A 288,358-nucleotide genomic window follows, 5' to 3' on the forward strand; every position below is an offset into this window, starting at 1 on the left:
GAAAATGTCACATCACCCTTCCGAAACTCAATCATTATGCATCAGGCCAGATTTTAAAAGGATATATATATGTCATGGTCGTCACCCATAAATTTGCTCTTCAATAACTATGCATTTTGAGACCCGTTATTCCTGTATTCATATTCTTTCTTCTGTATTATTTGTTTGGAATGGGAGGAATGAAAGCATCTTTCACTAAGAAATTGCACATAAAGTTGTAGTAATTTATGCATAGTTACCTAAATGGAGTGGTATTTTAATTTACATATTCCAGTGTGTATATCATGATGATGAATAATATATTTTGAATAAAATTCTCTTTAAATCTTATACAGTACAACACAAACTGCTATATTTCTCTTATTGATCACCTTTATGAAATGTTCTTATTCCACATGTACAATAGTGGGAGTCAAATTTGACTCGGATATTGTGCTAGCTGGGAGGCGACTCTGTTTCAAGTCAAAGTGACTTGCTTCCTTACTACCGAGTTACTTTGACTCATAGTTGAGCCATTTTGACTCGGTATAGAATTGACTCACCTTGCTGTAGTCCAAGTCAAATTTGACTGCAGAAGTAAGAGTGTATATAACACATTATGCTATACTCCTTTCTTGCCGAACCATACCCCCAAATTTTATTCACATCTTATTCGAGCTAAAGCCAGTAAACAAGAGATTTTTCATTTCATGTTTTCAGATACATTTTGATTTGGCATGTCAAAGGAGTCGGCAGAAAAATAATAATGAACAAGCAGTATGTCTATCCTATATAGAAATACAGGACTTCAATTAATTCATGGCCAACGAAGGCTGTCATGGTCCTGGGTGCTTTTTTTACTATAGCCTTGATGCCTGCCCCTCCCCTTTGTCTTGGAGATATTTTTCCTATTTGTGCTGTAATGTGGAAAATGTGCCCTATTATGGTACGTGGCAAAAACAATATTTCAGGCTTTAAGATACGTTCAAAGAGGTTGAATACTTGTTTTCAGACCCTTAGACTTAGAGTACAAGTCGTGTAATGCCGGCCTGTTTCTCTGCCTTGTTAAAAGATAGGAGTGATAAAACTGATAAATACTTCAGCCATACATAGAAATTGCCAATACAAATTATTCAACCAGTGACATAGGAAACCAATTCTGAAAGAAAAAAAATGACAGGGCAGTGCTAGGGTATATTAATTGGGGGATACCCAAAAATGACGTTATATTTTTTCTCACTTGAATTATTACACGGGTAGTATGGAATTGTATACAACCAATTCTTCATTTTTTACATTTCTTTTCCCTCTACCACAGGGGCAGGGGCCTTGAAATGGATGATTATTATATTGTCACCTAGGGTGCTGAGCATTGTTACAGCACCCCAGGTAACAATAGATAACCATCCATTGCCAGGTTCTTGCCAGTACCATGTGCCCATGTGGCGCCGCCCCCAAATATTGGTAGCTCTACTCATCTCCCTCAATAAAACAAAAAATACAGTAATTGACAAAATAACTAAATATTGAAACAGATGTCCATGTAAAAAAAAATTCTCAACACCCTCGAGTGATCACGACTGGATTCTATAGGATGAAAAGTGCGGATGCTGCAGCGAGGACGACCACGGATATGACCACGGTGACTTTCTGAGCTCCACCCTCCGTTGGTGCTGTGGTAGGCAGTACCGGTGGCTGGTAGTCATCGAGAAGAGGAGCAACGTTGAGCCAAACGTCAGCACCATCAATAGCTTCCAACATCTAATTTGATCCAAAATAATAAGAATATTGTTGTAGTTGTTTTCTTAGGATAGAAGAATGATCATGATATCAATTTTCACCAAAGTTATGTAAATGCTCCTCCCATTTCTCCTAAAATTTATTCATCTCTCCCTTTACCTAAATTTATTTTCACAATTTCTCCGAATTATTCATCTCAAACAGGTTTAACTAAATTGATGACGAGCCTAATTCTGAGGGGGTCCTCAGCGAGTGAGGATATAATTATATACCCTTAATTAAACAGGAAAGAGTATAACTTATTCCCCAAAAATGAAGCTTGTGCGTGACTGTGATTACCTCGCTCAACATGCTGAACATATTCATTTGCCTCCCTGGACATCATGTATTATAATATTTACGAGTGAGCGCTGCGAGCAAAGAAAATATATGTTTATTTCAATTTCCTTGTCGCACGAACCTGCAAAACGAGCTACGACACTGAGCGAGACAAAAAAAATGAAGTAATATCTTGTACGAGGAATGTAGGAATGAATGAATAAACACAGAAGGATATTTCATCAACATTTCGATCAGATATGAGCACATTTCGTTAATTCACTCAAAAACTTATAATTTTGAATATTTTCTTTTCCTCTTTTCTTACAATGCTTCCCTGGGCTCTTTCCCTTTTCTCAGCTGATGGGGGGGGGGTAGTACTGTGTCCATTGTCTCTCTCAGTTTACGCTTTACGCCATTGGTAAACCTTGAAACACAAGGTAAAATGAAAAATTCAAGAAATCACCTTTTGATGTTGGAATCCATTTTGAGGTAGCGCGAATCTGTATCCATCTGGGCATGCTTGTGTGTTTACGTCATAACTTCCGACGGATACACTCAATGTCCAGTCTTCTGTATCAAAGACATTCTGACATGCGTAATAGAGTTCTTGATTGCAGTCTGACGGTGTATACCAACGATTATCAGTGCCACTGTAAAGGACAAAATTATCAATATATAGCTAGTTTAAAGTGATTTTGAAAACTCATCAGAAATTGTTTTGTACATGTGGACAAATTCAAAATGAATAGAGTAGCCCTATGCCCCGAACAGGACTGGACATCACATTTGTTATTCTCATAGTAGGCCTAACCGATAGAATCGTTGATCAGGGGAACAAAAATCATCAACAATTTTGTCCGACGAGTTGTCAGATCTGACAGTTTTCCTTAAATTTGATTGGCTGAGAAGCGCTGTTACTATGGCAACTGACTAACTGCAAGTCGATGGATCTTATAAAAAGTCAAATTTCCCTTGTGTGAGCAGTGAGGGAGGGATAATAGATTGAGATTTTAAGAGTCTCAGGTGGGAGGCTGCACCATTTAAAAACACAATCAGGTGGTCATTTTTATTGAAAAGCCTCCAGGGCGCGGGACAGGGGAGGGTGTCTTCTCACCTGAGCATGATACACGACGTCGAATCGGTGATCGGCGTCGCTGGTTCTCCTTTAGCCCATGTATAGGCTGCCGTCTCCATCAGCTGAGGATGAACCTGATCACCGGCGGGAAACTGGATCCCACACTTGATAAACTCGCTAAAGTCATCGATGATCCCGACGCGTGTCGGACCATCAATGTATTCGTTATCGAGTCTATAAAAAATAATAATTGTAAAAATGATAGGGATTATAATATTAATAGGGTAGCCTCTTCAGCTCATAATGATCTGTTCGTTTTCCCATCGGACCCTGCTAAACAATTAAAATAGGCTGTTATTATTATGATACTTCCTTCTCTAATAAGTCAAGCGCCTATAATAAACAGATGGAATAAGCTTCCCCAGTCTGCCATTGATGCTCCACACTCCTCAAAATTTAAGAAAGAACTGTCAAACCTGGGGGTTTTAAATGAGTCCCATGGGATCTCCTTAATCCTGCCACACCATGATAATCTACTTTGTATATACCTCGCTATGAACAGGGGCGGAAATCTCTCCCAAAGGTAGCAATTAAAAGAACAAAAAAAGGCTATTACCTAAAATTTAAGGTAATTTCGACGGAAATATATTTGACAAGCAAAAAAAAGGTCATCTCGTCCCAAAAGCACGTTTTATTCCCATTTTGAGTTATATATTTCTTAGCATCACCAAAGACCCAAAATAGTAGGGGGACATTTGATATTGTGTCCCCCCTACTATTTTGAGTAGGGGGAAACGTCCCCCTGGGATTTCCGCCCATGCTATGATGGAAAGTTGTGGCCTTCAACATGTTCAAGGTAGCTCAAGCTAACCCAAGATCAATTTTTTTAAAGTCTTTTGGTATGGCTTGAACCATGGACCTACTTTTTTTTAACCCATAACCTGCGTAATAGGGAAAGGGAAAGTGGGAGAGGGGGGTGGATGATGTTGAATGGTGGTTTGGTTGTAGATATCTATGCTAAAAGGAAAATAACTTTTGGCCTAGCTCTCAGACAGTCGACAGGGAAAATCATAAAAAAGTTCTACAATGCTGCATCTGCCCTAATAATAAATTGATTAATTTTATCAGATAATTACTTTTTACCATAGAAATCAATGCACTAGGAAGCAAATGGTTAGTAAATTTTATAGGAAGGGGAAAGAGGGGAGAGTGAGTGTGTGCGTGCGTGCGTGCCAGCGGATGCTCTTCTATCTTGCACTATAAATGAAAATGCTTCTTAATGCATTATTGATACCAACGTGTGCACGTGAGAGAGAGAAGGGAGAGAGAGCAGGCGGGAAGATGATAATTAAAAATAGTGTTTTTATTGTCGATAAGTATACTTACAAATAATGAGTACTGTCACTGTAGAAACGAAGAGCATTCGTTGCGTTCTTACCTCCACATTGTGGATAATTAGAGAACTGTCATAAGGATAAAGTTTGAGAAAAAGATTTTGATATTTATGTAATCATTTTATCGATCAATAAAAACTTAATGAAAAAAAAAGTTTGAGAAAAATAGAAATATCTATTTTTTCAATAAAGCTTAATTACATATCATCATTAAAGAAAATTGGGATGAGAGAAGATTATATGGCGCTTGAAAAAAAATCACATTAATGCGCAGCAAACATTTCAGCATGCGCGTTGCCTTTAGTTCAAACGAGTTAGATACACATTCCTAAAGTGCTTAAAATCCCTCGTTTTCAGGTGCGGAAAAATACACTCGCATTATGTCAAAATTACATACGTATCGTATTCATAAATTCCAACACTGAACATTCCGCGTCTGATATACATTAAAAAAATAAAATAAAACTCGCGCTTCGCGCTCATAACATGGGCCTATATTTGTTTCAGATAGGCCTGTCCACAAATTCCAACGGTCCTGCATGGGCTCTTTTTCAGGTCAGTATATAAACAAATGCAAATCACGCTTCACGCTCGCATCATGTACCATGCTCATGAATTCAAACGGTGCTTAAAATGTCCTGTTTCAGGTCAGTATATCACAAAAAAATCAGCTAGTGTTGCTATCGGTAATGGTACTTGTATTGGTAGTTGGTACAAGTAGTGGTACTAGTATTGTTATTGGTACTGGTATTGGTACTGGTATTGGTACTGGTATTGATATTGGTGTTGGTATTGGTGTTGATAATGGTACTACATGTAGTACTTGGTACTGGTATTGGTATAGGTACTGGTATTGGAACTGGTAAGGATATATGTACTGCTTTTGGTATTGGTAATAGTATTGGTATATGTGGGGTTTTTGTATTGGTATTGGTGTTGTCATTGGTATTGGTGCTGGTATCGATATTGGTATTGGTATTGGTGTTGTCATTGGCATTGGTATTGATTGACAGTGGCACTTGCATTTGCATTTCCATTGGTATTATCATTTTCAGTATCAGAGAGAAGAGTAGAATTTATGGAGGGGTTCTGGAGTACAATAAAGAGTCATCATTGAACTGGTATCTACTCGCCTCATTTCGTTTTTTGTCCTTCCAGAAACCGGGATGGATAAACTTTCCTTGGTGGAGGTAATAATCACCAGTTCCCGCCGTTGCAATATGGGCAATCACTACACTCTTACCATCCTATCAATCAAAATAGTATAATAGATTATTTAAATTGTTATATTCAGGGAAGATGCCACATGGGCACCTATAAACCCCTAATAATTCAACCGATGCTCACCCGGCCTTCCTTTAACTTAAATTGACTTTACTAAGTCTAGTGTAACTGATACTTAATCTAACTTAAATATGACTAAAGTACGATTATCATCAACAACAAAAACACCGTCCTTTGCCATGAAGGCAAAAAGTATGATTTAAATCCAAAATGTAATTTATAACCAGATATGAAACTAACGCGTAGCGGGGCCACCCCCTTGGATCATTAAGTAGTGGAATATTGAGACAAACAGAAGAGAGGAAAGGGGGAGAAGGGGAATAGAGGAAGAAAAAAAAAGACTTGAAAGAGAAGCATAAGTCATGTAACTTCATATTATCCCAGTATATATCTTATAGTTATTTTACCTTTGTCAATTAATTTAGATCTTGTATCTACAACCTGTTTGTATAATACATACTCGGCTCCTGAGCATGATATGATTTAAAGATCGAAAATTTGAACTCCGAAATACCAACAATATGACCCTACTCAGAGTTTTATTTTTGTCATTTTAGTACCCCTGTAATTCATTAAGAAGAAATGGGGTCGTCTTGCCCGCCCCCCCCCCCCCATTAGAACACCCTGGTGCCGCCCCTGATAACAAATATAGTCTTTACTAATTAATCAAAAATAACTTGAGGAACGGTTGCATACTTCTCGCATGGTCCTTAGTGTCGGCCACTCGTTGTTGTAGTCGTTTTTAAGGTTGGCCGGTGTTAATACTCGATCACCAAGGAAACGTTCGAATGGCCCGTTCACTTCTGCATCATTACCCTGGTCAAACTTTTCCTGGATATGTTTTTTTTATAAAAAGGGTGTTGTAATATGAGAATCAATATAGATTAAGATTAAACACTGTGATTGAACTCTGAACATGGTCTGGGAGAAATTTCAAATTGCTTTGCAAATTTCATTTTAAAAATTAGACTCTCGAAAAGTAGATTTTATTGTTCTTTCCCACATGTGATTTAAATTCAGATTCATTCCAGAAAACTCTTTCTGATTAATAAGGTTATAATCCTGACATAATTCGAAACGGATCAATATATTGACATAATAAAACGAATCAATATATCGGTTAAAATGTGCTTTAAATATGTAATCAGATAATACGTACATTCATGTAGATTCTGACGAATTCGCCCTCGTGATTGTCTAGCCACGCCCCAATCTCGGCAACGGGTTCAGAAAATACCACGTGACGTCTGTTACATAACGTAGCAATGTCGGTCCCAAGATGAGCAATGCGCATCTACATTATGTACATGGACACATTGAAAAAAAAATATTATCTTTGTTGAAATCAATCAAATTGATAAGAAGTTTACAAGGAACTGAAGTAAAAAAAAAAAAAAAAACATGAATACAATCTTTACTGAAATCAATCAAATTTATACCAAGTTTACAAGGAACTGAAGTCAATGAAATGTGTAGTATAACGAAACAACGTCATATTGGCAGGGCATGAAATCATATAGTAGAGTGAAAGCGTGTAATTTTACAGACTTTAAAAAATAATTTAATTTTACAGACTTTTAAAAAACCCATAATGATCGACTTAAACGATATCAAGTAATGATAGAACTGGTGGCGAACTTAAAGAAGATTTAACAAAACAGTATTTTTGTTAACCCTATACACAGGTTGCTTGCAGATAGGTTAATTATAGGGGTACTCTTATGTGACAAATTCTGAATATTCCATTATGTCAAGTGTGTATATATTCAAGGTCCGCTTTTAGATTTTTTTTTAGGGGAGGGGTGTTCATGGGACATATGGTAATGGATAATCAAACCTTTTGAATGAAAAAAAATCGCCTCCACAAAAACGAGACTACCTAAAAATAAAATTCATTTGAATCGATAGGTACAATTAAAAACATAACAGTTAAGATTTGACCAGAATTAGAAGTAAACAAAGAAAGTAACTGCATTTTAACTTAATAGTGATGTCCATATACCTTGAGCGGTATTGTTTGATTATGCAAAATGAGTGAATGGTTTTTATTTTATCCCCACTCCTTCTCGAGAATAATTTTTTCCCCTCCGAAGATTTTTCAATAAATATTTTTTTTGGGGGGAGGGGTCAATTCTTCGTGTATCGTGTAAAATCATTATTTTAATATCTTGTTATACAAAGGAAAGAAACTCTCTCATCACCAAGAAATGAAGAATTTCATGCAATGGAATGCAAAGGAAACCGGAAACAAATGCATGGTCACTGTATGTGGCAACGAAGATTCGGTTGAGAGCGAACAAATTGCAAAACGGTACTGGAAAGAAACATAATTTTGCAATCAAAATTTTAAATACTCATCTGATATTAACGGAATCTTAATTATTGTTTATTTTTCCTATAAAACAACAACTGAAAATCAACAGGAACTCATGCAGTTGCTCATTTAGTGAGCAAAACAAAAATTAGAATAAGGGACACAACATAGCGTATGTGGAAAGTGTTCTTTAATAATTTCGAGGGGCGAAGCGAGCGAGCGAAAATTTTAGAACTTTTAAAATCATTGTTTTGATAAATTTTGACATGATAGATTTAACTAATTATTGTATTTCAATTTTTTCTTCATTTTTCCTTTTCTCCCCTACCTTATTCGTGGACCTATTGGGGACCCATGCAAGCCCCCACCAAGTCCCTATTAAATCGTCGATGACGGACATGATATTTAAGTTTAAAGTTACCTCATCTTCGCAAAACCAGTTATCGAGTTCAATCCCCCTGATTCCCATGTTGAGAAGGTCCGTCAAACTGAACTCCTGGTTAGCAATCCCGATGCACAGACTTGGGTCGTATGGGGGCGGCCACAAACATGTATCGTTTGCTATTGTTGACAAGGGGATAAAAAGTTATACAATAATACACTATTTAAAAGAAAACAATATCTTAATTATTCACAAAATCTTTATATAGAATTATTTGTTTTCAGGCAGTATTTTACCACACCAAATTATAATCTTCTAAAATGATCAATATCAACAATAATTCTTGCAAATTTAAACCAATTAACACACTTTGCAAAATTATACAAATATTTATTAGTTTATACATTTTCGGCAACATACATCGGAATTATCCTGATTGGGTCTGGTGCCCTCTTGTAATTAATTTGCTCAAAGGTTTTGTGAATGCCTTACATTTGTCGTATATACGGTACGTCGGCAGAAGCCTGGCTAAAACATCGAGCGTGAAAGTCCCTTTAAAGCGTTTACATTTGAGGCCGGTGAGAACCTATTTTTTATCCATTTGTATAACATATGGAGCTATTAACACAGATGAGATGGTATATATAAATAACGTAATTGTGATGCAATCATATAGGTTCAATACTTACCCCCGTATAAAAATCCATACGGTCTGGTATTATATGCATTGTGTGCCTTTGAAAGTGGAGAATAATAAAAACATTAAAAAAATTATTATTATACAAAATACGCATTTGACATGATTATTCAGTAACTATACATTTTGTAATAATAATTATTTTACAATGCAGGTATAATAATTAATATTCATAAGATTTGTTATTTCTGTATTTCAAAAATACGATGTTTGAAATAAAGAACACTGAATTTAAACATAAAATCTAGGTCATAAATGCCATCACATGTCACAAAGAGCCATAATTATGTTAGATATAGCATAGCCTGTGTGGTATAAGAAACAGACAGAGCCATAATAGGTCCATTATGATGAACATAAATTAATAGACGAATACTTACGTCTAATAACTGGGCATGGTTGAACGGTACATCGAGCTGAGAGTGGACCAATATGAAAAACATGTATAATAATAATAAGCATTAATTTATATAGCGCAGCTTTTATATGGATCTACTCAGCTGCGCTTGTTCAGAGTTCTTTTTACTTATTTTGGTCTACACAGCATATTTAGACAAAAATGTTAACAAACAAAAAATAATATCAAAAGGAAAGGTTAGCATTAAAAAAAAGAAAAAAAAATGTAGGGGACTTTGGACAGAATAAAATTGACAGGCAACAAAAAAAAGAAATAAAAACGTTATTGCTTCCAAATGATGGAGATTTGGGTCGAATCGCTTCATTTTAGCATATCAACCTGATTTCCAAGGGGTACTGCCTATGGAAAATAGCATACACCGCATGCACCCCAGCAAAAAATCTTGGGGGTGCTTCAGCGCCCTCGCTTCCCAGGGCCATGAACGGTACACGTGTTCATATTTACAGAGACATGCCTAGTCCAAACTCCTTAATTTTTTTTCTGCATACTGTTATAGTCTAAAATCGAATACTAATCATATTTAAACAAATATCATTATTTAAACAGAGAGGAGTGTGAATAAACATCGTACAATTACATTTTGTAATCTTATACTCCGATCAGATTGGAATAATAACGACGCTTGTAACGAATTAGTAGGAGTTATTTAAACGGTGGTGAGGTTACTAATGATTTTATTCATTTAAGAGGAGGTGGAAGAAGAAGAGGAGGAGGAAGAGGAGGAAAAGAGGAGGAAGAAGAGGAGGAAGAGGAGGGGGAAGAGGAGGAGGAAGAGGAGGAGGAAGTGGAGGAAGAGGAGGAAGAAGATGAAGAAAATGAAGAAGGAAAAAAGAGGAGAAGAAGGATCATACCTGTACATCCATCTGTGTCCTGAGTGTATTTTGCAGCCATGGGTCTACTTGTACTGTTCCTCTCTCACAATGACCAAAATCATCACACTGTAACCAAAATGGCGGGAAAAAACACATAAAAGGGGGTCATTCACAGATTTTCATAATTAGGAGTATGTTGGTGGTTGAGTTAAAGATGGCTATGATGACACAGGCTCAATGTGAACTTAAGAATCCATCAGATAACTTTCAAATACTGATATTGGAGTAAACATGGTGCCCCGACATGATGGTGTTGATCCCCCCCCCCCACCACCACATCTTTATACTACAAAAACACACAAAAAATGGTCCCATTCATGAAACCTCTGTCTAAAAATAAAACTATATATATATTGTCGATTTATTTTGATTCGTGCATTATTTCCAGTCACGTAAAATATTTCTGGTATCCTATTCTGAGCCATCAAATACAAAATGTTATCACGTCAGAAAGACTGAAGAGCTTTATTAAAGATATATTACGTGATTTGGTTTATGATATAGCCAATAAATGTATAACACGTCTTTCCGACGTCATAATATATATAATTTGTATTGGATGGTTCAGAATGGGATACCAGAAATATTTTGCGAGACTGGAAATAATGCACGAATCATAAATCCCTTTTTTTCAATAATGATTCATCACCGATAACCAACTAATAAGGTGCAAAATGATTAATGAAAAACAAGTTTGTTTGTTTGTTTGAACTCATGAACTTAAGGCGATGAATTTCCTTTTAAAGTCCCACCGATTAACATTTCTTCATTCTTGATATTCTGGGGAAAAATGTTGTCTTACCGTACATGTTACTTCTGAGCTTAATCCTTGGCAATCTGCACTTAAAGCTGTATGATAGCCCAAAATAACCTACAAAGTTAAAAAAAAAAAAATAACAATAAGATATTAAAGGTCAAGTCCACCTCAGAAAAATGTTCATTTGAATCAAAAGAGAAAAATTAGACAAGCACAATGCTGAAAATTTCATCAAAATCGGATGTAAAATAAGAAAGTTATGACATTTCAAAGTTTCGCTTATTTTTAACAAAATAGTTATATGAACGAGCCAGCTACATCCAAATGAGAGAGTCGATGATGTCACTCACTCACTATTTCTTTTGTTTTTTATTGTTTGAATCATACAATATTTCAATTTTTACGAATTTGATGATTAGGACCTCCTTGCCTGAAGCACAAAATGTTAAAATAATGAAATTCCACGTGTTCAGGGAGGAATGAAACTTCATTTCACATGACAATGACAAGAAAATAAAAAAATACAAAAGAAACAGTAAGTGAGTGATGTCATCAGTATCCTCATTTGCATACCGACCAGGATGTGCATATAACTGTTTTGTGAAATTAAGCGAAACTTTAAAATGTCATAACTTACTTATTTCACATCCGATTTTGATGAAATTTTCAGTGTTATGCTTGTTGAATTTTTGTCTTTTTATTCAAATCAAGGTTTTGTTGGGTTGGACTTGTCCTTTAAACATGTTCAGACAACGGTGGTGGGGAGGTGAGGTACGAAGTTTATGCCCCCTCCCTCCCGTTTCATCTTTATATATATATAATATATATATATATATATATTATATATATATATATATATATATATATTATATATATATATAAATATATATATATATATATATATATATATCTACGTGTTTTTCACGACTGTTTCAGAAACGGATTTTGAATTCTCTTTTTGTCACATCATGGGCACCGACGAAGAGTGTGACTTTACCTTTCATTTTTGAGAGCTATGCTCCTTTTAAAATCTATGATTTTATTTCAACGGCATTTACTATACCATTTATGATTATATATATATATATAGAGAGAGAGAGAGAAGAGGAAAAATGACTACGAAGTGGTCGTTGCGTCTTGCTTCTCCATTTAATCAAGCTTTCGATCAATGCATGATCTTCCTCAGGACTATAAATATATAAACAAAGTACAAATACAATACAATAATATAATAATACAATATGATGGCCTCTAAAATAATCTAAACATGGTTCACTGTTACTTATAATTACTAATTATTTTACACTATATAAACAAGAGAACATATTATATGATATAAAAAGACTTATTTTGACAATTGCCAGATAAAGATATATATTTATAGAAAGAGATATTAATTTTATGTAATTATATTACTACAATTGTCATACATATATATATATATATATATGTATATATATATATATATACAGAGATTTATTATAAATGTATACACATGTAGGAGTCAACATATCTGAGGAATTATAAACAAGAGAACATATTATATGATATAAAAGGACTTATTTTGACAAATGCCAGATATACAATTATATGGCAATTGTTAAAATAAGTCTCTTATCATATAACATGTTTTCTGTCTGCATTTCCTTAGATATGTTGACACCTATACATGTATACATTTATAACACCTACACTACAGACGCCCAAGCATGACACTACATCCATGATATCCTTGCCCTCGCTCTCAGGTACTAATCCGTATTTACTTTGTTTTCTAATAATATGTTCTGTAATTTGTATTTCTTAGATAAGTCACCGACCCCTACTGCATTATCTTTATATATTCCTTGTGCAGTAGACACACGCTTGATTGATACATTGTTTATAACAGGTCGGTGCACTATATCATGGAGGTAGTAAACATGAATGTACCACGCGTTATAAACGCACTTAGAAACTACCTTTTTAAGACACACCTTGTTACAACCGACTATCACTTGCTCTGTTATAATATGTTCTATTGTTAGATATGTTGACTCCTATACACATACAATCTTTTATTATAAATCTCTATAAATATTTCTCTCTGAATATATATACAATTATACGGCAATTGTTAAAATAAGTCTCTTATCATATAACATGTTTTCTGTCTGCATTTCCTTAGATATGTTGGCACCTATACATGTATACATTTATAACAAATCTATATATAATTACATAAATATCTCTTTCTATAAATATATATCTTTATCTGGCATTTGTCAAAATAAGTCCTTTTATATCATATAATATGTTCTCTTGTTTATAATTCCTCAGATATGTTGACTCCTACACGTGTATACATTTATAATAAATCTCTGTATATATATACATATATATATATATATATATATGTATGACAATTGTAGTAATATAATTACATAAAATTAATATCTCTTTCTATAAATATATATCTTTATCTGGCAATTGTCAAAATAAATCTTTTTATATCATATGATATGTTCTCTTGTTATATAGTGTAAAATAATTAATAATTATAAGTAACCGTGAAGCATGTTTAGATTATTTTAGAGGCCGTCATATTGTATCATTATATTATTGTATTGTATTTGTACTTTGTTTATATATTCATAGTCCGGAGGAAGATCATGCATTGATCGAAAGCTTGATTAAATGGAGAAGCAAGGAGCAACGTCCACTTCGTAGTCATTATATTGACCCTCACCACTATGAATGACCGCCAGTGTTACGAGGCTTTTGGAAAATTTCTTCCGCTATATATATTATATATATATATATATATATATATTTATTCACGGCTAACAAAACAACAAGAACAAGTGAATTGCGATTTGTCGTGGCTTTAATGAAAATAGAGATGAATGTGCATCTTTACCAATTCTGCTTTTTGTGTACAGTGTATGAATATCATCACATATACATATACCGATAATGTCTGTAACCAACCGATACCCTTGTTTAATAAGCTCCTCGGAGAGGGGTTAAACCCCCGGCTAGAAGGCCCCCCTCGTAAGTTCTTCAATGTTTAAAATTCATGGCTGTTTTCCCACTGGTTCCCTGCTAGCCGGACCGGAATCCCAGCACAGCTATTAATTATGAGCTATCGGTGGATTACAGATGACATAAATATAGCATATAGAGATATATGAATGCCCATGACTATAGACCAGCCTGCCCGCCTTTAAGATCAGGTCAGGCTAAGATTAAACTTTAAGCATGACACAATTATTTCAGTTTAACAGCGTTCTCAAACATTTGTATGTACAAATAGGTCCCCCTCACCTAGGTAACGAGTGGGGACCTGCAACTTACATAATAACATAACATAATTGATTAAAATCCACATGCCTGCCCTGGCATGGAAAGGAAAAAAGGAGGTACTTTAATAATGCGCCTCTTACTGAAATCATGCCCCCAGAACTTCAACTGCTTGTTTTTCAACAACACACAAGGCGTCAACACTCCTCCCAAAAACGAGTAAGGGCGAAAACCCGCCTGCCCACTGGCCAAAATAGGACAGGAGGATAAAATTCCCTTACGGCCCACTTATGCACGACGATCGTTGTTAGGATTGGTGTGCGACCAGGTCAAACACCCTCGAATTTGGATTCGTGTTACGCTCTTCTATCAGCCTAGGCTCTGCCTAGATTCTGAAATTAACCATGAAAAGTATACCATCACCCTCCAACTACTTCATACACCATTCATTATAGAGTATCATATAGATTCAACAAATACAACTTCCCTGGAAAATATAAATGCAAAAGTACTTGTACCCCCCCCCCCCCCTAATCACACTTTGCCAAGATCAACTACTGCTGGTATTCAAGCCAACTATAGGTATCCAATTTTCATCCCACTGAAAATATTGAGCCCCTTAAAGGAACTTTAATAAAGGAAATTGAATTCAGAAAGAAATTTGTTTCACCAAACGAAATTCACTAATATGGCCATACTCTGGCAAAGGGAAGCAAGGTACGAAAGTATCACTCGTTGTAAATGACCAATGCGTGTTCGTCATTAACATATACATCAATGCAATTAAACTAAATAATATTTTCTTCAATATCTTTCCCCAAAACGATCATTTCTTCACAATTTCTGCCTGAACGGGCAGCACACAACAGATATTTAAAAACCATAACTCAAATCTGACTGATGCGTGAGCTGCTTCCTATACCAAAGGTGGGCAGTATTAATAATAAATACACCATGACAAAATTACCATACAAATTCACATAAGTATACCAACATACTACGCCTAAAGACCTGAACATTCGGCTGAACTTGAAGAAGCCTAAAAATTGGGACAATACTTCCGTCTAATTCCTAAGGAGTCCGATGCAGACCCGAGAAATAACTAGTGCTGCAGCCGAACCGCCGAACCGAACGGAAGTTCGCCGAACTTGGCACTTCCGAACCGGACCGAACCGAACCGAACACAAAGGCCTGGTTCGGAAGTTCGGTAAAAAAAAAAAAATGTTAACATGCAATGCATTTAAGTGTGATGACTACATACTAGATTTAAGTATAAAATTAAACAAAAAAATATTGGTTAGTGATTGCACACAAAGAGAATTCCACTCAATATATTTTTAAAATCCACTATGATAGCTCCCATCACGTCTTTGATTGAACTGTTATCAACTTAAGAATATTTTATTAACATAAATATATTTTTCTTGATAAAATGAGGGGACATTTTGAAGCTTAACTCGGTATAAAAGTGTGGTGTAATTACGTATTGCCATAATCGATCGTGATCGTAATCGGACCTAATCATTTTGTATTTAATAAAGAAAAAGAAGCAGACTTAAATTCATTCCTCGTAAATGACAAGGTATGACAGTTTCGGTCTCGTGTTTGATTAAATTTTTATCATTTTCAATTTTTTTTATAAACATGAATATATTTTTTTCCTTATAAAATGTGGGGACATTTTAAGCTTAACTCAGTAAAAAGTGTAGTTGAATTACGTATTGCTGTAATCGGACGTACATTTAATTGTTTTGTATTTAAAAAAAAGAAAAAGACAAGACAAATTAATTCCTTGTGACTGACAAAGTAATGGTAAAGTATATATATTCCATCTTCTGAAATTTCCATATTAATATAAAAGATAAATAAATAAGAGATGAAGGAATGAGGGTGAAAAAACAGAAAATATAAAAATTCAAACCAAATCAACGCATGTTGTTCCCTGATCGATGTTCCGGAAATGGTTGGTAAGGAAAGTTGAAACAGGAAGTCCAAACAACCTGCTCTCGGTTGCTATTATACAGGTAAAATTCGTATTCCGAACTTGAAACGTTTTTCCATTGTCAATATTTTCTTAAAAGTGGTTTAATCTGGTCAATTACTGAAAATGAAATGATAAATTATCAGTTCCGTCTTAGTTCTGACGATCAACGCCGGGTGATTTCACAACACTAAAATACAGTGTAGTCCCATGTACTCATTTTCGTGTTGGAAATATGTTTGAAGTCATGTAGCGTCGATCTTTCTGGACAAAGAATGGACTGATATTTTATCTTTTTTAAAGTAATTCATTGACCAGATTTCACCACTTTTGAAAATAGGGACTTTCTAAAACACTCATATTCTTTGGAATGTGAATTTTACCGGCATAATAACAGTTGAGTGGAGGTTGTATGTCTACTGTTTCGACATTCCAAGCTGCGTTGGCAATGACATCGTAATTAGGCCTGGGACGATTGTCATTTTCACCATTCGATTATTTCCTGAAAAAAATAATCGAATGATTCGATTGTTCGTTGGGGAATCACGTCTTTTAAGTCACAATAGGTGACCTAATTTATGGTGACCCCCCCCCCCCCCCATGAAGAAATCTCCATCAAAGTCACATGTTTAGCATAAATGAAAGTAGGCCCTTTTCCCTTTTCCATGATTTTTATATCAAAAGAAACTACATGAAATGAGATTAAATCTTTCAGTATATTGTTCCAATGATAATCTTTCCTAAATCAATGCTGTTACTCTGGCATCATGCATACATCCCTCCAAGTGCCACACCCCTTCATATGAATGAATCAGCCCAGATCAGCCCAAAGACGTAAACAACTCATTCATGAAGTATTCTTTGAGATTGACCCCAGGTGGAGCATTTCACTTGAGAAATTTCATCCCTTGCCCACACCATGTCTCCGCCCCCACTTGTGGCACTGTCCACGATGCTACACATGTATTAAAAAAAATTTTTTGCAAAATATTTCATTTGAAATACCTTCAAAATTACAATTTTTATCATTTGAACCTACATGTATAACTGGGTCTATTTTTGGAGACTAGTCGAGAAAGTACTGGGGAAGACGGGCGCATGTTGGAATGTCGTTTCCATTGTGTGAGGGGGATATAAAAAGGTTGCATTGTTTTGAAACATGAAAGGAATTGTCCGGCTCCCACCCTATCTTTCTCTCTCCCTCTCTCTCTGTCCCTCTCTCACACACACACACACACAGATGGGGGAGGGGTCAATTCACTTCTGAAGTCATGACCTTTCCTGATAAGGGAACCACGTGCCTTCTTCTCTGTTTCCCAAAGTTTCATTGGCTATCCGAAGGTCCAATCAGCTCAAGTGAGCTGGTTGTGTGCTTACTTATTGTTTTGTGCACGCAGACAATGACTTATTTTGTGTATCGACGGCAAGGTCGGGTGGGATTAAAATTTTCGGAGCGCTTTCATGTTGGTGTGTAACTGTGAATGTGATACAATCATTGATAATTTTTGAAAAATTACCTCGGTAACATAATTTTTAAACCTGTATGAAGTATTCAAAAACCGTTGTCATCGTTGTTTTCTTGTTTTTGTTATTATTACTTGGGTATTCGAGTTATCCCAATGTCATAATCAGGATCTACCGAACATTCGGTAGTGTAAATTTTTCTAATTTTTTTTTTTTGATTGGTAATTGGCGGCATGCCAATCGAACCATTCGATCAATCGATGTTTACTCCCAGGCCTAATCGTAATCGATCATGATCATATCTACTTGAAATAATCATGAAAAAAATATTCTGATTTTTGTAATTCTGTTTTTGTCCTGATTCTCTCATTATCAATATTTTTTTCTTTTTTTTTAATTTTCATTTTAAAAAAGAAAGTAGAAATGACTTATTTTTTGTTTAAAGATTAAAACAAAAGAAAGAAAGTTCAACAATTTTCATAACTATTCTTTTTAGAAACAAAATTTATTATAAATATATGACAGATCATACTGGAGATCACTTGTTTGTGGGTCGGCGATCTTTATTTTTTTATATGTTAAATATAATTTGGCATTTATTGCCGAACCCCGAACCGAACCAAAGTTCGGAAAAAAATTGCCGAACCCTGCCGAACCGAACCGAACCCGAACATGCCGCCTGACTTGCAGCACTAGAAATAACTTTATCTGAAATGAAGCCTATGCAATCTTATCAAACATTTCTTCATATATAATGCTCATGGTAGAGGAAAATAAAACGTACATAGAAATTATGAATTCATAAACATTTCTTCTCAAATGACCTGAGAAAATTATAATTTCAATCCCCAGATTTTTTCTATAACCATCCATAACTTGGATTTTTATGACAACTCACATGAACGTTTGAGGCATAACCTGCTTCATAGTAATTTCGAATTGACTTCTTCCTTGCAAACAAAAACTAAATAAACAAAATAACATTAAGAATGCACAAGGACAATAAATACACAACCATATCCATAATATGCAAGAATCCCCCCACGATATATATGTCAACATCCCCCTTAATTATAACTAGAGGATGGTAATGGGGAGGAGGTGGGAATTTTGTAAGCACGCTTTACACATGCACCGTCATCTCTCTTCATTGAAAGCCAAAACGAAAATGAAGCATTCCCCGCACTTTTATCCGCGCATAGCTCAACCGCGGCAAATGTCTGGCATTGTGCCCAAATTCTTTGGCGCGGGCGCCAAAAAGCGCTGCCCCGCCCTTTACGGGTCGGGTCACGAGCCCTTTCTCGGGCAACCACGCCCCCTTTCAAAATCAAAACAAACTAAAATGTGTATTTTGCTAGCCCGCTAATAAATCATTTTAAATCGTCAAGCCGTCTTTAAAATCCATTATTCACGGCTAACAAAACAACAAGAACAAGTGAATTGCGATTTGTCGTGGCTTTAATGAAATAGAGATGAATGTGCATCTTTACCAATTCTGCTTTTTGTGTACAGTGTATGAATATCATCACATATACATATACCGATAATGTCTGTAACCAACCGATACCCTTGTTTAATAAGCTCCTCGGAGAGGGGTTAAACCCCCGGCTAGAAGGCCCCCCTCGTAAGTTCTTCAATGTTTAAAATTCATGGCTGTTTTCCCACTGGTTCCCTGCTAGCCGGACCGGAATCCCAGCACAGCTATTAATTATGAGCTATCGGTGGATTACAGATGACATAAATATAGCATATAGAGATATATGAATGCCCATGACTATAGACCAGCCTGCCCGCCTTTAAGATCAGGTCAGGCTAAGATTAAACTTTAAGCATGACACAATTATTTCAGTTTAACAGCGTTCTCAAACATTTGTATGTACAAATAGGTCCCCCTCACCTAGGTAACGAGTGGGGACCTGCAACTTACATAATAACATAACATAATTGATTAAAATCCACATGCCTGCCCTGGCATGACCAGAAATACCCAATTATTCTTGGAAAATACGTGTTTCAGGTGGCCTAATTGCCAAATTACCGCCAAACGAGAATATATAATTTATTTATATATGATCGACCGCCAACAAACACGTCAAAATTTTACTCGTATCTACCAAGATATTCAATAAATCTTAGCAACCATTACAGGATCATTCTACTAGTATTCACCAACGTTATCATCCTTAGTGCTTTTACCAGGGGGGGGGGGGGGTACCAGGGAACATTGCTCATTCCTCCATTACAATGTATATCTAGGTTATCCATAACTGACCCCAACATGATTTAATGCATGCATACATTGAACGTAAATGCATGAGCAGCTAAATAACAACAAATGATACATTATGAAAGCATAGACACACTGGTGAAACCGGCTCCAGACCAGCCAAAACCCTTATTCATACTATCGGATCGGACGGTCTGGAGTCGGTCACGCCGGAGCGACTAAGGTAAAATGTATAAATACATACTCAACGAAGATATGAAAGACCAACTTTTAACTCACTGATAAATCTGTCCAACCCTTCATCGGCCAGATGTAGGCCATCAGTTCTGTACAGCGAAATGTCATTATGGGATATTGATGGATGCGGTATGGCTTTACCATGAAATCTTGCAGCTAAAGCCTTGGCGTACCTATTGGCCGCCCTTCTCTTTAAGTCCAATTTACCTTGATCTCCTGTACAGCCAGCGGGGTACCAAACCCTCTCCAAAATGTCCGACCACACTATTTGAAATTTGTCCTTATTGGCGTCAAAAAGTCTATACGTCAAACTAGCCAGCTTCTTCTTGGACAGTGCCTCAATGTCATTCGTTCCTACATGCAATACTACTACTGAAGGCTTTGGTTCACTCCGACCCATCTTATCTAACCAATCGCTTACCCCTTCAATTCGTAGCCCCCTTTTCCCCAACCAGCGGACCGACGTTCCAAGTCCAAGGTCAGCCTCGCCGGTGTTCTTCGCCCTGCGATGTGCCCAAAACACTATCGAGTCCCCTATGATCCACACCACAGGTCCTGTAATAGAAAACAAGAAAGAGGGCTGGGCAGAATTTTGAAGTATGAAAATTTCCCCCTGAAAGGTCTGCTACCCTTCACCACCCCTTCATCACGGGGTTTTCCCCTCCAAGATACAATGTATGTAATCACATTTTTGACCCCTCCCCTTAATCCTGAAAGCATTGATATTAAACACGTCATTATACCGTTGTAACATTCTCTCTAAAAAGCAGAATGCTCGTAATTGTGTGATATCATTAAACCCGCACTTACTCATTCAATATTAAGCCCAGAGTTATTTTGATGATACATGTATATTGATATCAACATGTACAGGGGGGGGGGGGGGGTCGTTATGATCAATCTGATGTTCCAAACACCTTCCAATCAATATAGTACTATCCCTTTCTTCCTTTTGTATAATGTAATAATGTATAATGTATAAACACATTCCAACCAATATATAATAATGTATAATGTATAATGTCTGAGCACATTCCAATCAATTTATAATAATGTATAATGTATAATGTAAAATGTATAAGGTATAATGTATAATGTAAAATGTATAAGGTATAATGTATAATGTATAACGTATAAACACATTCCCATCAATATAGTACCATCTCTTTCTTCATTTTGTATAAAGAATGTAATAAAGTATAATGTATAATGTATAATATATGATGCATAATGTATAATGTATAATGTATACTGTAACAAGGGCTCCTTTGTAAACAAGCCTCTTGGCACTGAACATACCACCCTGCTTCTGAATAGGGCTGAATAAAATAAAACAATACCATGTAAGCAGATATATTGAGAATTATACACCCAAATATCCAACAACCCATCGGCCACGGCTTTGATTAAAGCACATGTCCTCGTGTAAAGTAAACGCGTTGTGACATTATTGGAAGATAACTTACACCTGATTTTGGTCAAAATGTCAAATAACCTAAAATCATCATTTCATATATATTTTCGTTCTTTTTTTTTTTTTTTTTTTTTTTTTTTTATTTTTTTACTTAACCATGTCGAGTCTTATATATCTCCGATGTGCACTCGAAACCCAACGCCCCATGCGTTGGATTTCCTCATCCGAGCAACCGGCCATGGCAGCGGTCGTAGCCGCCCCAATACGAAAGGAATGCGATGAAAACATTGCCGCCGGCATATCCCCGTATGTCAAACATCGTTTTATCATGTTTCCAAATTCACGCCTAGTTAGCGGGAGAGCACCATATGAACAAAAGAAGGCTCCACCATTCTTTGGGCGGATTTCTAAATAACGAATAACCGCCATCACAGGGCAGCTAACTGTCCCCAACTCTGGTATCGAAATGGTGCACCCATTTCCCCGCTGGTCAGTCTTTGACTTCCTTAGGAATAATTCCACCCTGCGATGCGGTGCATCGCCAGTGACCCTAACATCTGTGTGCTGCAGAATAGACTCACATCTATGCCTGGACTCTACTGTCAACTCACTAACTCTCAACAAACCATAAAATGCCACTGAAAAAGCAGCAGAGTACATCAAAACATCGTAATGACTACCACAAACATGCCTCAAGTAGGCGAGCATTCTATTTAACACAGACAATGTGATTGGATGCCTAGCATCTCTTCTCAAAGTACTTCGCCTACACCCTTCAATTAACCTTGTAATCACAAAACTCTTGGTCACATCCTTTAGCCCAGATGAACTCATATAAAATGCCAACCCAGATATGTATGTTTGAATAGTAGACCCTGCATATCCCATAAAGGATAAATAAGAAATGAACTGCGCCACCCATTCTACATTAGGGGGTAGCTGGGGGTCGTATCCGTACACTTTACAAAATTTCACGTATGCCCCCAAGGCAATAGAGTAAGTTGTGTGTGTTCGAGCTGCCCTAGAAGCCATCAGCAGTCGACTTCTCTCGATAGCCAGCTCTTCCAAAGACGGACTGGAACCTCCACGCCCTCCCGGGCGGCCCCCGGTGCTAACGCATGGAACCTCGGCATCTGAAATCGAGATAGTGCATCAGCTATACCATTATCACATCCATGTACATGCCTAGCCCTCAACACTATATTATTGCTTAAACATATAATCACCACCTTCCTCACCAAAACCATAATATCAGGGCATAGCGCCGACTGCTTGTTAAGTACTGCCACCACGGCCTGATTATCACAATTAAACAATATATTCTTGTCCTTTAGCTCCATGCCCCAAATCTCCAAGCCTACCCAAATAGGGAATAGCTCTAAAAAAGCTATAGACCTCCTACCGGCCTGGAAATCAGCAGGCCACCTGGATTGAGCCCACCTGCCTCCAAAGAAAATTCCAAAACCAATGCCAGCCGCCGCATCAGTGAAAAACTGAATTTCCTCGCTTCCAAACCAGCCTGGAGCCCGGAAGAAAACTTGACCATTAAAATGTGCCAAGAACTCCAACCAAACCCGCAAGTCAGCCTTAGCCCCTCTCGTCAACCTAACCATGTGAAAAGGACGCTTAACGCTCTTAGTTAAGTCAATGAGCCGTCTCATGAATGCTCGCCCTGGAGCAATTGCCTTACATACAAAGTTTAGACTACCTACAATCGACTGAATGTCTCTTAGGGAAATTTTTTGTTTCTGTACCGCCCAATTTAATTTCCCTACTATTTTCTCAATTTTGTCCTCCGGTACCCGAACCTGCTGAGAAACGCTATCTATTACCAGCCCAAGATATGACAACTGTGTGGTCGGGCCTTCCGTTTTTTCTCGCGCTATGGGCACCCCAAATCGTTCGCAAATTGCTTCAAAACAATGCATTGCCCGCCTGCAATCCTCCGAGGCAGGGCCGCCTGCAAAAAAGAAATCATCCAAATAATGGACAATATTTTGCGACTTCGCAACTTTTCTCGCGCAAAACTCTAAAAAAGTACTAAAACATTCAAAAGTGGAACAAGAAACTGCGCAGCCCATCGGCAAACAACGATCAAAATAGTAACGACCATCTATATACATCCCAAGCAACTCAAAATCTTTTGGTGAACAGGCAAGAGCCTGAAAGCTGACTTAATGTCAGTCTTTCCCATAAGGGCACCCCGCCCCAATTGCGTCACAATATCTACCGCCGAATCAAAGGACGAATATGTTACTGTACACTGCCCCTCCGGTATGCCATCATTAACTGAATTTCCCCTGGGTGCCGATAAATGTTGAATCATACGGAACTCCCCTGGGGCCTTTTTGGGCACCAACCCCACTGGTGAACACCTCATATTCTCGAAGGGAGGAACAACAAAAGGCCCAACTATCCTACCTAAGTCTATTTCATCCCTCAATTTCTTTTTCAACGTATCCATGTGTTCGAATGCTGATTTCAGGTTTTAACAACCAATGGGACCCTGTCCCCTTCAAAATGTAATGAAAAACCAAACTTAAAACCATTATACAAGCACTGAGCATGCTCCTGATTAGGATAAGTAGCTAACATGGGCACCAAACGTGCTAACTTAATAGGGGTCGGAGCAATAGACGACACCGCACTAGCCGTAGACCTATTTACTGCCAGCGGGACTGGAACCGGCCCGCCCTTGGCTACACTGCTTAGCCCCATGACCTGTCGCCTGGCAGCGGGAACACTTGTGCTCATAGATGCAAGCTTTGCCTCGCATGCACTTGCCTCTATTAAAGGCAAAGCACACGCCTCGGCTGGGTGTGCCATTGGCTCCGGGTCCCTTTCCTCCGAAGGGAAAAGATTTTCTCGCGCCGTACTCCCCCTCTGTAGAACTGATGGCGAGGGGCATGGGGTAAATTGTGGCGCTGCCGCGGACCATTAGAGGCCACCAGCATCAACCACAACTCGGCGTCGACGCTCGCCCAGGATCGCCCGGGGTAAACGCGCCTGCTTGCTCCTAAACTGAGTGTCATAGTCACGCCAGCCATAACCTGCAAACGCACGGGCTGCATGCCTTATCAAATCCATATATTTCATGAGCTCCCTGCTCCTTTCAATGTGCTTCTCAGCGTAAATTGAGGCAAATACTAGAAACACCGAAGTCCACTGCTCTACCGACATGATTTTCTTAGCCTTTGATTGAGGTTGAAGTTGCAAACCAAGACCAGATCCCGATTGACACAAACTCAAAGTGGTGTCACCTACACTCAAGGCCCCAAACTCATCACGTGCATTATTATGCTTAAGGAGCACTCCAAATCTATATATTCACTTGCCCAAATTTTTTCCTTCAGTGAGATAGCCACTTCCACACCTAGTGGGTCGCATGCGCTAATAAATGGTTCCGGTGCCCCCAACACGGCAGAAAGCCTAGGCGCCTGGGGCTCAGATCTCTCAACACCGACCTCCACTAGATCTAGGCCTAGATCTTCGGCTACCCTGCCGACCGCGCCGGCACTGAAACCGCTGGCTGAGCCTGCCCCGAGCTACCGGTATCCGACTCCTGAGCTACTATCTCATGCCAAGCAATAGATCTGCCCACGGGCGCCTGGCCTTCCCGCCCCACTAGATCTAGATCTAGCTCTGCCATTTTATCACCAACTTTAGACCTAGGCCTACCACTTTTTTCATCAACATCGACAACTTGAGACTGAGAGGGATTTAACTCACCGCTCCTTCCTGGCCCGTTGTTGCCGCCTCCCAGCCCCAGATCCACACTTGCGGGGGTTGACGTCGCCCGTGGACCTCTCGGCCGACCCGGCCTCCTCTTCGGTGTGTCATCTCCCTTCCTCGCACCTGCGGTCGTTATTTTCTTGGCCTTAACCTTTGGCATGATCAACTCGCGAAACTAGAGTTAGACTCGAAGCTCCGTCACTCAGCCCAAGTCCAATGAATCCTGGATGCAATCACCTCCAAAGTTCAATCAAGCGAACCGCCAAGAAAAAATTCAATCCTGAAGTTGCAAACTGAATCTTTTAGGTCCACAAATCGGCACAGCTAACTTAGTCTTAGTTCTACGGCAACAATTCCTGAGGCTGAAGTCTGAAGACAGTAAAAAACTGAAATCAGCGTCTGTATAATCCAATAAAAGTATGAATCCTTTGTGTAGATATCCGGTATAGGTAGCTAGACAAATGTCGAAATATCTGCCACCTAGGCCTAGTTGCCAGTGCCGAAAGAAAATTTTCAAAAAATTTTGTAAGCACGCTTTACACATGCACCGTCATCTCTCTTCATTGAAAGCCAAAACGAAAATGAAGCATTCCCCGCACTTTTATCCGCGCATAGCTCAACCGCGGCAAATGTCTGGCATTGTGCCCAAATTCTTTGGCGCGGGCGCCAAAAAGCGCTGCCCCGCCCTTTACGGGTCGGGTCACGAGCCCTTTCTCGGGCAACCACGCCCCCTTTCAAAATCAAAACAAACTAAAATGTGTATTTTGCTAGCCCGCTAATAAATCATTTTAAATCGTCAAGCCGTCTTTAAAATCCAATATATATATATATATATATATATATATATATATATATGATTTCCGGAATTTCCTCTTATGACATAGTTTGATAAAGAGGCCCATAAGGATCTATTCCACATGGGCCTCTTGTCAAAACTATGTCATATTAGGAAAAGTATGAAGATCTTATATGATATTTTTTTTCGTAGGACCCAGAGTCTCCCCCTAATATATCTTTGCATATCTTTGGAGTTTCAGGTATGGAACTATATAATAATTTTGATTAAATATATGGACATGGATGGGAATCTAAATGTGAATGAGATATAAAACGTAAAAAGGCACCAAACTTGATATGCATGGTTCCGTTCACATATTTTTCTTCTGATCCCTATCATTTTGTTAGGTGACATGGATTATTATCAACATTGCTCTCTGCACTCTGTACTTTGTACTATTGCCGGAGTGCAGATGCTAGTTAGACAGTTGGATAGTATTTTGATATAGTTCAATTCTTACTAAAAATTCTTGCTTTTTGTAACGCTTTTACAAATGTTCATCAATTGTCATTTGAAGAAAAAACAACCTGGCGGTTACGAAAGTGACTTGCATAAGATTAGCATAGAGAAAAGAAAATATATTGCCTTGTTTTAATTCAAAGAAAAATCAGTTTGTTTGTTTTTAAAATGATCATTTTTAACAACTCTTCATATAAAGCACAAAGATAAAAAATATATATTCCACAGAAAAAGGCACTTTATTAATCAAACATATAGAAAAAAACATGATGAAATGGTGGATATAAGAGGCTTAGAGAGTATTTAATTTCCTCGCAATAGAATAAACGATCACAGTGAAGATCATTTGAAACTGGATCTACGTATATATACTGTTCTAAGTAAATGTCACATTTACCTGGAAAATAATGAAAAATCCGAGAAAATACTTCTGAACTGGAACCTGCGCCATGTTAAGATCATTCGAATCGTCAAACTGATTGAATACTGTGTTTGTAAGGTATAACGTATTTCAATGATAGTCCGATCAAGCAAACAATCTTATCCAAAGTTCGAATCTGAATAAGGGTGTGGACATGCAATCAAGATTTATCTTGTTTCGACCAGGGGCGTAAATAAGAAGTCACTTACATATAGTTTTGTTGCTTATATTTCGTGTGGCAGTGTGATAAAGATAAGACAAGAATTCAAGGAGATAAAATGCCGATCATGACCAACTTTCTCACCATCATCGTCATCATCATCGTGGTCATCATCATCATCAGCGTCATCATCATCATCATCACCATCATCATCACCATCATCATCGTCACCATCACCATCATCATCGTCATCAAGACAATCATCATCGCCATCACCATCGTCATCATCACCATCGTCGTCATCATCAACTCTATCATTATTATTGTCTTTATGATCACCATATTTATATCTCATTATGAAATCTTGATATGGATCTTAATCAAATGATTGAAATATCGGTCATTTATTCCATCGTTAACAGGCAAATTTTCTAATGACTCGCACTAAATAAATGTATAGTTTTACTGTACTAACAGAATTGAGAGGATGATTTCTTTAATAAAACGGATCCGTGCACATTGCTATAATTTAAAAAATTAGGTGATATACAATTAAGTCTCAAACACGAGACAGTTTACATCAAACTAGAATACTGAAATATCCAAACGGATTTAGGAAACTGAGGCTGGTGACAAACACAAATAAAATGTCAAAGACAAATCTATTGGCATATAAGTCACGAGGGTTGTACTTCATTATTCGTGAATTCCTATCAACAAATAGTCATTTTTCATAAATAGATGAACAAAAAATGAAATCTTTAATACAAATTATTCAACTAGTGACAATGGAAACCAATTCTGAAAGATAATATTGGCAGGGTAGTGCGGGGGTGGCGCCAGGGTATATTGATTTGGGGTGCGACGACATAAAATTACATCATTATATTTTTCACTCAACTTATAGGGGTAATATGGAGCTGCATACAACCAAATCTTCTCTTCTTACACACCTATGTCCTTTTCCTTTTTATTCATATTTTCCCTCTTTTTTACTACTTGGAAAAGCATAAGAGCAATTGCCCCTAACCAGGGAACTGGCCGTGGATGATTATGATATGTGGAGCGTTGTGGCCAAGTGGATCAGTCTCCGCACTTTGAAACAGAGGGCCGTGGGTTCAAGTCCCAGCAATGGCGTAGTTCCCGTCAGCAAGAAATTTATCCACATTGTGCTGCACTCAACCCAGGTGAGGTAATGGGTACCTTGCAGGAATTTATTCCTTGAAATGCACTGAGCGCTTGAAGGTTGCTTGAGCTACAGCCGTGGTAATAATATCCACTTGTAGTTGAAAGTCCTTTGGAAGCGCATAGAGACGTTATTCATAATGTGTTAAGCGCTATACAAGAACTGACTATTAATATTATTATTATTATCATATAGGTACACCACCCCCAGTAAGTCAATAGATAATCCTCCATGACCAGGTCCTTGCCTCTTCTACGTGGCGCTGCCCCGAATATTGGTAGCTATACCCCCCCCCGGCCCTATATAAACCACAAAAAATGACAGCGATACATATTGAGATGACTATAAAATATCAATACGAACAGATGTCCCTAAAATAACGATTCTTAGCAGCCTCGAGTGATCGCGACAGGATTCTATAGGATGAAAAGTGCGGAGGCTGCAGCAAGGACGACCACTGATATGACCGCGGTGACTGCCTGAGTTCCACCCTCCGTTGGTGCTATAGTAGGCAGTACCGGTGGCTGGTAATCATCGAGAAGAGGAGCAACGTTGAGCCAAACGTCAGCATTATCAATTCCTTCCAACATCTATTTTGATAAAATTTCGATAAAAAAGAATAACAATATTACTGTTTTTCTTTTTTCTAAATTCTACTCCCATTTGTCCCTCCAAATTTATTTTATTTTTCCCTATAAGCAAATTTGTTTTTAATATTTCCGAATTATGCATCCCAAACAGAATTAACTAAATTGAGAACGAACAAAATTCTAAGGAGTCCATTTACTGAATGTCAGTGAGCGCAGCGAATAAGGATGAAATAATATACCCTAGAAAAAATGGAGGGAGAATAAATTACTTATTTTCCAAAATTGCAGATTGTGCATGATTCTGATTACACTCAACTCAACATGTTTTTATTAATTTGCCTTCCTTGACATCATGTATCACAATTATATACGAGTGAATGCAACGAGCGAGGAAAATATATGTTTACTTCACTTTACTTGTCGCATGAACCTGCATAAAATTAAGTAATCTCTTGTAGAGATGAATGAACACAAAAGTAAATTAACTTGTATTTCGATCAAAATATGAGCGCATTTTGTTCACTTGCTCAAAAATATACTAAATATTTTCTCTCCCCGCGCTCTTTTTCTCCCTTTTCTCCAGCTGTTTAGGGGAAAGTGGTGCCTTCCCCTACCCTCACATTTTATGCTCCTGGTAGTCCTTGAAAAAAATATTGAAATGAACAATTTAAGAAATCACCTTTTGATGTTGGAATCCATTTTGAGGTAGCGCGAATCTGTATCCATCTGGGCATGCTTGTGTGTTTACGTCATAACTCCCGACGGATACACTCAATGTCCAGTCTTCAGTATCAAAGACATTCTGACATGCAAAGTAGAGTTCCTGATTGCAGTCTGTCGGTGTGTACCAGCGATTATCAGTGCCACTGCAAAAAACGATATATACATCACCAATAAAATGCTGAAATTCAAGATTAAATGGAATGAAATATCATCTCAAGTTATATTGTTCATGTTTTGGCCAATTCAAAGAAGTTGAGTAGCTCTATGCTCCAAACGGAACTGGTCATTATATTTCACAAAATGTCCGATAGAATAGTTTTCTCAGGTCAGCATTTCATCAACAAATTTGTCCGATAAGTCAGATCTGACACCTTTCCTTGAATTTTATTGGCTGAGAAGCGCTGTTACTATGGCAACTGCCAGATAAAAGACCACGTCACTATCGATGGAATTTTTTAAAAGTCAATTATCCTCTCAGATTGTTTTGATTGAGTGCGCGAGTGGTAAAAGATTGAGATATTGTGAATGGGGTTGAAGACCGAGCCTCCGGTGGGAGGCTGCATCAAAAATCAGGTTGTAATTTTTAAGTGATTGTACATCTTTATTGAAAAATAAAGTCTCAGGGGCGCGGAACGGGGAGGGGCAGTCTTAATCTCACCTGAGCATGACACACGACGTCGAATCGGTGATCGGCGTCGCCGGTTCTCCTTTAGCCCATGTATAGACAGCCGTCTCCATCAGCTGAGGGTGAACCTGATCACCGGCGGGAAACTGGATCCCACACTTGATAAACTCGCTAAAGTCATCGATGATCCCTACGCGTGTCGGACCATCAATGTAGTCGTTCTCGAATCTATAAAAAATAGAATCATAATAATGGTAATGATAATGCTTATTTACATACGGTAGCCTCTTCAGAGCCTATGATCTGTTTGTTTTCCCAGCGGGCCCTGTATAACAATTTTTTTCTTCCGTCGAATACGTCGAGCGCCTAACTATGTAAACATTTGTAACGCACCGGTATCCATCATAAAAAAAATGTTCATGGCGCGATATAGAAAAGAAAGGAAGAAGAGGAGGAAACTTACTAAAGGGGGTGGGGGTAATTATTACTTAAAAGCTTGTGTGAATAACCAGGTTTTCAGAGAACTTTTGAAAGTCGTGAGATAAGAAATATTGCGGAATTCGTTTGGAAGTTTATTCCATAGGAATGGCCCGGCATGTTGAAGTGATCGATCCCCCATGAATTATGAGATTGTGGTACCGCAATTAGGGATGAACTGTAGCAGACCTAGGGTTGCGATAGGCTAGAGTAGTATTGTGGTGCAGTTCCGTGTAATAAATGGAAAACAAGTAGGAGTAATTCAAAACGTTATGCGCTGTACAACAGGTAACCAGTGAAGAAGTATGAGTATATATGATTCCTTTTAGGGGACATGGTGACTATACGGGCAGCATTATGTTGTAGTCTCCTCAGGCTATCTAACTAAGATTGTGAAACATTATCGGCGGCAGATTTTTTTTTTAAGTCTTTTAAGGAAAGGAAAATAGGGGAACGGGAAGAGAGTGGGGGTGATATTGAACAGTGGTTTGATTGTAGATAACTGCTTAAAAGTAACTAAACTTTAGGCCTTTAGCTCTTTGACAGTCGATATAGGGAAAATCATATGGATAAAAAAATCCGCCCCATTCTAAAATGCTGGATCCGCCCCTGATCAAAGTTTATCAATTTTATCAAAATACTACTTTTTAATCATTGCACTGAGAAATAAACTAATAATAAACTTTATAGGAAAATGAGAAAAAAGAAGAAAGGCTGTGTGTAATGGGGGGCAGTCAGGGAAAATGATTTGATTGACGATGACTATACTTACAAGAAATGAGTACTGTCACTGTAGAAACGAAGAGCATTAGTTGAGTTCTTACCTCCACATTGGGGATAATTTGAAAACTGTGATAAAGTTTGAGAAAATGCCGGAAAGAACATTTGATTTATCCAGATTTATCCATAACGCTTACATATCATTAAAGAAAATAAATACCCTTTTTCAAGTCAATGCACAACAAACAATTCAGCACGCGCTTCGCCCTTCAGGTAATTTGTTTAGTGAAATACGCAATATGTTCATAATTTTGAAAAGTGCATAAAATCCCTCTTTTATAGGTTTGAAAAAATGCGCTTGCCGTCGAGTGATAAACGTACCGTGTTCCCAAATTTGGTACTGGTATTGGTACTAGTATATTGATATTGATATTGGCATTGGTATTGGTACTGGTATTGGTACTGGTACTGGTACTGGTATTGGTACTGGTATTGGTACTCGTATTGGTAATGGTACTAGTATTGGTACTGGTATTGGTACTGGTACTGGTATTGGTACTGGTATTGGTATTGGTATTGGTACTGGTATTGGCATTGGTATTGGTATTGGTGCTGGTATTGGTACTGGTATTGGTATTGGCATTGGTATTGGTGTTGGTACTGGTATTGGTACTGGTATTGGTACTAGTATCGGTACTGGTATTGGTACTGGTATTGGTACCGGTACTGGTATTGGTACTGATATTGGTACCGGTACTGGTATTGGCATTGGTATTGGTATTGGTACTGGTTTTAGTACTGATATTGATACTGGTACTGGTATTGGTTTTTGTATTGGTACTGGTGTTTGTATTGGTATTGGCATTGGTGCTGGTATTGGTACTGGTAATGGCATTGGTGCTGGTATTGGTACTGGTATTGGTATTGGTATTGGTACTGGTATTGGTTTTTGTATTGGTACTGGTGTTTGTATTGGTGTTTGTACTGGTATTGGTACTGGTATTAGTTTTTGTATTGGTACTGGTGTTTGTATTGGTGTTTGTACTGGTATTGGTACTGGTATTGGTATTGGTATCGGAACTGGTATTGGTATTGGTACTGGTATTGGTATTGTACCGGTATTGGTACTGGTATTGATATTGGTTTTATTTTATTTTATTTATTTATTTATAAAAGGACAGTTGCTTTCCTTAAGAAATATAGTATTATGTGATAATCAATTTGGTTTTAGAGAAAAACATAATACAACTCATGCTATATTGACATTAATAAATAAAATATCTACTTCTTTTGATAATTCTGATCATACTGTAGGATTATTCCTTGACTTCTCAAAAGCGTTTGACACAATAGATCATGAAATACTGTTATGTAAGCTATCAAATTACGGTATCAGAGGGACAGCTTTACAATGGTTTAGGAGTTATCTTACTGATAGAATTCAGTTTGTTACAGTAAATGAATCAGAATCTCCAACAAGGCCAGTTTCTTGTGGAATTCCACAAGGTAGTATTCTTGGCCCCTTGTTATTTATACTTTATGTTAATGATATGAAAAATTCATCTCATGTTCTCTCATTTATTCTCTTTGCTGATGATTCCAATATTTTCTATACACACCATGATCCACATGTACTTGTGAGCACTATGAATAAAGAATTCAAAAAAGTAACAAACTGGATTAAAGCCAACAAATTGTCACTGAATCTGCAAAAAACTAATTATATGCTTTTTAGTCATTCATTGAAACATCTACCGCATCAAATACTTTCAGATAATACTGAAATCAAAGAAGTGCAAACAACAAAAATTTTTAGGTCTTACTATGATAACAAGCTTACGTGGAATGCTCATATCAACAATACTTGCAAAACTGTGTCAAGAAATATTGGAGTCATCAATAAGCTTAAATACGTTCTACCAGCACAGGCGCTATCCATGTTGTATTGTGCATTAATTCTACCATATCTTAATTATGGAATTCTGGCATGGGGTAATGCCACTCAAACGAGACTAAATAAAGTCTTGCTACTTCAGAAAAAAGTACTGAGAATAATATGCAATATGTCCTTTAGAGCTCATACGGATGAATTGTTTCGTCAGAAACGTATCCTTAAAATCAATGACCTGTACCGCTTGCAACTATTCCAATTTATGTATCAGCTAGATAGAAATAGTGTACCTAATGTCCTACAAAAGAAATTTATGACAAACAATACTTTACATTCATATAATACGAGACAATCAAATGACTATCACTTACCTAAAAGTAAAACAGTATTTTCTAGCAAAACTGTATTTTTCACAGGACCAAAACTCTGGAATTCTCTGGACAGAGAAATGAAAGAGGCAGCTAATCTTATACGATTTAAATTACTCATCAAAAAATTTCTCCTGAATTCTTATTGATTCAATCTAATATTTGTGAACTTCATACTTATCCACGGTAGTATTGAATATTTTTTTAAGTCGATATTTAATTTTGTATATAGTGTAAATACATTTGTGTTACAGTGTTTATATCTATATAATTTTATAGAATTTTGCTGATTATGTTACTCTATTTGTATCATATTACCCTTGTATAAAGTTTTGATAGGGGGTCTCCACTTTTCCACTTTTTTCATTTCATTGCTACGTTTCAATCCTGCATATGTTATGCATTTTTTTTCATTGTAAACATGATTACGAAATGTACTTTGATGATTGTGGAATATGAATATATCAATAAATAAACAAATATAAAAAATATAAATTGATACTGGTATTGGCATTGGTGCTGGTATTGTTACTGGTATTGGTATTGGCATTGGTATTGGTGTTGGTACTGGTATTGGTATTGGTACTGGTATTGGTACTAGTATCGGTACTGGTATTGGTATTGGTACTGGTATTGGTACTGGTATTGGTACCGGTACTGGTATTGGCATTGGTATTGGTATTGGTACTGGCTTTAGTACTGATATTGATACTGGTATTGGTTTTTGTATTGGTACTGGTGTTTGTATTGGTGTTTGTACTGGTATTGGTACTGGTATTGGTTCAAGTTCAAGTTTTATTTTCCATTTCCATTAACAACATTATAAGCAAATACAAATGAAACATACATAAATATAAACAAATACAAATGAAATATCATAACAATGATTACATATCAATTACGAGTTCCAAAACATTTATAAAATAGTTCTTACAGAATCTGATATGGAAATGAGGGGATCCACTAAAAAGCATTGCTTGTAGAGCGTGGATCCCCTAAGATAATATATTAAACATTTGAAAAAAAGTACTCATTTGCAAGTGTAAATATGATAAGTTAAAATGCAATATTTTATGGGAATAATGACAAGATGGTGAGTAATAGCGAGAAATAATAAAAAGATGATAGAGATACGGGATACTAAAAACTCAAAAGAAAACAAAGACACGACGAAGAATAGAGGGGAGAGAGAATATACAAAGTACTAAAAGGGGAGGGAGAGGGCAAAGATAAGAGGGCAGAGACAGACAGAGAGGGAGGCACACACACACACACAGATATATATGTAGAGAGAAAGGGTCTGAAAGAGAGAGGGGGGCAAGAACGAGAGTGCAAACGTGGATCAAAGAGAGTGTGACTTAATAGCGTGCTTAGACAATACTATAATATACAAACTAATTAATCACTTTGGTAAGACAGTAACAGAAATATTTTCAGTTTTCTCTTAAAGGAGTGGATGGAGGGGGTCTGTTGAACATCTTTACGGAGGGAATTCCAAAATTTGGGGGCGGTGAAAATAAAAGTATTTTGAGCAAAACGAGTTCTTAGGATAGGTAGATGAAAGTTATCGGCTTGTCTGGTAGGATACCTATGAAAAATGTTATTTTGAGAAAACACATGATGGAATGCAAAAGGAACCACACTGTTTTATACATGTACATAAACTGCCCAAGCTGAAATTGGTATAAGTCTTGAATCTTTTAAATTTTATAATCAAGGAAAAGCGGATCAGTGTGAGAACGGGGGTGTGAGAATGAAATAATACGAAGGGTTTTTTTTTGTAATAATAATATTTTGTTAAGTAAACTTTGGTGGGTATTGCCCCAAACAAGGAATCGATAGTTGATATATAGTAATATAAGAGGAGTATATAATTTAAGTATAGAAGTAACAGGGATAACCTATTTATGATGCCTATATTTCGGGATATTGTTTTACAAATATTATCAATATGGCATTTCCAGGAGAGTTTGTTATCTACCAAAAATTTAATTGAGGAGACACTTTCCAACTGAAAATCTTCAATAAAATGTCAAAAGGTAAAGAATCTATAGTATTACTGAATAAAATGTATTTAGTTTTTCGAAGGTTAATTGATAATTTGTTAGCTCTGATCCAATTCTAAATATTAGTTAATTCAGAGTTTATTATTTTAACAAGTGTAAGCGGATCATTGTGAGAGAAGAATAGATTTGTGTCATCAGCAAAAATAATGAAAGATAAAAAAAATAATGTTAGATGCTCTGCAAAAATCATATATAATAAACAAGAGGGGTCCTAGAATACACAAATAACACAAATTGAGGAATGGTCATTAAGAAATACAAAGTGATTTCTGTTAGAGAGGCAATTCCTGAACCACTCCAAGGCTTTCCCACGTATGCCATAATGCGAAAATTTATGAAGTAGGATGTCATGATTAATAGTGTCGAAGGCCTTGGAGAAGTCCAGGAAAATACCGACCATGTGTGAAGATTTATCGACAGCATGAGCAACTTTTTCAACAAAGGATAATAAGGCGTGAATTGTACTGTGCTTTTCTTTAAATCCCAACTGGAATTTTGAAAAAATGTTATTATCATTCAAAAATGTATTTTTTTTGGGTGTTGTTATTGGTATTGGTTCTGGTATTGGTATTGGTACTAGTATTGATATTGGTACTGCTGTTGATATTGATACTGGCAATATTGCAATTGGTATTGGTATTGGGATCAGTTTGTGTATTGGTATTAGTATTGGTATTGTAATGGTATTAGTATTGGTATTGCTGTTTTGGTATTGGTATTGGCGTCGTATATGAGTATGAGTGTGAGTACTTGTATCATTTGAAGTTGGTGCTATACTTGCCTCATTCTGTTTTTTATCCTGCCAATATCCGGGATGGATAAACTTTCCTTGGTGAAGGTAAAAATCACCGGTTCCCGCCGTAGCAATATGTGCAATCACTACATCCTTACCATCCTATCAATCAAAATGATATTTAAAAAATGTAAGATTTATTTTTGACACAAAGTGTAATATGCAGGGACAGCGGGGATCCCTGTGATTTTTCAACGCGTGAAAAATAATGAAACAAAACCAATAGGAAGAATTAAAGGTGAAGAGAAGAAAAAAGAAGACGATCCAAAAGAGAGTTAAAAGTCTTATAACTCTCTGTAACTCCTAATATTCAATTTTAAAAAATTGAGAAAATTACAAAAAATAGGTATTCTTGCTTCAGGGCTTTGGTGCAGCCCCTGGTGGGTGTTTCATAAAAATGTTCGTAATTTAAGAATGACTTTAAGAACAACTGGTGAGCCTTTCTCACGTGCAAATAATCACTAATGAAGATTTAATGGTGAATATCATTTACCACAAGAAAGGATCATCCGTCGTTCTTAAATCGTTCTTAACTTCACGATCAGCTTATGAAACGGCCCCTACATATATAACCTCTAATACACACTTCAAGTCTTCAATTGATGCTCCCAGCCTTGAGCCTTCCTTAAGCTTAGGTTGATTTACTTAGTCAGGTGTAACCGATATTTTAACTAGTTTAAGTATGAATCAAGCACCAGTATCATCGAAAAAAATGCATAGCCTTTGCCATGAAGGAAGAGAGTCTGATTCGGTTATAACCCCATAACAAAGGGTCGGTACCACAGGAGGGGATGAGGATAGGGCTGGCGCCCTCCTATAATTTTTTTTACGGTAATACAAAATTGATACAAAAACAAGAAGGGGAAAGGGGGATGGAGAAAAGTGGAAAAGGATAAAGAAACAGAAAACAGAATAGCATGGAAAGAGAGGTATAGATCGTGTATAACTTCATAATACCCACACTCTAAAAACAAATCAGTCAAAATGACTGGTTAATCGCGTCAGCTGGGAGCAACTGTTATTCTAGTCATATTTCACAATTTTCTAGTCATATTTTACTAGAAAAGAGTTATTTCTGACTAGAATATAAACCCCTCAAAAAAAGTTTTGCAACTCAATTTTGGGGGATGATATCTGTTTGTTTAATGAAGTATAAAAGATGAAACTGGTTTCATTGGAAAGCTGAATTACTCCTCTTTACAATGACATGCCATTTGCTGTGATTATTGTAATCATGGAATATGCGTCACCATGAACATTGAGAAAAGTCAGAAGTGAAATGTTGCAAAGTTCATTGATTTCTAACAAGAGTCTCCATTTCTATAGAATTTCCACCACGCAGGCCGGCCGGTGACAGTGAATGCACTCGGTCCATCCTCGAAACAATTGGAAATTCGCTATTGGAAACGACGCATTTTGCAACATTTCATTTCTAGCATTGCTGCGGATTATCATGTCTGTGTATTTCCTGATAACACTAGCATTACAAATGACACATGATTGTAAAGGAGAATAATCATGCTTTCTAAAGATATCCCTTTTACACATGATGATGGCACCTCAAGAAATTTATTGGCACTCAAACTTGCAGTTAAGAGTTGCAGAACTCAAACATGAGATGGCAATCGATTTTGCAACATTTCATTTTTTACATTGCTGCATATTTATCATGTCTGTGTATTTCATGATAACACTAGCATTACAAAAGACACATGATTGTAAAGATAAATAATCATACTTTCCAATGGTACAACTTTTACATATGATGATGGTTCACTAAGAAATTTATTAGCACTCAAACTTGAGTTGCAGAACTTATTTTGAGGGGTTTATGTCAGAAATGTGAATATCAGTGATTGCCATATCAGTTGCTCCCAGCTGACTACTGGTCTAGTCAATTTGACTGATTTGTTTTAAGAGTGCAGTGTCTTGTACTTCATTAATTAAAAATGCTATATTACCCTTTTTGCTTAATTGATTTCGATCTTGTATATACAACTTGTTTCTTGTACATACTTGGCTTCTGAACATGATATAAATGAAAGATATAAAATTTGAACTCCAACAACATGACCCTTCTCGGAGTTTTATTTCTGTCATTTTACTACTGTAATTATTTAAGAAGGAAATTTCAAATGGGGGCGCCTTGCTCCACCCCCCCCCCTTATCGAAGCACCATGGTGCCGCACCTTAAAATACAGTCTTTATTATTTGATTAAAGTAGCTTGAAGTAGGAGTGCATACTTCTCGCATGGTCCTTAGTGTGGGCCACTCGTTGTTGTAGTCGATTCTAAGGTTGGCCGGTGTTAATACTCGATCACCAAGGTAACGTTCGAAGGGCCCGTTCACTTCTCCATCATTACCCTGGTCATACTTTTCCTGGAAATATGGTTAAAAGAAGAGGGGTTGTAATATGAGAATCAATTTAGATTAAGAATATAACACTGTGATTTTTAATATGAACTTTGAACAGACCAATTATAATTGTAGCATCCATGGTCTGGGAGAAATTTCATATTGCTTTGCAATTTTTATTTCGAAAAAATAGTCTTTAAATAATAACTTTATTGTTTTTTGCCACATTTGATTTTGATTCAGATTTTGGGGTCAGTTAATGTTCTTCATTCCATATATTTCACAAAATCTTTCTGATAAGATTATAATCCTGATATAAGAAAATGAATCAATTTATTGGTTGCAAAAAAATGTGTTTTAACATGTAATCGAGATAATACGTACATTCATGTAGATTCTGACGAACTCGCCCTCGTGATCGTCTAGCCACGCCCCAATCTCGGCAACGGGTTCAGAAAATAGCACATGACCGCTGTTACATTCTTGATCAATGGTCGATCCAAGATGAGCTATGCGCATCTATAAATAGAAACATTGATAAAATTAAAAAAATGAACATTTGGGGAAAACATAGTTTTTACATCAAAATGGACTCTTGACCTATAAAATATTTAAGATTGGTCTTGGTATTTTGGCTTTAGAGTCGGGCAAAAGTCATATATATAAAAGGGGACGACCCCACCCCCAACCCTATGGCCGCCTACGACTATGCAAGTTTATATGATTTAATTTTTCAAGATTCTGCATCTGATTTTAATGACGTTATCTTTATTGTCTCCTCATTTTCCAATTATTACATCAACTTGAAATTAAGAGGGCCTTAAGTGGTGTAATGATCCGAAATTAGTTAAGGAAACAGAAATGGCGTATGTGGGAAAATTTCTTTCAAAATTTTGTCAACGTACTTTATGTTTCTTTATTTTTGGATTTAATACTATCTTGTATTGTGGTTGTGTAAATTTGTATAATATATTATTTAATGCCATAATTTTGTAATCTTATTGTATTTTGTGTATAACAGCAGTCAGAATATGATTTTATGCCCTTGTTAATTTATTTTTCTTGAGCATGACAACAAAATTTTAATATCTGAATATCTGAAGTAAGCAAAGAAACGGAAAAAATGCCATTTCAAAATGAAAATATAATTTTGTGTTAGATTTTGACATGATGATGTTAAACAATATTTAATTTTCACCATTTTCTTTCATTTTTTTCTTGGTCGTGGATATTTTTTTTGGGGGGTGGGGGCCAGTATCCCCCTATCTATACGCTAGTGATGGAATTGATATTTAAGTTTAAAGTTACCTCATCTTCGCAATACCAGTTATCGAGTTCAATCGCTCTGATTCCCATGTTGAGAAGGTCTGTCAAACTGAACTCCTGGTTAGCAATCCCAGTGCAACGGCTTGGGTCGTATGGGGGCGGCCACAAACACGTATCGTTTGCTATATCAGGGTGTAAAATATATTTTCTTATAATATAGTGCAATAACAATGATAATCAATAGTACAGTCCTTGGTAAGCAAATAAGACCCTAATATATCTGTACGTGAGGAATAATAGAAAAACGGGGTAAAATTGTTTACTGAAAACTATACATCAAATATGCATTAAAAACATCATAGAATATCTAATGTAATTATTACTTTTTTTTCAAGTTTATTTATTTATTTCATTTTTCAACTCAATACAAGATAAGAAATAATTATACAGAAATAAAAATAACTATGCAAATCAATACAAATGAATATACATTGCAAGCAATATGACTATACAAGAATAATTATGGTGAACACTAAATGACATGATAATCATATTAACCAATATGTTTACAATATATGCAATGGAAATAGAACAAAATGTATGCCATTCTCAATAATAAAAAATGCAAGATTACCTATCATACTCTATATACCTATTATTATTATTATTATTATTTTATTCGGCACTTAATCGAAAAGAAAACATGTACAATGCAAGATTGACAAATATTACAAAAATACAAATAGTATTTAGACCTTTTCTCACCCAACCAGGTAGCCTGGGTAGGGAATAGGTCAACTTAATGGCCATGGCCCACAGGCCTTCCCTCCCACACCCGATTGGGTGAAAAATATCATTACATATAATACAGTTACGAAATATAAAACAGGTAGGTTGCACAAGAAAAGGAATCAACTTACGTTTAAACATAACAATAGAAAACCAGGAGGAACAAATATTTGATTAAAATAAAATAATTGTGCCAAAATTAGAAATCAGTTGAAGTAAATAACTTTATAACGCATGAGATAAAGGACGTAACAAAATCAGGATATTCAAAACCTATCATACAGCTACTTATCATACTCCGAATTGTAATAGTTATACTTTTAATGGGTCAAGCTGTGTAATATTATTTCTCAAAGTTATTGGGAGAGAATTCCATTATTAGCTGGTGCAGCTTTCTGGAAAGCCCGACATCCAATTATTTAGTCTTGACGGTGATTTGAGAGAGAAGATTTCTTGAAGTTTGGGTTTGTAGAGCGCACATAATCGTCAAAAGACGGACATAACGCTAGCATGGCTAGAATTCAGCACACTTATTTTGAACACAAACAAGCTATAAATATAAATTAATCTACTAATAAAAAAATCCTATAAATCACACTACTTTGCAAAAGCATTTTGCATCATTTCGGAATTCCTGACTACATCCTGATGCATGGGACCTGGTGACCTCCTGCTTGCTCGATTAAGTACCATTTTATTCACATTTTATCACATATTCCTCTGTGTAATCTTGTTTCAATTTTATCTCATGAAGATCTAAATGGGCTTGGTATTCTCTTCTTTTTAGTCTTTTAGACAATTACCATAATTATGCAGTATCAGCTCTTATGTTTGTTTGTTTGTTCGTTCGTCCGTCGCCATAACATATGTATTTTCGTCACTATTCCTAAATAGCTACCAACATAGCAAATACCAATATTGACAGTCCAAAATACATCTACATGCATGTTCTATGCCAAAGGGGAGGTCTTAACTGTAAACCGGACCATTTCATCAACATTTTTGTCTGACAAGTTGTCAGATCTGACATCTTTCCTTGATTCTGATTGGCTGAGATGCACTGTTACTATAGTAACTGTCGGATAAAATGGGACTTGTCGGATAAAACGTCTGACAAGTCCTTTCATGAAACGCTCCCCAGGTATACCGACCATAATGATACTGACGTACATAGGGTTTGGCAAGTCGTTTTCTTAATCTTATTTCTTAATGTCAAGAATTGCCCTTCGCAAGAACACAACTGATACTTGAAATAAAAAAATGAATTGTTTATATTTTGTTTTATTAACATATAACGATTCTTGAAAGCTTTGAGGTGTAGCGGTTCTGGCCCTCGCCTTGCCATAATCAGAGGGTTGTGTGTTCGAATCCCACCGTCGCAGCCTAGCGCCTTTGGCAAGGCGTCAATCCAAACATTGCCGCTCCCCATCCAGGTGTTAAATGGGTGCCCAGACAGCCCGGTAGGATGCAAAACCAAATGGCCTGTATTCTGATGTGGGGTTAAGTATTTATAGCCAATTGTTACATAAATCACTAACGGTAGAGATATCATAATCGGCTCATTTGGCTCTTAAATCATTCATAACTGTCTAGGAAGTATAAAAGATCATTGTTTTCACAATCGACGAATCAGGAAAGAGCACAGTATACATAAGAAACATAAAACTTAATAAACATTTTGATACTTTTGGCTTTCCATAATTTTAGCACAGAGTTTGACCATGGTCTAAGTTAAACCTGACTTAAGAATACAGGCCATATTAGTGACTAGCAATTTAGTTTTCAACTCTTTTCTGAATGCTACCCATGCATGCAGGGAGTGGAGAAATTCATACATTGCGTGCGGGCATGTCGCCTGGTGATTTTTACCATCCACTTCACTGACGCCTTTTTCAACGTTGAGAATCTATTGAAAATATCTGTCAAATCACAATGGATAGAATGATTAAAGGTCATTGTCGAAAGTTGATGGACCGAAACAGTACATTAAGAATCGGACTGGACAAAAAATTGCACATTTTTTTATTCGCCGATTTTCGACCAAGACTGTTCTGTTATGAAGGGCTTTTAACGAAAAATAATCTGCGTTGTAAATAGCGTCTGCAAAGTGATTACTTAAATTCCATAATAATAAAAGCGCTCAGCAATACAAAGTGTTAAGCGCTTTTTTTATTATTATTTCTTAATTTACAAAAATGAATGCTTGATATAATGAAATAGAATTGAAGGTGAAAAAGACTGGCCAGACGTACACGGTACGTCGGTATATGCTTGCTAAAATGTCTGTGGCTGTGACAGCCCCATCATTAACATGATTAAAGTGTTTACATACGAGGCCGGTAAGACCTTTAAATGTTATCCCTTTGTAAAAGCAACATCATTGTGATGGAATGGAATAGGTCCATTACTTACCCCCATATAAGTATCCATATGGTCTGGTATTGTATGAATTATGTGCCTTTGAAAATTGAGAATATGATATAAGATCAATCATTAATACACAAAATGTGCATGCATTTGACATATTAACTATTTTGTAATAATAATCATTATACAAGGCAGGTTTAATAGATCTGTATAAGATATTAAATCATTTCTATATAAAGATTATGATATACGATGCTTATAATCATGAACACTCCAAATATAAGATATGAATGTCATGAAAACATGCCACAAAGAGCCATTGTGAGTTTCTATTGATATTATTATTGTTATCATTATCATCATCATCATTATTATCATTATAATTTCGAAAAATTGAATGGCGAATACTTACGTCTAAAAATTGGACATGGTTGAACGGTAGATCGAGCTGAGAGTGAGCCAAAATAAAAAATAATACCAAGTATTAACTCTTTGATGATGTTTAAATAAATATTTGTGCATCGTCGTTAATGGTTTGACATCGGTATGTGCGACGGGAACTTTAGAACTGATGTATGTTTAACATCATAATATTCATAATGACAAAAAATCAAATATTGTACATGTTTAGACAAGAAAATTTGAGTGGTGGGGTATGAGGTTGGTTTTTACCATCCCCCCTTCATCACGGTATTCTTTATATATATATATATATGTGTATATATGTATATATTATGTATATATATATATAATATATTTATTTATTTACTGTTAATAAACATCGTATATACATGTATTTTGTCATCTCATATCCCGTTCAGTTCAGATGGGAAACTTAACGATTTTAGTAAAAATTTCATAGGGGTCATATAAATAGTTGTGAGAGTACTAATGATATTATTCATTTAAGAGAAGGAAGAAGAGCAGAAGAAGAAAAGTAGAAGAAGGTGAAAACGAGAAGAAGAAGAAGAAGAAGAAGGATCCTACCTGAACATCCATCTGTGTCCTGAGTGTATTTTGCAGCCATGGGTCTACTTGTACTGTTCCTCTCTCACAATGACCAAAATCATCACACTTTAACCAAAATGGCGGAAAAAATAAGAGGGGTCAGAAATTAACAATCTGGAGTATATTTGGTGGTGGTGATGAAAAAAATCGTCGTAACGATGTAGGCTCAATTTAAACTTAAGAATCCATCAGTTAACGACCTTAACGTTTTAAAACTAGTACTGATATATTTGAGCAGACTTTGTGCCTCGTCATGGGAGTGTTATATCCCCACTCTGAACCTCATAACTACTACAACAATGGTCCCATTTATCATGAAACATCTTTATAAAAATATCAAACAATGTACTGTCGACTTATACCACATTACTTATACTGGGTAAATATAAATCAAATCGCAAAGCTCTTCATTTTTTTCCGACGTGATAATAGTTTGGCTCAGAAAACGATACCATAAATATTTTACGAGACAGGGAATAATGCACGAATTATCAAATTTTTTTTTTATAATGATACTTTGTTTATTATTTGTTATCACTGATAACCAACTAGTAAGGTGCAAAAATAATTAATGAAAAAAAGTTGCGCTACTTTAAGGAAATCACATCATCCTGGGATGAAAATTACACCGATTTACATTTCATGATTCTTGACTTGATTCTTGATATTCTGAAGAAAAGTTGTGTTGTCTTACCGTACATGTTACTTCTGAGCTTATTCCTTGGCAATCTGCACTCGAAGATGTATGATAGCCCAAAATAACCTACAAAGTTAAAAAAATATATACATATATAATAAGATATTTACATGTTTAGACAAAGGAAGTGGAATGGTAGGGTATGGTGAATACAATCATATATAATTATATCGATGTTCGCATACATATCTTTGCAGTTTCAGGTATGAAAAAAGGGTAATTTATTTACTGATTTTGGTGTAATCTTTGGAAATTGATGCAAATCTAAATGCGAACAGGATCTTGTAAAAAGTTCGTAATTTTTAATAAAACCAAAAACTGGTGAAGATATCGAATACAAAAAGTTAGTATATATACTAACCTCGTACAATGTGTGAGTGGTCGGAGAGGAGATGATAGTTAGGTATAGCATTTCGATATAGTTCAATTCTTACTAAAATTTTTGCTTTTTAACGCTTTTATAAATGTTCATTTGCTATCACCTAAAAAAAAATGGAGTAAACAAAAGTGAATTTCCTTAAAGTTAGCACTTCTCTGAACCAGTACACATAGATTTTTAAAAAATGCCTTTTTTTATTCAAAGAAAAATAATTAAATTCGTTTAAAATTATCATTTTTAACATTTCTTCAAGTAAAGCGCAAAGATGAAATGTATATTCCACAACAAATGACACTTAGATAACCGAATAAAGATAAATAACAAAAACTTTATAAACTGGGGATATAAGAGGCGTAGAGCTAGAGTATGTATTTAAGTTACTCGCGATAGAGGAAACAATCACAGTGAAGGATCATTTGAAACTGGATCTATGTCACATTTACCTGGAAAATAATGAAAAATCCGAGAAAATACTTCTGAACTGGAACCTGCGCCATGTTAAGATAATTCGAATCGTCAGACTGATTGAATTCTGTGTTAGTATAGGTATAACGTATTTCAATGGTAGTCTGATCAAGCAAACAATCTTATCCAAAGTTCAGATATGAATACGAATGTGGACGTAATGCAATCAAAGTTTTATTGCTTTTCGACCAGAAGCGTAAATAAGAAGTCACTTACCATATACTTTTGTTGTTAATATTTCGTATCGCAGTGTAATAAAGATAAGACAAAAGAATTCAATGAGATAAAACGCCTACCATGACCAACTTTATCATCATCACCATCACTATCACCATCACCGTTACCATCATCATCATTTTCAACATCATCATCATTATCACAAGTATCATCACCATCACCACCATCATCATCACTATCGCCATCATTATCTTCGTCATCATCGTCATCATCATCATCTTCATCATCATCGACATCATCATCAGCAGCATCATCATCATCATCACTATCATTGTCTCATATGATCACCATATCTTATTATTCATTTTCCGCATCAGAAGTATTCATTACATTAAAATCAATAAACAAACACAATCAATACCACATACCATCAGTGTCACATTTCATAAGCTTTGGATTTCATCGTACTATTTTTCTGTTATATATCTCATTATGAAATGGTGATATAAATCGTAGTTAAAAATGACTGGCTGAAAATATACATCACTTGACCAGTCACTTATTTTAGCTACTTGCAAATTTGCCAAAATGACTGATATTTAATAACTTGTTCTATTGACTGTTTCTTGGATTTGAGATGATGGAGTATAGGAAATAAGGATCTTTGCATTTCTTATACAGTAATATAAAAGCATATAATATACATTATAGAAGGCATTAGTAATAATTGCACGCACGAGGTATATATAGAAAAAAAAATGTTCTAAAGATATCTCGTGCGTGTAAATCTTAATAGAGAACAGTGGTGTACAGATGGGGGAATGGGGCAATGGTCCCCCCAAAAAAAAAAATATAATAAAAAAAGGTCAAATATAATGATAATGTGTATTATTGGAATATTTTTACAGCATCGAAAATGACCACCACCACTACTACCTACTACTACTACTACTACTACTACTACTACTACTACTACTACCACTACTACTACTACTACTACTACTACTACTACTGCTACTACTGCTACTACTACTACTACTACTACCACTACTACTACTACTACTATCATTATTATTACTACTACTACTACTATACTTCTACTACTATACTACTAATACTACTATACTGATTAAGATGATAGTAATAATAGTAATAATGATGATGATGATGATGATGATAATAACGTTAATAATGATGATCATTATGATACTCTTCTGACTGTGATTTGTAAATATGCCTAATTTACAAAGCCCTTAAGTCAATTTGATCTTTGCCTTTAACTTAAGCAATTAAGATCCACACTGAGAAAAATTTGGCCAAAGGGCGTATTCCTGAATAAAATCAAACATATTAATTGCCTCACGAATTGTCACCAATAATCCGTCTTAAAGGGAAAATCCTCACGAGGCCTTATCTTCTATACATTTTCAATGAATTTAAACAAAGTTTCTATACAGTTTTTCTTGAAATTCTTTTCTTGATTGTCCGTGATAGAGAACACCTTCTCGTAATTAAATTGAAGAAAATTTAAATCAATTTGTGATTCTAATTTTGTATCAGTTTTCATGTGACAAAGCTAAATAATCAGCAATTTTACCTGTATATACGTATATACACCCACGCTGCAGTGATGCAACATCAACGAGAGGAACATTATTTCGTTTAAAAAATAAAACTCTGAAATGAAAAAGGCGCTGATGATTATCGATCCATAAAATAGTTAATACCATTTTTTTTCATTCATTTTTCCTATCAATGATCATCCCTCCAAATCTATTGATTAATATCCTTTGTCAAACTTGAAAATTATATTAATTTTATCAAAATCTGGTACATATTGCTGTGGTGGAATTGTAACGGCAATTAAGGGGCTATTCCGTTCCAAACTTTATTAAATTAGGGCTTGTTATAAAATCTAACATATTCGAGGGAACTTTAATTGAATGATAAGAAATGTTTTATCTTGGATATGCAAATAAGTCAAAACTACTGATAATTATTGTAAGGACATTTTTTTTACCTGTATGTACAATATTTCACGTACATATAACAAACGCTTGGCACGTTAGTCTACATGAATTACCTGCGATCATTAACTACCTGGATATTATTTTAAGAGGAATTTGGACATGTTCATCAAAATATAAAATTATAGTTGGATCGGAATTTTAGGAATTAAAATGGAACAGCAAGTGCCACGCGAGAACCCGACATTTTAACTGAATGAAAATTGGTTTGTCCGTGTTCACACCGTTTAACGGTCATCGATTTTTTTTTTCATCTTTAATTTATTTACTCAATCAGCCTCTGATAATTTTCAGATGATAATCATTTTAATTTACTGACACTTCGACAGAAAATTGACCTTTGGGAAATTCAAATTGCTTAAACAGTTCAAACTGGATTATCGTTCAGAAGGAAAATATATTTAAATTATGGAGATCAAATTGCTACCTTTGTTTTCTACTCTAAGCCTCATACAGGTAAGTTTTCAAGAGCAATCGAAAAATAAGTATTCACGTTGTGAGACCGTCTGTCTGTCTATACTTGAATGATGATGATGATGATTGATGATGATAATGATGACGCTAGTCAACGGTTAATCTATATAGTATTGCATCATAATGTCTGTAATTAAAGATGTTTATGACATAGTCTTTCGACCAATGGACTCAATTTATGAGACTGCGTTTATTGATTAGATATTCCGCACCCCGTATCAAAAACAATTCTACAGATAGTACGATTATTCTTCCAAATGATTTTGCAACCAACAGCTAAATTGCAGAATTTGTCGAGTTAAAGTCTAAAACCATTCAGAAGCGGCGGAACCGGGGGGGGCAGGGGGAACTTGTCCACCCCCAAATTTCTCAGCAGGAAAAAACGCCCTTTTGTTAGAAATGGAAAATGACCTTTTTTCAGAAAGGAAATGTGCCCCTTTTCAAAATGAAATACCCCTTTTGAAGTAAAACATCATACACTTTAGATTGGAAAATCACATTTTTTTTTGGGGGGGGGGCTCGCGATTGGCGCTCGCATCAGTTATTGTTTAGAAAGCTACCCATCCTGTTCATGGTTACAAAAATGCTGAGAATGTCCAGTTTTCACGTTGGAATATCACGATTTCGTGGCTCGCATTTTCTGCTCCCATCAATTACTGTTAAGTAAGGTACTCATCCTATTCCTGGTTACCAAAATGCTTACAAAGTCCAGTTTTCAGGTTGGAATACCTCAAATTTTCAGCTCGCGCTTCGTGCTCACATTATTCGATGGTTAAATATGTGTCATATTAATGAGTCACTAAATGCGGTCATTTACAGGTTCTTTTTCTGGTCAGTGTATTAAAAAATTCAACTCGCTCTTTGCGCTCTCGTTAATTCTTTGGTTAGATTGTAGGTCCATGTTAGATTCACATTTGCAGTTTCTTTTGTTTCATGCACCTTAACATCAACATTAATATGGAACCAAACACACATCTGCACAAGCAAACACCTAACAAACCATGGGCGGATCCAGGATTTTGAAATAGGGGGCGCCAGCGGCGAGGGAGCGAAGCGACCGAGCGGGTGGAGGGTGTGGAGGGGGGATACCCCCCTCCCACGGCAAGGACTTTTTCAAAAATCATGTCCAAAAGTCGTATTTTGAGAGCACCTTTAGAAGAAAAATGCACACTTAAATCACTGTAACTTCATGAATAAAAGACACATACTGACTCATTTAGGAGCTGGTTTCCAGTCACACACCGTATAAGCGGTCATTCAAAACATAGATTTGGCAAAGGCTCTTCACTTGCTTGCATCGTGTGATTGAAACGTCAAATTTAAATGATACGAAACTGAGACTTGTAATCGATAAGTTCCGAATAATCCATTCTGTTTATTGTCATTTGTGTATTTACATTGTGTGTTTCAAACGAGAATTGTTTAGTCGTATGGCAACATGCATGAAATTTGGTTCTTTTTCCCCAAAATGCACAGTAAATTGTTACAAATTGCAGAAAAACGACATCATCTTCTGGTAATCAACCTTTTCCCTCGTATTATTTTCAAATCATCTTCAATAATCCAGTCATTCTGCACAACCTCAAAGTAATATAGTGCTTCTTAAGGGGATTCTCATCATTTTTATTGTTTACGTTTTCGATTTTGCTGGCAATTTTTTTTAAAAGATATATTGTAATCAGCAAACCTATAGATTATCAAACATTAAAAATGGGGTAAGGGGGGGGGGTTAATGTCACAATTTCTACTTTTTAACAATACACAATGTGTCCTCGGGACGTTTTTTCCCCAGCACGAAAGTATTTTTATTCCCCCCCAACCCCACCCCCCCCCCCCCCGTCACATAAAATCTTCGCTCCTTACGCTGACATATATAGCTGCCTATACACAGCAAACGCGGAGTGGGGTCGACTGGTGATTGAGAATATACAATTTTGCTCCTTGATAATTCGTTGGAATGATTGCTTCGGCGAAACTTAGTTGGGGCGCCCTGGATAATATGCCTATGAATCTACCAGAAAGTGTAAAAGTTAGTTTACATTAAATACAAATATGTCTGACCTATACATTTCAGTGAAAACGTACATGACCAAGGCAGAATGATAATGCTGCGCACGTGGCGCCCGATATAGGGCTTCATCTTTGAGTGAAGAATAATCTCGGGATAGACATTATCGTTGACACTTTCTCTCGGGATCTGTTACTTACAATTTACATGTATTTGCCATAAAGACGGACAAACGCATGTTACAAAAAACACAAAATTTCAGGAAAAAATGATATCCAATCCAACATCTTCACACTGGTCACTGCACTGCAACTCCCGATTACAAGTGGTGCAACTTTCCAACCAATCGACTTGCGCGCCCTGGAATTCCGGAATTTACACATTGCAAGGTGCATTTGTGCGAACACAAAGGCCATGAGCGTAAGTTAAAATATAGTTTTGACTAGATCTAGCCCTTGAAATTGACTACATTGTACCAATCCAGTAAATATAACCTTCCAAAAAAAAAAAAAAAAAAAATCCGGCGAAAATAGGGGGGGCGCGCGCCGGGGCGCCCCCCTCTGGATCCGCCACTGCAAACAAACAACCATGCATGGGTATTTCAAACCACGGACTCAAACCATGTTCTCGCAGATCTCCATATAGTATTGATGTTAAGGTTCGTGAAATCTAAAGAAACCGCAGAGAAACACTCATCACCACGGAAAAAAGAACAGTGACTTTCAATATTGTGTCATTTTACAACTTTTTAATTTTGACCTTGCCCCACATTTCAAGGCACTGCACCTCCATGTGAACCATAATCGTATCCTGTAGGGTATCATTTTAAAGAAAATTAAATGATCTATTTATTGGTGTATCAATCACACATTAATATTCACTTAAACCGAGGAGGGATTATCGATCAAAGTCAGATTTCCAAACTTTTTTGAGGGGTTTATATTATTACTAAATTAACATGCATTTTGATGTTTTCAAGGTTCTGGTCGGTGTTACCCATGGAGCGGAGTGCATTGGACTTAGCGCTGACGTCGTGTGTGAGGTAAGAATCTAAACTTATTCATGGGCCACGAAACCTTGGGACTGGGGACTCTAGCTCAGAGAAGAAATAAGGACATAACAGGAATGCAAAGGTTGTTTAACTCTTTATAACCCCTGTAATTTGATTGAAAAAACAACAAAACAAATACTTCGTCTTGCTCACCCCCCTCCCCCTCTCGAAATAACTTGGCATTGTCCTTGATTTTAATTGTAGACGCGTCGTGGTCTAGTGGCAATCTGACTCTCGCCTTTCAAATCGAGGGTCGTGTATGGGTTTACATCCTAGCCATGGTGTGTTTTCCTTCAGCAAGAAATTGATCCACATTGTGCTGCACTCGACCCAGGTGAGGTGAATGGTTACCCGGTAGGATTAATTCCTTGAATGCACTGAGCGCCGGTGACGGTAGCTCGAGCTAAAGCAGGGGTAATAAAAGCAAGCGCTTTGTATCCTCAGGCAAGAAGCGCTATAATAAGTTCAGCTATTATTTATGACTATTTATTTTTTATTCGATGAAGTGTGATGGATATGGTCGTTGTAAGAAAGGAACACTTGAGATCGATCCGTGGATGCAGTTTGCCCTTAAAACTCAGCGAGAAATTCAGGTGAGATTATGTTTTCATTGTCTTTTCCCCACAGTAATGTCCTTTAGTAAATAATCAAATGATTTTATACTGCGTACAATGATTGTGATACAAAAACGATGAAAATTTGATAATGATCGAGGTAAACAATTATGGGTAAATACTCTGGCGTACAAATGGGGGTGGGGGCTATGGACCCCGCAAACTTTCACGACCGAGAAAAAGGGAAGAAAGGGAAAGAAAAAGGAAAGAGAAAAGCTGCCTTGTAAATATTATTTTCTGAATTTTATGTCGAAATAAATCACAAAATTAGATGTTTGTTTTATAAGTGTCAATATTTTGCTCGCTAGCAACTTTTGACAAATTTTTACCCGATACGCCATGCCTGCCCCCTTCGAAATCTTTGACACATTATACGCCACTGGGTAAATATTAAGTATTATCATCTAAATAGATTTTTTTTTCATATGATATAATTACTTCTAGTTCTCCATGTAGCCCAACACAACTTAAATAGTAAAACTTACCAAGGCAAATATGCAATCAACTGGAATATTAAAATACCATTTCAGCCAATGAAATTAAGGTTCTTTCGTTGTATTTAGCATAGATATTAAAAGTTTTTTTTCAAAAAAACATAATCCATGTTTAGTTATTTTATTTTTTTTTTTTTTTTGGGGGGGGGTATTTTCCAAACCTCATATATATTTATGTCCTTCTCGTTTGCTTGTATCTTGTGTGTTTTTTGTAGATTGATATTCCAGTAGACCGGATGCAAATCTTCGATGTAAGTACAAATCTATGTCTATGGAGTCAATCTGACCCGGAATATCGTCAACTGGGAGTCAAAGGTATTCCGAGTCAAAGTGACTCCGAATCAAGATCAATTTGACTAGGCATTATGTGCCATCGACTGAGAATAAATTAATTATCAAGTACTAGTAACGGATATAGTAATTTCGATTCTGAACAATGTTGACTCAGCATAGCTGACTCCATTGTGAATCAAAATTTAATTAGCAGAACCATTTAAATTCAATCTTTAAATTCAACGAACATTATGACCATTTAGGAGTGGTTCTCAACTGTAATGAGGCTGTTTTATATTCATTGCCGTTGATTTTTTGTATTTTAATTAAAGCGTCGTTATCGTTATTATGGCATAATTCACAAAGTTTCCTCAATGTCAAACATTTTTCAGGACATTGAATTTATTTGGGAATGTCTTTTTCCTGAACTCATAATGAAGAATTATATTTAAATGAGATACAATTTAAACAGAAAAAAAAATCCTTCACGGGATGTTGGTGAACATGGGGAATGTGCTTAATATTAAATTCAATTGTTATGATAATTGCAGCATATAGGTAAGGACTATTTGATAATCATTGTTAAGTCACAAACTTAAATAAAATTAGTGTGATGGAGTGAATTTAGCAGCAGGCTGACATATTACTAATTAATTGTAAATTTGAAGGGGTATTACAAATGATAGTTTTGTTACTGACTTGTCTTTTATTTTATAATGTATTTGAACTTGTTGAAAGCCTTTGGAACTTAAATTCTTAAAGCCTATAAACATTATTTCATGGACCAATATCTTGTATATCAGAACAATATGCATGTCAATATTCAATAACGATCATTATAAGTTGTTTTCATCTGCACACATCTATAGGCTCACAATGCATACAAAATCGAGCAACAATCCCCTTGGACTCCCTTATGGAGAGATATGATTTGAATTAATAGTATAGATTATCAAAATAGAATTTAATTAACCCCCCCTATATAGATAATATTTAAAAAAGAAAAAAAAAAATAAATATATATAATATATATATATATATATATATATATATATATGTGTGTGTGTGAGGCTATACATGTACAACAGCTCTGTTGTACAGATAGCTCTGGGAAACCTTGATTGAAGCTACGCCTACCATTGTTCTCTTCATCCATTTCTTTACACAATATATATATATATATTATATATATATATATATATATATTATATATATATATATATATATATACGATATTGCATTTGGTATATAAAAAGCAAACGAATATTTTACAAGATTTTATTTGAAATATAACAGAAGAAACCTAATAATCGTACACATTCTTCGAAAATTGTATTCAACTTGTGTGATGACTTCTATCGTCAGAGGCGTCGATCGGGGGGGGGGGGCGATATATCGAACCCCCCCCCCCCCAATAATGTTAGCAACTAGAAAATGTCATACTAGTACCGTGTGTGTAAAATAAAAATGACACCTCACAAGTCCCCAATTTAAGAAAAAAAAATGTAATGAATGCATAACTATTAAGTATGACTGGAAAGAGTATCTATCGATACCATACTTATGTGGTATGTCTTCACGCTTGGATTATCAGTATGTATTCTTTGCAGCGATGTAAATTTTGATTTGCGCCAATGTAAGGCATGCCTGCATTGAATGAACCTCAGATACCACTGATCATGAGTTAGTATACATATTTGCAAATCTCTTTTCAATGAAATTATCATGAGAATTGATATCAAAAAAGTGTTTTGAAATAGATTTTAATGCAACCCTTGTAGGATTATGACATCGTCATCATTGCCATCTGGATTCATTCATTGCAGTCATGCCTTACTTTGGCGTAAATCAAAATTTACATCACTTAAAAGATTCCCTCCTATAGGTATTCAAATTGTTTGGGCGAACATACTCTTTCAGACCATATATAATAATTATGTGTTTATGACATTTTTTTTCTTAAATTGTGGGTTTTTGACGTGTCATTTTTTCCCCCACTCTATATGTTTTAAAAAGTTGAAAGTTGCTAATGTACGATTATTTTTGATGAGTTTGTTTCACCCTTTACCAGTCTAAATTTTCAAATGGATTTGTTGGAAATTTTTAGCACTCGGAATCATTAGACCCTATTTTTCTGCCCCGAAAAAATAAATGTTCATATTTTCCCTCTGTTATAAATTCGTGTATTAGAAAAAAATGCTTGGAAATTGATGTAATACTTTATAGCCTATACATTCTAAAGACAAACAAAAACAACGCATAACATAAGAATCGAACTAACATTATGATTTTTTTCTTTTAGCCAATGATACATGTCAATGGCCGCCTCCATATGATAATGTATGCTTGGGATTGGCCAATCATGAATTCAGTATCATCGACATGCTGAACATGGGAGTTAGAGCTGTGGAAATAGACAACTGGTACTGCGATGGAGAGGTATATAAAATTTAATTCAACCTTATTTTATTGCAACCATGCGTGCTTACTGCAGGTTTGGATTTTTTATACAAAGATTGATCATTACAACAGGGGCGAGGGTTCGGTGGGCTTCAGCTCCCTCCCACACGTTTTTTAAATTCCAAAACCATGTATAAAAATGTCGAAAGACCATCTGATTGTGATGTTTGCATAGTCACCCCCCCCCCCCCCACCCCCTTCAAAACCGTTCCGCGGCCCCTGTATGTTAATTACAGTACATGATGATGGACAGACCATTTAATATTTCAAAATCAATTTAAAATGAAATACATAATAACTAAGTAACAAAAAACATTTCGAGACTAATCTTCGTACTTCATTTTCTTACATCTTAGATGCGGATTGCTCATTTAGGAACACCGCTTGCCATTGGCTGCGGAGAGTTCAACGTTCTCTTTTCTGATGTCATAGCAGACATTGGCCAGTGGATGCAAGAACCGGGAAATGAGAATGAGTTCATTCAAATCTATATCAATGTAAGACAAAAAAATATCAATTCCTTTCATTTTATTTCATTGATTTCTACATTTTTTCCATATAAAAAATAACAAACAAAGTATGATAAATGGAGTACATAATTATACTAACTATCAATACTAAGAACAAAGTTGTATTTTCGATAACATAATGATTTAAGAAATTGAAACGCATTTTCCTGAAAAAGGCTTGTTCAAACGAGATGGGGTAATCAGAAAAAAGGTGTCTCTCAGTTTCTCTCTTACGAGACAAATGCTTGTGACATTTTGATAACTGAATGTATGATACGTATATATTTAGTTTTTCTTATTTCCGAGGGCGTAATGTAATCATCCATTCTGGAATTAATTTATACACTCTTGTTTCTCTGGAGTCAATTTTGACTCGAAAGAGAGCCAATTACGAGTCAACCCTATTCCTAGTCAAAGTGACCCAGTTTCCGAATGAATTTGACCCGAAAGTAATTGACATCAGCTGAAAAATCACTAAATTCAGAGTAACTTAGGAACTAGTCACTTTGACTCAAAATAGAGTTGATTCCCAGCTGCCAACATTGTTAGTCAAATTTGAATTCTCAGAAATAAAAGTTTATTATATCATTTGATAAATTGTATAGTTCTTTGCATGAAAGAAATGGTAATGTTCAATTGAACTTTTCCTCGAAAGAACTGTAATTTCACCATCTTAGTTTTTTTTCATCTTGTTGTTAAAGGAAAAATATGACCAGGGAAATGATGCTGAAGTCAATGGTCCAATGGAACGTTATTTCGGCCATGATGCCATCTTGAGTCCTGCTGACCTGAGAAATACTTACAACGGAGTTTGGCCAACACTCAGACGGATGAGAGAGGTAATAAGAGCATGTCCATGAATGGCCATTCAAAGCTTATGGAAGGGGGATAGGTGTTGGTGTTTTTTTTTTTACCTGATTGCTAATAATGCATCGATTTTTTTTAAAGCAAGCAATCGGATGAAGACGGCTTACGGTCCTCTCGGATGGACCTGGTAATAGAGATAAATACATTACCAAAAATAGAGCACCAAAAGTGGGAACTGGAGCCGTGTAGCAATCACTTAAAGTACATGATGGAAAATATACTCAATTTGATTGGTTAAAATCAATTTTCGAAACTATCATAATGCTCAAATCGTTATAATCATCATCACTTTTTTACAATAATAACTAATCGATAACTCTCTCTACAATATTTCTATGATATCAACTTCCATGTCGTGCTTAACATATCTTTCCTTGAATTCCTTAACATAATTTCTCTCTCCAAATCATTCTTCTTTCCTTTCATGATTTTACCCGCTTTATTTTTTTTCTTGTTTCTCAGCTCTAATATTTAAAAAATCTTTTCCACTCGCTATTTTTCTGTCATTATCGCTCTTTAATACTTCTTATCTTGTTTCCGTCCTAATATTCTTTGTATCTGTCATTTCCTTATTTACCATTCCTTTTAAATAAAGTGAAATCGAGAGAAACAGAAAAAAAGTGAGCACTGGAGACATGTGTGGCCTTAATTTATAGACAAGTTTTACAATATATATTTCTTTTAGATGTTAGTCAAATTTTGTGGCCACTAAAAACAGGTTTTCACTATAGACAGGTGGCCGATAAAGACAAATTTGAATGTATATGTAAAACCATTGCGCAAATTATTTCCTGGGGGACAAGACGCGTATTTTCTTTTCAAAGAAACCCCAGAGCGCGAAGCGCCCGAGCTTGTCATGGGGCGCTTTTTGCATTTTTTAAAGTGAAATAAAAAAACTTTGTGCACATTTTCGGTGAATTGTGTGGAAATTATCGGCAAAATATATTTTTTTTATTTTTTTGGGAAGGGCAACTGCCTTCTTCACCCCCCCCCCCCCCAGCTGCGTCAGACAATGTGTAAAGCAGAAAACTTTAAAATTATATTTTCACTGTAAAATCTGACACCAATTGGTGTTAATAGAGGAGCGCACCCTGATGTGTTAAAATTACACCCTAGAGATTGAACATAACACGAAAAAGTGACAATTTAACAACCAAAGGTGTTGTAATAACACCTATAGGTGTAAAACTAACACCACCAATTTAACACCGGTGTAAAATAACTGGTGTGGTCCTCTACGTACACCGGTTAGCACCACAGTTTTTGCTGTGTTGTTTCAAAGTTTGATTGATGATAATTCTCATTATGATTCTTGTCAGGATGGTAAGCGCGTCGTAGTAGTAAGCGGAGATGACACATTACACCAAGGTAAATACATTCATGTGAAGGGGTGTGACGGGTCAGGATCGAATCAGGTAAGAATGTTATTCATTCAGATATAAGTATGTAAACTCTTACCCGGCTAACTCAAAAACATTGTAAAAAATCATATTGTAAGCAAAAAGTTATGAATATATATATATATATTAATAAAAATGTATGGTATTATTATGGTTTAATAAGCGATTGTGTACAACATTTAGCTATCACCTTTTGTGATTTTTTAATCTACTTTTTGCCTTTCCTGAAAACAATATCAAAACATTTTAAAAATTTTAATCGTATGTAATTTGTGCCAGAGTAGCCGTTGTTTTGTTATTTGTGTGCAGTGTAGTAAACTTAATGGATACAACATTTTTGTTATCCTAAAGTTACATTACATTTTCGGGACAGGATAAATATTAAATGTTTATAATAATAATAATTTTCTATGAATATGTGGCCTATATTAACCCAGTAAAACATAAACACAAACAAACATTTTAGACTACAAATTATATTATGAGTAGTATATATCATAAAATAAAGTTATGTGCTAGCTTTGTATTTATGTGGAGTCATATTTAAATAGGAATGGCGATAACCGAGAGTCAAATTTAATCCAAGTTGAATGAGTGATATAAGGCATCAAAGTTACTCAGATTCAGAATAAATTTGACCCGAAATTATGTGCCATTAGCTGACAACTCATTTAGTTCGAAGTGAAGTTAGCCTGGAAACGCTACAATGTGACTTCCAGCTGGCGCCATCTTGAGTCAAATTTGAGTTCTCGCAAGTAAAAGTGTAGCTTCCTTTCACACCTCCATGGAAATGTCAAATTCTCTCTTTTATGGGATGGGCTTGTCTTTAAAATGGATAATTCTATCGATTATATTGAATACTCGTTTCTTTATATTATTTCGTCTATATAGTTCACAAATTATCCACAGTGTGGTGGGAAAACGGAAACCAACTGCAAGAGGTTTCGCGGTGATGCAACCCATTACGTGTAGGTGATATTTTTATTTTTTTAATCTGACTGGAATTGTAATTTCTAGTTCAAATTCCAGTTCAAAGTTCCAAATAAAAACATCATTTTCGCTGACATTCTCAAGTCCCTTTCTGGTTAATTCCCAGTAAATTATGATCTTGAATTCAACGAGTCTCTGTAATTAATTTTGGGTAAACGAACATCGTCTGTTATCATTTTCCCCATCAAATTCAAATTAATATGAGTCTATTACATATTGTTTTTCTCTCGTTTTTTAGTCATTCATGCGATTTTACTCCGATGAGTGCATATTAATAATTATACTTGCTTATTATATATAGCGCTTAACACTTACTTTGTCAGAAGTCTCTAAGCGCTCTACAGTATATGCAGCATAATTACCCTGGCTTTATAGCAGTGCAGCTGCCAGGTACCCATTTACCTCACCTGGGTTGAGTGCAGCACATTGTGGATCAATATCTTGCTGAAGGAAATTACGCCATGGTTGGGATTCGAACCCACGACCCTCTGTTTCAGAGTCCGGAGACTAATCCACTGGGCCACATCGCTCCACTATATGTCGAAAAGCTTCAGTATGTCCGTTTTTTAGGCTATTTTACGATAATATGAGTCTGTTTCTATGGTAACTATCGGATAAAAAAAGGACTTGTCAGATAAATGGTTTCATTTCATGAAACGCTTCCCTGGTTGGTTTAGGTCGACTAATAAACAACCCCCTCTCTCTCTCTCCATGCACTTCTCTCCAGTTAATGCCATGGTGCCGCTCGCTCCCGTCTTCAGACCGATGTAATATTATGATAAGATATGAACTATGCCATGCAACTTGTTTTCTTATTTACTTGATGAAGATACTGGCCATATATATTTTTTTATTTCAATAGATTCGATGTCATCTACGACGGGCCCACTGCGACCGGTGCCATCACCGATCTAAGTGAGATGGTGAAATGCCGCATCAATCTCCCAGCTACAGACATGGTCACCCCACAGCTCATGAAGACTGCGGTCTATACTTGGGCCTATGGAGAACCCTCAATACCGCTCGATGAAGATTCGTGCGTTATGCTTAGGTATGCCCGCATCCTTATTTTTAGGCGAGTCAAATTTTACTCGGACCAGTGCCGGATGGGAGTCGACTATGTTTGGGGTCAAAGTGACTCGTTTCTGGGTCATCTTAAATCGGATTTTTTTTTCTTTAGCAGATGACAAACATTGCTCGTCAAATACATTTGGAGTCATTTTAGCTAAGAATAAAATTGACTCCCAGCTGGCGCCATTTTGAGTCAAATTAGACTCCACATACTAAGAAAGTGTATACTTGTTATTAATGTTATAATATAAAGAATCAATCCAAGATGATTGTACTTGTATTCAAAATTAGATTACGATATTTTAAGCTATGGGATTGATTTTGGTTGATTAAGATTTTTAATCTTGGTTCATTCCCTAACCATGCACAATCTAAAGACAGTTATTTATTTCACGCAGCTTCTTTCTTCTATTTTTTTTCTTCATTTTTTTCTCCTGAAAAAAAAAAAGAAATTAGAAGTAGGTCTATTAGGCGAACATTGAGTGGTATAAGGCTATCAACTCAATTGATTCTTAAAACATGCTGAAAACAGGCCTATTTCTTTTACGACTTGCTAATACCGCGAAACTTAGGCCTATTTAATATAAAATCACACGACAAAAATATTATGTTAGGATCCAACCCTGCCAATGGCAAATGATTTTGGCTTTCCAGATAAACATATAGATGATATATTTATCATGTCCTACAAATATTTCATATTTAAATTTCAATTTTCAAATTTAAAATACTGATACATATTTTAAACACCGTTCTTAAGAATTATGAGCTCAACTACACTGCAGAAAAAAGACAAAAAAGAGACGGAATTAAATTTTTTTAATGATCACGAGAGTTAAGAAAACAATAACTGCTACATCTTATTAAATTTTACACTACAGTCATGAAGACTTTCGATGGTATACGTCTTCAGATTGCGACCAATCTTTAAGCTACGCGTGTCAAAGTTCAACTGACCCAAATGACTGGTTGGTAAGCGAATCGACGGGTCCTTATGACGTCACTCGAGAGCTGTGCCCCATTGGCTACAAGTTTAGCGTGCCACACAACGGATTTCGACAACAGAAGGTTAGTTATCTGCTGATGGAATACTGTAATTGAAAGCGAATGCAAAGTTTATGTCATTAAAAAAAGTAAGAATAATGAGAGATAAATTTACAGGGCAATGCCGCTTTGACCAACTTTATAGACGCACATTCAAAGGTTCCAAAAAGTATTGTTTTCCTTTCTTCCCTTTTTACTTTTAATTCTTTAGTAAATTGACAATTTTAAGGAAAAGGGATATTGCCCAGAAGCTAAAACAAAATAGATGTAGGTAGTGGCAGTTAGAGCGGATTAGGGAAGTGGGTAAATGATGTTTCACCAAGCCTTCTAACTGATCTGTAACTGCCATCTTTTTTGTATTGGTGTTCGTTTGAAAGGGATTGAAAAATTGGTTGTAACAGAATTACAATGTGCATTTACATAAATAACTCGTGTTATCTTTATTTCATCTGTCTTTTTTGTCCGTTTGATTTTGATAGCTGAAAGAAGCAATGAATGGAGCCTCAGTGTGGCTGAACTTCACGCCATGGCTAACGGGCGACTTCCCCATCACAGAAACGCCTCCAACCGACCCCACCTCCAACTCAGCAAACATCTTCAAACCCAACTGGACAAAATATGTAGTCTCATTTCTTATCTTGTTATTTGGCTTTATGGATTACTAATAAAAGCAGAGTAAGTCTGAAACGTCAGTTGGATTAGCAAAATTGTAATAATGGCATCTATTTTATGTAAAACAGGTCAAATCTGGAGAATTTTGCATTTCAAAACAAAATGAAAAAACGTCATGTGCATAATTTACTTAGAGTCCTGCATTCAGTAGGCCTATTTAAGAATTTATATAGACTGGTTTTTGTAGACTCATTATTTTTCAACAAATCCAAAAAGTTGGTTCAAATAAAATAATCTCAATTCATTTTGCATGAATATTTGCTTTAAGCAACAGCTGATAGGTTCATATTATAAACAATATGCGTTGGTTTATAAAATTCTGAAAGAGTTCATTTTTTGTTAAGCCAAGATAATGATCACGAACATTTCTTTATTTTTCTAAATACTGGGTTAAAAAACCAACGCTAAACATTCAAATCAAGAAATATATATTATTCAAAATTCATTTTATGTTTTAGTATATAGTTGTTAATAAACTGATACGTAAACAAAATAGACTTCAAATAAATGGACTATTAAACTTGATTTGATATGACTTAAAATGAAATACAATGGAGAAAAATTAAGTAAAACTTAATATTTGTGTAACTTTACTGTATTTTTTTATCCTGTCGTGTCAAGATTTGTCTTCACGTTATAATTCACAGACGTATCTTTCCTGGAATTAATATGATATATATACCGCCATAATCAAGAAAACTAAGTTGATCAAAGCTCTTAAGCATGTTTTGTATCTGGTGGTGAGCCTTAAAATACGATATCTCTAATATCATAAAACATTGCACATTATTTTACAAAGATTCCTCTCATTCTTGTTTGGGGGAAATGAATTTTCCAATGATATTGCATTCGAATGATGACCAAATCATTTAAAATAAATTTTCGAACTTTGATTGGAAGTCGATTTATTCTGATTACGTGTTTATTTTTACAATATTTTCAAGGTATAAAGGCGGCATCTTTGATGGAGAGAGAGAAAGTGGAAGGGGAGCATTGGCAAAAGGAAATTAAGAAGTGGAGAAAGGGAAAGATATTACAAAAAATAACTGGTGTCATGATAGTGTGTGTTTGAATATGTGAAAAAAAGTTAATAAATATAATCATGGCTCATATCCTGGAATCATTATGGAGCCAGGGGATAAATTGTACAAAAAATATACTTTTATACCCTATACTTCAAGTTTATTGCACAATGAGTTATTGGTAACATTGATCAAAATCATTGCCGTTAATGAAACACAATGTAGGATTCTTACGGCAACAATATTTCCCGTATCCTACAGTTTTATCTATTTTTATAGGATACTTTAAATCACATTTATTAACCAACCATCCAATAAATATGTCAAATATGAATTTTGCTCGAATTTAAAAATTTGCATCATCTCCCAATTTAATCTTAAATATTAATCAACCTTTCCCCTGTATATATCTCCAATCTTTTCATTTGCATTATTGCGCTATTTGCACTATTTCGGAAGTTTATATTATGGGATGTGATGGCCTTAAAATAATTTCATAAGGCACCGTTGTTTGCGATCGCATACATTCGTAATTCCGAAGCTTCGTAATTCCGAAGGTTCGGTTATTCCGAAGGTTCGTATTTCCGAAGGTTCGTAATTCCGAAGGTTCCGAAAACGAAATAAGGTTCGTAATTCCGAAGGTTCGTTAATCCGAAAACAAAATGAGGTTCGTAATTCCGAAGATTCGTCAATCCGAAAACGAAATAAGGTTCGTTAATCCGAAAACGAAATAAGGTTCGTTAATCCGAAAACGAAATAAGGTTCGTAATTCCGAAGGTTCGTTAATCCGAAAACGAAATAAGGTTCGTAATTCCGAAGGTTCGTTAATCCGAAAACGAAATAAGGTTCGTTAATCCGAAAATTAAATAAGGTTCGTATTTCCGAAAATGAAAATTATTCAGTTTGGTAACAAAAACGGTGTTGTCATTACAAGATTACACGATATTCTGCAATGATAGTAATAACGATCGATGATACATGCGTGTGTTGTGGCCAAAAGCATGTATTTCATTAAGAATTCAATAGGCGCCCTGATCAAGCATTTTATCTGAGCAATTGCTGCCTAAGCAAATGGTTTAAAGATGCAGGGATCAAGTGTGTTGGTCGCGTGCGAGTAACCATAGATAATAGAATTTGTATTGGAGGGGATGTCATTTTTTATAACAGCTTCTGCTGGTAATAAAAATAAAAATAATACTAATAATGATCCTTGTGAGATGTTGAAAGTGCGAATCGCAAGCTCAAACTAGTAGACATTTCATGTAACAAGACGTGAACTTAAACATTCTGAGCATTTTTTGTAATCCTGAGAAAAATGTGTATCTTTCTAAAAAATTAACTCGAGGGCGAGCTGTAATTTGTTTATATACTGACCTGGGGCCCGTTGCAAAACTCAGGTTGTTTTTACCGGAGTTTTTGCTCTGTGCTAAAGGCATAATGGCGGAAATCAGACTAACCTTAGTTTTCAGTTTTTACCAGAGTTTTCTCAGGTAAAATGTTTTATGCAACAGGCTTCTAAGTAATCTTTTAAGGACTGCATTTAGTGACTCATGAATAGAGTATATATCTCACGAACTAAATAATGAGAGCGCGAACCGCAAGCTTAAAATTTGTGATATTCCACCTGAAAACTGGACATTTTTATACTTGTTTGTAACCAGGAATAGAATGAGTTCCTCAATAAACAATATTTGATACGAGCGAGAAACGTGAGCCAAAATTTTCCGATTTTCCAACCTGAAAACTGGACATTCTAAGCATTCTTGTAAAAAAATAATAATAGCTGGGAGAACAGTTTTCAGAACTGAAGTGGCTTCCCAGGGTAAATATTATCTATATCATAATTATCATTATTATCATTCTAGGCCTACATGAAATTTCCAAAAGTTTGAGCACGTGATTCGCTCGCAACATCTCACAAGGATGCCCTTTCAACAGTAATTGACCAAAAAGGCGAATTATACATCTTCAGATTTGATTTCTTTCCCCCAAACCACTTGCTCGCTACGCTCGCAAAAATGACACATAGATATATAATTTATCAATCAGTTATCACTTAAAATATTTTGCTCAATGCAATTACTACAAGACACACAACCTCTTTACAGAGATGATAATCTCATGGTGAAAATATACGTTTGCCCCAAATTGCCCCTATTGGCCCCTTTTTGGGGGCTTTGCTCTCCCCCCAGGAAAATATGTTCCGCCGCCACTGGTTGAAACACGCATCGTCTTCATGGCTAACTGCAAACATTTCTTAAAATGTCCCCTTTAGATCAGGTCAGAGCTTATTGTTCAAAATGTCTGTTTGCGCTTCTTGCTCGCAGTTATTATCTAAATTTAGTTACATAGGCATCTCGTTTTGAAGATCACAAACATATTGCCCATCATATTAAAAAATATATAGCTCGCGCTCGCATTATTTAAAAAGGGTTTATCATGTTATTACATATTTACTTTATTTTATAAGTATAAAGCTAATTATTGACTGTGAGGACTACCCTTTCAAAGAAACAAACAAAAATCAACTTTAAGCTGCCGATCGAGGAAAATATGGCTGGAAAAAAATTGCCCCCCCCTATTTGACGATAGTTGGATCCGCCGGGAGGGAGGCAGGGGGCACTTCCCCCCAAATGAAATTAAAAAAAACAGGGAAATTAATATTTTCCAAAATGGGAAAGTTCCTTTTTCAAAAATAAATATGCCGTTTTTCGTGTTTTTCGAAATAAAATACTCTTTAAAGTATACAAGTTAAGTTTTCAGGCTGGAATATTGCAAATTTTCACTGAATGTTTTCTTTAACAGGTTTCTTTTCTGGTCAGTATGTTTAAGCTCGCGTTTTGCGCTCGTGTTAATTTTTTAGTTAGATGCACATCTGTTTAATGACAGCAGAAATCTGCTCGGATTTTTAAAAACTTATTTTCATTTTTTATTGAAAACCCTAAAGTTTTAGCTTGTGATTCACGCTCGCAACACCTCACAATAATGCCATTTTAAGAATAATTGACCCCCAAAAAGTTTTACAACTCAGTTCACCTTTGAATTTGTTTTACCAAGCCGCTCGCTCATTATACTCTCTCCCGAAAAATAAAGCCTAAATATACGTTTTGCCTTAATAAGAAATCACTTCATAAAAAGGTTTTTCTCTACTTAATCACTATCAAACACACAATGACTTCAAGCAGATGATAATCTTAAGGTGAAAATGTCAATTTTGACGTATGAGTTTCATTTTTTTGGCTTTACCCCTAAACGAAAATTCGTTCGGCCGCCCTTGCCTTCCCATCCTCATAACAATTGAACGGCAACAGTGTCCCCCGCCCCCTCCCCCTTGCCTCTGCCTCTGCTTTCCCGGTTTTCATTTTTCGGATTAACGAACCTTATTTTGTTTTCGGATTAACGAACCTTATTTCGTTTTCGGATTAACGAACCTTATTTCGTTTTCGGATTAACGAACCTTATTTCGTTTTCGGATTAACGAACCTTCGGAAAAACGAACCTTATTTCGTTTTCGGATTAACGAACCTTCGGAACAACGAACCTTATTTCGTTTTCGGATTAACGAACCTTCGGAACAACGAACCTTATTTCGTTTTCGGATTAACGAACCTTCGGAACAACGAACCTTATTACGTTTTCGGATTATCGAACCTTCGGAATAACGAACCGTCGGAATTACGCCACAAATGTTCGGATTAACGAACCCTTTTTCGTTTTCGGATTAACGAACATCGAGGTATAGGCAATTTACGTGTTTCGGAATTACGAACCTATGGAATAAAGAATCTTCGGAATTACGAAGCTTCGGAATTACGAAGTGTAACCGTTTGCGATAACCATTTTTTTTTATTCTCAACTCATCTCTAACTAGTGAGCAAATGAGTTTTCATTTAACAGATCTCGACTGTTTAATCCTTATTTTTTATATAACAACTTTATATTTCTTTTTCCCTTTCGTTATTGATAAATCACCTTTAACCTCTAACCATTCTCCGCTTATTATACACGCCCCTTGAAATAGTTTGTGGAAATCATTCTGATTTCTAACTACTGAAAATTTGCTCGCTCGCATGTAACTGCAATTCAGAAGTTTACATCACAACAAAACCGTTACGATAGTCAGCGAAAAAAAAGAAGAAATATTATGTACAAGTAATACACAGTTCTTGATGTTGTAATTACACACTTGAAATACGTTATAGGACACCATTCTGTCTTCCAACTATTAAGAATTTGCTCGTTTACTTCGCTCGATCGCTCGCATATTTAAACTGCATTTAGTAATTTATATCACATCAAAATCGTTACAATACATCCATCGAAAAAAAATGGTAGATGATAAATGATATTATTATGTACACGCTAAGTTTGGTGTCCCCCAAATTTTGAAATTTCAGGTCAATATATTGCTATCAACCCCCCCCCCCCACCACTGATCGGACCGGATTTACGCCAGTGGCGCCCCATGACGATCACCATTGCTTTCGAGTTTCTTTGAAAAGTGTTATGTCTTCCCGCCCCTTCCCCGGGAAAAAAATTGTGTATATATGTCCACAAGTGGATATGACAAAATACTATCAAATCGGGGACGTTTGGTATAAAGCATAGGGTAAACTTTTTTTCCCCAATTTTTTTTTAGTTCATTCTAGTACACAAATATTTTCTTCTGTATTGTTTCCTTTCACTGAATTGTTATCTTTCTCTTCATTCTGTAGGTCCTCTATGTAATTTGATTTGTAAAAAATGATTCATACTACGTGATGTAATATGTTGTAATTTCTTTATTGTTGAAGTAAGATAGTAAAAATTATACAATGAGAAATATGGTGTTATATGTCATTTGATTCCATTATTTGAATGTTAAAAAAAACATAATTTAGAAGAAACAAAAAAATAACAATATAACAAAAAAAAACATGCGGACGTTCCTTTATTTTTAGCCTCTCAAATGACTGCAAATCGAATGCAGATGGCTTTAAAATTCTCTGATTTTTTTTTTGTTGTTGTTACACGAATGCTTGTTGTATCCTGGAGTGTGTATCCCCCCCCTTCAAGTGTTATGACGGATCGCGTTGTTACCATCCACAGTTGGCGCCATGAACATTTATGTTCATTTACACGAAGCTGCTCCCCAGGTGCTTTGTGGTAAGTTTATTTATATAGAGGAAGTATCCTCCCGAACAAGTATAGAAGCACAAATAAGATGATAATCAGGGTGCCATATGCTCGTACAACCTTTTATCAGAAATCTTTTTTTTTGTCACAGGCCCATTACATTGGAATAAACTACTCGAACACCTCCGATTCATAGAAAACATTAAACAGTTCATACGGGAAATGGCTAAATGGGAACAAAACCTTTAATATGTAATAGGGACTAATGGGGGAATCTATTTTATTCTTTCTCCTCATTTTGTACATATTCTATCTCTTTTCATGTGTATATATTGTTTTCGTTTAGTTTTAGGTAACATCTGTACAGTATCATATTTTATTTGTTCTGTTATTTCCATAGTTAATTATGCTTATTTCATTTCATTTTTTCAATATTAGTATTTATGCTCTATTCTTTGTTTATATTTGAATATGTTACCATGTTTTATATTAGTGTTTGTTCACGAAGGGCCTAAACGAAAACCAGGCTGTTGCTGATTGATCTACCCTTCTTTTAAATATTTTAAATAAATAAATAAATTATGTGTGGGTGTGGGTTATCGAAGCTTTGTATGAAATATCCTTGGCATCACTGGCTTCCATGGGAGCATTTATCAATATATTTTGGCCCGATAAGTTATCAAATCTGACAACTTTCCTTGATTTTGATTGGCTGAGTGGCAGTGTTACTCTGGTAACTGTCGGATGAAACTGGACCTCTTGGATATTAAAATGTCTGACCACTCCTTTAATGAAACGCCCTTTTGACCCAAAAATATTCCACGGGCAAGAAAAAACTGAGAAAGTAAAGGGGTGAAATAATTAATTTATCGTCAAAATATATCCCCCCAAGAAAAAAAAAAGAGATTTTGGTACTTGACAAAAATCAACATATTTATTAGCTCGCATTTTTTTAGATAGAAATTTTCCTCATACACCATGTCCAGCCCCATAAGTTTGTTTTGCTCATTACGTAACTACTTAGCAGTTCGAAACCTTCAAGAATTACATTGCATTTAATGTGATACATCATAAAATGAAAATATAAAATTCGTAAATATTTTTAGATATTATAATCGGGATCATTAAACGAAATCGTGATTGATTTAAGTCTTAAGATCCATCATCTTTGCAAATATCATATAGTTTAAGATTGTCCAATCTCTTTTTATATATTAGTAGAATTATTAACAACTAGGAACCATTTGAGTTTTATAAGTGAAAAGACGGTCAAGGTAGCAGCGGACCTGTTCGCTTACTTGTAGCTTTAACATGTTTAACGTAATATTATCATGGTGATTATTATTATTAACAATGATCAATATAAAGCCTACTTATTTCCCCTCATGATTGACGAATCAATTTTTCTGTTTTTTACCCATTGTCGTTATGCTTTTTTTGTCTTATGTAAGGGTTTTTTCCTGTGTTTTTATTTTTTTTTTGAAATTTGTTACGTGTTGCTATTTTTTTTGTATTTTTGTTGATCCGCAATCATGTTTTTTCGGGGTTTACATTAGGTCCACGTTCTCCCAACCGCCGTTCCTACGCACATGCCAGCATGTTTATAAACCAACCAAAATATATTACGCCAAAAATATGGTTAATGTTTTCATGGTTTTGGGCTGGTCAGATATGACAAAATCACTGTTTTTACCTAGTTATATATACAGTTCATAAGAGGGGAAAAAGATTATGAATATTATCAGGAACAAACTAAGAGTGTAATTTCAGATGAGAATGTTATTTTCCATCTTTTAAGATATTTTCGCAGCGAAACCCTGCACTATAATCCCTTCATGAATATTCATTCGTGCGCGTTCGAATACTCGTAATTCATGTTTGATTGTCAGTACAGAGTCCTCGGGGAATCCCAAGGTTATTATTACAACGTTGTTGCACGATCAATTGCATTTTTCTGAATGTGGGTTTATACACCTTTTACACGCATCAAAGTAACCAATTTGTTGGTTAAAATTGCGGCCGACCGAAAAAATTGTCATTATCAACAAAATTTCTGGTATAGATTGTAAAATATGGATTTGTTGATTATGACCATTTTTGTCTGTCGCGAGTATCGCGACAATTTTCACGACTTATTGTTCAGCATTCTGTTTAAAAGAGTGGAGTTATATAGAAAATGATAGTTATAATACGATGACTAACTCTTGTTAAGGTAATAGAAGAAGAGGACAAAATAAAAGAAGAAAAAGAGAGAAGGGTTGAAAATATTGATAAAATGGGAGAGAAGGAAGAGAGCAATGAGGTGAAACAAGAAGAAGAATGAAGAGGAGGGGATAAGAAGAAAACGAAGGGGGGGGGGGTAGAAGAGGGAATGAGAAAAGAAGAGTGCCTGGAGGAGAAGGGGGAGGAGGGGACGAGAAGAAGGATATATGGGGAGTTTTATCATGCCTACATCAAGATGCAGACTTCACTTCTAACAGAATGAAAGAGGAAATTTGAAACGTTCATCATTAAAACTTTACTTATACTGCCACACTCATAAGATGGAAGGCACTAGCGTACCTACGGGCGGTCAGGGGGGGAGTCTGCCCCCCCCCCTGACGGGCCACAACCCATGCAAAGGACGTATCCCTGCCCCCCTGACGAGCTTGAAAGACCTGTTTTGCCCCCCCCCCCCCTGACGAGCTTGAAGACCTTTATTGCCCCCCCCCCCCGACGAGCTTGAATACCTTTTTTTTTGATAGTCAATTTTTATTTGTGATTGAAGACCTTTTTTTTCCTTTTTTTTTTTGCTTGTAATTTTTTTTAGCGGACGGTTTTGCCCCCCTGTGGAAAATCCTAGGTACGCCACTGATGGAAGGCCTATAATAGATCGCCCCGCAGATCGCTAGAGTAAAAAAAAAACAAACACTGTATATTTTCACCTGTGAAAAAATAATAATTAATGGGTACAAGAGTATTATATAGGCCTGCCCACTTAATAGGAATATTATACATTCTCATCAGTTGAAAAAAAATACAATTTTGAACCGATGTAAAAGATTATTATTATCAATGAGCACGAATGAGCGTATATCGAACAAACAATACATATTTTTCATATTTCCTCCTGTCAAACTTAAAAGAAGTAATGTTTCACTCCCAAGACGCCATAAAAATATAACGTTTTCACCATTTGAAATATTTTTTCGTTATTTCTCTTATTGTATTGTAATTTTCTGCTTACTTACTGATATAAAACACACTCTTGTCATATTCCGACTTCCCCAAAGTATAAATCAGTAAGGGTATGAATGGAAATGTGGTTTTAGGCCTATAGTAAAAAAAAAAATAGTTGAAAAAAAAGGAGGGGCCGGGAGCAAGCAAGGGAAGAAAACTGCCCCTTGCACATTTTCAATGCATATGGCATGTGTTGGTTAGGAACATGCAGGGGCGGATCCAGCTTTTTATAAAGGGGCCGGGGGGGTTGGGGTGGTATGCGAGGGAGCGTAGCGACCGAGTCCAAGCGAGGGGGAGGGAAAATTTTTGAAAATCTGTGTGTGAAAATGGCGTTTTCTTGCATCTAAAACACCACTATTTTTGGTATAGAGGTCGTTGCCAAATTAACCCCCATGAAAATTTGTAAAATTAAGTTGCATTTTCCTGCAATGTAAGGCCAGTTAACAACACAGATACAAAGAATTGGGGACCTTGGAATAAGCACTGTTAGCCTAATACTTTTATTATGAACAGCTTGTCACTGATACTCACTGGCAAATCTCAGTCAAATATGATGGACTGGCAGACTGGCCTTGGATGTTTCTGTACAAATCCCTGTGACATTTGTTCGCCCAACCCCCCCCCCCCCCCAAAAAGAAATAATAATAATAACAATAAATGAAATAAATACATAGAAATAGAATAAAATAAAATTACAAGTTTAAAATAAAGATAAGATTTTAAAAAATGGTCCCCGGATTTTTTTTTTTTTTTTTATTTTTTTTTGGGGGGGTTGCAACCCCCCCCTCTAGATCCTCTTCTGACATGGTACACTTCTAGATGGTGGTTTGAGAATTTCAGGCTGGATCTCCCTATAATGGTACCGCCCCTGCCCCCTGGAGCCTTGGACCACATTACCTGGCATGGCCCATGTTAATTGATGCAAACATATATCACTGCAACAGAGAAAACCAAACCAGAATCCATGAATAAACCGAGGCACTGGGAAGACACAGACTTACAGGTAAAAAGATTTGGCGCCATCTTTCGATCACGGAATCAACAGGTTTCATGATATTACTTTGCACCGAGTTTGCTAGCCGACGACGAGTGAAGCTCCCCGGTGATACAAGTTTCGTAATCAGTGATTTTATGTCTACTTTTTGGAGTTTTAAGTGAATTTTCCAACCTCAATCCGTAGAATGGTGTTTCTGTAACATGCCGCTTCGGTAAACTTCATCAGACCCGGGACTATTGGTGCGTTGAATCATTTGTGCTAAACACAATCTCGCTCGAGTTGCTTCCGGATTTTGCTTCATGCGGCTACTCGGCTCCGCTCCCGTGGAATTGGGGAGGTAGACTGGGATACCTAGGCCCCTTGAACAGTGCACTGTCTGTGGGAGTAAAACCATAGATTTACGTGCCAATATGGGGGAAATGGCTGCCAGTTTTCTACAATTTGGTGATATCGTATCGCTATTTGCAGAGGGTAGTGTAAATGGATTCATCCATACACTTGGGTAAGTTGTGATTTCTCTCTTTAAAAAAAAAAAATCAGGAAGACACGATGGCTGCTTTCTCCATCCTTTTTCAGCTCAGCCTCAGCTCAGGTCATCTTAGCCTGGACTCTGGAGGTGTCTGGGGAGTAATGTTATGAAAAGATTGGAAGAGCTTACGGCCATGTTTACGTCGCCATCTCGATTTCTTTGTCTTCCGCTCGGCGACAACACGCAAATCACGCGAATTGCGTTGTATCACTTGACAATGAAGAGAAAATTAGACTATTTAATATTTCCTATAATAAAACACAAAGGAAATAGTGAGTGGATGATGTCATAGTTTCCTCATTTGCATACCAGCCAGGATGTGCCTATAAATGTTTTGTGAAATTAAGCAAAACTTTAAAATGTCATAACTTTCTTATTTTACATCCGATTTTAATGAAATTTTAAGTGTTATGCTTGTTGGATTTTTCTCTTTATATTCAAATCAACTTTTGTTGGGGTGGACTTGTCCTTTAAACTCACCAGAAGAATAGAAAATCAAACAAAGTTGAACATAAAAAAAGCAAAACCTACATGTAATAGTCGGTGAATTATAAGAAAAAACGTATGTACTACATGTCTCTATCATTATCAAAATTTCCTTATACAGTGCGTATCAAAAAAAAGTTTACACTTGGAAAATATCCTGTAAAATTATACATTTGTAATATCCTGAAGATTTTTCCACATTTTAACATTAGTACAGATCCATTTAAGCAAATGATAATATAACTGTCAAAAAATATTTCCATTTGAGTGAGCACCACTTACTTTGAAAAAGTTAGTGAAAAATGATTTGTGCAGAACTTTGAATTAGTTAAATGCGAATAAGACTTGAACTTATTCATGAAGAACATGTGGAATTTAGCTAGTAAAATTTATTTGAAGATATCTTTACCTGTTTTTAACTTGTTTTCTTGCCCAAAACACTTTGAAGAGTGCATTGCGCCCCACCCCATTCCCCCACACACCGAGGCCATTGTGACGATATTTGCTTTACACTGAGCTGTCATTTACATGAAATGGCTGAGCCTTGATTTTCATTTTGTTAATCATTGTCAAGCTTGGAGAAAGTGAGGAAAAACAAGTATTAAATGAAAAATGAAATATAAACCCTTTTTAAATGGTAAAACTTTAGTGGAAAAAGGCTGGAGATGTCTGGTATAAACTTTTGTTCAGATTTAGTTATGTCCTCAGATCCAGCTGGCACAAAAAAGATAAAGGTTGTTCTTACCAATTGTTGAAATTTCAATTTGGGTGGCAAAATTGTTACAAAACGCTTGAATGTATCCGTTTTATTTCAATTGACTAAAAGTGCAAGGGAAATGTATGAGAAATGTTTCGCAGGTTAAGTTTGATTTCGCCCTTTCCCCTTGACACGGCATGAAAACAAGCATTTCTGCGAGCTCTGCAAGAATGGACAGTGCTCCCTCAAGTTTAACATTCTGTCAAAACTTTACTTTCATTGGATAGATGAGACCCAAATCCAAGATTATATGTGAAAAAGTTATCCACATGTATATTTTTTAATTCTCAGGGCTTTTTCAAAGAGTTTCAAAGAGTGAACTTTTTTTTGATATGCACTGTAGATCAAAATGGATAGTTCTGTGATTCCTAACTACCTGGCAGCTGACAGTGCATCCATGATTCATAATTATTATCATTATCAAATTTTTGTTTTTTTATTTCTAAGAATATAAAACAAGTCAAATACATTGATGAAATTATTGTGTTACAATAATACTGGTTTCCGGAGCTACCAGGCATTGGGCAAAGTTAACCAAATAACTATAGTCTGTGGACTGCCCTAACCCATACCCCATCCAGGTGAATCCACTGTAGTATTTTCATGTGACATAAACATATTACATACATTTGCATAAATATGAAAACAGAATGTTAATTTTGGTTGACTTTGACATGTGAGTCAGTAAGTAATCGTATAAATTTCAGTGAATTTTAAAATTTGAAAGTGCTGTGGTATGTAGGCCAGCAATGCAGCAAATATATATTTATTAAATTTTATTAACGATTATTAACTATTAGCTCATCCAGCCCGAAGGGCCAGATGAGCTTATGCCGTGGCGTCCGTCGTCTGTTGTCCATCCACAATTTTCAAATGCTACTTCTTCGCCATTTCAAGTCCGATTCTGTTTGCTTTGTATGATAGCACTAGGTGGGGGATTCAAAACTTAGACTACACAGAATTTTGAAATCTTATTAAATATACTAATTTATGCACATTTTTCAAAATTCACAAAAAATGCTTCTTCTTTATTGTTGACTGATTTTGATTTTTTTCCTTCCATCTGGTAGAGCTTCATGAGGTTCACCAAACTTCTACATAGAATTTCAAAATTTTGACTAGAACAATTTTTATGCTAATTTATGCAAAATTAATTTATTCATATTTTCAAAAATTCACAAAAAATGCTTTTTCTTCTTTAATTGTTGACAGATTTTGACTTTTTCTTCCATCTGGTAGAACTTCATGAGGTTCACCAAACTTCTACACAGAATTTCACAATTTTGACTAGAACAATTTTTATGGTAATTTATGCAAAATTAATTTATTCATATTCTTAAAAATTCACAAAAAATGCTTTTTCTTCTTTAATTGTTGACTGATTTTGATTTTTTTCGTCTATCTGGTAGAACTATATGAGGTTCACCATACTTCTACACGGAATTTTGAAATTTTCAGTAGAAAATTATTTATGCTAATTTATGTGAAATTTATTCAGAAATCACAGAAAATGCCTCTTCTTTATTTGTTGACGGATTTTGATTTTTTTCCATCTGGTAGAACTTCGAAACCCTTATACATGTGGCTGTAGTGTACTGTTTGTCCTTTTTTTCATAGGGCACAGTGCACAGATTTGTGTTATCAAATTAATTTGTTGATCAGGTTTTAGTTTTGGCAACAAAATCAGAATGCAAATATTGTTGATAAAGCTCCTTTTTATCTGTTTATTATTATTTTTTTATAGATATTCTCCTTGCTTGGAGTAAAAAAGAAACATGAATTATTCTTGAATATTTCGTACATGTACATTTCAAGGCTTTTTGTAAATACTTAATTTCATATTAACTAATTGATCTACATACAATTGTCCTACATTTAATCCATGAATTGACATTTTTTAATTATACATAATGTTATATATCTTTTTTAAATAGACCTGAAAATATTTGTCGTAAAACATTAGGTTTGATACCTGAACTACATTAGGTACCAAACTGTACAAACAAGTTTTTTCCTGATCTTTCTTTAACTAGTGTGATTGTCTTTTAACACCTGATATTATGGGAAATATTAGATTTAACTTATTTATGCCAATAACTTTTCTGATTTGATTTGTGATGTAAATTTTATTGAATGGAACAAATATTGAATGAAATGGTAGTATAAAAAAAGTTTGTCATTTAGATTTTGGAATAATGTATAAAAAAATTAATGAGAAAAGGTGAAAATTACCATGTTCAACATTCTATTCAGACAGGTTTTTACAAAATTTTACCTATATTTTTTTCAAATTCAATTAAACTTGACTGCATCCAGGTACGTGTAAATGTTATGATAGTAATAATGAGATACATTGTATGCTCTTTTGTGTTATTCCCAAATTTCTTATGAATTTGTTGGGGAAAAATATTGTGGAATTTTTAAGGAAATATTTTGGTTGGTTGAATATCATGAATTTAATAGTCACTTTTTAAATTATTTTTGATAAAGTAATCTTTTAAATTATTTTTGAAAAAGTAATCTTTTAAATTATTTTTGAAAAAGTAATCTTTTAAATTATATTTGAAAAAGTAATCTTTTAAATTATATTTGAAAAAATAATCTTTTAAATCATTTTCGAACAATTAGGATAGTTGTTAGTGTTTGTTCTCATATTTCTCTTGTTTTCAGGCAAAAAGGCAAATCATTAATGTTTTATAGTTAGGATCAAGTATTAAAAGCTAAGATTAATTCCAATCAATATCCTGTAATTCTTTGCCCAGATATCTGGTTTTTAGAAAAGACTTATAAACTTCAATATTACGATATCAAAGTATGAGCATGATGAGCTCAATTGTCTGATACCAAAGTAGGAACAGTGATTTTCCGTTTCAAAAAATTGCCTTTTCCGTTTCAGAAAATCTTAAATTCTGTTTCGGCATGTCAGAAAACGGAAATTCCGTTTCCCCATAGACTTTGTACACACGGAAAAGTGACAATTCCGTTTACCCATCCAGTAGCAATAACGCAAGTTAACGCTCGCGCTGGTCAAAATTTGGATCTGTCACTGTACCAACGATGCAGTAGAATCCACTGTAATCGCTGTCTTCGTCAATGTAAATTGGGTTAAATCCGCTGTCAACCTACGTTTAAATGATATTGGTCAGCAGAATTGGAGTTCGGAAGTAAATAGAAACCGCCTTTGCACTAACTATAGGATATTTAAAGAAAGTTACATTTTTGAGGATTATTTGATCAAACTTGATTATTCGGATCGGTTAGCATTATGTAGATTTAGATGTGGAAACCATAGACTACCTGTAAGCGAGGGACGATATCTTCCTGATCAAGAAGTAAAATTGTGCACCTTGTGTAAAATGAATGATCCAGGTGACGAGTTTCATTTTCTTTTTAAATGTCCGTTTTTTGAAACCGATCGGAAAGCTCTGATTAATTCCTTTTATGCTCGTCGACTGAATGTTTTGAAAATGAAGCAGCTTTTTAATTCTAGAAACAAAAATGTATTAAAGAAATTATCATGATTCTGTCAAATCATAATGTCCAGATTTTGATGTCTTCACACTATTTTCCTTTTACATTGTATACATATTTTGAAAGATACTACTGCCACTGTTTGCCATTAAGTACCTATTTAACTATTATTTAGTAATAGTATTTGATCATTAGTTCGTTAATTGAAGTTGTTTGCCTTATGAAGTTCATGATTTGTAAATAGTATGTAGGCTATATGCTTTCTGTGTTATCTTTATATCTTACTTGTTTGTTATTCTTCCATGCCCCCTGGCGGGGCCGTTCAATAGTAAAATTCATTGTCATTGTCATTGTCATCGGATCTATGCGGGCACAAAAAATAGTTTGATACATATATATCTAACATGAATACATCCTCACCTTTCACATGTCTAGCATCATTTCACTGTTGAATGAACTTTTATAGATAATTTTGGGGGGTTGGGACATCGTTTCGAGCAGTCAACGATTTCATTCTATCCGCCATTTTGGATTTCAAGATCGTGCTATACATTTTCAAACGTAGAGGGCAGCAAAACACGACCTGCATGTGAATGTTTTGGATACGGCCGATCGACCGTAACCTGCCAGAGCGGCCGGGAAGGACCGGGGCGAGGGGTACGATCAGGTGTGAAGGAGTGAAGAGCAGTCACGATGTGTTGATTTTGTTGTGATTGTGGTGAAGTGAGATTGTGTTTTGTGGCCATTTAATATTCGTATTTTGTTGAGATTTTGGAGTAATTTATGTTGCTGTTCTGTGTATTTTGAGGAAAAATATGTTTTCCGTGATTTTCCGTTTGAAATGCCACTTTCCGTTTCAAAAGGCCATTTCCGTGAATTCCGTCCGTTTTCCGCGATCGCGGAAAATCACTGTCCCTACCAAAGTCATTGTGATGGTGTTAATATTTGAATGTTTAATGATTTAAGAATCAGCCATCCGAAGGGGTTAAATGAATATACTACCTTACAAGTAGAAAATATATGCACCTACATGTACTCTACTCTAAGGTGTTATCAAAGCTACATGTATAGGCCTTCCATTTGGCAACTTTGAGAAGATCTGTTTTTGCATATATTGTACATTCACATTACACAGCCAGGCCCTACATGTATGCGCAGTATTTATATCTTTAAGTTTTTGAAGAAGATCTCTGGAGGGTCTACCATAAGAGAGACACATGAGAGTAGTGTTTACGACCGTTGCCAAGCAACAAACTTTAAACTTCATTACTCCTTCAGAGTCCCCTCCTTCTCTTTACTGCAATACCCTTCATGCACAAGAACTTCCCCTGAAACACACTTCAGAGTGCTGCCTTTGGCTATGATATGTGGTGATAGATTCTCTTCTTGTTAATTTAGCATGAGAGACACACTTCTGCCTCCAGTGGCTGTGTGAAAGTGTAAATTCAATGATAACTTGAAGAGTGGATTCCTGCAACTATTTATATCTGCTCCTAAAATCAGGTTGTTCTACATATTGTACAGGTTTACCCCCCCCCCAAAAAAAAAGGAAAGGATAATTTTGTTTTCTAGTGGGTCTTTCAATAAGAGAAGCATGGAGAAGTGTCTCGTGAATGAATTTGTTGTAAAGTGTTAGATTGCATCAAACAACAAGCATTTTATTATAATAGTAGGCCTGATCATTATATGATGATTTTATTTGTTAATTAATATTAACTCTGTAATAGAAGATTCTTAGATAATACTAATACACTAGACTCAGTGAAGGTATATGTATCAGCAGGATTTGGGATTATGCATGTAGAGTAGACCTGTAAGTACTTGTCACTGATGACAAAATACTTCCTTTATCGGAAGTACATGTAATATATGCCTACATTGTAGTTACATGGACTATCCAGGTTAACATACAGACACATACATGTAGCGTAGATAATATGCTCTGTCATGAACTGATCTATATATGTACAAGTACATGTAGTTAGAGTTCTCAGTTTTCTGCGATACGATTCCTTTTAACAGAATTAAATCACAGAATCGAGGAAGAATTTGAATTTAGAAAAAAATTAATGAAGATTTAAAGTCGGTCAGGTTACGGCAAACAAACTTTTTTTTGCCTTATCTTACATCACAAGGAAATTTTGTTACATAAATTCCTCCTCATTTAGTTGTATTCTTAGAAATACACAGGGCTATACACAAGGAAAAACACACTCTTAGAATGTGGTTTTCAAGCCCTTTTGACTTGTATAGAAATATTTATTTAGTTCCAGGAAATTCAGAGACAGTACAGAAGTAGTTTGTAATGGAATATTTCCCTGTGTACAAGTGCTGTAAGTTTATAAAAAAAAGTATAATTAGAGAGCTTTGTTGAGTTTTGACCAACATTATAAAAAAAGAGAAGAAAAAATGATTAAAACTAATTACAATATTACAAGGCAATATGTACCAATTACATAATAATAGTAAATATGATATTAATAACAGTATCGTAAATATGTTCTTGTTGAGACTCTCATACTTCCGATCGGGGGTCCATAGAGTTTAACAAAATCTATCTCTTATCTTATTTTACTTGTACTAAGTAAAGGCAGTGGTGGAAAGTCTTGCAGAAACCTTGACAGAAATACAGTTTTTGTATTAAAGTTGAATTATTTTCAGGTTTCATGTATGTAAAAGTATATCATACATGTACATGGAAAGGCCTACATTTTGCCATTCCAGCTTGCAATATCTCCATGTATTGCTGGATTGCTCCCCAGCCCCAGGGAGTGGAGAAAGTAAACAAGTCAGAGTCTGGGATGAAATCAGAATGTATACTATAAGATAAAGATTTTCCGTACCTTGATAATAATTAAAAAAAAAGAATTGAGAGAATTTTCTTCCATCTTTCAATTTGGAGCTACATGTCTGTGAATATGTGATGTGTTGAAAGACATCAATTGTGGTTGCATTTGTCCACTTCTTATGAAGTTGCCTCCGTTTGTGTAGCTCTGTTAAAGTCATTTTGATTCCATGACTTGTTTTGTGATGTCATTCTGATGCAAGAAATCGTCAGCATTTCCATGGTAACTTATAATTCATGATTCCCCAGAGTATATATTCCTTTTCTTCTGTCTCCTATTCATCTGTTAAAGTATAACATGATGCTTTCAAGCCAAAATTGAAAGCCCTCATGGAATAGCAAGTGGTTAATTCTTAAGAGCTTGGCTTCACATTGCCAACCTCTCTTTAAATAGTAAAGATAAGGGATTTTTTCGCTTAATTTGTTCATCAAGTACTATTACACATTCATTGGTCTTTTTATCCTTGCTCAAAGAAATAGAAAAATTCTACGCCTGTATTTTAATGTTTTGTCGTCTGTTGGGGAAAAATATCCAAAAGATGGATTGTAAAATGAGGACCATTGCAAAGGCTCCAAAGGGGACAAGAAAAGTGATATTTTGGGCAGATGGTTTGCAGAGCATGTTTTAACACAAACAAACATGAAATGAATTTCTTGATAAGAAATGAAAAGTGCAGTGCAGAATCTGCTTGGATTGAAGCTACATGTAATTTTGCTGCTTTCGGTGATAAGTTTGCAATATATGGTCTGCCAAAATATTTTGGTTGTGGTTGACCGGTTGGTCAAAAAAAAATGCCATTTGAATTTACTTAAAGGAGGAAAAAAAGAAAGAATGTCTTTTCTTAGATTTCGTGTGAAACTTTCTTCTTGCAGTGCAGATGGGTGTTTCATAAAGTTAGGGGAAGTTGGGAACGATTGGTGACCCTTGTATTAGAAACTACATCAACACTTGAAAATCTGGTGTGTATCATGCAATATAAAGAAAGGATCACATGTTGTTCATAAAGTCGCTCGTAATTTACGAACAGCTTAATAATGAAACACCCACCAGGTTGATTCTGTTTCCATAGCATACGTTACATGTACATGAAAGATATTACGATAGACTGACAATGATTTCAAAATAATATAAGGAAATACCGGCAAGATAATATGATATTTGAAGTTGAAAAATTTATAAGTAATGCAAACTTGTGTACAATATTTTTCTTTCTTACTGAAGGGGGGGGGAGAGTACATGTATGTTCTTTGATTACACATACATGTACATACCAGTATCATAGGGAAAAATTCCAAAGGAGAAATGAAAGACGCCCGTGCTATGGTATGAGAGTTCATGACAATTGTTCTGCATCAAAGTAATGATGGTATATACGTCACTATTTCCATGGCAACTGAAATACCACATACCTAAAGTGATAATTTCAAATTTCTTTACTTGATATTCAGTTTCTGAACTCAAAATGTTGATCTTTCAAACCTGCCTGAAGATGAATTTTAGACACAAAAAAATGCATGATCATTTATTTCATTGTTTTCATTCAGCTTAATAGGGATTTCTTGCATTAGCTCACCTGGGCCATGTCTTACAAAGAGTTAAGATCCAATCAATCTCAAATGTATGGAAATCCATCATTGTCATAATCTTTTCTTCAGGAAATTTGCTCAATGTCAATTGAATACAAAGAGAAGCATACTGATTTGTCAAGAAAACAGTGAATGTATGAATAGAGGTCATTTCTAGAAATGTTTTGAACAAACATGTATGTCAATGTTGCTGGCTTTCCATAGTTGCGATTGATCGGATCAATCACAACTCTTTGTAAGATGGGACCCTGAACTATAAATCCATGATCGATGCTTGTTTGGGACCAACCAAATCAGAATGGAGCTCAAAGATTTTTTTTTTTTTAAATCAGAAAGGGTTTGGAGTATTCATCATTTGAGATTTAAAGTTATGATCTTTGGATACATAATAAATCCATTTATAACATTTTGTGGTGGTGTTTTTTTTTTTTTTTACTTGTTTACTAAAATGCATGGATGGTTATAAGCAACCAACAAAAGGACTAAAGGCTCAAGGTCCTCACAGAGGGACCTGGTAATGAGGTTAAAAGGGCACTAGCGCAACAAGTGGGAATGGAATCCAGGTCATGATATTGTGAACCCACCTCTATAATGCCTCTTCATTTCATTGCACTTTTTTTATTTTGTTTCTTTTCCAATGTGTAGGTTGGTTGATGACAGATGTGTAGTGCAGCCTGATGCTGGCGACCTTTCCAATCCCCCAAAAAAATTTAGAGGTAGGTTTATACCCTTTTTACACAGGATTTTCTTAACCCCGGACTATCGCTAACCCCGTACTATCCTTAACCCCGTACTATTTTTTTTCCTTTTCACACATGCCAAATTGTTATTGCTAACCCCGGATAAGGAATGCTTGCTTTTTACACACGAAACTCGCTAACCCCGGAGTAGTGGTTTTTGTCGATCATTCGTAGTACAAGTACTTCACTCGTACACTTTTTACACACGCTAAAATTTCCTTATGCTAGGTTCCCACTGCCGATCAAACCAACCCAACCAAGCCCGATCAAGCCCGATCACCCATTTTTCCCCGACCAATCCCGACCACATGCCTGAACACGAGCTCTTCCCGACCGCTATTTGACCATTCACGACCCATATTCGACCATTCACGACTCCTTCACGACGTACAGTCGACCACTACTTAGATCTCTTCTCGATCATTCCGATCTACATACGATCCCAACGCGATCCCTACTAGACTAGCTGGACGTCCACCCGATCTCTACACAATCTAGACCCAAGCAGATCAACTTGTTCGAAAAGAGATCAAGATCAGTGGTGAATTGACTGTGGTTGCACAAACATTATCGTCAGCTGATGGTACAGTACTCATTTTTTTTTACCAGGGTTCAGTTCATCTCATACTTGAAAGAGATGGAAATCGAACAGTTACAGTTGTGGGCTAGGTGGTTAGAGCTCCAGAGAAACAGGGTAATGGCTGTGGTTCAGCTCGAAAAAGAAGAAGTTGATGAACGTAGATGCAGGAGGACGCGTAGGCAGCAACGGCACAGGGAAATCTGCAGAGGCGTCGATCCTGGGGGGGGGGGGGGCGATCGCCCCACCAATGAAAATATTGGGGGGCAAACATATCATTTTGCCCCCCCCAATAATTCTGGATATGCATAAAAACAACAAGATTGTAATGTTCAGCAAGCAAGAATGAGATACACATCTCGTTCTTTATTTAAAATCGTGTTCAAAATGTCCGCTTTTCAGATTGGAATATAAAAATTTTCAGCTTGCGCTTCGCGCTCGCATCATTTCTGTAGCAAAAACCCATACTTTTCATAATTAAATAGGTGAATGTAAATGTCCTGTTTTCAGTTCTAATCCTCAAAAGAACTCCTGCGTCGATTTGCAATCATCTTTTCTTGGATATATATTTTGTTCTTTATCAAAAACGTTCATTAAAGTGTCATTTTTCAGATCGAAATATCACAATTTTCAGCTCGCGCTTTGCGCTCGCATCTATTCTTCTTTTAGATACAAATCTTAATCCTTGTTACCATGAATGCTTAGAATATCAAGTTTTCAGGTCAGAATATAAAGAAATTTCAGCTCACTCTCGGCACTCGTACTATCTGTGTAGTGAGATACATGTATGTATCCTTCTCATGAGTTACTACAAACGGTCCTAAACAGGCACGCTTTTCCTGTCAGTATTCTAAAAAAGAAATCGCGCTCGCATTAAATTGTTGGTGAGATATATATATATATATATATATATATATATATATATATGTATATAGTGGTTAAAGCACCGGCGTTCAAAGCTGGGGGCCCGGGTTCGATTCCCGGCAGAGACATTTTTTCGGCATCATCAATTTTTCCAAAGGGTAGATAGCTCTGGGGAACCTTGATTTAAGCTACGCCTACCATTGTTCTCTTCATCCATTTCTTTACAATATTTAAATAAAAAGGAGTTGCCAAAAGCTGTTGTACATGAATAACTTTACACATTTGTATTTCTTCTCCCATACATGTACTGTATCGAAGCAATAGCTTTGATCCAGCTGAGGCATGGCGGCTCGTCATTGTTCTAAACCCACCCTCACCCGACAAAGGAAATTGGTATAGTGTCGAAAATCTGTCTATCTGACGGTCAATCGGATTGGGTTCGCCCTAGCCATTAACCCGTCTCTGTGGTCCAGTGGTTAAGGCACCGGCGTTCAAAGCTGGGGGCCCGGGTTCGATTCCCGGCAGAGACATTTTTTCGGCATCATCAATTTTTCCAAAGGGTAGATAGCTCTGGGGAACCTTGATTTAAGCTACGCCTACCATTGTTCTCTTCATCCATTTCTTTACAATATTTAATAAAAAGGAGTTGCCAAAAGCTGTTGTACATGTATAACTTTACACACACACACACACACACACACACACACACACACACACATATATATATATATATATATATATATATATATATATATGTATATATATACATATATATACATATATTTATATGTGTGTGTGTGCGTGTGTGTGTTATGTGTGTGTGAGGGTGTATGTGTATGTGGGCGGGTGTTTTGTACGATCGAGCGCCTTTGGAACGTTAATGATTTTGCCCCCCCCCATCTGAAAAATGGATCGACGCCCCTGGAAATCTGGGTGAGGCAGTGGTTGACTCTGAGACCGCTCTTTGGACAATATGAACAACTGCTGAATGAGCTCAATAGAGAGGACCCAAAAGGGTTTAAAAATTTCCTGAGATTGGACGCCGACATATTTTGGGAGCTTCTTGACCGCATATCGCCTCGAATAAAGAAGCAGGACACTAACTTCAGGTAATTACACCTTTTTAAAAGCATGATGAAATAGTCGTTTCCAATATAAATCTATTGATACTCATTTCGTAATTCTCTGGGAGTTACCACAGGAAAGTTTCTACAATACTTCTGCAAGATCACTCTGCTTGTTTACGATACAGGTCGTCATTTAGTGCGGCAAAAAAACTTCGAAATAGGTCAAGGTATGATATTTTCATCTTCAAATTTTGCTCTGGTGTGAAAATTCATTTTTCAAGGAATGTTGGGGCGTGTTCTCATAGTGAAGAGGTGATCGGTAAAAGTACTTCAAATAGGAAGTTTTGTAAGTGGGCTAGCCACACAAACACTAAAAACGGCTACTGTGTGTTGTGTATGGGTGATACTGTGGCCACAATGAACTGGTCAGTCCAATAATGAGTGTAGGTAATGGGGGACACCAACATGGCGACTGTTTGTTATGAATGGCAGGTGTCACAGGAAAGTCCTTGACAAAGCATATTTTCTTTTATGTAATGAATCTAAAAAAATGACTGCAGAAATGAGAATAAATATGGGCCTACTTTCCTTTTTTTCAGAAAAGTTATTTTTAAAGCACTTCAGAACATTTATAATTTAAAGCATCATTTATTATTGCAAACAGAAAGACATGTTTTCAACCACATCTGGTTCATATTGTTTTAAAATGATGTTAAAATCATTGGCTACATGTATTTCTGTAAGAAAAGTGTTTGAACTTAGCATGACAATCCCATTTTTTGCTAAAGTTTTCTTGCAAATAACATGATTTGTAACTGTCCCTCATTACCTACACATTTAGGTAATGAGAGACCTTTGATGATGACGTCATTAATCCTCATTATCTTATTAATCAATTAATTTGTGTTCACCATTTTGTTACCAAATATAGAGTAGAAGTTGCTGAAGAGGAAAAAGAACTTTTAAGAGTGTGTCATTTTCCATGTTCATGTAAATTATGCAAATAAGCTTAACGGTCTCCAATTACCTACACTTACCCTGTGTGAAGAGCTGCAAGTAGTCACCTGTTATCACTCCCAATTCCAGAACTGATTAATTTTAATATCAATAATAGGCCTATTGGTACGAAGAAAATGTGATAAGATCAGCACGTAATTGTGTCTTTGCCCTTGGTTGAGTTGCGATCCGAAAGATCGAGTGCGGTAGAGAAGTGATTGGGATGTGATCGTAAAGCAGTCGAGAAGTGAGCGAGTTCGGTCGAGTAAGTGTTCAGGGCAGACATGTATCGGTCGTGAAGCAGTTGAGTTGTTGATCGAGTTGATCGGGAACCAATCGTGTAGAAGTTGTGTGTGAATCGAGATGATCGGGTAGTGATCGGCGGAAAAAATCCACCCCGACCAAACTAGACCTCTACACGATCGATTTTCGATCAACTCGATCTCTACTCGATCAGTACACGATCGCTGTACGATGGCTTGCCTTCACGACTCCTACACGATATTTTTTGGCATGCCAAAAAATGTCGTGTAGGAAGCCAGATCGATACCGATCAAGGTAGACCGACCCCGATCGCCCTTGCCGACCGAGCCCGACCAGGCCAAAATAGCTTGTTCGGGCTTGGTCGGGCTGGTTTGATCGGCAGTGGGAACCTAGCATTAACCCCGTACTATAGGTGGGGCTAAATTGCTATTTAGCCCCACCTATAGTACGGGGTTAAGCTTAGCCCACTTTCGTTTTATACTAGCGATCTTAACCCCGTACTATCGCTCTTAGCACCGCAATTGCTGGGATAACCCTGCTTTTTTGCAGGGCCAAATAATCCCGTACTAAAGGTGGGGTTAGCCCACTTTGCAAAAATGCTGTGTAAAAAGAAAGTGGGCTAAGCTTAAACCCGTACTATAGGTGGGGCTAAATGGCAATTTAGCCCCACCTATAGTACGGGGTTAAGGAAATTTTAGCCTGTGTAAAAAGGGTATTATAGTACTCCTTTCCAGAATATACAGTGTCCCAGAAAAATAATAAACCGTGACTCCCATGTCACAAATTATAAATACATCATTATACAATTCAATTATTCCTTTATATTTTGATACCTTTAACAAACATTTTATGAATTTATGGGCAAGATGAGTTTGAATTTTTAATGTCAAAACCAAGTTGCACAGAAAATTTGACAAGATTGGTTCATGATACGACGTCCGTGCTTATTTGATGATTGACTGATTAGCATTTCTTTCGTATTCTTTGTTAAGTTTCTCTCACTGATCACAGAAATGAGAGTGGATTTAGATTCACACGTGAGTTTCCTTGCAAATCATTGTTGCAAATTGATATTCCTAAATATAAAACATTGTTGTAATCTGTCTGTTGTAATCTGCCATGCATAAACGATTTGTTAAGCTGTTGGTCTCAAATCAAAGTCAAGATTCCACTCTTGCGATCAAATTTATACATGTAGGAAAAACACACTTAATCATTGTGATATCCATCTCTGAAAATGGGTTTCCTTTTTTGTTAGACGCACTTTATAACAAGTTTACATGAACATCTGTAATGCTATTTAAAGGTCAAGTCCACCTCAGAAAAATGTTGATTCGAATCAATAGAGAAAAATCAGACAAGCACAATGCTGAAAATTTCATCAAAATCGGATGTAAAATAAGAAAGTTATGACATTTCAAAGTTTCGCTTATTTCAACAAAATAGTTATATGAACGAGCCAGTTACATCCAAATGAGAGAGTCGATGATGTCACTCACTATTTCTTTTGTTTTTTTATTGTTTGAATTATACAATATTTCAATTTTTACGAATTTGACAATTAGGACCTCCTTGCCTGAAGCACAAAATGTTAAAATAATGGAATTCTACGTGTTCAGGGAGGAATGAAACTTCTTTCACATGACAATGATGAGAAAATAAAAATATTTCATATAATAAAATACAAAAGAAATAGTGAGTGAGTGATGTCATCAACTCTCTCATTTGGATGTAACTGGCTCGTTCATATAACTATTTTGTTGAAAATAAGCGAAACTTTAAAATGCCATAACTTTCTTATTTTACATCCAATTTTGATGAAATTTTCAGTGTTATGCTTGTTGAATTTTTCTCTTTTTATTCAAATCAAGTTTTTGTTGGGATGGACTTGTCCTTTAAAGAGCTGGACATGTACAAGTAATTTGTTGGAGTGCTCAGGGTATAAACACTGCTGTCTCTAGGAATTGTACATGTATGTGATCATGTATATACGATGCTTTGCCAATTTCAGAATTATACAGTTCTTGTATATAGTGCATAGCCTCTCTGTGCTCTTCCAAAGAAAGGACTTGGATATCATTACCCTGGCATTAAACTGAATTAACCCCTCCCAAAACAATAATGACAATTTTTTTTTTCAAAATTGATACCTCAAATATTTTCACTGTTATCTGTTTTGCAATAATTATTGTTAGAAATATTTGCAGAGTATTTTCTTCAGCTGGTACTGTATAACGCATATTATGACATTATGACATGATTCTATGCGCTACCAAAGGACATGGATATTATTACCCCAGCAGGAAACTGAATCGACCCCTCCCAAAACAATAATGACAGAAAATTTCACAATTTATGCCTCCATTATTTGTACCTGTTTTTATCTGTTTTGCAATAATTAGCAATATTTGCAGCTTTACTTCAACTGGTAATGAATGCCACAGATGTATTATTGGTGAAGTATAATCCTATTAATCTTCCATGTAAATATCAAGGTCAAAGAGATTTAATAAATAGCAATGTGCCCTGGAGATGAATTAGTTATACTTTCCAATATGGTATTCATAGGCAATTGAGGTTGCATTGCCAATTTTCTAATGTAGAAATATGTAATATTTTTTTTATTGTCCTAGACTGCCTGTTCAAGATCTGTCCTATGAACCGGTACACTGCTCAGAAGCAGTTCTGGAAGTCCGCTAAACCAACCATATCCACTGCCACTGATGCTGTCTTACTCAAGAAATTACAGGTAGGTGTACTAATAATTGCTGGATTTGTAGCATTTTTGCCAGAGGATATAAAACACAACCCTGGCTTGAGCTTGAGCTAAAGCAGTGCTCAGTGCATTCAAGGAATTAAAGGGATGGTCCGTGCTTAAAATATTCATATCTTAATACATACTTCACTGAGCAAAATGCTGAAAATTTCATCAAAAATCGGATAACAAATAATTAAAGTTATTGAATTTTTAAGTTTAGCAGTATTTTGTGAAACAGATGTCATGAATATTCATTAGGTGGGCTGATGATTTCACATCCCCACTTTCCGTTTTCTTGTGTTATTACATAAAATAATATTTTTTTTTCATTATTTCATACTTGTGTGAATAATATGTCCCCCTTATAATGAAATAAGTTGCAGCAATAAATATCTCATGCACAAAATCATTTGTCAATCCAATTTTTCTAGTTCTTGGAGGAAAAAATTTGAATAAGCCTAGTTTCATATAATAAAATACAAAAGAACAAGTGTGGATGTGTCATCATCAGCCCACCTAATGAATATTCATGACGACTGTTATCAAAAAATATTGCTAAACTTTAAAATTCAATAACTTTGTTATTTGTTGTCTGATCTTGATGAAATTTTCTGCATTTTGCTCAGTTAATTCTACTCTATTTATTAAGCTATAAATACTTTCAGCCCGGACCATCCCCTTAAAACTACCTACCTGGCACGCATTTACCTTACCTGGGTCGAGTGCTACACAATATGAATCAATTTGTTGCTGAAGGAAATAATGATATGGCTGGGATTTGAATCCACAAATTTCTGTTTCAAAGATGAGCCAGTCATCATGATCAATGTGAAACAAACTATGATTTCAGTTCTTGCACAGTTTGCATTCCAGTGTGACTTCTACCCTTCTAGTGGACACCTCTCTTTCCCAAAACAATAACAAAATAGTTGATTGCAATAATTCCTTAAACATTTTCTTTAAAATCTTAATATTGTAAACTGATTCCCCATCTTTTATATAATGTGAAGTACAGACTCAAAAGAAGAACAGTATAACCAGAATTCTTTTTTTTTTAAAGCTCTGAAATAAGATCCCCCTGGTCATCAGCAGTGAATGTACATATTACTTGTGAGAAAAACAAACCGATCCACATGTACATGTAATATAAGCAAGATGATTTTCACATTATATCGGCTTGATGTTTTCTATTCCCCCTGTATCCTTCATTGTGTATGCATACAATTTGTACCTGCATATATTTACAGTATGTAATTTAAAGCCTTGTAAAGCTGGGGTCGTGTTGCCTGCATCAAAAACCTAGTTTGATTTTGTCCTCTTGCCATATGTATAATGGTCATATGGTCTTATACAGCTTGTTTTATATACAAGGACCTAAAAATGAATATTAAAACAATCTTTCTAATGTGATTTAAAAGAGTTTGGCTCTATTGATAACATGATGTAATGGAAACACACCAATTCACTACTCAATGTTTCATACTACAATAACTCTTACCAAGTAGCGAAACAAACTTTCCTTTCAAACTGTTTTTAAAAAAATCTCTAATAAAATTATGAATTAACTTGTGCTCTGTTTTGGTAATATTATCCTAAGAGGTATTTTCTAAAAGTATTCTCTAGCTATTTTAACACAGTCATTGAGAGACTAAAGTAGGGGGAGGAGGAGGAGGAAATAAAAATGAGTATAGGTATCAAATATAATAGTGCTCAGAATGAGGAGAAGGAGAGAAGAGAAAAAATGAGAGAAGGGATGAGATCAGCATTGCCATCACTAGAATGTATTGTAAAGCACTCCAAGCAAATCTAAATAAAGGGTGTGAAAAACAAATTTGTCAAAGAGTAGGCTACAGTATGTTGATTAAATATTGCCCAGTTGAATTGAACTTCATACATGAATCTTAATCTTCATTCTGCACCTTCATAACGTCACAAATAACACATAAATTGCTCACAAAACGGATATAATTAACTGTATTCACCATAGGACTCTATTTGCGGGTGTCGGCACACCCCTGTGTAAAGATGGGTGATTTTCGAAGTTATTCCCCAAAGACTCCTTAAAGATATTCATCTGATTTGTAGAACTCTAATAAAAAGACTGTTTCGTTCAAACAATGTATGGTATGCCATCAGGATTGAAAAGTAAACTTGTAAAAAAAAAATGTGTTTAGTATTCTCAACCTTGGACTTTCTTTAACCCGCTGACTGCTTTGATAACTCGGTAGAAGACAGGTTATACAACATAAATATTAGTATTGGTGCATTCAACCATTAGAAAAAAAAGTGTTGTCATATTTTTTTGATAAGGGTAAAGAGGAATATTGTGATGTTCATGCACACGATATTTTTAATATTTTCTGAAGCTAAATTTTCATCGTATTTTTCCTTTCATTTCTTTCATTTTCAACAAAATGATAAAATGCAAATCATCGTTGTGAAACACATATCATTATACTTGAATTGAATAAATTATCTTGATGCATTTAGTATAATGAATAACAAAATGAAATCTTGGACTCACTTAATACTGATGTGAGATGCATATTTCTCTATTTTTCTAAATACCTCCTGTGTAGCTCATGTAATAAAGTGAGTCTTGTGAGATTATGTCAATAGAGTACTTCAACATGTTACATTATGAAATACTGTATTCATGACATGGCAGTCATATCAGTGTAAAATACATCACATCCTCCAACATGCCTACATGTACTACCAAAATTACTGTGGGTTAAATGTATATTGTACTACATGTATGTACATCTCTAACTACTTGTATGTAATCGTATATTGGTATATGATTGAATTACACTCAGTGTTTGTGTATCCACGCAGACCTGAGACTCAAGTCAAATAGGACTGACTCTATTCAGATAGCATGATCTTGAACTCTTAAATTTCCCACTAGTCCCATTGTCAGGGATATCAGGTTTAACAATATTTATGCCAATGTTTAAGTTATAAGGTTTGAATTCCAGCTATGGTAAAGATCTCATCACTTGGAAGAGAATCTGATAATATGACCTGCAAAAAAAAAGAAAAAAAAAAGAATTTTGTTAATCTTTAATAATAGGTGCACCTGATTTTTATCCCTCTGTTATTACATTATTGCCTTTACTATACTATAGGGGATGAGGAATACTTAGAAGAGACAAAATGACTGCTTGTACTACATGTTTATCAAGTATTATCTGTTGATAAGCTGTACTTTTTCTAATGTAAACTAATAACGTGTATGCTGCTTTTTTTCTTTTCTTATTTATTCATTCTGTTATGTTTTGAATTATATGTGATTTGTTATACAAAATTATGAAAACCCAATAAAATAAGAAAAAAGAGGATCTGATAAAATAGGCCTACATATTTACACTGAGAATAAAAATTATGTGACAGATCATTCTGGTGGAAAATGTGGTATTGCTGAAAATTTATAAAAAAAAAAAAACCCTCTTGTGCTACATTATATATAGCCTACATGTGTGGTGCCGCAATTATTACACCAAAAAACCCCCCAAAAATATCAATACACTTTTTTTCATGCACGATTATCTGTAACTAACACTGTTTTATGTTGGGTTTCATCAAAATGTTTGTCAGACCAGTTGTTGGATCTGATAACTTTCCTTGATTTTGATATATATACCTTAGGATTTTTCACTGTATAGAATTCAATAAAATCAAACACTTGTTTTATGTAGTACATGTATATTCATGAAATATAATTTTTGTAAACTAATACAAATAGTCTACATTATCTGTTGGCTCAGTCCACATGTACTGTATGTGCTCACCTTGTGATTTGGAGGTCATAGGTTCAAACCCTGGCTGAGTCTTACCAAAGACTTTTGAAAACAGGGCCTTCTGTACATTCTTGTAAGAGTGCAGAGCTTATTAGAATTGGGAAGGATGAGTTTATAGGTAAATAAAGTATTTTATAGAGGGGCGGCTGAGAGAACAGTTTACCAGAGCTAAAGTGGCCATCCTGGTAACCGACTTAAAAATAAAAAAAAAATCATTCAGTGTGCGTATAGAAGAAAGATGGTATGTGGGCTTTCATGCAGAACTTGCATTTTAAAAAAAATCACATTGCAAGGACTTCCGTGGTCTGTTTATGAGGTTGATGAATTGATATTTGTTTTTTTCTTTATTTTTATCCAGCATGCATCAGAATTGGAGAAAAAGCAGAATGACTCCGAGAATAAGAAACTACTGGGCAGTGTGATCCAATATGGCAGTGTCATTCAGGTAAATGAGAGATAGAGAGAAGTCGGAATGGGGATGGGGTGGAAAGGACAGAAAGAAAGAAAAGTTAGAAGGGAATATACTGTTAAGTACATATTATAGTAAATTATATAATATATTTGGAAAATAATGGAATAGAAATGATAGTAAACACTATTTTATATCCTTTGAACTGATCTTTGAAGTTGGGGGAAATGTTTTTTTTTTTTAATAGAGATATGAAAAACAAGGGAAATAAGATCACACAGGTATTTTATGCAATATTCTCGTAACAATTATGTTTACTATAATATATTCAACAGTACTTTGGTGAATTCATAGCATTTGCAATGATATATTTTGACTGGTACTTAATTACATGTAATATAAATACCAGAGATTTGGTGACACAAATTTATGCCTCCAATATTTTCACTGTCTGTTTTGCAATAATCACAGTTAGAAATACTTGCAGCTGTATTTCAACTGGTACTTAATAATGAATAGTACAGATGTAATATTTGCTAAATATAATCCTATTAATCTTTCATGTATAAAAGCATCAAGGTCAATTAGATTATTTAAGGATGCACACATCACTCTGCTGGGGATAATGAGTTATTCTTTCCGATATGGTATTTTCGTGAAAGATGACAGGAATAATTAATCTTGTATTAAGCGTGAGAAATTACCTGGTTTCTCGTTAATTCACAAAGATTGAAATGTAGACCCAACTCTAAATGATATATATTTAAACCAATAGCTTCAAAATGTGTTTTCTTTTTTAGAATATGTTTCAGTGAGTACTACTGTACCAAAGAAGACTATTTCCAATATTTCTTCTATAAGATTAAGAATTCAACCTTATGACAAGATGGTGGATTTTAAGATTTTATGTTGTTTTTACTCTACTTATGTATGTATGTAAAATGCAAGAAATTTATATTTGTGTAATCTTTATACTTAAAGTTAATCTTGGGTCCGTTTCATAGAGATTTGCTATCAAACGCAACCAAAAAATGAACCAATTTAATTTTTCAACTAAAGAAACATGCCTCGTAGGGACTTGCGCTTGATTTATTATTGAGTTGCATAGCGACTCGTTCTGCAATAGTCCCCTGAAGAGCGAAAATTTATCTTTTAGTAGAAAACAACGATTGATAGTAAATATATACCTTTCAAACAGTTACTACACCTGAAGAGCAACAAGTTTCTGACAGTCAACAAACGTTTGCCGGCTCTTCTGGAGAAGAATGCTATGCGTGTAACTCTCGATGCCAATGGTAACGAAGGATCCTGGCTGTACATTGTGCCTTTCTACAAACTTAGATCACAGGGAGACAATGTAAGTATTGTGTATTATAATTAATGATATCGTTTTGATAGCTTTCCTTTATGTTATATAGTCCTTTCATAAACCCAATTATGCGGCTAATAGCAGCATAATTTGGTCGTAAAATTAGAGGAGGACCAGAGTTATCCGCATTATTTTGATGCTGCTATTATCCGCATAATAGCAGCATTGGGACAAGATTTTGAGTTTATGAACGCATTTCCAAATAATGCGGATAATTGCCATGGTGCGGTCACAAGGTCACCCTTTTCCAACACAACCGCATCGGAGGGGGCGTGTCCAGTTGTCATGACGATTATCCGCCTTTTTCAGGACGGGCGCTCGTAAAAATAATGCGGCTTATTTTCAGAGTTTGTGAACACAATTTTTATTGAATTATCCGCATTACTCTAAGGCGGCTAATTGGAGGATAGGTTTATGAAAAGGGTATTAGTGATAAGAATAATATGCAAGATTTATGTAGTGGTCAAAACAATGTTTCTGGGTGCTGCATATTGTTACCCCGGCTTTAGCGAGGCTACCGTGATCTGGTACTCGAGCTTTCAAGGAACTCCTTTCAATTTTTCTTCCTACTGGGTGCCTATTTACTGCATCTAGTGGAGATTGGCAAATGTAGATAATTATGGTCGTGCCAAAGGATGTACTGTAAGTGCTGCGGTGGGATCTGAACCATGGACCCTGTGGTACAAAGACTTGGGACTTCTTTACTGAGCCACAAAACCTCTACTGTTTTGATAATGTGACATAAATATTACATGTATTTACATATTTATCATAAGAAAAGCTTTTCCTATCAGTCTTGATAATTTCCTTATTTCTTTCCTGCTTCTCTTATTATTGGTTTATTTCCTTTCATATGTTACCTATTTCTTTGTCTTCATTCATATGTGTCTCTGCCTCTCTTTATGTCTACATGTCTCTACTTGTCCGTCTACCTTTCAATATTTCTCACTCTCCTTGTTTCTATTAATTTCTTTGTTTCCAATATGTTTTAATTTCTCCGGTTGTAACATTCCCTCTAAGTAAAGATTGTGAAAGTGATGTGTGCATTGGAGCTAATGGAGGAGTAGTCATATACCCTTCATGTACCTCTATATTACAATGAAATCACCTTTGTGGCCAATTTGAAGTCCCCAAAGCTATAGTGATCAAATTTTTTTAAACCTAAAACAAAGAAAGTCATTACCCGTACTCAAATTTTCCTTTTGTCTTAATAGAACATCTATCCATTTGGGTTGGAATATCTGTTAAAAATCTTTTTGTATCTTTTGTAGGTTGTGGTTGGTGACAAGGTAGTCTTGAATCCAGTCAATGCAGGGCAACCACTGCATGCAAGCAACTATGACTTGGTTGATAATGCAGGATGTAAAGAGGTAAGTGTGCTGGTTAAAGACTAAATGAGAATCATTGAAGACAATATTCAAAATCTTTTAGTGCAATTTTGTAACAAGTTCTTGACTCTAACATTCCCCCATACAAACCCACCCACCCAAACCAGACTTTTTTGTAATAAGTTGTCGAAGTTATAAGCAGACACAGAATAGTCAACAAACTAACAACCCAAGCACCCTCGTCCGTGCCCAGTACGTTTTTTTTTTTGAATACGTATTTTGTAAAAAAAGAAAAAAAAAATTTTAAACAAAATCGTTATTTATTGAGAAAAATCATCTCTATATGTCTCTATTTCATAGAAATTACACAAATATGGTTATTAGGTCCATGTAATTTCAGGTAACCTTTTTTTTCAATCATTTTGTTAAAACCAGGGTGAGATATACACATGTTTACATGTAAATGTTTGTTGTTTTTTTTTTCATCTGCAAGAGCAGTGCGCATTTTAGCTTGCATGCAGCTTGAGTGCCGCGATGGGCGAGTGCGCCACACGTTTTATAATGAAATACACTTTTTTATCACAGAATACACTCTATTTCATTCCGGTTGGCAGGTCTGAGACAGAAACGTGGTATTTTCGATTGGGGTAGATCATGATTCCCTGGTACTTAAGTCAATCTAAAGGCATCTTGTATGGTTATTCATTGACTTCCTAGGTTGGTTATAATGTGGGGGCCTTTGCTTCAATTATACCCTTCCTCCAGCTAGACAAATTGTAATCATAAGAACAGTCTCTTTGGCTTGGAAACTGTCGGTAAGAGTCTATAGCCAAGGAGACAAATCAATACTTATAATTGTGATTGCAAATTTCCAGCCTAGAGGATGGGGCTCTTTGATCATTTTCTCGTAATTACTTATTTTATTAAAAGTTATTGATGTGTATAAATTTGAAGTATGATTTTCAAGATGGGATGTGCTTCAACTAGACTTACGTGATGCAAATGGAGATGAGCTGTTGAACCTTTTGAAAGGAGATTCTAGATAACGTAATTTCAAAAGATGTAGATGATAGAAAGACCGAAATTTGAAGAAGAATCTTCTCAATTGAAGAAGAAGATTATTCTTGATGAAACCCTCTTTATCATTTTTTTCAAATGCTGTGATAGGTAATTGAGCTCTCGATATTCAATTATGATAAAGATAATAATTTTACAAAACAAAAGAACGTGAAATAAAAACATACATTATTATCCTTTCTCAATATTCATGAACAAGAAGTTTGCTGACATCCCTCTGAACTTTAGTAGAAATATCCTCTTGAACTTTCATAAGATGAATCCTTAGAATTCACAGGGAAAAGATGTTGATAAAAATTGTAAATTTAAAAGGATACATGAGTAAATAATTGATAACAACATATTTTATTTGTTTATTTGTTATTAACTTAACATGGTTGTATAACATTTCCTGTAATAATTTGTAGTAATATATGAAGTTTCCATGTGATTCAAAATGTTAGTTTGGATTGCGTTAGTGTAGAATAATAGAATTCATATCTGATGAAGAAACAAATTCGGTCACAGACAATGTTTAAAAAAACGCAAGACCAATGTCGTGAATTATGAGATGAAATTCATGAATACTGTCACAATTTAGTCCTATCAAAAGAAGATAAAATCTTTGCGATGGTATGGAAATCTAGGTTACACACACACACCCATTCCTTTGGAGAGCACAACTGTTTAACTGATCATGTCGACCATGTGGCCCATGTGATGAAAGACCACATCGAAAGTCAAACCAATTTTATATGTATTGAAGAAGCAGAATACAGCAATTCAAGTTCCATGTATTTTCACTCTTCACAAACATAGTATTTTTTTTTGCTAAAAAACTCAGGGAATTTCAATCTCTATTTCACTAATGTGAATTCATCTTTATGGAAGAATTCATTATAGGTAAATGGCTTATTGAATGTCTTCAATTTATAAGAGCTTCAGTTCAAGAATTTCTGTGTTCCAATAATGTGGGTTTTTTTTTAATGTCTTTGCCCACGCATGATGCACCCCATGGCAGCATAGCTCTCACGTTGGTATTGATTTTCCAATTAGTGATGATATACACACAGGGACACCCTTATCATATCCCATAATGGAAAATCAAGGTTCTTTTTTGTTTCTAATGAAGTCTTGTGTCATCTTTAAGGTTTTGAGTTGTGAGAATGACAAATTCCCAAAAGAGAATGCTTACACTCAAATTCATAATTGGAATATTGATGACGAAAATTCAGCCTCATTTCTGTTTAAGCTTTGTGTCATGACAAAGTCAGGTGTGTATTTTGAGAAGAAGAAATTGCAAAGAGACATTGGTTATTTATGATTTAACACTCAAGCTCATGATTGGAGTATTAATGAAGAATCAGCTACATTTCTGATAAAGCTTTTTGTCATCAGAATAAGGTTTATATTGTGTGAAGTAGAAATATCAATGAGAAAGTGGTTATTATGATTCAACACTCAAATTCATAATCGGAATATTAATAATGAATATTCATCTACATTTTTTTTTATAAAACTTTGTGTCATCATAGTGAGGTTTATATTGTGGAAAGTAGAAATTTCAAAGAAAGTATGCTAATTTTTATGATGGTATTCAAATTCATAATTGGAATATTAATGATGAAAATGCAGCTACATTTGTGATAAAGCTTTATGTCATCAGAGCAAGGGCCATATTGTGGGAAGTAGAAATTAAACTAACCCTCAAATTCAAACAGATCTAAACATGATTTATCCCCTCAGTTGTATGACTGGAATGTGTAATTCACATTTTTGATCCTATTCATGCTTATTTACCAAAGTTTTAGCTGGGCCGAAAAGGACAATAAAAATGTGTTGAAAGAAAACAAACATATGCTGGAAAAGTTTAATAGAATATATTAAATCAATTTCATATTTGGTATGACCTTGGCTTGATATGGGGTTGTAAACATGATTTAACCTCTCAGTTGTATGACTGGATTGTGTTATTCACATTTTTTTATCCTATTCATGCTTATTTACCAAAGTTTTAGCTGGGCCTAACAGGACAATACAATTGTGTTGAAAGAAAACAAACATATGCTGGAAAAGTTTAATAGAATAGATTAAATCAATTTCATATTTGGTATGACCTTGGCTTGATATGGGATTGGAAACGCTTAATAAGAAGATCGAAAAAATATCATTTTTTTATACTCTTGATTAAAGCCTAATATCTTGACTAGCACTGATATAAATAAATATTGAAGATAAAGATTAAATATTTGTTTTCTTTATTCAGCTGTTTTAGTTTAGAAATGATAATCTTTTACATTAAATGTTCTTTTCATCAAACACACAAAGAAGTTTTAAATTCATTTCCAAGGACAATTATTTTTACTATGTGAAGCTATAACTTTGTATTCCTCAACTCGTATCTGAATATAGGTTCTCCTGTTGTATGATAGAAAGCCAAGTGACAACTTAATGCTCCTAAACTCAATCTTGATATAGATTTTCCATTCTTATAATAAAAAGTGAAGTATTGACTTTTTTAAAAGCACTTTTTACATGTATAAAATGTGCTAAAATATAAAAACAAGGTGATATCGTTTGTTTTTCTCATAATACTTCCAAAATATGTTGTAATTAATTTTTTTTGTACCTTTTTGTAAAAGGTACGAAGTAATGTTTACAATTTTCTTTCGTTTTGTTCTGCAATCGCCCGTTGACTTTCGCCGGGGAAGAAATGTCAGTGCGAAAGGGTACATTTTTTTCTTCGCCGGTGAAATGAGGAATGCGAGGCGGAGAACTTGGCCGGCGAAGTTCACCGGTGAAAAATGAAGAGGGCAGTATGAAAGGGGTATCATTATTTGTCCAGATCTCCAAGTCAAACTTCATTGGTCTTTCTTTGATTTTCTGTTTTCATGCAAGCTTCATGTAACTTGTTCCAAAGGTTCTATTCTCCTTTAATGTACTTTGGTGCATGGAGATGCAAGTTAAATGTAGCATCATACAGCAGAACCACGCTTTGTTGTATAATTGAAAGGATTAATTTGGTTAATTGGGAGCTGTGTGCAAGAGATGAGGTGGCCTTGCAACTAGATCGGGATGATGAGCTTAGTGTTATTCATAAGCATGTGTATGGTGTATCCCATAGGAGTTGAACTCAACTGAGAGATGGGCTATTTACTTAGGCCATATACACTGATACTACTACCTCATCATGTTTTCAGCACACTCTGTCTCAAACAGCATCACTAAAATGTTTGGGCTTATTCAGGTCCTCCATCCTTCATGAATTGACAAAAGCTGCATCCACTATTTCATAAAAGTTGTATTAGTGCAGCTAAAATGGGGAATTGGTGATGAAGTACAATGTAGGTCTATTTTCTGAAATTTAAACACATTAATGGATAAATGATAATTTACAACAATGATCTTGATAGCAGTATCTCTTGTATGTTTTAAACAGATATAACATTTGTTCTAATAGTGGCATGTACTCAGTAATGAAGAAATTCAAAGAATTAATTCACAGAAATTATTAAAGAAATTATTCCTGTTTAGTCTTGAGTGGTGGTTGTAGTTTTTAATTCATTGTTTTGTCTGCAATTTTATCATAAATTCTGTCTAAGCCTCGTGATTATTTACTTGTAGTCCCCAATGTTGATGAATTATTTATGAAAAGGATTTATCTGAAGCAGTGTATATCAGCTTTTCCAATCTCCACTAATTCTTGTCTTATCCTGCCTTATGGAGACTCATTTTAAAGGATTTCTATATTAACCATGATCATGTTAATTTGACACAGAACAGTTTCTAACATTGATGAAAAAGATGAATGCTTGAAAAGGTGCATGTATTGTACGCTAATGAAGTATTATTTACTGTTTGATAAGGAATTACATGAATACGGCTGTGATCGGGGGAAGGGGGACTTGCCCCCCCCCCCTCGAATTTAGAATTTTGTACAGGACCCTATGGGAGAGGGTTGTCTTGTCCATCCAAGACGGACCAACAATTTCACGAAATCGCTGCCAGTGCATAAACACTATACATGTACCTGGAAATATGACTTATGCAGAGTAAATATCATACAAGGAAAAGGATATATATGAATATTATTGATATATTTATTATCTTTTCTATGTTTTATTTATTTGCAAATAAAAGTTCACAAATGATTCAAAATGACTAGATGTAAGTAACATTTTTGTTTCATGATGATTTGAGAAAAAAAACATATATGGAATATGGTTTATTAGAGATTGTATATACATTGATTTGGGAAAAAAACCTGAATATTTTCTTTTTTATATTTAAATGGAATACTTTATGGAATACTTTTGTTAAATTCAGTTGAAAGAATGACACAATATTAAATGTACATGTATGTGGCAAATATCTAAAGAGATGTTATGATACATGTACCGGTATATAGTTCTGTCACCTCAAATCCGTTACTCTTCTTGCACCCTTGCTCTAATAACCATCTGATTATGTGATTTGAAATTGAGAGTGGAAATCAGTAATGACATGGTTGATTTAGAACTCTAGGAAACCACTCTTCCTGGGGAGTGTTCCCTGAAGCAAAATTGTTACTGATTTTATGTAAGTACAGTTATAAGCTACTAAAATTCTTGCATGTGATTGGTCCTTAGTAAATTTGTCAGTGAAAACCTCAGACAAGATGTTTCATGAAATGATCATTTATTTTATTTTTACTTATCATAACCACATCACCAAATTCTTTACTCAATCATTGTACGTATCCTTTCTTAATACTTCCCCTGATATGTTTTTGAGATTTTTTTATATATTACATGTAAGTATGTTTGTGAGAATTTATAATTTATTTTTATAGGTTTATTGAAATTTTGATTTATGTAATTTCTGGAATTTTCTTTTATAATTGCAAAGTAAGTCTCTCGCTAGTATTCATAATTAGACCCATCTCCTCTTACAGTCTCTTATTGTAATAGAGTTGTTTGAGTGATAGATACATGTATATTGTTTTAAGGAATGAAAACATGTTCAGATTATAAGTCTCAATAATCTTAATTGATGGAGAATATACATCCTGTTTGAAATGGATAATGAAACAAGACATGATCATAAGTACTTCCTCTAAATACAAGATATTAGATATAAGTAATTTGTGAATGACAAGAAAGATTGATACTCAGTTTCAGGTCACATGATCAAGCTCTAAGGTCATTTAGGGTCAACAAACTTACATGTAGATATGAAATGAATAACAATTTCTTAATCAATTGATGGGGTGTAATTCTGAGATAAAAATTTTCAATGTCTTTTTTAAATAAATAATTCATCTTATATCTTTTTGAAGCCATTACTGCTGTTATATTGAATTGTATAATGCAAGCAAAACTTGTTATTAAATCATTGTTTTCATTTCAGAGACTATTTATATAGTATTATACGTCTCTAAGAACTGCTTATTATTAATATTATTATTATTGTAGTTCAAGTTAATAACCATTCCCAACTTTGAACATTAATCAGGCAGCTATATGTTTGTTATACACAGGACAAAGGATTATTTTTATAAAGTATTAATAAAAAATATGATTGTTGTATTGCTTCAAAAATCATGAACTTTTGAAAAAAAAATAATTGCAATTTTATCAAGGAGCTATAATTTTAATAATGAAAACACCGCTCTTGCTGTAAACCTTTCTTCAGTTCCCATGGCAACAGTCATATCGACGATGGCGATGACAGGTTGTTGGCAGACTCCCATGGCATGCCCTTGGCATTGTGTGTAGGAGTAAATTGATACCTCAGAATTGGGAGGAAGTTGGAACTGATGGGTTTGAGGAAACTTCAAGTCCTTGTTACAAAGGAGTATAGGAAGATTGAAGGATAGATAGAAAGCTCTTTAAATCTACTTGTCTCTTCAATTGATATTCATGTTGAATAGATGCGTATGCTTATTTGATAGGAACAATCTACACCAGGGTATTAGTTATTATGACAAAGGTTAACCTGTGTATTGGTATTGAGAATTTTGGGGGGATGAAGAAATAAAAAGACAGAGAAAATGTCAAAGCTTCAATAGAAAAGATGATTGGAATACTCTGCACCAGCACACACTCCCTCACATTTTGTTAACCACACAGGGAGATAAAATTCATTCATTTGAATTTTTAGTTTTTTACAGTGATTTTTTTTATAATTGATTATTATGCATGCACTTGACTTGTCAATAAATATTGTGAAAAGCCATATACACTCTAATCTGCTTTAGTAAAACTACCTCTATAACACCTATCTATAGAGACCACAAAATAAAATATTGCTGCCCTTGAATAGATTTTTAAAGTGAAACATGGATTGATTAATAGAGAACCTGTTCAAACAGACCACCTTCTCCTAAAGACCCCCTTTGGTCTCGCTTTAATAGATGGTCTTTATACAGGTTTCTCCGTATTTTACTTTGAATATTATTATGATTTTAAGTGCACAAAGTCACAGACTGTTTGTGACAGAAGGTGTATTCAGACAGCCTGAATCACTACCTGTTGAATTATGGGAACTTGCTAAGGCTTGAAAAAAACAGTTATTTCGGCATCCAGGCCTACCCGAAGCTGACCCATTTTGGGGTAAGATCTCGAAGTTTAGTACCAGCATTCATAGTATGGTCGATTCGCAGGCAAGGCGCGAGATTCAAAATTGCTTGCTCAGCAGCCACCCACGGCTCATGCACCCAACTGCACAGTGGGCTAAGAAAGTTCCTGTAATTTGCTTTCACATTGCCAAAATACCTGCAACCTTGGAAAAATCCTCGCAATAGTTCTCATAATTTTGACAAGTACCTATTATTTAGCAGGTATTTTCTTTGGAAGATATTCCAAGTAATTGGCTTCCACATTGCCAAAATTACCTGTTTTTTCTGATTGGGTAGATCAGTCAAATTTCTTGATCAGAAAATACCTGGAACTGACATACTTCCGAGGCAGTGTGAAAGCACCTACTATATCAGATGGTTGGTGAAATAGGACTTTGCATTATTGTGATATATTTGTTTGAGGGAAATCTGAGTATTGAGGGATGATCAATTGCTCTATATGTGTCATGTACAGTGCATACTCTCGACAATGTGCATGACACTTTTATGATAGAATTAGAAAGCTAATCCAGGCATTATTTCAGATTCCCCATACTCAATTTCTTAATCTTGTTGGTAAGCATTAATATTTGTTTACAATTGGTGATATCCATGTATGTGCCAAAAGGAATATCAACTAGCATGAAAAACATCAGGATTTAGGTTTTATATTCATGTACTGTAGTATTTTCTTAGACATTTTTTTTTCTGATTAGATTTTTGTATCCGTCTTGAATTAAGTATTTCTTAAACATAATTTTTGTCTCACCTGCGAAGCAAAGTGAGACTATAGGCGCCGCTTTTCCGACGGCGGCGGCGGCGTCAACATCAAATCTTAACCTGAGGTTAAGTTTTTGAAATGACGTCATAACTTAGAAAGTATATGGACCTAGTTAATAAAACTTGGCCATAAGGTTAATCAAGTATTACTGAACATCTTATAGAGTTTCATGTCACATGACTAAGGTCAAAGGTCATTTAGGGTCAATGAACTTAGACCATGTTGGAGGAATCAACATCGAAATCTTAACCTGAGGTTAAGTTTTTGAAATGTCATCATAACTTAGAAAATATATGGACCTAGTTCATGAAACTTGGACATAAGGTTAATCAAGTATCACTGAACATCCTGCATGAGTATCACGTCACATGACCAAGGTCAAAGGTCATTTAGGGTCAATGAACTTTGGCCGAATTGGGGATATCTGTTGAATTCCCATCATAACATTGAAAGTTTATGGATCTGATTCATGAAACTTGGACATAATAGTAATCAAGCATCACTGAACATTTTGTGCAAGTTTCAGGTCTCATGATTAAGGTCAAAGGTCATTTAGGGTCAATGAACTTTGGCAGAATCGGGGGTATCTGTTGAATTACCATCATAACTTTGAAAGTTTATTGGTCTAGTTCATTAAACTTGGACATTAGAGTAATCAAGTATCACTGAACATCCTGTGCGCGTTTCAGGTCACCAAGGTCAAAGGTCAATGAACTTTGGCCGAATTGGGTGTATCTGTTGAATTACCATCCTAACTTTGAAAGTTTATGGATCTGATTCATGAAACTTGTACATAAGAGTAGTCAAGTATCACTGAACATCCTGTTCGAGTTTCAGGTCACATGATCAAGGTCAAAGGTCATATAAGGTCAATGAACTTTGGCCATGTTGGGGTTTTTTGTTGAATAACCATCATATCTCTGTAAGTTTATTGGTCTAGTTCATAAAAAGTGGACATAAGAGTAACCATGTATCACTGAACATCTTGTGCGAGTTAGAGTAGTATTCAAAGTCAGCACTGCTGCTATATTGAACTGCGTGATGCAGGTGAGACGGCCAGAGGCATTCCACTTGTTTCATTATATTCTTAAAGTTTTGAAATGTTACAACCTCCGGATCAGGTCGTTAGAGGGACTCGATTGGACCTTTGAATGCAACTTTCTAGATGTAATAAGTCACAGTGGGTCCTTTAGGGTCCTTTAGGTTCAGTGTGAGTGGTCCAACATGAGTGGTCCAACATCCCTGGTCAAAAGAAATGGTTCCGAGTCCTATCTGGAGCAGGAAAAATAGATATAACAGGGCTCACACAATCAGTGCCAGAGCATATTTGTTACAAGTATCGGTAATCTTTATTATTAACATACCAGCTTCATTATTCTTTTGATTTGTATAATTTCTCTTAATAGGTAAATGCAGTGAACTGTAACACATGCTGGAAGGTTTCTCTCTTTATGGAACACAAGGAAAACATTGAAGAAGTTTTGAAAGGGGTGAGTAAATGTGCATGTTGAATCCCAAACATGGTGGGGACTGGGGAGATGGGGGCATACAGCTGTATTGCTGTATGTATATGGTCAATTCCAGCGTAACGGACATGACGTTCAGACAAATTTTTGTAATTCAAAGGTTTATACAGTAGAATTATCAGTCTTTTGATAATTGTTACTAAGCTTATCAGACACATTTAAGTATCAGTTACATACACATAAAATTTCAAATCGTTTCGTTGAACAGTTGCGGAGAAATTGCACTCTTTGTGAGCGTAACGGACATGACACGAAATGGACGAAGCATTTTTACCTCCTATTGCTTATCAAAATTCCTGTGAATTCTTAGATTGCATGCACCTGACGTTGGTGTTAATTTAACCTTAAGATCATGCTCTATCCATAAAATGGTGTTTAACAACAGTTTTACAGTGCATTCTGTATTCCTAGCTCAAAATTTAGCGTAACGGACATGACACACGAAGCGTAACGGACATGACAGTTTCGTCCACTTTTTGTAAGCGAATATAATTATTTTATTACAAGATATGGTACAAGTCTAATTGTTTACATTTTAAGGCTAGAGGTTAGAGACACATATCATAACTGGTAATCTGTAATATCTCCTATTATTTTGCAATTTGAGAGGGGGTCTTTTTGTACAATTTTTATAAAACAAAAAAATATTTAGAAAAATTTATTTTACACCGATTAACAACAGTTAATGAGTATTTTCCAGTTACTACCATCCACCACACCTAATTAAAGGAGAAAAAGTTGATAGAAAAGATTATTTTTTATTCATGCCCTAATATTTGATAATATACTAGCGTAACGGACATGACACCCTTACGAAGTGAACTTCATCAGCACTTCTTAGTTTGAAAATGAAAGAAATATGAATAATAAATGTAATTATGTAACAGCAAAGAACCTTTACTAACACTCTAAAGAAAAATATGTAGATATTATTAGCAGGTATCATTAAATTAATAGCTATAGCCTAAGTGATAATTCTATATTGAATACAATGTTTATCATACCACTACGACACACTGAGAAGACCAAATCTCATTTTTTGTGACAAGAAAACAAAATTTACCAGACCTGTATAAATCCAAGAAGAACATATTATGGAGTGTATTGTATGATAAAGAACATGTACTAGTATTAATGTCAGTTTTAAGATTACAAAAAATGGTATTAAAATTTAATAGCAGTACCTGGAAAGCGGTCTTTCATTATCGATTATGTACGAGTTGAAAGGTAATCGGAATGTTTGTAAATAGCTTCTGAGATTTTTTTTCATTCAAAATAACTACAGTATCATCCTGAGTATAATCATCCTTTCATCAAATCTTGAATGTTCTAAATCTTACAATCTTGCTTGCTGACAAATGTGGCTGTATCTAATTTTGTTGTATTGTCCGCGCTGCTTGTGTACAATTGAAGATACATCATTCAAATCGTGATTATGGCTGACCAAAATACTATGATGACATAATTTATTGATCGCGCCACATTCTTTCCACGGCCCCTTTGCTTTGTGATACTGCAAAGAAGTGCCACTGTAGATTCATGGATTCATAGAGCTACATCATGAAACACAGATATCCGAATACAAACTTGCTTTTAAATGTAAGCCCAATTCCCTTGCCATCACTGAAGAAGTACATGTAGAGGTTGGTGTAGGTCAGATACTTTGAAGTAATATCAATGATCATAAATTCACAAGTTGGAGTTTTATCATGCTCCAAACTGTCAGTGCAAGAACCTAAGATAATCAAATGTTTGTTCAAACACGAATGATGCAGATTGTGATCTGAGTATGTTGCCAGATCTAGCTGCATCTTATCCTAATATTATGTGGCATACCGTTAATTCTCAGAAAAATCTACCAGAACAAGAGCTGAACTTTCATCATTCACCAAGTTCTAAAAATAGCTTGAATGACATGCAGATTCTAGGAAATATTACATTCTGCTATCCCCAAACAATTGAGACTAACCTCAGTCTGTGACACTGAGCCTAATATTTTGTTTTTGTAAATGCTACCATTTGCCATATATAAGGCGTCATGTCCGTTACGCGAATTGTCATGTCCGTTACGCCATTTTTATGAAAATGAGAAGTGGTAAGGGAAAATGATTGCTACACATGGTAGGGGGTTTAATTCTAACATAGAATCTGAATCTGCAGTACCTTTAGACAAATTTCCTGTAAGCTGTGAAAACTTTAAGTGAAAAACGTAACGGACATGACACTGATAATGGTAAAGAAATCACACAAATCTGAAGACAGATTTCTGTAAAATTGATGAATGGCATAAAATTTAACAATTATTTTCTGTTGATTTAAACATTAATCAACTATTCAAAAGTTAAAAGAGACCTCTGGGACCTTGTTTGCTTTTAGTAGAGACAGGAAAGATGAATTGTTAAAAAATAGCCACATTTTTACATTTTGCGATATACTATTCTATTTTTTTTATGATGGAAAAATTTACAAAATTTTATCAATATTGCGATTTTTCTATTGGAAATTGAGACTTTATAGATTACTTTTTAAGAAAATTTGACTGCTTGAGTGAAATCTGAAACTTCATTTTTTCTCTAAAGTGAACATTTTCCATGGAATTGCCCATATGCAACTACAGAGTAAGGAAATAGTAATTTTGGCTGGTTCAAGTGAGTTGAACTTGTACATGTAGCTCTTAAGTTTGTTACACTGGAACATAATAAGCTGTGAATCCATCTGAATACATTCAGGAGTATTCTGTTCTCCCTCCCTGAATGCCTGAAAATTCGGGAGGGATTCAGCTCGTTTTTAATGTTCAAAACCAGCTGAATACCCTCCATAATAGTCACGAACGTGGCCACGACAAATTTCATTCGGGCCACATTCGGGTTGTATTAGGATGGAATTTGCTTGGATTCTGGGCAGTTAATTCTTGGTGATTCTGCTTTGATTTAAGACCTGTTCCGGATTTAATCGTCTCTGATTCAGGGAGCTTGCTGATACAGAGACGATTTAATCTGGAATAGAATCCGAATCCACTGAATCAATCCGAATCGGGTAATATTCTGGCAGAATCAGTCTGAATTTAGTCAGGAGACTTCGGTTTGAGTGAAACACTGCTTTTATGGGGCATTGCTAGAAACTCACATTCAGTTGTGAATCAAGCAATAGTCCCCAAAATTAAATGATATGGGATGTTGCAAGAAAGTTTAATTGCACTGAGATCAACTACAAATATGCATGAATCAAAGAACTTACACTTGGTTTTCTTACTTATGGGGCATTGCAAGACTTGCAAGGAACTTTCATTTAATTCCTCATCAATCAGTAGTCCCCAAATCAAGGGTAAGTCCTTTGATTGAATGTAAATTGATTTGCGTGAAATTGCAACTCAACCTTCTCCTAACTCCTCATTACGCTTGATATTGGGACTTGCGCTCAATTTGCAATCGAATAGAAGTTTCTTGCAACGTCATGTAAGGTGTGATTTGGAATCAAATGTAATTTTCTTGCGACGCTCTCTTAGATCGGTCAAGTAGTTCTAGGGTCTATCTATATTATTTTCCCTCATACGTCTTCTTAAATTCTTTATCGCCCTTTTATTAATGAAAGGGACTAATCTTTTATGAGAGCACCTTGAAGTACCTGTATTGAGGATTGTTAAAAGAAATGAGTGGTGATGCATGTATTCAGCAAGGTTGAGCGTTTCCATATGGGAAGCACTGTAGATTGATTGCTAATTACCTATTTGACTCTGTAATGCAATACTAAACATCTGTCCCATGTAATGAATCAAGGTAATGAATCTGTTGAATAGTACAATTACATGGACATTTCCTCTTGAAAAACATTACAGGAAAACATGTTGGTGAAAAGCATGAATGTTGGTTACTGATAAAAATAGTCTACACCTGGAAACACTTTCCAAGTTCATTTGTTTGAGAAAGAGATAGAGAGAGAGAAAATGTGAATCATATGACACAAAAACAAGGTCGTGGCGGTTTTGAAGCCTTGGATGAGCAATGAATCCAGGGGAAGGTTTCACATCGCAACCTGTCAACGATTTCTCCCTGATATCTGTTAAAAGCTACCGTTATCCTTACATTTGATTGGTCCAAAGTAAGTTTGTCAACGGAAATCAGTGACATGGCAATTCAAGAAACACACCACAAGGATGAACCTGTTGTGGTTCTAGGATAAAAAAACCACAGAGATGTTTGCTATGGGTAATTCATCCCCCCAGGAGCGGGTGTCTATAGAGCCGCTTCTAGGAAATCAGTCGAAAACGAAAGTCGAGAGTGGGCCACTAATTTGATGTCAAGTGCGCTGCCCACTGGGAGGAAGATGAGAGCTATAGAGCTGTTGTGTTGTTAATGGGGTCAACAGATTAGTGAAAAAGTCCCGAGGGGGGGGGTACTTAGTATAACTGGATGATACGTATGTGCCGCGTTTGAGACCTCCATTTTCAGCCTTAATTTCAGTTCAAGAGCTTAACCAATTCAGAAAGCCATAGAAATTCCTATATTTTCCTGTTTCTGAGTCCCTCAAATTTGTGATTTCTCGTTCCAATGCATACCCATCATGAACTGCTCAGCTGGTCGGAGCGGTGAGCTTGATCAGCGCAGAGCCATAGCACCGCCACCAAAGCTCCCCGCGCCCGCAGCTAGCTTGCATAACTCGATATGAATCTAGCAAGACACGCGCGCATTTTTTTCTATAGCCGCTACCAATTACGCCTACGATCTAAATGAGTTCCAGAGACCCTTTTTTGTAATGTGATGTGGTCAGTACCAGAGCATTGCATTTTTAGCAATCGTTGATCCCAGAGCCGTTCCGGCGACCCCCGTTTTAAGACCAAGAGTTAGTTCCAGAGCCTCCTATTTTAGGTTTTAGTGCGGCAAATGAATATCATGTTATAATTTGAGAACCCTCCCCACGGGGGGTAAAGTACTTGTTCCAGTATATCAATTTCATCATAATTATTGATAAGACTACTTACATTGCATGAATCGCAAAACTTTAAAATAGAAATATATAGAGGATTACAGTTGTATTTGAAGAAATGAAATTATTGGGAACATGGTGTCTAAATGTACATGTACCCTGTCCCCCACCGTCATGAACCCATGCTGACATACATCTAGCCATGAGAAGACAATTACAGCAACAATTTTCTTAGAATCTGGGGCCCGTAACACAAAGCTTAATTCATAGCAATGACGTAGAACGTTTTTCTACAATTGATTCCATTGACTATTGTGTACAATCAATCATGAAAATCAAGCATGCTAACCGCTAACCTTTGTGTTACAGGACCCTGATCTTGAATTAATCATAGTAAATTAAATTAATTATAACGATTTGAATTTTCATAGCCAAATATATGTATATATATCATTTGTTTTGCCTTGTTATTCCCTCTCCGATAGCAGCACATGAATGTGTTCCGTGAGAGATACACTTGATTGCCAAGTGGGGATTCGAACTGACAACCTCACAATTACGAGTCCAATGCTCTAACAACTACACCAGGTGACCCACATCCAATCCCCCCCCCTTCTTCATATGGAGATGTCCGGTTGTAGAGGGGTTACATAGCGGATTCCACACCCCTCCCATAGAGGATGTTGAAGTTATCCTGAGGGCGGGGGACAGGATGAGCATGTTTGTTGTTGTTGACCATGTTGCTATGTCACGGAGAACAGCACATGAATGTGTCTCATGAGAGATAGAATCGAGCTCAAGGTGCTCCTAATGAGAGTTGACAGTACAGTCTTTGGCTCTGTGCCCACCATGTGGAGCATTCATATACATTTGTTTTCTTCTAATTTATAATATTCTTTTTCATATAAAGACAGGTAAATCAATAATTACATATTTATAATCAATAAGAATACAGTTTTTACAAATTAGAAGTCATTTAACTGAAGAAGGTGTAAACCCCCAGGAAGTGGAGGCTTTTGACAAGATACCCCTGTAACACTAAACAGTTCGCAAAAGAGTTGAAGTTCTGAAAGAAAGGGAAAATAATTTTTGCAACAGATTGTCTGATAATAATAGTAATAGGGTCCATTTATATAGAGCAGCTACTATAATTGCATAACTTGCACTTGATACTAGGTATTGTATCATTACCCCGGCTGTAGCAGAGCTGCCATATCGGCACAAAAGCATTCAAGGAATGAATCCTACCAGGATTCATTTACCTCACTTACATTCACCTCACCTGGGTCGAGTGCAGCACAATGTGGGTAAAAATCTTGCTTAGGAAGGAAAACATGCCATGACTGGGAATTGGACCCACGTCCCTCTGATAGAAAGTTGAGACTTGTAACCACAAGACGACACCCCACCTGCATTCAGTCCTGTTTATTCATAATCCAAGAAATGAATTTCATTCACCTGTATCAATGCATTTTAGTTCTTTTTAATGAGTCTTAATGAGCCTTCTAGTTTTCTATAACTTGATGCTAACAAATGTGTTTCCAAGTTACGCCATTATCTTTGGGTTGCCCTTATGCTGAACTTTGGCTTGTTATGATATCTTTCGTCATCCAGAGTTCATATGTTTTTTACCCAAGATGCAATCCTCTTCTCTAAACACAGAGATACTAGGTAGACAGGACACTGTATAGCCTCAAGGAGGTGGCTGGTTGGGCAGCCATTAACGCTGTTTCCTCAAACACTTTGATTTTCTAATTTAATACAAGGTGCAAATGATACCTTACATCATTTCATGCCCATCTGACCTTGTGTCATGAGGTAAATCTTCTGTTATGAACCATAGGTCCAAATTCACAAGTGTTTTTTTTTTTCAATTTATTACATGTACATCTGATTATAGTGACATGAAATTCAAATAACATGAAAACAAACATGTTTAAAGCACTTACAGCCATAAATTGCATCTATGTAAAAACATTACACTGTAGTATTCTATGTTAACATTACACGGAAAGCAATATGTGTTAAAATATATGTAGTTGATTTGATTTCATCATTGCATTAAACAAAAAAAGGAGGGGAAAAATATGAAAAAGAGAACTATGAGTTAACACAGATGCTAGTCGAGATTGGCCCTCATGTCATATAGTACCTACATTTCATACGTTCACTGCATAGTCTAAGAAATCATATTAAAAACAGATTATAGTAGATAATTAGACATGATTATTTTTCATTATTAAACTTCATTTTGAGGCAATGGTAATTTCAAATCATGGTTTATGCAGATTGCTTGCATATATATAGATTATGCTGAATTCAACCTGTATAATGAGACATCTGATAAATCATAATAAATGCATGCTTTGTCTCAGGATGCTAAATTGACACTTTTTACGAATGTTACTTTATTCATGTGCCCACTATATATGTGATCAACACAAATGATGGACTCATTAAATTCAAAACAGTGGGCTCATTGCTCCTGTAGCCTCGGTAACAAGCATCAATTTATCATGCTGTGATAAAAACAACCATCTTTTATTTCTTGCTTGTGTTGAATAAAGCGTAATTGAGGATGGAAGCTATATTTAATCCATGGGTTCAACCCTAACCCTGGGGTTCAAGCCACAGATGCAAATTTCAACACCACGGTTGTGAATTTAGGCCATAGTAAATTGATGATAGGACTACTTCTCTTTCCTTGTCTGAACACAAAAGATAAACACAGAAAAAAAGAAATATGAAAGTTTCCATATTTCCAGGGTGAGAGGTAGGGAGGATGAAGGGCATGCATGCATTCTTTAATTTTTTTATTGTAAAAAAAAACAAATGAAAACACAAAGATCTCACTGATATTTTATTTTTACCGGGCACCCAATCAAAATCTATTTTCATGTAAAATGGTAAAGTTCTCTTGTAGCACACATATGTCCTCCACATCATAATTTTTTCATGGCATACACAATTACACATTCATGATATAAGAGTAATACATTTTTAATATGGTGATGGGCTTATTTGGGAGGATTTACTTCAGCTAAATCCAGGCTTTAAAGATCTGTGCAAACTTTTATATTCAACTGGATGATAATGTTGTACAGGCGGTGGGTTGAAGGGCATGTTTTACATCCTGAGCTGTGTTCAATGTTTGGGTTGCCTAAGCATTGTCAGATGAACTTCCAGAAATAGTTAATAATCGGCAGGAAGGAAGGACCTGGCTAAAGTGTCTATGGTGACAGCCATGTGTCCTGTGCACTACCAAGTACCACTTGTGGTCTATAATTGTAGACGCAGACCAGACAAGACGTGGTCGTAAAGGATAAATTTGCATGGTTATTGGTACAAAGTGCTTCGTTAAAACGGTAATTTTTTTGAGTGATGAAAAATATGTTATTGCATTTTTTGTTTCGTCTGCTTTAAAGCCCTGCTAAAGCTTAGGTGAATGGTCAATACTGTGAATTTCATCCTTGAGTATCATCTAGCATTCTATACACAAGTGCATTTGCCACTGAATCTTTTCAACCATTTGAATTTCAATGTGGCGTTAATTCATATCTACGCCCTCTCTTTGCAATGTTTTTATTTTTACTGAAAAAGGCCTGTTTATCCACTGATTCATTCTGGTTTCCTTTTCCAGTTTTGCTCTGGAATATCGTCCATAAAGTATTAAAAAATTTAAATAAATAATATTACCAGAAATGATGTTCTTAGATGGCTTTCTCCTTACTCTTTTGTTATAGTATTTTGAGGTACTTTTGGTAAATTCCCCAAAAGTGAACACCACTATACATATTCCTTACCAGATTATGTACTTAATGGGTATGTTTTCCACATAAAAACCACTTTTCATACATGTACATGTAATGGGCTGAAAAATTCAGGATGTAATCTTTTCATGTAGCCGTTTGATACCAAATCGGCAAAACGTGCTCCGAGAGTTACTGGTTATTTTTAAAGAACAATAAAAAATTACCGAGAAAGGGTGCTTGATAAATCAATTCAATTTCAAAATTTCATAAAGAATCAACTGTTGAAAAGATATTTAATTGTTTACTGCCCTTTTGTAAGTATAACTCATTTCGATTAACCTTTAATACCAAAGCTTTATTCAGGCTATATTGAAAGGTAGATGACACAGAATACCAGTTGTCCAGTGTAATCATGACTGCCAATGATTATGAACCTGTCACTATTTGACAAACAGATTGCATCATGGGATTTATTTGATTGTTCTTCACTGTTAATCAGTATATTCAGCTTTGATGCTTAGTTTATGTGTGAAGTCTATTATGGGTGCAGATAGATGTACGATAACAATATCCATCTACTGTGGAAATCACACCAACGATGGCATCTGTATTCTGTACCATGTTCATGCAAGTGTATAAATAAAAAAAAGTATTTGCTGGGATTTGAAACGTTGTTCGGGACCAATCTGATTCTCAATTTAGTTTTAATCTTAAAGATAAATTTTAATTCTCAAAGGATTTGAATTCAAATCTATGGATATTTGAAAATAAATGTTTAGTATTCAAACTAAATTCTGATTTTGATTGGTCTCTTTCCATTTGGATTTATTTAAAAATATTTTAAATCCCTTCATTTTAGAGTGTAAAGTGGAAGCATCATGGTGTAGCAGACACTTGCATTGTAAAATCAGAGGACTGTGTTCAGACTTGCTGTGTTTGAATCCTACTGCAACCTAGCATCCTTTGGCAAGCTGTCAATCCACACTTTACCACTCTCTACCCAGGTGTTAAAGTTAAATGTAGGATGGTGCTTAGAGATGTTGTTCAGATGTATTAAGTGCACAATATTATTTATTTCAGATTAACATGACCTACATGTACACGTATATCCATAAAAAAAGAAGAAAACTTTGAATGAGCAAAAGTGGCTGGCTCTACAGTATTAAAGGGGAAGTTTACCCTGACAAAAGTTTGTTGCTGAAATGCCAGAAAACTAATAAAATAGTATATTGGTGAAGGTTAGAGGAAAATCCATAAAAGATTAGAAAAGTTATTTGAAAATCAAGTTTTTGATTTGTGACGTCATAACTGCCCCATATCTTATGTAATATGAAGTGCATAAATTTCATTATTTTAATGGTTCGTGATGAGTAAAAATCTATTTCTTTCAGGAAGGGGAGGGGATGAAATGATTTGTCTGTTGATATACTTAAGGTATTATGAAACCATTTTCAGTTTTTTTAGAAAACAAAATTTCATTGATGCTATTTCTACATAATACATGGGGGAGCTGCTCGCATATGATGTCGCAAAATCAAAATAATAAAATTCTGATAAACTTTTCAATCCTTGATGGATTTTTCTCAAACCTTCACCAGTATTTCAAATTACTATGTTTTTGGCTATTTTTAAAACAAACTTTTCATCAGGCTGATCTTACCCTTTAAGCCTACCTTTCATGTAATTTACATGCATACTGACCTCAACCACTATTGTGGACTCTGACAAGCTCTTTGTAAAATCACTGATTTTCCTTTGATTACAGATTTACAGATCTGAAACTGAAAATGGACTGAATTATTTCCCTTTTGTAGTCTATCTACCGGTAATCAAGTAAACCATTGGTCCATCAACGATAACAATATAAAGATATGTGATTGTTTATTCATTACACATAAATAGCAAGATCAACTGTGCTGGGATATTTTTGGCTTGTATTTCTGCTGAATCGATTAAGAACTTGCATGAAGTTCAGAAGTAATCCGTTATTCACATATTGTTGTGGTTGCCTGAATTAAGTCATTGACGTCAAAGATGTCGTGATTTATTCAGCAGCCTGAACATGAAGGTGTTGATTACCCTACCCCTGGGAATCAAACAGATTTGTCTTTTCTTGTCCAAATGTGATTTTTGAAACAGAGAATTAATGTGGTTTTTCATTTTGACATGTTCTCAATTTAGATGCCATGTTGCGGCAAACACATACTTTTAAACATGCGTAAATAGGATATGGTATTCCTATTTTATGAAAGTAATTTGTCTGTTGTTTTATGTGTTTCTAAGTGCTAAATGTTTACTGGAAATAGTTTTTGCCACAAATGGTTCAAAATGAATTGATATTTTAGCGGCTGATTAAAATGCTTTCACATGCATCAAGGTGCATCAAATCTCTTTGCTGTAATTGTAAAGATCAGAAAATTGACCAGTGGTGGTCAAAAGGATAAATACATTCACCTCACAAATATCAGTCATTGATTCAGTTTTAAAGGGGGGGGGGGGGGGTTGCAATTAAAGATTTAAGCTTAAGTATATTATAAGTGTCACACCTAAATTCCAACTTGTGTGCAGTATAAAAATCACCCCAACATTGGTCCAAATTGTAATCGGGCAATGCTTGCTACTACATGTACGTATTATTAAAAAATGGGATATCATTTGAGCATTGGCACTTTGGTAGGTCCTTTCATGAAACACTTCTTAGAGGGCCAGTGAACCATAAGGAATGTAACATCGCAGAGCTTAAATAGTTGGCTACCTAGAGTACCCTCCCCCCAAAAAAAATCACATACACGCAAAATACTTTATACACATATTTCTAAATATTGACCTATGCAGTTGTATTTTTATTTATTTTTCTTTAATTTTTACTTTCAGGGAGATGTTGTAAGGTTGTTCCATGCAGAGCAGGAAAAGTTTCTAACGTGTGATGAGTACAAAAGGAAGAGCTATGTCTTTCTCAGAACTACTGGCAGAGCATCAGCAACGGCCGCTACAAGCTCCAAGGCATTGTGGGAAGTGGAGGTAAGACCATTCTCCAACCCCTTTAGTTTTTTTGCTCAGTTCTAATACTTAAATGGGCCGAAGTTAGAGGTTACTAGTAACTAGAGAGTTAATTCTCCTTAAATTAAACTGATCTGAATATGGATAGATACATGGACACCTTTGAGTTGTTATTCCTGTAGTAGTAATGATATTAATCTAGTACATTTTTTTGCAGATCTTCTTTGTTTTAGTTCAGTGTGATATTGTTTTTGGTGAGCATACACTGTAAAAACTGCGGTGTTAAAACTGACACCAATTGGTGTTAATAGAGGACCACACCCTGAGGTGTTAAAATTACAACCTAGAGATTAAACATAACACCAAAGAGTGTAAATGTAACAATAAAAGGTGTTGTAATAACACCTATAGGTGTAAAACTAACACCACCAATTTAACACCGGTGTAAAATAACTGGTGTGGTCCTCTATGTACACCGGTTAACACCACAGTTTTTGCTGTGTATATAAATGCTGGCATAGTGAGCCAAAAATTTTGACCTGTTCATTAAAAAAAAAACCAAACACTTCGTGTTTTAAAATTGGAAAAAAAATATTTAGAAAATATCATATTTCACCCTTTTCCCTATCTTCTTATTCCTAAAATGTCTTCTTTTTTCTTGGTTGTGTAAATCTTAGGGGTCCATGCCCCGCTAAGCTCCACATCTAATTTTCAATAATGGCATACAACCTGTTCAATATTATATGATTCATGTGTTCAGATGAATTTATGATTGATCATGAGGGGACGTGAGAGATGCTAAGCCTTATCTGTTAGATGCTTGTTTGTTTAAGAAGTTAATAATGCATTTGAGATTTCAGGAGCGAATTGCAGTTGCATGGACGGTGTATGTCAATATTTGACTATCCTCCAAGATTGATATTGTTTGACGTACATTGAAGATCGAATGGCTAAAATAGTCACTCTAATCTGTTGATCTTCAGATGTCACATTGAAATCTATTTGGAGTAATTTGAAACATTTTTCCCCCCAAGAAAGAATAATTATAATATGTGTCATTTATTGTATTCGTATCGTTATGTAATGCGTAAGAGTGTACAGTGGGCATGAATATAGAGTAATAGGTTAAACTTAGCTCCACGCATTTTAAGTACTTAAATGTACTGTTAGTTTGCACTATTATAAAGATTGAATTGGCACTGATTTTAATGAAAAGAGAAAAAAAATCTTAAAGATAAAAATTTCATAAACTTGGATGTATAAAAAGAAAGTTATGACATTTCAAAATTTTGCACAAGACAGTTGTATCTGCAACACATCTATGCAAATGAGAGAGTCAATGATTGGATGATGCTACTCACTAAATATTTCTCTTGCATCTCATTGTAAGAATTATGCAATATTTCACTTCTTTCAGATGTGACAATAAAGGAAATCTTCATCATATCACAATGTTTTGCAACAATGGATATTTTACATATTCAGGAATGAATCAAACTTTGTTTCACGTTGTTTATTTGTAATAAACAACTTTCAATTCCTCCTTAAAAATAGATCTAGGACCGGGGAGCTCTTCCATATCACACTAAAAAATAAAAACAAAGATGAACCAACTCCAAAAAATTTCCTCTTTCACAGGCAAACGAACAATATTTAGGCCTTCTTTCCTCTGCACATAATTCCATAAGTTTATATATTCCTTTCTCATTTTACAATATCATGATCTATCAGATCTATGGAAATAATGGTATAGTATATACCAGGAGGTTGTCTAATATATAGATTTGTCAGCTTGTGTTCACTGAAGAGGAATGATTGAGAGGAAAAATCAATTCATCTGGAAGATAAAATCAATGGTATTTAGTTTTCTCAGCAGGTGATTTTATGGGCATGTGCAGCTGATCAAATCATGGTTGCTATAAATGATTCGATAATCAATAGTTAAGTCACCGAAGGATAAGTAAACAGATATAATAAAGATAATACTGGATGATCTAAACCTATTTATTTTGCTGTGTGCTTCAGTTCACATCTTTATAATGCCTTTATTTTTAGACATCAGTTAATGGAAACTGTAGTAATCATGATGGTGATGATGTTCATCATCATCATCCTGATTAAAAAAATTGTTACGTTGCCGTCATAAGCCCAATATTGGAAAGTTTGGTCATTCAGTTGAATTTGTCTTCTTTAGGAGGATTTGTTTATGCAGTCTACATGCATATTTAAGCATTACATGCAAACATTTTTTTTGCTTTTACACTTGCTAAAATACTGGTATTTTGTGATTGGGGGAGAACAGAGCAAATTTCCAAATCAGAGAATACCTATTATTCTCAGTTTTTTAGTCAGTCTGAAAACACCTTGACCTAGTTTGCAATCCAGGATTAATACAACTAATTTACAGTTACTTTTTTTGTCATGGCGGTGCTCTAAATTTTAGATAAGCGATTGATTAGTGGCACGCTGGGGTCACAGTGTAGTGCCGAGCAGAGTCGCATTCGGTAACACATCTGGGTCTGCGATTACTTCCAGTGAAGATAAGTCCGGGCTCAGCCTGGCCTTATTTTCAATGTAAACAGGGTTCTGTAGTATAAAGTCAAAACCTGATAGTTGGAGGACAGGAGCTGATGTACACTCTGACATAATGAGTCATTTCTATCGTTCTACCTTCATGCAGACAAGTTTGGCTGGTTTTCAACAAGTTTATATCAGCAAGGTCTTTGAGAATTGGAGAAAAGGAAAACAAAATGCAATCTTATGTTACTCTCTTGAAATCACTTGGCCAAAAGGGCTTGTGGAATCTAGATACATGTACAATCAAGGGAAAACAGATTGACTTTATAAAAGAAAGAATGTTCCAACTTCAAGTAGCCTATTGTACATGCATACGTACACCCCCCAAAAATCAGAATGTAGAAAAATGAAACAATCACCCTTAATAACTATTACAAGCTACTTTTATAAGGATCCAGGTAACTATGCGATTTTCATTTTTTCTCTCCAAAATTAGTAGAAAGGCAATGTGTTGATGATGATGATGATAAATTCAAATAAAAGAATAGTATTTAAATTTGAACAAAAATATATGTTTTATTTTTTTATACAACATGTTCAAATGGCATAAACGCACCCATCTCCACTCTTAAATTCATTAGATTTACACACACCATTAAAGCAGCATTGATGGTAAGATGAGCAATCCATCTGCAGAACTTTTCATTTGATATTTTGACAGTTCCAAGAAAGTCACTTTAAAGATGGCCCATTCTTTATTTCACATTGATACAGGTAGACATCATTATAAAAAACTTGTGATTTATTACACATGAATGCATCAGTGGACAGTGGAGCATGCTCGAGGTTATTTACAATCGTGCATTTTCTGTTTGATAATTGGGTCGACAGTAGGAATACATATTGCAGAAAAGGTGGATATAGATTTATATGATTTGTAAGAATTGAATAGCCAATTAAAAAGACTGCAAATGTCCTTAATGATATGGTCACTGCTGGAAAAGGTGGATTGCATCCATTATGGGTATGCACCATATAGGCTTGTTCCTCAGATAGCCTCTGCGTATATAACCATGCATATTATCTTGGTGTAATATGCTAAAAAACATTCGAAGTATCATTTTAGAGGGCACATTCTCCATTTTTGTGTTGTAATCTGGTGCATATTAGTGCAAAGATAAAGAAGACATGTAATCTGTATAAACTCATGTGAATTTGGTATCTTTAACCCGATTTGATACATGTATTAGGGCAACTTCAACCCAACCAAAAAAAAAACATGGAGTTTTGATAAAAAGAGAAGTATAAAATACACATTTAAAACACATACAAATTCATCAAAATCAATGTAAAATAAGAAATTTTTGACATTGTGAATTTTTTTGCATGTTTTGACAAATACAATAAAATGTGCACAAGATGGATTATTTGCAAATAACCCCCAAAATTCATAAAATTAAATTCAAAAGAAATAACAAGTGGGTGAGCTCATTGGTTCCCTCATTTGCATACTGACCAGGATGTGCATATAACTTTCATAAAATCAGACAACATTTTCAAACATCTTCATAACTTTCTTATTGAACATCCAATACTAGTATAATTTTTCACCTTTATGCTACATCAAGTTTGATTTAATCTCTTTTCATTAAAATCAACTTTTTTTGCTGGGGTGGACTTGCCCTTTAAAAGAGGGTTGTTGTTTTCAATTGATTTTTTTTTTGTGTGTGTTTCATTCAGCTAAAGATTATTTACACCATTTAAGTTTGCATTTTTTTGGGGTTTTGAGTTTGATTCATATAAGTGTAATTTTTCAAAAGGAGGGTGACTTGGTTGTGATATTAGAATTGGAAATAAGAATTTGGTTTATAGTGGTGTGAGCAAATGACTGCAATTTTTGTCGCCATATCAGTTGAAGGTTTTTAGAACTCCCGAAGTTGTTTGTCTGTCATCTTCATCCAGGGATTACAAGTAGATTGCAATCAGAGTTTTCTTTACAAGGTTGTGCTAACCTCAGTCCATCTTCAGAGAGTGATAGTAATCAAGAATTTGATGAAAGCTGATGGATACTCTCCTTTCCGACATTGTACACTATATGGCCTCTGCACCATCCTGAGTTTTCAAATTAGCGTGCTATTTCTGATCCGGCAAATTATCCCGATCTGAACAATCTCAAGATAATTTGCAATGGAGACGCAATTATCGCGCTAGTTCGTAGGATTAATCTCGAGATGGCAATGTACACTATACCTTGGACCCAATTTCATGAAACTTGCAATCAATGCTAAGTAACATTTCTGTTATAACTTTGAAAAAAACATTGAAAAACAAGATTGATGAAAGCTGATGGATACTCTCCTTTCCGACATTGTACACTATAACTTGGGCCCTGTTTCATGAAACTTGCAATCGATGAAAGTCACATATTTCTGTTAGAAACTTTAAACACCATTGAAAAGTCAAGAATATGATGAAAAGTGATGGCTACTCCCTTTTCCAACATTATAGAATATACCCTGGACCCAATTTCAAGAAACTTGCAATCAATCCTAAGTAACATTTCTGTTATAACTTTGAAAAAAAAACATTGAAAATCAAGAATGATGATAAAAGCTGATGGCTACTCCCTTTCTATACCCAATTTCATGAAACTTGCAATCAATGCCAAGTAACATTTGTGTTAAAACTTAAATAAAAACCAATAAAATTAAGAATACATGTATGATGAATGCTGATGGCTACTCATCTTTCCAGCACTGTGTACTGTGCATTGGACCCTGTATCAAACAGTGTTTCATCAAATCAGTGCCACATTAAAAAAAAAATCTATAATTTTAGCTTAAAAACTTCTGCAATTTGTCAAATGTTTTCAGCATTTGATATTGATAACAAATTAACAGTTACAAATGAAATAATAAATGCCATGTTACTAGCTAAACTACTGTTGAAAGCATCTGCAAGGTATGGTGTGATTGGTCAGGAACAATTTGATTGAATAATTTCATCATTTGTTAATGATATTGATAGAAATTTATCAAAAAGGTGCAGTTTAATTGTTCATCATGACTATGATAATTCTATGATTTGTTATTGAATAGCTAGTTATCAATGCCATGTTACTGCAACTGAAAAGGTGCAATATGATTGGTCAAGACCAGGTTTGTCAAAGCATTTTAGCTCTTTATTTATTGACAGGAAATTATAAAATGCCTTTGATATGTCCTACTTTTGCACATACACTACGTAGAAATGCCTTGAGGAGAGTGCATCTTTGTGGTAATTTGTAACTGTTTAATTTGTAAACTAACAATGAGAGCAATTGATGTAAGCTTTGTTTTTGTCATCCTTTTGTATGTACTACATATCGTATCAACCTGGTAGTCGGTAGCTTTTCTCTGCACTATTGCAATCATATTGATCTAATCTGATCTGATTCGTTTATTACAATAAGATGATTTCAGTCTATTTTTTGAAAATTTATTGTCTACCCTTGTAATAATTGTGTGTTGATTTTTCTTCTTCTGTTTCCCCATATCAGGTTGTTCAACATGATCCGTGTAGGGGTGGGGCTGGTCATTGGAACAGTCTCTTTCGATTCAAACATCTTGCCACAGGACAGTATCTAGCTGCTGAGGTGCGCTACAGACTTCTTTAATCCTTTGTCTACTAGAACTTGGTGACCCTTGTTAAAAGCCTACGGGCATCACAGAATTCAGTAGTTAATGAGTTAAGTTGTAATTGTCTGACCTTTCTCACAAGTGGACCGCATTATGGATTATAGAGTTTACACCTTCCTTATCTGAAAATATCATTGTGAATATTATTTTCTCCTGTTATATATTTCAATGTTAAATTATGTAATCATTTTCTTAATACCGTACATTGAATTTGACGAAAATATATGTTTATTTGTCCGATGATCAGATTGTTGAAAGATTTATTTGTCTGTAGTATCAAGCCCTGTAATGCAACTTAGTCCTCACAAATCATGTATACTTGGAAGGCTGATGATGTCATTAGATTTTTGGGTCACTAGGTCAAAGTTCAAAGGCCAAAAGTACAATTCAGGCACATCATTCTTTTATCAAAATTTAATGGCAAATATATCGGCTGTTGCTATTTTTAAATGAAAATCTTCCTCTGGGGATAATTGATTATATGACTGTAAGAACAGCCCAAGTCCACAATAGTTAATTTCAAGTAAATCAAGAAAAGCAAAATGATATTTGTGTGTGTCCTATGTTTTACCTCATCTTTGGCACACAATAAACAAGATGGGCTCATGTATAAGCAACAATATATCATGTTTGACACATTTTTAGTGAGATGGACTTGGTTTGTTCTTAGATTCATATATACTCAATTTACAGTAATAACACTAAACCTTTATGACTGATATTTATTGGGTTTTTCTTCCAGGCTGACAATGACCCCACCAAAGACCCGACCAGAGAGAAGCTCAGGGGGCCACATGGTGGGACAACCTACCACCTTGTACCAATGCACCATGGTAATGACATTGCCTCCATATTTGAATTGGACCCTACCACTCTACAGAGGGGGGACTCCCTTGTACCAAGGTAAATTATCATCGTCTCTTTTTAGCAAAAGCATACAGGATTATAGAATTGAAAAGTATTCACACTGGGGTTCTGATTATAAATGTAATATTGTTTTATATCACTTAATTGAATGAATAATAAAACAGGAACAGTGTTCAATTAACATGACATATACATTTTATACCCTATGTAAAAGAGGTCTCAGGAAATAGCTATATTTCTGACACACACGGCAGATGAACTTAAAATAACAGTAACAAAAGAGCACTCAAAAATGAAAGTATATTAATAACCAACTAAAGTTACTAATGGCCACATTACTGGCACACACAGGCCAGGTAAACATAAAATAACAAAATATATATAATACAAAATAATGCTGAAGATAATGCTTTGATTGCCAATAAAGTTTTTATTGTTCACTCAAATTTCTGGCGGTCCTCCGTCTTCAGGAGTTTACAATGTATCCTGAAGAAGACGGAGGACTGTTGAAAATTAGAGTGAACAATAAAAACTTTATTGGCAATCAAAGCATTATCTTCAGCATTATTTTCTACCTTACAAAAGCCAATACGTGAAACTTTAAGATATATATATATAAAATCAGCTAAAATAGCCCATGATGAAAAAGGTCTGTAAAAAACACACTCATTTTCATTACAAGATGCAATGAACGATCACTAGGCCCTGGATTTTCTTGCTCATGTACATTATCTCTGGTTGGCTCATATGATTGTATCAATATAGAAGAGAAATATAAAGAAAAATGATATTGCTTTTCATTAAGCATCTAGTCTTATCGTCTTATGAGTTTGTCCTTGCTATACCTGGACACTTTGTAAACGAAGTATTGAGCTTTGTCGCATCATATCTGAGTGAGGCTTCAAAAATATGAGCACCACTTTATAGATCTGAGATATGAAATGAAGTTTATCATATTGTTTGCTGAATAAAACTGTTGCTAAAGCTACTGCCTTTGTGTTCTCAGAGAGTCTAATATGTAGTAATTGAAAGCAATGAATAAATGCAGGGTGGATTCTATGTGCAAATGTTAAAGGGCAATTTTATTAAAAAGAAAATTTATGTTCTATGAAAATGTTACTCTGTTGTTGAATGCAAATTCTGGTAATAGCAATAATAATTGAATATGCTAGTAGAGACTAGATGAGTGACTCGAACCCTGCCCCCCCCCCCATATACTAACAAAGGTACAGGCGGATGAAAAAGGCTCTAGTGAGATTTTAAAATTAAATTTTGCAATGCGATGCAAATACTAAAATATACTTAAATATGCATTTAAAAGTGTTTTTATAGTTTTTTTTTTCTCTTTGAGAATTTCACATCTTTAAAGTAAAAATCCTTTCAATGAAAAATCCTTTCATCATGTATCTCAGGGGTATTCCTACATGTAACAGTATCAAATGCAATTACCAAATGTTATACCAGATGCTTTGACATCTGACAACATGGACAAGGCTATAAAAGCCTATACAAGATGTTATTATCATTGAAGTAAATTATTGTGGGATTGTCAGGTAGAAGTTGGAAGAGGAACCTTGGCTTGAGCGTGGATCATAAATAATATTCTTTATACTCTCTGCCTCAAGATTCCAGCCATGCCAATGCTGAAGTGAATAGAGATGTATAAGAGCATTGGTTGATCCATTCCATAGTAAACTGATGTCTTTTTTGAAAATTAGCTCAAAGCAGTTGTAAAGAATTTGTAGTGACCAAAAAGCATTCTGATCCAGAGTTAAATTGTAGTGAGAAGCGAGACAAGAGAAAAATTATGCAAGTGAACAAAAGAGAGTTAGAGAAAACATAATATGAAGGAAATAGAGAGGGAGAATGAGAAATTCCTGGGGAAGGGGGGGGGAGAGTTGGAGGAAAAAGCCACAGAAAAGCATCTTTATATTACTTTTTAATCTCTCTCAGCAATTATGAACATTTTAGAGTGACTAAAAGGAATTCATATTGAAAGTTAAATGGTAGAGAGAGAAACAAAAATATGCAAGTGAACAAGAGAGAGAAGAGATAAAATATGAAGGAGATAGAGAGGGAAAGATTTCTTTATTTGAAGGTCGGGCAGATAGATTAATGACCATGCATTGACGTCACATGAGCATTGTAAATCTGAAGAAAAGAATGTGTGGTCATATTTTAGAACCTTTCTTCAGAGGACATGATCTTATAGCTTCAACAGCTTTATTCTGCTCTTGATCACTGGTGCAAAGGCCCTAGTCTGCAAACACAGGACTAAAATTTGACACTTTAAACAAATGATACCATGTCTGGAATGGAGACTAGACTCCAAATCCTATGTGTGCATCAAAAGGATGTTGGATGCAGCTACAGGGCATGAGTGAATCTAGTCTCCTCATTTCAGCTCTGCGTTATGCACACAGTTGATAACCAAAAGGGCTGTTCGTGCAGACTACGAGGGCCCTGTGAAGGGATTCCAATTTCTTCAAGTACCTGCTCCTGAACACACCTCTCTTTTTAGCAAAAGCATACAGAATTAAAGAATTGAAAAGTATTCACACTGGGTTCTGATTATAAAATGTAATATTCTTTTATATCACTTAATTGAATGAATAAAAAAACAGGAACAGTGTTCAATTAACATGACATATACATTTTATACCCTATGTAAAGAGGTCTCAGGAAATAGCTATATTTCTGACACACACGGCAGATGAACTTAAAATAACAGTAACAAAAGAGCACTCAAAAATGAAAGTATATTAATAACCAACTAAAGTTACTAATGGCCACATTACTGGCACACACAGGCCAGGTAAACATAAAATAACAAAAATATATATATATATATATTACAAAATAATGCTGAAGATAATGCTTTGATTGCCAATAAAGTTTTTATTGTTCACTCAAATTTCTGGCGGTCCTCCGTCTTCAGGAGTTTACAATGTATCCTGAAGAAGACGGAGGACTGTTGAAAATTAGAGTGAACAATAAAAACTTTATTGGCAATCAAAGCATTATCTTCAGCATTATTTTCTACCTTACAAAAGCCAATACGTGAAACTTTAAGATATATAAAATCAGCTAAAATAGCCCATGATGAAAAAGGTCTGTAAAAAACACACTCATTTTCATTACAAGATGCAATGAACGATCACTAGGCCCCTGGATTTCTCTTGCTCATGTACATTATCTCTGGTTGGCTCATATTTATGATTGTATCAATATAGAAGAGAAATATAAAGAAAAATGATATTGCTTTTCATTAAGCATCTAGTCTTATCGTCTTATGAGTTTGTCCTTGCTATACCTGGACACTTTGTAAACGAAGTATTGAGCTTTGTCGCATCATATCTGAGTGAGGCTTCAAAAATATGAGCACCACTTTATAGATCTGAGATATGAAATGAAGTTTATCATATTGTTTGCTGAATAAAACTGTTGCTAAAGCTACTGCCTTTGTGTTCTCAGAGAGTCTAATATGTAGTAATTGAAAGCAATGAATAAATGCAGGGTGGATTCTATGTGCAAATGTTAAAGGGCAATTTTATTAAAAAGAAAATTTATGTTCTATGAAAATGTTACTCTGTTGTTGAATGCAAATTCTGGTAATAGCAATAATAATTGAATATGCTAGTAGAGACTAGATGAGTGACTCGAACCCTGCCCCCCCCCCCCATATACTAACAAAGGTACAGGCGGATGAAAAAGGCTCTAGTGAGATTTTAAAATTAAATTTTGCAATGCGATGCAAATACTAAAATATACTTAAATATGCATTTAAAAGTGTTTTTATAGTTTTTTTTTTCTCTTTGAGAATTTCACATTTTTAAAGTAAAAATCCTTTTAAATGAAAAATCCTTTCATCATGTATCTCAGGGGTATTCCTACATGTAACAGTATCAAATGCAATTACCAAATGTTATACCAGATGCTTTGACATCTGACAACATGGACAAGGCTATAAAAGCCTATACAAGATGTTATTATCATTGAAGTAAATTATTGTGGGATTGTCAGGTAGAAGTTGGAAGAGGAACCTTGGCTTGAGCGTGGATCATAAATAATATTCTTTATACTCTCTGCCTCAAGATTCCAGCCATGCCAATGCTGAAGTGAATAGAGATGTATAAGAGCATTGGTTGATCCATTCCATAGTAAACTGATGTCTTTTTTGAAAATTAGCTCAAAGCAGTTGTAAAGAATTTGTAGTGACCAAAAAGCATTCTGATCCAGAGTTAAATTGTAGTGAGAAGCGAGACAAGAGAAAAATTATGCAAGTGAACAAAAGAGAGTTAGAGAAAACATAATATGAAGGAAATAGAGAGGGAGAATGAGAAATTCCTGGGGAAGGGGGGGGAGAGTTGGGAGGAAAAAGCCACAGAAAAGCATCTTTATATTACTTTATAATCTCTCTCAGCAATTATGAACATTTTAGAGTGACTAAAAGGAATTCATATTGAAAGTTAAATGGTAGAGAGAGAGAGAAACAAAAATATGGAAGTGAACAAGAGAGAGAAAGAGATAAAATATGAAGGAGATAGAGAGGGAAAGATTTCTTTTATTTGAAGGTCTGGCAGAGAGATTAATGACCATGCATTGACGTCACATGAGCATTGTAAATCTGAAGAAAAGAATGTGTGGTCATATTTTAGATCCTTTCTACAGAGGACATGATCTTATAGCTTCAAAACAGCTTTATTCTGCTCTTGATCACTGGTGCAAAGGCCCTAGTCTGCAAACACAGGACTAAAATTTGACACTTTAAACAAATGATACCATGTCTGGAATGGAGACTAGACTCCAAATCCTATGTGTGCATCAAAAGGATGTTGGATGCAGCTACAGGGCATGAGTGAATCTAGTCTCATCATTTCAGGCTCTGCGTTATGCACAAAGTTGAAAGCCAAAAGGGCTGTTCATGCAGACTACGAGGGCCCTGTGAAGGAATTCCAATTACTTCAAGTACCTGCTCCTGAATACACCTATCCGCTATCACTGAAATAAAAATAAGAATAAACCAATGATTGACGATAAATTAATAAACAATACATAATATGTATAATAAAGAAAGGGATAAATATTATTGGCACCAAGGTAATGCAAGGGAATCCCAACTTCTTCAAATATCAGCTCGTGAATTCTTCCCTCCACTATACATAAAATGGTAAGAATAAACCAATGATTATAATATATCAATACAAATACAAAATATATATTGTAGGGGATGGGATGAATATTTTTTTAACACAGAGAAAGAAAATGTAATTAAGATGGATGAGTTTTGGGGAGGAATGAGAACATTTTTTAATGATAATTGGGAAAAAATTAGGAGGAAGTTTGGAAGAAGTTTTGGGATTAGTCCTTCAAAATAAATACAAAAGACAAAAGAGGGCAATCAATTGAGTTTGTGAATTACAAGAATAACCCAATCAATCTCTTGGTCATATTGAGTTTAAAATAAGTTGCTCATACATGAGCCCATTTTTTGTGTAATTTTTATCCCAGAATTAAAGTCAAATTTGCCCTAAAAGAATAAAAAACTGACCCAAATCCTCTTTGGACATTCACAAAAATCACTTTGCTTTCTTCATTTATTTGAAAAGAACTATCGCAGACTTTCATTTTATAACTCAACCCTTTACTGCATTACAAAAAAGACTTTCAAATTGCTTGAAACAATATTCAATTTATAAAGTGATTGTAAAATGTATAAAACTTATATAATATGATTTGATGTGAATGTTTCAATTGTATTTGTTTTTTTCACACCAGGAATTCATATGTTCGTCTTCGTCACCTGTGCACTAACACATGGGTTCATAGTACCAGTATACCATTGGATAAAGGAGAAGATAAACCTGTCATGTTAAAGGTAAGCAAGGCGACATTCCCTGTTTCTGTTGAATCATGCACCCTCATTGCTTTGGACATCAATTATTAAAAAAAAGAGCTCCATTAATTTTCTGTAACCGATAGGGTCCTTCATCATCATCATTATCCTCCTCCTCTGCCTCCTCCTCCTCATCATTATCGTTCTACTCTTTCTGCTCAATATCATCAACAACTTCCTCTCCTGCTCCTCGTCATTGTCATTGATCATCATCATCATTGTCATAGTCATCATCATCATCATCAACATCCTCCTATTCTCCTTCTCATCCTCTCCTCTTCCTCATCTCGTCATCAATATCATCATCATCATCTTCCTCCTCCCCCTCATTCACATCCTTACCCCCTTCTCTCCTCATCATCATCAGCTTCACCATTATCATCAAAATCACAATCATCTTCATAATCAATTGAGCTCTTTTTTTTCTTTCTTATGCTTTTCAATTATTTGATATGCATTGTGTTTATTTCAAGAGACTACCTATATTTCCTTTTTATGGGTGGGGGGGGGTCTGTAGTTGCTATACTACTATTAAGTGCCAGTTGAACTTGTGGCTCTTTACTTGTATAATTTGTATCTCTTCAGATTATCTTTCAAGCCAAATTAGACAAATAAAAAAGGATGGGTAGGTAATAAACCTGTTTGGCTTCTGGACATAATTAAAACAAGAGAAATGCCAGTAGTTGCAGTAAACACTGATTTCATGCGGAAGTCTGTAAAACCAGGCTTAATTGTCAGAATATCATCAAGGATTTAGATCTGGTACAGTTACATAAACTGAACTTTGTGAAATCTTGAAATCTACGCTGAAAAATGTTCACAGTGGAGATCACCAACACAGATAGACACACGTGGGACAGTATATTAATATTGCTGGAATAAAGACCCGACGGACGTGACCGAATCCATGCTTATTTTGCTTACTTCTCAGCAATTACACATTTTCTTCCAGAATCCTTTGGCACATATTTTTTATTCATACAAAAAGATACGTGGTTGGTCATTATATTAGATTTTGTCAAAAGTCATTTTGAGATCGTTACAAAAGCTGGAATTTATCTTTAAACTGCAATATAATCATCAATCAACTCCCACACATTCCTCAGGATAGATTATGGGATGTTCAAGTTGAGATTATTAACAATCTGACGTGGGCGTAGATTAATGTCATTTATTTTACACAGCCATGTGAATAATAGGATTGGGAGATAGATTGAGAGCACAATGATAGAGAGAGAGTAGTGGAATGACAGAAAAAAAGAAGGGGAAAATGAAGATAGATTGAATAGATTGAAAGAAAGAGAGAGAAAGAAAGAGAGGAGACAGACAGTGATAGACACTCAGAGAGTTGGAGAGATTGATAGATATGATAAAAAAAGGATAATGAGACATACAGTAGTTTCAATTTTTTGTGACGGTATTTGATGCTATGCATTCTACACCCAGCTGCATCACATAACAAATAATACAACCCTCAGGAAATGTTTCTATTAACATAATCTCTAGAATCTTGTGAATTATGTCTCGACATACTCTGTGGTTCTAATACCTTGTCGTAAAATGCTTGCTTTCCTCAAAACATAGCATACATATCTATGTAATCTCATAAAAAGCTTCAGGGTTTACTCTCTTCATTTGATATCGGATGCCTGCCAAGATCAAAAGAACTTGCCTGAAAATTTTGCATAATTAGGTCAGACACATATTCTCTTATCTCTCTAAACTATCATGGGCCAGGATGATGGAGTTGTGTGAATTATCAGATCCAACTTTGGCTCTTTTTTTGCATTCAATTAAATGTGCGTGTTTCTAATGTTGATGTTGATGTTTTTCCCATTTGTCTATGTAAAGTTCTCTACAAGTTGATTCTTAAAACAAGTGATTTACATGTTTGAGTGGAACTGTAATGAAAAAAATAATGGCTTGATCTGTCAAAAGAGTCAGAATAAAATCCGAGCAAGAAAAAAGATAAAGATAACTAAGTTCAAATTAAACCCTTATTTGAATGTATTTTGAGAAAAGTTCATACAAGATGTTTTTCTAGTTTTTGCAATTTCAGTTTCTATCAGATTTGGGGGTACGGTAACAAAAAAGAAAGAAAGAGCACCATAAAAATGCAATGTGAAAATGGTATTTTATCCAAACAACAGTGAAAATGACAAATGCAATTTTGATAATGATGATGATGATAATGATGACAATGATTATAATAGAAGTATCAGAAACAACAATAGTAGAATAAGTAGCTGCTGCAGCAGCAGTAGTAGTACATGTAGAAGTAAAATTTTTTTTAAATCAGTTTTCATTAGTCATCACCATCATCATCATCATGACTATCATCATCAACATCAATACCATCAACTTCGATATCATCATCATTATCATGGTATTTGCTACCCTGTACTCTGACATTCAATTCTTCTGTCACTCCTCATAGGTTGGTACAGCCCAGACAAGGGAAGACAAGGAAGCCTTTGCCATTATTCCTGTCCCACCCGCTGAAGTAAGAGATCTGGACTTTGCCAATGATGCCAACAAGGTCCTATCAACGATATCATCTAAGCTCGAGAAGGGCGCCATCACTCAGAATGAAAGGAGGTAGGGATTGATCTTTATTTTTTAAATGAATTCATTCATTTAATGTTTATCGAATGTTAACTACTTGATAGTATGCCTTTGTTCTTTTACATATCTTCTTAGATATTCATATTCTACATTTTCTAATTTCTGTTGAGCATTGATTTTCTAGTAGAAAGAAGATAGATATGAATACAAATAATAGTAATAACAATAATGCTTGTAATTTGGTAAGTTACAATGCTCTAAAGACATACGATTTATCTACCAGTAAACCTGGTCAAAATTTGCTATGAAAAGAGTTATAGTGCATTTATAGCGGGATCCCGGCCAGAAGATGCATCACAGATATTTGAAAAATATGCTGAACATAATATGTTTATTTTTAAAAATGCAACAGGTAGATATAGAGGACTAACATGTAAATAGATGTAATAACAATCCTTCCAATCTCTAATTTGTAACTTTCCTTTATCTAAACTCTATTTACTGTAGGACGGTGACCCAACTTCTGACGGACCTGGTGTACTTTGTGGCCTTGCAGGAGAACCAAGGAGGAGAAGCTCTTTCAGTCGTCATCACTAACCCTGATAGAGATAAACAGAAACTCATGAGAGAACAAGATATCTTGAAACAGGTGACTAGATGGAAATTAAGGGGAAGATTTTGCTATGGAGGGGTTAAAGAGAAAATGAGGAGAAATGGGTTAGCAAGTAAAGGGGGTGTCATGTCTGGAGGAGAAACTCTTTCAATAGTCATCACTAACCCTGATAGAGATAAACAGAAACTCATGAGAGAACAAGATATCTTGAAACAGGTGACTAGATGGATATTAAAGGGAAGATTTTGCTATGGAGGGGTTAAAGAGAAAATGAGGAGAAATGGGTTTAGCATGTAAATAAGCTGTCACATCTGGAGGAGTAATTCTTTCAATAGTCATCACTAACCCTGATAGAGATAAACAGAAACTCATGAGAGAACAAGATATCTTGAAACAGGTGACTAGATGGAAATTGAGGAGAAGAAGAATTTTTAAAGGAAGCGTGAAGAAAAGGTGAAGATAGGAGGATTAGCTTAGCGAGTATAGGGGCTGTCTCATCTGGAGAAGCTCTTTCAGTCGTCATCACTAACCCTGATAGAGATAAACAGAAACTCATGAGCGATCAAGATATCTTAAAACAGGTAATGAGATAGAAATTGAGTATGATGGGACAAATATCTAAAGGAGGGGTAAAGAAAAGTATTATACTTGTTTGATTATTTCTCTTTTTATTCAAACCAACTGAATGTGGGGGAGGGGGGGACTTCCCCTTTAAGGAGGCATTTGTGATCCAGTAGAAGAGCATTGCAGCTATCATCACTCACCTCGAGCAAGATAAATAGAAACTCATGACTGAACATGATTTCTTTGCAACAGGTGACAGGATAAAAATGTAGAACAGGATAAAGCCTTTGAACAGAGAGATAAGGTGAAGGCAAAGAAAAGAAAAGTGACAAAACTAGAGTGTTATAGGAGGCTAGTCAGAAAAATGAGGTTGGTGTTATATTGGTGACACAACAATTGCTCTTGCGACATTTGCTCTGGTCTTGCTATCTCAGAGGACATAGGTTTAGAGTTAGATTTGTAATAGAGTTTTTGGTTCAGAATAATGTAAAGATAATGGTTAGAGTTTATTTAGTTATGGAGGTTAGATTTTTGTGTTTGGCTTACGTGCAGATTTTTCATTAGAGCAATTGTCGCCGAGGCAATGTCATGGGACTGTTATGTCATGGTACAGTACATGAAATGGCGATACGGATCGTAATCAAATGATTGGCTGAGCTGTATCACTTGACCAATCATTTATGTTTGCTAACAGGCAAATTTCCTAATGAATAGTTTTAATGACAGGTCATGGTTTTGAGATGCGGATGGTATGGTCATAAAAACACAGATCCAATTATTATAAGAGTAATTACTTGCTTATACAGTGCATCCCACAAAAATTAATCTTTTCTTAAGACATAGATTTCATAATCATTTAAGAAATTTTTGTTGTTGATTCGACACCAAATACTTAATGAGTTGTTCAGACATTGTGTAGTAAAATTAATAATGTCTGAAATTATCTAGACAGAACTCACTTGTGAACCTGCATCCATTCCCATGTAGAGATTAGTGAAAGAAACTTAACAAATGAGATATGATAATGAGCCATTCCTTTCTTATGAAATTTAGGATATAACTGGAACTCCCTGGTTTCCTTTTTTTTAATTTTTTATTTTTTTGGGGGTGCACTTTATAGCTCTTTAATACTTTCAGTGGCAAGGCGTTTGTCTACATTTGCTTCTCTCCACCCAGGTGTAGTAACTGGGTACCTGGTAGGAAGAAATTCCTTGAATGCTTGAGCGCTCGATTAAGAGCAGTGCTGAAGCCGCGGTAGTAGTTTTTGCAGAGCTATATAAATGTTGCATCATATAATTTCTCCCCCTCCAGATATTCAAAATCTTACGGGCACCTTTCAAGGGTGAGCATGCCATGTTGAAGTTGGAGGAGCTGGCCGATCCCAGACACGCTCCATACCGTCATATATGCAGGCTGTGCTACAGAATCTTAAGACTCTCACAGCAGGCATACAGGAAGAACCAGGTAGGTGTTTCATGAAGCTGTTTGTGAAGTTACAAAAGACTTTATGCACGTCAGGGTCCCGTCTTGCAAAGAGTTACGATTGATCGAATCAACCACAACTATGGAAAACCAGCATCGTCAATATCTTAAACACATGTTTGTTCAGAATATTTTCTTGATATAATGTATATCAATATATTCATAGTTTTCTTGGAAATTCAGTGTGCTTCTTTTGTTTTCAAAGGACATTGTGCAGATTTCCTGAAGAAAAAATTATGACGCTGATGGATTTTTCCATATACTTGAGGCTGATCGGACCTGGTGAACCATTCTTGTGGTAGAATATATTTCCCTATGTAGCTGACTTAGCTCCTGAGAACATGTACTGATCGTTTGTAAAGTCATTTGTTTGATTGAAAGAGATGTGTGTAGCATTTTTTAAAAATGTTTAATTATATTGGTTATTCTGTGTGTAATGTATACAAATTTGTGCTTTCAGATAAGTAAGTACAACTGATTTAATTAAAACAAATTATATGTTGTACAGACAGGTCCATTGTGGAAAGAAGTTTTTATAAATGACAATGCTACCTTTGTGCAAATAAAACTACCAATGAGAAGAATAGAATTGATGAATGATATTCTTATTTTCTACCTTGATAGGAATACATCGCCAAGCAATTTGGCTTCATGCAGGAGCAGATTGGTTACGATGTGCTCGCTGAGGATACCATTACCGCCCTACTCCACAACAACAGGAAGCTCCTTGAGAAACACATCACTGCAGCAGAGATTGAGACCTTTGTCAACCTCGTCAGGAAAAACAAGGAGAGGAGGTACACAAAATGCTTTTTAAAAACCTTGCTATGATTGCAACAGATTTGGCTTCTTCAGAAAAACTGAATTGGGCACCTTGTCAACAGTTCCTTCACATTTTTGCATCTTTCAAGGGGAACCCTGCTATGAAGGCGCCGAGTGACATTCACAGTAACTTTCCTGTCCCCAATGATGAAATTTGAGTATTTACAATGAAAAGCCAACCGCAGGATACCTGCGGGAAAGACGTGACTGACTTTAGACAAAGTTCTTTATTTGTGTTTGAAATTCAATAAGAAATGCAAGACTTCTGCCCATTAACATTTTATTTTGCAATGATTGCATAAGACCTAACATTTCTTGATCAGTCTACCTATTGCTTATTAATAATGACATGTGTGTTACTGTTTTTCCAAAATTTCAACAACTGCATTATTTTTTAAATTTCCAGCATAATGCTCATTGGATTTTACTCTATTTTTTATAGATACCATTATATTCAGCCTGAAGTACACAATTAGAATTATCTATAGAAGCCTGATTTATTTATAAACTGAATTTGGAGGATAGAAAATCAACGTCAGTACCTGAATGAGTAAATTTGTATAATTTTGTTTTTTTACTCTGCAGATTCTTGGAGTATCTATCTGACCTTTGTGTGTCTAACAACCAGGCTATCCCTATCACCCAAGAGCTCATCTGTAAATCAGTTCTCAATGATAGAAATATGGACATTCTTATCGAGACCAAGTAAGTCAATTCATCATCGTTCAAGTTATACTATATGATGTGATAATATTACAGTGGTTTTATTGTTTCCTCTGCATAGCAGAAGTGAGACATGCATATAGGTGACTCTTCTGATGGCAGTGTTGTTAATGTCAAATCTTAACCAAGGTTAAGTGTTCAAAATGTAACTTTGAAAGTGGACCAATGGATTCATGAAATTTGGGCACAAGGGCAAACTACAATGTTCTTATGAAGATAATTAGATTTCGTGTGACGTTTGTGTTCAAAGATTTAAGATGTCCTAGTTGAGACAAATTATCAAACATGAGCCTAGTTTCCATAGAACATTGGGAGGTTACAATGCAATGTTACAATGTGTTTTGTGGTACAGGCCCAATATGTAAAGCAAATTTTTTCCTGGACCTATAGAATACTCATTATTCTAGGAGTCTTTTGCACCTACCTGTCAATGATCTCTGAAAAGAGTTTTTGATGATATAATTTTACATTCTAGAAATGAAACAAGGCATACAGATGACCAAGAAAAAAAAGGGAGAAAACGAAAGAGAAGGGTGAAATAAGATTTTTTTTTTTATTATTTAAAAATATATCACAAAATTGGATTTTGTAATAAAAAATGCCCAGTTTCCCTTGATTCCAACTTTTAAGAAATTTTGCCTGATACACCATACCTGGCCCCCTCAAGTTTTTTGGCTCATAACATCACCTGGCCTATTAGTTAAGAACCCAATATGTTCCAAGTTTTTATTTTTTTAGAGAAGATATTCATGTAGTTAATGTGCATATGCTATATATTTTTTTTTCTTGCTTTGTTTTCTAGGAATGTCATGTACGATTATTATTTTTGTGAAGCATTTGAAATAAAAATCATCGAAAGATAAAAATATGTTCCTAAGTCCTTCGATTACTCAACTTTCAGGGAGTCTTTTACATAATTTCCAGAGAGGGAGAGAGAGAGAGAGAGACAATTGCAGATAAGAAATAATAAAGTCTTTTATTTTGCTTTGTAGATTGGTAAAGACAGAGCTCGAGTTGGAGATAGAAGTGGAAGGGGAAGACGGCACACCTGGTGAACCGGTCATCACCATCGAGGAAGAGGAGGAGGTCGTTCTTTTCTGGGAGAAGGGTCAAAGGTCAAAGGGCGTAAGAGAGCTTGCCATGGGTGCTGCGGACAATGTCCGAGAAGATTTAGATGTTCTTGGTTATTACAGGTGAAAAAGAACGTTGCATTTATATTGAGGAGTGTGAACAAGTATAATGATGATGACGATTACAATGATTTTAATAATCATTTATATAATACCACGTATGTAGAAATAATATTTTCTAAGGTGCACAATTATTATTACCTTGGCCGTCTTTTGAGGTGCTGTTTCCAGCACTTTATTCAAGGAATTAATCTTGTCAGGTACCCATTTACCTCACTTGGGTTGAGTTCAGCACAAGATTGGTTAACTTTCTTGCTGGAGGTAAACACATGGCTGGGATTCCAACCCACGGTCCTCTGATTGAAAGACAAACCAGTAGCATGACACCTCCCTATAAAAAAAGGAAAAAAATTGAACTTATTGTATGACATAGATATCGCATATTCATTTTGGGTGACTAATTGTTGGTTGTGGGATGGCAGGTCACAATTATGGTTTAACTTGGCAAACCTCTGCATTCCCATTCCTCCTTTTCGAATTGTAGGTATCAGCTTGATCTGTTCTCCCAGATGTGCCTCGATCGTCAGTACCTTGCCATCAACCAGATCTCCATCCAGCTTGACATTGATCTTATCCTCCGCTGCATGGCAGATCAGAACCTTCCGTACGACCTACGTGCGTCCTTCACCAGGCTCATGCTTCACATGCACGTCGATCGTGATCCCCAGGAGCAGGTCACCCCAGTCAAGTACGCCAGGCTTTGGTCTGAGATACCCACTCAGATTACCATCGATGAGTAAGTACTCTTTCATTAGACGGTGATTGTGTACTGTGTACTATCCTGAGGGCGCCAGAGGCATCGGGTGATATTCTGATAATATTAAATCGTACTTTAACCCCAGTCCGAACTAGAATTTTAGACTGCACTTCAATAGAATGCTGTGTTTTATTTTCTCCTTCCATATTCAGGCAAAGATAATGTACCAAATGATTTTCCTAAATTCATTGTATTTTCCTATTTGTATTTCATGACAAAATGTTTTGCTGCGGGAACTCTCAGATCAGAAATGTTTAAATGTTTCAATATTTTCCTGCCTGAGTGCTATTAGTTCGTCTCTTCTGTTGTAGTTTGATCTATAGCTTTAATGATAGATGTTTTTGTTTTTTTATCAGCTATGATACTCATAATAACGTAGGAAACACTCAAGCCAAAGAGGATGTCCGACCCAAGTTCTCGGACACTATCAAGTTTGTAGAGGAATACTTGTGCAACGTGGTCTCAGCTACTTGGTCTTTCGCGGACAGTGAACAGAACAAACTCACCTTTGAGGTAAGGGCAGGGGGGCCTTTCACAAAGCAATCTGTTGGTGATAAACGTTATAAAATACTTTTTTCCTTACGTCTAATTGGCTGAAAGTAAATTGTCAGTGCTTTATAAAAACATATCCCAGGCATTTTTTTTAGAATAGTCATTAGTCTTTTTATGTTTAGGAATTACTGTTTTTATCCAGCCTATACAATCTCTTCTCATTCGCTATTGGATCAGGGTTTTTTTTCTTTTACAGGTTGTTTCTTTACTTCTCTCCTTCCTCTTTGTCTTAGTTCACCTGTCTGGCTCCCACGTATCCAGTTATTACTCTCTCTCTCTTTTTTACCTTTTATTTCTTTATTCTATCAATTTTCATCCTTTCTCCTTGATCTTGTATTGGTAGGAAGAAAAAGATTTAAAAACATTTTTTTAACAAAAAGTGAGAACAATTAAATTGCCTTTCTCTTTGTCAGCATACCACCCATTATGTATGTGTATGTATGTCTGTCTCCCTGCTTATTTGTCTTTCCCTAGCTACATGTATCTTGATGGACTAAAAAATAACTTGTGTCTTTTTTTGTTTTACTGTCTCTTTACATACAAGCAGAGAACTTTCATACTTTTTCTAGTATCTGAGTACCTGTCTGTCTGTCTTTTTGTCTCTCATCTATCAGATGGGGATTTTACATAACCTCTTTTTCTTTCTGACTTACTTTGGGTCTGTCTCTCTACTCGTCTTTCCCTAGTTGCCTGGATGAATGAAACAGTATCTCATGTCTGTTTGTCTTTCTGTCTCTCTTCTCTCAGATGATGAACAATCTATGTGATTGACTGCCTCTCTGTCTTTTTGTCTCTCATCTTTCCGATGGTGAACTTACATACCTCTCTTCTGTCTGTGTTACTTCTGTATGTCTAGTTTTCTTTCTGTCTTTCAGGTGGTGAACCTGGCCAAGAACTTGATCTACTTTGGTTTCTACAGCTTCAGTGAACTTCTCCGTCTAACGAAGACCCTCCTGTCTATCTTGGATTGCACTCCGGCCTCAAGTCTAGCCCTCGGTGGCAAATTAGACCCAACCCGTGAGATTGGTGAGTTGTCTTCTACATGAAATATAGTTCCTGCTTGTACAAACCCTTTCACTCTCTAAACATATCCCATACTTCCCTTAGTTTTTGATCATCTAATTTATTTGGGGGGATTTTCTCATAAAATCATTACAAAAAGTTTTTGTTTACTTTGTATTGTTTGATAGAATTACTTCATCTTTAATATGAATGTTTCTTTTCTACATCCTGAACATGACAGGCACACCAAATCTTTATTTCCTGGTTATCACAACATATACTGCGTGTCTACAATCACTTTAACATGTGCTGTAGCTAGATGTTATGGAAACAATCTATTGGGGAATCAAATTCTACCTTTTTGTTTTGACTTTTACAAACTCTTCCCTTCTGTGGAGGTGTACCCCGGAGGGCAAGTCCCTGGTGGGTGTTTCATAAAGCTGCTTGTAATTTAATACAGATGACTTAAGCACGACAGGTGACCCTTTCTTGTGCTTTTTTATATAATCCTGTGTAGCTGGCTAAGCAGTTAAGGACATGTTCCAGGCATGCGTAAGGTAGCGTGTAACTTAACGAAGAGCTTTATGAAACACACCTCAGGCTGGTATTTCATAAAGCTGTTCGTAAGTTATGAGTGACTTTATGTACGACTGGTGATCCTTTCTTACGGTAAAATGATACACACCAGATTTTCATTTGTGTTCATGTAGTTCCCAAGAAAGTTTCACCAGTTGTTCATAAAGTGGCTTAAGAACAGCAAAAGAACGACTTTAAGAACAACTGGTAATCCTTTCATATGCGCTAAATCATCACCAATGAATATACCATTTACCACAGGAAAGGATCACCAGTCATTCTTAAAGTCGGTCTTAACTTACGAACAGCTTTATGAAACACCCACATGGACTGTGAACCATGGGTATTAGGGTTCAAACCACAAATGCATTCATTGAAGTGATACAAGCGGTAGTGAGAAATTATAGATTAAAAGAAAATATTTTTTCCAGTTTGAAAGGTTATTAATTTACCTTAAGAATGGGGGGAAAAGCCCCAGATAAACTCAAAATTAAAAGAAAAAAGAAATAATTTTTCCCCTTTGAAAGATTAGTTACATTATGAAAGGCTAACTTTGAACATATCCATACATGAAAAAGGGTTATGTTATAATTTGATTTTCTCTTTATTGCATGCATTATATTTTTTTTGACAAAATAAATTTTGCAGTGATGCATTAGTTATTAGGTCAATCATGAAATTGACAATCCATCTAATATTGAGAATGTAGATTTATTCATTTATGATTTTAGTTATTAAAAAATTGCTAAAATCTTGATTTGTTTATTTATCTATTATTTCATTTATCATTTCTAAAAACCTTGATATGATTTGAGAAAAAAAATTGTTGTGTTTATGTTGGGTTATGGTATAGGTTTTTTTTTTTTAACAAATCTTTGTCTGTGTATATTGAAAAATGTGAAATCAATGTCTAGCAAAATGTATATGTGCATTTCCTTAATAACTAAAGAAAAAAAAATGCTTGTTCATGTTGTATTTTATCAAGATGAAGCAGGGATTGGTTGCCAAGTTGTTAGTTTTTCTATCAAATCAAGTGTTTGGTCTCATGATTAAAGGATAAAGATATTATATTTTAAAAATCAGGTTCAAGGTTGTAGCCAATAGCAAGTGCACATGCAAGTCATGTGATCAAGCTATAATTCTATGCAATTTTCCAGCCTTACATTCCTGGGTTTAACACTCTGCATCCTGAATACATCATTTTACCTTTAAAACCTTTTATGATAACAATATTTCATAGCCAACTTTTTATTTGATTAAAGATAGCCTTTCTCAATCAAATTCCAGTCCGTTTGTCATTAGAAAAGAGGTCTCATGCGAGTGAAGGCCAGTCTGATTTATTAAATGAGAGTAAGTTCTGTTATTGCCATATCCAGGCTATTTTATTTGCCATCATCCAATGCTACACATATTTGTTCATTACTATGGAGATTATCGTGATATTATTACCACTGTGTTTTCTACATACTGATTGGTGCATAAGCATTTACACATGTATAATCTCATTTCAGAATTTGTTTTAACTTGAATCTCATCTTTTGAAATGTGCAGTCAATTAATCAATTGAGTGTCTTGAAGCTTATGTTTTAATCATTTTATTCTCGCCTGTATAGCAGTGCGAGACTATAGGCACAGCTTTTCCTACGGTGATGGTGGTGGCATCGTAAACATTTAAATCTTAACCAAGGTTAAGTTTTTGGAATGTCATCATAACTAAGAAAGTATATGGACCTAGTTCATGAAACTTACACATAAGGGTAATCAAGTATTACTATTAAAAGACCCTGCCTGAGTTTCAGGGCACATGGCCAAGGTCAAAGGTCAATAGGGTCAACGAACTTTGGCCATGTTGGGGAAGTCTGTGGAATTGTCATCATAATTTTGAAATTTTATGGATCTAGTTCATGAAACTTGGAATTAAGAGCAATCAAGTATCCCTGAACATCCTTTGCGAGTTTCAGGTTACATAACCAAGGTCAAAGGTCATTTAAGGTTAGTGAACTTTTGCCGTGTATTTGTCGAATTGGCGTAATAATTTAGAAAGTATATAGACCTAGTTCATGAAACTTAGACATACAGTAAGGGTAAATCAAGTATTACTGAAGATCCTGCCTGAGTTTCAGGTCACATGGTCAAATGTCATTTAAGGTCAATGAACTTTGGCTGTGTTGAGGGTATTTGTTGAAGTGGCATCATAAGTTACAAAGTTTGTGGATCTACATGTAGTCCATGAAATATAGATATATGGGTAATTGATATGAAGGATTGTTTTGCACACATCTTAGGTCACATGATCATGGTCAAAGTTCATTTTTGGTCAATGGACATAGTATTTTATTATCATATGAATATTTTCTTTTGTGAATAATTATTCAATAGCTGTTTTCAAATTAGTACAGCTGCTATATCGAATCACGTAATGCAGGTGAGACAGCCAGAGGCGTCCCACATGTTTCAAGGCAGGCTTCAATGACAATCATTACCTAAATGATTGATATAAACAGAAAACAAAACGAAATGAGAAATGCAGGTTTGATTGACAGTTAATAGAAGTAAATGGAAGGAATATCCCTCTGCATTTATCGTTTTTTAAGACAGCATTCTTTTTCGAGAGAGAATACTCTCTTCTTTATTTTACCTTTTTTTGCCAGAAAATGTCTAATCAGGACTTCTCTTATTTTCATTTGATTCCCCATGGAGCTGCATTTTTAAGAGAAAGTGACACTGAATGAGGATTTTTTTCTCTAGACTTAGGAGTAAGAATTATGATTCTTGGTATGTTTTTTTCAGAATTTTTAAGAAACACAGGATAAAAAGAAATAAAGAATAGGATTTTATCCACAATTAAGGTTGGCAGCATTGCTCCCAAACTCTATTGTCCTTTCTTGACAAACCACAAAAGTGTATTGTACATGTAAATCTATTCAATGAAACAATATGTGTTTTTTTGTACTGTCAAATCATTCTTAATCTTACCATATAAAGTGGTTTAACATGGGTAATGCAAGGTACGTTGATGTGATACTTGTTTCTGTAGTTATGTAGCTTGAATTATTTTAACCTCATGTTGCTTTTGCTAATCTCTCTAAAATCAGAGCCGCCAAAACAAGGTACAGTTGGTAATTGTATTTTTCAATGTACATCATTTTTTGTAATGTGATTGTGCAATTGTAGCCATCGCTAGCTTCAGCTAAGAAGTTTTAATGCGTTCTGCATGCTTTACACGTTGTAATTGATATGCTTGTATGTGTATACATGTGGTTTGGGTTTAGCTTAACATGCATTGCTTTATTTTAATGCTGATTGATTGCTTAACTGTTATGTACAGTATTTAAATTTTTATTACCTCATTTTGGGATTACTTGTTAAAAAATTCAGCTTTGTTGTATGTCAAAATGATTACATTCTTTTGAAATCAGCTGCTATGATAACAAGTAGTATTTTCATTGTGCTTTTTCTTCATTTGAACCTTACTTAAAAAAAGTATTTGAATAGTTTGTAATTACTGTTAATTGCAAATGTACATGTATTTTGTGTTTGGTGGTAGCATAATTCATTGAATATGGACCATTGAATATTGAAGGAGCAGTGCCCACAGTTGTGTATCCAATCAGATGTGTTGCTGAATGTCTGTTTCATAGACTCTTATGGTCTTATAAAGCCATAGACAATGATATAAAGTTCAGTGTGAAATTTGTGTTTGTGCCAGAGTTGCCTGATGTTGCAACAACAACCAATATTTATTGCTCTATGCTCCACCCACCGTAGGTGGTTGCCAGTGGAATTATGTTTTAGCCCTTTTTGGGTTGTCTGTCTGTCCCGCTTACATTCTCGTGATGACTTTAACCGTTTGACAGATAAACTTGAGGTTTGCTTCAAATAGTTTTTGAAGTATCAGGATCAAACATCAAATGTCACAGAGGTCGTTATATACCTGAAACTACCTCATTTTAGTGATAATTAAAGAACATTTTGAAGATTTCACTTCAATCTTGGCTCATGTATATGTATGGGAGCGCAGATGATCTGATTAACTTTTATAGTCATGAGGTTAAAGGTCACAGAGGTTTTATTCTCAAGAATATCCTGTTCTTGAGATAATTGAAGGACTGTTTGATGGTTCAACTTCATACTTGGCTTATGTATTTATATGGGAGTGTCAATGATCTGATTAGACTTATGGGTCATGAGGTCAAAGATCAAATACATGTAGGTAATTATTTGAAAATTTTAGAAGTTAGATGTGTAGTAAATTCTTAGTATGGGAATGGCATACATATCATTTTTTTAACATGTGCTTTCAAGAATCAAGATCTAGTTTGTTAATATGAGCACGAATAGAATTATAACAATAATTTAGAATTTTTCATGACACCATATTAAAATAACTTAACAATAGTCATCCAGCTACATGTACACTACATGGTTCTTTCCATGAAGTCTGGGCACAAATTGTGACATTTCAGCATAACTCAATACTAATCATATTATGAATTCATTGTTTGTAAGCTTTACATTTTTGTAGTAAGACCACACATTTTACTAGAACTTTCGGGCCATGCAGGGTCATTTAGTGTAATTTTTCATTAAGTTATTTAGCAAAACAGTGTATAACGCTGAACATGGTGTCCGTGTATCATCAGGATATTTACATTTGTTTCCTAAAGTCAAACAGTTGCAATTCGACTGACCAAAACTTGTAAATATATGTGTTACTTTTTAAGTCAGGTAGCTGAATACCTTATATATAAATGCATATTTCAAAAGAAAATTAAAAAATTGTCACGGTGTTTATTTAGCATTGGGAAATGTCACATTTGGTGGACACCAAATAGAACAGTGACAATTTTTATATTTTCCTATGAAAAAAGAATTAAAGGAAATCTGAGATAATTAGCTAACTGACTTGTCAAGTAAATGGGCATATCATATCAAGTGTTGGTCAACCGAATTGCGATAATTTGACTTCTAGGGCCAAATGTAAATATCCAGATGCTACAAGGACACCATTTGCCACTACAGCATCATTGTTCAATAACTTCATAAAAAAATGAGTCTAAATAGCCCAGAATTTTGAGTAAAATGTATGCCCTCAATATAAATGCTACAAATAAGTCTACAAACTATACATATCTAGTGTAATTAGTCTTGAGTTATGCTGAAATGAAACAATTCATGCCCCAACTTCATGGAAAGACCCACATGCATTGCAGTTAAAGTTTGCTCTAAAATTTCACTGAAGAATTGTATTCAGCACATTTTGCCAAATTACTTTACAAAGTTTATTTCCATAATAACTTTATTGGGTCAATTGGTTGTTGAAAATCGAACATTGCAGAGTTTCCAAAACATGCAGAATTCATACCATATTTTTGGTTGCTTAATATTGGCAACTCAACTATTTTGTGAACTTCTTGAATTTTTTTCAGCCAATGAAATACGCTCTTTAGTTGTGATAGGTATTATAAAAAAAAACCTCTTCCAAAATGTATTTGCTCACTTTTGAATGGATCTTCCCATTTTCAGTATCTCTGAATATACCATGGAACTAGGTTTCTCGAGAAAAAGAAGGATTTAGAATTTTTATACCAGAAGATGGATCATAAGTATGACAAGATTTTTCTATTTTTTATGTTTGCAAATTAGACTAGGGTCAAAGTTAAAAGAAGCATAGAAATACAAGTGATTAGTTTTTCACATTGATGTATTTCTCTTTTATTCCTTTCACCAATTTTCTGACAAGAAAAAAACAACAATCACAATTATATTGAGACCATTTCTATTCACTACATGCTAGCATTAAAGCCATAATTGCTTTTATTTTCATAAAAGTTTCCATGCACATTCCTGGAAATAATAGATTAAATTTCTCTGTAGACTAAATTTATTGTAAATAAAACAAATGATTTATCTTAGAGCTATCCAGTCAGATAAAAATCATTTATAGCAATTAAGAATGTTATAAATCACAAGAAAGAGAAACTGTGCTTGGATAATGTTTACAGAATAAAAGCTTTTTCATTGATGTTAATTAAACCATTGATTTTTTAGGCAAATGTTTGATAATGAAAAGGACCACCCAAACGCAATGGTTCAAAGAGAATATTCTTACTGTCTTCCAAAACACTCGGAACACTCCTTGTCTTATCCTGACGACGAGGACATATTTTTTTCGAAATGTCAAGTTTGATTGGTCCTTTTCAGGACCAAACATAATGCCCCCCAAGTTTATATTGTGTAACTAATATTGTCATAGAAAAAAAAATCCTTAAACAATTTCCAAGCAAAAAGCTTTTTACATGGTGTACCATGAAGCTTGACTTAAAGCACAGACTCAAATTTGACATTATAACAAATCATACCATGGCTAGAGTTAAACCACCGTACATGAAAAAATCTAGTCTCACTGATTCAGACTCTGCATTATGCACAATGCGAAAATCAAGGTCTGTGCCTGCAGACTACCCTGAAGCCTCCGCACTGATTCATTCTCTGCCATGGAAACCTTCAAAGTTCATTGTTTCCCCCAAATGATGCCTGTATTCCTTCTACCTTTAACAACAGGAAGAGGTGGGGTGTTCCGATCCATCCATGGGGTCGGAGCGGTGATGACCAACATGGTGCTAGGGACTGGTCTACCTAATGCCGGTAGGACACCCAACACAGCCAACAAGACCAACCGTCTAGACCCAGGCAACAAAGAGGATGAGAGGGTCATGGAAACTAAACTCAAGATCATACAGATACTCCAGGTAAATGTTGGCTCACGTACAGATATGTGTGGGGTTGTCTAAACTCTAGATCATACAGATACTCTGGGTAAATGTTGGCTCAAGTACAGATATGTGTGGGATCATCGTGGTCTAGAGATTTTGACTCTCGTCTTTCAATCAGAGGGCCATGGAATCGAATCCTAGCCATGGCATAATTTCCTTCAGCAAGAATGGATCCATGTAGTGTTGCTCTAAACCCTATTAATTCCTTGAATGCTCAGCACTTGAAAGCCAGGTTAATGATAGCAATGTGCCTCTGAATAGATTATTAATAATACAAATGCCTGTTATTATTATTGTTATATATCTATTTGCCCATTATAAAATAGCCTGTTATCAGTTAGAATTTGATGATAGATTTTGCATTTGGCCAATCAAATGGGTAGTATTTCAGTAGCTGGTTGTTGATAACACTTTTTTTTTAATCAGGGCCCAAAACTTTCAAAGTTGTGAGTGTTGTGAGGGAGGGAATGCATGCATTTTGTAGTTACAGTTGTGACTCTTAAGTCATCTTTCAAGAAAGCAAAGTACCCCCCATCACTTTCATTGTGGCACTGTCCCTGTCACAGAGCTGCCAAGTAGTACTGATTTTCCGTATTTAGTACTGAAAATAGAGAAGAATACTGATGGTTTCATGCAAAATACTGATTTCTAAAGTTTGAGTTTATTTGTTGTCCTATGGTATTCCTGTGAAAATACTAATTTCCTCACCAAAATACTGATTTTCAGCCTTGAAAATACTGAAATGTTCTTGTTCAGGTTGGCAGCTCTGCTGTCATGCCATTCTAGAGAATTAGGGTTAGTTATGTTTTAAAACAAGCAACACGAATGGGCAATCACTTGATACTTTATAAAGTCATATGTGCATCAGATTTCAAGGGGGATATGTGTTTTCTGATCCCAGACTAAGTGAAAAGCATTGGAAACACCTGTAAATAGAGATTTCTTTTGAAAAAAGTAAACTTGATGTACCTGTAAGAAATTTTGCAGCCGAGCTTGCTTAGCACCAGGCAACAGTCAGGCCAGTGGAAAGTGAGATAATTGCATTACTATATTGCAGTTTTCAGTGGCAATACATAATGTCTGCTGGTCATAATTCTATTCTGGGTGAGTGAAATACAAAAGATGTCAAACTCCTCATGGAAACATTTGCTCCAGCGACAATTCTACTCGCTAAATTTCGTCTAAGATGTAGGGTTAGGGTTTTATGTTAGGTGTAGGGTAGGGTATAGTGTTAAACATGGGGTTGAAGTTGGTCATTTGATTAGTGTGTGGAATTTAGAATGGAGCATTTGTTGCCTGAGCAAATGTTTTTGAACCAGATTATCTTCTTTTTCTCAAACAGTTCATTCTGAACGTCAGATTGGACTACCGCATCTCCTGCCTCCTGTCCATCTTCAAACGCGATTTCGACGAGACCAAAGATGGCCAGGACCAGGCCAACCAGCAGCAGCAGTCAGTCCCAAACCAAAACGGTTCCACCGGCTCAGGAACAACCTCCCATGTATCGAACAACACGGGAACATCGGGAGGTGGCACAGACCAATCCGGAATCAACCTGGAAGCCATCGGAGACCAGGCGGAAGGTATCTTCGAGGGCCAGATGGATGGGGTTGACCTGGACCTCGATGGGCAAGGGGGCAGGACGTTCCTGAGGGTCCTGCTTCATCTGACTATGCACGACTACCCACCACTGGTGTCCGGCGCATTGCAACTGCTCTTCAGGCATTTCAGCCAGAGGCAAGAGGTGCTTCAAGCCTTTAAGCAGGTGAGAGACAGAGATTTTCCTTCAGGTTTTCAGGAACAAGGTTGGTGTTTTTTTCTCGTCAACTCGGGCATCCATGGAAAATGTGATGTTTCCCGAAAACTCTGAATTTTCATTTTAGAAAACAGAAAGCTGGATCTCCACTTTATTCAGATCTCTTCTTGGCCAGTTGACCAGGATCAGGAACATATTTCATAAAACTTGTTGTGATAATAAATTTGCAATAACGGTTTAAGCTACTGAAATCATTTGCTATTAGTGAACTTATTATAGAAATTTTGCATTTGTTATTATAAAAAGTCTTTATGAAACGGGACCCAGATACTGTTTCCTCTAAAGTAGTAGCAGATCATGTGAAAAAAGAAAAGAAAATTGTCCTCAAATCATGCGATAAATAATGTAGACCAGGCACCTGTTTCACAAAAGCATCATAACTCCAGCTCAACGCAATTTCTATGATTCGAAAGCCAAGTTGGACAATAATAGACTTTGAACCGACGTATGATTTCCCACATGCAAATTCCATATGTCTGCCTTTTATCCACTCAGATTATTGTCCGTCTTGGCTCCCACATCGATTGCATCGAGCTGGAGTTCTGATGCTCTTATGAAATTGGCCCATGGTCTCCATTATTTGGTTATTGCAAGATGAGGAATTTTTATTTCTCAAATCAGGCTCTTCACAAGCTGTTCATTTCATGAAAAGGGCCCTGGCTCTCTGTCCATTTTTGTTGTTGTTGAAAACTTGCATCAGTTGTTCCCACTATCCATTTCATCCCATGTTCAGGTACAACTGCTGGTGACCAAGAAAGACAGAGAGAACTACAAACAGATCAAGGCCGACCTGGATGAACTCCGGCTGCTGGTAGAGAAGTCAGAGCTCTGGGTCTACAAGAGCAAGTTGGACAGGAGTCGAAAGAAGAAAGATGACGACGATGACGAGGACAAGAGAAAAAAGTCAAAATCAAAATCGAAACTGGTAAGTGGATTTGGGGCAATGACATCTTTATTGTACGAGTCCAGTGAAAGTACTGTGTATGACTGTATGCATTTTCATTTATGGAGCAGTTTCATATGATGTCACAGAGGAGGGCATAATAATTGGGAACCTGTGCATTTGACCATAGAAGGATTGTCACTGTCTGATGCACCGGTTTTATTGTTTGTTTTTGTGGGAATACATCATATATTACTTAAGTATGCCACTTTTCCAAGTGGCATTTGTCTCAGAATGTCACTCGTGTTATCACTCTATTAAACGGTGTGTTAAAGTGTTCATTTGGTGGCATTTTGTGTCATCAAGCCCCCAATGATACTTATTCCGAATCAAGCAGAATTGGCCAGAATGAAAAGACTATTGTTCGACCACCAGTTGGTCATTTAAATCTAATTCGAACACCGTTCAAAAATACCCCTCAAATGTTTTGAACATGACCAAAACCTTCACGACGCCCAAAAGAAATGACAAATATATTTTGAATGCACTCAGAATGCAGTCAGAATATTTAGAATGTCCAAGAATGTAGCACGAATTATCAATCTGACTCCATTGCAGTTCATTTTTGACTAGTGTATGATGATTCACCTGGTCAGTTTATTGAATTTCATCTCCAGTTTGGTGAATTCATAAGTTCCTCCCAAAACTTTCTAGATTTTTACGATATTTTTTTGTTCCAGCTTCTTGATTGCTGCTGATTCTGAATAAGTGTGATGGGGGCTTATTTTTTTTTTAATTCTAGCTTTGAACAAGAGAGATTTGCCACCTTGAACCCCCACCAAGGGTCAGACTGTTTTTAAGGAGACCTAGGGGCATCCATATTATGTCTTCTTTTTTTTCTTTTTTATCCCAATATCATTGATGGATTTCTAGGGAAGAAAATCAATTATAGGTTTGATGATGTTCATTTGCAAATACATTCTTCAAATAGCTTTATCAGTTATTTGTCATAATTATAGTCCTTGCTCAAATTATTCTCTCTACCATGCTTCATTTTATCATATAATTTATTCAATATATACCAATAGTCTGTTGTGATACCAACTCATACCAACTGCCAAACATGCACCTATATGTACATGTTTTACCAAACATATGAATACTTGTTAATCACTTTATTCCAGCAGAAATGAAGCCAAGAATTATTGATTCTTTATCATAGCTTAAGGCCTGGTCACACCGCCCGAGCGTTGATGGAGCGGTCGTGGAGCGGAAGGGAAAGAGAGTCGAATTTCGCTGACAACATTGGGAGAAAAAATCGAGAAAAAAAATCGAAAACAAAAAAAGAACAATTGAAATCGAAAATGGTGAACGGTAGCGAGCGGTGATGATTTTTTTCTCTCCGCTCCACGACCGCTCCAACAACACTCGGGCGGTGTGACCAGGCCTTTAATCACAAATATAGACAAAAGGCCTTTGAAGTTAAAGAGCGGATATTCAACTTTTGTTGTGGAAATTCAGATATTGTCTACCAAGTGAATTTTTAATTTTTGGTGTCCGTTTTCAAATTTGGTTTGGCTTAATCATGCCTGAATAAATATATTTTTAAGTTATACACCAAATGAGCTTTACAATAATTCTTTCTTTGTCTATCATATGTGATTAATTCATAATTAATTGTCAATAATTCTTGGTTTCATTTATTGTGCACTGTATATTAGATTCTAGTCTGACTATATGAAAATATAATATCCAAATGACCTTGATAACAAAAGAAGGGTTTAAACTTCTCATATGGTCTGATGTATCATAACCTGGTCTGTATTTTTTGTTTCTTTGAACATCATTGCTTTCATGTTTATATCACTTTATATATAAAGAGAACAGATGCTATGTTTGTTTATCGGCCGGTGAGTTGAGACATGTCTCCTTTACATGATTTCTCACAAATTCTGTTTGCCCCTTGTTCCTCAGCATATATCATCGACACACACAGCATGACACCTTTAATGAAAGTGTTTCTATGCTTGACTCTTATGAGCAGAATTCAGTGAGAGTTTTTTTTCATCACCTCTTCACTTTTCACTCTTTCCTCATTCAAATAAATCATTTTGACTTTTGCAACTTATTACCTGATTTTTTTTATTCTCATAATTTTTTCTTCCCTTTCCCCCTTTTCCTTGGAAAAAAAAAAATTTAGTCATATAAACTCCTCAAAAAAAGTTTGGAAATCTGACTTTGATCGATGATCTCTCCTCGGTTTTAGTAAATATCAATGTGTGATTAATATCAATGAATAACTAATTTAATCCTTTTTAAAATGATACCCTACATGATATGATTATGGTTCACATGGAGGTGCAGTGCCTTGAAATGTGGGGCAAGGTCAAAATTCAAAAGTTGCAAAATGACACAATTTTGAAAGCCACTGTTCTTTTTTCCGTGGAGATGAGTGAGTTTCTCAGCGGTTTCTTTTGACTTTGATCGATAATCCCTCCTTGGTTTTAGTTAATATCCATGTGTAATTAATATTAATGAATAGACCATTTAATTTTCTTTAAAATGATACCCTACATGATATGATAATGGTTCACATGGAGGTGCAGTGCCTTGAAGTATGGGGCAAGGTCAAAATTCAAAAATTGCAAAATGACACAATATTGAAAGTCACTGTTCTTTTTTCCGTGGTTTCTCAGCAGTTTCTTTTACTTGTTTTCATGCACCTTAACATCAACATTAACATGCAATCAAACACACCTCTGCACAAGCAAACACATAAGAAACAAACAAACCTGCATGGGTATTTCAAACCACGACTCAAACCATGTCATCTCACAGAACCATCACTACATAAACCACAATTGACACAGACAAAAGAATCATATTTTGTGTTGACCCTTCATGACTATTTCTGCTTGTTTTGCAGCTTTTCAATTCAGACCACTTTTGATTCCTGCTCTTTTTGTGATGGCATGATCATAACAAACATGGTATCATTTTAAAGTGAATTTAATGATCTGTTGAATGATATCAAATATGCATTGTGTAGAGTTTGGAGAACTTACTGGCCAAACTCAGATTTTCAAACTTTTTTTGCTTGTTTTGCAGCTTTTCAATTCAGACCCCATCCAACACTTTTGAATCCTGCTCCTTTCATGATGGCATGATCATAACAAGCATGGTATCATTTTAAAGATAATTAAATGATCTTTTGAATGATGTCAAATATGCATTGTGTAAAGTTGACAGTTGGGAGAAATTAATGGCCAAACTCAGATTTTCAAACTTTTTTGAGGGGTTTCTTTGTATTTGTACACCCCCTCCCCCGCCAAAAATTATTATCAAGATTGAAAGATATATCAAAGTGTAAGCCAAATGTTTTAAAAATTTCTAATGAAACTTGATCATTCATCCTGCACTATTTACACCATATTAAGGGCATGTGTGGATATCTGCTGGTAGAATTGAATATTTGGTTACTCTGCTATCAATGCTTGCTATACAGAAATTCATTCTTTCATTCACTCCAGTTATTCTCAACAGCTCATCAACAGCTTGTTTTAAGGAACCACTAGATGCATTCTGCAGATTCATTCTAATTCAGTATAATGATCTGAGATTTAAATGATTTTTAGTATTTTGCAAACAGGCATTACATATTAATTGTTTGCACTCTTGCAACAAGAAACATCGTTGTGAGCTGATAAAATGCCTCTGGGGCCCGTAGCACAAAGCTTAGTAATGATTGTAGTACATTTTTCTACGAATGATTCCATTGACTACAATGTACAATCAGTCATGAACATCAAGCGTACAATCAATCGCTAACCTTTGTGTTACGGGACCCTGGGATTAAATAATTTTCATATTTTGCAAACAGACATTAGCCTACATATGTAATTGTTTGCACTCTTGCAGCAAGAAACATCATTATGAGCTGTTAAAGGGGAATGAAACCTTTGGAACAAGTAGGCTTGTGTCGAAACAGAAAAATCAAAGAATAAGAACAAAGAAAGTTTGAAAAAATCGGACAAATAATGAGAAAGTTATGAGCATTTGAATATTGCAATCTCTAATGCTATGGAGATCCTCCCATTGGCAACACGGCAAGGATGTGTGATGTCACTGATGAACAACTTTCCCTTTGGTGGACTATAAAATACCCTCAAAATGTCTCTTTTTGCTTTTTCATATGGTGATACAAACTCTTTATCCATGATGTATTCTTTAAAAATCTGTATTACATGCCCTCCTATAGAAAGAATACATGTTCTACTGATAGATGTAATAAAAGAGGCAATTTAAGTGAAATATATACTAAAGTAATGGGGAGAGTTGTTTAAGAGTGACATCACACATCTTTGTCGCATTGCCAATGTGAGGATCTCCATAGCATTAGTGATCGCAATATTCAAAAGCTCATAACTTTCTCATTATTTGTCCGATTTTTCTCAAACTTTCGTTGATCTGTTTCTTTGATTTTTCTGTTTTCACACAAGCTATCTTGGTCCAAAGGTTTCATTCTCCTTTAAATTGCATCTGGGGCCTGTAACACAAAGCTTAGCAACGATCGTAGATCAATTTTAGACGATTTATTCCATTGACTACAATGTACAATCGTTGTAAAAAATCAGGCAACAATTAATCGCTATCCTTTGTGTTAGGGGACCCTGCTTAGGTTTATATTCAATTGGTCTACAGGCAGTTGGTCTACTTCTAAGACAGTCTAATACCACATGGGCTAAATCCATTTGATCTACTATCAGTTGGTCTAATTGGTGTTTGGTCTACACGACACATGGGTCTAATTACTACATGTACGTGGTTCAATAATGTATTTGTCTAATGCTCACTTGGTCTAATTCCCACTTCTTTTACATTATCAAATCAAAATTTGGTTCATAAAACACTTCATGTAACCATATATAGTGTTAGACCAAGTAGATATTATACAAATAGCGAATAGGCATGAGTGCGATGGTGCGAGATTTTGCATGAGGTGAAAGAAAGATGCTCTATTCAATGAGGCGTTAGCCGAGTTGAATAGAGCGTTTCTTTCTTTCACCGAATGCGAAATCTCGCACCATTGCACGAATAAGAATATTCACTATTTGTGTTGTACAACGCCTCGGAATCTAGCGAAAATATGAAAAAAAACATGAGTTTCCCCCTCCAGTAATCTATGAAAAGGGGAGCAAAAATATTGAAAGCGAAAAGCAAAATCCCACAAGCGCACATGATCTTGGACAGCATTGCGCATTTAGACAGCGGGATGTACGCGCATTTTACTCAATGAAATCGCATTGTGACGTCACCTCCTAAAGCCATGCAATGGTACATTTTGGATGGTACGTCTTGTGTGCAACGGTACGAATGTGTGACATTCAGCCTCCCATTTGATCCCGTACAACAAGCTAAGTAGGCGTTGTACAATAGGCAAAATGGGAATAGCCTGAGAAAGAATTTTATGAAATGGTAAATAGACTCTGTGGCACTAAGATTAAAAGGTTATTACACAATCTGGCTGTGCAAAAAATGGGTTTAGACCATCTGTAATTGGAGCAACAGGCAGTAGACAAAATGGTTGTAGACCTATTTGGATTTTACCATCCTCTCACCATGTACAAAGCCCCATAGGAAAAATGCATCACCGTCATGCAGTGCAATTTGCAGTGAGAACGCCTAATTGATGTAACAAACCAACAAACAGCACACACCTACAGTTAGGCCTGCTTTTGCTACCACTGGTATAGAAGGACCAATTGTCTATGAGGATACTAATTTTTTTCTCTTCGAATATTTTTCCACATTGAAATATGTATTAAGGAATCTGTCCATAGAATCCTCTTGCTCATGAAGACCACATTTCTTGTCTCCTTTGGGTTGTCTTTACATGCAGCTTTCACTGAAGAAAGCCCAAATCATCATGTTTAAACCTAAGTAAAACTGATCGATTTTGATATAACACATGTTTTACATAGATTAAAGCCGTGTATGCAGGTTCAGTCTCCAGCTGATTAAAGACAAAATATGTTCACAGCATCATCATTCCATACACTTCATTCACAAGCGGTCACCATAAAAACTTATTTCACTTGATAAAAAAGCTTATTCAAGTGGGTTTAGCCAAGTTTAAATAAGATCACCATTCAACTTCTTTCCACTCATTTTCAGATATGTCATGTTTTCAGTTGCATGTTCATGATGCAATTATGATATTGCTCTATTTTGCACGAAGGCTTTCTGATGTAAATTATTATTATTATTGAGAGGGGGAAACTTTTATATGATGGTTACTTCATTATCCTTTTCAGAAGTAAGTTTTATATTTATTTTATACAGCTTTGAACATATTTGCAGTGTTACGATTACATTAATTATTGACTTGTTATTCTCTGATTAGATAAAAGATTAGAAAGAATTATCTTTCGGAGCATTTTAAAAGCCTCCAGAGTATAAACAATGGTCCATTATTCTCTCGAGACTCAATTAAGAGATGAAATGTGCAATGAGGATTTGTTCTGATATGTTTATTTATCATCCAAAGAGTAGAGATTAAAAACCATGATAAGATGATTATTTGTTATTGCAGATGACTGCTTTTGATACAGAGGAATATGCAATTATGTATTTTCTGTCATAGCTCTCATGAATAAGAATATATTGTGCTGCAAATATTCTTCTTGTGTATTTTTGTGGGGGAGCTTGAAATGAAATAATATCAAAAAACAAATCTTTCATGTTTTTTAAACTCATGATCTATCAGTAAAATTCACATGTACATGTAATAATGTTGTTTTAATTTTACTTATTCTAGCATTCAATCACTGAATCAATATTCTTGATAATTTCAATAAAATCTAGTTCTTGTACTCTGTATCAGTTGTCAAAGAAATACATTTCCCAATTTTCATGAAATGCGCCCAAATAATCTTTGATTGTCACCTGTCTAGGCAACTTATTACCAATTACACAGATATGAACTGGATAAATAAAGCAATCATTTTTTACTGTCTCCAACATTTATTATAAATTGTTTTTTTAACATTTACAAACAAAATATGAATTTGATTTTCTTTGTCTCCAATGAAAGCTGAATACATTTTAACTTGAAAGATACACAAACTACCAGAAAGTTTGAGGCGAGAATATGTTTACTAATGATGTTAAGAGTAAGCCAGCTATACACATCACTGGTGTTTTGTATTCAGGCATTGTCGACAACATTCAATTTTGAGAATGCCTGTGTACTGAAAATTATTACTAGTGGTTATGGTTATGAAAAGGTATTGATGTAGATTACATTGATAGGATATTTTGTTCTTTTTCATTGACAGTAAAACCATCTCAGGGTCCACTTGCATAGAAGGATCACCTACCTCTAAAGACCACACATTTGGTTTCCTATGAATAGTTTCCACATTGAAACAAGTATCAAAGTAACATGACAATAGAGGCCACCTTTCTTGTTCCCTTGGGTGGTCTTTATGTAGAGGTCTTACTAAAGTTGTACAGAAACTATTGATTTGATAACTTGATGGATAATTGTGAGGATGGAACAGAATTTATTTAATTTCCCCACATTTTGTATCTTTAGATGACACAGGCAAGCAGTGCCGGAGAAGGGTCATCAATTGACCTTGACCTTGGCCCTTTGGTTGACCCAACAAGTGCCCGTAACTACAAGACAATCCAACAGGTGAGAAATACATGTAAAGGACAAATAATCAAAGATCAATGCCAGTTGTACTATAGAGTGACATTGTAATAAATGAGTTCAAACTGTTTTCAATAAATTGACCACCCAAGTTTTCCAAATATAAATGAAAAGTACTGTATGTGTCAAATGATAATGATATAAAACTGTTATTGCTGAGAAATTGACAAAATAAGCATGGCATTTCAACTAGTTCTATTTTTTAAGCAATGAAATTACAGTCCAGCATGTGCTTTAATTCTGTGTCAGTCATCGTTGATGTGTTTCAGATTTAAATGAGTTCACAGAGTTAGTTGTATGTTAATAAACCAGGGGAGCGTTTCATGAAATGTCTTGTCAGACATTTTATCCGACAAGTACTGTTTTATCCGACAGTTACTATGGTTACAGTGCCTCTCAGCCAATCATAATCAAGGAAAGTTGTCAGACCTGAGAACTTGCTGGACAAAAATGTTGATGAAGCGCCCCCCCCCCCCCCCCCGATCTAGATTAACCATTATTTGGTAACAAGTGGCCTTGATTTCAAAGCCTTTGTAATGAAATTGTTTGCTGCAACTTTATATTTTTTGCTTTGAGAAAGGAAAAGATTCTTGCAAGCTAATAATAGCATTTGTACACTTTAAGTTTCTGGTGTTTGATAACCACATGTTGATGGCCGTTGAACCTTCTAAAGTACCACTTTCCCTAATAAATGTATATCTATGGTTGTCTTTTTATAAAAAAAAAATTATTGCAAAAACTTATAAAAAAAATAAAATAAATAGATAAAATAGGATTTACATAGTGCACATATCCACCTTGTTAGGTGCTCAAGGCACTCCTATATCACCCTGGCTAAGCAAGTGTACCGATTCCAGTGCTCACAGCTTTTTGATTAATTACTTCCTGCTGGTACCCGTTTACATGTACCTCACCTGGGTTGAATGCAGCACAATGTGGGTCAATTTCTTGCTTATTACACGCCATGGCTGAGAATCAAACCCACGTCCCTCAGATTGAAAGACGAGAGCGTTAACCACTAGACCATGATATATCTATCTTGGTTTTTGAGACTTGTTTGGTCTTCATTGTACTTACCCGCACATCTTGATCATTGTTATGAATGTAGATACTATGTCGCCTGAGTGCCTTGTGTATAAATGAGAGTGGTGGAGTGCGGAAGAACAACAAGCATGAACAGAGATTGCTGAGGAACATGGGTGCCCATGCAGTGGTTCTGGAACTCTTACAGATACCATATGATAAGGTAACATCACATTTTTTTCTGAAAATTACATAACTTATTTGCTAAAAATCATGAGAATTGTAGTGCATGTAAAATTAGAATGACATTTGTTAATATTTATGATATAAGGAATAACATTCTCAAATTCTCTCTCCCTAAACATTCAGTTCCTCTAAAAAATGTTACTTCTTATTTTTTTATGGTTGATGACTGGAAAAAGTGATTACTTTGGGTAGATAAATGCTATCTCACATGGTAATATCATTAAATAAGATATCTGTTTTTTATGCCCGTCCATCAGGATGTATTATGGTATCTTGCCTGGTGTCCGTTAACTTTTCTTTTTTAAACGTGATAACTTAAGTTTAACTTAACCTAGGCTCATATAATTTGGTGTATGATACTACCATGGATCCCATGGATGTCACAAAATTACCAACAATCCGTTTTTCTCTATATCTATGTCAACAGGCAGCTGATACTAGGATGTTAGAGCTGTTGCGATTGGCCCATGCATTCCTGCAGAACTTTTGCTGGGGAAATCCATCCAATCAGCTCCTGCTTCACAAACACATTCATCTCTTCCTCAATCCTGGGGTAAGAATTATATATAATTTCACATTCTTGCTCAGCTATGCATGAACAAGTCATATCATATTAGGTATCAAATCAAATATGAAAAACTTAATTTTATGATGAGGTAAATGAAAGTCTATAAATGATTTACTCTAATTTTAAAGAAATAATAGAAAATCTGTTTGCTCTTCTTTTGTAGGATGTACTTGATACCAGCAAAAAGTTAATAGGCATTAATTGTAAGAGATAAAGTGTCTACAATTTCACACCTTCAGTCTGTAACATTCCATGTTTGTTCCTTAAACATTGTCTCTCATTGGAACATAAACTCAACAAAGCCTTTCCCCGCAAAGCATTCTAATGGTAGAGACCCATTTATCTTTACTGACTTGAATAGTCTTTATGCCATTGGGCTGGTATTCAATTCAAAGCACTCATTGACTAAAGAATTTTTTTTGGCTAATGCCTCTTTCATACGATTTGACCTTTCATGATTAATTTTTGAACTGCCCAAAATATTTTCTACAATAAAAACGATTGCCACGACTGACCTCAAGGTCTGAAGTATATCTTGACACGATCATTACGATTACTCCACGATTTAGACGACGGTCTCAATCAAGGCGGGAATCGTGAGTGTCGGAACCTGGTATTGGCAAAATACATGTAATACTCAGATGAGCATTTTACATGATCAAGCCAAATTGCAAGCAAAATATTTACTAATAATCATAAATTATTTGTTTTGCTATTTTTTCCATCTCTATGTTTTGATAAATAGCTGCTGGAAGCTGAGACCATGAGGCATATTTACATGGACAACGTCCAGCTGTGCAGTGAGGTATCGGAGAAGGTCGTCCAGAGCTTTGTCCATCACATAGCCACCCAAGGCCGTCACGTCCAGTACCTCAAGTTCCTGCAGACCATCGTCAAGGCCGACGGACAGTACATCAGGAAAACGCAGGATATGGTTATGTCTGAAGTAAGAGAGCATTCTGAATTGTCATTCGGTCCTTAATACGATCTTTCCTATTCCCTGTGATGGTATTCTTGTGTTCATTGCTGTTTAATTAAATGTCACATTCAGGCGTATTCCATCACAAGCCTCTTCTCTCTGTAATTTAACCCTCCTTCGATACAAATATTTCAATTACTGTTTTCATAATGTTTAATTTGTACTATAATTGATTTGTATGACTGTCTGAAAAAAAATATCAGAATGAATGAAATAAATGTTTACTTGAATTGAATTGATATTTTACTGTTTCTGGTGATGTTTAGACCATGTTTTTTTTTTGCTGTTTGCATTTAGGGCAGAGTTTGAGATGCAAAGAATATACATTTGTCATTCTGCAATTATAAAAAATGTCCAGAGAGTAGGAAGTTAATTCAATTCTATATTTATTTCATTTATTTATTTTCCACTCGTGGGCTGGATGACCCTCTTCAGCCACAGGCTGTTCTTTTGAGGGGTCCAGTATTACTAATAATATGGTCCAAGTCTAGTTTGAAAAAAATTCTATCCTAAAACTGTAGTTACAGGTGGGGACTAAATCCATGATTACAAATCCTGCATAAATGACATCTTGACATTGCCTCTGTCTACAGTTGGTGAGTGCCGGTGAAGACGTCCTTCTGTTCTACAATGACAAGGCCTCCTTCAATTCCTTCATCAACATGATGAGGATGGAGAGGGAACGAATCGACGATTCCAGCCCCTCCCAGTACCACATCCATCTGGTACAGCTCCTGGCATGCTGCACAGAGGGCAAGAATGTCTACACGGAGATCAAGTGCCATTCCCTCCTTCCGCTTGATGACATCGTCAGGGTGGTGACGGATATTGACTGTGTGCCAGAGGTAAACTAAGATTGAGGGTAGCCGTAGGGTGGGGTAAGGGGAGAGGAGCGTAGGGAGGAAGGAGGATGGGAGGTGGAAGGGACTGGATGTGATGAAGTGAAGATTAAGAAGGGAGGCAGATGGGGAGAGTAATGATTATTTCCCTGCAATGGATGATATTGTAAGGGTGGTGATGTATATTGACTGTGTGCAAGAGGTACATGTAGGTGGGGATTGAGGGTAGCAATAGGGTAATGGGATGGGAATTGAGAAGGAAAAAGGGGGATGGGAGTTGGATTGGATGAAGGAGAATATGAAAGAATGGAGGAGGATGGGGAGGACAGTGATTCTCTTCTGCGGGATGATATCGAGGGTGGTGATTGATTTTGATTGCGTGCAAGAGGTACATGTAGGTGGGGATTGAGGGTAGCAATAGGGTAATGGGATGGGAATTGAGAAGGAAAAAGGGGGATGGGAGTTGGATTGCATGAAGGAGAATATGAAAGAATGGAGGAGGATGGGGAGGACAGTGATTCTCTTCTGCGGGATGATATCGAGGGTGGTGATTGATTTTGACTCTGTGCCAGAGGAAGGTAGGAGATGGAGAGTGGCAGTAGTTTAGGGGAAGGGAGAGGAGGGTGGGGAGGAGGAAGAAATGAGATGAAGGTGAAGATTATATATGGAGGGAGGATGGGGAGGACAATGAGTCACTCATTCCATTAGATGATATCAGGGTTGTGATTGATATTTTAAAAAGATTGACAAATGAAAGATGAGAGGGTAGAGATAGAGGATAGAAGGAGCAATGAAAAAGGGTGGAAATAGCAGTGAAGGAGGATGGAAAGAAGTGACTGAGGGGAGGTTCAAGGATGAAGAATTGGAATGGGGTCATAGGCATTATGTCTGGGAGTCTAGGAGATGAGACACAGTATGAAAAATATATAAAGAATAACATTGCAATCATATTTTGTTTATATGTTGAATTGCAACTTTATTCTTTATCAAACCAACCAACTATTAATATCCTAACTTGATATGCACTGTGTTATTGTTTGTACTGTACAGGTCAAGAATGCTTACATCAATTTCTTGAATCATTGTTACGTGGACACTGAGGTAGAGATGAAAGAAATCTATACAAGCAACCACATGTGGGATCTCTTTGAAAACTTCTTAGTCGATATGGCGCTGGTAAGTGTGTTACTTCTAAGCCGTTGATTTTTCAATGGAATAGAAACCAACTGAAATCATTTTATTTGTCGATGCATTGGTTAAAATCACAAAAATTGGTTAAAATCACAAAAATGGTCCTCAGACCCTTGGTACATATTTATGAGATTACAGAATAGTTCAAAAGACCAATGTAAACTACATTGGAACATATATTACAAATATATCAGAACAAAAATTACAAATAAATCAGAATATAAGTAATAATGTCTAAACTAAGATACTCCCTCCCCACCTGACAACTTGATGGTTTATGATGTGCTTGAGCACCCACAGCAAGTTGCAACCATACCATGGATACGCAAGCACGTAAACAGTACTAGTAACTATGAATCTTAACACCAAGGCATGCTCATTAGAGGAGAGTTCAAGTATGGATTAAGTTTAGCTTTGATGGGGAGTGTTGTGTTGTCTTGTTGGGCTAATGCCAAGATGATCCCTATGGAATCTCATACATACATGCATGTTGAATGGAATGTAATATATACGCTATACAAGAACTTGATCATTATTATTATCGTCATCATCCTCATCATCATCCATCATCATCATCCATCATCAGCATCATCATCCTCATCATCATCCATCATCATCATCATCATCATCCTCATCATTTATATAAGGTATTGTGTTACCAGAGGAAAAATTACACGGGAGCTTGTGGCAATTTTGCCCCTGAAATGCTCAACAGGGCCCCAAAAAAAAACAATAAAACAGCCCTGGGAAATCCCCATTCACCGTAGTGGTAAGGCTTATTTGCATTTCCAGATTGTGGCAATAGTTTCATCATCATCACCGTCATCATCATTTCTATTATATATATGTTTTAATTAGTATTATTATAATTCAAATTTTCATTATTATTCCAATCTGTAACTATTTGAAACTTGATTCATTTTGTGATTGCAGGTATGTACTGCAACAACAGACAGGAAACACACAGATATCATGCTTGAGAAGTATGTTACAGAGACTGTAATGAACATCATTACAACATTCTTCAGCTCACCCTTTGCTGATCAGAGCACAGCTGTACAGGTAAGTTAGCCAATACTTAAAGGGAAATTATATCAATCTCCTTGATTTCTACATCAACTGGATTTCTCAGTCACTTTATCCCTAAAAACAAAGTATTTGATAAGTTGTTAGCTGTGGTAATATTGGTAGGGACAGTGATTTCCTGCTTTCTGGTAAATCAAACTTGAAAATCTATTTTGGTTCCTTACTTTTCATGGGGAAATTCATTGAATTTATCTTTTCAAAATGGATTTCATGTTTTGGCTGTGTTTATTTTCTGTGACAAAACAGAATTTCCATTTCAGGTCAAGCTTGAAACAAAATTGAAAGTTTTGAGAGAAGGAAATGGCCATTTCCTAAACATAAAATCACTTTCATTATATCATATCGGCTTTTGTGTAATTGAAGAAGATCTCCATGATTTCTCACTCAATATTCCCTAATCAAATATATGATTTGAAAGCTCAGGTAATATGTATGTGACCACCTCTGAATGAATACCACAATATTATATTCTAATTTAGTTGAACGACTCTGTGATCATTTTTCTTTTCTTCAGTCCCACCAACCCATGTTCGTGCGGCTTTTACAAGGTGCTTTCCGTGTCTCATTGTGTCAGTGGTTGTCAGGGCAACAGAAGTTCCATGTTGAAAACTGTATCAAGACTCTCACTGATATTGGTATGTTTCATCAATACATCTTTCATCCCATCTTTATGTTTAAAAGCCTAGGTCAGATGCTGCATGTATTGCAATCCATGGATCTGTTTCATGAAGAGTTATGAACTATGGTAACGTTGCTATTATTGTAACAAAAACTTGAAATTCCTATTGAATTGGGTACCATTTACGTGTGGGATAACTATTGTAGCCGTGAAATATGACAGGCCTTTTGCTGTTGCAATATGATTCACAACTGTTTATCACCATTTGATGATTTTTGTTACTCTGGGTAAACATGACATATATACGATGATATGATTATTAATATGATGATGATGATCATTATTATTTTTATTATTATTATTATTATCAATATTATTATGATTACTATTATTATCTTTGTCATCATCATATTCATCATCATCATTATCCCAGCCATGGCGTAATTTAAATGTCCGGGGGTTAAAATATTATTAGAAAGGACTGATTTTTGTCATCATCATATTCATCATCATCCCAGCCATGGCGTAATTTCCTTCAGCAAGAAATTTATCCACATTGTGCTGCACTCAACCCAGGTGAGGTGAATGGGTACCCAGCAGGATTAATTCCTTGAATGCATGAGCGCTGAAAGGCAGCCCGAGCTAAAGCTGGTGTAATAATAATTATATCATCGAGCCTTGGAATAGAATATTTGTAGATAGATGGCACTATATAAATGCCTATTTCTCTCCATTGTTATCATCATAATTATCATCAATTCCCTCATTTGACAGCCAAGAACCGAGGCATTGCGATTCCTGTAGACCTTGACAGCCAGGTGAACACCATGTTCTCTCGATCTCAAACCCTGATGAAACACACGCGTCATTGGTTGAGCCAAGGAAGACTCAGAAGAGACTCCATGATGGCCATCTCCAGAGACTACAGAACAATCATAGAAGGCTTACAGGTCAGTTTATTTATTTGTTTATTTTTTCTTTCATTTCTGCATTTAAATGGTAAGCAAATGTACATGTACAATATGATTGTAACACATAAAGAATACAAACTTTAAAGAAATTACATGCAATTAATGAACGTAACGTTATGCAGACCACTGGTATCCAGAGCGGTAAATCTTGAAATTGATGGGGAAGGCGTTGCATGGTCCAATATTTATTTTGGTAGCAGTCATTATGGCAATTTCCAGGGATGACTAGGTAACACTTTTAATCTGGTGTTATTCTTTGAAATTTATGCAAATACCGACATGGATATTTCCTATAACCCATCATTTTCTATTTCATTGGTATTGTTGCTTGCTTAAAATTGTTGAAATTGCACCAATCCCTCTGTGTTCAGCCTATGCCTGAACTTGAATATTCAAAGGAAAAAAAGATGGAAGGCAGGAGCTGAAAAGTGTCTCAGAGCTTGGTTAACCTGTTGACTTCTGAATTCTGTGATTCTCATAGGCTTTGTACAAAGATGATTAGGTTCCAGTAGCATTGGGTTAACTCACCATATCCAAGGGTAAATGTTTTCCCATAGCACAACTGTGCAGTAATACTGTTTCAGTTTTGATCGTTTTACACTTTCCCAATGAAAAATCAGTCCTGTTGGGGCTTTTCAACCATGTCTAAATAAAATAAAATCAATCAATCACTGTTTATGTTGACACTCTCTTCCAGGATATCGTATCAATTCTAGAGGATCAGCTGAGACCTCTAGTCCAGGCCGAGTTGTCTGTGCTTGTAGATGTGCTACATAGGCCGGAGCTCCTCTTCCCAATGGGTACTGAAGCCAGACAGAAATGCGAGAGCGGAGGCTTCATCAGCAAGTAAGCTTAAATTCCATTGCAGTTTGTTAAATTCTATACAGAGCCCCCTGGAAAACAATATTATTAATGGGTTTACCCAGTTTTATGATGCAAATAAATAGGTTAATAAATAAATAAAAAGATAGATAGATAGATGGATGGATGGATGGATGGATGGATGGACGGACAGGTGGACAGACAGACAGATGGACAGACAGACAGATAGATAGACAGACAGATAGATAGATAGATTGATAGATATATAGATACATACATAGATAGATAGATACATAGATAGATAGATAGATACATAGATAGATAGATAGATAGATAGATGGATGGATGGATGGATGGATGGATTGATGATGGATGGATGGATGGATGGATCACACCTACAAATAAAAAATCAAATTGTTTGTGTTGGCTTACACTCTGACAGGTTGATAAAGCACACTGAGAAGTTGTTAGAGGAAAACGAAGAGAAGCTTTGTATCAAGGTACTACAAACGTTGAAAGAGATGATGACCGTTGACATCAACTATGGAGAAAAGGTCAGTAGGGGTCAAAGTTCATAGGGTCAGGTTGCATCTTTAATATGCAAGAAACTGCAAAATTCTCCTGGAAGTACTATTAGATACAAATAATGGAAAAATCCTCATTTTTGCAGGTTATATGAATCCGAATTTTTCTTTGGAGTATGCAAAGATTGAGAAAGGATGACTATATTACTTTATACATTTGGTTTGTATTTCTTCATATTAAAGATGACACATGACCTTTGGTTCAATATCCACATTTTTACTCATTCCTTTTCATCAAATATAAAAAAAATCAAGTATTAAATCAAAGTATTTGTACTGAAAAGATTACAAGCAATATTTAGAACTTACATCATACCTCTTTATTTACTTTCAGGAGGAAGGGGTGCAAATTGAAAAAAAAAACTGCTATTGAGCAACATAAATTTCAAATGTAGAAAGATTATTCTGCTATTAAATTATATACATGCATTGTAGATAATTTATTTGGGGTTTTGCCAGCTTTCCATAGTTAAAATTGACCCATTCAATCACAGTTCATTGTAAAAATTCCTTTGAAAGTGCATTCTATCTGTATACATAGTGGTCATTCAGAACTTCAAAATACAGTCATGCAATCATTGGCAAAATAGAGATAGATTGGGAAAGAGATGAATAAGGAAAATGGGTGATATTATTCATATGATTCTTCTACTTGTAATTATCTTATAGTTTTTAATGTATGCATTGTAGAGAATAAAATTGTTCCAAATCAAGCAGTACTATACATTTTCTGTATTTTGTCTCCTCTTCTCATAAAATCAAATAGTTTTTGTCAAGGGAATAGTGCATTAGATACAAAAATGAGTTTCATAAAATCAGTTTTACAGCTTTGATGCTGTAGGTACATGTATTAAGTTATTAAACTAAGAAAATAATTCATAACTTTGCATCAATTTGAATTAGAATTAAAATAACATTTACATTGCAGAGTTTAATAGTCAATAGATATTTTTCTTCCTTAAGTTCTCTCGTATTTGTTCTCAGGTACATTCATCTACGTGTGTACACACTGTATGTGAACCCACAATTACCAACCTGTCTTTATTTTTTTGAGTGTCTACCTCTACTCTCTATAACCTTCACTTTATGCTTATGTCTCGTTACATGATCTTTTTTTGTCTGCGTCTATAAAAACTGCTCATTCACTTTTATACGCAAAATTCCACCATGCAAAGACCTTTGACGAACCGCCACCCAACTTGACCAAAAAGCAACAAGAAGACGCGTCCCGGGTAAGATTAAATGGTTGATGTACAGGGAATGGTACTTTAAAACCAAACGCTAGCCATTCATTCATGGGGCTATTTTTTCCATCTAATTTGGTCCATTTGTTTCCTAAGCCAGCATGAAGCTCTATATTGTCTTGTACTCTGTCAGTGTCTTAGAAGTAAGCCTCTGCTTTTTCTTTGATGTGATTTTTTTTCTTACGATCCTCATCAACGCTTGTATTTATTTATTCTTTTTGTGGTAGATAATGATGCTCAAGGTTCTAGGGCTTGTGATTGGTCCGTGCTTTAGCTTTAGCTTTAGCGATGTCAATTACTTTGTGCATAAATATTTGCGTAATGTACATTTCTCCTGCATTCTTCTTTATCATTGTTTTGTTTTCATTGCAGAAGAGAAAAAGTAGTAGTGGTTCGCAGCCCGATGTATGTATGGTAGGAATGGAGATATAGGGAGTTCTAATGTAGTGTATAGTCATGTAACCATGGTTACCGTAGTATAGCGTGCCCGTATACATCATGCCTGAGCAGTTTATTATGAATTCACTTTTTGAATGATCATAGTCAAAGCAATTCACATTACATATATAATGACACACACTGATATAGTTGTGCACCTTCACTATTTTAACAGAAAAATCTATGTTTTTTCGTTAAAAAAACACACATTTTTTTTTTGGTATATGTACGCCTGCATTGGCAATCGAAGGGGTTTACCCTTTGACAAAAGGGAAAGATTCTTTGTTACCACTTACCACTGCTTCTCTGCTTTGTAGTTGTCATTGCACACTTGGGGCCCGTAACACAAAGCTTAGCAATGACCGTAGAACATGTTTCTATGGTTGACTGCATTCACTACAATGTACAATTAATCATGAAAATCAAGCATACAATTAGTTTCTAACCTTTGTGTTTGGTGACTTGGATGCAAGAAGGGAGCCTAACCTACAGAAACCGAATTGAAAATAGAATCAAGATTGTTTTCATGAAGCATTTGTTTGAAATGACAAAGTAAGCAATTATTTAAAGCAAAGTGGAGGACAGAGGGTCGTGTGTTCGAATCCCACTGTGGTCTTGCGTCTTTTGGCAAGGCGTTAATCTACACTTTGCCACTCTTGACCCAGGTGCTAAATGGGTACCCGGTAGGATGTGAAAGTCATTGTAGCTTGTCCAGTACTGTGTGCGCCTCACCGGCAGCTGACTGGAATACTCCCCAGGGAGTGGAGGATGTGCACATATTGTGTGCGGGAATAACTGATTGAATCCGATGAGGGGGTAATAATATATCTGTAAAGCGCTTAGACACGTTGTTCCAATGTATTAAGCGCTAAATAAAAGCAGATTACTATTATTATTATCTGAGGTTGCTTCAAACACTGATTTCATGAGAATGTCCCTACAATCAGAGTTAATAGTCAGCATATCTTGGTAGATCTAGATCTGGTACATTTGCATAAACATAAAGTTCTGAAAAATCATGTAGCACCAGCTTTAAATGATCATGCTGAAGATCAGAAAAGCACATTTGAGGAAATGCATTATTATTGTCTGTAAAAACTGATATTCAGATAACAAGATTCTTGTACTGATACGTATCTTAGCTCAAACTTTTTAATTGCATATTTCTTGTGAAGGTTTATGAATTTCATAAGAGCTAGGTCACCATCATGTGAAATGGATTACATAATCTAAGCTCTTACAAATTAAACTATTTTTTTTAACTTGTAGTTTGGAGTGAAAAACAGTTTGTTTTTGTATCAAATACAAGTGTTGCAAGGTATAAGTAGTATTTTGGTTCATTTATTAATTGCTTTTGATTATTCACCAACCCTATCTGAATACACTTTGGTTTTACTTTTTGTTGAAGAACAATTTTGATAACAATGATGATACAATGCAGATATAAAGTGATGGACAGTGTCAAAAGGAATTTTTAAATGAAATATTAAAATTTTAGAACTCAGTGGATTTTTTGAAATGCAATATTCATCTAAATTTATATCTAAAGTTGTTTCAAACGTGGAGAATGAAATTATGGTACTTTATGCCTTTGGCCTTTTATTGGCTAATTAGCTTAATAGGTAGTATACATCAAGTATGGTATACTGCATATGCCACATAGCCTGTGCAGCACAATATCCAAGTGAAGGATTGACCTTTTTAATTTGGATTAATTCCACTCTTTACGGCTTCCTCCCGATATAGGGACTAGATATTTTGTGACTTGAGAGCACATTTCCAAACAGAAGGATTGACCTTTAACCTTTTATTGTAGATGGCTTCCTCATTTTATAGGCATTTGATTCTGACTTAAAAGCAAATTTCTGAATAATGGTTTTGACCTTTGACCTTGGATTCCTGCCATTACAAGCACTTGTTATCGCCCAAGTTAAGAGCACTGTTCCTATATTGTAGATGGCTTCCCCATTATAGGCAGTTGTTCTCACATATCTTGAGAGCACATTTCTAAATATAGTTTTGACCTTTGACCTTGGATTCCTCCCATTATAGGCACTTGTTATCACCCAACTTGAGAACACATTTCCAAATAAAAGTTTTACCTTTGACCTTTCCTATTGTAAATTGCTTCCCCCATTTATAGGCACTTGATATCACCCAACTTGTGAGCACATTTACAAATTAAGGTTTGACCTTTGAACTTTGATTTATCCAATTGTAGATGACTTCCTCCCATTTTAAGCACTTGATATAGTGACACAGTTTGTCCTCTGACCTTTGATTAATCCCATTGTAGATGGCTTCCTCCAATAATGCACTTGATCTCACCCAACTTGAGAGCACATTTCAAAGTGAAGGTTTGACCTTTGACCTTGGATTGCTCCCATTATAGGCACTTGTGATTTTGACCTTTAAACTTTGATTTATTCCATTGTAGATGGGCTCCTCCCATTATAGGCACTTGATATCACCCAACTTGAGAGCACATTTCCTAATGAAGGTTTGACCTTTGGATGATGAAATTGATATGAATGTAGCATTGTATCAAGGCATTTCATCCCTTAGTGCAAAGTTGTATCCTACTTTGATTTATTATGAATGAGAATGTCTTGCATGCTATTGACTAACTTGAAATAGGTATCCAGGCAATTTATGCTGAAATTTATAAGTGGGACTCTGAGTTTTCATGTATCCATTTCTAAACAAGAGGGTTTTGTTGGACATTCTCATTAAACAAAATATTCTTCACTATTAAGAATGAGGACTGTGAGAAAGAATAATTTCTTAAAGTCAAGAGAAATTTGTTTCATTCAGTGATCTTATTCTGATATTTTATATAAAACTATCCATTAGCATGTCATTTGACCATTTTTAGCATGTTAGTCTTTACTGTCTTCAATTACGTTCGCTTTGTCTTTATTGATATTATGAGTGTATCATGAAATGAATTAAGGTTGTTTAAAAAGTAACCCAAAGACTGATCAGATGAATGACTTGCTTTTGCATGTATCAATAGCATGAGTTTTATTTTGTTTTGAGAATGCCCAGGATATATAAAATGTTTGTGTGGTAATAACAAGTACATACTGTACATGTACATAATCAGATTTTGACAATCAGGACAGTTTTTTTTTTAGTTGCGTGTAATGGTTTTACGGTACACCATGTATTCTTTTGTGGGCATATGTTGGTCTAGCCTTTGAACAAGTCCTTGCATGCTACCTGTCCAACCAATAGGGTATGGAAAATAGAATAGGGCACAGTGCGTTAACAGGGGTGATGGCTGGACCGCGCCAAGGCTGTTGCTAGCTTACAGGGCTCATATATTTGCATTATGTATGAGGGGAAATGATCACTTTGATGGACAGTGCAATGCGACTGCAAGAAGTCCATCCCTCCAAACTCTGGACAGTTTCACCAGGAGATGCCGATGGAACTTGTGTGCAAGTTGCACTTGCAGCAGTGTCTGTGGCCGTGCGCTTGAAGTCCTTGCAGAGAGGAATTGCTTGAAAAATGGCAGATTTGCCATAACCCACAGGAAGATTGACAAAAAAAACATTGTCTCCTTTCAAAACTGATCTTACAGCTTCAGTTTGCAAATCATTCAAATGTGGCAAATTCAACCTTTCAGCCGCATTTGCCAGGCTTTTGGAAATAATATCTTTGCCGGCAGCCATGATTGCGGGCATAATGAAAACGAATCACTATCGATCAAAGCTCTAATCATGAATATTCATGAATTCTCTTGAATCGTATTCTCTGATTGATTCAATGGATAAGAAACTGTGGTTTGCCTGGCTTTCTCAGTGAGCTCCATCTGCTTTGCATCTCATTATCTAACGATTTGGTAGTGGAAGTATAAAACAGAGCAAAAGAAATAAATTACAACAACCACTTAGGTTTATAGTATAGGCCTCGACGCTGGCGGCATGGGATGCTTTGTACGTGCATTCAGACGCATTTTGGGAATTTTCAGTGCAGAGTGCCTTGGCTAAAGGCTAATTTTGGTCCTGAGAAGGACCACCCTAACTTGACGTATTGACAAGTGTGTTCTTGTCATCTTCAGTAGAATGTTCTTTCCAACAAGAACACACTTGTTGAAACGTCGATTTTCAGGACCAACATATGCCCGCGAATGAATACATGGTGTACAGTGAAACCACTTAACTCATCTTTTGCCATGGAAACTTTCAGAAGCTACATCTTTTAGTTGCATTTAAACTCCACTCTTTTGCATCGTGTAACTGGGACTGATTAACTGGTACAGATTAGTCAGCATCAAAGAAGATTGTTTTCTCAAATTGATTATGGGGAGGGCATCTTGCATTATGGCATGCTCGTCAGTAGTTTTGTTAAGTAATTTTTTTCTTATGTTTCATTTGATGTATGCATTACAAACACATGTACAATATACATAATTGTGACAATTTTTGGGAAAAGATTGAAAGTTCTTTGGGAGTTATAGATTTTACTTCCTATATATCATTTCATTCCCAAGAGAGCATTTCATGAAGTTTATTGTCTTGAATTTTCCACCAACAAATTGTTACAAAGTACTGAAATCCTTGCATCTGATTGGCAGAAAGAAAGTTTAGCACCATGTTATAAAATGCTTTAGGTTTAATGATAATAATGAACCTACAACTAGTATACCTCTCTTTCCAGTTCATTTTTGTCTCATATTTGTGTTAGATATACTGTTTTTATTTTCTTGAAAATTAGATACGTAGTTTGTAATATATTCGGATGAACCATTAATGTTTGATACCAGAAATAGTTGTTGATGCTTTGTCCATTGTGATGTTTTATAGACAAATATATAAGTAAAGTAAGTATCTATTTCATGCAGATGTATTTGATCATTTTGAAAATGTATTGAAATTTAGTTGATTTATTAGCATTTTCAGATACAATAGAAGTGCTTCTCATTGTTATTAGTGAGAAGGATATTGCACATAAAGACATCATTCCACCCACACCATAAAAAAATGCAGTAATTTATGTCTGAAGAATGACAATATTTTGGTTTGTAGATTTGCAGCTAATCATAACGATTTTGCAAATATTGCAGTAGCCGATATACTTTAATGATGTTTTTTTCTCACTTTCATGCTACTTAAGCCCAAATATCACAACGGCTGTTTCAAATCCGTGGTTTGAAAATTGGTTTATGCAGATTTCAGTGATTGATTAATGAGCCAAATGTTTAATTTAATCAATTAACACAAACAATGGACTCATTAGTTTAAAACACTGGACCTATTAATGTTGTAACCTTAGAAGTAAGCGTAAATTCAACACACTTTGGTAAAAAAACATGCATTCATTATTGAACGCTTTCTTATATCCCTCGATTAAGCATAAGTAATGTAATCTGCAAAAACCATGGTTTTAAACCACTGATTCCAAACCCCCTTTGTGAATCGGGGCCTTAACATTGGATCCACTGGGCACTAATCATAAGGCCATGGCCGTAAGCTTGTGAAACCACCCCTTTGCTGTCTTGTAGTATTTAATGTGGACCTCATGACAAATTGAAGATTTTTTTTAATGTGTAAAGTATGTGCTCAAATGGCTATTATAAATAAGAGAAAAACTTTACCAAGAGAGGGTGCTTGATTTAAATAAATCCTAATGGATGAAATAATTCCTTATTTAATTTCTAATGAGTAAAAAAAAATGTCTGATATGCTTAGGCAATATTGCAGTGTTTGATGATACTCTAGTACATATAGTCCACATTACTGACCCTTTATTACCAATTTAAAGCTTTAGACAGGTTGTAAGTATATGGGGGTATGGTATTCTGACGGCTTTTAGTATCACAAAAAGTTTATCCATAAGATATCAATCAGACACAGCATCTTTCACATGCACTGTAAATGTACCATTTGGTAGATGGCACAAAATGCACTGCAAGTTGTCTTGAAAGGTTGTTGCTTAAAGTAAGTCTTGGTTTTGCCTTGCTGAAAAAGTAAGTTTGTACATGTGATGTTTAGTGTCATGCATATGTTTTATTACCGTATCATGCAATGTCATTTTATTTGTTCTCAACTATTTATCCATGTTTTCTACTGATAGATTAGATGGTTGTATTAGTCTTTTCCTTAATTCAATTTATCAGTGATAATTATAATATTTGAATAGATATAGGGGGAATTTTATGAGAATATATGGGAATTTATAGTAGAATTCAAATTAAAAGCTTTCACTCATTCATTGGTTAGTAATGCGATAAAAAGCCCTTAACCATTATCATTTTTTTCTTCACATTTCTGCAAGATTAAGAGAAAATATATATAACTGATAAGTGCACATGGTTTAACCTACCACTTTCAAATCAGTTGCATTCAAACTTGCTGTTAAACTTGCAGTTAACCATTGGAGACTGAATGATTTTGCACATGTTTTCCAGACTCCAGCACGGATATACATGTTTTCAGACTCAGTCTGGCAATTGACATAGACTACACAACTTAGGAGTACCAGTTATATAAAAACGTGTCGTGCATTAGTCTAGCATCAAGACTAGGGACCCCAGTTCCACGTATTCTGAAATGCCAATTCTGAGTTCTAAGATGATTTGTAAATCACATTCTGTATTCCTTGGTGTCAAGTATAGAACAGTTAACTGGAGTGGTCTGAAATTCATTATAATGAATGATTCTTACTATGCAAATAGTTGCACATGCTTCATTACTGAACACTCATTAATTTGAAAGAATCAGCAAATACTGTACAAGTTCTTATGATCTCTGAAATCAAAGGATATACAAGAATCTTTGTAGCCATCGTTTTTAGAGTTACAAGAAGTCGCTTTTCTCTAAATGAACGAAAGTGATCAATTTATAAAAGGATACTTATGTACACAAATGTTGTTTTAAAAGGTAGATAAGTTACGGAAATTAGTTTGTTCCTGTGCACAATGGATAATTAAATATAGTATTCTAATGGCTTTTGAAATTTTGCTTACTTTAATCTCACAATTAGTTGTTTTTATTGAGCAAATCATTTGGTAGATATGATCAGAATGAACACAAAACATCCAAATAAGAAAACAAACTAAACATAACCAGCAATAGTTCTGTATTTGGTTGCTTGAGGCTTGTGTTCATGCCATAGAAGATATGGTGGGGGGGGGGGTTAGTGGCTCTTTTATTTTTTTTAAATCACAAGCAACCTGATTTAATATCTGTATGTTCATACTTGTAGTTTTGCATTTATATGGTGCTTTTTCATTCAAAAATGCTTACAGCACTTTACAGTATAACATAACAATGAATAATTCTAATCTCCAAGTATTTAGGATATATAAAGTAGGTGTTACAGAGAGGATAAATGGAATTTTAGCTTGTTTATGAATAATTTTATGGATGGACACAAGCAGATGTTGCTGGGAAGAATATTCCAAATAGTAGGACCAGCGAAACTTTAATTAACACAAGATATCTTATCTTTGACCATTCCACAGGGTGAGAACCTGCGGCAGTCGCTTCTCTACCGCTATTACGGCAAGTCGCATCCCCACTACTCCCGGGACGCCGAGTCCACCCACCATCACCACCACCACCACAGGATGTCCACCGTGGTCAGCCCAGGTAACCCCGGCAACATGATGCTGAGTAGGGCCGAGCTGACCCTTGCTCAGGTCCAGAACCAGCTGGACCAACAGGGCGCATCCATCCTGGTGATAGACCTGGTGACAAAGAACAGTAGTAACAGGGTGTTCCAGGAGAGTGTGGAACTGGGGATAGCTCTTCTGGAAGGCGGCAATCCCAACATCCAGGTATAGACTTGATCTTTCTTTTGTTTGTTTGTGAAATCTTTGTGTGTCACTTCTATATGTTACAGTTGAAAATCATTTGCTGATGATATTTTTCCATTCTTTGGCTTGACACTCTGGTTGAATTATTCTTTAAAAAGTTAGGATTTTAAATGCCTTTTCTTTCATTTCTTGCAGCCTTTCTACATTTACAAGAGACCTTTGATTCTCATGTTACATGCAATGAATTATAATTGAGGTACATGTAGTTGGTTCTTTAACCAGTGTACTGTTTTTTAAAAATTGGGTTAATATTATGATGATATTTAACATGTAAAATGGTTAGGTATGTCAAGACTTCAATATCTGCTTCCTTTGTTCATGTCTTGAAACATTCCTCCCTCGCAGAAATCCATCATCAAGCATCTCTCGTCGACGGACAAAAAATCAGAGCGTTTCTTCAAGGTGTTCTACGACAGGATGCGAGATGCCCAGGCAGAGATCAAAGCAACAGTAACGGTAAACACAGGGGAAGGCATCGCTGGCAAAGCAGCTGATGAAAAGGAGAACGGAGGAGGAGGAGGCGGAGGGAGTAAAGAGACTTCTCTTGGAGGCCATGCAAGGCGGAGTAAGTTGTACTGTCCCTCTTTTTATTATTTTATTTTGACATTTGTGGCAGTCTAGGGAAAGCTTCTATTGATGAACAAAATCATAGTTGTGACAAATAGGTTATTCAGGGTTCGAATCAGTTATTGGTATTTCAGCAATCATGGAGGGAATGGGAGGTTATCAACACTGTAAAATGTGTTTGATTGCAATACTTGTGCTATGCATATTCAGCCAATGAATACTCTGTAATGACACATTGTTCATTCAAGTAAATGTTATTGTGACTGTCTTTGTAGTTATCAAGTTATGCCTAAATCAGTTGAGCTATTCTAAGAAATTTTAATGACCAGAATGAATCTTGAGTTATTTAATCGACTTTTGGTGTTGGTATGACTACAGTACGCATGCACAACGGTTCTATCAGCGACGACCTAAAGGAGCAACTGGTGGATGCTGCACTGCACACCAGCAAGGCTTTCTCTGCCCTTAGGAAGGGGCGGGACGATGACCTCGGAGAAAGGGGCGGCATCGGGATGGCCAACATGGATGCCTTGGGTCAGATCGAAAAGAACAAGGATGACGAGAAGGGGCTGATGAGTCCGGAGGTCACCATCATGGAACCGATCCTCAGGTTCCTGCAGCTAATGTGTGAAAACCACAATAGAGATCTTCAGGTGAGGAGGTTGAGAAAGATGGTGGTGGTGATGATGATGGTGATGATGATGATGATGATGATGATGATGATGATGATGATGATGATGATGATGATGATGTTGGTGATGAGGACAATGATGATGTTGATGATGATGATGTTGATGGTGGTGATGATGGTGTATCAAATATCCCTCACTTTTTGCAAAGTACCCCCCCCCCCCCTCTAAACACACTGCAATAATCATTACACTTTGCTTGCTATCTTCAGAACTTCTTGAGACACCAGAACAGCAAGACCAACTACAACCTTGTGAGTGAGACTCTGCAGTTCCTGGACTGTATCTGTGGAAGCACCACTGGAGGATTAGGACTGCTAGGATTATACATCAATGAGAAGAATGTCACCCTCATCAATCAGACTTTGGAAAGTCTTACTGAATACTGCCAAGGACCTTGCCATGATAACCAGGTCTGTTTTTTTTCTTTGCCATTTGAATGCTAATATTATTTGTAGTTTTGAAATAAGGAAACTTGATTTGATAATTTATTTTTTTGGTCATTTGAGTGCTAAAACTGTTTGTAGTTTAGTTTAAAAAAAGAAGGGAATCTTGATTTAATGAAATTATCACAATAAAAGAAAACTATTTTATTATGAAAAAAAAGAATAAATTCATTTCATTTCATACTTCAAATTTTTGCAATGTTTTTTTTTCACAAAATATCCTTGACTTTCTACTTCTGTTTATAATTAATAATACCAATAATCTGCTACTATAAAGCTCTTAATACACAGGAGTGACATTTGTAATCACTTTACGGTTATATTATTACCCCAGTCATCAGATCTTGACATGTCCATATACAATGCATGCACTTTGTCCATTCTCTAGGGAGCATTCCAACAAGAATTTTAACTCAATTGCTGCGAGGTATACTATATAGGCTTCCGCATCTTACTATGGCTACATATGAAGTCAAAGCTAAATTTATAATATGAAATTTCCATGATTTTTCTTATGTGGTATGAATAAGATAAAACCATTATCATTCACATTGATATCTGATTATTTTTTTTTTATTTCCTATTTTCACTCTAGAACTGTATTGCCAACCATGAATCAAACGGGCTTGACATCATCACTGCTCTCATCCTAAATGACATCAATCCACTCGGCAAGAACCGTATGGATCTTGTTCTCAAACTCAAGGTATGGTCTGTGTGGAATAGTTGACTACCATGGGGCCTGTTTCATGAAAATCGTTATAATCGCAAATTTGCAATAACTGTTAAAAGCTACTGAAATTATTCAATATGATTGGGTGATGGTAAATTTGTTATAGAAACTGTAGGCCTACATTTATTGTCCATTTTGTTTTTATTATATAACAAGTCTTTATTGAAATAGGACTTAGGAAATAATTGGATGTTGAAGCCCGTCTTTAGCTATGTTAACCCCCCCCCTCTTATGTGTCTGTCACTATTCTGATTAATTTCTAGTTTATGGCCCGAATTCACAAAGGTGGTTTTGAAAACCCACCGTTGAGTCCATGGTTTATGCAGATTTCTTGTGTAAATTACGCTTAATTTAGCGCTTATCGGGCGTGTATGTAAGAAATGTCCAATGCTGATGCGCGCTTTTGTCACAGTGTGCCAAATTGATGCCTGTAACCATGGTTAAATACGCTATTTTATTCATGAATCCACTGTTTGAAGAGTGGACTCATGAATAAAAACAGTGGACTCATGAATAAGATTTAACCATGGTAACAGGCGTCAATTTGGCGCACTGTGACAAAAGCGCGCATTAGCATTGGACATTTCTTATATACGCCCCCGATACGCGCTAAATTAAGTGTAATTTATACAGGAAATCTACATAAACCATGGACTCAACCATGGGGTTTCAAAACCACCTTTGTGAATTCGGGCCTATGTGTCCTAAAACAGATGTGTGTGAAGAGGTCAATAGAACTAACTGGCCACTTGAAAGGTTTCAGTCAATCATTTTATTTGAATCTTTATATTATCCCAGTCACTGAATTCTGACTGATTCGGCTCCTTTTTTATGAGATCTCTCAACTCCAATGATGATTGATTAATGTAGGTTTTTTCCATTAAATTCTTGAATTTGATCAGAATAATGCATCTAAACTTCTACTGGCCATCATGGAGAGCAGGCATGACAGTGAGAATGCAGAGAGGATCCTTCTCAATCTAAGCCCCAAACAGCTGGTAAGCAACTGTGGCTCGTGTTCATATCATGGCTTTGAATGGGATGTGAGAGGTACTCCACGAGCCAGTGCCAATATTGCATATATCAGGGATGAGTGCAATACTGGCCCCAATGTGTGGAAAATTTCTGGTATGCCGTGACATAAAGCCATGCAAAATAATTCTTATGATCCATTTCCCTAAATCTTATGATTGAGCAAATTAATGATAATAATGATAAACAGTTCTTGTATAGCGCATATTACGATTATGAATAATGTCTCTATGTGCTTCCAAATGATTTGGATATGTGTAGCTTGGCAGCCGTAATTACTAAGATTACAGCGCACACGCATTTCAAGGAATAAATACCTGCCAGGTACCCATTCATCTCACCTGGGTTTAGTGCAGCACAATGTGGATACAGTTCTTGCCGAAGGAAATTACGCCATGGCTGGGATTCGAACCCATGACCCTCTGTTTCAAAGTCCAGAGACTAATCCACTGGGCCACAACGCTCCACTTAATTAAGTCATTTATAACAATCATGTAATATGTTCTTGTTTCCACTTGACCACAGAAATGAGATTTACACGTAACTCTTTATGACATCACATAGGATCATTGCGCATTGCATTGAATTGCTTATTACATGCATTGTTTATTTCGCCCATTTGCAAATGTGCATTGTAACGTGCAATATGGTACCATATTGAATAGCAAATTTGGTACTTGAACCCATGTTATCTTCTTCAGATTAACGAGTCCACAGTTTATGTTGATTAATTTACATAAAAAAGGGGACTAGGTAATATTGTTACCCTAGCAACATCCATCAATTCAGCACACTATGATAAAAACATGCTTTCATTATTGGATGCTCTGTCAATGTAGGTGCTAAACTTAGCACAATCACTGCATGAAATATGGCATAAATCTTGGATTTAAACTACGGATTTTAAAACACCTTTGTGAATTCGGGCCTATGAGAGTTGACTTTTGTTTTTGTTGTACTAGGTTGAGGTGATCAAACAAGCCTACCAGCAGGAAGACATAGAGGTGGACGAGGACGAAGAGATCGGTGGCGATGACGAGGAGGAGGCTATATCACCACGAGAAGTTGGTCATAACATCTACATCCTGGCTCACCAGGTTTGAAATAATATTAATGATAATTAGTATGGTAATAATGACAAAAATGATAATGAAACAAGTATGATTATAACAGTAATATTCCAATATGATTCTACTGGGAAGTATGGTATGTGGTAATAATTGATGTTACTGACCACATTTAAACATTGACACATGGATCATTGACATTATTTGACTACAAGTGGTTGATATCAGTGTGAAAAAAGTAGACTTTGTTTCAACCATCTTACTTGTTACAATTGTTTCTGAAAAGTGCAATTAAAATAAAATGTAAGTTTGTGCTAAAATGTGACAATGTTTTTCTTTCAGCTTTCCCAACACAACAAGGAATTACAAGCCATGTTAAAGCCAGCTAATCCTGCAGACTTCAGTGAGAAGGCATTAGAGTATTATGCAGGCCATACTGCTCAAATTGAGGTATGCTACATTCTATATATCATATTATATAGCCTTTAGATTAATAAACACATACACCACAGACTTAAACAGATCATATTAATGAAAGTGTAAGATGTACACAGTATCTAGCATCTAAACATTGTGTTATATGAAAATAACACCATCTTCAACATCATCATCAACATCACCACCATCAACGTCATCAACACCATCATCTTTATCATCATCATCACCATCATTTTCATAATCAGTGTTCAGAATCTTTTGTCCCACATTGTTATGTTGGACATGTCATTTCCTCAGTAGCAGTTTTCCAAGCTATTCTGATTATGGGATACATATGAATGGTATAATTATGCGTATGAAATAGAATAAAAAGATTTTTCTGAATTATTGAAGTCCAAACCCATGTCTTATCTAATCTTGTATATTTTTTAATGTAGATTGTACGTCAGGACCGCACTCTGGAGCGGATCGTGTTCCCTGTCCCTCCGGTGTGTGAGTACTTAACAAATGAAACCAAGACCAAGGTCTTTGTGACCGCAGAGAGGGACGAACAGGGTAGCAAGGTGGCGGACTTCTTTGATCGAACAGACGACATGTTCATGGAGATGCAGTGGCAAAAGAAACTCAGAGGTTAGTATGTAAATAATGTTCTTCATTGAGGGCATTAGTGAGAACTATAGCCCAAGGTACCTTATGAACAGTTGTAATATGCCCAAGGTATAGCCAAAGATATTACAAGGGGAAGATCGGACACTTCGGCGATTTTTTGCAACTCTCTATTAATGCTCATGGGGAAGGGCGCCCACTGGCGTTGAATAAGTAAACCTCTGCACATCGGCACGCGACTGCATGAAACCATGGATCCTCCATAATGATTCATATTGGGAAAATGAGAGGGGATTTTGGAGAGGGCTCAAGGATGGCGCATGGGAATAATTCCACCTCTTATTACCCAGAAACCTCTGAAATATATTCCCCATATACCCATTCACCTCACCTGGGTTGAGTGCAGCACAATGTGGATAAATTTCTTGTTGGAGGAAATTACGCCTGGCTGGGATTCGAACCCGTGGCCCTCTGTTTCAAAGTCAGAAGACTACCAGTAATTCATTGGCCCACAACACTCCACACAATATTATGTGGATATTAGAAAAATTACAATTATCTGATGCTATCAGATAGTCATTTGATAAAGCCCCTTTTTCTTTCAGTAGTGTGCGCTGTGCTCATACTTCTCAATGTTGGCCACTAGAAATCATTAAAGCAACGTATGAATGTTGCATTTCATTAATATTTGTATTTTATTTTTATATTTTTTCATTTGCCTGACAGCTAAACCATTCTTATCCTTAGCAAGTAACAACATGACGAGATGGAGCTACATGTGTTTCACTCTGCATATTGTAATGAACATCATTGTAGCTTTCTTCTATCCATTCAAAGACGGTACATTAGGTAAGTAAATCAGTATTTTACACTCATTGTTTGCCACCTGTAGCATTGCTCCATCATCCATGATTATAAACCTCTCACAAAAAGTTCTGCAACTCATGTTTACAGATATCTTTTTTTTACTGAACTATGAAGAATTAAATTGGTATCATTGGAAAGGTGCCATCTGCTGTGATTTTTGCTTGGTCAGCCTCCCCCCTCCCTCCCCACATTCTCAAAACCATTCTGTAAACCCTGCTTGATACCATGGTCCTGTGTGGTGCATCAAATATCGTAATGAGGAGTTTCGTTTTTCTCCCTCCAGATTTTGACCCTCGTCTGTCCAGACTGGTATGGACGGTGATGTTCCTGTCTCTAGCTACCATTCTAGCCCTACCTAAGCCATCGGGAATCAGGACGTTTGTTATAGCAACGGTGCTACAGATGATCCTTCTTGTAGGGGTCATACCTACTCTCAGGTTCCTGGGCATTCTTAATGTACGTTAAAACCTCAAATATGGATTAATGAAAGAATGAAAGAACAAAATGATGGATGAATGAAGGAATAGTTGATTGATTTAATGAATGGATGGACGGGATGATTGATTGAATGGGTGGATAGATTAATGGATGCATATAAAGTTTGGTGGATGGATGGATAAGTGGATGGGCGGATAGATAGATAGACAGACAGACAGACAGATAGATAGATAGATGCATAGGTGGATGGATGGATGGATAGTTTAAATGGACAGATGGACAAGTAATTGATTCAATGGATTGGTGGTTCGATGGATGGATCAATCAATCAATGTGTGGATGGATAGAAAGAGGAATTAATGAATGGAAGAATGAATGACTACTGACTGACTATTGACTGACTAATTGAATGAATGAATGAATTATACAATGACTGAATGAATGAATTGCAATATAAATCAATTAGACAACGTATGAATTTTTTAAATCAATCAGTCAAATTAGCAAAGAATTGAAATGAATGGATAGATGATTGAATGAGATCATGAGTTCATCAATCAATCAATAATTTGACTAATAAATCAATTGAATAATTTGTTACAGTGTTAGTAGAGCATTTTGAGTGTTAGAGTTTAGAATCATAGTTTACATATTTTGAAAAGGTAGCCATACTCTGAATGTTTTACATAATGATCAGTTATGACTAATACTAGTAGTTGATTTCAAACATGAATCTGGATTTGCATCTGCCCTGTCCTTTTTTCCCCAGATCACAACCAAAATAGTATTTATTATGAGTTTCTTTGGCAACCGCGGCCTGATGAACAAGCGGTTTCGCAATGTAATCACGAATCCTGAGGTGCTCTATCACTTTCTTTATGTGGGTATGTGTGCGTTGGGTATAGCAGTCAACCCTCTCTTCTACAGCGTGTTGGTAAGTACGTGGGACTACACAATCATATACTTATCCATCTTTCATATTGTGTCACTAAGACCATTAAATACTGTGTTTATTTTGAAACATGTCACTGGGCATTTTCACGGTAACTGACGTTACACGGCACAATTTTACACACTTTTCATTGTGTGTATCATTATCTCTAAAACAACAAATGATGGGAGTTTACTCTTTAAGCAAACTCCCATCATTTATTGTTTCAGAGATAATCATACACACGATGAAAATTGTGCCGTGGAACGTCAGTTACCGTGAAAATGCCCATAAAGGCAAGTCCATCCCCCAAATGTTGATTTTTTTATATGTACATGTTAGGAATTTTCTATATTTTACATCCAAATTTAATTAAATTTTTTCAGTGTTATAATTAAGAAAGTTAGGGCAAAATTTTGATACATTCTTTGTATGTTCAATTTGATCAATTGTAGATGTTAGATGTAGTATATCAAGAGGAGACGCTTCATAACGTCATCAACTCTGTGACACGTAATTGGAGGTCCATTGCCTATACCACGCTACTGGCCCTTATCTTGGTCTATCTCTTCTCGATCGTCGGGTATCTCAACTTCCGGGACGACTTTGTTATTACCGTTACCCCACCACAGCACAATGCAAGTGAGTTTATGATCCCATCTCATGTTTCTTACATATCCTTTCAATATTATAATATTTGTTGTCAGATTTCAAGGGACATCACACCTACATGTTTTAGTCGGCATATGCAGATGTACTGTAGGTGTGGCAAGCCGTTTTCTCCTTAATCAGCGATTTCTTTATATCATATACGGTGTTCAAGTAATGACAATTAACCTTGGTTTTACTGGCTTTCTCGTGAAGTCAGTGTTTCATCAACTATTCGTTTATTTTTTAAGCATTTCATTATTGATATCCAGGATAGCAACACAAATTATCAAGAATTTCTTTTCTTTTCATGAGGATATCTTTATTTTATTTCTTGTTAACAAAGGCAAATGATTTTTAAGAAATTCGATTAAGAAAATGACTTGCCATAGACTAAGTATGTTGGCATATGCTGGCTGAAATGTTTGGGTGTTACTGCCCCATTACTGTTAGATTGCTTTCATGTTGAAACTACAATTAATGAATAGAATCACATTTTTATTTTCCTTTGAATTGGCGAAAGGCATTCATTTTTGCACCAACATAGACTTAACTTTATCATTTTATCTCTATTCTATACTAAAATTCAATTTAATTTTAATTTCATGCTCTATTTTGTTCTTCCTTTAGTATTTTTTTTAGTTTCCCCTCTCAACTTTTATGTTGATGATTATATGTCTTATGTTAAGATGTATTCAAAATGTTTGAGGGTCAAATGTGTTTATCTCATCTTGTTTCTTGCTCGATGTATATATATTATACATGTTTAATTTATCTCATCTCTCTTACTGTATTAAGAAGTATATAACTTCAGGCCATTCTGTATATATCTTCTCCTTTAAAGTATATATGATATTTAATGTAATGTTTTCTGTTGAAGTATATTCTATATTTACATCATCCTAGGCACTATTCTATATATGTGCTGCATTATATTGTTATATGCACTCATCATCCATGTACTTTGTTCACAAATCTCAAAGTTCTAGCTTCAATCTGAGTCCTGTAACATAACGCATAGCGATTGATCATTGGGATGATTTTGTAATTGATCTTACGCAGTGCTCAATGTAATCAGTCGTAGAAATCAGCCCAACAGTCAATCGCTAGGTTTTATGTTACAAAGCCCATGACCCTGTCATACAAAGATGTGCAATAAATTCGAATCAAACTCAAATTTTGATTGATCTAAAAGTCCTATCATGTAACTTCACAAATTTATATGTATCACAATTTGAGTTTGATTAAAATGACTTGTAACTCTTTGTGTCACTGGGCCCTGGACTCCCCAATCCTGTCTTCTCTAAATTCTCTGACAAACACATTTATAAACAGGGGACTTTCTGTTCTCAACCCCTGCCAACATTATTCTTATGCTTCTCCCATTCCCCACCCCAGCCTCCCGTGTTATCCCACCATCTGTCCCCACATCCCCACCTTCCATGCAAGACCCTGGTCCTTTCTGTGTTGCAGGAGGTGGGATTAACTGCAGCAGCCAGAGTGAGAAACCTAACATCTACACTAAGCCAGAAGGTGAGATCCTGGGTCCCTGTCTTACAAAGAATCACAATTGGATTTCCATATAGTTTAAGATAATCAGATCAGTTGTAATTCCTTGTAAAACCGGGCCATGAGCTTCATTGTAACTCTTCCTTATAGAGTACCCAGTTTTCCTATAGGGAAAAAAAAGAAGTAATTCACTGATTAAAATATTGGACAATTACATATTTAACTTGATATCACTGAAAAAATGCAATTTTATAGGACAACAAAATTTACTTGCGAGTAATCCACTGAAAGTTATGAAAATCAAAGCAAAATGTAAAAAATGCATATTAAGTGAAAAATCTGGCAATCGAATCTGTCTACAGTGTTTAGCATGTGTTTTTCAAACTTCATCTTTATGGATTCCAAGATTTTCACTATTTATAATTAACTTTATCTTATATTTTGTTCATGTTACAAAAGAACACAGAATGTGATGTTTAAAACACCAAAGAATGTCGAAAATCTTGGGATTGGAATTTCACAAAAAAGGAAAACTGGGATCTCTTCTCTTTTTTGTCAATATTACAGTTATATACACTTGGTTTTTGTAAATCATTTCAAAAGCACTAACTGATTTCCCTTTTTTTCACTCACTACTGAGATATATTTGTTTCCATCCTTGTTGGTCATATACCTGTTATCCTGCCATGACTTCTTAAAACTGTAGATCATGACTTCCTCTCTGGTATTGCAAAATTATGTGCATTCTCTGATTAATGTTCACCCTTCTCAGTATTGTAGACTTAGAATATCTGTATATATGAATGAATGTATTTTGGAGATTTGAATTTGCCAAATGTTCTGCTGTTGCATTTAGTATTGATTTTGTGTGTAAGTTTCGTTTCATTAAGACTGAATGCTGTCTTTATGAAAACTGGGGATCACTTCTTTAAAAAAGTTACTGCCTATATGAAGAAACGGAAAATCCATATTTGATTTTATAAGCGAAATCTGAAATAGAAATACTCCAAATAATGTTTTGCCCTATTGATCTCGGGCCTGGCAGCCACCTTGCAGCGCCAGATCGATGAGGCTCTATCCCTTAAATTGCTGAACACCAAAGAGGGTAGCAGCAACTCCCATCTTTTAATGTCTTTTGGCTGATGTGGCCTAGGCTTGAACCCTCGATCTCCAGGTTGTGAGACTGACGCTCTACAAATGAACTAACACGTACTGCATATGTATTAAAGTTAGGATTGTTGTAATCAATTAAACACAATTTGACAATTTGATATCAGTGTTCTTTACATTTCTCATAGGCCCATATGAAGCATTGCAAGAAACTTGCAATTAATTGCAAATCTCTTGCGTGTCCCTGTAACAATCATATGCCTTGCAATTAATTGCAAATGCTCCCAAGGGAGTGGAGAAATGCATACTTTGTTTGTGGGCATGCCAAGATATGATGACTGGGGCAACAATATCTGTAAATTTACTTGGAGATGTCATTCCAAGAAAAGCGGAGTATTTGATAAGAGTCATCTTCTTTTCTTCTTGATGAGCAGAGGAAGCTGAGAGTTCAGAGACGGCCATTGCTGTAGAGGATGAAGGAGAAGACGAGAGATTCTGTGATACTCTGATCATGTGCATCATAACAACCCTCAACCATGGGCTCCGGAGTGGAGGAGGTATCGGAGATGTTCTCAGGAGCCCTTCAAATGGGGTAAGTGGACTGGATGTGAATTATAACGATGGCAATGATGATGGTTATGATGATGATGATGATGATAATGATGATGATGTTGATGGTGGTGATTGTGGTGGTGGTAATGATGATGATGTTTATGATGATAATGATGACGATGAAGAAGGAGATGATGATGATGATGAAGAAGGAGATGATGATGATGATGATGATGGTGGTGGTGGTGGTGGTGGTAATGATGATGATGTTTATGATGATGATGATGATGATGAAGAAGGAGATGATGATGATGATGATGATAATGACAAATATGACAACCATTATGATGATGATGAGGAGGAGGATGGTGATAATGATTATCATGACACTGACGATAACAATGATGATGATGGTGATCATCACGATGGTGATTTTGATGATGGTGATGATGGTAAGATAATGATGATTTAGTATGATGAGGATCCCAATTCAGTTGACTGTTTCTGTAAATATGCAATTCTTCTTACAATCAAATATGTTAGTCATACCTAATATATTCTTTTGAAAACAGGAGCGATGGTTTGGTCTGAGGGTGATGTACGATCTCCTCTTTTTCTTCCTCGTCATCATCATCGTCCTCAATCTCATCTTTGGTGTCATCATCGACACGTTTGCCGATCTTAGGAGTGAAAAACAGCAGAAGGATGAAATTCTGCGGAACACCTGCTTCATCTGTGGTGAGTGTGATTTGTTATTAATGAGAAACCCTCATCTTCAAGATTCTATATAAGCAATTCCAAACACCCTTGGTGTTAGTATTTATAATCATGAGGGACTTCATGAAATGATGAAGAATTTCTCCCAGAATACATTTAACATACAATGAACTCTGACAGCAATTCCCAAAGGTTTTTTTTTCACCCTTTTACACTGGTTCAATAAGGTGAATTTAGTTACGGTACATATTTCATAATTCTAAATGTTGCTTCACATTTTTTTACAAGATATTGGACTTGTTAATTTTGATGTGAAACTCAGGGAATAATAGGTGGATAAAGGTATTACTCATTATTTACTGTTGTTTGAAATGTAGTTATGACCTATTTATTATATACACGTCAAATTCCACCAATCTTTATATGCCTGTATATTTTGTACGAATTAGAAAGTTAAATTTTGGTAAATCAGAAATCTGTCTTAATCATTACACCAGACCCTCCCCCCCCCCCCCCCCCTCCTCTTCCTCTCTCTCTCTCTTTACTCTCCTTTGCATAATTCATTACAATACTCGGGGGCCCTGCCTTTGAAAGGTCAATGGCCTCTGCTATTCGCCCATTTTTTTTATTTATCATTTATTCTATTTGTTTTTCAATTATTGAACGTATTTTACAAGATTCTATGATAATGGGAAATTAATGAAATGAAATGGAATGGAAGGAAGGAATGAATGAATGAATAAATGAATTGATTAATGAAATAATTACTAATTAATTGGGTAATTAATTACTTTTTTATGTTTATATCTTTGCCTTTTGTTTTATCAGGACTGAATAGATCATCCTTTGATAATAAATCAGTGACATTTGAAGAGCATATAAAGGAGGAGCATAATATGTGGCACTACATGTACTTCATTGTGTTAGTCAAAGTCAAAAACTCAACAGAATTTACAGGACCAGAGAGTTATGTCTCAGACATGATTAAGGTATGTTGTATTCTGATAAAAGCATAGAATTCCAGTTTAAATTGTAGAGATGAAAAAAAACTAGGATAATAATAAATATATTTACTTTGAAGGGTAAAAGGGATAATCATAAAAATCGGCCCCTCTTTTAAGGCTAAAAAATATTAGTACTAAAAAAATATTTGAAATATTATAAAATATATATGCAAATATCAGCGCTTTGTATTCTCAGACAAAAAAGCACTTTATAAATCTAGCTATTGTTATTATTATTATTAGTGATGTACATATTATATATACAATGTTTATCACTGATAAATAGTGTTTAGAAAAAGAGGAAGAATTGTTGATAAAATCTAGACCTTTGCTAAGGGTCTAATGAAACTGTTTGTAAAGCTGTAGGTGTCTTGAAAATTATCTTGTGTCAGGTTTTGTTGGAACTTGAACTAATGTCCAATATTTAAGGTGCTGAATTAAATGTTTATTGCTAAACCATTTCAATGCAAATTGTATTATTTTGATGCCATTAGTAAATTTTGAAGAAATTGTGAAAAATTTTCCAAGAACTTTGCGATGGTAAAGATTATATGACCATCGTCACAACCATTCATCCAAATTGAGCTGCACTTAACCAAGCTTGTAGCAGCTGCTCGGCTAAAGTCTAGGATCTAATGCTACATTAATAAAGAACATTTTGAAGATCTCTATGAAGAAAATAATATGTTTTACCATTCAGAACTATTATTTAGATAGGACTTTCTTATTCTTTGACAATAGTTTTGCCGTATACTCCTATGGGAAATGAATTTCTTTCCTGTTTAGAATAGTCCCTATATTTCAATCAGAAATGTTTGGGGTCTGCATTATGAGACTACTTACTAAGTAAGTGCTAGGCAGACGAGTACATTTATGATTATTATCATTACTGATTTGTTCCAATACACTTGATTATTTTCTCATTATTTGTAGGAGAAAAACTTGGAGTGGTTCCCAAGGATGAGAGCGATGTCCTTAGCAGCTGATGAAGGGGAGAGTGAACAAAACGAACTGAGGAATCTACATAGTATGTTAGAGAGTACAACTAAATTGGTACAAACCCTCAGTTCTCAACTTGCTGAACTCAAAGACCAGGTAGGTTTTAGATATTTATATTGCGAGATGAAGGGGGAAGGGAGGGGGGGAGGGAAGGAGGGGGGAGGGAGGGGAAACTACATAGTATGTTAGAGAGTACAACCAAATTGGTACAGACACTCAGTTCTCAACTTGCTGAGCTCAAAGACCAGGTAGGTTTTAGATATTTATATTGCGAGATGTAGGGGGAAAGGAGGGGGGGAGGGAAGGAGGGGAAACCACATAGTATGCCAGAGAGTACAACCAAATTGGTACAGACAATCAGTTCTCAACTTGCTGAGTTCAAAGACCAGGTAGGTTTGAAATATATATTTTGCGAGATGTAGGGGGAGAGGAGAGGAGGGGGGGGGGAGGGAAGGGGAAGGAGGGGAAAAACATAGTATGTTAGAGAGTACAACTAAACTGATACAGACACTTGGCTCTCAACTTGCTGAACTGAACTCAAAGACGAGGTAGATTCTGGATGTGTTTGTGTTTCATGATGAAAGGGGAGGGAATGGTTTATAGAGGATAAGGTCATTTTTCGGAATGGATTCAATTATAATAAATTGAAGATTCCACACAATCTATTGCAATGTCTCGCAATGCCAAATGTTACCATTTTGCAGTATTGCAGTATGAAATAAATCTGTAAACTTCATTCAAAATACTGTTTTGTTAGGATATATGCTAATTGCATTAGAGATAACATTACCAATTTTAATCCCCAATATAAGCATTTTTCATTTCGCTGCATATTCAATTTCTGCGTAGAAGGTTGGCACCCTGTTATAACACAATTCATATTCCATGTATCAATGTGCAATGTGTAACCATGTGCTTCACAAAATTAAAGTATTTTCTTTGAAAAATAAATTATGATGATATGATCATTTCACTTTTTTTATTATGAGGAGTTAATATGTGCTGAATATTTATTTTCAACCTTGCACACACCTGCTCTGCCATATACTCATGTTGTATTTTTTTGTTCAATGTATTTTTCTTCAATTCTGCAGATGACTGAGCAGAGGAAACAGAAGCAGAGAATCGGACTTCTCAGTACACCAGCATTACCCTCCATGGGACCTCCGTGAACTTTGACCTCTGACATTTGACCCCACCCTAGAGTATCTTCGAACCCACCCAGTAACCTTACACCTCTATTTGTTACATATTCTCTCTCTTTTTTTGTTACATATAATTTGATTAAAAATCTTGCTACACTGTACATGTTTGAAGTTGACAAACCATTGTGCAAGTTATTTTGTATGGCCTTTACATGTAGTTACAGGTTATACATTGGCCACAGCTTTAAGTCTCAATTTCATGTTGCTTTTGCTTATTTGAATATCGTAAACATGCCATTATACATTACTTCGTTATCCATGTGGGATATGTTTCTGTTTGTGATACACTTAATAGTATTCCCATTTATCTCACTCGCCTCTGTTGATATCATCATCTCTGAATTTGCCATGTGTTTAGTATATTAGAAACCAAACCTTTAAAATATCTCAGGATCTTGTTACAAATAAACGGTAGCCAATCTATAAATCTTAATGAGTTCAGTTTGTTTGATATTTTGTGTCATTGAGAAATAGATTGCCCTTCCATATGGTGCTTGAATATTTATTTAGCTGCATTTTCTATTTGCATACAGACAGCCATTTTAGCTCGGATTGTTTCCCTTATTTTTGTGACCGAGTTTTAAGTATTGACATAGATAGAATAAATCCCATTATATTCGCTTTATATGTTTGCAGAATTAAATTGTTTTGCCATTGTTAGATCTATTCTTTTATACGCAGCACACTTAAACTTATACAGATTTAATGTGTTCTGCAACATAATGTATATTTCCATTAAAATTTGGTTATAGATTTGTTTGTTTTATATTTGTTTAAACAAAAAAAATGGTTTAAATAATGAACTGTTTTGCTTAATTCAGATGAAATTTATGGTTTGATTCAGATTAAGGGTACAGATTCTAATATTAGGAGCAAATATGATTAAAATGTTGTGATCTGTGATTCTGTATATAAGGCATAAATAATTTTCCCTTTCCTTTTTTTCTATTTCACTTTTCTGTGTCTGTTATCAGGGAGTCGGTTTGTCAAGAACACTCACAAGCATTAAAATCAATTATTTTTGCGCATTTATATACAATTATACTACTACCAATGCTGAGGGCCTGAAAGGTCTCTAACTCATATTTTGTACACTTTTTTTTTTTGCTTTTCATGAAATGCTTTTGAAATTATAGTATAGATCAATTTATGTTTGTAATTGGAAACTGAGAATTTTCACTCACACTATTGTTTAATCACATCTATGCACTTCATGGTTAACTGGAAAGAAAAAAAAACATATGTAGTACAAGGTTATATTCAGAATAGACTGAATGAATTTGTACTTGTATGTATATTTATCATAGAAACCATTATAATTTACGATCTCAAGGGGAATTTATGTATGTGACTGAATATAATGCAACTCTTGGAATAACCCCTTATGAATATTTTCCTTAAACCAAAAACCTATTAAGTAACATACCTTGTTTTGAGAAAGTGCCGGGTTTTTTAAAAGTAAAATAAGATAGATACAAATATATTAAATTATACATGTATTTTATATGATATTAATCATGTTTCATAAAAAGAAAACAGATGAATATAGCAATTTTATCATGTTGAGAAATATATCAATACTGATTCAGAAATGTAGATTTGTGGTTGTGTGTAGATATAATAGGAAACCTGTTTTGGCTTAATGTGAAATAAACTCATATTTCTTTCCTATTCATTCATTTCATCTTTATAGCCTTGGGAGAGTTACTCCAATTATGCAGTATGTAAAACAAATATTTATAAAATTTGCAATACTTAAAATGGAAACATACTCTAAGGAAAGGAGATCGCAATGTAAGGATTGTCTAACTTCTAACATCTGTTTTAATTTGTACAAAAAGGTGTGTATTTCAATGTTATTGTTTGAAGAAATATTTATATTGAAATATATCAGGTGAAAGTACTACTAAGAATTTCACCCCCCCCCCCCTCTTAAATAAAGAAGTTTAGCTGTATCATTTAACTTGTCATTGATAAGGCCTAAAACACTTTGCCATAATACAGGAGAAATTTTAGGGTTGAGTCATTCATTATTGTTCTTTTGTATTGTTTTTTTTCCTTCATATATTATATGAAAGGTCTCCTAGATATATTTTCATATGGAGATTAGTGGCTGTTCAGTCACTGTTGACAATATGGACAACATATCATTCGCCACATCATTTGCCAGTTTTTAATCAACTTGTAAAAATAAAGTGTTTAAAAATGTATGAAAATTAAAGCTGGCCAGCTCATTTTTTTTTTATTTTGGTGGTCAAATTTGAATTACAGGACATGGAAGTCGGTAGGTAAGGGCAAGTCGGGTAACGACAACCAACATTTTCATACCTCACTAGCTTTATGTGTGTTTTTTTCTCAAGTTAGGCAATTCAAGTTCACTGTAAAAACACTGCTTACTATTACCGTATTTTAAGCATGACTACTCACTTCATACACCTGGATAGAGAATGGCAAAAGTAGATAAATGCCTTGCCAAAGAATGTGAGTGCTGCAGTGAGATTTGACCCCTAAACCTTGTGGATCGAAGTCCAGAGCCACTAAGCCACAAAACCTTTGTAACTAAAACAAACATCTTAAAATGTTTTTAATTTATTTTGATGCTGCCAAGGCAGTACATTCTTAATCTGATGCTCGTTAACTTTGTGTTTTCAAGATATAATTGAACTCCTTTAATAATCTGTTGCAAATAAATTTACCATTGAAAGTTTATGTTCATAGCCCTGATAGCCTCGAGTATATACATGTACAATAACAAAAACAAATTGTTTATATGTATACTAAATGAAATTTTCTAAGATCCTTTTCAATCAGCAGCATTTTTTCCCCTGTAATTGTTTCTTGGATTAGCTATTCTTTTATTTGAACGACAACTATGGCTTACAGTCCTAGCTATGCATTATTGTGGGGTTCTTTTTTTTTTCATTTTTATTATTTTTTTTACATAGAAGAGGCTTATATGATTTTTTTACGGTGTCATCTATGCAGGGTTATCACTTGGATTAATTTTCTGGCAGAATCATGAAATATAAAATGGTTACCGTAAAAATGTTTGGCAACTACACACCATAGAAAAAAAAGAAATATGTGAAATAATAATTATGTAATTAAAATGGTAATATATGGCAATGTATGATAATGTATGATGTCTTTTTGGTACAACAAATAATAATAATGATAACTCAATAAGATGCTGCATTGCATATCTTTATATTTCTTAGAATATCAGCTGCTCATGTATACATGTATTTTCATTTAAGTTTCAATTTCAGCATGAAAATACTTGCTTTATTGAATAATTACACACTAAACATGAGCTATAAAGTGAGTGGTACACAAATATTTTAATTTTATGTGTAGCCCACAAAATACTTGGTAGTCATTTTGTTGGATTTTGTTCTAATTCATTTTGCAACAAGTAAATTTGTGTTTCAATCATAAAAAACCATTTTCCTTGCAGTGTATTTTGGCACAGGAACAACACACAAAAATTAATTAATGTCATCATTGAACTATTTTTGTATGACACATATTGTCTGGGACAGCATGCTAGTATCACTTTTGTTTTCATTTTAATCATCATTGAATTTTTAAAAAATCCTTGGCCTAGATACATTGTTGCCACTCATTATTTTTGTTCAAAAGTGCACATTGATACCATCAAACTCGTTTCATTTGATTGAGACTTTGGTTCTTTTGTTTTTTTATTCCAATCTTTTTGATAGAAAGCATTGTTGTGAGTTAATCAGAGGTATGGAGAGATAGGATGAAAAAATGCTTTGTCGCTCTGGAAATCTGGGACACTCTTCATGACGCCATGATACATGATTCAGAATTTTCATAAAGTTAATGGCATCATCATGTATAATGAGAAAGGGAATAAGTACAATAGCCCCGTTCACATGTGAAAAATCGAAATTCAATACACCGATTATAGGAATCTGGAGATGTTTCACATCAACTTAATGCCATGCTCAAATCTAGACAAGCACACATGATATTAAATTGCAATCTAACTGATTAATACACCATGAAAATTAACCATATGGTATATATCTGTATCATTATGGATGTTACATTGCCCTCAATTTTGTAGATTTGATTTTTTTTCCTAAGATCAAACAGCTGCAACTATGCCAATTTATTTTGCTATTCAAAGAGATGTAAAAGTAACACCAGGTGCCCGTAACACAAAGCTTAGCGATCATCGTAGAACGCTTTTTAACGATTGATTGCATAAGCTACAATGTACAATTAATCATGAAACTCAGGCGCATGATTAAACACTTACCTTTGTGTTACGGAACCCAGATATATTGCCATTTTATATTTGATTTCATGAGTTTAATAGTACACTTAGCCCAGATTGTTTTTGAGAGTAATTCCAAATTGTTTTTTTAGATTGAACAGATAATTTTGAGGAAGACATTCAAATAACAGATAAAAGAAAATGAAGACAAGTTAAACCAATAGATTTTTTGGGGTCACCAGAAGTGAAGATCATTGCTGAATAAGTAATGAATAAGGACAAAGAAGAAAACCAATGTTAATCTAACATGAAGGCATTGTAGGATAGTTTAAGATAATCATTAGATTTGTAATAGAAGTAAAATACATTTGCTGTATATGTCATAGAGAAAGAACAGAAGAGAAATATCACATTAATCTTATATGAATGCTTTTAGGATAGTGTTATTAAAAGCATCCTAATAATAATCATGCCTCCGTGAATTAAAAAAAAAGTAATTGACATGTCAGTGAATGTCTGTGGATAGATCGATGGGCTAGAGTATGATAAACAAACTATGCAACACGAGTCAAACACACCGGTCATCAAACACCAACACAGCGAACGGCAAGTTAAAAACATTCCCACAAAGGAATCCAACTTCACGGCATTCCTGCAGCGTCAACCTAATCTATCAAGATAGTAATGGCCCGGAACTGACCCATGTTGACGTAACGGTCATTTAGCTCTGTCGGCAACTTCGCCCTCTCGCTGATGGATGCTCGCAATTTCGAAAGCGACACTTTGAAAATTACCTCGTTTTTCATCAACAAAGATTGGCTACCCTTTTAAGTTGCAACCATTATGGCCCATAAATAATATGTCCATCACCATTGTTCATGTAATTTTAAGGGTTTTTTTTTAAATAAAAAGACTATTCATACCCTGTGTATATGCCATTTGTTGCATGCATTTTTATATTTCTTTCATATTTGAATGAAGGTGCTCTATTTGAATTGGTAATTGGTGTTATTGAGAGAATATGCACTGCATTGGATTAATTCATGTTGTAAAGAACAGTTATCGGTGAACAAAATTATGTATACCCTGATTTGAAATACTTGTGTGAATGCTTTTATCCATTTATGTAGGGCTAGTGAAGCCTGTTGTATTTGAAGTTGCAACATAAGTTCCATACATCTATGTATGGTTTGACGAATGAGTTTATTTTAATAACCAACTGCCATTAACAGATTGCTTGCGTAGTAGCAATTCAGATCTGTTATTCTAAGCAGGCTGTGCCTCACTGAATGGTTAGATCAATGTTAAGTAAGATAAAATCAATTATCAGAGATCTATTAGCAATTACAAAGCTGTACAATAGCTGTAGATCAACTATTCTTGAATCATTGTGATGTTGACACCGTGATTGTTCTGATATATATGTTTGTATAACACCAATCATATAACTGATTTAACACCACAAGTGTTCTAATGTATGTGTTTGTATCAAAATGAGTTCTCAATCATATAACACCAATTATGTAACTGTGATATTAGCACCTCAAGTGTTCTAATGTATGTGTTTGTATGGAAATGGATTTTGATTCAAATCGTGTAACTGTAATGTAAACACCATTATTGTTCTAATGTTTGTGTTTGTATCAAAAGTCAGTTTTGAGTCATATAACGCCAATCATGTAACTGATATACAAACACCCCAAGTGTCCTAAAGTATGTACTTGTATTAAAGTTCTTGGGCCGATTGTAGAATGAGTTGCCTTTAAGCACAAGACAAAAATCAAGCGCAAGTTCCTTATACATGCATTTCATTGGTTGAAAGTAAAGTTGCGCTTGATTGCAACTCTTTGTGCGATGGACCCTACAGTCATTTTACACCAATCGTGAGTTCAAAATCACCAAAGAGTTAGAACCTTGATATTTGTGCTTTCACTCACTCACTTTCAGCTTGTGACTTTCACCACATTACATCAGTCCCAAAGTGCACTTTCAGTTGTTCACCACAAGAATCAGGAATACTATTGCCTTTCCATAATTCTTAACCAGAATCATAGTAATTGAGAAAAGTTTTAAGAGTGCAAACAAACTATTTTCTACCGATTGTGTATGATGTTATCATATTTATGATCCTCCTTAATGTTCCTTATTGTGTATATTGATGATAAATGGTACATCCCATCCTATTTGTTTCCCTGGACATGACCAGGGCACTGTTTCACAAAGATTTGTATTTGATTTTAACCATTGGCATCGAGCTAAGGTGATGATGCTTTTATGAAACCGGCCCGTGGGCTGTAGAAGTAAATAGACAAATTATTTCAAGTACAAACCCTTTCATCATTTTTTTTTCTGTAAACTATATATGTAACATTTAAAGTACAATACACATTTGCTATATAAACTTGCCTGAGTTATACCTAGCATATGACTGTGGCTTAATGATTAAAATTGAACCTCTTTCAATGTTGCCTAATAGCTATAGGACATCAATAATGGCACAGTTCTATCAGCCTCTAATATTCAAATGGCCCATATCTCTCGTCAGTCAGGAAATGCAGAGGAAAAATGAATCCACAGGAAACTTTTTCTTTTTTATTTTCACTTTGTAGAGAACATTTAGTGCAGTGCCTCCTAAATGGTTTGCACCATGGTTAGCACCCTGTCTATTCCATCTTTTGTAAAATAAAAGAAGCTTTCTTTGGCTACATTTTAAGCTCACCAGTTAATATCGTTAAATTGTATTGCAGTTTGTATGGACCCTATGGGATTTTCCAGGTCTTAGTTTAGTTTTCTAGCGCTCTTTTCAGCCATTCGGGTACAAATTCGCTCTGCGCCCCCTATACATCATTTCCCTGTAATGAATGAGTTGAAATGAACATTAGACGGTGCCTTTTGAAAAAAAGGATATATTAAGATTGTTAAAACAATTGAATGGTAAGATATTAGTCTACAAGAAATAAGGGGGCAAATGAACATTTAAAAAGGGTGCCTTTTGAAAAGATAAAGATAATGTACCTTTGTTACAGAAAGCAATCATAATGGTACAACAATAGAATTTATATTCTTGATACAAGTCATTATCAATTAATTGCGATATACATGTAACCTTTTCAGAATTAATATCAGTGTCATAAGAAGCTTGAATTGTATTGATGGATTTAATAAAATTTTACAAATTCTTATTCAAGTGAAGAGAATTCAACATATTTTATGTTTTGATAGCCCTGTAATTTGATGCAAAGTGTATTATAATGATATGGCAAAGGCATTCTCTAAGGAAATTAGCATGTCAAAAATTAATGTATTTATTGAGATATATATGAAGGATATTTGAAAGAGAGATAGAGATTAAGGATAAATGTATATCATGTAAACATGAGATTGTTTGAGAAAAAGCCTTAATTGGACAGAACAACTGACATTTGTGAGAGTCAAATATTTGTGTTTGCATTAAGTATGATCACAAATGTATATTATATTGTGAATACATGTTTGTTTGAAGTCTGTCTTATTCCATGTAATGTTAAAATGTAAAAATGGTCTATTTTACGAGGAAGGTGTATAATATATATATATGTATTTCACAATCAAAACAGATGTTATGGTGACTATATATTGTAAGTTATTTTTGTCTTTTGAAAAATGTATTAGAGAGTAGCCCACATTGCCTTGTATTATTACAATGCCCCCGGATGCCTTTTGTATGTCTTGTAGAAAGAATATTTTCTATTAATGAAATCATGTTGTCACTGATCAAAATATGTGTGAAACAAATTATACTTGTTGACTTGGATATGTTAAATGAGTCTTTGTTTTCTGTTCGTGTTTTTTGCTTCTCTGATTATCATTTGCACCACCTTGTAATCATTAAATTAATCAATTTCTCGGTTGGATATCACATTCAATTCACCTTTTTGATTGATTGAGGGAGAGTGTTAAAATAAATTAAAGGAAATCTATTTCTTTCAATACATATACAAAACAAAGCATACAAACATCATACATTAACTCATATAGACATAATGGCCCGTATTCTGTAGTAGGGTTTAAGTTAAGCTCAGGTTTAAAGTTGTGGTTTAAGTATGGCGAGCCAATTGTTACATAAATCACTAACAGTAGATACATGTATATCATACATAGCTCATTTGGCTCTCAAATCATTCATAATTGTCTAGGAAGTATAAAAAGATTATTGGCTTCACCATTGATAAATCAGGAAAGGGCACAGTAAACATAAGAAACATACAACTTAATAACACATTTGATACTTTTGGCTTCCCATACTTAAACCACAAATTTAAACCTGGGTTTAACTTAAACCCGACTTCAGAATACGGGCCTATCAATCATAATGAGATAAAGTTAGTACAAAGAAAAAGATGTCCCAGAAAGCCTCAAAGTTTTGAAAGGGGATCTCCAAGAACAAAGCAAAAGAATGTAGAAGTTGATTCACGTCTTCATTTCACAAAAAAATATCAGTAGAATATCGACAACAAAAGCAGTAAGTAAAAATGAAATAAGAATAGGCATGTAGTTTTATCGATCGTATTCAAATAAATGACTGACTAAGCTTTGGGAATGACAATACTAGTATATAATTATTGAAAGAGGGCGAGATGATCTGAATGAATATGTGTTAGTAAGGACTTGATTCATCATCAAGATACTGTGTCCTTAAATTTATATTCCACTTAAAAAACAGTAGAATATACTGGGGCACAGAGAAATAGAATATAAGGAGAGAGATAGAGAAAAAAAGAAGACAGAAAGAACTTTGCCTAAAGTGAGAGCATAAAAAATTGGAAGCCTCCACTGCCCCATTCTCCCAACTCTCCCCTGGAAATACTTCCATTTTTATGAGGCCAATTATTCACACTATGCATGTCACCCGGGGAGGGGGGGAGGGCACTCAGTATATAAAGCATGGTGGGTACGTGCCACAGAGAGGACCCCCATTTTTACACTCAAATTTCCTTCCAAAATTCCTAAAATTTTCCTTTTCACAATAAGCACGCTCGAAGCCCCATTTTTTGTTTCGCCCACAACACATACCTACCTCTTTTGTTGTCAAGTACTCCCCCCCCTCCGGGCATGTCAGTATGATAATGGTCAACTCTTACTTATTGAAAACACTTGCCTTATATTGAGTGATAATACCGATTGTACATTTATAATTTTCAAAAACAATGAATTATTGAATAAAAAAATTGATTGCATCTTACAGAAAATGGGGCTGTTTTCAGATTCGGTTCCTACCTGGGTGTTTCACTGAAGTTGCTTAGCCTCGCAAATTCTCAAATACAATTTTGGATGAACTAGAAGAGTAGGCCTACTTACGTACCATCATAGAGTTTTTTTTCAAAACCATTTGGGTTTTGGCAAGGGATTAAGAAAATCATTTAAAGCTGCACACTCGTGTATACATAAGTACATGTATGATGGGACCTCCCCCCCCCCATGTAAAAAAAATGAAATAAAAATAAAGTCAACATCAAGCACCATGAGTACTGCAGTAAATGGATTTATTTATACGAAAAGTGTGCTGAATTGGCTACAACCACTGCAATCATGCTGCAGTACTCACATTTTTTTAAAAAACAAGCTTTCCCCTTCTGTTTCAAATGACCCATTTCACATAATCACACCCCGTACAGTGCCCTAAAAACAATATGTCAACATTATTTTGTTGACCTTTTTTCTATCCAATATCAACAATCTGTAATAGAAGAATACAATCAATCATATAAATGATATCAATCATATAAATGATATCAATCATAGGGAATTTACAGTGTTTATCAGGTAAAATTTTGCACTTTGAAAATTCTTGGGAATCGAAAAATATACAGCATGGGGATAATTTATGTCACATATATTCCTTGGTTTGGGTTTCATCTCTCAAATGAAAATTAAAAAAAAATTCACACTCAACAGTTATATCTCGATTTGCTGAAGGAGATCTTTACCAATGTGAATGTGGAAAAAGCTTCAGGATATTACAAATAAGTAATTTTTCATCATTATTTCTAAGTTTAAACTTTTTAAATACTCTATTATGGTTTATCATCAGACATACACATTCCCTATGATCATTCGTGTGGATGATTGTATTTTTTTTTTGTATTTACAGGTCACTGATACTAGATAGAAAAAAAATTCCCTTTAATTTTTTTCCCACCCATATATTAAATTACTAAATTGTTGCACAAATTGGCTTACCATATACGCTACTGGCTATCAAACACAACATAACAACGTACACGTGTGATCGTTTCATATCTCCTGCTGACGTGAGGAGATATGTGAGACCGCGCTTTTTTTTCTTAATTCTTTACTCTTTAAATCTCAATGAAAACGATTTTATGAGTATTCTTCAAAGTTTGATTACCTTGACAAGTTTTGGCTGAAGCTACGGCAAGTGAACTATAACTCATTCCGAGAGAGGGCATCTCCAACAATCAGTGTGATTTGGGCGGGTCAGTGACCAACGCCCTACCCGGAGGTTCTCCATTGAAGCATTGGCAGGATCCTGTTGACCGTGTCGCGACTATTGGCGGTTGAACGTTGTGTCTCATTCCTAAACTCGATTAATAACGTGAGTCTGCACTGGCAGTACGGTACACCAAGTTATTCAAGATTATTGGTGCGTATAGTATGTAATTCAGTGTTGAAGCAACATGCATCATTTTGTAGAGAAAATATAAGATTATCAATGTCGTATCAAATGATAGACAGCTGGCAGCCGTCTGTTTCGAGGAGTTTTTTATGATTTTATTTTTTTAAAATTTCTCCTCGTACACAGACGGCTCGCTATCGTGCAGCCACCATTAGGGGACTTGCAATGCAAAATCCCCCCGTCGGGGCTCTTCAATTTTTGTCTTTAATGAATAAAAATTTTGAAAGTTAACACAACCAAAATGCAAATTAATATTCCCTCTTGGCATTAATTGCCAAAAAAACTGAGAAAAATCAAGTTAAAAGGAACAAAAACAGTGACTTACCTCGGCTGTCGCGCAAATTCACTTCCCCGTTTTATCCGATCTTAAGTACATAAACATATGGCCATTGAGTCCCCTGTACAGATCGCGCTAGAACTTCGGTCTCTGTATTTGGTGAGTGAAGCCAACGGAGTTCAGCTGAACAACCAACATAACAGAGGCCGAAGCTTTTGGTCTAATCAAATGAGCGACTCAGTGAGTGTGACAATTTTTTACGACTGAGTCTGCCAGATGCCTTTATTTTTTACGAAAAAATCAACATCTTCTTCTGTTGAGTACATACAGTACTCTTTACAGAGTATAGTCGTACTTGTCAATTGTAACATGTCAACTGTCAAGCAAAGAATTTAGGCCAAGAATCTAACTTGTTAGCACAGTTGGGTAATTTTGCGAAAATAGAATAGGTAGACCATCTGATCTTTGCATCTCTGCTATTTGAATGAGAATAATGTAACTGCCTGATCGGGGGATTTATTGTACATTTCTAACTCGTGTAAAAAGAAAAAGATTTTACCCAGATTTTTGTTGGAGGTAATTGTTTAAAAAGTTGCATTAGAATAGATGAGCATGGCAGTTGTTTAAAAATGGCTTCCATTCTGCTGACAGTTTGTATCAAGAGTGATCAACTGAATGATGACACAACAGTTGCTACATGTATGGTATCAATTACTCTGTTGTAGATTCCACACGCAAATAATGGAATGATCAACTTCAACCCTGGATTTAACACTATCTCAACTTAAAGGACAAGTCCACCCCAACAAAAACTTGATTTGAATAAAAAGAGAAAAATCAAACAAGCATAATGCTGAAAATTTCATCAAAATCGAATGTAAAATAAGAAAGTTATGACATTTTAAAGTTTCGCTTCATTTCACAAAACAGTTATATGCACATCTCGGTCGGTATGCAAATGAGGGAACTGACTCACTATTTCTTTATATGAAATATGAAATATTTTTATTTTCTCGTCATTGTCATGTGAAATAAAGTTTTATTCCTCCCTGAACACGTGGAATTCCATTCAATATTTTGTGGTTCAGGCAAGGAGGTTCTATTTTTTCAAATTCGTAAAAATTGAATTATTGTCTAATTCAAACAAAAAACAAAAGGAATAGTGAGTGAGTGATATCATCGACTCTCATTTGGATGTAACTGACTCATTCATATAACTATTTTTGTAACTTTGAAATGTCATAACTTTCTTATTTTACATCCGATTCTGATGAAATTTTCAGCATTGTGCTTGTCTGATTTTTCTCTATAGATTCAAATCAACAATTTTCTGATGTGGACTTGACCTTTAACTCTATTACAATCCTAAAATGTCTTAGACGAACTAAGCCTGCAGCAATTGACACTGGAGCAAATGTCGAGTCACCGTTCAGTTAAAGGAGAATGAAACCTTTGGAACAAGATAGCTTGTGTGAAAACAGAAAAATCAAAGAAACAGATCAACGAAAGTTTGAGAAAAATCAGACAAATAATGAGAAAGTTATGAGCTTTTGAATATTGCGATCACTAATGCTATGGAGATCCTCACATTGGCCATGCAACAAAGATGTGTGATGTCACTCTTGAACAACTCTCCCCATTACTTTAGTATATATTTCACTTAAATTGCCTCTTTTATTACATCTATCAGTAGAACATGTATTCTTTCTATAGGAGGGCATGTAATACAGATTTTTAAAGAATACATCATGGATAAAGAGTTTGTATCACCATACCAAAAAGCAAAAAGACACATTTTCAGGGTATTTCATAGTCCATCAAAGGGAAAGTTGTTCATGTGTGACATCACACATCCTTGCCGTGTTGCCAATGGGAGGATCTCCATAGCATTAGAGATTCCAATATTCAAATGCTCATAACTTTCTCATTATTTGTCCGATTTTTTTCAAACTTTCTTTGTTCTTATTCTTTGATTTTTCTGTTTCGACACAAGCCTACTTGTTCCAAAGGTTTCATTCCCCTTTAATTTTGAGTATCTTGATACACAAAACTGTCAGCAGAATGGAGGCCATTTTTTCAACTACTGAATGCTCATCTAATGCAACTATTAAGACAACTACCTCCAACAAAAATCTTGGTAGTATCGCTTGCATCACTCTGAAGTACTCCCTGCTTCTCCATAATTTACACACCTTTGTCTCATTCCCTCTGCAGTGGGATCATGTATAAAATTAAGAGAAACATTTGAAATACATGGGGGGAGGGGTCACAATTTGCAATCAATTCTTAAATCACTATTGTCGACAGAAAAAAAATTGACGGTGATTTTTCTATTGGTAGTACCTCAGTCACATTTGCTCTACGGCGAGTCTAAAACAGCTGTTTTATTGATTTTTATTCAAACCACCTATATGAAGCTAATACAAAAAATGTTAAAACGGCTGTTTTTGACTCGCTGTACGGCCGCCAATGTGACTGAGGTTTAAGCTCGAAAATGGCCTCTCTGATATTTTATGGTTGCAATATAATAGCTTAGTGCTATATATAGCATACTACAAGCCTACTTTCAAATGTCTTATTTCTGTATCTTTAATACATCAGACGTAGCATTAAATTTTCTTCTGAAAACTCAACCGCTTCAAAGTCAGTTGCTTCTAGTACTAGCTCCATCTCAGTATAACATGCTATCAGCCATGTAGACATCAGTGGAATAGCAGTACTGTTAGGCCTAATAATCTATGCCTTGCTGTATTCATTTTCAACATTATAGAACATACACATAAGCTGTAAGTGCTGGTCTTCCCAGGGGGGGGGGTAAATGGACCTGTCATCTTGATTTAAACTTTTTGAAAATGGGACAAACAGAAGGGGTGAAATAGTTACTCTATACTGTCCCATAAATTAAAATGTAAGAATTTTACTAGGTTTTATGAAATGAAAGTTGGATGAAAATAAATCATAATAACATAAAGCTTAGTGTATGATAAGTGATTTTACAATTTTTTTTCTTGAAAAGCCTGTTGTAAAATTTAAATTATGTTCAATTTTAAAATAAAAAACATATACACTATAAAATATACTGTACATTTATATACTGATGATTATTTTCTTGTCCTATTTTGTCTTCCCAATAATGCCCACAATCAAAGTGATGATTATTATGGCAGTTGAACTAAGATCAATTTGACCTTCTAAAGATTTTTGCTGGGAATGATGAGTCCAATGAAATTAGAAGGGATAGAGAGAGAGAATGAAATATATATGGACTATATGCAACAATGCATGAATTTGCAAAGGTATAAGCATTTATTATTCCGTCTATTGTGAAGTTATTTTTATGGTCTATTCTGTCCTTTAGATGCGTCACCCAGAATGACAAATGATTTGACTGCAATGTCCCAAGGGATCAATTTCTATTCAATGCATACACGTGCCTCTACGTCACCACATAATATCAATTTATCATTTATTCTTCACCACAACTTTAAGTGGCATTTGGTTTTATGTGCTTTTACATGTAGGCACATTCTACAGATCTATTTGGAGTCTCATGAATTAAAGGGGTACAATATAAGCTGAAAATAATATGAACAGATAAACAAAAATCAGACAAACAAAACACTGAATATTTGAATCAAACCAGACAAGGAATAACAAAGCTGTAACATTTTAAAGATTTGCATTTTGGGGTGAACAGTTCTATACATGTCTTCATGAATATTCAATGAGCAGGCTGATGATGTCATACCCTCACTTGTTCTTTTTGTGTTTTATTCAAATTTTGCTCCCAAGAATGAAAAAAAAAGATTGACAACTGATTTAATGCATTAGATATTCATTGCTGCAACCTATGTCATTGTAAGGGAGACATACATGTATGCACATGTATGAAAATATGAAATATTTGTGATTTCTTGTGATAACACAAGAAAAAGGAAAGAGGGACATGATATCATAACCCCAAAATATTGCTAAACTTTGAAATTCGATAACTTTGTCATTAGATTTTAATGAAATTTCGCTCCTTGAATTTTACTTTATTACTTGAGATATAATTATTTTCAGTCTGAAGTACCCCTCTAAGATGCCCAATGAAATACCCAATTATTGTTTCTGTTATTATTATCATAAATTACTTGTACTGCGCTTTTCATTTTATGCTCAAATTGCTTTCAATGAATTAATTGTATGCAGTTATGTAATCTTAAAACTCTAATTTACTAAGAAGATGAGTTTTTATACCTTATGGTACTTAATTACATTCTAAACCATTAAACGTCATGAGTTCTACAATAACATTGATAATGATTGGGGTTCTTTTATTTGATGGAGTATGTAATTTTACCTATAAGAACATCAGGTTTCTTAAGATTCTGTTACAGCACCCAACTATATAACTTGTAGGTTCCCTGGAAAAAGCATATCTGATAATAATAATATAATAATTATTTTAATAATAATGATAATAATAATAATGATGATGATAATAATGATAATAATAATAATGAGCATTGATTTACCTAGGGTGGCCACTTCAGTTCTGAAAACTGTTCTCCCAGCGGGCTGTGCTATATGTCTAAAAGGTTTAATACATGTAGGTATAAAGAATCCATTTTAGCGGGCATATATACAAAAGAGATCCTTTAAACTGTGCTGTATGTTTTTGATGAGTATTCATGATATTTTATCATTCATGAAGATTTATTAGCTCAAGGAGAAAACTTCAAATGCTCAAGCTCTCTTAAGATCGGAAGGATGGCCCAGTTTTACGATATGTCATCTATATGCAAAATTCAAGGGAGATAATCAGTAGGTTGCAGACATATTATGCTAAGAACAAATTAAGTAGTGATGAAGCATCATGTTGTGTTACCATGCATGCACATCCAGGCACCGCTATTAATAGTGAATGTATACATTTATCTTTTTTTTAAGTCTTTGAGCTAAAATGCATGGAGTTGGATTGCACTTTATTCAGGAGACTTTAAGTAAAAGTGATCTTTCAAGGATTGCCTTTTCTATGGATGATAGGGAGGGGAGATTACTTGCGAAAGCTCTCTCAATTTGAAATTCCATGTGTGGGCAGAATACATGAGGATAAATTTGCGGAGGCTGTCGCTTAATACACTCAGATAAGCATGGGTGAGGAAGACATACTGCTGGAGCATCTAGGAAAAAGATAAGCATGCATGTGTGCAGATCCGGTCATGAATAAACCATGCAAGCGACCGGGATGTAGGGCAGAAGGTCTATTTTCTTGATTTTTATTTGCGTGCGTGTGCGCAGAGGCCCTTGGAAAGACATGTGAATTTAATGAGAAAAAATTCTGATGATCGAGGTCTTGGGAAGAAAGCATCAGCCTGTTGCATTAAAGGAGAGTTTTCTTTCTCCCCTTTTCTGTCTGTCTCTCTCTCTGCATGTCTCTATTTCTCTCTGCCTTTCTCCCATTCTTTATATCTGTCTTTCTTTTATCCTTTACTCATTTTTGCAATTAAGTTACTTTACATTGCACTTGCGTATTACAGGAAATGCAATACATACATGTAGGTCATTGTTTGGTGTTGACATATAACAAAATCGAGATTTTATATATTTCGAAAGTCAATTAAGTACAGGTAAATGCCATTCAAGCAAAATCAAGATATAATCAAATGCTCTGATGGGCCCTTTTACTGGATGTCTTTTTTTATCCTGGCTCTGTTTTCTTCCCTAAAATACTCCAGCCATTCCCTATCTTTCTATCAATCACCATTATCTGATGATTTATCAACCCATTATATGGAGGCCCTCATCTTCTTCTTTTGCTCCTCTTTAAAATACAGACATTACTTATGCACACAGCGCTGTCTATTTCTGTGCATCGATCAGAGAAATCCCCATAGTATTTGTCTGCATTTTATTCCAACTGTGAACATGATAAATAATGGATAGCAGCTCCGTCTAAATTTCTCTTGTGTGAGGGAATGTGAAGGTGTGTGTGTGTGTATGGGGTGTTTTTGTGGGTGTGTGTTATATTGGGGATGTTTTTTGTGTGTGAGATGGGTGTGTGATGGGTGTTAGAAAAGAGTATGAGGCACAGTTTTTTTTCACTGAATAATAATATTTAAAAATCAAGTTCTTTGTCTATTTAAAAAATGATACACTCAGCTGAAGGTATGTCATACATAAAGAGTTTTGTCTACATTGTAGCTCAGGGGCGTGGCACCCGGCCTGCAGGGAGTGTGGCAGCACCGTAAATGATTTTAAAATTCATGAACAAACTGGAGAAAAAGAGGGAGGAGAGACAAGAAAGAAGTGAGTATATAGAGTATACAAATAAGTGGTCTAGGCCATTGTACTCTACGTGTATTACCCCTAATAATTCAATTGAAGAAAATATATGACATATATCTTTTATGTTGACTTCTATCAAAAAATATTGCCACTGCCCCATATCTGGGTTAATTTTTCTCCCATTAATATGATAGCATCTTTAAATTGATTTCTTTTGTGTTGTGTGTATTGAAAATATTTAAATTTTCCTCATTTCAGGGCATAATTAATTGATTATTAAAAATAGAAACCTTTTACTGCATTGAGTTGGAAAGCGGAATAGAGCTGTAAAATATCTGATTATTGTTCTTTTTTCTGGTTATTGCCATCATTTTCTTTATATTTGGCTTATTTGCATGTTGATTGTTCAATATTGTAAATTTCTACTCTTGAAAAATAGATTCTGAAGTATTTTTAGTATTGTAAGTTGAAATTTGCAACTGAGGCTTTATTTTTACTGAAATTGCTAAATGTATAAATTTTGTATCACATTGTAAAAGTTTCAGTGTACTCTCATTGCTGTTTAATTACAGAAGTACAGTTATTATAATGTGATCAAAATGGTACTTGCTCTTTATTTGAAGTATTAGAATATATGTTTTAAATCCCCAAAGGCGGATACTCCCTATTCTACGTGACATGTGGCAATCATTGGTTAATTGAATAAATAATTATTACCATTCACCATCTCTGTACACAACAGCTTTCATTTGAAGCTTGATGCTATTGATTTTCTTACACTAATGTTTTGATAGCTTGCACCAACTATGAAAAATATTAGTCTCGTCCACCAGCTGCTTTATGGTGACTGTAGCCTATGTAGCCTTTTTCATCCAGCATTTTTCTGAAATTTCATGTTGCAATGTCAATGAGTCGATGGAGTTTATTTTTTTAAATGAAATTAGTAAAAATATTTTTATGATCGCAAGAACCTTTGTGGAATTCATTTTACGATATGAATCGATGTCATTTTCAGTTTAAATGCTTTGTGCAGCCTCATGTACCTATGAATTTTATTAAATTTTCAAATACTTTTATTACAAGCTTCAAATAACTTCCTGCAAAGGAGTTGGTATGTTGCTAATGTAGCTGTCACAACATGAGAGCTGTGAATGACTGAATTGAAGTTAATTGAGCTCGCTGCGAATACTTCGAATACAGTATCAATGTTTGATTTAAATAACACCTCTGCCAGTATAACTGTGTTCTTAGTTGCTCAAACACAGGGCTCATTCTTGGTTCACAACATGTTTGGCTGTCTTTGTAATCAGCATTCATGGTGGGAGGTTTCAAGTGAAATTCTACTAATAGCCAGAATGTGCTGTTAGACCATTAGTGCCTATGTTGGTGAATCGGAACATGGACCTAGTACATTTAGGTCCATGATTGGAAGCACTGTTGGATATAGAAAGAAAAAAAAGCTGCACTTTTAATGAGTCATGTCTTTGCTGTAACTCAGTGTACAGTGTATTTATTTTTGTGAAATCAATTCATTTTGTTTATTTTCTCTGTATATGCTTTTTATCATCTTCACTTCTCTCTCTTGTTTTTCCTTTGTTTATATACCGATAATCCTCTTCAGCATCTTAACGGAAAGGTGCTAAAAATCCCTAAAACTGTGTGATAGAACTTGTCTTCATAAATCTTAGTTTCCTCCCTGTTTCTTAAAATCCCACATGAATATCATGTACATGTATCATTATTTGTTTCAGACATAAAGTTGAATTTGGCCTACATGTATATCGGTTTCCCAAATATTATTTTCAAGAGTGGTATTTTGTCATCATAACATGTCTGTTTTCACTGATGCTCCACAAATGAAGTGAACTCAACAAACCTTGCAGATATTCATACCTACAATAGTTTGTTAACCTTGGACTCACACCTCAAACCCCAAAATAGTTCCAGACCATATATTTTTCTTCTTCTTTTTCTTGTCTTCATCATTACTGTGAGGTGTGCGGAGCAGACGCATGGCTCACAGAAATAATCAATAACCCATGCATCGTGCAAAATATTTCTAGCATGCATTTTATGTGGGGAGATTAAACAAATGAAAGCCTAAAGTGAGTGATGAGAGGACGAGAGACAGAACAGATTTTATGTGCAAATTACAATTATATTTCTGTAATAGGTAAGTGAATTGATGAAAGTTAATGTTCATATATTTTTTTTAATATATAGATTTGATTTTATTAGTAGAAATTAAGATGTATTTCCATTATTTTTTTTTGGAAAGAGGGATTTAAAAGAAAAAGAATATAATGTATATGTGGTTCATGTTTTTTTTTCTTTGTCTTCATCATTACCGTGAGGTGTGCGGAGCAGACACATGGCTCACAGAAATAATCAATAACCATGCATCGTGCAAAATATTTCTAGCATGCATTTTATGTGGGGAGATCAAACAATTGAAAGCCTAAAGTGAGTGATGAGAGGACGAGACAGAACTAGTGTTATGTGCAAATTACAATTAAGTTTATTGATGAAAGTTAGTGTTCATATTATTTTTTGGAGAGAAATAGATTCAATTTTATTAGAAGTGATTAAGTTGTATTTCCATTGTATCTATTTCTAATAGATAATCTATTTTTCGAGGGTTTTATTATGTTGTCATAGAGAAAAATGATATAATAATTGGGTTGTTAATGTTTTTCTTCTTCATGTCTTCGTCATTACCCTGAGGTGTGCCGAGCAGACGCATGGCTCAAAGATATCCTAATCAATAACCATGCATTGTGCAAAAATATTTCTAGCATGCATTTAATGTGAGGAGAATAAACAAATAAAAGCCTGAAGCAAGTGTTGAGAGGACGAGAGACAGAATCAAAGTTATACAAGGCTGTCTGTGCAAATTACACGTAAGATTATATTTCCATTTCTGGTATTAAGCCTATTGATGAGAAATAGTCTTTTTTGTTTTAAATAGTAATTGATATATGTATATAGATAGAAGAGTGAATTATATTTCCATTGTATTGCTGAAAATATAATTTTTTCCTTTTTAGGGATTGATTAGTGCCTATATTGTCATAAAGAAATAGAATATAATAATAGGAATTTTAGTGTAAGAGATAAGAAATCTGCCCCAGGGCTTAAACTGAGAATGGTCCTAAAGGTTTGAAGTCCTGTCAACCTGGGGCCGTATTCTGAACATTGTCTTTTCTCCATATTTTATCTTTTCTCAGAGATATGACAAAATCGGTATTCTGGTGGATGTCATAACTTTTGTCACAAAAATTGTCATAAATTTCGTCTCTTCTCTTTAGCGCGCATCAAAAATACGCGGTTAGAAATGCGCGTAATCCGTTTATACAAGCAGAGATATGACAAAAGTTATGAAAGGGGGAAGCAGTCATAAATTTTGTCATATCTTTTAGAACCAAATATCCCGATACCCTGCCGACTAAATGTGAAGCAAATAATTATGTTATTTAGATTAGATTGTGGTATTAGTTTCACTCATCATCCATGACAATTTTCAAAATTATTTTTTCATGCTACAATTAGTTAGGCCCTACATTTTTATTCACCCTTTTTTCTCTGTTTTCCTTACTTTTTTACTTCTCTAAAATCCTTCACAGCTCCCTGTCTCTCTTTGTAATTAAGCGCATCAATATACGCGTAGTTGCGCGATGCCAGCAACCTACTGTTTTGGGGAAATGCCCTACCTGCCACGGGGCCTTCCTATTGGCTAGAAGGGCTCCCACTGGGAACTAACGATGATTTTGATTGGTTTGCTTCCGAAAAGATGGGTGGGAACTTTGAGAGATATGACAGGGAAAAGACAATGTTCAGAATACCGATTTGTGACAATCATAGCGGTGTCATATCTCGGAGAAAAATGACAAAATTTATGACAAAAGTTATGACAGAGTTTCAGAATACCACCCCTGGATCCTAGCATAAAAATTATATAAAACTCAGTATTAAATCTACAGTGTCCAGCAAGAAGTCTTGCAAGGCTACTTTGCTAATAGGCTTATATTTTTATAAGCAAGAATTTGAAAAAGTATCCCGGCAGTTTCCAAAACCAGTATTAAAGAGACATGTAAACCAGTCAATGGGGCATGCAGAGCCTTGTTCCTACAATTATCAAATTGTACATTCAAAATAATTAGAAACGAGAAGGTGTTTAATATTTCAACAGTTAGACCCGAATACACAAAGGTGGTTTTGAAAACCCACGGTTGATCCATGGTTCATGCAGATTTCCTGTATAAATTACGCTTAATTTAGCGTATATCGGGCGCGTGTATAAAAAATGTCCATTGCCGATGAGCGCTTTTGTCACAGTGCGCCAAATTGACGCCTGTTACCGTAGTAAGATATGCTATTTTATTCATGAGTCCACTGTTTGAAGAGTGGACTCATTATTCAAAATAGTGGACTCATGAATAAAATAGCATAGATAACCACAGCAACAGGCATGACAAAAGCGTGCATCAACATTGGACATTTTTTAATATACGCAGTAAATAAGCGTAATTTATACAAAAAATCTGCATAAACCATGGACTCAACCGTGGGTTTTCAAAACCACCTTTGTGAATTCGGGCCTTAATGTCTAAAGACTGCTGCTATATTGAATCGCATATATAATGCAGGCGAGACTGCCAGGGCATTCCACTTGTCGTTTTCGAAGGATTCTTTATTTTGGTTCAAAATGTACTTGTTGAATTTCTTCTACGTTTGAGTAGTCCAAGTTATTTTGAGAGAGTAGCCGAATACGTCATAAGTTTTCCCTTGGGCGTGTCTTCCCTTTAATTGTGAAAATCTACTTGAGGTATTTCAGTTCAATTCAGACAGATTCTGTGAAAAAATTATCTTCTGGGACTTCACATAGCTTGATACTGTCACAACTTCCTGTGCTGAGCAACTCATGTCAAACTTCCTCCTCAGACCTCTATTAAAAGAACATGGTTTCTCTTTCTTTTTTTTAATTATGTAAATGTACTTGAGGTATTTCAGTTCAGTTACAGACAGATTTCTTGGAAAATGATCTTCTGGGACTTTCTTTGACGTGATATACTGTCACAACTCCTTGTGCAGGACAACTGATGTCATACTTCCTTCTTTTTTTTTATTTCAAGAATGTGGTTTCTCTTTTTTCATTTCTTCTCTGGAACCCTTCCAATCGTAGTTGAAATGGAATTGACAACTCATGTAAAGCATCCTGTTCTTTTTCAAGATTGTGTTTCCTCTTCTTCTTACATTCTTCTCCTCGAGCCTGATCCACTCTTGGTCGCAATGGTTGTTTGAGAGTGAGGAAAGTCCACGTGACACTGAGGTGGCAAGTCATAATTAGAGACTGTGGAATAACATCAGCAAACGTACATGGCTATGTTGGTCCACGCCTCACGCGGATCCCGCGCCGAGTGAGAAAATTGTAGTGTGATTAAATTTTGTGGGCATACTTATTCATATGAGAGGGTGAGCTAGAGCGTGTGCTTGCGAGAAACATGCTCTAAATTGAGAGGAGGAGAAAATAAGTGAGGAAACAAAAAAGAGTGAGGAAAGGATGAGAAGGGGGAAACGTGTCACCCGGGAGATTTGACAGGACTCGGGCGAAGGTGTTCATCTGCAAATATGGCCAGATGCGTATTTAGCACATCCTCTGACGAAACATACTGGAAGAGTTTAGGGAGGCGAGGGGGGGAGAAGAAGTCTAGTTGAACCACCTGAGAGTTTCTTGTAGACGTAAATCGTAGAGGGGGTTAACTGCACTTTCAGACGAAAAACGCTGAGAGGTGTCGGGTGACGGTCGGTAATATCGGTAGAGGTCCTACCCAGTACCTAGCCCATGTAGGTTTTGCGGTCATCCTGTGGATGGCTATTGGAGACAATTATTGATTGAGATCTGGTTTGACCATTTAAGTGGAATATTGGCTTGTTTCAGAGGTCACTCAGAGATTTTCTTCCCAGACATTGTGAAGAGTTAGAAATCCAATTTGCTCCACTCTATGTTGAACAAATTTAATCTCTATTGATGTCATGCAGTCTGAATAAGTCTTTATTGATCTGGATATAAAGGTCCTTTTCAATGATAGATGTAAACTATGGTGTCTATCTTTTACAAAGCATGGCCTTTCTGAACGTAATTTTGGTTTTTGCACAATATACGATTTATATAGTTTATATGCTGGCTCAGTTCACTTTTAAAAAATTAAGTTATTTTTCTATGTTGTCAGATTTCAAGAGAGAATTAGTCACTAATTTGAGATTTATTGAAAAGAGTAATAAGATGAAAATAACAGAAAAAGAGTACAATGAAATCAATAGCTTGTGAAATGTGAAACTAATTGTATATATTGTTTGTGTTTGTTTATTGATTAATGTAATAAATGCCTCTGATGAGGACAACAAAAACCTTTTACTGGCTATATAAACCAGCACTCCATTGCAAGTATTTTCGATTTCAAGTTACTGGTTTTGAGTGGAGATATTTCATCTACATACAGGTGTTGTTTTTTAAATAACCGTTCCTGTAGTTTAGAGTCCCTTACATTTTTTTTATATGAAAAAAAAAAATTAATCCAAATCAAGAAGAACACAGAATTCAGAGACTTAAGTGAAAACACAATTTATGGAAGTGCCGTGGTGTAGCAGTTCTGACTCTCGCCTTGTAATTAGAGGGTCGTGTGTTCGAATCCCGCCATGGTCTAGTGTCCTTTGGCAAGGCGTCAATCCACACTTTGCCACTTTCACCCAGGTGCTAATTGGGTACCGATAGGAAACAACAGTCATCGTGGTTGGTGTTAGCAAGTGTGCACCTAACAGGCTGCTTGAAATGCTATGAATCCAGTAACCAGGTAATAATGATAAATTGTGAAGCGCTTTGAGCAGTCGTAGATTGATAAATGCTGTATAAATGCCAATTATTATTATAATCAGTTCAAAATTTGAATGACAAATGTACAGCTCTAGAAAGTATGAAATTCAAAGCAAAATCTAATAAAACAAAAGCATGCATATTGGAAAATCTGCCCATCAAACTTACAGACCTGTAGTATGTAGCCAAGCTTTATCTACATTGGTATGTCAGTGAATATTTATATGTAATACTTGAACATGCATAAGAGAAAAACTTCCTTGCTGGAACACTGCTACAAGTCTTAAAGGTCAAGTCCACCCCAGAAAATGTTGATTTTAATCAACAGAGAAAAATCAAGCAAGGATAAAGCTAAAATTTTCATGACAAATTAGATGCAAAAGTATATGTACAAATGTTTTGTGAAATTGAGCAAAACTTAAACTGTCATGACTTTCTTATATTACATCTGGTTTTATTAGCCCACCATATATGACTTTAGTACTGTAATAGTAAATAGACCAACAATTTGTAAAAAGTTAAGGGTTTTTGTCCCATCAAACCCTTGTCTAAGTCAACATCTAAGTTAGATAATCACTTCAAACACCCAGGGCACACCTATAATTAGTTGATCAGCGTGACTTTATTGGTTCTGAATTGGGATACTAGATCCCAAGCTTACAATTTGCAATTTTTTTGTAACAATTAGTGTTATGATTCTAATTTGTACTCTTATATTTTTATGATTGTTGAAATTTATTCGGTTTATTCCAAACTTGTTTTTTTTATGACTTTCGTTTTGCTTGGCCATACATTCAGAAATGAAATCTGCCAATCGTTGACTTGTAAAATTAGCCACAATAATACTATATGTACCCCAAAATAATCAACTTATACCTGTATGAGTAATATTAGGGATGAGACTTAATGATGACGTTCGTGTGGAAGGGTGTATGGTGTGTATCTGTTCTTGTGTGTGTATGTGTGTGTGTGTGCAGTGTTGTTACACAGGGTTTTTCTCAGTAATTCAAGTTAATCAATTTCTAATTATGTATCTGTGTAATATTTCACCCTATATAATGTTTCTGTATTATGCATTCATACTGAAGATATATTCTGTATATTTTCAACTTATCATTTGATTATAATTCATAATTATTTTTATAAACTTACCTTTTTGTATCATCACCTGGTAAGAATTATGATTATGATGTTTCATGTGTTATTCATGTATACTAAAATTGGGTGTTTTTTACTTTGTACATTTTATTCATGGTACGGCCCCAATGCAAATCAGACTCTGTATCTGTTTGGGTTTTTTACCGTGTGAAAATAAAATGTATCTATCTATGTATTCATAATGAAAGTAAAGAGATAAAGTCATTGTAGAACAAATAGAGTTCAGAGACTCAGAAAACAATCACATATTGTTGAAAATATACAGATAGAGGAGGTTGTCAGATAAAATGCACGCCATCGTGGCTGTGATAACAGAATTGACAGCTGTCATCTAGTTACACGCAAAACTAGCCAAATAATCTCCTGTCAACAACCAAGTGACAAGCTTTGGCCGCGGCTTTACTGTCCATTTCCTGGGCCAGTGTGCTTGTCTGTCACAGATGCGGCGGATTGGTCAAAATATTTGACGTTGACGGGTCAAGTTACTAAGTGCTTTCGTGTTGACTCTCAAGCTTGTGTGTAGAGAAATCATACATATGATGCAAAGGGAAGATTGCTTGGATACAGATGACATTCAGTTAGAACTAGAAATATCTGTAATAAACATGAAAATATAAGTATGAATTAATTTTTTTTTAATAATTGATCAAATGAATTAATAAAATGAATCAATTATTCCGATTAAATAAGATTGCAGAAATTGTTTCTGCATTAGCAAGTGTAGCGTCTAAATCAAAACATTCTTGACTCTAAAAGTTACTCATAAATCTAAAATATACCCAGCAACAATTGATATACAGATATTTTTCACCTTTGGATGTTTACATCATGGTATATGTTTTATAGGATTTGCGTAACATTATAGTATTGCTTAACTTAGATTAAGATTTGTTCTAACATTTACGATAACTTTGAAGTAGAGTGATTAGGATGTAATAATACATGCATTGAAAATGTGTGGTCTGCTTGTTATAATCTTTTCATCTAATATTATTATTGCTTTATGCAGCATTTTGTATTCTCCTCAGTGCTGCTGTATCAGAGCTGCATTGCTATTTTGGAGTTGATAGGAGTCATGACTTGTAATGTTGGGCAAAAGTATTGACGTGTAGGTAGCAATGAATATCTGTTTTGGAACAATTAGTTCACTTGAAGCAATAAAATATATAGGCAGCAATGACTCATAAAAACAAAATATTGTGATAGATACTCCACTAGTAAACATAAACAGTTTGATATGATTTCTTCATCTAATACCCAGAGGCACCAAAGGGCTTTCTGTCCCATTTTTCAAATGAAAGCTAAATATGGTATTCAGTTTATGGAGAATGCTTTTAAAAAGCTCATTCATCAACCCCTATTAAAGGTCATGAAATTTAGTTCCAAATAAAGACCCCCTGATGTTATTACTATAGAATGGGGCCTATGCGATTTCATATGGTGACTCTCAGACTAGAGGAAAATATATTAGGGTTGCTATTGTTTTTAGCTTATCCGATTTCAATTCTGTTTGCTTTATATGATATCACTAGGTTGGGGATTCAAAACTTTTACACAGAATTTTAAAACTCACTAAATATGCTAATTTATATGCATTTTTCAAAATTCACATGAAATGCCTCTTTTTATTTGTTGACCGATTTTGATTTATTTTTTGCTTCCATCCAGTAAAACTTCATGAGGTTCACCAAACTTCCACACAGAATTTTGAAAACTTGAGTAGAAAATTATTTATGTTGATTTATGCAAAATTTATCAGTCACAGAAAATGCCTCTTCTTCTTTATTTGTTGACTGATTTTTTTTTTCTTCTTTCATCTGGTAGATCTGCATGAGGTTCACCAAACTTGTACACAGAATTTTGAAATTCTGACTAGAAAATTATTTATTCATAAATCACAAAAAAATTCTCATTCATTTGATCAATTTCAATTTTGTTTGCTTTATATGATAGCTCTGGGTGGGGATACAAAATTTCTACACAGAATGTTGAAACTCATTAAATATGCTAATTTATGCATATTTTTCAAAACTCACATCAAATGCTACTTATTGTTGACTGATTTTGATTTGTTTGTTCCATCTGAGAGCTACATAAAGTTCAGCAAGGTTCTACACAGAATTAAGAAATATTGACTCAAAATTATTTATGCTAATTTACACAAAATTTATTCATAAATCACAAGAAATGTTTCTTCTGTGTAATTTCTTCATCAATTTCAATTCTGTTTCCTCAATGTCACATAGAATTTACTTCAGTGTCAACTGGGCTGAAATAAAAAATTGTCTTAAATTTTGTTGCTAGATGCCGGATGAACTCCACATCATTGATGTTCCAGTTATTGTTTATTTCGAATTAGATATTCAGTGATGCACTAAAAATAAGGAGTGTTCTGACCAATGGCATGTGCTACAATACTATTGATAATCCGCTTTTATATTCCACTGAATACATCACAGTGATGTTAAGCACTTTACAGATATATTTTGACCCTGCTCATTAGATCCTGACTTGCCCACACATAATTTTTTCTCCACTCCCTGGGGAGCATCCCAACAAGAGTTTCCAAACTCAATTGCTAGACTTTGATAGGCTTCTGCATGCTACTGCATGGGTACTCATTAAACCCTTGGGTTGAGAGTGGCAAAGTGTGGGTTGACACTTTGCCAAATTAAAGGACCCTATAGGATATTATGGGATTTGAATTTATGACCATCTTATTCTGGGGGCTTTGTGGTGTAGTGGTCATGAATCTGATAGTGGTCTCAATCTGATGGACGGTTCGATTCCCAGCCTTAGCATGTTTTTTCTTCAGCAAGAACTTTACCCACATTGTGCTGCACTCAACCCAGGTGAGTTGGATGGGTATCCAGGAGGAAGAAATCCCTTGAATGCTTCAGTGCCTACATGGCAGCACAGCTAAAGCCGGGGGAATAATAACAGCGCTTTGTATCCTCAAGCAAAAAGCACTTTATAAATCCAGCTATTATTATTACAAGGACCACGATGCTTATTTGGAATAAGACTATTCTAATACCTTAGTTTTTATCACATAATATAGATGATGGTCCATCACAAATATTGATTTTTACAAAGAATAAATAAAAAATAATGCAATAAGGAATCACTGAAAGCAGGTGAGACTGCCAGAGGCATTCAAATTGTTACTGATATTTTAAGCTACCATTGGTATTTTGATTCTTTCAAATTGCTGCCGTCAGATTTGAGTGCTGTGGTTAGAATCTCGCAAGGGAATGTTGTCAAGAGGAAAGGGATTTTCCCTTTTCAAATTCCTGGTGTTATTATAATTGAATGTAATGAGCATTTCAGCAATTTAAAAAACAATGTGACTTTTTTCATGGATCGATAGAAATATATCAATAAAATTTCTCCATCCCTCGCAATAGATTTTTGAAAGTGTATTGTTTTCACTGTGTTTGAAGCTGAAAGTGTTTAAAATGAATATTTTATTACCATGAATAAAGTGTCGGTAGCAAAAAAGAATGTTGGTATGAAACTGATTGAATACAAAATATTCACCTCAAATCGTTACTGAGCTTATGAACTTAATTTTCTGTCAATTTTTTTTAAAAAAGGTTTTTCATATTCTGAAATTCTTGTCTTCTTCTTAATTGAGTTACAAATTACAGACAGATCAATATTCTTATAATAAGAAAAGATTCTAATTAATTTTAAATGTCATATATAGATTCCTGTGATTTTAGAAGCATCCTAAACTAGGCCTACACTTTAGCAGTCTTTGGAATGGTGTGCTGGAGTGAAAAAACATAGACTTTGCACAAGAAATAAAGCATAATATGCACTGAAGTTGTGCATGAAAAATTGGGATACGTATATGGCCTTTCCAAGACAATAAAAGGCGCTTATAAAGCAAGTAAAGAATTATTCATGTGCAATTGTGTTTTCAAATTGCTTTTGAGTAGGTCAAGTGAGGTAATGTTGCGTAAAATTGGAGTGAATTCATTCAATAGACGTCATTCACAGGCAAAAGATAATTTTCAATTTTCGGGGGCTACTTTTGACAACCTACTGCGTAAATCGGCAATATTTGATAAGCTTTAACATTGCAGTGAATTGAGATTTTCGTGGAATTTTTTTTTTTTTTTTCCAGAGCTCTTTTGAGCATCACTGGGGTGAAATCACCCCAACTAGCCCTGCGTGATTTTTCCCTGGTCAGGTAACATATCTAAACATATGGAGCGTTCTGACCCAGTGGATTTTGGCTTTGAAACAGGGGGTCGTGGGTTCGAATCCCAGCCATGGCGTAATTTCCTTCAGCAAGAAATTTATCCACATTGTGCTGCACTCAATTCAGGTGAAGTGAATGGATACCTGGCAGGATTAATTCCTTGAATGCATGAGCGGTGAAAGGCAGCTTGATCTAAAGCGGGGGTAATAATGATAATAAGATCGTGCCTCGGAATAGAATATTTCTTGATAGATGGCGCAATATAAATGCCTATTATTATTATTAAATGAATTGGAACAAATTGTAGTATCATCTGATAAATGGAAAACATATACATGTATATAGTATATGTAATGTGGAAGGATCAGAAAACAATCCTTAAGTCATATGACAAGTTTTTCATCAAGGTGCAGCTCATCCAGGGTTGCACTGTGAGATGTCAGTCAATGTTAATATGTGGGGCCAGATGGGACTTAATACCTTAAGGCTTGTCAAACGTGTAGATGTTAAAGGACTCGGGTGCACAAGCATTTGAATTAAGAAGCTAGAACGATAATGCTTGCTTTAAACTCCTTTATCCATCGCCAGCACATGTTTGAAGTAGATAATAGTGTAATAAAAACATTTGAGTTGTTTATTGCTAATAGTTTGATGGTGTGCAATGCATACTCTACCTTCTTTTTTCTTGACCCTGTATTTAAAATATACACTGTAAAGTGTGGGGTGATGAATTGGCGCCAGTTGGTGTCTCTACAGAGTCACATCCTGAGGTATTGATATTACTCTATAGAGATTTAATATAACACCAAAGGTGTAATAACACTATTGGGTGTTGAACTACCACTGCAACTTTAACACCATTGTAAAATGACTGGTGTTCGTGGTCCTCTATGTAAACTGCTTTAAGCCCCTTTTACACCTTCACGGAAGCAACACGGATCATCCCGGATTGTCAATCCGGGGTCATCCGTGTACAGTCCGGGACTACCGTGTACACTCCGGCTACTCATCCGGCGCCATCCTTGATGTACCGGCATGTCCGGGAGAAAAATTGAACATGTTCAATTTTTCATCATGTTCAATTTTTCATCCCAGAGTACACGGACTGATAATCATCCGTGTTCATCCTTGTAGCCTCCTTGTACATCCGTGTAGCTACCGAATGCATCCGGAGGCTCCTTGTAAGAACCGGGTGATCCTTGTTGATACCGGCTTTATCCGGGGTCAAATTGTTTGCGTACATGAACAAAAGTCCGTATTCATAACCAAGCACGAGCATGCTCCAGATGCTGCAAAAAGGGACGAAACTTCATTCTAGCAAGATGCCGGCGACAAGAAGTGGTAAGGTCCGTGTAAAGACCCAGTAACATCCGTGATCATCCGGGTATTCCGTGTTGGCCGGGAGCATATCAAACAGGATCCCTATTGCTACCTTGCCTATCCTTGTAGACTCCGTACTTTTCCGTACATATCCGTGTTAATAACCAGTTAACTCCGTACTCACTCCGGGAATGCTAGGAAAATACAAATTTGGCACCCCGGATCATCACGGACTGAGATCCGTGATGATCCGTGTTGCATCCGTGAAGGTGTAAAAGGGGCTTTACAGAGTATATTTTTGCAGTGTGTATGGCAAAGCTTTGCTGTCTATTAATCAATCACCCTCTCCCAAATCCTCCTATTAATGAGTCTTGTTTTTACATTTGTATAATTCAAAGCTTTTTAGAGTTACAAAACCCCTTTTCTCTTATGTAATTTCAATCTTTATTTCATTCATTAAACCTATAGGTTTAAAGAGGAAAATATGATGAAAACAACAGTGTTACGTGGTTGGAATGTCTGAATGTTTACCTAATCTTGATTTTAAAATGTATAATGTGTGCAAATAATTAATTTTTGTTTTCACTTTTTTAGCTAGCAACAAAGCATACAACATAATGTAATCAAGCCCTAAGATGTTGTATGAGGTATAATCCTGTGATATAAAGAGACTAGTCCCTTGACTATGAGCTTATATCATTGAAAGAAGATGATATCAGTTTACGTGAGAATTGACACGTTTCAAATTAATCCTCATGAATAGAAACCCATTTAGGTGTGTCTGGAATGGTCTCACTTTCCATTTATTATGAAGAGGGAAAACCCCTCCAACAGATAACTGTGTTTTAAAAACCCCTTTTGAAATGTGATACAAATAAGAAAACACCCTCAATGGTGCAATAGCATTAGAAATTAAAATGATGATAAAAGAGAATGAATAGTGATGTGGGAGTTGAATGATCATAGATCTTGATAAACAAAGTACATTCCCTGATCATCTTTTTTACGACTTGTCCTTGTGATATTGGTATTTTACTGTTTTTTGTTAGCATTTCCTTAAAGAAAACCTGCCTTTTTTTTTAAATAGCATTTTGTACATTTATCATCATTCTTTGCATATAACCTGTTGCCTACATGTACTTACTGAAGTGAAATATACACTTGATTTGTTTTAGTGATTGGATAACATTTTAGATTAGATTAAGAATAAGGTCTCATTCTTACACCTTAGAAGGTATGAACATTAAGTTTTTCTTTAAGAATAAATGTTGCAATTCAGGATGTTTTTAATGGAAAGGGGACTTGTGTCTCAGGATCTCTCTTTGAAAAGTAAAGTTGGACTTTCCAGTGGCACACACCCGCATACACATTCTATAAAAGTTGGGTGTTAAATCTGACACCAGTTGGTGTCCTTTTCGATACACAACCTGAGGTGTTAATATTACACCGTGGAAATTGAACATAACACCAAAGAATGTTTAAGTTTAACCAAAGGTGTTGAAATAACACCTGTAAGTGTTTGAACTAATGCTGTGAATTTAACACCAGATTAAAATGACTGATGTGGTCCTATGTACATCGATTAGCACTACACTTTTTGGTTGTGCATCCAGCATGCGGTGAGTATGCACTCACACCAACCTCAATATGGCTTGTACATGAAATGTTTTGCTTTCTAGGTCAAGTAGGAGTGTTATGAGGAAGGCGGGTAGGTTTTGCACGCTCTTAATCTAGACCATCAACAGTTTTCCTTGATGGCATCAAGGGGTCCCATTCTCCCAATCACTTAAGAAAGGGTCCTATTTCTGTGAGTTGATGCTTTGTGATAAGGAGCCTTGGGTGTATATCTTGCTTGCATCAACAGGAAAGATGTGGCTTGATCTGCTGGGGTGCGGTTTCATAAAGTTGTTTTCAATATAAAGTTATCTATTTCTCTCATAAGCTACTAAAATAATAAAATTTGCTTGGCGGAGAGTGATTATTTTTGTGAGGTTGGCATTTTTTATTCATAATAAATTGCATGACACTATATCCTCTACCTGACAAAATGCAACAAAATGGGTCTACTACAGTTGAAGAATAGAACAGTTTAAATGATCACTGTTTTTTGTGGGCAGGGAGGCTTTGGCAAGCAATTTATTCATTGAGGCCTTTTATGAATTATAACTTTACAAATGTATGTTGCAGGGCAGGGTGTAGGGTCGGTCTCCATTGACAACAGTTGGAGTTACCCTGATAAAAGAAGATTAAGGAATTAATGAATGAATGCAGGGGCTGCAAAAAGGTTTTGAAAGGGGGGGGGGGGTGACCATGCAAAAAATCACAATCAGATGGTCATTTTACTTTTTTGTGCATGGTTTTGGTAAAAAAGTATGGGCTGAATTCTACCCAGCCTCCCCTCCCCTGTTTCCACAAACCCTGCAATGAATGGATGAAAGACTGATGAATGAATGATTAGATGGATGGATGGATTGGTGGATGAATGAATTAATGAATATACAAATGAATGAATATACAAATGAATGATTGATTGGATGGATGAATGGATAAATGAACGGTTGTATGAACGAATTAATGAGTGAGTGCATGAATGAATGAATTAATTAAGTGAATATATGAATTGATGTATATAAATGACTAAATAAATAAATGAAAATGAATAAATAAACAAATAACTTTTGTCTTTCTGATTTTAAGTGTGAACTGAAGTGTGAACATGCCCTATGACAATGTCATCTTGGTTGTTGACAACCGCGCACATGTCCAGGTGCCTCATCAGTTTGAAATACAACTCCTTTGATTCTTCATGACACCAAGAAGGGTTAGAAGCTTGGATGATAGATATCAACATACGGAAAACATGCATGCTGCTATCACTGCATCCACAAAATAATGCCCATGTAGGATCCAGTTTGATTGGATTAACAGTTAACCTGTTGCATCATGCATTGTTTCCAGTGTGCTAAATAGATTTTTGAAATTGCTTTATTTAAAATCCTTTATACCCAATTTGCAGGGGGTGTGAGAATTCATCATTTTCAGCTGATTTCAACTACTTTTGCTTATCGTTTTCAGGTTAATTCAGCTGATTTTAGATTGGATTGGCAGATAACCTGTTGCATTATGCCTTGTTTTTAATGAGATGTGTAGATTTAAAAAACAAATGTCTGCAAGTCCTTTGTATATAAATGTATCCATTTGCAGGGATGTAAGATTTAGCTTATTTTAGACCAATTCCAGCTATTTGATTTCAGGTTAATTTCAGCTCATTTTCACTTTTCTTGTTACAAAAATTATGGGAGGGTTTTCATTCAGCTTTTTTTCATTCTGTTAGTTCTTAAATTTTGATATTTTTAGGGGAAGGCCACTTTAGGGTAAATATCTTTCTAACATTTATAAAAACGGGCCAATGAGAGGGGCATTCAAGAGTGCATCTACTAATGGCTTTGATACATGGCCTTGGATTGAGTTAAAGGAGAATCCAGCCTTGGTCATAAAATGTCTTGGAAAGGAGAAAAATGAATAAAACAGAATGATGAACGTTTGAAAGAAATCGGACAACCAATAATGAAGCTGTGGCTCCTTTAAAATTGAGATCCCTAAGACTAAGAATAATTTTTAATTGGCAACTGGGTATTAAAGTATATGGGCAAGGACAACTTTCCCATGGGCCATGTACTTAATTATCAGGCATTTGTGGTTTTCTCCTAAGTACCCATTCCCCTGGGGAAGTAATCTAAATGTAATCCAGGTAGTATATATTGTTTCATGTCCTTATGAAAGCAAAAATACAATTTTTTTTTGTAAAATGACATTTTAGGCAGTTTATGTATAGGAGAGCATGAAACAGTAGTCCTTGCCTTACATCACTATGACATCACATATGCGGCCTATTTAAAGTCTCCATGGGTATAGTGATTACCAATTTTTTAAAAAATTTATAACTTTCTTATTGTTTGTCTGATATTGTTCAAACTGTCACTTATTGACTTGTCTGATTTTTCTTTTTCCTCATTTGGGTAGGATTCCCCTTCAAGCCCATGTTCACATGTTTCCCAAATTCAAGATATCAAACGGGATAAGTTAGCGTAAAGATGATGTCAACGCTGCATGCATGCAGAAATTTGTTACTTGGACAGGATATGAGCCATGGATGCTTGGATAATATATGTCTGCATAATATGGTTGACAGTTCTTGATGCCATCGATTAAGTACTGTATGCATTGGTGCGTCTAGACTCTCGACTTAATTGTAATACAATATTGCAACATGGTTGATGTCAAAGATGGGCAGGACGCTTCACTTGGCAATAACTTTAAAAATGTGCATTTCCTGAGAAGTGAACTTTGGGGTTGTGGCTATGTTTGTTGAAGTTGATAACTGGAGGATGAGGAGAAAGATGTGGAGATCGAGGCAGAAGAAGAGTGGGAGGGGGGGGTGAAGGAGGGAGGATGATGTGGAGGGAGTTTCGGGAATTCTAACTGGAGAGAGAGGGGGAGAAGAGGGCTTGAATGGGATGGGTGAAAGGGAGGGGAATGACAGAGAGGGGGGGGGGGGTATAGGGGTAAAGAAAGAGAAATTAAAGGTGTGGTAGGAAAACAATGTTCAATCCTAGATGGACAAAGCAAGAGGAAAGGAAGAGAAAGAGGGCAGATGAGAGAAACAATGTAGGAAGTAAAATAAGATTGAATTGTATAGGTGTTAAAGATTTTGTCAATATAGTCTAGGAGCCAGGGGGCTTTATTCAGAATTTTTGGTGGGGAAGGTTTGACAAGCTTATCCGGGGTAAAATTGTGCGCCGATTCCAAAAATGCCACTCTTATTGACCGTACTCACGCCATTTTGGTCATTTTGGCCAAATTTTGGCCAAAAATGACCATTTTGACCACTCTTTGGAAAATGGTCCCTTAACAGACTGCTTTTGTAGCCACATGCAATTAAAAGGGTCTATCTTAAGTAGAAATGCACACAGATTCCAGACAAAGTGCTTTCATTTGCCAAAATCACAATAGCAGTGGTCATTTTGGCCATAATTTGGCCAAAAATGACAATTTTCATGATTTTTTGGCCGAAATGTGTTACAAATATTGATCAGAGCTTCGACTGGATGTTTTTAGAAATCCACATTTATTTTCAAAATGTGCGCTGGATCATAACCATCAACCTCATGTAATTTATTCCATCAGTTTTTACCTATGAGGGTCATTTTGGGTACTTTAGACATAACTGACCATTCGCGCAATTTGCATTATTAACCCTTCAAATAGGCAGGAAATTGAGGTCTTCAGCATGTTTTTTCTTATTCCCTTATAAAATGAGAATGCATTTAAATGTCCTTCATATGTAAAATTTTATGCTGATTCCAAATATATCAGTCTAAATGACCCTATTTAACAGTTTAAGGTCATTTTGGCCATTTATGACCCTTAAAATGACCAATGACATCAGTTCAATTTATCCAATAATACTTTGAATGTTACCAGAATCGTTACAAGGGCATACTGTGACACCTAACATTGGTGTATTAATCCTTGAAATTGAACATCTCAAAAGTATTTTGACCCAATGCAGTTTATTCCATCAGGGTTACTTGGCGTACTTTAGCCACAACTGACCATTTACGCAGTTTTGCATATAATAAACTGCACATAAAATGGCCAATAACATCAGTTCAATTTATCCAGAAATACTTCGAATGTTACCAGAATCTTAACAAGGGTGTGCTGTAATACCCAACACTGGTGATAGAATCCTTAAAATTGAGCATCCCCAAAGTTGACTACCTTGGTCATTTTGGCCACCTTGACCCCCCCGGCCAGCCCTGCTCATTGTGTATGTTAATTCAGGTGATATCGAACATGGTGAGGATAAATTTTGGATTGCGTTAATATTAGCATCAATTATTGTTAAATGGGGAAGTTTGAAAGCTTCTTGGTGGAAATCAATGAAATTATTCCACACAGACCATAACTATTGGACCCTGTGGTCATTTTGACCACGTTTCCCTCAATATTGACCAGTGACCATGGACCCTAGGAATCTCCAATTAGTGGAGACATCAGCTAAGAGAGAGACCTTGCATGCTTTGATGAGTCAAAAAGGGCTCAAATGCTGGTCAGTATCATTATCAGCATGAGCTACCAATAATTGGTGAAGAGTGTCATAATTGTGATAAAATCCTTTACATCGTGCATACATAAGGTTGTTTGACCATGGCACTGTGGTCATTTACATGATTTTAGCCACCATGACCACACAGTAAATGTTTATGGAAACCTCACATATATGGGGCAGTAAATTCAGGAATGAGACACTTTAGCATCATTTACATGTTATTTTAAGACACTTTTCTAGATTAATATAGATTAATGATTCCAAATATATTAGTCTTAATGACCATTTATGAGCTAGTGGTCAATTTGGTCGCTTTTGGTCCCGACAATGACCAATCACATTTGCATGTATCAAAGAGGATTCAAATGTTGTTGTCGCTCCGTATTGTTAATAAGATGTATTTTATCAATTATTGATTTCAATATGATATGACTAATAGCACATTATCAAAATTTTGAAACCAATTTGGCCATTTTGACTATCTATCGCATGTATGACTTTTGTAAATAAACATGACAGGAGCAATTGTGGAAATGCGTTCAATCCCTTTCGATTGGAAATATTAAAAGCTCACCTTGAGTAAAAAAAATTGTGCCAAATACCTCACCATTTGGTCATTGTGTGGTCATTGAGTAGCCATAACATCATTCCCTCATTTTTTATTTAAATTATACAGATAACTATATTCTAGAGGAAGGTACTAATCCTGAACTCAAAGGTGCGTCATTACAAAGCTATTGGTCAAAGTGGATTTCACGAATAGATTTAACCATGGTGCATTTTTATTACCTTTGCCATTTTGTGTAATGTTTCACAAACCTCACATTGGCATGATTGGTAAAGTTGAAAGTGGAAAACTTGCCCTAAATTGTTAAAGAGTGACCAAAATTCGGCACAGAAAATAATTTCATATAGAGAATGTATTTTATTACCCAGTACGTCTTCAAAAGAATTAAGGGTAAGTTTGCTGCTCACCAATCATGCCAATGTGAGCTTTGTGAATCACTGTACAAGTAGATACTGTACTGTAGATTGTAAAAATGAATGATAATTAAAACTCTTTGTGAACTTCACTGTGACCTATTTTGCTTTGTAATGATTCTCAGTACAATTTGACTTTAAAGAAGGAAAATAATTCTGGCTATTTAGGAACATACAGTGATCAAAGGGGCCACAGTAGACAGTCACATGATATTTGGCACAATTTTTACTCAAGGTGAGCCTTTAATATTTCCCATGAAAAGGGATTACGCATTTCATCATGTTCATAGACCTACAATTGCTGCTAAGTCAATTTTATTTCAAAATTCACACATTGGATAAACGGTCAAAGTGGCCAAAGTGGTCACATTTTGATTATGTACTATTAGTAATATCATATTGAATTAAATAATTTGTCACTGATTATGATTGATACAACAAATCTTACAAAAATATAGAGCAAGAACATTGGAATACTTTTGATACATGTAATTGTCATTGCTAATTGTAGGGACCAAAATGACCACTAAGTAGTCATTAAGACTGATATATTCTAAATCATTGTATTAATCTGGTGCAGAAAGTTTTTGTAATATGTCTTATCTAACATCATTCTTGAATTCGTTTCCATGAATTACAAAGTGGTTAATGTGCATAAAATCATGAAAATGACCAAAGTGCATGGTCAAACAACCTTATGTGTACTTGATGTAAAGGTTTTTATCACATTCATTAAACTCTTGATTATTGGTGTAGTAGCTCAAGCTGAAAATAATATTAAGCAACATTTGAGCTCTTTTTAAATCAAATAATGTGTGGTGACGAGAAATAATTGAGGAAAGGTGATCAAAATTACCACAAAGTCCAATAGTTCGGCCAATAACACTGATTTATATGAAATCCTTGCATTGATTTTCACCCCAAAGCTTTCAAACTTTTCCAATTTAACAATAATTGATGCTAATATTAACACAATCCTGAATTGTCTCCTCACTATGTTCACTATAGGCTAATTTAGTATACACATTGGGCAGGGGACAATCTGGCCAAAATGACCAAGGTTGTCAAAAATATTTTTGGGACACTCAATTTAAATGATTAATACACCAGTGTTAGGTGTCACAGCACACCCTTGTAACGATTATAGTAACATTCAAAGTACTTTTGGATAAATTGAAGTATTGAACAGATGGTATTGGTCATTTGGGGCCAAAAAGTGGCCGAAATGACCATAATCTGTTGAATGGGGTCATTAAGACTGACATATTGGGAATCAGCTTGAAATTCTACACAAGAACGACATATGCATCATTCCCATTTTATAAAGGAGGAAGATAAAGCACACTGAAGACCTCAAATTCCTGCCGATTTGCACAGTTATTATGCAAAATTGCACGAATGGTCAGTTACCCAAAATGGTCAAAAGTCAAAACTAATGATATAAATTACATGAGGTCAAAATACTTTTGAAATGTTCATTTTAAAGGATTAATACACCAATGTTTGATGTCACAGCACATCCTGCTAACGATTCTGGTAACATTGAGGTATTTTGGATAAATTGAACTGATGTTATTGGTCATTTTTATGGCCATAAGTGGCCAAAATGACCATTAGGTGTTCAATAGGGTCATTAAGACTGATATATGTAGAATCAGCATAATATTCTATACAAGATGGACATTTAAATGTATTCCCATTTTATAAGGGAAGAAGATAAAACACACTGAAGACCTCAAATTTCTGCCTATGTGCGAATGGTCAGTTATGTCTAAAGTACCCAAAATGACCCTCATAGGTCAAAACTGATGGAATGAGGTCAAAACAATTTTGAGATGTTCAATTTAAAGGATTAACACACCCAATGTTAGGTGTCGCAACACACCCTTGTAACGATTCTGGTAACGTTCGAAGTATTTGGGGGTAAAATGATCTAATGTCATTGGTCATTTTTAGGGCCATAAGTGGCCAAAATAACCATAAGCTATTGAATAGGGTCGATAAGACTGATATATTTGGAATCTGCATAAAATTCTACACAAGATGGATTTTTGAACGCATTTGCATTTTATATTGGGAAGAAGATAAAACACGCTATCAGACCTCAAATTCCTGCCTACATGTATATGTGCACTTTATTATGCAAAACTTCTTAAAGGGTCAGTTATGTATAAAGTACCCCAAATGACCCTCATAGGTCAAAACTGACCTCAAATTTCTGCCTATGTGCGAATGGTCAGTTATGTCTAAAGTACCCAAAATGACCCTCATAGGTCAAAACTGATGGAATGAGGTCAAAACAATTTTGAGATGTTCAATTTAAAGGATTAACACACCCAATGTTAGGTGTCGCAGCACACCTTGTAATGGTTCTGGTAACGTTCGAAGTATTTGGGGGTAAAATGAACTGATGTCATTGGCCATTTTAAGGGCCATAAGTGGTCAAAATTACCACAAGCTATTAAATAGGGTTATTATGAATGATATATTTGGAATCAGCATAGAATTTTACACTTGAAGGACATTTAAATGCAATCTCATTTTATCAGGGAAGAAGAAAAAACATGCTGAAGACCTCAATTTCCTGCCTATTTGAACAGTTAATAATGCAAATTGCGCGAATTTACTGCCCCATATATATGTGAGGTTTCCAAAAACATTTACTGTAAATGACCACAGTGCCATGGTCAAAGAACCTTATGTATGCACGATGTAAAGGATTTTATCACAATTATGACACTCTTCACCGATTATTGGTAGCTCATGCTGATAATGATACTGACCAGCATTTGAGCCCTTTTTGACTCATCAAAGCATGCAAGGTCTCTCTCTTAGCTGATGTCTCCACTAATTGGAGATTCCTAGGGTCCATGGTCACTGGTCAATATTGAGGGAAACGTGGTCAAAATGACCACAGGGTCCAATAGTTATGGTCTGTGTGGAATAATTTCATTGATTTCCACCAAGAAGCTTTCAAACTTCCCCATTTAACAATAATTGATGCTAATATTAACGCAATCCAAAATTTCTCCTCACCATGTTCGATATCACCTGAATTAACATACACAATGAGCAGGGCTGGCCGGGGGGGTCAAGGTGGCCAAAATGACCAAGGTAGTCAACTTTGGGGATGCTCAATTTTAAGGATTCATTCACCAGTGTTGGGTATTACAGCACACCCTTGTTAAGATTCTGGTAACATTCGAAGTATTTCTGGATAAATTGAACTGATGTTATTGGCCATTTTATGTGCAGTTTATTATATGCAAAACTGCGTGAATGGACAGTTGTGGCTAAAGTACGCCAAGTATCCCCCATAGGTCAAAACTGATGGAATAAACTGCATTAGGTCAAAATACTTTTGAGATGTTCAATTTCAAGGATTAATACACCAATGTTAGGTGTCACAGTATGCCCTTGTAACGATTCTGGTAACATTCAGAGTATTTTTGGATAAATTGAACTGATGTCATTGGTCATTTTAAGGGTCATAAGTGGCCAAAATGCCCTTAAACTGTTAAATAGGGTCATTTAGACTGATATATTTGGAATCAGCATAAAATTTTACACATGAAGGACATTTAAATGCATTCTCATTTTATAAGGGAATAAGAAAAAACATGCTGAAGACCTCCATTTCCTGCCTATTTGAAGAGTTAATAATGCAAATTGCGCGAATGGTCAGTTATGTCTAAAGTACCCAAAATGACCCTCATAGGTAAAAACTGATGGAATAAATTACATGAGGTTGATGGTTATGATCCAGCGCACATTTTGAAAATAAATGTGGATTTCTAAAAACATCCAGTCGAAGCTCTGATCAATATTTGTAACACATTTCGGCCCAAAAATCATGAAAATTGTCATTTTTGGCCAAATTATGGCCAAAATGACCACTGCTATTGTGATTTTGGGAAATGAAAGCACTTTATCTGGAATCTGTGTGCATTTCTACTTAAGATAGACCCTTTTAATTGCATGTGGCTACAAAAGCAGTCTGTTAAGGGACCATTTTCCAAAGAGTGGTCAAAATGGTCATTTTTTGGCCAAAATTTGGCCAAAATGACCAAAATGGCGTGAGTGCGGTCAATAAGAGTGGCATTTTTGGAATCAGCGCACAATTTTACCCCGGATAAGCTTGTCAAACCTTCCCCACCAAAAATTCTGAATAAAGCCCCCTGGCTCCTAGACTAATATAATTGCAATTATTAATCATCTTTCAAGACAGAATAGGAAAAGAATTAATGTAAGGCTGGAAAGTGTGAGGGGGGGGTACGTGTGCATGAGAACGGGTGATGTTTTACAAAAGCTGTTTGTAATTCAGTTGTCTGATATTATTGGGGGAATATTGTTAAGGATTCAAACTGCATGTATTTATAAGACTAAAGGTATTTGCCACTATACTTCTCTTTGTGTACTCAAAGTGAAAAAAAAGAAAAACAGAAAGGAGGAAAAAGAGCTGATTTGACATTATTGGTTGAATACTCTGTCATAGATTTTCATTTTCAAAATGCGAAAAAACAAATGCCCGCTCATGAATGTTCAGAAATTTTCCCACATATACAATCATTCTGGCTCATAGGCGGCGGAAGCGGGGGGGGGGACGTGTCCCCCCTAAATTTTAGGTGGGGGGACGGTCCCCCCCCTAAAAATTTTTTTGATAACCTTTTTTTTTTTTTGGCTTGTCAATTTTTTTTCCTGCGTCCCCCCTAAATTCACGTGGGCCCCCCTGAAACGTGTGATGTCCCCCCCTAAAATTTTGGTTGATAACCTTTTTTGGGGGCGCTTGTCAAATTTTTTACCTGTGTCCATCCCAAAATTTCAGGTTGACACCCCCTAAATTTTTTGGCTTCCGCCGCCAATGCCCTCAATTTTTGCCTCATTACACTGCACATCACTCCTTTGTTTAATGAAACAAGATATTGATGGATATAGCAAGAAGTATAGACATTGTGTTGTAAAATGCATATTTGGATACTTTCATTAGTGAAAGAAGAATAAACAGGATGTTGTTTTTAGAGCTGGCACAGCATGTTCTTGACCCATTCCTTCATATTGGATTACATGGTTTGATACATGTAACAATGTGGTAGAGAATGTGAATTAACATATGGTCATGTTTAAGCACAGCTCCTCTTGATTGCTTTCATTGATTTTAATTCCAAACAATAGCAATTATCCAGAGTGGATATTGATTCCTTCATTTATTAGACTCCCATCTCCGGCTATTAATATTAGTGAATTTTCCTGCCAATCCTCAAATTGGCAAGAATCTTACCTAGGATATAAAAAAAATATAGTGAAATGCGGAGGTAAAAAAAAGCCAAGATCACTACTGATGATAGAGGCACTTTAGGCCCCAGGGCTAGTCTACAGGCCCAGACCCTGATTGGAACTTTGATCAGCAAGTGTGTCTGCACACAAAGACTAGCACATACAAAATTTGTTGTTTCAATTCCTGAGCGAGAGGGCCTTCATTACACAAGGCATGAGTAGGCTGCACATTCAGACCCTTAACTTGAGTGAAGAGTTTGCAAAGCAGACTACCCCAGGGCTGGGTCTAGACTGGGCTGTAGGTTCTGTGTGCAAATCTACATGTAAGCAGCGCACAACTAGCAGAGGGATCAAAAGTCATGACCTATGCAGTGAACTTTAACCTTACATTATGTATATAATCTGAACATTAGTGAAAGAAAGGTATTCCGTGGTCTGATGGGTCTGACTCTCACCTTTGAAACCAAGGGTTGTAGGTTCCAATCGCAGCCATATAGCACGCTTTCCGTCAGCAAGAAATTGATCCACAAATGTGCAGCACCCACCTCAGGTGACGTAAATGGGTACCAGCAGGAAGTAATTCCTCAAAAAGCTGTGAGCAACCAGCATCGGTAGCAGCTTAACCATGGTATTTTAAGAGCGCCTAGCACCTAAAAAGGAAGACGTGTTTTCAATATAAATACCTGATATCAACATTAATTTAATAACAATTATTATCATTATCGAATATGTTTCACTCAAAGGTCACCGAGAGAGGTCATGAGAGGGCACATAAAGTTACATTCTAATATTACCATACTACTGGAGAGCATTTGCCCATCAAATTCTGGCAATCTTGTCTGCAAGAAAGGATCCCCCGACAAGGAAAATCGGTTGACATGCCTATTTTTCAGCAAGCTGAGCAAAACACATTACATGTAGCTTATTCATGGCATTCTGCATTGAGAGTGAAGCGTGCATTCTTCACGTTGGCATGCCATGTCAAAGCAATTGTTTGTGTTCATGTTCAATATTGCATACTCTACAAAGTCTCTCAAACAGGCTTTCACAACCCTGAAGGATGCCTTGTATACGCACAGGTTATTTTTATGACAATTTGTCAAAAAAAGACAAGAACAAATTGATTAGAGAATTATTACAATAAAAAGTTAAGCTGGCATTGTTTTTTCCTCTTTTTTTTCAAATAAATTTCTTTATATATGATAGAAGTTGTAGGAAATGAAGGAATAAACTGAGTGAATCCAATAAATATCACTGATATCCTTTGACTTAAGTCATCAGGTGTCAGATCAGTTGGCGATTGATCTTCACCCGCTTTCCATTTCGTCTCATCCCTCATGGTCTTATCCTAGTTCATCTTCAACTTGTTTCATCTACTAACCATTTACTCTAATTTGCAATTTAGCCAGTTTACCATTTTGTCTAATTTCCAGTTAGGCAATACCCATTCCATGTAATATCAACTTGGTTTAACACCTCTTAGTCTAATCTGATTAGATGATCTGTTTTATGAACCAAATTTTTCATTTGACATAATTAATAAGAAATAAGTAGATGTATAAATTTGACCATCTGACATTAGACTAAATGAGAACGAGACTAAATTGGTGTTAGACCAAATGTACTGTGGACCAAAATGGTAATGTGGGATGGTTATTTTGTCATTTTCCTATTCCGTTCATTGTCTTTCACTTGTGTTTTCTTCAGATGTATTACATTTCTGTTCCATCTAGACTTGAGGTAATTTGCATTTCTTTTCAGCACTGCCCTTGCAGTCTGAACTTAGGTTATTTGAGTTTAATTATTACTTTCAGTTTTCATTCATCCTTCTCCACATTGGATTCTTTTCTTCTGATTCTCTTTTGTCATCTTTATTCCTTCCCTATTCAGGTGCTCCATCCTCACCTGACTCCTTAGTTTCTAATGCCATTATTACATAATCACCCAGAAATCTTTTATCACCTTCATCTTATTCCTCACTGTTTACATTATGAATTGGATTACTACATTTTAGTTGGGTTCTTCTATTTTCTTTAATTTCATTGGTAAGCTTTAAGATGATTTAAATTATGTTATGTTACTGTAGCAACAATTGTGATGTGGGCCAATGAAGGCCAAATGTATAAATATAGAGAGTATTTTAATAAATGCATGACACACAGACACAGATACGACACTACAGATCCAGTCTCTTTGTTTAGTTGGTCTCTGTCTTCTGTTCCTGAAATGTTTGCTGTTATGTTTCTGATTTTGCTGTTTTAAAACTGATCATTTTATTCTCATCAAGTAGGTGTTTAGTGTTAAACCCTACAGTAATTAGGCCAGTTGATGGTAGACCAAGTTGGTTTGGTCCATTTGTTCTTAGACTATCTGATATAAGATAAAAACATGGGATTGGAATTCCCTGGAAATAATACAAACATACAAACGCAAAGATAGTAGACATTATTAAAGCAAAAGATAGTTACATACATGTATATTGTAAATGCAAAAGAAGATTTTTGTTTTGAATGCATTTGCTCAGAAAATATTTCCCTTTTTGGGTCACCACAAAAAATAATTTTACGTCAGCTGAGGGGCTGGGGGGTCGCCTGATATTAATGAGGCATATTGCCTTAGTATTACATGTGCTTGATGATTTGATGGCAAATTGTTCAAACAACCGTGAGAACATATCCGCAGATTAAATGAGACAAACAGAACCTGGATGTTATCCACAAAATATAGCCACCTTTGAAGGGGAAATGGGCTGTGTGTGGTGGGGGGGGGGGCAAGGGGGGTACTCATCCTGTGCTTCCATAGAGCAAGGGGAAGGGGCTTGGGGGGGGGAATGGGACAAGGGGTATTCATCCTGTACTACCATAGAGCAAGGGGAAATGGTCACAAGTGGTACTGATCATGTGCTACCATAGAGCAAATACAGCAGTCAGAAAAAAATACAGGTAAACTTTTTTAAAGTGATTGGTTAACATTGGTTTGACTTTAAAAAATCTGAGCTAGAAGGTCACACTTGTCACCTGTGTCTGTGATATGTTACAAAAATGAAGCCCAGAAAAAATTGCGTTCGAAAATGATTATTAAGTGCTTCAAAAATTGAAATATAAAGTGACCGGAAACACCATCTTAATTTCATCCCATACACTTATGTGTACTATTTAGGTGTCTATAAGACGCTTATTTACAAAATCGGGGTTTGCCTTGTAGTTTTAGCTTTTCATTCTCAATAATGGTTGTTTTCAGGGTTTATTAGTTCTAATACATGCACTTGTACAATGTTTCATCTTGGTTTGAGAATTTGTTAAATCGGCTGCTCACAAAGTTAAACAATACCTTTAATGAGGCATATTGCCTTAGTATTACTTGTGCTTGATAATTTGATGGCAAATTGTTCAAACAACCGTGAGAACATATCCGCAGATTAAATGAGACAAACAGAACCTGGATGTTATCCACAAAATAATGCAAGCAAGCATGCACAAAATATAGCCACCTTTGAAGGGGAAATGGGCTGTGTGTGGGGGGGGGGGGCAAGGGGGGTACTCATCCTGTGCTTCCATAGAGCAAGGGAAAGGGGCTTGGGAGAGGGAATTGGACAAGGGGTATTCATCCTGTACTACCATAGAGCAAAGGGGAAATGGGCACAAGGGTTACTGATCATGTGCTACCATAGAGCAAAGAGAGCAGTCAGAAAAAAAAATACAGGTAAACTTTTTTAAAGGTAACATTTTTAAACCAGGACCCTGTAACACAAAAGCGATTAATTGCTAATATGAAAGAGCAATTCTGATTGGTTCCTCGTCAGTCTACTGCACATGCAATGGCGATCCTGATAGGTCATTTCATTTAGCGATCAATCTCTAACCTTTGTGTTGAACAGATTTCTATGGTCTCAATGAAATTGCCTCAGGACCGGGAATTATGGTTTAAAAAGAGACAGAAACACACATGATGGTGATCGTTTGTGGAAATTAAGCCTTGAGAGGAGAAAACTGATGACAACAGAAACCCATTAACAATATATATTTATAGAACTAAATCATATCTCAAGGTTTGCAGGATATGAGAGAATAGAGTATATGGTTGCCTTCTTTAGAATTCCACACCCAAGAAGCTGACCAAGAGACTTGTAGCAAATACTGTTTCATGGATAAAGAATTATTTTTGAAGAGAAAAATATAAGACACACCCTTGTAACAATTACAAAAAATAGAAATGAAATGAATATTCATGAAGATATGCCTAGAAGTGTTTCACCGGAATAATGCAAATTTTTAAAATTCAATAACTATGTTGTTATCCGATTTAGACCCAATTTTCAGCATTTTGCTCTGTGAGTTTTACTCTAATTGTTTAATTATAAATAAGTTATTTCATACAGATTAGACACACCCATGCATGCACTTCAATAGAGAGAAAAAGAGATGCTCATTCATATGTGCTGTGTTAATTTGGAAGAAAACAGAAATTTCTCTGCATTCACAAAGATATGATAAAGAAAAAAAATAATTGAAAAAAAAGCCTAGCAACATATAAAAAATAACTTTCAGTTTTGATGGTAGTGTTTTGTTTAATAGTTAAAACATAATGTATCCCATACACACCCAAGTAATGGGAGAGAAAAACTATGTAGTGGTTACATTGTTAAGTCATGTTGGGACAAATTACAAGGGACCGCAGCCTTAGCCCGGAGGATAGGAATAATGCTTCAGTCACATTTCCCCTTTCAGCGACCATATGGCAAGTCGAAAACAGCCGTTTTATTCATTTTTATTCAAACCACCTTTATGTAGCTGGTACAAATGATGTTAGAACGGCTGTTTTCGACTCGGCGTACACCCGCTGTAGGGGAAATGTGACTGAGATATAGAAGAAGAGGGTTAGAAGAAGGAGATTAAAAGAGAAAACAAGAATTGACGTCACCCCATGTCTCTGGTGATCAATACATTCACATCACCTGGTCACCTGGAGCTTGGAAAACTTTTAAGATAGTTGACCAACAGTCGGGCTCGGTGATCTAGGTAGATAGGTGTATCTCTATATTCTAAGGGACCTTTCAATGCTGATTTGTGAGTTTTGTTGGACTGGTTATATGTATATCCATCAACAGATTTTTCAGAGTTCAGCCTATACTAAAGCCATTCTTGGTCACATGTGTGACCAAAATTATAACAAATCTTGAATGTTGGGAGCTAGCTGCAGATGCACAGATCAGCACATTGATATAATATAAGTTCTAAAAAAATTCTGAAAAGTTCTAAAATTATGAACTTTTTCAGCTGCAGAAGGGTGAAAACTGTTATGATGAGTTGAATAAGGAAAAGATGAGATGTCACAAATCCACACTGTGTGTATATGCAAATGGTGTGAACCATATGCTTTGTAAATCAACAGAAAAGACACAAACCCCACCCTTTGCTTCATTCATCAATGCTGCTTGCAATTACACCATCGGATCATTTGACGTAATTTGTTTGGCAAACCCTCATTCGGACATCTGCGGACAAAAGGGAGCCCTCTAGGGGTAGGTTAGGCATCTGGGTCAACTGTCCGATAAAATGAAGGATGGTGGCCGGTGGCATGGGCTTTGTTGCGTCCGCGCCAATGCCAAGTATCTTGCATTGATGAAGAGGGTGAGAGAGCGAGAGAGAGCATATTATTTGAAGTGTGCGTGTGTGGTGTGTGTGTGTGTGTGTGTGTAGATGTATTTGTGAAATTGAAGGAATGTGGGTGTGTGTGTTGTGTATGTGGGTTGAATGAGAGAGAAAGTGAAAGTATGTGTGAAATATATAGAGAGAGGGTGTGTGGATGAAAGAGAGAGAGAGAGAGCAAGATAGAGCTTGGAGGGAAAGATTTAGTATTCATTAGCGGAATGGTTATCTCCTCTTGTGTTATTCATGTGCCTGGAAGGTGGTTTTCGTTTGTTTCTTCTATGTTGTATGATGATTGGTAAAATATGGGTGTCTTGATAGCAACGTATGGTTGGTATGATTTTGAAAGCAATTTACAAAGAAAGCTTGTTGCTTGTGATTTTCAAACATTTTTGATATGCCATTTTGCACTGGTACATCTTATATAGAAGGCATCAGTGACTGCATCTCATTTAATTGCTTTTTCAACTCCGAATTATTACACTTGTAAGTTCAGTCTTTCTTACTTACATGATATTCCATGATGTTTTTATTTCCGTATGTGAAGCACATGCAGCAACCAGGATACCTGCAAAGGTGTATTGAAATTAACATATACAAACATTAGATGTAGCCCCCCTCGACCCATTTTCAGCAATAAATATCACAATACTGAATAAGATTTGATGGCAAATTTGAAACTTAAAGTTATATTGAATTGATGAAATTTCTAAAGTTATATTGAAATGATGAAAATTCTGCTTTTATTTGAGGCCAACTACTCAGTGAAACATAATACGCCTGGCAGATTACAAACATTGATACCCAAGGCATGTCAGAAATTATTGCACAGAAACTTGTGTATGGATCTTTAACCACTCCCATTTAGGGTTGAGTTTGAAAAAAAAAAGAATTGAGAGCGCAAAAGAAATGCTAATGAGGTATCGCTTCTTTACTCCAAATGGTCATATCCTCAACAAATCTCGACCTTTCTTTTGTCTTAACTTGGTTTGACATAGACACATCCGAACTATTTTGTATCATTTAGGCCTCCATTATATCAGGTTTCAAACTATAAAAAGGGGGAAAACAGAATTAATGAAGGCGTAATAGATCCATTATTTGCTGATGTTGGCAAGAATAACAATTCCTGGTATATCTGTTCCTTCATTTAAAAAGGGACTTAAAACCTTTCTTTTTTCCAATCCAGATTTTTAGGATTGTACGTTTTCATTTGTATAGTTGTAATAATCTCCTTTTCTTCTTGTAAGCGCTTTGGGCCATTCTGGGAAAAGCGCAGTATATAAATAATAATTGTACTTAATTGTGGGATGCACAGTACAGAATATCCATCGACCAAACCCACATTTTTTATGAGATGACAAAAACACCAGCGATGGCAGAGGAAAACAGTCCCACTCATTTGCTTTCCTGTTGGCCTCTAGCAAGTTTGATTGGTTTTTCTTAACTTGGATATCTTGTGGACTTAATCTAAAGACAGGTGGTCTGAGGTGGCTGGATTGAGTGGCCTGGATTTGATCACAAACAATAAGATGACATCACAGCGTAATTGACTCGGAGGTAGACTAAAATATATGATTCAATTCATCCCCAAGGGCCTTTGAATTATTGCACGTAATAATTAGGAAGTCCGTAAATAACTTTTTTGAGCAATTGACCAGATAAAAATGATTTTTGCCCTTTTAATTTTATAAACAATTTTCATGTGGCACATATCTGGTAAAATTTAAGTACCTACAGTTATGTTTTAACACACATCAAGAGTGTTTGTCACAATTACTTTCATCACAATAGTTGGAGAATTTCTTAGTAGCTCTCAAGTGGTGATTATCAAATTAGCCCTGAATTCCAGTTTTCTGCAATGCTACTTGTTAAAACCATGCTCCTGAAACTGCAAAGCATGTTTTTTGCATTATTTTTTCATTATCTTAATTCCGTTCAACACCTGAGATCCAAGCGACTTTAATGTAATTGATTAAATTGAATGTTGTTTTTTCCTCACACAGGTGTGATCTTTTATTAAATCACATAGCAGGTGGTTTAAGTATCCATCCCAAGTTGGGCAAATTAGATTATAGTCAAGTATTCAAGCTAGGACTTGGGTAGAAAGCAGTATAAAAAATCTACCACCACATTGAATGCCTTGAGGTAATTCGATTTGGGGATTGAATTTTGGTGTAAAAATCAAGCCGCAAAATTTCTTCCAACAAAGAAAACAGGAGGAAAATGCTTTGCGGTTAAACAATTTGTCCTTGGCAAAATTCAGCTTTGATAGGAATTTGGAATGAATTTTTTTTTTCTTTCATAAAAGGTGTGCAAATATAACTCTGACATAATGAAAATAAAAGAATGTGTGTTCTGAATTCATAAAATAGCAAATTAATATTTGACCTACTTCTATCCACTAAGCCAAGCAATTTCCCCTAGTAGACAATTATTTGTTACTTGTAAACATCTAAAATTTAAAATGAAGAATGCAATTTACCTAATAATTGATTGAAGCTTATTCCCCAGTTAATTTGAAGTGAAATTTGTGAGCTTTATCAGTGTAGCCAACTCTTTAGTTTACAACTGACTTGTCCAGTTTTTGAATTTTTTTATTTCCTTAAAAACTGAATGTTCAGATTTGAGGATTTAGTGACATTTGGATAAATCCATATCCACGTAGTGAGAATAATAATATATGTTATAAATATCATTATTATTTTTCAATATATATCCATTTCTTTATACTGGTTGAGTAAATAATAACACACCCAAACACGGTAATTCTAGAGGCTGAATTTTTTTCGCAAGGTATGCATAGATTACACAATAAATTTGAAGTCCAAAAATGCAAAAGCTCCCTACCATGGGAGGGGGACCCTCCCTCTCACACCCACTTGCCCTCGGTCGCTTTGCTCCCTTGCAATTATTGGTTCAGTTTTCCGCATTTTAAATGTTGCCAAGTCTGAGCTTATGATGACTTTTTTATGAATAAGTGAATGGATATTGATTTACTTGTTTTGAAATATGCACTCCTTTATAGCCATCCATTATACATACATAAATATTCTTATTGTAATCATTATTATTACACTGGCATTTATACTTGTCTTTCTAACCAACTCTCTAAGAAATAATGAATGAATAATTCACTCCTCGGGAGTGAATAAAATTAATTCCTCTGTGGTATTGAATAACATTTTACGAGATCAAGAGTGATTTTCCACTCATAGTTTAGTGAAATTTCACCCTTTTTGATGTGAAATTTCACCCTTTTGAAGAGAATTTTGTGTAAAACAATTCACTCCAAATTGAGTGATCCTTGATGTCACTACCAAGGGGGTGAAAAGTGAGTGAAAATTAACTAATTTATTAGAGAGCATGTCTCCCACCAAAAAATACTTGGACCTCTGAGCTGTCGACATGATAAGCCAGCACCTAGAACATTGATAGGTCAAGCGCGCATTATTGACTAAAATCATTGTGACGTCTGTCATGTTTCTCAATATGTCGTCTTCTCAGTGTCTGCCCTGAGAATGCCAAACCACACCATCCCCTTCTGATGTATGCCAGACAGGCCAATCACATCCAATCTAACTCAATTTGAAATCTCGTCGGAAAAGTTCACGAACCTACCCGAGTCAGCGTGGGGGCTGCCTCCATTACCTCCCTACCTGAAGACACTGCGTTGACATACAATTAGCCATCAAATGTTTGTGTTGTTTCAAGTCTCCCCTGAATCTTTCGCCGACGATGTTTACTTAACCCATATTCCCTGTTTGTATTTAATTAGACGTGAGAGAGATGTGCGTTGAACTCGTGATGTTTGTAGCATTTTCTCCAAATAAAGGTAGGACGGCTCTTAAGTGGAGATTAAAAAGGTCATCGGAAAGATCTGTATGTTGATGGAGTTCACATTAGCTTCAAAGGAAACCATGGTCCTTATCAGTGTCTTATACGGCATTGAAACTCTTGGCTTCTCATAAAGTGAACAGTCTTCAACAAGATTTTATGAACTTCCCTTGCTGGAGACCAGAGGTTCATTTCTTGAAATCATATTCTATGCTAATTTCATATGATTGAGTGTGTTCTAGAGTCTATATAATTGTGTATTCATATTCATTTATCTACATTTGTCACTTGGATATGCCATTTTGGGGAATGAAGTGTACTCCTTTCTCCAAAGAGAGTCCGATAACGGTGCAGTGATGAATACGTTGACTAATGTTTTCTTACGAGATGATAGCTCATCCTGCATCGTGAAGTAAAAGTGGCTGAGAACCATCACTCTGTGGATGTTAAATTATGATTTTTTATGAATTGACTGTTGTGTTTAAAGCTCATTATTTCCAAAATCATTGTGAATCATGCAAATAGACATAGGTGGAACAGGGACCGCAGAATGGTTTTGAAAGGGAGGCTATGATCATGCAAAAATATCACAAGCAAACGGTTCCACAGCCCTTGTAGAAATAACGATAGAGAGTGGAATATCTCTTATCTTAGGATATAGATTTCATTCAACCTTTTTTCTAGTATAGATATTGATACTGAGCCATGAATCTTTGGAGCAACTTTCTCAAAATCTATTTTCTTTTGTTGGTGTGCTCATCCGTCACCACATTAAATCAAGGACGAGGTATCCTTTCTTCTCCATATCATTTGAAAATCTAGATGAGAAGATCTAGATTCCCTGTCAGCTGAATAGATCTATGCATTAATAAAGACTTTTCTAGACGGCGAAGAAATCCAGAGGGATATTTGCGGCTTAGATTTAATGTGATCTGTAAATGCAAGAAATATACAGAGTTCTGTTATTGTAGAACTCTGCTTTTTTAAATAGCCTCAAAAACTTTTTGGGGGGTTGCTCAACCATACTTTATGTTTGAATACTTGATTTCAAATGCAGTTTGATTCAGAATCAGTATGATTTCTGCCATTAGTGTATGCTATTCAGTGAAATTCAAATGACCATTTTGTTGCATGAAAAAGTAGTTATTTTATGCCAGTGCTATATATTTGAAATCTGTCTCTCCCCCTCTTTCCATCTCTCTTGATCGATTGATTTTCTTTAAACTTAATTGGCTAGAATATATCAGCTTTTGTATATTACATAACACCAACATCTCTAAGTGCTTAACAGGTACCGGTATATTATATCATTAGATTTTAGACTTGCCTGCGTACAGTGCATCGACCTTTTCCACTCCCTGGGGAGCATTCCAGTAAGAGATTCCACACTCAATCACACCAGGCATTCGCATCTTCCTGGGTACACTTTGGGTGGAGAGTGGCAAAGTGTGGATGGATGCCTTGTCAAAGGACCCTAGGCCGAGGTGGGAGTCAAGCACAGGACCCTTTGATTACAAGACAAGAGTCAGAACCGCTACATCATAAAAAGCTTCCATGTGCTAATTCAGCCCTGTCTCCTTATTTTCTCCAGTATTAATTATACTATATTCACCACATAGTTTAGATCTGGGGATTGCTTCAACTGATCAACATTTCTTGGTGTCGCTTTAGGATTGCTTTTTACATCAGCAAACTGCAAGGTCGGTCAGTTGAATGCAATTGACTTAACATTGACCTGGGCCACACCAGTGCTGACCTACCACTATCATAAGTGAGTTTTCACCTACCAAAGCGCTAAAGGACATCTGTATGTATTGCAGTAGGCTCACATCCTTTTGACTAAAAACTGATGAAAAGTGGGAGAAAGTCTCATCGATCCTTATGTAGCTGACCTAAGACTATATCTGACTTGACACCTGCTGAAGCACCAAAAGGAAATTTGTTTGTATTACTACTATGGTATATAGTACAGCTACCACCCTTTGATTACTAACTTTTTGAAGTGGGAAAGAACCTACTAGGCTTATGAATGTTAGCTGATAAAACACTAGCTATAATTGTCTCATCACCTGCTTAAGTGCTAAAAGGATACTAGTTTGTAAAACGCTAAAAGGACATGTGTTGTATTACATGTATTATAGTAAAAGTAATGCCCTTTTGATTCATAACCTAAAGAAAATAGAAAAGAGCCTCTTCGGGTCATAACTGTTACTGACCTAACACTATAACTGACTTATCATCTGCAAAGTGCAAGAAGGGCATTCATGCGTATGATATAATGTAGCTAACACCCCTTTGACTCTTAACTGACGTGATGCTGGGAAGAGCCTCTCGGGCAACCACTTTAAACCCTCCTAAACAAGGATTGCATTTCTTTAAATTATATTAGGAAAGTGGACACACAATCAGCAAGAGGTGGCAATAGGGTTTTTAACTCCGCAAGTGACCTTGGAACGACCTTGTCCCCCAAGACAAGACAGCTAAACAAATTACAAATGGGTTTGTTGGGCGGGTTGAAGGGTGCGCAACTGATAATGGAGTGTGATGGAATGGTAGATATTAGAACAGATGTCGAAAGATTGTGTTTAAAGGTAATGTCAAAGTTTGGTAGCTGGTTGTGCATCTTTCAAAATGCAATCTACTTTGACTGCATTTAATGAAGAAAGTTATGGGGGGTACATTGGAAGAAGAATCATCAAGAAATAAACTCTTCATTTTAAGGATTTAAACTAAATGCAGATTGGCTGTGAATAGTGAAGGGCCAAACAATAGATTTTGATATCAACATTGTAGATTTGAATCTAAATCCTTTGAGATTTCCTTGGAACTAACAGCAAATCAAATACTTGGATGGTCAATGTCCAAAGCCAATCTTCTATTTATTTCAAATCTGTGAAATTTAGAGTGAAGATAATCTTATCCCCCACCATCTTTAAAAGGTTTTGATATTATGATGTGGTATACTTTACATAGAGCATTCAGTGAAAAGATAAATGTTTGCCCTTGTCATTAAATATTGTGTCTTGGTAAATGCATAGGTTTGATGCTATCAATACTGGATCTGATGCTGGTTTTGATGTATTTTTGTTCTAAATCATATAATGATTGATTAAACAGTGTAATTGATCATTCTTTCAGATTTATTCATACTGCAGCATTTTCAAATATTTTAGAAGTATTATTAAATCTAAAGTGTAATTCATCCATAATTCTTATCTATTAATAATTTCAGGTGGTTTAGAATTGATAAATTCTAAAGCATATCCTCTTAACTTCTATCTTTTCACTGGCCAAGGCACACCCATCCAATGCTGACACTGCAAATATGCTGGTGTTCAATTAATGCCAGCTTGATACCTATGAAACACAAAGGGATGTATTGATACAACACCAATCTGGCCTTGTGCCAACACCAGATAGACATGTAAACAACACTGGTCAGTGTTGAAATAACATCAGCTTGATTCTAAAATGGTGTTTACCAACACTTATCTAGTATTTTGCCACGTGTTTAGTGTTCAGGTGCTAATCAACACTGCTGTATTAGTGTTAGTGTATTAGATTGAACCCCCTTCTCTTTTCATGCATAGCAAGAACTGTGGTGTTGTTTATCTACCTAGAAACTGTTGGTCTTTTTTTCAGGTGCTAATTTTTGGGTGTTACTTCAAACACCTATGGGTTTTATTACAACACATTTGGTTGTTGCTTTTACTGTCTTTGGTGTTATGTTCAATCTGGAAGGTGTAAATTTAACACCTCAGTGCTTGGTCTTCTATGGACACCAACCAGTGTCATTTTATACACCCCGGTGTATCTACAGTAGATGTGAAATCACTGCAAAATTTTATGAAGTTTTTCCTCTTTGAAGTTGTATTGCAAGTTCGCTGTCAAGAGAGAAAAATAATGTTAATGATGAGATTTTGTTCAAAAGAAGTATTTGTATATTGCAGTCTATGAAGCTGTGAAATAAAATGTTATTCTGGCTTTATCTTGAATTGCTATTTCCAGCACTCTATGCATGCCCTCAAAGAATTCCATCCTGTAAGGTGCCCATTCACCTCACCTGGGTTGAGTGCAGCACATTGTGGGTCATTTCTTGATGAAGGAAAACATGCCATGACTTGGATTTGAACCCACGACCCTCTGATGGTAAGAGATGGATTGATATTGGATCATGAGGAGGCAGATGCTAATAAAATGTACCACTAAACTTCTGTTTTATCCCAGACCAAGTCCCTCCTTTTCCAACATGTATGGGACTTCATAAACAAACAATTTCATATTGAATTCATAAATAAACACTCTTTAAGAATACAAATTTGAGAAGTGAGGAAGGTGAAAAAAACATGCCATGACTTGGATTTGAACCCACGGCCATCTAATGCTAAGAGATTGATTGATATTGGATGTATTTGCTTACATGTACCTTGGCAACTAGAATATTTATTTCACCTTGTCAAGAGCCTCTTTTCTGAAGAGAGATTGATTAGGGATGATTTGCATATGTTGTTGTGTTGGGGCATGTGTAACAGTGGGAGGGGGTTACAACAAACTTTTGTTTATTGTGAAGAGTCGAGAAGTCCCAATGCATTGACTGGGCAGGGTGGGAGTGCACTATCCTTATGATTCTAGAATTAATGTGGATACAAATATGTCAATATATATTTGTGAACTCATTATAGGAGGGGGTAGTAAATCAAACCTTCATTTTATTGGATCATCATACATTTTTTATTAGTCTGATGAAGATGCTTTTCTGCCTTTGTGGCTTAGTGAGAACACTGAACATAATTTGAAATGAGAGGATGTGGTGATATAAAAAAGGGAAAAGCGGAGAAGCTTTATTTGGCTGTATCTAATTTCATTTCTGTCCCTGCCAAAGCATATAATGCATGTATAGTGGGATATATACAGTATAGTGATGATTTGGGTATGAATATGACATCACCTTTTTGTGGGGAAAGGAAAGGAGGAAGGCAAAAAAGGAAAGAGAGAAAAGGAAAGAAAGAAAGAAAGAAAGAAAGGAAGGAAGGAAGGAAGGAAGGAAGAAAGAAACAAAAGGAAAGAAAAGTAAGATGCACGTAAGAAGATTGAAGAGAGGAGGAGAAAAAGAAGAGAACAAAAAAGAAGAGGTAATGTGTGGGTGAGCATGTGTTAGAGAGAGAAAGCGAGAGCAAGAGAGAAGAGCGAGGGAAAGGTTCCCCGTGTCGGGGTACAGTAGCCCATACTACTATACCACGCATACTTTATCCCAGTTGATAATTAGACACCTTGATGCGAGCCCCTCTCTTGATGGGGCTGGCCTGAGACAGGCTATGATGAGCAAGTGCAGGTGATAACACTGAGCAAAGCAGCTGAAATGTGATGCCACCGACCATACTGACAACCCACTCAATCTTGACTCAGGGATTGAGAGGACCGTATCACAACAGGTGATCGGTAGCTGCAGCAGCTAAATTAAATACATTTAGAGAGAAAAAACACCAAAACTTGGAAATGTAAGAAGTCCATTTTAAGGGGCTGTCGCACCTGGAGGGTGGTTTCACAAAGCTGTTTCTAAGTTACAAATGACTTTACGAATGACTGGTGAACCTTCCTTGTGTTACATATCTCTGGATGTAGCTGCCTCAGCAGCTGAGAACATGTTCCAGTCGCGCCTTAAGTCAATCGTAACTTCTAGCCAGCATATGCCGATGTACATAGGCTATGGCCATCCGTTTTTCTAATCCCTATCCTTTCTGTCAAGAATTGCCTTTTGGTAACAACACAAATGACTCTTCGTTATGAATTCATGACACGTTTTTGTTGTAGATAGATGCAATGCTTGGTTTTAAGAGTGGAATGCTTGATATCGAGAAATTGGATATTGTCCAGAATCTCAAGAAATTTTAGACCAAATAACCAGTTACTCTCAATACTAAACATCTTAGAAATTAAAAAAAAAAATTGGGTGCAGATACAAGCAAGTTTCATTACAACATAGATGGTCACTTGCAAAGGGGGTCTTTATGAAAAAAATGTAAGGATGAAATGCATTATTTATGCTAAAACAAGTTTAAAGCCAAAAAAGGGGAAAGCACAGAACAAAGAGTGGATATCAATCAAACACATAGATTATAAATAAGCTAACTGATTACTTTGGTTATTTGTGAAAAGAAAGGAAATTATTCATCTAAAAGGGTCAATTTGAAATTATCTTCCTCCTATTCCACTCACTTTCATAATATTTACTTGATTCTCCTATTGTATATCATCTGTGTTGAGATGTACCCTTCTTCTCTACTCTACTCAAGATTTCATTTAACACACAACCTCATGGGAACCCTGATTATAACGTGCCAAGGAATAAAAATCTTGAGAAAGAACTTGGGAGCACTCGAAACGGTCACTCTCAATCAATATCCTACAAGGTTAAAAGTCTCCTCAACTAGAGGAATTTTTATTGATTGCAATTCAATTAATTAGATTCAGCTTTTGTAATTAGAAATTAAGTCAATATTATGCCTGGGGGTGAGAACTGAAGCGTGTAATATCGTGTATCGTGTGATGCAAGTTTGACGTCGCTGCGGGGAATAAAAGACTCGCGGAGGCATGAAATTGATTCAAGGATTAGTTATGAAAATACATAAAAGCACCGTAACAGATGTTTTGCAAAACGGAATAATATTTGTTGTTTTCCCACAATATCGGGCATACATGTACATGCACAAATTCAATAATTGGAATTGTTTTGATGACATATTATGTATTTGTGTATCTACTGATGATGATGAAAGCCATGGATATAATTGCAATTTTATTTACCCCAAGGGAAGCAATATTGATAAATGGCCTCATGCAATTTATGTTTGTTGTAGAAATTGTTTCACTATTTCTATCATTGGTTGATTGATATATATTGCTGTTTGAGTCCAACAATAGAAATCTATGATTAATTAAATTTTACAAATTTTTCCATTATTCATATTTGTATAAGCATGAAAGTAAGTCTTAACATTTCATCCTATGTGAATTTACATTCTGATATATTCCAAATAGGGTGGTATATGCAACAGCCGTTTATTTTGTATACGGGCCATGAAATCTACTCGATCATTATGTTGTTTGTTACCCCACTATCATTAAAATGAGTTCATGCCTGTTTTATTTGTTTTGCAGTTGATTTGTATGGTCTAACTGCTGAGATATCATGCCTGCATAATGTCAATCATCAACCTAGTATGTAGTTCTGACATCCCGAAATATTGCGAAAGCTATGTTAAAATTTTGTTAAAGTATACATGCTTTCTAAGTCATAATATAACTTCCAATTTATATCTTTGCAGGTCTCTGAAATTATTTGGACAATCAGAATCAAGATCAACTAATAGAACTTTAGCCTTCATATCTAATGACTGCTGATTATGGTATGTTAACTTTTCTTTATTTTCACTCTGACTGAAGCTTGTACAAACTTTACCAATTCGGAAAAACTGAGTTGCTGTTGGGGGATGTGGGAGCTTGCTTTGTGTATAGATTGTCTGAATATATCATTTCTTCACATTATTGCACTTGAAAATATGAAATTTACATAAATGGATCAATGAAACCATCTTATTTTTAGCAAACTTAATTACCTTTCTTCTGGGGAATCCAATGATATGAATATTTCATATTCTGAAGGATTGTCATGGAAGTTTTTGCAGAACTTTACATTGTTAAATAGTTTATGAGTAGCATATTGTAATTGTTATTCAACATGTAATCTTTTTTACTTTATTCTGTATAAATCAAACTGGTAAATTTAGAATGTGACAATTTCATAACATCAATGTTTTCCTACTCTTTATAAAATGTCCTCCCAAATGTATTCAATATTTAACCACAGTCCCCACATCATCCATGCTAGCTCATCCAACATAATTATCAAAGTTATCTGGAACATTTTACTCATTTGACTACTGACAATTACCCCCCCCCCCCCCCAACACAGGCGTGTTTGCTCTTACAACATTAATTTCAAAAGTTATCTCAAATGTATTCAATCATTAACCATAGTACCAACCCCCACACACTTGCTTTTCCAACTTTACACATTAAAAGTCATCTCAGAGTGTTCAATATTTAACCACAGTCCCACTTTGCTCTCCCACGCTTTCTTAAATCTATCTTTATTTATTTCAAGTCATCCCAAACATTGTGTCTATTTTTTTTACAACAGTTCCCCTTCCCTCCCACCCACGCATTCACCTGCCCTTCCAACATTATTTTAGCACCTGATCTTGGATAAAATATGCTGGAGTTGACCATAGTCCCACTTATTCCCCTGTCCTTTTTTTTTGCAACTCTGATTGTATCAGTAGGTGCTTTCAAACCAACTTGACCACCAAAATACCTGTGAAATTATGAGAATTTGCTATTAAAGGCCTTTTAATACCTGATGATTATTTTCCACATTCTTACGCACCCAAGCCAGACCCTTTTACGAAAACTTCTCAAAGTTATGAGCATGCAGGATTCAGCAAGCTAGCCACCCGGGCACCCTCGCCCGCACATCGTACTCACTGGAATAGAATTCCCATGCATAATTTGCCTTCACACTGCAAGAATATCCACAAACCTTGAATAATCCCTGTGAAAGTTCTCAAGTTCCTACTACCTTCTATTTAGCATTTATTCTCTGTGGGGAGTATTACAAGTAATTTACTTTCACACTGGCAAAAATACCTGGTAAGTCTGATCAGGGTAGATCAGGGTAAAAAATTCCAAATCAAAGAAATCCAGGTATTCTCAAACTTTGGGTCGGTGTGAATACACGTATTTAGATTAAGCTCATTATTACCATCCCCAAGGCTAGAAGGTAAACCTCCTTTATCTGCAACCATCAGTCACATTTCTCTTGTGAATATACCTGTATTTCAAATGCATCTTGTAAACAAGAGTGACATAACCATATCTTCTATCATTCTTGTTTGCTGGTGACATTTCTGTTTTTCTGTAACTCGGCATCATCCTTCTCCTTCACCCTCCTCGATCTACCACATCTTATAGGCAGATCTAGGATTTCCAGGGAAGGGTGTGTCAGAAATGAAGCATAGCTATTGTCAATCTTGTTATGAGTAGACGGTCTTTTTCGCTGACTGGGCGGGGTGTCAAAAGCAAAATATGAACCCCCCCCCGGCTTCCTCAAGGCAATGGCTTTGGATGCCTTTTGGATAGACTCAATGTCCCTCTCATTGTCCTTGGATACTTTTGTTTCCAAATTTCTCTTTCTCTCATTTTGCTCTAGAAAAGGAAATCATGGTTGACCAATTTGCCACTTCTCATGCACCCCTCCCTCCCATGATCCAGAGCCACACCCCCCCCCCCATTCTCATTGCAGTGCATGCTCTACATTATATAAGCCCCCCTATCCCTCACATCAGCCCTTCTAATGTCATCTTGCCATTGGTCGATCTTCTCCTCGCCTCCTCATCAGAACCTGTTGTTATTGCATGTGAATTTACATTGCGCGCACGCTTGAGAAACCACAATTGCCAGAATTGAATCATCATTCCCTCACTGAGCAGCTGAATTTTGGAATAAGTCCTCATTTCTTCGGCTCTTTTTTCCTTTCCTTTTGCTCACCGCATGTGATGCCAGCAGTCGGTTGCACTTCGATGCAGGCAAAAGGACGCAAGATGGTGGCAAGCTATACAGGAGCCCAGTTCGAATACACACCGTGGCAGGAGTTTAGACTGCAAATTTGCTAAATGTTCCACAAATTAATTCAATTTATTAAGGGGGGCTGTGCATGGCTAGTAAATATGAGGGGCTTTTTTTTTCTTCTTTTCTTACACATGAGCAACAAATTTATCGAGAGCAGACCCAGACACCGTTTGGCGTATTTGAATTGTTAGTGTGCAAGGTGTGATTGAAATACAAATGCCAGACAGGGATGGTACTCCTTTGAATGGAATAGGTGTGATTTGAAGAACAAACATTGAGAGCGAAGAGAAAGATTCCTATGTAATGTACAAGAACATCTATTATCGATCGGAGAAATTGAGTATGTGCAAGATACAAGGTCGTATGCTTAGTGTGATTAAGTTTGCCTCCCCCTAAACGAAACATGAGTGATGAAATTATGATTGCAAGAGCAGAAATGAAATGGGATATGGTGTACTGTATGGGAAGCGTGAAAGAAACCATTCACACAGAGCTACGAGGCAGCAGGATTTCATTCAGATTTTGAAGAAAATGAAAGTGTGGAAAGTGGATGGATTTTAATAAAAGAAGGCAAAGGAATTGTAGAGTTTCCTTTGACCCATTTGTTACAGATCTGTTGTTTGCAGCCTGCAAACATCTGAAATGGAGTTAATTGAAGTCTTGACATAAAAATCCCACACTTTCCTTCATCCTTTTTTTTTCCTTTTCCTCATCGAGTTTCTCAGTTCCTCTAAGACACTGTGCTTTAGAGATGGCAAGACTCAAACTGAACTGAACTGTTGCCATGGATACCATCAATTAAACCATATAGATTACCATTTGGGGTTTAATATTCACATTTTGCTTATATTTGATAATGTTGCATGCCTAGCGAAATGTTGGGTTTATCTTTTTCATCACAATATATCTGTTTTGGAAAAGGGTATTCTGGGGTGGTATTCTAGAAAGCTGTCAGAACTTTTGTCATTTCTCTTCGAGTTGTGACACCACTATGATAGTAACAAATTGGTATTCTGAACATTGTCTTTTCTCTGTCGTATCTCTGTAGTTCCCGCCCATCTTTTGACTGACAAACCAATGAAAATTACTGTTAGTTCCAAGTGTGAGCCTTTCTAATCAATAAGAAGGCCCGGAGACAGACACATGGGGTGTATCCTCAATGCAGGAGCTGACACTGCACGACTGTGTGTATCAATGCGTTTAATTTTACAGAAAGACAGAAAGCATTTGTGGAAGAGAGAGAGAAAAAAGGACAAACAGAAAAAAAAGAAAAATTAAGAACTACTTTTAGCATTAAACAATATTTTTGAAAGTAGTCATGGATGATGAGTGAAATACAACAATTTAATCTAAACAATATCATTTGTGCTTGATATAATGTTGTAGTCTGCCGGTACAGTCCCTGATCAAAACTTTGATCAACAACAAGTGTTTCTCCACGCAAAGACTAACACACAGTACTCAAAGTATGAGTAGGCTGCACATTCTGACCCTTAACTCGAGTGAAGGGTTTGCACAGCAGACTATAAAGTTGGCATGGTATTTGGGTATTATGTTGATAAAAGGAATGACAAAATTTGCTGACTGCTAGACGCTGTCATTAATTTGATCATAATTTTGCTTGGAATGGGATTATGTGCATGTATGAATTTGCATATTTTGGGGGCGCGCTAAGTAGGGAAGAGACAAAATTGTTGACAATTTTTATGACAAAAGTTAAACATCCACCAGAATACTGATTCTATCTTACCTCTGAGAAAAGACAAAATATTTGGAAAATACAATGTTCAGAATACTGCCCCTGGATTTTGTTTTATCCCAGAAATATAAACATGAATCATGGTGCATAAATCTTTGTTTTGTAATGGTGTTTCTGTCAGAGAGCTTTAATCTTTCCTTTAGCATAGTTATCCATAATGTGTTATGTGTAGGTCAAAACCAGAGTGCTTTTTTCCTCCATTGATGACTCTGTAGTGATGTATACCTTTCAATATTTCTTTAATGTTGAATATGCTCTCAAACTCTTGTGCATTATTATTTCATTGGATTATAATTGATTAATATTTGAAGGTTTTGTTTCATCTATTTTTTTGTGAGGGGAGGGGCTATTATGATTATTATTACTTTACTTTTCACTTTTTTGCAGATTTCTTTATGTTTTCCTGATCAGGGAAGTGGAAAAGCACCTTGATAGATCCAACTGCTTTCAGTATATGATCATCGAGCTTCTATCGGGTAATTCCCACCCCGATGAGCTGCATTTTTAACGCAGACCTTCAAACACCACTAATAATTTACAATTCCATTGAATTAAACGATACATTATACCTGTGGGAGTATTACGAAACCTCTCCAATGTGATTGAAAAGCCCCCAATGGGGAACACTGTGCAACAGTCTATCATGCACGTAATACCCATTGCCATTAGGATCCCGTGATGTTAATTAATAGCCACCCAAAGCTGCAGCGACAGAAAGCCCATTCTCGGTTCGCTTCTCACACACAGCTGCGATGTAAGCAATTCAACATTCAATCATTTGCTAGAATCTGAACTCAGTTTGTGGACGATACTCTGTTCGGTCTGCCTTGTTTGCCAATATTTAGAGTTTTTGTGGGTGGATATGTGTTTAATCATTAGCTAGATGCTGAAATTGAGCTCGTTTACTGATATTGGCTTTCACTTGAATAACTTTACAGATCGATCAAGTCCCCTCCATTAAAGCGAAAGTTAGTGTGTATGTATTAATTTGGCCCACTGTTGAATGGTCTATTACGGTGATCAACATATTTTGTGTTTATGTCAATTTTTTTTTAATTGTATAGAAAATGAAATTCAATATCGAAAGTGTTTTACTTCCTATATTTTGCATTTTTTAAGCAAAATTTTAATTATTTAAAAAGGGGAATCCAGCCTTGGCCATAAAATGGTGTGTTGGGAAGGAGAAAAATAAATTAAACAGAATGGTGAAAGTTTGAAAGAAATCGGACAAGCAACAAGAAAGTTATTGCTGTTTTAAAATTGAGATCACTAATACTATGTAGATTTCAAATTGGCAACTAGGTAAGTAAATTATGACAAGGGGCAAGGACTACTTTCCCATAGGCCATGTACTTTATTATCAGGGATTTGTGGTTTTCTCAAAAGTACCCATTACCCTGGGGCTGTAATCTAAATATAACCCAGGTAGTATATTGTTTTATGTCCTCATGACAGAAAAATATAATTTGAACTAAAACTTTTGGGAAAAATGATAATTTAGCCATAATATGCATTGGAGTACATGGAAGAGTAGTCCTTGCCTTACATCACTGTGACATCCCATATGTGGCCAATTTGAAGTCTCCATGGGTATAGTGATTACCGATATTTACAACTTTTAAAAATTCTTAACTTTCTTGTTGTTTGTCCAATATTGTTCAAACTTTCAGCTATCAACTTATCTGATTTTTCTTTTCCTTATAAAAACAAGTTTTTATTTGGGTTGGATTCCCCTTTAAATGGTATCACTGGAATCAGAACCCCCACCCCCATCCCTCTACCAATTGAGCTGTTATGTATTTAGCAAAATGATTAAGTATATATTGAAATGCATAAAAGATGTTCATTGAGGGTTCACCTGTTGAGATTTAAGAATATATATATATATATATATATATATATATATTGTATATATATATATATATATATATATACACAGTTATAAGAAAAAAAAAATGCTTTTTTTTTATTGCATAGTTACAAAGTCTGATTAATCAATTTCACTAGCTTCTTAAAAAAAACTGATGTCTTTTCGGGGTCAGTATTTACTTTTATACCCATTTCCTATTTTCTATTTTTCTTGAATCTGTAATTGATCAACACTCTAAATTCCAAGGATTTATAATAAATCCAGATAAGCTGTTAATAGTGACCAGTCGAATGTTAAATTTAGATTTAAACCTTGTTGATTTAGATATAAATCTAAAAGTTTTGAATTCAAATCTTTTGAGATTTAAAAGTTAATCCTTAAGATTTAAAGTCAGCTTAATTCAAAATTTGGCTGTTCACCATTCACAACCGATCTGGATTTATTTAAAATCCTTGGAATTTAGAGTGAAACTTGTTGATTAACCCATAGAAATGTGCATTTTGAGGAAAGCCCCACCCCCCCCCCCCCTCCCCCTTTCTGGATATAGAAAAGACAAAAAGAAAATCATGGAACTCTGAAGAACACAGAAATTTAAAGAAAACACCTTTTTGGTAAAAAATAAAGAGACTAGAATTACAAAAATACAGTGAAAATCATAAAATTCATAGCAAAATGTAGTGATATCTAACCATGCGTAGAAGTGAAAATCTACCCATCAAATTTGTTCCCAGTGTTTAATCTGCTTTCAAAGCTATTTATTAGAATGGAAGATTTTCACTATTTACAACTAGTATAGGTGATTTTAAGTTCGGTGTTGGTGTGGAAGCACAAGTTGGATTGCATAACTAGACCCAAAAGCATTTACACGAATAATCCAGATCACAATATTGATAGCTCAATACCCAGTTAGTGACTTTTCAGGACCATATTCATTTCATGTTTGGTGTTATGCTTGTGTAAAAATTGACCTAACAATATCACCGTAAAGTCAACACTGAATTTGAAATCACCCTTTTTGTACCAGAGTATGTAGAATGTAATGTTCAGAGCACTGAAGAACACATAATATGATGCTGAGAACTCTGGAGAACATGGAATCTGCATTTTTTATAATGAAAAACTGGGGTCTCTATTATAGAGTTGCACAATTATTTGGTATCATGTTTATGATCTGAGAATACTGGGTTTCGTGAAAGGGGTCATTTCATGAAAGGGGTCCCCCGCCTACTATTTTTAAGTATTACGTAGTAAACGGCTACTGTTAATTATCTGCTAGGAAAGATAAATGGGATTCTCTTAATGGCCTGTTGGATAGCACTGCTGATGGAAGGAATGCATTAGTAACCAGTGTTATCATTCATTGTGCCATTGCCTATCGCCGCTAGTCAACGTACAAAGATGTCTTCAGGAGCCTGTAACACAAACCTTAGAAATAATTTTTATAGCATTGATTGCATTGACAATGTACAATCAGTCAAGAAAATCAAGCATACGATTAATCGCTAACATTTGTGTTGCGGGACCCAGAGCTCAAAGGTACAGTCTTTTTAGTTCTCCAGGGCCCTGCAACAAAAAGCTTTGCGATTGATTGCAGGTCTGATTTACATGATGGAATCCATTGAGTATTATGTATGATCTATCATAAAATCAGGCCTACAATCAATCGCTGTGCTTTATGATACTCAACCCAGACCTCGAAACTTTTCTCATTTTGGAAGAATGAATCTGAATTTGACAGAATAAATCTGAATTTCTGACGATTCAGAGATCTTTCTTTTAGTTTGCCTTTTTCCTGTACATGCATTTTCTATATTGTTTTGCTATATTCTCATTGGCATACAGACCCAGAAAACAATATTAAAAAAGGAGAAAATATAGAAAGGAGAGGAAAAAGTAATTTAGAACATTATTTACTTAACATTCTATAAAAATGTATCACAAAATTAGATTTTCATTTTTGAAATATTCAGATTTTTGCTCAGACCTTTTCTGGCTCAGGCCTTTAGAGAATTGTTTTCACAAATGCCATGGTCCCCCCAGGTTTTTTTCTCTTCTCATACACCACTGTGCATTCTCATATACAGGAAATGATGTTCTGTGCTGTTTAAAGAAAATTCATGAATTCATCTCGAAAGGTTCGGAGGTATTTTTCTATGTGAATTGATTAGTACTTAAATGCTGGAAGAAGGACTAAATCTAAATTATTCCTTACGTTCTTCACAATTTCCTTCCTATTTGAAGTGTGATGTATTTAGCCAAAAAAGAAAATAGCCAAATTTTTGAAAACTGATGGGAACTAAATCAAAGCTTTTGCAAGTCGTACAACTCAGTATGTGCCTGTTTATAGCACTGGTTGTTTTACATGCCATAAAAGTGATTTTCCGTCTACTTATACTAAGACATTACTTTGCAAGATTTTAGGCCTTTTCATTTAGACAAAGACTTCCTGTCCTCCAGTTTCTCATGGAATATTCAAGATAGTGCCCAATATATTATATACATATACAGTCTGATGCCGTGAAACAAATATAAGAATTTATGCCACAGAATTACATGCAAAAATGATTTTTCATTTTATTGCAGTTCGACTGTATTTGTCTGTTCAATTTTTTTACTTTATCCATTTTATGGCCATATTGCTTTTCCTCCGGCTACATGGCTCATAAACCATATCTCTCATTGGAACATCAATGTCTGCAGAAGTCTTTTATCGCATCACTACATCTACATCCTGCCAAAAAGCTGGCTTCCAACATGCATTGTTTCATTCAGACGAGAGGATATTGTCTAAACCGTACACTGTAATTACATGGATTCAAAAAAATATAGCAGAATGGGCAGTGAATATGGACCAACTGAACACTGGATTTAGATGAAGATTTGAATTCACATCCATTGAGATTACAAAGTCTTCAGGACTAAATTAAAATCTAGAGTTTGACTGGCGACTATTCACAGCCACCTGGATTTAAATAAATCTTTATAATTTAAAGTCTTAAGTACCTTCAAAAAGCATTTTTTGGCAAAAAAGGACACAATCATGGTTAGAAATTGATGTAAAGTCCTCTGACATTTCAACCATTAATCAAGCGGGTTAATATTTGGAATTATTATAAACCTAAAAATAATATGAGTGCTAAGAGAATGGATTTGCAAAAAAGTTGCACTGTTTATCAAAGTGAGGTCTGGTAATTGGAATTACTGTAAAATGAGAACTTTTAATCAAATATGATGATGTATTATTGGAATTACTGTAGAAATTGCCATGACTGAGTGTCAAAAGTCAATGTGGTTTAATGCAAAGTTGATTGGCATTAAAAGGAGAGTTATTTTGTGATAATTTTCCTATGACAAGTGCTCCTCAACCGAGAAATATTGTAAAGCTAGACATGTTTTTTAATCAAATACACTATCGCAACCCTTTCCTGAACCATTCGTGTCTTCCTGGGAAACTAAGGCACAAGCAATTCTCAGAGGAGCAAATGTTGCGTAATTATACGTGAAATAAATATTGTGAATGTTTCTTCTTCATGTCTCGATGGCTATGAGAAGATGGAACATCAACAATGACCACTTCATAATTGTGCATGCATTTCCCCCTGCAAAGGAAAAGGTCATCACATTTAATAAAGCGTAATGATGGTGTGGGAGCATAAGTCACTGCTATTTTCATTTTCCTTCTTTATTTTCCTTTCGAAGGCACATTACAATATCACCTTGAAATTATTGCTTCACGGTTGGACAGAGAAACGGTCCTATGTCAATATGTGAAGAAAGATCGACTGCGAAGGCTCGGCGGTGTCTGGTCAATGAGTCGAAGATTGTCCGCTCCTTGCTGGTGTTTTCTAATAACTTTGTTGCCAGAGTGAAAGAGAAAGCTCAAGGGGGATGATGCGACATTTGCTCCAGCGACAATTGCTCATCCGCTAATTTCTCTGAAGACGGTATAGAGTTAGGGTTGTGAAAGGAATTTTGGTTCAGAATACTGTTAAGATTAGGGTAAGAGTTTCAGGTTTAAAGTTAAGGATAACTTTTCACTTGATGCGTGGATATTCCGCAGGAGCAGTTGTCGCAAGAGCAAATGTCATGGAAGCTATAGTGGGGAGCTGGTAGGGAGGGGGAATGAATGAGAGAGATTATGATTTATGATTGGGGAAAAGCCAGTGAGACAGCCATGCAATTAATACTGCATTGAAATGGAATAGAGATGAAGAGGGGGGGGGAGAAGATGGAGAAAGTTCTGAAGATCTAAAACATATACAGGTAATGCAGCACAAATGAGTGAGGGAAGTGAAACAATAAAGAAAAGGACAAAAATATTCACTGCTGATCTGAATAAAGCAGTGTAATAAGATTCCTTACAACTGTTGTTTATTTCTTGTATTATGCACAAATTTTGGTTTGGTGCATTAGGGAGTAGCTCGGTGTATTTCTATCTGATTCTAGAATATATATTTTTAATTCAACATCTCTATTATAAGCTTATTTAAAGACGATTAAGTATTATACACCCCTTAACAGAAATATGTTTAATTTACTCATCCGGTTTTCTTTATGTTCTTGCAGACATTTGTCTCATGAGTGTAAAAAGGAAACTTTTTACCACTGAATTGCATAATGCCAAATAAAGTAATACAAGTAAAATCCATTTCTGCATCCCTGGTTATTTCCTTTTCACAAGAAAATTGCCATAATTTTCTATTTTGATTGCTGTTTATTGTTATCTTTTACAAGAAAAACAGTTTACTCTTGTATCTATGACATGAAGCAATGCACTTTCCCTAAAAAGTATGATTGCATTTGTCATTTTTGCACAAGATGAGCAATCCTAGGTATCAAGATCAAGGGAGCACCCTGGTAATTCTCTGAAATCTCTTATCTATCGATTGATGGATATGACTTTCATAGATATAGAAACATGAACTTTTCTGACAGAATGACCAAACCCAATAATCAATTGATTGAGGTCTTTTGTACGCCCCATTTCAGAAAAAAAAATTGCTGGGCTACCCAAAAATAGTATTTTTTATTGAAAAAATTAGGGTCCAAGGAAATCAAAGGCCATTGCCATGGACACCTTTCTCATTGGTCTTGGAGATTTTTTGTGCCCTTTTCCCCATTTTGACTATTAATGTTACCAATAAATTTCAGATTTTAGATTGCATCTTTTTCCAATTTGTGTGTAATGAAGACCCTTTCATTTTAACTGATTATGAATTTGAACTTGGAAAAAAATTGTCTTTAGATTTCCAAAAATGTAATACAGGCTTAGATCAGGATTAAAAGTTTGATGGCAAAATATTTGTATGCATCATCGCACGTCATCAGGAACAATTTTGCAGCAGGGGTCATTTGCTGCTCTCTGTCTAGGAAAACGGAATGATTTTTGCCCTTGTTGATATCGCTTCTACCCTATCATATGGATACAAGTCGGGACTGCAAATCATGCATGACAGGAAAGCTAGATTTTGATGGATAGCCTGGACCATCGTCAGAGGAATAAAGTGGCAAGATTTCCTGTTTTTACTCCAGCTCACTTCCACTTCGCTTTATTGAAGGAATATTTTTGCATGAGTTTGATCAGGGTACAGGGAGTACTAGCTGGCCTTGCGATTTTCCCCATGGGTAGACCTCGGGGCTCTTCTGTTTTTTAATGTATTAAATATCCTTACAGTGTAAATTCTAAGAGTACCAAGTAAGTCTGATTAATGACTTGAAGAGTCTTGTCCAAATGAAGACAGGATATTTTTATTCATTTGGAGTATTGTGGCCTGGTGAATTAGTCTGCAGACTTTAAAACAGGTCATGAGTTTTATTCCAAGCCAAGGAGTTATTTCATTCGGCAGGAAGTTGATCCACATCGTGCTGCACTTACTCCAGGTGAGGTAAATGGGAACCTGGTACGAATTTATTCCTTGAAATGCTTGTGAGCTACAAAATTCTGCCTGGCTGATCATTTTCAGCACATAGAGATGCCAGATGATACTGGAACTGAACAATAATAATAATTGAAATTTATATAGCACATAATAGTTGAAAGACTCTTTGTGCTGTACATTACATTACTGAATTATACATAGGAATATATTAAACCTATTATATTGAATATATTCCTGAATATTGTTGGTATTATTATTACCCTTACTTTTTCAATAATTTAATAAGTTAGGTGTGCTTGCATTGTCTCCTACACTGTAAAACCACTGTTTAAAATGTTGTAAGCATATTGTAAGCATGTCACTCTAACAACTATTGTTTAAACCTGTAAAGTTGTTTTTAACTAAGAAACAAATTTAAACAAGCTTGTTGTAGGCATCTCTATCTAACAAATATTGTTTAAACCTGTAAAATTGTTTTTAACTTTAAAGTTGTTTCTCTAACAACTCTTGTTTATACCTGTAAAGTTGTTTTAACTTTAAAAAATTTGTTTAAGAGTTTAAACAATACTTGTTAGAATGACAGACTTAAACAACGTTCTTAAAATCTTAAACAGCATTTTTCAGCGTAATAATCCTCTCACATCCCGGGATGGAAAACATCAGATATTAATAACGTCCTTTCTGAATGAAAGCTAGTAGTCTCATCCTTCCTTTCATCTGCTCAGTACATTGTTCTCAGAAATGAAGTGACTGTTTCTTCCGTAAGATAACCTTTTTTTCACATGATGCCTGCTTACAAACAGGAGTTTGATTGCAATATGTGTCCTTCCTCTATCAAAAAGATTTGTTTGTCACTCAAGATATTATTTTGATCTCTCTATCAAAAATGAAGGAATGAATAAAATTCTAGATTCTCTCTCTAGTTCTAGAAGAGATACTTTCACTTGTTGTAGTGTGGATGTCACCCTTTTTAACAGGTGATCTTTTATGTAGTGTTCATCTTGTGATTTTGTTCATGCTGAATTTACTCCTAAGCGAGTGATCCATGACATCATTATCAAGGGGATCAAAATTCTCTTATTTCATTCTTAATAGAGAGTGGGATTTACGTGGCCCTTCTGTTGAAATTATCTAGTGACGATATTGAAATCAACTTTACATCTTCTTTGAAGTCACTGTCTTATATTCGTATTCAATAGCATTTTCATATATGATAATGCTGATTTCATCTTATTGCTATCTTCATTTGAATAACAGGGCCCCAAAGAGTTCTGACTGATTCAATCAATCTCAAATTGGAATTTGATGTTAATTTGTGTACTTAAAGGACAAGTCCACCCCAACAAAAAGTTGATATGAATTAAAAAAAAAGGAAAATCCAAGAAGCATAACACTGAAAATTTCATCAAAATCAAATGTAAAATAAGAAAGTTATGACATTTTAAAGTTTAGCTTAATTTCACAAAACAGTTATATTTACATCTTTGTCGGTATGCAAATGAGGTGAGTGATGACATCACTCACTCACTATTTCTTTTGTATTTTGTTGAATGAAATGTGAAATATTCAAATTTTCCGCCTGTTTTCCTGTAAAACAATTAATTCCTCCCTGAACATGTGGAATTAGCATTGTTTAATACTATATTGTTCAATCAAGTTGGTCTTATTTTTAAAATCTGTAAAAAATAAGATATTGTATAATCCAAATAATAAAAAACAAAAGTTATAGTGTAGGGACATCATCGACTGTGACATTTGCATGTCACTTTTAGTTGTGCATATCACTGTTTTGTGGAAAATAAGCGAAACTATAAAATGTCAAAACTTTCTTATTTTACATCCGATTTTGATGAAATTTTCAGCATAATGCTTGTTTGATTTTTCTCTGTTTATTCAAATCAACATTTTCTGGGGAGGACTTGACCTTTAAGAGACAGGAATTAATAATCAATTGAAACTATGTGTTTAATTTGAATCTATGGTATCTTTTTGTAAGGTGGGGCCCGGATAAATTGGAATTTGAATGTTTACATTCAACTTGCAAAGATCAATTTCCATCCAAGATATGCATTAATGCATGTGATCCGGAATCACATGCTGAGCAGACAGAAACGCTGGATATGATTGACACCTTGGTGTATAAACATGCCCTTCCTCATGTGTTTTTATTTCATACTTTGGATCAAGGGCAAACACTCAGCCCATTTTTGAACAAGTCATAAGTTCATCTGTGATTTCATATTGGTGTAACCATATGGGTCCTACGATTTTTTATATTCTTATGTTTATATGGCTTCTAGTTTGTTTCTTTTCATATGAATATGAAAAAGATCATGTCACTAGGGAACTTTGATAGCATTATCACCTAAAAAGTACTGATGATTCATTGCAGATCATTCATTTCTGTCTTCAGTTACTTGTACTTACATATTTCAACCAGTCATAGGGCACCTTATAAAGAACATGTACACTCTAAATTCCAAGGATTTAAAAAAAAATCTAGATGGGTTGTAAAAAGTGACCAGCTGAATATTAGATTAAGATTTAAACCATTAGGATTAAAACATAAAGGTAAAAGATTTGAATTTAAATCATTTGAGATTTGAAAGTTAATCCTATAGATTAAAAATAAATCCAAAGTTTGGCTGGTCACCATTCACAGCCGATCTGGATTTATTTTAGATCCTTGGAAGTTAGAGTGTAGCAGGGATCCTACTATGAAGGTGCTATAAAGTATTTTTCAAAGTGGTTTTGCCCTCATTCCGTATGATGAAATGAAAAGATATTTGCAGGTTTACTGAAAGACATGGCTCTTACCTTTGGGGAACCTTTATGGGAATATGGGACTCTGTTCCTTAGAACATGCATGTAATATCATAATTGGTGGCTACGCTTGGAGCAGGAGAACCTTATTCCTTTCCTGTATACAAAAAAACATACACAAAGAGGAAAGTTAAACACTATCCTGTTTAAAATATCTTGATTAAAGGCATTGGTTAATACTGATTTTACTTTTGAAAATCTCAGATGTAAGGTCCCAGTTGTGTCTATATGTGTAAAAATGAAGCCCTGAATAAATTGCACCAAAGTATTATTTAGTTCTTCATATAAGTACAAAATAAAGTGAACAGAACACCATCACAATTATACTCCCTTATACACTAGCATGTGTTACATGAATCTCCCAAGGAGATTACATAAATGATAATTTTTAGTCACAGATATCTTGGAAGGGTCTGCACAATTTTTTGTTTTTGTTCTTTCTGGGTGTCTTCTTATCCATATGAACAATATTAACTATAGCACATATCACAGTTCAGAAATATTTGTTCAGTGATACTTTTCATAATATAGGGTCTTAATTGAGGTACAGATTGCTGAAGGTTATCAGAGGGATTGCATCAGTGTATCAGTCTTGTTTATGGATGTGAACATTCCCTCTGCCATCTTTCCTTGATAAGATGTTTTCTCCTTAAGACGTGCATTGGTGGCAGACAGGAAGTAATACCCTACCCACTCAGGGTGAGGAGGAAGATGAGATTTGCAGGTCAAGACCCCTTCAAGGGGAAACTGCAGAGGCAGCTCCATATGCTCTCAAGGTTACAGACTGAACACACAATCTAGAACACGGTATAAGCATATGCAATGCAATGCATACACAAACCTTTATCCATCCACCCTAACCCACACACCCACAAGTCCTAATTGTACACTCCCACTCACAGTCAGTCGTCCATACATAAGTCCTTCGTACATCAGTATTCCCCCCTCAAAAACATTGATATAAGTATTAACAATAAATATATTGTAATGGTTTGTTTTAAACACACCACCCTTAACACTGTATAAGCACACACAACACATACACAAATCCTTATCCATCCACCCTTACGCAAACCCACACCTTTAAACACTGATTATAAGTGTACATTCCCATATATATTCAACTGTTGATACATCAGTATTCACCCATCAAAAACACTGATATAAGTATCTAAAATGATATCACAATACTAGATGTGAACATACAATGTAGAACACTGCATAAGAAATTGCAATATATGTGCAAACTATTATCCACAAGTGACCACACCCACTCACATTTAGCAGGATGTATTTACCCCTTTAAAACATTAATATAAGTATCTAAAATTGAATATATTACAACGCTATGTTTTATAAACACACATCATAGAAAAAAGTAAAGTATGCACAAATCCTTATCCATCCAACTCCCCAAGCACCGACACCCTTCTCATACAAAATTTAAGCCATCCATGAATAAATATGTTCACTCTCAAAAACATTGATATAAGTAGACAAAATGAATATAATTGCTATGCTAGTTCATGAAAACACAACCTCCAAGACCAAAAAATAACACCCAATAATGCCACCAACTCTTACCACACACCCACTCACACCCAAAATGCTCCCGCATATAATCAGCGATCCGTATATTAAGTATTAACCCTAATAAACAACATTGATCTTATGTTAATATATTGCAATCCTATATTTTGTGAGCACACATCCTGGAAAAAAGTAAATCACAAACCCTTTTCCATCCATCTCTACCCACATTCACAAACACTCACACCCTTTAACACACACCCGTAATTGTACACTCCCACACATAAAGTCATTTGTCCCAACATACTTCTAAATATTTTCCCCCTCAAAAACATTGATATAAGTATCTAAAATGAATATATTGCTTTGCTATGTTCCGTGAACACACATCCTAGAAAAGAAAGTAAATCACATGCAATATATGCACAAACCCTTATCCACCCATCACTTCCCACACTCACACCCTTTAGCACGCACCCGTAGTTGTACACTCCCACATATAAAGTCATTTGTCCATACATAAGTATTTCCCCTCAAAAGCATTGATTAAGTATCTGAAATGAATATATTGATTTGCTGTTTCATGAACACACATCGTAGAAAGAAAAGTAAATCACATGCAATATATGCACAAACTCTTATCTATCCATCACTTCCCACACTCACAAACACTCACACCCTTTAGCACGCACCCATAGTTGTACACTCCCACACATAAAGTCATTTGTCCATACAAAAGTATTTCCTCCTTCAAAAACATTGATGTAAGTAATTAAAATGAATACATTGCTATGTTTCTCAATTTCTTGGCGAATATTATCAAAGTGATGATGCGCTTTTTAGTGGTAACTTTGCATACCTAGTCATCTATCCATTAGCATTAGAAATTTCCAACACTGGATATAGAATCACACTATCTAAACAAAAATAAAATTAATCATATATGACCCCCCCCCCTTGGAAGGGGGGTACATTACTGTACTGTTTGAGTTAGAGGATCTATCAGGGCTGGTAATAAGCATAATATTTTGGCCTTGGTATTTTGTGTATACAGGTTTGCTAATCATACATTTTTTTGCAGTATTTTATACCCTTTTCAATGAAAATACTGCATGTTTCATAGAAATACTTTTCAAAAAAAATAGTACAATACACAATGTCTATTGCAGAAAAAATTGAGCATTCCGCTCCGCCCAAAATAATTGTTTTCATCCCTCAAAATAATGCAGTATTTATCATGGGAGAATTCAGTTGCTCTCTTTCTCCCTTCTTCTTTTTCTCTCTCCTCTGTCTCTCTCTTTGCCCCTTTTGTGTCTCTTTTCTGTCTTATTATCTCTATATCTCTCTCTCTCCCTTTTTTCTCCTCTATCTGTCTCTCCAACCTTGCATCCCCTCTCCCCAATCAAAAAGTAATCATAAGGACAATAATTGGTTGTAATTTCACACAAGTGATCAATTATCACTATCAACATTTGGTCTTTGAAGAAAAATAATTGGATTTCTAATTTTCTGCGCATCTTCATTTTACAGCCCCCCCAAAAAAGAATATTCAAAATAATATGAAATTGAATAAATGAACATTAACCATTTTGAATTAATTCCATATGTTAAAAACGATACATTGCTCTAAAGAAATCCTGATGCTATTTTTTTTCCTTATTCCTTTAACCCTCATTTTTCACTTGCATGTCATCCAACAACTTTATGTAGCATTGTGTTTGCCCGTACACTCTGTACCATCACTCCTCACCAACTGTACTCAGTGCAAGAAGCTACGACAGTTCACATATTAGCATTGTCACTACTTTGGCCAATGCTGTATACACATGTCAATTAATGCATGGAGCTATCACTCTCTCTCTCTATTTTTCTCTCCCTCTCCCTCTGACCGCTAACCTACAAGACACGGAGAGCGTGCAGAGCTGCCACGCGTGTCATTCAGTTCCCTAGCCGTCGCCAAGTGTGGATGCATCTCTTTGGGTTAGCTGCTGTAGCACCATCTCGCCTTTGCCATGCTTGTTGATGGGGGTCTTTCATCCTGTTGAGACACCAACGGTCGCCGGCTAATCCCCCCTCTCCATCTCCTTGTTGTCATCGTTGTCGTCAGGGCCGGAGGGCACCCTCGGTGATGCACGAATGCGATCGAGACATCCCTTCTGATTGATTCCATACTCCTCTCTCTCTCTGAGCTCATGTTGATGGGGACTTAAGCTCCCCCTTTTCGTTCTCAACAACTGCCAATAAATTTTGGCTTAACCTCTCTGGAACTACCAGGAATAAATGTGCCATAGCACGCTCCTTTTGTGATCTTGCCTTGCTTATTCATGTCAACTTGTAGGGCAAAGCTCCACACGTCAGTGTTGTCATTTCTCTGTTGATGTCGGAGATGAAGATTTGGATTGCTCAAGTTTATGAAGGAAGCTAAATTTTTGTGATATCCTGGGTCTAATGAAAGAATTGAGCATCGTCAAGTTCATAGAGTTCATTCATCAAGAATCACTGATTCAGGTAGATACTGTATGCTTATTGGTATGTTCATAATTTTATTCCTCTTTCAGTGAATGCTGTCTAATTCAACCCCTTGCCTACAGAAACTTGGCTGTTCCTATACAAAGCGTATTGGGATTACTAAAGTGTTCAGTACAGCAATTTCCTTTTTGGAGACACACCATTTATCAATTCAAAGAGAATATAAGGTTTGGGTTGGTATAAAACATACATAATGATAATGAATATTGTCTATTTTGATTATTGTTTATTTAGATAAGTAAATAAAAAATCATTCTTTCCATTAGAGTTGCACATGAATGTGTTGTTTAATCCTGGGGGTAGCTCTTAATCCTGTCAAACATGCTCTGTGACAAGGATTTTTATGTCACTATATAGAGTCAGACCAACTTTGAGAAAATGATTCTTTAAACTTGTGTAAAAAAATGAAAGGATCTTATCTACTCTTATTTTATTCTTCCAGTTTAACTATTTTCTCTGCTTTTCCTTTCATTATGTAATGTTCCTAATTTTTTGACACCCTAAACCTCCCAACTGCATGTTGCATTACAACCAGACAAAGTTGCCATTTTAATGTTTTATACTTTTTAGGGGGTTGCATATGTACACCAATAAGCTATTTTGTAATTGGCGTAAGAGCAACTTTAAACGAATGACCTTCCCTTTCAATTGGATAGGTACTCCATTGTTATTTTTCACGAGATGTTGTGTCAGCTTGCCTGGTTTACCAATCTCTGATTTTATAAGAAACCACTGCATAGACCAGGTAACACGACGTTTAGCTTACGTTGATTTACAATTGGGAAAGCTTCCATTTCATTCTTTGCTAATGGGCCATCATTTGTGCTATCATGCAATATGTCAAACATGACTGAACACTTTGTCATTATGGGTATAACAAGCATATAAGATTAAGTAATATGAATAATCATGCTTATCTCAGTAATTAAAGAAGCACTACACCAGTTAAAGGCCAATGACCTTCATCTACTCATGTGCAAATACAAAATGGCTTTTATAGTTAAGCCTCTACTCTCCCCCCCCCCCAAAAAAAAAAAAAACTTGTTCAATCCCCCCCCCCCCCTCTATCTTGTATTCAGTTCAAGAAGACTGTGAAATTAAGATTAAGGAGGAGAAGTCTGGAGGATATTGAACTACTTGGATCTAGCGAGCTTTGATATATGTGAGCTGACAAGCAGTAGCCTACACACCCCAGTGATTAATCCGCCTGTACCTTCAGAATGAAATCAAATTGCCTTGACAAGTCTTTTCCATTCTCCTAGAGACAATAAGTCCCCATCAAGCTTTTTATGACCCTCCTCCCTTGTCTAATCACGATTCGTCTTTGACCCGTTTGTCTCCAACGTGGTGATTTATGGAAACAAAATATCTGCGTTTGAAGGTGCTTTTGCTTGTATACAACACAGAGTAATTCCCATCCATTCACTGTATTTTTGCAGTTTCTTTTGCAGTACTTTGTTGATGTGCTGTATTATCAGATGAAATATTATAAATATTATATAAATATGATATCTTATGTAATAGCAGAGTGATACACGTATATGCATGTGTATGAGAATATTATTTTTGCAATAGCCCTTGGTTAGCTCTCTCTATCTGTTTCTGATTTATAGCAATTGCCATGGTAATACAATGTTATTGTGTGGTGCCCAAATGTAAAAAGTTGGTTAGCGTCAAAATATGAATTGTGAGATTAGTGTCAGAAATCAAAGTTGTAATTTTCTTCTATATGTGACAAAAATATAATGTTATATTTTCAAATTGTTTCCAGACTTTCAAAATACTAGAATGCACAAGTTTTTGGACAAAATGCACATTTTCCATTGAAATTGTACGACTTTAATAGCAAAATCCATACAATGATTGCATGCATTTTACATGCAAATTTGGAGAACAAATTATATCTGCATTGCCTTTTTAGGTAAAAGAGTGGACACATGTTTTTAAAGAAGTTTGATGTGCTTGTAAATGATTGGGGATTAATAATTGATCATAGAATTTTTTACCAGTACTGTGTCTTTTTGTCATAAATTTAATTTTAATTTTAAAATGATTGATTGTTCTTATAGTTACACTTACACTGTTGACTTTTCATGAGAATGCTATTTTGGGGAAAAACTATAAGTTTGGATTTCGAAAGGGAAAAATGACAAAGAAGTTATTGCAATTAGGCAGGGTAGAATTTGTTGCATTATTGCATGATTTGCTCAGCTAAACTCATATGAAATAAGATGTTCAGATAACTTGAAAAAAATTGGAGGCTTGTAATATTAGAAAGTTGAAGAGATGTAGAGAATTATTAAATGTTGAGAATGATAGGTGCAGACAAGAAATATGGAGACAGGAGACAACTGAATCATATGAGAACAGATTGAGAAAGATAGGATATGATGAGCAAAAATATAAAAAAAGTAGAGATCAGTGCTAGATGAGGAGACCCTTTTGATTCCTACAGTTTATTGTAAACTCTTCAATACGATTGAAGAATTTTTTTTATTGCTTGCGTGACATTATTGGATTTTGTACCTTCGACATTTTCCGAAATAGTATGGATCTGCAGAAGAATTGGGGCGGCATATTGCCATCGGAGTTCCCGCCAATGCTGCGCTGCCTCTCGTGTTTCCTTTAAGTCTGTCAGCGCCGCAGATTGAAATCTAGCCCGTGCAGCAAAGCAAAGGAATGTTTGGCGGGATGGAGGGAAGATGGGTTCTTTATCTGACTAGCCCCTGGGCATGGGAATCTATATGCCTAGCTTGCCCGCTCAATGGTCCCAGTTAGAACTCTGTCAGGTAGCAGCCGTTCAAGTCCACTGGAATGTGATACGAATGTGAATCAATATGACTCGAATAGTGGATCTCAGATAGAATATCGTAGGAAGATTTTATTGGAAATTTAATGGGGACATTGTGATAATGCTTTACCAGAGCGGTATAAATATAGTAAATCCTACTTTACAAAAAGGGAGGATTTTGATTTCCTAAAATGAAATAATTACTTAAGGCTAATTTTACTTATTTTCTTATTGCTGCATACATCAAATATCTTTGAAAAACCCAGCATAAATAGATTATGAAAGAGAATTCCAGAGATTTGATGATCTGTATTAAGTTTTGTGTGGGTTATGCATTCTGTGAAATACCTTATACCCTTAGAGCATGATCTACAGATAGTCTGCAGGCACAGACCCTGATTGGAACTTTGATCAACAAGTGTGCCTCCACGCAAAGACTAGCACATACAAAACTTGCTGTTCCAATCAGTACACAAGGCGTGAGTAGGCTGAACATTCAGACCTTTATCTCAAGTGAAGGGTTTGCCCAGCAGACTAATCTACAGAGGCTTCTTGGAAGAAATCTAATCTAGAAGACCCTACCGTTTTTTACCTGCAATCTCAGTAAAACAATTTATTAAGGATCTGCTCACATTATATGCACAGTTTACAACATTGTAATCAACTAGTCTAGATACATAATATATTCTTCTATTGGGAGTATGATTTGATCTTACAGGAGGATAAACCAGGTACTATTTTCAAAACTCTTGTATTTGTCTCATTTCCAGGAAACTCTAAATCTTGGCATGGATTACAGTGCGTGATGTTGCCAAGCATAGCTTACAGCCAGTAGCAATGGATCACTTCATCCTTGCGATGTTCTGCGATTTCAAATTCTCGAGAAGGAAAATTCTTGTTTAAAGTTACAGAGGGCCTCGACATCACCACCCTAAATGACAAAAACAAAGATGACCGATGGCGGGGACGAAACAAACACCACCAACAGCTCGCAGTCGACGACCACCGCCGCGTTGTCGCTGCTGCGGATGTCCCGTAGCTCCCGCAGCTCTAGCTCGCCGGAGCTGCACTGCACCTCCGCGACCTCGCCGAACTCCACACAACAGGTGTTGACCTCGCATTCGGCGGATGAACTCCACACGGAGGTACACATGCCTCGGAGCGACCCTGTGAGGAAATCGTTTGTGAATCGACAGAAGTACAATATTCAGTGTTGCACCTTGCCCGTGTGTCTGATAACGCTGCAGGTTTTACTTGGAGTCACTGTGATAGTTTTCGGAGTAACCATGCTGCACATGACCCCATCATTGAAGACCAGGGATGCACCATATTGGGCAGGCATAGTGGTGAGTAAAGATTGATCCTTTGACTTCAAATACCAAACAATTCCTTTTTATTGATCTTATGTATGCTCCGATGGCATGGAATTGATTGGGAATCTATGCATCAACGCATATATGCGTTTGTATTTATACAAACAATTGGTCAAAATAACTAATGTTCAGGTTAATATCTGTCTGATCAAAACAAAATATGGTCAAACTCAACCAAGGGACAGTGATTTTCCGCGATCGCGGAAAACGGACGGAATTCACGGAATCGGCTGTTTGAAACGGAAAGTGACTTTTCAAACGGAAAAATCACGGAAAACACATTTTTTCTCAAATGCACAAAAAAGCAACAGAAATTAATCCCAAATCCTCAACAAATACTAATATCAACTGAAAAAACACGATCTCACTTTGCAACAACAATCATGACAATCAACACATAACTACACTCGAGCCTCTCCATCACTCGATCGTATCGAAATTTAGTTTACACTAACGTCCGCATAGAAGGCAGAATCCGGCCGTGTGTTGCTGCCCTCTGCGTTCGGTCATAATATAATGATCACGGCCAAAATGGCGGATATTCGGAAGTCGTCGACTGCTCAAAACGATGTCCGAAAAGTCCCCAAATCAACGATAAAATCCCATTTAACAATAAAATAATGCTAATAATATGAAAGGTGAGAAAATATTAATGTTGATTATGTTTCCCTAATTTATTTTTAGCACGAATCTCTTCGATTAAAATGGATTTTAAAGCGATGTTAGTACATTGGTAGATGCAAATTTTGAGTAGCGCTAGCATTTTGACATCGCTACTCGTTGCGCATTGGTTTTCTACGTAAACGGAATTGTCAATTTTTCTTGTACACAAAGTCTATGGGGAACGGAATTTCCGTTTCCAGACATGCTGAAACGGAATTTGAGATTTTCTGAAACGGAAAAGGCAATTTTTAGAAACGGAAAATCACTGTCCCTATCAACCAAGTGCTGGTATTGGTTAGAATCTACCAGAGTTTTGGTTGGTATTGATCAATTTATCAATTGGACACATATTTATCAACAGCTGGGTTACTTTGACCAATCGTTTTTAAAAGATAAGTTACATGGTATCATATGAGAGTTTGTATTTCCATTTTTATGTGGATTTCAGATGACTTGACTGCACTTCCATATCATTTGTGATGGTTTTTGTAAAATGTACTGTAATGTATTAACCCTCTGACTGCCAAGCAGCCATATTTATTCATTTATTATCAATTCGGCAATTACAATATACACAATAATGATTTGGCAATATATATATACTCACCTGCTCACTCGTATAGAGCAAATTTGGCAAAATAAGGGTTTAAAATTTCAAATATGATTCACATATCAATAAAGGATAACATTTATGGCAAATCCCAATCAAGGAATTCAGGATGTAGAATAGAGAGTCAAAGAGCACAAGCTCTAACCGGAAAGATGTCCTAGGATTTCAGCATCACTTTAGATAAAAAAATAAACAAACATAAACCTCACTTGTACAGCTGCAAGAGCACATGTGAGGTTTGTATTCCATTACAAGTCATCAAATTAGGCTTTGAGTAAGCCAGACGAGATGTTTTACCAAGACAGGAGGATCAATCAGCAACGTATATCAGATTACCGTTATGGAATGTCGACCGATCTTGATGGTGGCGTAATTGGTAGTGAGTAAAGGACGGAGATTATGGTTAATGACCTATCTGTTGGGGTGGCTTTGGATTTTCTAGTGAGGTATGACTTAATTAGGGCAGGGGGATCAGTCCTTGAATGATCTCCTTTCCAGCAGTCGAGCAGTCCGTCTCCTGTAGGATGGAGCAAGGATGAGGGATTCCTATGAGAAGAGTTGTATAAATATTCAATTCAGCCTTTGTGTTGTAAATAATATAAAAGCAATGAACAATGTTAACATTAAGATATGGCTTTGTATACAAAGTTAAATACATGGCTTTCCATGAAGGTTATAAAAAAAGACCTTGTGAGGCTAGATCATCAAAATCTAGTAAAAAGAAACTACAAAAATATTAACAATAAAACTCAAAATCTCCTAGGCATACTGTGATAAATTTAATCTAGGAAAAAAGACCTTTGATTAATGAGAAAGTGGTGCATGGCACGTAGAACATTGAAATTAACTGTTAAAATTAATCATTATACACTTTTTATAATTTTTTATTATTTTTTTCTCTAAAGGAAGACATAATTTATGAAACATGAGAAATGACGATTAGTAGCCTAAAAACATGTGCATAAATTCATCGAAAGAACCACTAGAATCTTCACTATACAATGTTTTATTTTGACAATGTTCGTCGGTCATGCAATAATTTCACAAACACATGGTTTATTTTGACCATTTCTTTTTAACAGTGTTCAAGTCTTGTATTCTCAGTCTGTAAGTAGCCTAATGAAACATTGTAACATTCAGTATAATCATTTTAAAAGTTACAATGCAGACACTTCTTTTTCAATCATGTGACCAACCTTTTCTCATCACATTTAGATTTTTATAATGTGAATTGAAATATTCTGCATTTTTGTTGTCAGCATTTGCTGTTTAAAAACAACGACTCTGTTTTTAGAATACATTTCCATCAAAGTTATAATCTGTTTCGTTATTCATCATTATGAAGCCAAAGATTCTAGCTGCTGTTCGCAATAAATCCCTTTTCTTTTCAAGTAGAGTAATCCCATATCTTTTTGCAAGAGTTATCTCCATAGCAATATATGTGAGGCTGAGACATCAGTCATACCTAGATGGTAATGGATTTCTCAGAACATTCTCTCTATATGGAGTTTTTAAATATTTATTTGACAAAAAGTGGAAGTAGAAAAGACAGATGACGAAAACAAGAAAGAAGAACGTTGAAATAGCTCACATGTCAAGACATAGACATCGCTCGTTAATGTTTTTCCGATTTTCTCATATTATTGTCCGTAGGCCGTATGGAGACAGTTAAATTATGCAGTGCAATCTGAGTTGTCTTGGAGCGATAAGAGTTGTATTCCAAGTCAAGCATATCCATAAAAATGGAGACAGATAAAAAGATGATCAGGAGTTTATGTTCTTATTGAAATATATTCCTGAAATTGATGAGATTACAAAAGATTTGATTTTTTTTATCAAGGGGAATACAATTTTTGTGTGGGTGACTTGTCTTGAGTGCTTCCTGCTTGGTGAATTATTAACATTTTTGTGTTCTCAGAAGTAATTACTACCGCTGTTAAAGATGTTAATTGATTATTTTTAAGAGCCGCTGCTGGCTTTCATTTCATATGATTCAATGTACAAAATTATCAAGTGAATCTGAATTACTTGAAAGAGGACATTTATTTCAATTTGTTGTTAAGGCTTTCAGTCAAGTTTTAAAGTTTTCATTATCATTTTTTCCCTGAATGATTTTCTTGCTGATTCTTATTCTTTTTGTTTTGCTCTGGTTAATCAAACAAGCTATTTTTTACTGACTTCTTACCACCCCTTACTTTTTGTTTCTTCTTCACTACTTGAATAATCATCCCGTATCCCATTCCAACACTTTTGCTTTTATTGATATCATGAACAGAAACTTAATTTAAAAAACACGAATTACTTTTCTTCACTATAAATATAACATGTACGAACATGCTAACAAATATCAATCAAATAAATTTGTGATAAGAGATGAAACCCTGTTACCCTGTCATGCAGACACCCACACCCACACACACTTTACTTTTTATGATACACCCACAACATTATCTGTTATACATGCTTTATGATGGTCGTCACGATATCACATTTATTGTGATGCTCGACATTTTGTGCACCACATTTGTAAATTTTGAAAACCAATTACTGCTTCATCTTAGGCATGCTTTTATTTTCTTGTAGAAAATGTCCTAATTGCAAACCATATGTCATGATTGATGAAGCATAATCTGTCATATGAATCATGTTTAATTGATTTGAAAGTTGATGTCAATTAAAGTAATGCGTCATCGTATCAAATAACGTGTCATTCGCCTCAATTAAAGGCATCATTCTCATCTTCCAAATGCAAATGATTCCTAACAAGATTAATAACATTATTTCATTACTGAGAGGCATGTCCCTATGGGTAAGCTATTATGCTCCTGTTTGAAATTAGACTACATTTACAATGGAGATGTGCTGCCACATTATTTATCTTCCTTCTTTTTTCCCCACTGCCCACGCAATGATGTTTCTTCTTTCATCTCTTCTGTCTGATTTGCCGACTAAGATCACTTAGCCCCTCTATATTACTCCTGCGCCCCTCTTGGCTTCAGCTTGCCATACACCCGTAGATAACAGGACCGGGGATCCGTTTACGCTTGGATAATTGTCTGGAGAATGGCTCGGCCATTGTCTTGTGGCGACAGGTTTTAGAAAAGATTACCCAAGGCTTCCGTGCATGGAGCCAAATTGGATGATGGCGTAGGTTGGAAAAAATAGAAGTTGATCAATACTTCAACTCTTCAATTATTTTCAAGTAGCAGATCAGGATGCTTGAATTGTGTTGAGATTAAGGTTGTGATCAAGTTTTTTTGTTTTAGTAGATTTCCCTCATTTGCTCTCTCTTTGTTTGCCAAATGATAATTCAAAATATTTTTAACACATTTGCTTTAAAGTATGTGCATTGAACCACTTCATATCAAAATGTTAATGACTCATTTGCTAGCATAGGAAAATAACATTCTAAAAATATGTCCAAGTTTACAGCTGCTGTGAAATGGTTTTTTTTTAAGTGTCACAATCAGATAGTGATTTTTAAATTTTTTGTACATGGTTTTGGATAAAAAAGTCCTTGGTTTATCTCCACAAATCAAGAGTAATAAATGTATGTTAATAACAGTGTTTTGCCCCTAAGCCCCTGTGTATTTTATTCCCTGATACAGGATCCTTTTTGTTGTGCATCCGCGGTAATTCTAAAAAACTATTCAAACATCATACTTAAATTCTCAGTCACGTACAATAATTATTGGTCGAATCATGCTTAGGTGAAGCGCTCTACTGTGTGTTAAAGAGAGATTATGTGTTAAATATCATGTACTGTATACTCTAAAAGTCAAGGATATAAAATAAATCCTGATCGGCTGTGATAAGTGACCATGCCAAATGTTAGATTTAGTTTTAAACCTTGTACATTTACATATAAATTCTGAAAGATTTGAATTTAAATCTCTTGAGATTTGAAAGTTAATCCTAAAGATTTAAAATACATCCAACATTCAGCTGGTCAATATCCACAGCCGATCTGGATTTATTTTAAATCCTTGATTTTTAGAGCGTATGCATAAAGCTTTAAGCCTGACTTTAAGTCACACCTAATTCTTTGTGAAACACCCCCTGATATATTTGCACTATAAGCTTTACAGAGTGAGTTTGCATTGTATTGTAATAATAACATACATGCTGATTTGTGAAATAACCCACAAGAAGATGTTAGCAGTTTCTCAGAACTTATAAACTTCCTCACATCAAGGTGATATTACTTTCAGTAAACAGTTGGCACAGTAATTGAAGTATCATGTTTCTAAAATTTTGTGCAATGTTTTAAAAATCCAAGTTCATCACAGTTGTCAAACAGTACACGCCAAATGAAAGGGGAATGAAGAATTTGTCAAACCCTGTTCCCTGCTGTTTATAAGGGCCTTTTGCAATTCTTCACTTTGCAAAAAAAAAATAATAATGAAACTTTACAGGCCATCTCTATTTTATTCTTTTGATCTAAAAAATACAAACATTTATTTGCAGTAATAGGAGTTATATGGAAGGAAAAAAATCGATCACCTATAAAAATGTTTCAAACCTTAATAATTTTGTCAATTTTTTTCAATTAGATAATTATTCAAGTGTTCTCGGTTGACCTAAGATTAGAATGTCATGGCTTCATTTGTAATTTTGCTGACACCTTTTTTGAATGCACAATCTGCTATTCAGCAAAAATAAGCTGTTGATAGATTCAGACTTGTTCCACATCTGCAGTAGATAATACACCCGGGAAGGAATTAGCTTGATTTTAAATTCATTTTGTAAATTGGCTCGAGATTAAACTATCATGACATCATTTCTAAGTTTTGCCAACATCTTTGCTGTCTGTGTGGTCTGCTGTTGAGCAAAATATAGGTATTAATTCATTCACACTTGTTTCACATCTACCGTAGATAATATACCAGGTTTGATTTCAATCAAGCTAATGCATTCATTTGATCATATCTTTGAAGAAAGTTTCATGATCTGATTTTAACCTTCCCCAATATGAGAGAGAAGTAATCCAAGATGATTGCTGCTTTCTTCTTACAAGCTGGTCTATTTGAGGACACCACAGATGGCTACCTATGTACATAACTGCCAGCACTATGTCTAGACAAAAACGTCATATCCTCATTTTGGATATTCAGCAAACACTTAGAGGAATTCACTTACACTTTTAAAAACAATATGGAGCTTCCTTTGGTTAAATTGTGCATTAAGCTAAAATGGTGGGAAGGTTACAGCCTGCATACCATTTTTCATGTATATATTTGTTTTCCTCCTTGATTTGTTAATAGTTAATGGCCTAACAAACATGTAAATGTATAAACTAATGTCTTTAAAAACATAATCCAGGTCGGAGTCTTCCATATAGGTAGGTTTTTTTCTAAATCTTTGGTAATCATTGTATTTGAGCTTCAGAATGATTCCAAAGAGATACTTTATTACACATCACATACCCAATACACCCACCATTGTACATGTAGGTTTTCATGTTCTTAGAATACAGTGCCTTAATGCAGTGTCTCTGTATTTTGTACAATCTATATGTCCTAGATTTAAAAAAAAAATCCCAAGCATATGGGACCAAACTAAAATTAGATTAAGAATTTTCAATCTACAAGATTTACTTTCCATTTTAAGAACATTTAGACTTCTTATCTTATTTTTTTTTTCAAGAATGCAGGTAGTTTCTATCTATTCCTTGTAAAATTCCAAGGTTAATCTAATACTAGCCTGGTATATATATTGGAAAAACACGGACAAGACTTGAATAACACTTATTAATAAAATCTATATTTTTTTACGCTAAATGATGTAGTAAATGCCTGGTATTAACCCAAAGCCAAGCTGGTGCTGTTTTATTACTTCTCTGGTGTTTCCTTATTGATGCTGAGCTGGTGTTAAAGTAACTGTGGTATTACAGTCTATTGTAAATGAGAAATTTTATCTACTTTGACTTAAATACTCATTTTATAGAGGTTACTCTATAGGCCAAGAACAGTGTAAAAACTGTGGTGTTAAAACTGACACCAGTTGGTGTTGATACAGGACCACACCCTGGGGTGTTAGAATTACACTCTACAGATTGAACATAACACCAAAGAGTGTAAATGTAACAACCTTAGGTGTTATAATAACACCCATAGGTGTTGAAATAACACTGTAAATCTAACATTGGTGTATTATGACAGGTGTGGTCCTCTATGTAAACCGGTTAACACCACAGTTTTTGCTCTGTAGGATGTTATCATAAGGCTCTCCCTTCTTACTGCTTGGATTTTTCTAGAATGTAAATTTATGGTGTTCTGATATGGATTATTCATCACCCAAGAACACTTTGATATTTTTTTTCTTTAAAAAGAGTGTGAAGGATAAATTTGATATAGGACAATCAGGTTGTATGTCTAAGTAGAATAATCTAGCTGCTACATTGTGTTGAAGAACGTGAGCAGAAAACCCATATGATTGGTGCGTTACCATGCATCTATTGCCGCCACCAGATCTACAAATTCCATCACATTTGACTTTCATGTCAACCAACAAGTTGTTGATAGAAGCTTGAATTTCCAACCGAATTCAAGAGACTGCGCCCTATAAATAGATTTCATCTCGTCTTGATGAGGGTGAGGATCTTTATAGCGGGAATTGTTGGCCCACATAATTAGAGTAAGAAGAGAGAGAGGGAGAGTGAGAGGCAAGGTTTTCATGTTCGTGTAAGATGTGACCGTGATGTAATGCGATGCAAATCTGCTTCTCAGGAAGGCTACATGTATTGGGAAATTTGCACTTCCGGGGGGCTCTGTGTGAGGTGGAAGACTTGTTGAATTGAGCTGCCTTCTTTGCCTTATTTTTCTTTGTAGGTAATTGTTAATTTTGTTAACTTAATTGAATAACAGGGATGCCGCATTTCCAAATTTTCCGTCACAAAAAATTTGGTTGCATTTGTCCCAGAATGCCAATAATGTAACACTTTAGCTAATTGTGTGTAAATGTGTTAATTTGGTGGCACTGTAGGCAGTGTAATGTAAAAAAAAAAAAACTCCAGCTTCACTTGATCCCTGCCAGAGCACTCCCCCAAACCCCTCTTGGGGCATTGTCCCAAGACTCCAAACATTTTCAGTCTTTTTTAAGGAGACCTAGTGACATTTCTGAACAGGGAAACTGGCTTAAAGCGACAGTGATCTATGTCATATGTCATATATTCCTTTTTACCCTTACTAAATGGCATAAAATCAAGTTGGTCTCAAACCATTCCAACTAGCATGAATGTGACAAAACTTCCTGCTATTCCTCATTACTAAATGTTTGTTTGCAAACTACTGTAAGCGTACATCGTACGAAAATATTTGCATGAAACCACGATTTCATTGTTTTAAAATGGTTGTTAATGTAAGCTTGTGTGAATTATGCCTGAACATGAATTTTTTTAGAAATTCGTGGTCCTTATCTTGGGAAGTCCACGTGCCCTGCCCAAACCAGTATTTGTAATTTCCCACATTATGAAGCTATTTTTTACTTCCGAAATCTAATAACCAAGTAAGAACTCTTTCTAACATATCTATTTAGCCTTCTGTTCTATAGCCTATGCTCTGGTCACTATTTTGCCAAGGGTACATCCTTTCATAATAATAATAAGAAGAACCATCTCTTGATTGCACCCCATTTCACTGACAATCCAGCTCATAGTAATACAGATAGATTGCTTCTCGGGCAGCTTCTATTGCTTATGTCCTCTCTAATATCTCACGTCCCATATCCGCTCTTGCTCTCCAATCATAGGAGGACATTAGCCTCTATAAAACCCATCTCAGTTATTGACCACCAACCCTCCCCTTCCTGTCCGACCATCTCACCTCCAACCCACATCAAATCCCACCACGTCTTCCTTCCTTCCACCGTCCACCCACCCTCCCATCCGTCCGTCCTGGAGAGCGTGGACAAGTCAATGTCAGCTTAATGAACTCTATTGCCACGGCTGTCAGTATCATTTACAGGCGGATCTGATCCCCAGCTCTACATGGGCAATAAATCCCCCGCGAAAAAATGCACGACCAGGACGAGAATTCAATTCGAGATGGAAATCCACGAAGAGCTGATGGGTTCATGGTCACGCCCCAGTTATGGTCCCCCGTTTCGAGAGATTGGCTGTTGAAAGGAGTTGATTGAAACATTTTTCGTCAGAAAAATCATGTTACATGTAAAACCTACGATAGCCTGTTGCTAACATGAACATTAATCCAACACAATTGGAAAAAAGAATCTATCTTGGTTTTCAGTCAATTAGAAGCATACTTTTAGAACTTATAGTTGATTCTTAGAAGTTGATACAATCTTGATTCAAAGTGGCCTTGCTCACTTTATATGGTTCATATATAGACATTTTTTTCTTTAAATTGAACAAGAACATGTATGAAGAATCATATCTCTGTAGCTATTCATGTTCTGAAATACCTATTACAGAATAATATACTTTATTTCATGTCATGAAAATACCTATTAGAAAAGTGAAGGCAGATCTAAGACTGAATATTGTGAAAATTGCTAATACAGAAATTCTTTCTTGTAATTGAATGAGAAATACCTAAATTCATATAGAACAGCTTCCAAGATGTTGTTCAACCTGTACCCTATATAAAATGGACTACATGTACGTAAGCAATATCAATCTCTATTAAAAAACGAATCTTCTGAGCCTTATGCAGTAATGAAAAGAAATCGTCAAATGCTTGAGGAAGGTCACGCTTTCGTTTGGGAGAGGATTTTTCTATTGTGTGGATGGGAGAGATGTAGAGAGACAGGGCCCACGTACCCAGGGGAAACAGAGAAGTCTTTCAGCACACGACAATGGCATCTTCATCATGTCGTGTTTTCATAATGGCTTGAAAGATTGCTAAAAGTCACGTCTTGAAAGACGATGCGTCGTCGTCAACCCGCTTGATCTCAGACCTGGTATAGCGCAGGCAAATAAAGGGACAGTTATGTCTGAGGCGTGCCTTGTTTGGGTTTATATTGCCGGCATTAATCTTTATTATATATATTTGATGCATTCTGTTTACTTTGATGGGGGATCCTATATTGTATGATAATACTGAAATGCTAGAAGCAATGCAAGGGAATGTATGTTACTCCTGAAGTAACTTTCGAAAGCCATTTCATATATTTTCTTGCCTTTATTAGATAGTAATCCTATATACTGAAATTTTAATTTCCTTGCTTTGAATTTTTATGCATAGAATTGTTTTTATTTGGCTGATACATTTTACATTGTTATTGAACTTACTGTTTTACTAGCCATGGCATGATTTTCTTCAAGAAATTTTTCCACACTGCTGCACTCGACCCTGGTGAGGTTAATGGATACCTTGTAGCAATGATTCCTTTATGCACTGAGCGCTGCTGATTAAGTGGTGGCTTGAGCTAAAGCTGGAGTAATAATTGTTGGGCTTTACAGGTATATCCTTTGGCGAAAAGTGATATTTAAATCCAGGTGTTATGATCATTATTATTGCTGTGTTGTAAGAATGTCAGCATTCTGAGTGGCTTTAACTTAATTTTCTTTACTAAGAATGTCATGCAACGATGCTGATATTAGTTAACAAAATTTTCACTCAAACACTTGGCAGGTATATCTTTGACTTTCCTTGGACTTCAGTGGTCTTATTTACCTTTATGAAGCACTGGTACACGTACTGCGTTATAAATGTCTCATTTTGCAGACATGTTAATAGTGAAACCAAATTTGAGTGATAGCATGCACATTCAATCATAGAGCCCCCCCCCCCCCCCCCCCCCCCGTTTCTCTCTCTTTCTTTCCCTCTCTATTTCTAGTTCTTTGCTCTTTTCCTCCCTCTATCCTCTCCATTCCTACCATCACATCCAATGTGATAATTTGCGCACATAATTGTAGACGCTCTGAAATGTCAGCTGAATTTCATACTCTTGAATGGAACGCAATGTAATCTTTGACTAGCTGGAGCGTGGGATGGTCTTATTTTGACGAGTTTTTCTCTGACATTTGAAGATAATTCGGTCTGTGGTGGGTGTTAATTGGCTGGGATCTTTTCCTAAGATACAGCTATCATCCCTTTTGATCGTTCTTGGCATTAATCGTCTTGCCGTTTCTACGGATTGCCATTGGTGTTTGATTGCTTTGAGTAGGCTCCTTAAAAGGAGGGGATTATTTTGTTCTTAGCTACTCCACAAGTGATTAGGATCAACTGCAAATGATTTTTTTCAACTCACGCACAATGTGTAGGTGTAGTATGGATGTCAGAGTACTCACAATTTATATTCTAGTCAAATTTATACCGATACACTTGGATTGTATAGGGACAGTGATTTTCCGTTTTACCGGTAAATAAAACAGAAATTCCATTTGGTTCTTATGATTTTCATGTAAAAATTCATGGAATTCATTTTTGCAAACCGGAATTCAGGTTTTTGCTGTGTACATTTTCAGTGACAAATCGGAACTTCCATTTATAGATCAAGTTGAAACAGAAAAAACAGATTTTCATAAAGGGAAAAGACAATTTTTTGAAACAGAAAATCACTGTCTATAATTTATATTCCATATACCCGTAGAGTGAATTTTGAATTGGTATACGAGTACGATAAAGCGTCAGATGAAAAAAAAAGGAAAAGCGGTTAATGCACGTATGCTTCATCCCCGAAACCTGAATTAACCCATTGTCACCCAAGGCCATGGAACCCTTGAGATTCCTCTACGGTCTAATGTAACAAAATTGGGCTTGTGAACTGAAAAGGTAGCTCTGGAAGAATGATTTTTTTGCCCCTGCTGTACAGTATAACTATCG

At 35.5% G+C, this 288,358-nt stretch overlaps 4 protein-coding genes across 7 annotated transcripts; 2 read left to right on the forward strand and 2 right to left on the reverse strand.

Annotated features, from left to right (window-relative positions):
• Nucleotides 1–956: 956 nt before the first annotated feature.
• On the reverse strand, nt 957–27,605 carry LOC121411437. The gene is made up of 13 exons (XM_041604171.1): nt 27,265–27,605; nt 11,279–11,347; nt 10,456–10,542; nt 9,567–9,602; nt 9,179–9,224; nt 8,529–8,668; nt 6,953–7,087; nt 6,490–6,624; nt 5,643–5,756; nt 4,502–4,578; nt 3,155–3,349; nt 2,504–2,690; nt 957–1,740 (listed from the first exon to the last, which is right to left on the reverse strand). Exons 1-13 carry the CDS (start codon nt 27,316–27,318, stop codon nt 1,567–1,569), a joined length of 1,449 nt encoding a protein of 482 aa, XP_041460105.1. The 5' UTR covers nt 27,319–27,605; the 3' UTR covers nt 957–1,566.
• Nucleotides 27,606–28,808: 1,203 nt separating this feature from the next.
• On the reverse strand, nt 28,809–46,335 carry LOC121411435. The gene is made up of 13 exons (XM_041604170.1): nt 46,192–46,335; nt 45,367–45,435; nt 44,652–44,738; nt 44,077–44,112; nt 43,710–43,755; nt 40,551–40,690; nt 39,627–39,761; nt 39,132–39,266; nt 36,876–36,989; nt 31,822–31,898; nt 30,606–30,800; nt 29,904–30,090; nt 28,809–29,224 (listed from the first exon to the last, which is right to left on the reverse strand). The coding sequence occupies exons 1-13, from the start codon at nt 46,243–46,245 to the stop codon at nt 29,051–29,053; spliced, it is 1,449 nt and encodes a 482-aa protein (XP_041460104.1). The 5' UTR covers nt 46,246–46,335; the 3' UTR covers nt 28,809–29,050.
• Nucleotides 46,336–54,234: 7,899 nt separating this feature from the next.
• Nucleotides 54,235–63,237, forward strand: LOC121412078 (the record flags this gene model as incomplete). Its single annotated transcript, XM_041604987.1, has 9 exons — nt 54,235–54,253; nt 55,634–55,770; nt 56,148–56,288; nt 57,002–57,139; nt 58,487–58,582; nt 59,459–59,535; nt 60,420–60,608; nt 61,510–61,696; nt 62,152–63,237. Coding segments are annotated over 9 exons (1,170 nt in total), but the record flags the coding sequence as incomplete, so codon positions are not given.
• Nucleotides 63,238–72,741: 9,504 nt separating this feature from the next.
• LOC121411438 (inositol 1,4,5-trisphosphate receptor-like) lies at nt 72,742–193,745 on the forward strand. Of its 4 annotated transcripts, XM_041604173.1 has the most exons (56): nt 72,742–73,199; nt 83,018–83,088; nt 89,514–89,629; nt 93,800–93,886; nt 95,049–95,207; nt 96,491–96,589; nt 106,389–106,472; nt 118,058–118,204; nt 124,239–124,334; nt 125,120–125,280; nt 131,023–131,122; nt 133,578–133,738; nt 134,213–134,354; nt 136,194–136,346; nt 136,989–137,161; nt 137,772–137,891; nt 138,902–139,102; nt 139,584–139,835; nt 140,213–140,369; nt 141,284–141,434; nt 145,082–145,096; nt 148,551–148,738; nt 150,105–150,527; nt 151,312–151,503; nt 153,342–153,371; nt 159,059–159,160; nt 160,287–160,424; nt 160,875–161,000; nt 161,761–161,961; nt 162,588–162,839; nt 163,884–164,009; nt 164,958–165,086; nt 165,625–165,745; nt 166,504–166,679; nt 167,398–167,546; nt 167,965–168,076; nt 172,226–172,288; nt 177,260–177,574; nt 177,959–178,178; nt 178,559–178,833; nt 179,082–179,282; nt 179,911–180,021; nt 180,951–181,046; nt 182,043–182,177; nt 182,490–182,597; nt 183,023–183,215; nt 183,918–184,040; nt 184,342–184,514; nt 185,266–185,430; nt 185,883–186,069; nt 187,474–187,608; nt 189,129–189,286; nt 189,819–189,984; nt 190,792–190,952; nt 191,901–192,062; nt 193,061–193,745. In XM_041604173.1, exons 1-56 carry the CDS (start codon nt 73,108–73,110, stop codon nt 193,136–193,138), a joined length of 8,427 nt encoding a protein of 2,808 aa, XP_041460107.1. In that variant the 5' UTR covers nt 72,742–73,107; the 3' UTR covers nt 193,139–193,745. The 4 variants fall into 4 exon arrangements, with proteins under 4 accessions (XP_041460107.1, XP_041460108.1, XP_041460106.1 ...); XM_041604174.1 differs by lacking the exons at nt 145,082–145,096; nt 172,226–172,288 and adding an exon at nt 143,274–143,336; XM_041604172.1 differs by lacking the exons at nt 145,082–145,096; nt 153,342–153,371 and adding an exon at nt 143,274–143,336.
• Nucleotides 193,746–288,358: the final 94,613 nt, after the last annotated feature.

Source organism: Lytechinus variegatus, chromosome 3, assembly GCF_018143015.1.
Source record: "Lytechinus variegatus isolate NC3 chromosome 3, Lvar_3.0, whole genome shotgun sequence".
In the NCBI taxonomy this organism is placed as follows: domain Eukaryota; kingdom Metazoa; phylum Echinodermata; class Echinoidea; order Temnopleuroida; family Toxopneustidae; genus Lytechinus; species Lytechinus variegatus.

Bases quoted from the DNA above. Each gene is read 5' to 3' on its own strand.
- LOC121411435 (XM_041604170.1), bottom strand. From the start codon at position 46,245: ATGGCGCAGGTTCCAGTTCAGAAGTATTTTCTCGGATTTTTCATTATT. The intron at 43,756-44,076 runs GTAAGTATTCGC...CAATTTTCAAAG, and splicing joins ACCATGTCCAATTTTTAGAC to GCACATAATTCATACAATAC. The intron at 36,990-39,131 runs GTATGCACTCCT...TTTGATTGATAG, and splicing joins CACTAAGGACCATGCGAGAA to GATGGTAAGGATGTAGTGAT.
- LOC121411438 (XM_041604172.1), top strand. From the start codon at position 73,108: ATGGGGGAAATGGCTGCCAGTTTTCTACAATTTGGTGATATCGTATCG. The intron at 181,047-182,042 runs GTAAGCAACTGT...TTGTTGTACTAG, and splicing joins ATCTAAGCCCCAAACAGCTG to GTTGAGGTGATCAAACAAGC. The intron at 182,598-183,022 runs GTATGCTACATT...TTTTTAATGTAG, and splicing joins GCCATACTGCTCAAATTGAG to ATTGTACGTCAGGACCGCAC.
- LOC121411437 (XM_041604171.1), bottom strand. From the start codon at position 27,318: ATGGCGCAGGTTCCAGTTCAGAAGTATTTTCTCGGATTTTTCATTATT. The intron at 9,603-10,455 runs GTATGATCCTTC...GTCCACTCTCAG, and splicing joins GGACACAGATGGATGTACAG to CTCGATGTACCGTTCAACCA. The intron at 9,225-9,566 runs GTAAGTATTCGT...CCACTTTCAAAG, and splicing joins ACCATGCCCAGTTATTAGAC to GCACACAATGCATATAATAC.